Below are 288,358 nucleotides of genomic sequence, written 5' to 3'. Positions count from 1 at the left end.
TATTTCGCACACACTGAAGCAACATTTGCGGAGCATGTAACGATATACCAAAGACATTAGCATAAAGGGGCAGAGCTTTCACTATAGTTAACACCCAAAACCGCATAAAAAGAGAAGACCACACTGTCTCTTCATTCATTCCTATAAAATAGAAGTTTTTCACCATACCTAAAATTTAGAAAAAACATTTAACTTGTAAAGTGCAATGCAATAATTATTCCCTAATAATAAAATCCCTTCGTATGTAATGGTCCTGTGCGGGTTAAAGTAATAGCCCAAAATCTCCATACACAAGGGGCCTGATTCATTAAGGATCTTAAATGAAGAGTATTCTTATTTCAGTCTCCTGGACAAAACCATGTTACAATGGAAGGGGGGCAAATGAATGTTCTGTTTTGCACATAAGTTAAATACTGCCTGTTTTTTCATGTAGCACACAAATATCAACTTTAAATTTCAGTGTACAAATAAGCTATCAAGAATTTGTGTGTTACATGAAAAAACAATCAGTATTTAACTTATGTGCAAAATAGAACACTCATTTGCAATGTAACATGGTTTTGTCCAGGAGACTGAAATAAGAATCCTCTTCATTTAAGATCCTTAATGAATCAGGCCCAAGGTTATTATACATGAACAGGCATCACCCACAATGCTCCATTCTCTGCGGGCATCATCACTGATTGGTCCACAGCAGAAACGAAAGCCCATGTGTATAAAATGACAGGAGCCTGTCTGGCATCGAGGAACGTGAGAAGATGGCGGGTGAGGAGAAGGTGTCAGTAGGGTGTTGCAGCTATGGAGACGGTAACAGAGTCAGAGATGGGGCTGGAAGGGCCGAAAAATGTTGAAAAAGTTAAGGTGGGGGATGGAGATGTTCAAAAAGAGCAAAGAGCAAATCCAATGAGCCCAAGAGAGGTGGAGATGATGGTAAAAGTACTGGACCAGGACGACAACGACATTAAAGAAAGTGAGTAGCACGTGTAGTGTACCTGTTTGAAGGACTTTATGTATTTCATTCTAGTTTCACACGAAGCAATGCAAACGCCTGATTTGTAACATAGATTTATTTTTTGTCAGAACCAAGAATTACCGGTGAGAAAATGTTTAGATACCACTAATGTAACACCTGTTATCAAACAAAAAAAAATTGATGTTGAATACCAAGAAATGAAAGGTATTTCAGTGAACATGTGTAGACAACTAAATGCTTTGGGCACATACCTGTACCGTTATAATAACCTTTTTTGCCTTGATAAAGCTGTCAGAACGAAACGCGCGTTGGCATTTTTTAGCTCTGTGTGTTTAAATTCCAAACTATGTAGGAAACGCCTTGATTACTTTCCCCATATTTAACAAAATAGGAATATTATCATATGATACATATAGAATCTGGGGATGGTTATATTGAGTAACATAGCGTTCTAATCCTAGAGTCTCTATTTGGTTCTAGACTCAGATTGCTTATTTGCTTCTGCTGCGTGATTAGATCTATTTGTGTTGAACTACCAATTAAATCATCAGCAGTAGATAATAAAGAATTAACATAGAAACCATAATAAGTGGGAGACCTAATAAGATAATACAACATTCTATACCTGATGGGCGTACTAGATCATTTCTTGTGATTAAGGAGATATATACTATGATTCCTAAATACTACAGAACTATACATCTCATTACTAATATATTCAGAAACATAATAGCAAAACAGCCCAATCCTACATTAGTATGAATGTTATACTCAATTCTGATTATTGAGTATTCTGAGTATTATTTAATACTTGACCACAGAGCTAAATCTGCAATTTTATTTATTTTTGGTTTTTAATATTTTGCTAGCTTTTTGGGTATAGGATGATCCATTTTCATTTTTAATGATTACTAATAAAATTTAGTTTTATAAATTACACATATCAATCCATTGTCTTGAGTTCCCCTTCAGTCACCTTCTTTATCTTTCCTTTCAATATTTAAAGATATAATTTTATAAAGGGTAAATATGAATAGGTTCCCAATATAGATGCAAAGGGTAATAACACACGTGCTTTATACAAGTGTAATGTTCTGCAACCAGACAGGTGCAATACACATGTATACAAAACACAAGTCAGTGATGTGCGGATACCGCACCACGTGGGACTGGTACAGGCATCACAAATTTACATACACACGCCCCCCCCGGTCGAGGAAGTATCTGAGGGTTGTCGTCGATTGGTCAGAAATTTATACACACTACACAACGGAAAGGAGATTGGAACGAAAATATTGAACGGTACGACCAACCAAATGAGGCGACAATCATCCATTTGGGCAGACTTTCGACCATTGTGTCACTACACACACTGACCCGACTTTCGAACGAGCGGTCGTATGTCGGGTGGTTGAGCCGATTATTGGGAAAAAAAACCTGTAGTGTGTACCTAGCTTCACAAATGAAAAGGCTTAATTAGTGTTAGTAGCGTTATGAGCGTTTTGTCGCTATCCAATAACGATTGTCGAATCTCGATTTGTGTTTCCAACGCACAAAGATTTATTCTCAAAAAGTAGCAGAATATATTCAAGCGAAATAATAGTAAGTACAGCCGTTACTTATCGCAGGCGCTCTGGATCCAGTGTACAGTCATTCAGGTCTGAAGTCTGTGGTCTAGGTGACTGAACACTAGATGAGGAGCTGCTGCTTAAATGCACACAGAGATACAGTAAACAATGCGGATGGTATAGCTTGCTTCTATTGGTCCAGGTTTCAGGACGGCCCAGGGGGTTGTCAATCATTGGCTGGTACAATCTAAAGAATCCAAAAGGTGGGGGTCGTCTCTCCAGGGATTATGCTCCGATCTTCCCGCCAAGATTCCTTAGTCTTAATAGTCCATAATTCCCTATCATTAATAACTTGCGTATGCACTCTGCGATTCCTTCGCAAAGTGAACCAGCCAGTCGCAAATGTAAAGGGGATTAATATGATTCCTTCAACCTGTACCATATGTTTTACTGATATGCATATAACTTATAATATTACACATAAATACTACTATATTTCGACATTAATGACTATGTGTTGCAACTACCATTAATGTGTACTATTTTACAAGTGTGCGAGTTTGTGTGAATGTATGTAAAAGACTAAATACTGTTGTTGCCACGTGTTGCAGCTGCGTACGCCCTTCCACGCCGTAGCGTGCCCTTCCACGCCGCAGCGTGCCGTACGCATCTTTTCAGACAAAGACAACCAAGTTTGCTCGATTTTAATTGAAATGACTTTATCCAATTTGCTGACTTCGACAGTAGATAGTTTAATTCAAGAACATATAAAATACATCATCAAAGCACAAGTGTAGATAAGGACTTATAGACCAAAATTAGGAAATTTCTATTGTCAGATCCCTGGTAAGATATCATTCCCGGTATGGATATAATTAATAGTACTTAGAATATAATAAGGTGTTCCTTATGATTATGTAATTAGGAATAGCTAATTACATTCTAAGAACTATTAATTATATAAATACTGGGAATAAGGAGGAATTATTACATTCTATTTAATGATATCTTACCAGGGATCTAACAACAGAAATTCCCTAATAACTCATTATCTACACTTCTGCTTTGATGATGAATTTTGTATGTTCTCGAATTAAACTATTTAGTCTTCCCTCTTATCCATTCTTTTATGGTTCACTTTACACAACACCACTATTAAAGTTTTCAATAATGCATATTATATATATTCTATTTCTTCACAAATTGGTTATATACGCACTAGGGTTTTCTCTTAAAAATTAATACTTTCCTTCACGTTCACTGGCAGTTCACTTATTTTTGACCTATGGCTCCACTTTAAGAATAAGGACTGTACAAATTTATTTGTATCGTACCTTATCACCACAATCGATTAAAAAACACATCTAGGTGGTATAATGGCTAAGGGGGGATTTGGTTTAGTCTTGTTTATATTTTCAGAAGAATGCTGCATAATTAATCATGACAACTAACTAGATATTACTACGGTCTCTTCCCATTAGTATGCCTCTTATAAAATTAGACTGGCAGCTGCAAAATTATTAATCCTTAAATCAAATGGAGACACTATTGTGGACACAAATTAAAGTGTATATAAACATAATATTTGTAGTGACAAAGACACTGCAGTATTATAATGCAATTTGTATTTCACCTTTTGTACACTTTAAGTTAATCACATCACTTTACACCATGGGGTATATTTACTAAACTGCGGATTTGAAAAAGTGGAGATCTTGCCTATAGCCACCAATCAGATTCTAGCTGTCATTTTGTAGCATGTACTAAATAAATGACAGCTAGAATCTGATTGGTTGCTATAGGCAACATCTCCACTTTTTCAAATCCGCAGTTTAGTAAATATACCTCTACGTGTTTTTATCCTTATTTCGCTGCTTAGCTTAAACCAGGATATACCCTTATGTTGTAATGTATACCAATATACTTTGTTGAATTTTAATGAACTGAACATTACGGCGTGCCCCGATCTACACTTCTTTTTCCTTCCTTTCATTTCTCATATGTCTCCATGTTTGGGTGTACCCTTCAGAACATTATATAAAAAACACAAAGAGGCACCGAAGTTGGAGAGAAGGGACAATCCTCTTTCAAAAAAGGTACTCAAATGTGTCTAAGTTCCAGGGATAGGGAGATAGAGGCTGTATATGTACCTCCCCCATAGCCCTGATATTCCCCCATGCATATAAGGCTCCTCCTCTTTACCATTATTAGAAAGCCCACCAATCACGGTGGGAGGTACCACGGATAAGATATGGGCTGGGCTCCATAGTTCAGTCTCAGGACAGAGGCTGGCACCATCAGCTGGCGCCTCGGTGATCTCGTCCAGCAGTAGCCACACTCACACTCAGCCAGGTAAGGGAGTTCCCGGAGGGAAGTAACGTGTAAGGACTAAAGGGGGGCGTGGCTTGGTGAATGATGCCATTTTGTCCCCACCTCCGTGGCGTGATTCACCGCGAAATGCGCCATTGAGCCTCCAATCCTTCCCGCTTCACCAGAATATGGGCGGGATGTAGAAAAAGGCCTGCTAGCCCAAAAGACCTACTCGAAATTTGGGAGTCTCCCGGACAGTCCGGGAGAGTGGGCAAGTGTGCTATAAATTTTGCCTTGGTAAGCTAACAATACTAAAAAAATAACTCAGAAAGAAACAGACACCCCAAAAAGCTGAAAACCTTAATGACCAATTGAATGAATTGTGGTGGTGGGTTCCAGTCATGAAGAGGTTAACCTGTGATGTTTGCTGGAACTCTGATAGTTTATTAACAGAACTGCAGCGATGGATCAGGTCTTACACAGGAGCCCGGGAACATAGGACCCTACAGAGCTGCTTGTGTTTTTTAACAGGTTCAACGTGACTGGATGAACTGTTGACCGACAGGTTAATATTCACCAAGGTCATAACAAAATGTAGCTGACAGGTTAGCGTGAGTTGGCTCACAAAATATCTGCGGATTATTGTCCTGAAGACTCAGAGGAAGTTTAATACATGAAAAACATGAGTAATTCAGTAACTTCCATGTACTGCAAAACAGGTTAATTGCAGAAAAATACAAAGCTATAAATAGTAAATAAAGGGAACGTCCTAATTTAGGTATTTGAAATTTTGTGCAAAGTGTGTGCGATTGAAAGTTTAGGTCAAGGGCAAGATTGCACGATCCCGAGGACATGTGAAAAATGCTTTGTGTCCACACCGCTAAACATGGAGAGCCCACCCCCCTCAATGCATCTTCCTCACACATTCAATCTCATTGTAATAACCTTATCCCGCAAGACATTAGCTTGTTGCCCCGTGAGAGACATCCAATCCCAGCTGCTCTGATCAGAAGATGCTAAATTTTGCAACCACGCAAAATGTTCCCTATAAAAATAGATGCACTGGAGTAAATATAGACAGGAAGTGTAAGTGACCCTCCCTGAGACTAGGAGTGTTTTTAGGGGAGGGGAAGAGGTCTGGGGTCAGTTCATGGCTTCGGAAGCTTTGGTTAAACCCCCTGGAGGACATATCATACCTCTATGTGACTTGGTCATGTACTATTACCACACTCTGTATAGTGTGACCTTCTCATGCTACATAACAATACTGTCTACCACTTCAATTGTCTACCTAATAATAATATCGACATTTGACTTGTCAACCTAATGATGTCAACTTTCTATATGCCGACCGAGTGAATGTCTAGCCGTCGACCGTCTACCCTTTTTACTAACTACAAAATATGCCTGTGTGCATACATATGTGTAATTCTACTTTCCACTTTGAGAAACATCTGATTCATGTCCGGATATAGCTTGCATGTAACATGCATGTTTAGTACAAGCACGAAAGTTGTGTGTAGTTCCAACCGTATTCAAATCCAAACGTATCTCAAGATATATTTAAATTCTAATCTGGCTGTAATTACGATCTGCCTATAGAGTATTAGCCGTATGTAGACACACAGAACATACTGTAGTACACTCACATGCATATTGTCAATAAAAGGTCACATAAGAACACATAAAACTTTTAATAAAGTAACATTAAGTTGTCAGTATAAAATTAATTTTCAAATATAATAATTTTCTTTTAACATTAATTACATGAGTAAAGATGCCTTCAATATGTATAGTACATACAATGGGCCTGATAAACTATGTCCTAAACAAATTTTGATACCACGGCAGCATTTTCTCAGTCACATTTGTACATTTTAGTGTTATTTGTTTATTACATTCGTCCATACATCCCAACTTGCGGGCCACCAACGGGAAGGGCTTAACTGAAAAGTGGGTGGGGTTTTAAAAAAAAATTGCCCATTAGTTTGGGCGGAACATGGGCGGGCTTAGTTTGTAAAGCTTCCAGGATTCTAAATGTTGCGAGGTATAACATTGCTGTTGAAGTAGTTATTCTTAATGTTTATTATATTAGTATTTGTGTGCCTCTAAAATACAGTTTAATTATAAAACAGATATGGATGGGCCAATGTTCGGTGTGCTCAGGCCCCAAGCAATCTGGCCATTTAAATATTTTTCAACTTAAAAACTTGTGTTTGCATAGGGGGTATCAGGATGCAAGGTTTATGATTGCTATTAGCCCACGTACTGGAAGGAATACAAGGAACAAAATTTTACACCCACTCCAACTTACCCCAGCAAGCCATGCACTTAATCATAAAAACAGGGTTAATCTCACAAACATAGGTCACAGGGGTAAATACAGGATTCCACGCCACACCACCCGAACATTAAATAATTTGTGGGGATCGTCTAATTGAGTTCTGTTCTGCAACAATGGAGAATAAACTATATAACAAAGAAACCAATTTTATTCCAGATAATAATCTTTAGTCACGTTTACAAAGAACACAATATTTTATTAGTCTCCAAATAGGGGTAACTAAAATATTACACTAGTCGCTCTCACTTGCTCCCTTTGTTACTACAAGTCTTCTGCTGGATAAGGACCATATTAGAGTAGCAGCAGTTTATTCATCTATTATTCATTGCTGAAATGTACAAACAACGCTGGCAGTAGCGCGGTTCTTGGGACTTGCAGCAGCTTTAATGGTTTATAATAAAGATGAGCAAATTGGTTTGAAAGTCGTTTCCGAACCGGTTTGTCGAATTGGCTGTAAAGTTTGAAAATTGATGACAAATTCTCAAACGTTCAAATTTACAGCCAAATTTGGGCAAGGCGAAGAGGTTTAACCTTTAGTGCGATGGTTAGAACATTTTCAAGCATAATTGGCTACAAATATGCATTTATTTTTTTTTGCGAACGGACAAACTCTAATTTCGAACCCGCTGTCCGAATGTTTAAAAAAATTCTTGAACAGAAAAACTTTTATAGTTCATTTTATGATCTTCACTTTTAACTGCGGGCTGCGAACTTTAAACCACAAAACCAGCTACGGCAGTCAGACCCAAATGAAATTGGCCCAAAATTCTGAATTATACTGTGAAAAAGTTTTGAGGCCCCTTAAACTGACCATTTGAGCATCTCTACGAGGAGGCAATGCATACGAAATAAAGTGGAAAGAGGTGGAAAGTTTGTACGTGTATGCTTCAAAGCTGAACAGATCAGTTTTATACAGTTTACTAGATTTCTATAATCTTTTTTTGTATTTTTGCATGTAAAAATCTAAAATAATGTATAAGAGATGTATAAGAGATTACTTTAGTCATAACTTCCCTTTATAAATAACAACTAGAGCATTTCCTAATCTCCGCTGTTAATGAATGGATCTGTTCTTTTCCAATGATGACTTTACATGAGCTAAATGTGTGTTTGTGTTGCTGCAACTTAAGAAACTATTAATATGTTTGCTTAATAGATTCATCATGCAATGTTACGTGACCAATCCCAGACAGCATGACTTGACGCTGACTTCAGGAGAGTGCTGTAACATCTTACACAATGCAAATGGAAAGCCACAAACAGAATGCAAGATTTAAAGAGGTTATATCAGTTTTTGAATAAAATTTGCAAAAAGCAATAATCTTACAGGTCAGAGCATAAAAAATGTGGCACTCCATCCCTCTCTCTCCTTGCATCAGGGACGGGCGCCTTCTCTACGACTTCCTATTCTCCGGTCTCGATTTTTGCGCACACTAGGCAACAGGACGCTTCCTCGGTTCCTGCATTTGTGGTCAGTTTTGATGTCACTGAACTCCGATTCCTTGATTGGGATGCCTATTTAAGACAGACTCTATTGGATCACTACTTGGTCTGCTTTTGGTTCCTGTGTGTCTGGACTCTCCTGGTTCTGCTCTATTTGGATTTCCTGCTGTTGACCATTGCCTCTACCTAACTTATCTTTTTCCTAGAGATTCTGGTTCTGTTGGATCTCCTGGTTCGACGACTGCTACCCTGACTGATCTCCTGTCTCACGCATTTGCTTCATTTGGATCTCCTGATTCTAACCCTGGCTACCCAGGCTATTCTCCTACTTCACATATTGGCTTTATTCGGCTCTCCTGATTCTGACCTCTGCTTCCCTGACTACAACTGGCTTCCAGCTACCTCACTCGCAACCGGTACTGAGGGCCGCGACCTGCATGTCCCATGCAGCTAAGACCAAACCTCCTTGTAGGAGTCCCCAGCGAACACCAGGGGTGTGTTAGACTCCGCGCCTCTTTGCTAAGTAGTGTCAACTACTAGAAGGTAACTTGTTCTACTTTTCCAGTGGTTTGTGCCAGAAAATCAGTATAAGTGATAAGCAAAAATGCAAATGCCTTTACCCATATTGAAAGTCGGCCAACATACAATAGTACCTTGGCCCCGGGATATCTCCTTCACACAGATCGTCTTCCCTATGAACGCTTCCTCTCAACTCCTACACACCCACCACTCCCATGTGTCCTATTTTCCCACCTTCATTTGGCTCCTGATCCTGGTATTGTTCCAGGATATCATTATTTGCCCCAGTTCTGGCTTATCCAGACATTCCTGTACTCTTCTTACTCCCTCTCTTAGGCAGTACTTACCTGCCGGATACTTCTGGTACCTGCACGGGGTCCATAACCTGTGTGGTACTAGCAGCAAAGACTATACATCCTTAGGGGTCCCTTGCAAAAACCTGTGACACTTTAGATTCCATGCCTCAGTTGCTGGTAGCATTAAGCCAGCCCGATCGCATTGAGTCTACAATTCCTGTGTCCCTATGATAGTAAGGTTTTAGTAACGATAAGAAGTGGATCAGGATGAGAGTAGATAGCAATTGCTATGTGCGTGTGGATTTGGGTACAGGGAAGGGAGCATAAGGTCATGTGATGCTGAAGGAAAAGAGGTTGTGGTCCGAAAGCCAAAAGGTGAACGTAGACAAACTAGAGATGGAAGATGATAAAGTCAAGGGAGTGTCCGTCACAATACGTAGGAGATGATGTTCACTCTGAGAGACCAAAGAAGGAAACAAATGCTTTTAAAGTCTTTTAAAAGAAAGTTATCAGCAACTTTAGCCCCAAATGACTTCCATCTGTAGTATTTATAGTAATATAAATGCAGCTATGAACTATTTAGCCTTTGGATCATTGAAAAGCAGCAAACCATACACAAATCTACTTATGTCTATCGTAATATGATGGATGGCCTTTGGATTTCAGTATCATCTCTATGCGGATGATACACAAATTTATCTATCCTCTCCTGGTCTTTCACCATCTGTGTTGTCTCGCGTTACTGACTGTCTTTCTGCCATTTCATCTCGGATGTCTTCTCGCCAACTCAAACTCAATCTTTCAAAAACTGAATTAATAATATTCCCACCCAAAAACAGAAGCTTCCTGCCTGACATTTCTATTTCTGTTAATAACATGACCATAAATCCCACCCCGCAAGCTCGTTGCCTAGGTGTAATCCTTGACTCACAACTGTCGTTTATTCCCCACATCAACTCTATATCTAAATCATGTTACATACATCTAAAGAACATTTCCAGAATACGCACATATCTGACACAAGACACTGCAAAAACCTTAATTCATGCACTCATCATCTCCCGCATCGACTATTGCAATTCCCTCCTTACTGGTCTTCCCAAAGTCAGACTTGAACCTGTCACTGAATATCGACGTCAGTGACAGCTGCGGGAGAGAGGAGGCTGCTGGGTCCCGGCGCCCGGCGGATTGGTAAGTTTATGTGCTCTTTCCTTTTTTTTATGGCTGGGAGAAGCAGAGGGGGACAGCGGGCAGCGGAGGAGGACAGAGGGCAGCGGAGGAGGACAGAGGGCAGCGGAGGAGGACAGAGGGATGCGGAGGAGGACAGAGGGCAGCGGAGGAGGACAGCGGGCAGCGGAGGAGGACAGTGGGCAGCGGAGGAGGACAGATGGCAGCGGAGGAGGACAGCGGGCAGCGGAGGAGGACAGATGGCAGTGGAGGAGGACAGAGGGCAGCAGAGGGGGGCAGCGTGACAGAGGGCTGCAGAGGGGGCAGAGTGCCTGGATGCAGAGGGGGCAGTGTGACAGAGGGCAGAGGAGGGGTACAGCGTGACAGGGGACAGAGGGCAGATGAGGGGTACAGCGTGACAGAGGGCAGAGGAGGAGGACAGAGGGCAGAGAAGGAGGACAGCGGGAAGCGGAGGAGGACAGAGGGCAGAGGAGGAGGACAGCGGGCAGCGGAGGAGGACAGAGGGCAGCGGAGGAGGACAGCGGGCAGCGGAGGAGGACAGCGGGCAGCGGAGGAGGACAGCGGGCAGCGGAGGAGGACAGCGGGCAGCGGAGGAGGGCATAGGGCAGCGGAGGAGGACAGCGGGCAGCGGAGGAGGACAGCGGGCAGCGGAGGAGGACAGATGGCAGCGGAGGAGGACAGCGGGCAGCGGAGGAGGACAGATGGCAGTGGAGGAGGACAGAGGGCAGCAGAGGGGGGCAGCGTGACAGAGGGCTGCAGAGGGGGCAGAGTGCCTGGATGCAGAGGGGGCAGTGTGACAGAGGGCAGAGGAGGGGTACAGCGTGACAGGGGACAGAGGGCAGATGAGGGGTACAGCGTGACAGAGGGCAGAGGAGGAGGACAGAGGGCAGAGAAGGAGGACAGCGGGAAGCGGAGGAGGACAGAGGGCAGAGGAGGAGGACAGCGGGCAGCGGAGGAGGACAGAGGGCAGCGGAGGAGGACAGCGGGCAGCGGAGGAGGACAGCGGGAAGCGGAGGAGGACAGCGGGCAGCGGAGGAGGGCATAGGGCAGCGGAGGAGGACAGCGGGCAGCGGAGGAGGACAGCGGGCAGCGGAGGAGGACAGATGGCAGCGGAGGAGGACAGCGGGCAGCGGAGGAGGACAGATGGCAGTGGAGGAGGACAGAGGGCAGCAGAGGGGGGCAGCGTGACAGAGGGCTGCAGAGGTGGCAGAGTGCCTGGATGCAGAGGGGGCAGTGTGACAGAGGGCAGAGGAGGGGTACAGCGTGACAGGGGACAGAGGGCAGATGAGGGGTACAGCGTGACAGAGGGCAGAGGAGGAGGACAGAGGGCAGAGAAGGAGGACAGCGGGAAGCGGAGGAGGACAGAGGGCAGAGGAGGAGGACAGCGGGCAGCGGAGGAGGACAGAGGGCAGCGGAGGAGGACAGAGGGCAGCGGAGGAGGACAGCGGGCAGCGGAGGAGGACAGATGGCAGCGGAGGAGGACAGCGGGCAGCAGAGGAGGACATAGGGCAGCGGAGGAGGACAGCGGGCAGCGGAGGAGGACAGAGAGCAGCGGAGGAGGACAGCGGGCAGCGGAGGAGGACAGATGGCAGCGGAGGAGGACAGCGGGAAGCGGAGGAGGACAGATGACAGTGGAGGAGGACAGAGGGCAGCAGAGGGGGGCAGCGTGACAGAGGGCTGCAGAGGGGGCAGAGTGCCTGGATGCAGAGGGGGCAGTGTGACAGAGGGCAGAGGAGGGGTACAGCGTGACAGGGGACAGAGGGCAGATGAGGGGTACAGCGTGACAGAGGGCAGAGGAGGAGGACAGAGGGCAGAGAAGGAGGACAGCGGGAAGCGGAGGAGGACAGAGGGCAGAGGAGGAGGACAGAGGGCAGAGGAGGAGGACAGCGGGAAGCGGAGGAGGACAGAGGGAAGCGGAGGAGGACAGCGGGCAGCGGAGGAGGACAGAGGGCAGCGGAGGAAGACAGAGGGCAGCGGTGGAGGACAGTGGGCAGTGGAGAAGGACAGCGGGCAGCGGAGGAGGACAGATGGCAGCGGTGGAGGACAGAGGGCAGCAAAGGGGGGCAGTGTGACAGAGGGCTACAGAGGGGGCAGAGTGCCTGGATGCAGAGGGGACAGTGTGACAGAGGGCAGAGGAGGGGTACAGCGTGACAGAGGGCAGAGGAGGGGTACAGCGTGACAGAGGGCAGAGGAGGGGGACAGCGTGACAGAGGGCAGTGAAGTGACAGAGGGCAGAGGGGGCAGCGTGACTGGATGCAAAGGGGGAAGTGTGACAGAGGGCAGAGGAGGGGGACAGTGTGACAGAGGAGGGGGACAGTGTGACAGAGGGCAGAGGAGGGGGACAGAGGGCAGATGAGGGGTACAGCGTGACAGAGGGCAGAGGAGGAGGACAGAGGGCAGAGGAGGAGGACAGCGTGACAGAGGAGGGGGACAGCGAGACAGAGGGCAGTGAGAGGGGACAGCGTGAGAGATGGCAGAGGGGGCAGCGTGAGAGGGGGCAGAGTGACTGGATGCAGAGGGGGCAGTGTGTCTGGATGTAGAGGGGGCATTTTTGCATACAACTAAATAAGTATTTCTGTCCTGACCTAAATACTTATTACATTTTTTTGACCCAACTACTTCTAAAACAGGACTGCTCAGTAATTATTTTGGAGGGGTGCCTTAAAAAAATTTGGAAACTCTAAGGGTGCCGTGAACTGCAAAAGTTTGGGAACCACAGGGCTAGACTGATTTTCCTTACAAACCGTTATTCCTCTGCTGAGCCACTCTGTCAGTCTCTACATTGGCTGAAAGTATTGCAACAAATCCAATATAAAATTCTTCTACTAACATACAAGGCCATCAACAAAATTGCACCGACATACATTTCCTCACTTGTCTCGAAATATCTCCCTACTCGACACCTCTGTTCTGCACAAGATCTATGTCTCTCCTCCACTCTCATCACATCCTCCAATTCTCGGTTACAGGATTTTTTCCGGGCTGCACCTACTTTGTGGAATTCCCTCCCACGCACAGTAAGACTTTCCTCTAGTCTTCAAACCTTCAAGCGTTCACTGAAAACCCACCTCTTCAGACAAGGTTATGATATTCCTCAACCATCATCTTAATTTCAATTGATTACCCTATTACCACCCTCTACACTGCTAACGCAAGACAACAACCTTCTGACCACCATTGCAACACACACAGCGCACTCAGTACTTTTACCTTTGCAGTCTGGATGGTCCATTGTGCAATATGATGTAGCACATGCCCTTGTGTTTCTAACTCCCATTGTCCTACAGATTGTAAGCTTGTGAGCAGGGTTCTCTTACCTCTCTGTCTGTCTGTATTACCCAGTATTGTCTTATTAATGTTTGTTCCCAATTGTAAAGCGCTACGGAATTTGCTGGCGCTATATAAATAAATGTTGATGATAATGATGATGATGATGATGATGATGATGGTCTGTTATACATAGAAAACAGGATATTTATGTGGGCAGGACACAGATAATCTGGTCTGGGATTCTCTATGGTTCTCACTTGTCTTTTATTCACATGGAAATGTTCCAGTCACTCAGAAATCTTTCCATTTAATCTACGGTCCTCCCCACTAATAAGTCAGTTTTCTGGAGATCCGGCTCATCAATGGTTTTCCCCCTGGTCACATCACAAGTTTGTCGTCTAATTTACAAATCAGAGCATGAAAAGCTAAATGAATGAGAAAAGAGATGGAAAAACTACAACAATAACAACACCTCTTATATAACTAAAGATGTAACATAGAGGGAAAAGCATCATAAGACGTCTGCGGCATGTGTAGGAGTTATCTATCTATCTATCTATCTATTATAATCTGAATATCTCATATATATCTATCTATTTCATATCTATGATATCTATCTATCTCATATCTATCTATCTATCTATATCTCTCTATCTATCTATCTATCTATCTATCTATCTATCTATCTCATATCTATCTATCTATCTCATATCTATCTATATCTCTGTATCTATCTCATATCTATCTATCTATCTCATATATATCTCTCTATCTATCTATCTCATATCTGTCTATCTATCTATCTATCTCATATCTATAATATCTATCTATCTATCTCATATCTATCTATCTATCTATCTATCTATCTCATATCTATCTATCTATCTCATATCTGTATATCTATCTATCTATCTCATATCTATCTATTATAATCTGTGTATCTATCTATCTATTATAATCTGTCTATCTCATATATATCTATCTATTTCATATCTATGATATCTATCTATCTATCTATCTATATATATCATATATATCTCTCTATCTTTCTCTCTATCTATATATCTCATATATATCTCTCTATCTATCTATCTATCTATCTCATATCTATCTATCTATCTCATATATATATATATCTCTATCTATCAATCTATCTATCTATCTATCTATCTCATATCTGTCTATCTATCTATCTATCTCATATCTATGATATCTATCTATCTATCTATCTCATATCTATGATATCTATCTATCTATCTCATATCTATGATATCTATCTATCTATCTATCTATCTATATATCTATCTCATATCTATCTATCTCCAATATATGATATCTATCTATTATAATCTGTCTATCTCATATCTATCTATCTATCTATCTATCTATCTATCTATCTATCTATCTATCTATCTCATATCTATCTATCTATCTCATATCTATCTCATATCTATCTATCTCATATCTATGATACCTATCTAGCTATTATAATCTATCTATCTATCTAATATTTATCTATCTCTCTATCTCTTATCTATCTATAAGGTCATTTAAAAATGGATAAAGGTCTAGCATTTTTAACCTTGATTTCAGGCTTTACATCTCCTACAAGTGTAGAAATGTTTTTTTTATAGAAAGGGATGATGTTAATTCAAAGATACTTAGCTCTATTTAAAGAGACATATTTGTAATCATTATTGATTCTATGGGGGGTATTCAATTGTTAGCGAGACCGCTGAAATACTCGCGCTCCAAAAATATTACCGTTAATATGGTAATATTGCACGTAAATACCGCTAATACCGTAATTTACTCGCTGGATTTCAGCTCGCAGCTCAGGGAGCTGCGAGCTGAAATTCAGCGAGATATTACCGTTTTAACGGTAATATTTTTGGAGCGCGAGTATTTCAACGCTCTCGCTAACAATTGAATACCCCCTATGTATAATAACAAGTTACAGGTTTGTTTTCATTATCCAAACTGACTAGAGATTTGTCTGACACATTCTGATTTCCTTCACACCAGTTTTCATAAATGCCAATATATTTTGCAGACCCATAGACCAAAGGTCACAAAGACATTACTAGGTGAGTATTTTCATGATAATTCAGTCACTGGGGGTCTATAGCTGCTGTGTGCCTTTTATTTTGCTGCACATTTACAGTAATATAATTTGCAAATAAAACCTACAGCTTAGTTACAACCATTCTGTATTCTTTCTGTTTCCAACTAAAAGACAAAAACCGAAGTACAAGATCAAAAACAAGTTAAAAAGTAACAATGACTCCTCCAAATCGGGTCATGGACAGAAACCCAAAGTCCAGAATGTCTGTTTAAAGGGTACAGCGACGATGCAGCGTAAAGTAGGTTTTGTTTGCTTTGTACTTCAGATTTACATTAACAGGCGCTTCATAGATAGACTTTACCACCAGCTTGCAAAATAAATGATATATTGAAAATTTAGAGGCCTTTTTTAATTTTTTTAATTAAAATAGGAATTATCACCAAACAAAACATGGAAACACATACAATATATATATATATATATAATGTGCAATATATGTATAGTTATATACAACATGTATATTTATTTAATTGTAGCATGTAACAGTTATTTCAGGGGTTCCTTAATTTTTGTATATAAACAGAAATGGAGGAACCCGGGATGCACTGTTGCACCATGCACGCTCACACATATATTTACAATATAAGAATACCGTATACCATACTTGCCAACTCTCCCGGAATGTCCGGGAGACTCCCGCATTTTGCGAGAGTCTCCCGGACTCCCGGGTGAGTGTGGCAATCTCCCGAATTCTGCCCACTTCACTAGGAAGTGCCCCACTTCCTAGTGAAGTGTGCAGAATCAGATCCCAAACGCCGTGATTCTCGGTGAATCGCGGCATTTGGCCCCGCTCCCGCTGTCAAATGACGCAATTTGCGTCATGGCGTCACAGGGGGCGGGGCCAAAATGCTGTGCTTTTGGCTGCCCCGCCCCCTCACGTTCCCCCCCACTGGCTGGCTGGGAGCTGAAGAAAGTAGGTAAGTATGCCGTATACACCAAATTGAATGAGAAAGTGTGAATGCTTCTTTAATAAGCAATCAAACATTTATATGTTAGTTTAGTTTCTCTCGTTTAGTCACATTCAAACTGAAGTCCAGTTTTTCTAGCAACTTAGAAATTGCAGAGACTTTACATTTATGATGCAGTTTGCTTGGCTAGTCAGCAACACAATCTACTCAGCAGTTTCCTAATGATACGCTGCATTTCTCTGTAATGCACTTTACCTGTTCTGCACCCCACCTGCGGCAGCATGATGCAGTAACAAGAGTATTGTGTTAATCCTTCCTGTATGCTCTGCCAGGGCCATCTTAACAAAATTATGGGCCCCCGGGCAAAGCAGTGCACCGGGACCCCTAGATATAGAAATATAGATGTATACAGATACAGATATAGATATATAGAGATAGAGATAGCTAGATGTACTTGCTCAGTGACCCTTGTAGGTTTATTTTGCAGGTTTTTTTCTTTTGCAGGATTATTTATTCTCATTAAGAGCCGTGCCTATGGGGCCCCCTTGCCTGTGGGGCCCCGGGCAGCTGCCCATCGTGCCCAATGGAAAAGATGGCCCTGTGCTCTGCCTGTCATCCTTTCCCCTCTGCTTCTCAAGCTGTTGGCTCAGAAACTCTGTTTCTTTGTATTCTTGTCTGTCTATAATTGGCTTGTTTGTCAGCCAAGCCCTTTGTCTCTGACAAAGAGAGCCGCAAGCTCTCTGCTACTGGTCTGTACCCCCCTGTTTTGTCTAATCCGCCTCTGCAGATCCCCAGAGTGGATGAGGGGAGAGTCATGGGTCAGCCAACATCTCTTTGGCCCAAAAAGTAGCCCCATTCGCCCCTATTATAACCCAACACAGGCTTAGTGGCCTAATACAGCCTAATCATAATGTTTCAACACCCACTAATTTTTCTGGTTTTACATTAAAACAACTTAACATTCATTTTGATATTCTCTTTGTGTTCACCTTTACAACTATGGTAACATGAACTATGTATGATATATGACCTGGGCTCTGTTCAGCAATGAATGTTCAATTACTGTCATAGATCCAGGTTAATTTAATAAGATAGACAGGAGAAAATTTCTCCCAATCTATAATATTAGGCCAGGCTGACACAAATATAACAACCTTAGTAACAATAAATGACACATTTACAGCAATAGTAACAAATCCAATAACCAGAAAGAAACTTACAAAATATAACATTAACAATAACAATTGTCCTCTAAACTGCAAGATTCCAGAAGTAAACATGGCGTTGTGCTACTTCCGCCCTTACCTGGAGGGGGCGGGTACAATGGAGCTACCAAATGTTGCTGGAGAGTTCTAGGGCGGAGTTTAGCGCATGACAGACAGGACACACGCAGCGATATCTCAGTCAGTTCCACATGTCATTCAAATTTGGCCCCACCCTCTCAGTGTCTCCAGGTGTTGGGCTCTATGTACATTAGAGCGATGCTGGCCAATCAAAGCGGAGATAGAATGAATTTCAGCCAATCAAGATAGATATTGCATGTCACGTGATGGAAAGACGTGTGACCGTGGTCTCCCCCCGTGGTTCCTCTGCACGGCCGGGACATGGTGGGCAGCAGTCAGCTGGAGAATGCAAACCCGCTCATCTACCAGCGCAGCGGGGAGCGGCAGGTGACGGCTCAGGACGAGGATGAGGAGCTGCACGACCAGATCGACGATAGAGAGATCTTCGATATCCTGACTCATTATTACACTCATCTGAGTTCCACTCACTGATACCCACTGAGCTGGTTCCCCCTCACTCACTGATACCCACTGAGCTGGGTCCCCCTCACTCACTGATACCTACTGAGCTGGGTCCCCCTCACTCACTGATACCTACTGAGCTGGGTCCCCCTCACTCACTGATACCCACTGAGCTGGGTCCCCCCCCATCACCTATACCCACTGAGCTGGTTCTCTCCCCCATCTCCTATACCCACTGAGCTGGGTCCCCCCCCCCCCTCCATCACCTATACCCAGTGAGCTGGGTCCCCCCCCATCACCTATACCCACTGAGCTGAGTCCCCCCCCCATCACCTATACCCACTGAGCTGGGTCCCCCCATCACCTATACCCACTGAGCTGGGTCCCCCCCCCCCCCCCATCACCTATACCCACTGAGCTGGGTCCCCCCATCACCTATACCCACTGAGCTGGTTCCCCCCCCCCCCATCACCTATACCCACTGAGCTGGTTCCCCCCCCCCCCATCACCTATACCCACTGAGCTGGGTCCCCCCCCCCATCACCTATACCCACTGAGCTGGGTCCCCCCCCCCCATCACCTATACCCACTGAGCTGGCCCCCCCCCCATCACCTATACCCACTGAGCTGGGTCCCCCCCCCATCACCTATACCCACTGAGCTGGGTCCCCCCCCCATCACCTATACCCACTGAGCTGGGTCCCCCCCCCATCACCTATACCCACTGAGCTGGGTCCCCCCCCCATCACCTATACCCACTGAGCTGGGTCCCCCCCCATCACCTATACCCACTGAGCTGGGTGTCCCCCCCCCCCCCATCACCTATACCCACTGAGCTGGGTGTCCCCCCCCCCCCCCATCACCTATACCCACTGAGCTGGGTTCCCCCCATCACCTATACCCACTGAGCTGGGTCCCCCCCCCCCCCATCACCTATACCCACTGAGCTGGGTCCCATCACCTATACCCACTGAGCTGGGTCCCCCCCCCCCCCCCATCACCTATACCCACTGAGCTGGGTCCCCCCCCATCACCTATATCCACTGAGCTGGGTCCCCCCCATCACCTATACCCACTGAGCTGGGTCCCCCCCCCCCATCACCTATACCCACTGAGCTGGGTCCCCCCCCCCATCACCTATATCCACTGAGCTGGGTCCCCCCCCCCATCACCTATATCCACTGAGCTTGGTCCCCCCCCCCATCACCTATATCCACTGAGCTTGGTCCCCCCCATCACCTATATCCACTGAGCTGGGTCTCCCCCCATCACCTATATCCACTGAGCTGGTCCCCCCCATCACCTATATCCACTGAGCTGGGTCCCCCCCCCATCACCTATATCCACTGAGCTGGGTCCCCCCTCCCATCACCTATATCCACTGAGCTGGGTCCCCCCTCCCATCACCTAGATCCACTGAGCTGGGTCCCCCCTCCCATCACCTAGATCCACTGAGCGGGGTCCCCCCCATCACCTATATCCACTGAGCTGGGTCCCCCCCATCACCTATATCCACTGAGCTGGGTCCCCCCTCCCATCACCTAGATCCACTGAGCTGGGTCCCCCCCCCCCATCACCTATATCCACTGAGCGGGGTCCCCCCCATCACCTATATCCACTGAGCTGGGTCCCCCCCATCACCTATACCCACTGAGCTGGGTCCCCCCCCCCCCATCACCTATACCCACTGAGCTGGGTCCCCCCCCCCATCACATATCCACTGAGCTGGGTCCCCCCCCCCATCACCTATATCCACTGAGCTTGGTCCCCCCCCCCCCATCACCTATATCCACTGAGCTTGGTCCCCCCCATCACCTATATCCACTGAGCTGGGTCTCCCCCCATCACCTATATCCACTGAGCTGGTCCCCCCCATCACCTATATCCACTGAGCTGGGTCCCCCCCCCATCACCTATATCCACTGAGCTGGGTCCCCCCTCCCATCACCTAGATCCACTGAGCTGGGTCCCCCCTCCCATCACCTAGATCCACTGAGCGGGGTCCCCCCCATCACCTATATCCACTGAGCTGGGTCCCCCCCATCACCTATATCCACTGAGCTGGGTCCCCCCTCCCATCACCTAGATCCACTGAGCTGGGTCCCCCCTCCCATCACCTAGATCCACTGAGCTGGGTCCCCCCCCCATCACCTATATCCACTGAGCTGGGTCCCCCCCCCATCACCTATACCCACTCAACGATATTCGCTTAGCTGCATCCCACTCACTGATACCCACTCAGCTGAGTTCCACTCACAGATCCCCACCCATAACCGGTGCCCATTCGGCCAAGACCCCCCCCCCCTTCCCGTGCCCAGTCAGCCAAGTTCCCACCCCTTCCCCTCCTTGTATCCAGGGCCCAATTTTTTTTATTTATTTCTAATGTGTCCACCCTGGTGCTAGGTGTAATTTGCACTGCCCCCTGAAATTATTTTTCACACGTTGGAAAGTATGCCCCACTGCCGCCCACTTCCACCATCTGATGCCACATGCAGTGATACAGTAAGGGCAATGGCAGTCCTTGAAAGAAGGAGACTAACTTTAAAATCCATGAGGAATCCTACACATCTGCTTTCTAGTGGGATGTTTAGGGAGTCCTGGCAAAGAGCGGGCTCTACCCCAGAGTGTTGCTTCTCTATATGGGATTAAATAGGTGAATTGCCACGTTGGCGTGCTGTGGTAGATCACACTCCTTCAGGAGATTAGCTCGTTGCTCCTAGTTATTGTATTTCCATTCAGTGATTATTATTATTTTTTTTTTTTTACTACATCAGAAGGGTTTATTTTCCCCTTAACATGTTACATCTCATCCGCTCGATAAATGACCCAGAGCACCCGCTGAGCCTGGAAGAGCTGAATGTGGTGGAGGAGGTGAGGGTGAAGGTACGTCGCTGATTATTAGTCATCGTTGTATGTTTGTGTCTCTATTGCACATCGCTGTATAATATGTTGTAGCTTTACAAACAACATTGATTATTGGGACAGACTACAACCGGTGACGGTGCTTCTTGTGTTGTGTAACGCAGGTCAATGATGACGAGAGCACCGTGTTGGTAGAGTTCACTCCCACAATCCCGCACTGCAGCATGGCCACGCTGATCGGACTGTCCATTAAAGTGAAGCTGTTGCGTTCTCTCCCGCAGAGGTTCAAGGTGAGCGTATATTGGGGAATATGAAATATTTTACAATTCTGGATGACATAGGTCCAAGATTCCCGGACTAGTTATAGCCTACTCTCTATAGACTATATATAGTGTATCAGTGTATTCTGGATGGTTATTTGGGCTGGTCTTTATGGTGCAGTCATGTCCCTCCCCACCACATCATATTTATTCGTTGTGGTTGGCTTGCAGATACCTAGAGCAAATAGTTTTCTGTGCTTGTGATTCGATACTCGGAGACAATAGATAAATAACGAAACGGAGGGGGTCAGTTTTGTGTAGCACCGTCTCCTGACTACCGTGTAAACTATGAAGGGTCAGGTAGCTGTTGGATACACGCTGGATGTAAATACAACTTTAAATGATGAGGAGCCAACCCCTTACTGATCAAAAACTGAAATTAGACCATTATTATTATTATTATCATTTATTTGTTGGGCTCCACAAGGTTTCCGCAGCGCCGTACATTGTACAAACAGTAGACCGTACAGGGTTAAACAGTACAGAACGATAAACACAAAGTACCAATGCTTCAGTAACTCCAGGACAGCCATAAGGAGTAAGGACAGAGCAGAAGAACAGGTATGGAGACACGGGGGAAGAGGGGCCCTGCTCATAAGAGCTTACATCCTAAGGGTGGGTGGACAAATCAGACACGAGAGGGAGCTGGTGATGCCAGGGGAGAGAAGAAGGGGCCAGGGGAGAGAGGGAATAGCGAGCAGAGTAGATGAGGGGTTAAGTGGATGGTTGATAAGCTTTGAGGAACAGGTGAGTTTTAAGTGCTCGTTTGAAGGAGCACAGATTGGGAGCAAGACGGATGGAACGAGGGAGGTCATTCCAGTGCAGGGGGGCAGCTTGGGCGAAGTCTTGGATTCTGGAGTGGGAAGTGGTAATTAGAGTGGAGGAGAGGCGACGGTCATTAGCAGAGCGCAGGGACCGGGCAGGAGTGTGAATGGTGAGGAGGTTGGCGATATAGGGAGCAGTAGACAGGGAGAGAGCCTTGTAAGTGGTGATAAGGAGTTTGAAGAGGATTCTGTAGGGGATGGGGAGCCAGTGTAAGGCATGGCAGAGAGGGGAGGCAGAGGAGGAGCGGCGTGAGAGAAAGATGAGTCTAGCAGCCGCATTGAGTACAGAGCGGAGGGGGGTGAGATGTGAGAGGGGGAGGCCTGTGAGGAGAAGGTTGCAGTAGTCGAGGCGGGAGATGATGAGTGCGTGGATGATGATTTTGGTGGCGTCTTGTGAGAGGAAGGGTCGGATGCGGGCGATGTTGCGCAGTTGGAAGCGACAGGCTTGAGCAAGGGATTGGACATGGGGGGGCAAAAGAGAGAGAGGAGTCGAGGGTGACACCAAGGCAGCGGAGTTGGGTGACAGAGGAGATGGTGGTGTTATTAACAACGATAGTGAGGTTGTGGTGGGAGGGGAGTCTAGCGGGAGGAAAGACAATGAGTTCGGTTTTAGAGATGTTAATTTTGAGAAAGCGGGAGGACATCCAGGAGGAGATGGCAGAGAGGCAGTCAGATACACGAGAGAGGAGGGAGGAAGAGAGATCAGGAGAAGAGATGTAAAGTTGAATGTCGTCAGCATAAAGGTGATACTGAAGACCATTCATTGTAATGTGCAGTAAACTATTTTGGTGGCGTGTATACTGGTCACTAAACATTGCCATACATTCACAGTTACGTATAGATATTTTTGTAAATGTAGAACTGGAAAACAGCTTATCTATTGTTTTGTTTCATGGTTAATGGAAATGACATCCACTTGAAGTTGGCAATTTGATTAGCTTATTATTATTATTATCATCACCATTTATTTATATAGCGCACTCACATCAGTCTCGCCCCATTGGAGCTTACAGTCTAAATTCCCTAACACACACACACACACACACACACACACACGTTTTTGGAGTGTGGGAGGAAACCGGAGCACCCGGAGGAAACCCACGCAAACACGGGGAGAACATACAAACTCCTCACAGATAAGGCCATGGTCGGGAACTGAACTCATGACCCCAGTGCTGTAAGGCAGAAGTGCTAACCACTTAGCCACTGTGCTACCCATCTATTATTTTGCTGTGATATTTCCATGTTTGTATTACTGTACATTTATGTCTACATCCCTGCATTGTTGCTTCTGTTTCATATAAATTCTGGTGTCATTTCTCTTATTTCAGGTGGATGTTCATATAACCCCTGGTACACACGCCTCAGAACATGCAGGTGAGGGTCCAATAATACAAGTTTCCGGTACAGAAGGTGTGAGCAGTGTAATTGCGCAGGTTCCCACTCCGAGTGTCATACCGCCCAATGCTGGCAGCGGTCCCGATTGTTTGGCTTCCAAAAAGGGTGTGGCCTGCTGGAAAGAGGATGCAGCCTCACCTAAAATGGGTGTGGCTTAGATGGTCAGCCTTGCCTAAGATGGGTGTGGCTTAGATGGTCAGCCTTGCCTAAGATGGGTGTGGCTTAGATGGTCAGCCTTGCCTAAGATGGGTGTGGCTTAGATGGTCAGCCTTGCCTAAGATGGGTGTGGCTTAGATGGTCAGCCTTGCCTAAGATGGGTGTGGATTAGATGGTCAGCCTTGCCTAAGATGGGTGTGGCTTAGATGGTCAGCCTTGCCTAAGATGGGTGTGGCTTAGATGGTCAGCCTTGCCTAAGATGGGTCTGGCTTAGATGGGTCAGCCTCGCCTAAGATGGGTGTGGCTTAGATGGGTCAGCCTCGCCTAAGATGGGTGTGGCTTAGATGGGTCAGCCTCGCCTAAGATGGGTGTGGCTTAGATGGGCCAGCCTTGCATGAAACGGAGGAGGCTTAGATGGGTCAAAGGCATGTCCCGATTTTGGTAGGTGTGAGAGTGCCTGATTTATGATTAGAGGCCCCAATGACAGTACAAGCAGGTGGGTCCAGGAGATGAGCTTTGGGTCATTTAGAGGGAGTGTGGTTATACATTTTCAGGGAGTCGGGATCTCTTCTTTTTAATTTATGAAGTAAAACACAGGGACACTCTTGTCCAATGAAGCTGGCTGAGTCTAGTTTCCAATCCTTACTTCCTTTTGGGTGTCAAAGGTATTAAAATATTCGTTTGGTCCTATCCACCTATTCCTGTGGCTCTGTGTGCATCAGGATTATAAGCACAAGAACATTGAGGCAGAATATAGAGACAGACCCGGGACATAGAAGTACATAGATAGTCTCTGCACTAGTATTGGTGTGTGACCGCTGACACAGGCTCCCCCCAGAGTATAACCGATGGACGTGCTTATATGAAAACGCCGTGGGATATATTGTGTCCACGTTTCCAGCGCTGGCTCTGATCCGTGTGACCGGTAAAAGCATTTACCGGCCGTTCATACACAGCTCAAATGTTTAATGGATCCTCACATTATCTCAAAAAAAGACAAAAGAGAAACTCTGAATTCCGAAACGAGCCCACCTCCCTTTTATATGTCTATAAATACACTGTATATATCCTATGTACAGACCTGGCCGGTGAGTCACTTTGTTCCAACTGAGTCATTTTGGGGGCAGGGTGTCACTCTGGGGGGCTGGTGCTCCCGATCTCAAAAACAAATATTATATAAAAAATAATAAAACAATAAAAAATAATAATAAAAAACACAAGCCTGACAAAATCACAACAAGCATAAAGTAAAACAAAACAAGCAAATGGTTTTGGTGTTTTCTTTATACAGAGTCGCAGGTTCTGTTAGATGTTTGTTCTCGGGGCCAGGTGACCACTGAAACAGAACCGACTCCATTTTGGATTAAAAAAAAAAATAAAAAAATCCTGGTGGATCATTTCCGTTACTGTCTAGTTAACGCTTCGTTTCTGTGTCTCTCTCTCCTCTCCGCTCAGTGAATAAACAACTGGCTGACAAGGAACGCGTCGCCGCCGCGCTGGAGAATTCCCATTTGCTGGAAGTTGTGAATCAGTGCTTGTCCGCGAGGTCCTAAACTCCACTGGTTCCTCCGGTGCTGGCCGCTTCTGGGTACCAAACCGTGACTGTTTACAAGAGCTTGCTGCTATAACGTCTTTAACATAGCTGCCCCCTCCGCTGTTATGTGTTTATCTGTCTTATGTCTTTAATGATGAATGATTTTTAGATTTGTGGAATAAAAGCATTTTGCCCTTTTGACCCCGGTCCTAGGTTTTCTCTATGAATGAGTGAGCGAGTGGCCACTGGTTGTTAATGGTCATTTGGAGCAGTTTTACTATTGGATGAACATTGTTACTAGTCAGTTCGGCCTAATTTAGTTGTCTATAAAATAGCTGCTTTTAATGAATAATAAAGCGTATATTTTGGTTAGATTTATGGGTTGTATAGTTCAGTCCTCTGCCCTGTTGGGGGCCCTGAAGATACTGCGCCTCCTGCCCCCATCTTGGCGCTGCTTTGGGCAGCCGACACAATGGGTCCAGCACTATAATAGATGGACTTTGAGAGTCAATGGCTGGAAGCAGGAGGTACCTGGGACATAGGGAATTGCAGACTACTGGAAATGTGGGCCTGGTATCTACAGACGCAAATGGTGCACAGGAATGGGTGTCAAGAGGACGTGGAAGGGGCGGAGGAGAAGAGGGTGAGGAGGTTTGTTAAGTTTTAGAATTTTGCAGCTAAAGATGGTATTATCCTTTTTTTAAACCAGAATTTTTTGGATGTATAGCTGCAGAAAAGGGATTACCAGGAGTAGTTTATAGGCCTCTCTACATAATTCCAAAAGTAAGGATTACATGTCTTTTATTATGGAGCACAGTGGTTAGCATTGTTGCCTCCCAGCTCTGGGGTCATGAGTTCAATTCCAACCAGGGCCCTTTCAGTGTGGAGTTTGTATGTTCTCCCCGTGTTTGCGTGTTTCCTCTCACACACCAAAAACATACTAGTAGGTTACTTGGCTTCTGATAAAATAGTTGTGAGTGCACTCACTTTGTATACGGTTGGCGCACTCACTAGTTGGCACCAGCAGTTTGAGATCACCGATCTGAATAGATATTTGCGTTAGAAGTTTGAATTCATTCACAGATGAATGACGCAGCGGGGAGGCCGTGACTTATACACCAGCCGGATTTGCTCCAATACACCGAGCACAAAGCTGTTCTAAACAATTGGAATTGAATTGAAATAAATGTCAATATGTGTGATAGGTGATAGCACTTTATAGTACAGTACTGTAGATAATGTGCTTCCTGTCATCAGACAAGCCCGTGGTCCTGTGATCGCTAGCTGGCCGATCCTGGACAGCTTTGATCTGACAAGTGACTAGTGTATTAACCGGTATGTTAAACTGCCTCTCTAAATAAATCATCATTGTTTATGATACGCCAGACAGGGAACAACACACAAACAGAACATAATACAAATTAATATTGGAGCAGGAGACCAAACTTAGCACATAAGGAAACATTTACAAGAGGACGAGGAGGTGAGGACAGGAGACGGGAGGTAGAGAGGGTCCTGTGCATGAGAGGTAACATTCTAGAGGGGCGAGGAAACAAACTGACATGATGGGGTGATGGGGACCAAGTCATGGCTGAGTGGAGTGTGAAGAGGGGGTTAGGATGGGGTGGGTTATACAAACGGGAAGAGGTGAGTTTTGAGGGTGCACTTGCTAGATTGGAGGATGGGGGTGAGTCTGCTCTGGAGGGGCAGGGAGTTGGTGAAGGTCCTCAGCAGAACAGTGTAGGGGAATATTTCTTGACAATGTCAGAGATATAGGAGGGGGAAGTTAAATAGGGCTTTACAGCTGAGGGTAAGCAGCTTGACTTGTATTCTGGAGGGCATGGGGAGCCAATGGGGGGCTTTGCGGAGAGGCACAGCGGAAGAGGAAGATTAGATGCCACAATCAGGATAGACTGAAGGGGAGGCAGACACATGACAGGCAAATCAGAAGAGGAGGGTGCAATAATCAAGGTGGGAGATGACGAGCTTGGACGATGGTGACATCCAGGGAGTGGAAAGGGTGAACCTTGGTAATATTGCAAAAGGTGAAGGCACAGGATTGTGTGAGGGACTGAATGTGGGGAGTGAAGTTGAGGGCAGAGTCAATGAGTATAATAGACAATGTATCAGCTGTTGTGGAACTAAAACTCCCAGCAAGCCCAGCCAGGCTGCATTCACTATTGCCTGACAAATAGAAGCGCCAAATCTGGTGGTATTTTATTCCCCGACCGGCTTCATAAATGGTGCCCTCGATGCCGTGCACACCCGTCAGATCTGAGTGATATCTCTTACTCTTCACTCCGTTAGTCTGCTTCAGACGTCCTAGAGAGTACTCTTCTCCTCTTCAGTCCTCCATGGCACCTACAATGTCCCTTGTAGCCTTAGGAGGACAGGATAATACCACCGCCCCCCTGGTAGTATATAGAGCATCTCATCTTCCCCTGAGTGTTCTTCCTGTCTCCAGCTGAGGATAGAGAGGACAGGTATTAGGTTGTTATATTTCTATATGTCAGGACTTACCTCCTGCTTCTGTGGTCAAGCATGTGCGCCACGGCCAGGGTTAAAGATCGCCAACATGGTGGACCACGGAACCGCTAGTGTCAGCTTTTCCTATTCCCTAGAAAGCGCTGCTGGCCACTGCAGTGGGAAAACGGAGCACAGTACTCTTGTAGATCCTGTGGAGGGGAAGAAAACCTTTTAGATTTGGATGAAGAATTGGGCCTTGATGTAGGACATCTGGCCAAACAGGTAGAGGTCAGACGCATCTCCCCAGCTTCTACAAACCATGGGCATCATGGACATAATGGAACGTCTGATTTTTGAACGAGGAAATGGAACAAAGACATAACCCCAGTTGACAGGTCCATAGGATTCCCAGCGCAACTATCCCCTCTGTTCCTGGACTTTTGTGGTGAGAGAAGACCTGGGCACTTCAGTGTTATGATTCCATGCCATTAAGTCTATTTGAGGGACGCCAAACGTTCTTGTTAGCAGCTGGGACATTTCTTGATGCAGATCCCAATCCCATGTATGAACTTGCTTTCGGCTGAGATAATGCGGTATGACATTGCTGCCTCCACATGAAGTACTGAGAGTGACATCAGGCTTCTCATTGGCCATGATGTGACCTTTGCTTCTTCTGCCATCATGGTCCTGCTTCTGGAACCTCCTTGGCAATTTTTGAAGGAGACGACAGGCCTGTTGTCTGAGAATACCGAGGCACTTCCCTTGTAAGAGAGATTGAAACTGCATTCCAGATTGTCGGCGTATCCAGTCCCTTTGTGTGTAATGTCTTTTCGTTCTATGACCACTCAACCCGTGGATGGTCACATAACAGCAGATGAGCATCAGCCTGTCAAATGATCTCATCATCCAGGCTATCGGCTCCTTAAATTGCTCATGGGGCTGGGAATTACACGCTGCACAAAAGACCCCTTCACAATCAGTAGGCAAAGGCTCCACAGACTTGATGCTGTTAGCGTTAACTTTGACGTCGTGGAGATTGAGCAGTCACTGCTCAGAAATAAAGGAATCTCAGGGAAGGTGATTGACAGCCGTCTACAGGCATGAAAAGATCTCTTTGATGTTCTGTTATAAAATTTGCAAGAAGTTCATCATGTGCTGTGAGCGGAAAGTTGATCCAGCTTCGGCTATTGTTGGGCATATTATTGATTTTCTTCAGGATTGTCTTAGCAAAGGTCTTGTTATCTAAACAATAAATATAAAGGTTTTTTTTTGTCTTGCTTGATACCAAGTCAGCTTCAGAAACCTTTATTATCCACTCCAGTCTTTTGTGGCACTATGGGATCTCAATTTAGTTCCCAACACTCTGATGTCTCATCCCTTTGAGCTTTTACAAGAGGTTTCCCTAAGGTGACCAACACTGAATGTGATGTGATATTCCTAGTGGCAAGTACTTCTGCCCGTAGAATTGTAGAACTATGTAGAACCATTATTGAATGTTTATACAGATAAGGTAGTACTAAGGACTAACCCAGCTTTCTTACCTAAAGTGGTGTCCACTTTTCAAATTAATCAAGATATCATATTGTTATTCTTTGTTCGCAACCAGCTGATCATAAAGAAAGGAAGCTGCACACATTGGACTTAGAGCAATCACTGTGTACTTATCTAGAACAGAGGGACTTCAGAACTCCGAACAACTCATTATGATCCCAACAGGACTCCATCCAAAGAGATCATCTCGGAGTGGATCAGAGAAGTCATTACACGGGCATACAAGAAAAACAGGTGTATGGTGCCAGAAATCCTGAACGCTCACTCGATAAGAGCAGTGGCAACTTCTTGGGCACGTGGGGCTCATACCTCAACACTAAAATCTCTGCAAAGCGGCTGGATGGTCATCTATTCATATCTTCACCAGGCATTACCGGCTGGGCAGCACAGTGGCTCAGTGGTTATCACTTCTGCCTCACATCACTGGGGTCATGAGTTCAATTCCCGACCATGGCCTTATCTGTGTGGAGTTTGTATGTTCTCCCCGTGTTTGAGTGGGTTTCCTCCGGGTGCTCCGGTTTCCTCCCACACTCCAAAAAAAAACATACTAGTAGGTTAATTGGCTGCTATTAAAATTGACCCTAGTCTGTGTCTGTCTCTGTGTGTGTTAGGGAATTTAGACTGTAAGCTCCAATGGGGCAGGGACTGATGTGAGTGAGTTCTCTGTACAGCGCTGTGGAATTAGTGGCGCTATATAAATAAATGGTGATAATAATAATAATAATAATATGCCAATCAAATTGCCAACTTCAAGTGGATGTCATTTCCATTAACCATGAAACAAAACAATAGATAAGCTGTTTTCCAGTTCTACATTTACTGGTAGGTTAATTGGCTGCTATCAAATTGACCCATGTGTGCGTGTGTGTATGTATGTGTTAGGGAATATAGACTGTAAGCCCCAATGGGGTAGGGACTGATGTGAGTGAGTTCTCTGTACAGCGCTGCAGAATTAGTGGCACCATATAAATAAATGGTGATGATGATGGATGTAATGTCATTGACTGCCGCACAGTTTGAGGGACACGTTCTCCACACGGCTAATTAATAAAATTGTATTTTGATTATGCAGCATATATGGCTGATCTGGGGGTACGTTTACTAAACTGCGGGTTTGAAAAAGTGGAGATGTTGCCTATAGCAACCAATCAGATTCTAGCTGTCATTTTGTAGAATGCACTAAATAAATGAAAGCTAGAATCTGATTGGTTGCTATAGGCAACATCTCCACTATTCCAAACCCGCAGTTTAGTAAATCTAGCCCCTGGTGTATGTTGTTCTCTCTACTATTACTGTTTGGGTACATCCCACGGTAATGGCTGCCATGCAGGAGTGAAGAGGACAGATGCAAAGTGTTAACATCCCCACTCAATCTTTGGGTTATCTGAGGAAACTATGTTATCACTAGATATAAGTGAATTGTATTTATTGTTTTCCTCTAACTACTCAATGGGAGTTGAATATTCCCACCCATTTTGTTCAATATGTTTATGTTATATAGTTTAGGAACAGTTTGGAAGTTGCTCGAAGACATGTGTGAGGAGGAGGAACTGTGTTATATAATACCTAGGGGCATTCCTAATTTCCTGTCTCTATCTATGGCTAGAGGGGACTATGGAGTATCTCAAAGCCATGGAGTATTTTGACGAAAAAGAATTAGCAGAAAATATAATTTGCTTCTTGCTAGTGATAACATAGTTGCCTCAGACAACCCAAAGATTGAGAGGGAAGGGGGCAGAGATAGCATCTGTAGCTCCACAATGTAGAGACCCTTATTGCAACAATATCAGCAAAAATGTACATATCGGTGCAATGATTGTTTTCTACACAGAAAGACACCATTACAACCAGTGCCCTATTCTATGTTGTATGTTCTTCACGTGTTTGCGTGGGTTTCCTCCCACACTCCAAATACATGACTCGTATGTTAGTTAGCTTTACAAAAAATTAATCCTAGTTTGTGAGGTAGGGAATTTAGATTGTAAATTTCAAATAAATAATATCACTTATCAAAATCCTTACGCTGACATTGAGTGTAACTTTAGTAAAGGGCCAGCAGGTGGTGCTGTTTGACCACGTACTATAGAATTTGCATTGTTGAGTGGTTGCACTGAAGAGAGTTGATTATCTAATTTAAAATAACAAGAAGTATCTGCACTGAATACAGATTAATATATGTGTGTTTATCATGTGTAAACTGAGCAGCAGAATATCAGTGATTCCAATGTAATGTGGCAAAAAAAATATGTAGTATCTCGGTATTTCATAAATGATTTTTAATTTAGTAATATGTTTATATACAGTAAATTCATCATATACAAGTGACATAAATGATTAGTACATGTAAACCCCTGTTCTGCTCCACCGTACTGTCTGCAGTAATCAGATAGCAATTCAGTCCAAACGCCAATAACTTGATGTCTGCTCTCTTCTCCTCCATAGTACGGCCCAACATCCAGCTTCATCCGCTGTATTGAGGCGGGTGCCAGCGTTCAGCTATAGCTCCCGAAAGTGAAATCTAAAGGGTTAATGCTGGTTCCAGACATACTGATATATTGCAGTGCACTGTAGAGTGTAAGCTCTTAGGAGCAGGGTCCTCCCTCCTCTTGTGCCCCCTTCTCTTCCACTCTTGTGCCCCCTTCTCTTCCACTCTTGTTTCCTGTTTCCTCCTCTCTCTCCCTATGTTATGCTGCCGTCATTCTGTATTATTACTTGTGTTGTGTCACCCACGTATTCTACTGTCACTCTCTCTATGTAACTATGTAATGGTTTCTACTCTTTTAGTAGTTCTTCTAAGTAAGGCGCTGCAGAATTTTGTGGCAGTCTATAACACACATTGCCGTTATAATTGGATATAAAAATTCTCTCCTATTAGTCATTCCTCACGTGGTCCATGACTTCTAACTACCATTGAAACATGTTCCCCATCAAATGTATCACTTTCTCCTGTTGTGGAAATTCACACGCTCAAATAGTCTCCATCTCTGCTCCTTATCCATCTCCGCTCCTTATCAGTCTCCGCTCCTTATCAGTCTCCGCTCCTTATCCATCTCCGCTCCTTATCCATCTCCTCTGCTTATCCATCTCCGCTCCTTATCCATCTCCGCTCCTTATCCATCTCCGCTCCTTATCCATCTCCTCTCCTTATCCATCTCCTCTCCTTATCCATCTCCTCTCCTTATCCATCTCCGCTCCTTATCCATCTCCGCTCCTTATCCATCTCCGCTCCTTATCCCTCTCCGCTCCTTATCCCTCTCCGCTCCTTATCCATCTCCTCTCCTTATCCATCTCCGCTCCTTATCCATCTCCTCTGCTTATCCATCTCCGCTCCATATCCATCTCCGCTCCTTATCCATCTCCGCTCCTTTTCCATCTCCGCTCCTTATCCCTCTCCGCTCCTTATCCATCTCCGCTCCTTATCCATCTCCGCTCCTTATCCATCTCCGCTCCTTATCCGTCTCCGCTCCTTATCCGTCTCCGCTCCTTATCGGTCTCCGCTCCTTATCGGTCTCCGCTCCTTATCCGTCTCCTCTCCTTATCCATCTCCGTGTCCTTATCCATCTCCGCTCCTTATCCATCTCCGCTCCTTATCCGTCTCCGCTCCTTATCAGTCTCCGCTCCTTATCCATCTCCGCTCCTTATCCATCTCCTCTCCTTATCCCTCTCCGCTCCTTATCCATCTCCGCTCCTTATCAGTCTCCGCTCCTTATCAGTCTCCGCTCCTTATCCGTATCCATCTCCACTCCTTATCCCTCTCCGCTCCTTATCCCTCTCCGCTCCTTATCCATCTCCGCTCCTTATCCATCTCCGCTCCTTATCCATCTCCGCTCCTTATTCATCTCCGCTCCTTATCGGTCTCCGCTCCTTATCGGTCTCCGCTCCTTATCCATCTCCGCTCCTTATCCATCTCCGCTCCTTATCCATCTCCGCTCCTTATCCATCTCCTCTCCTTATCCATCTCCGCTCCTTATCCATCTCCGCTCCTTATCCATCTCCTCTCCTTATCCCTCTCCGCTCCTTATCCATCTCCGCTCCTTATCCATCTCCGCTCCTTATCCATCTCCTCTCCTTACCCATCTCCGCTCCATATCCATCTCCGCTCCTTATCCATCTCCGCTCCTTATCCATCTCCGCTCCTTGTCCATCTCCGCTCCTTATCCATCTCCGCTCCTTATCCCTCTCCTCTCCTTATCCGTCTCCTCTCCTTATCCGTCTCCGCTCCTTATCCGTCTCCGCTGGTTGGTTTGACTTCTCCTCACTTTGTTCACCATTCATCATATTTGCTATTTTTCTGAAACAGCTGGGTGCCCCCCCCCACACACACCTCCAATCTCCATCCCCCCCCCCCCACCTTCCCCTTTATACATTTCTTGTTAAGTTATCCATGGGATTATATTTGTATGAATTATTTGCAAATAACGTGGCAGTATTATGACTTTTTTTTATTTGCATGATTTGGGATAAATGTGTATAAATACTCTAAGTGTGTTTAATAGGCGCCACAGTATGAGATCACTTTGTGGTGACTGCTGCTCCATTCACTCATAAAGCCGGCCTAGGCTATCGATTATAACACTGTAATTCTGTAATAATATATTCTTGGCAGTATAGTGAAGTCCCAGGACATTGAGATTGAGGCGCTGGTGCTTTATAAATAAACTATAATAATGATTCAAAACTGCTGCAGTGTCAACAGTAAAACAGAAACTTGAGAATATTTGTGGAAAACGTCACAACTATAAATAGATGTTTACTATATATTTCTAAAGTTTATGTTTAAACTGACATTTAAATGATACTTTTTGATGATTTTAGGGATACTGTCCTCCTAGGTTAGCGGACAGGTGTCTTATGCCCCAGACAGTATCATGAAATCACCTTATACCAGTTCTGACAGGTGGGTGGCGCTGTTCTGCCGTGTTAGATATAACTGGGACGATGTGACACGCTTATATACCCCTGGGGCAACATGGATCACAGGCTGAGAATTATGTTCCATTGATGTAGTTCAGCTTTTGTACCATGTGACTGTCAATGCCGATGTAAATAATTTGTAATGTGCTTCTCCTATCACCGGGTAACTTGCTGTTATCCCAGAAATACTGGGTCATCATGGGACTTGTTGGTAAAAGTGAACAGGCCTCAGTGATGTCAGATGTAGGCAATGGGTGGCAGGCCCTGCTGGGACTTGTAGTTCTACAACCACTGGAGAGCCTGCTCTAGTGAGTGTGAGGCTGCATGCTGCGTGTCAGACATTACACACTAGGGGGTAAATGTATCAAGCTGAGAGTTTTCCGGCGGGTTTGAAAAAACAATCAGATTCTAGCTATCATTTATTTATTACATTCTACAAAATGACAGCTAGAATCTGATTGGTTGCTATAGGCAACATCTCCACTTTTCAAACCCGCCGGAAAACTCTTACCTTGATACATTTAGCCCCAGGTGTTAGGCATCCGCAGCAGGGCATGCTGGTACTTGTAGTTCCACAACCACTGGAGAGGCAACACGTCAGACAGTGCACACTAGGTCTCAGGCTTCGTCAGCACAGAGATTTCTTTCAGGTTGAGAAGGAACAACCTCGGGATACACCAGACCCATATTGCATACTTGCCAACTCTCTCGGACTGTCCGGGAGACTCCTGGATTCCGGGTAGGTCTCCCGGACTCCCGGGAGAGTATAGCAGCCTCCCGCATCTGCCCACTTCAGTGGGCAGAATTAGATCCAAAATAATGCGATTCTCAGGGAATCACAGTATTTGGCCCCGCCAAAAGGCGTGATTTGCATAGCCCCACCCCAAAGCGCCCACCTCCCCCCGGCAGCTCCTGGACGCCGACTTGAGTAATTTGCCAAGTATGGCGTATTGCGTCATCCAGACAGGATATTACGGGTGGTCCGGACACCCGATCTGTTATATGGATGTGTACTGTCACTTTTGCAGAGGAAATTAATAGCTATATAGAATTTTATTCCTTTCATTGCAATCCTTACAAGCAAACTGCACTCCGACCCCAAATTACAGAGTAAAACCGCCAACCTGACCAGTGCCTTCCAGGAACTATGCGTTTGTTCCCAAGAGCTGACATTCTGCCCGAATTAACCTGGCTTCAATTAACTCAATACTATAAAACAAGCTCTTCCGGCCTGGTACACTCAGGCACCGATAACTCACTTGCGATGCGTCCTGCTGAGGCCTTTAACACCCTGGGCCTGACTTGAACGCAAATTGGACATAATTTACACCCCAAAAATGTGCAGGCAAAAGTAGCGCACCTCAGCCATTAGGCAACACAACCCAAGATGTGTCCAGCTCCCGTTTGCAGCTTATATGTCAGTTTTCCGGCAGGCGGACTTACACCCCCGTACACAGAGACAGGACATAAGCGCGATAAAACCTTGTAAACATTTGTTTTAATAGAGAAATATTTAGTTGCTTTTAGGCTTCATAATCTACATTAGATATAACCTTCTGGCGTACAAATGAAAGTAAGAAAAATGTTTCGTTTTTTTAAATACAGAAAATCCTATAATAGATGCACGATCAATGCAGAAAGCACCTATCAGTGTCAGAGGTGAATCTGCAATCAGCCAATCAGAAGTGGCTAGCTAGCGCTGACGATTGTCATCATCATCAGCTCTGTAGTGTCTTGCATTTGTGCCATCCATACTGTGCCAACATCAAAGGTCTCTTCCCTCCCTCGTCCGGCAGCGCCAGGTGCAAATCGGTGTACGTGCCAGAAGTAGACGAATATGCATGTGCCCAATTTCATGCAAGATTCGCTACACAAACTGGCGTTGGACCCGGTCAGCCCTACTGTGAACACTCTGAAAATCAGGGTTTGCTGAAGCTTGTTGTGAACACTTTCTCAGCGCACGGGCACACGCTGTGCATGGGGCGGTCTTTGGCCACCAGCTGGTTCTAGAGGTTGCCACAAGTCAGACGCATTGTCCTACCTCCCACCATGCCATTCCCCAGCAGCGGGCCAGGGGGTGTGGCCCTGCCATGTTGGCCACACACCCCAGAGGGTGACATAAAGCTCCAGGCCGCCCTTTAGACATCACCCTCCCCCAATGTTCCCACCCCTGTGACAAACATATCCCCAAGTGGAAATCGGGACAGCTGGGAGGTATCCATTGTTCATAACTGTAGTACATTTACTGACAGTAAAAAAATAAGTATAATATTTATCCATCCATAGACAAAAAAAAGATGATCTGTCAGTAAACTTTTCTGCGGACTTGAGAGCAGTATCCGCAAACTGAGCGTCCGGAGAAGCAGGAAAATCTATATGAGGGGTCTGTATACATCACTGCAACGTCTGACCTCCTAGTTTCAACATTTTTAATTGGATAAGACATTCCCCAAAACCGTCGCTCATCGCTTTATTAAATATAAAATAAAATATTTCTTCTTTCTTGATCCATCATTGTCCAAATGGGAAACAAATTCTATTTTGAAACATTAAAGAACTCTACCCCAATCCTAAAATTTAGTTTAGTTAATATATAAATAGGTACTTCTATTGCCCTTTTCGGTTCTGAGCCGTCTTGTGCACTACCCTCTACCATTGTAGCTCCCTCACTAGCGACTGGCATTGCGATCTGCACGTTTCACGCAGTTATGCCCAAACCTCCTTGTGGGGGGGGGGGGGGGCTGGCAAACACCGGGGGGTGTTAGACTCTTTCTCCAGTTACACCCACTGTTAGCAGGTATATGTCAGTTCTTCCTAGTGATTTGTGCCAGAGTCTAGACTTAATGTGTCCTTAACTCTCACCTGATGGAGTGAAGCCGAGTGAAATAAGTGAGAAAGAGTGACAATCCCACAATGTGAGAGTGTCAGCTCTTATGTCAAGTGTTTCCGCTGCCGTGTGTAACTAAGTGATATGTGCTGGAGAGAATAATGTGACTGTAGATAAAATGCTTCCATTCAAGAGCCGGCCTGGCAGTCATTCATTTCATCACTGGTAACTGTACACCGCTACAGCCGCTGCATCCGCTTCACCGTTACTACACCTGCATGCACACGGACACCTGTTTGCTAACCTTTGACCCTTAGAAGCCTCAGGTGAGAGAGAACAATCTACAGCAGATGGATACTGCACTGCAAGGTGGGAGTTAAGGATAAAAGACTACTGACACCTCTCAGGTTAAAAGGAGTAACACTATGGGCCCGATTAATAAAGGAAGGTAAAAAAAAAGGAGTACATTTTTCCCCGGGACAAACCATGTTACAATTCAAGAGCTGCAAATTAGTTTATTATTTTGCACATAAGTTAAATACTGGCTGTTGTTTCATGTAACACACAAATACTTGATAGCTTTATTTTTACACTGAAATGTAAAGTTGATCTAGGACATGCTCTATCACAATTATAAATCTGGTTTTGCCAGAGTGTAAAGTTACTCATTTTTTTTTTTGCTTTAGTTTCCTTAATGATTCAGGGCCTATATTATCACGAAAAGTAACAAGATAACAGGGAGCGCTGGCACCTTGTATCTGGGCGAGGCATAAATTATACATGGATAATAAAACAGCGGCCTTGTCTGACCATACCAGGACATGTAGATCCTTGGCGGTGTACGTCACAGTCTACAATAGTTTAAAAGTACCAGAAATTCCCAAATTGTAGTCTTTAAACATCTGGATCGCAGAAAGAAAGTGACAGTTTCTGTATAGGAAAACACATTCCCAGGGGATCTCCGCTTATCTAAAATATCTGTAGGTTAATAAAGTTTCAGGGCAGCTGTTTATGTAAAATAAGTGGAGTGGTCTCCAAAATTGTGCCTCAACATGAAATTAATAATAAAAGGGACAAAGGGGTATATTTACTAAACTGCAGGTTTGGAAAAGTGGAGATGTTGCCTATAGCAACCAATCAGATTCTAGCTGTCATTTTGCAGAATGTACTAAATAAATGACAGCTAGAATCTGATTGGTTGCTATAGGCAACATCTCCACTTTTTCAAACCCGCAGTTCACAGTGACATGATATCATCATGCAGTTGATGCAGATTTGTTAGCTGCACAATCATACTGTGAATCCCACATTCTGAAAGTGCTCTATTGGATCGAGATCTGGTGACTGTGGAGGCCATTGGAGTACAAGGAGATCATTGCTATGTTTGAGATGACGTTTGGTTTGTGACATGACGCGTTATCCTGCTAGAAGTAGCCATTAGAACAGGGGTCAGGGAACTTTTTTACCTTTTACACCAAAATATATTTAGATACGCCGACGTTACCCCCTTGATTTGAAAGGAAGGAAATCAAATATTATTAATTATTGGAATTCAAAATGTTATTGAATCTATTCAAAATTTCTTTGAAAGCTTCAACTTCAAAATTTCAGGTTTTGGAGAAATGATGTTGCTTCATTTTTGAAACGAGAGCATCAATATTGGGGCATTTTGATGTCAGAGCAATTTGGATACTGTCTTCAGCGTCCAATCGATTTCTCTGCTTTGTTTTTATGTTCGTTAGAGTGGAAAATCCTTGTTCGCAAAGGTAGGTTGTTGCAAAAGGCAGCAACTTTTTTACTGCCTCTTCGTGTGCAATTTTGATGCTTTTTCAGATGTTGACATCCAAAAATATGACAGATCTGCTTTGTTTTCAAATGCAATACGTGCTTCATTATTGCATCAAAGCTCAAGAAGTGCCTCTGCCAACCCTTGAGGCTCTTCTGGTACAACAGCAACTTCACATTTAAAGGGGTCTACAATCCAACTGACAGCATGTGAATGGGCAGCATTACCCCCAGGAATTTCATTTTTACCCCATTTGGGCTAATTTACCCCTGTTCCCTGACCACTGCATTAGAAGATGGGTAGACTGTGGCCATAAAGGGATGCACATGGTCAGCAATAACACTCAGGTAGGCTCTGACATTTAAACCATGCTCAGTTGGTGTTAAGGGGGTCTAATGTGTGCCAAGAAAACATTCCTCACCATCACACCACTGCCAGCCTGCCCCGTTGGCATAAATCAGAAAAATGTAGCAAGGTTTTAATCTTGACATATTCCCACGGTACAGGCTGAAGACAATGAGGTCATCCTTGGGCGGGCGCTTGAGGATAAGCGAGTATGAGAGACAAGGATGGCAACAGGCGTTGGTACGTCAACTCTGCTCTCTCCCCTTCACATCTTCACCCTCAGTAGCACTCGTTCATACCTCTGTTCTGAATTTAATGAAAACGAAATGACAAAGATTGCCATAACCCTTTTAAACAGCCAAGCAAAGAATTGGTGGAGGAGGGGGGGGGAGTTGGATTTCAAATTAATGACGAGTTTGTTTTTACCAACCGCGTTAGCCGGGCGTGGAAGGCGAGGGAGCGCTACAAGCGTCTTAGCCTAGAGCGGCCTAAACTCTCGATCAGACCCTGAACGAGGAAGAGACGAACGTAAGGCAAGGGTGAATGTAAAGTGAGCGCGCAGTCTTCCAATTCAAGCATTGGGCATCATTTAGTTACGTGTTTTTAGTCATCATCATCATCACTATTAATTTATTTATATAGCGCCACTGATTCCGCAGCGCTGTACAGAGAACTCATTCACTTCAGTCCCTGCCCCATTGGAGCTTACAGTCTAAATTCCCTAACTCACACAAACACACACACACACACACACAGAGACTAGGGTCAATTTGATTTCAGCCAATTAACCTACTAGCATGTTTTTGGAGTGTGGGAGGAAACCGGAGCACCCAGAGGAAACCCATGCAAACACAGGGAAAACATACAAACTGCACACAGATAAGGCCATGGTCGGAAATTGAACTCATGACCACAGCACTGTGAGGAAGAAGAGCTAACTACTGAGCTACCGTAGCCTTATCACTTGCACCAGCTACAGGGCATGTTTTAAGTTCCAACTGATAGTGAGGACTACACGTATGTATGCAATAACGTGTGTGCAAACAAGACTATCTATGAAAATGCATTTTATGTACAGTACGCATCATTAAGAACACCATGATTAATATATTTCATGCAAAAAAAAAGTGTAAATATATTTTTGTCAATTATAGTATTAAGAGTTGTAAATTTAATTTAGAAAATCTTTTTTTTGCATGTGTTCTGATGTGACTTTATATTGCACGTACACATGTGCGTATTCTCCACTGTGTTCTGTCTGCACACGGTGCCATATAGCCAGAGTGTACTTATACCCATAAGAAGCACTGTTGAAGTGATTACTGGGCGATATATATGTCCCAGGTTTCTCTCCTATGTGTTTTAAAACCCCAGGGAGACTGCTTGTATTTTGGGAAAGAGCTTTGTCTGCAGGAAGAGCTGGTGTAGGGTCCCTGGGGTTATGAATGGAGAGAGAAGGACGGGCTCCATTCATTAGGCCCATTTCTGTTCTTCCAACCTGCTAGCTGGATAATTAGGAGTTTTACCAGTGAGGTGTAGTTAAGAGGTTGTGAGGTTCTCTCAGCCTCTCTGACTTCCCGGGGAAGAGGTAAGAGGCCTGCTAAGAGACAGGTGCTTCCACGCATGCGCGTCCTGTTGCTAGGCAATGGGACGCTATTCCAAACCTCCGGCGGCGGCCGATGACAGCGCCGCCGCCTCTCTCCTCCTCATTGGCTGCCTGCACTATATAAGGCAGTTGCTGTCGTCCCACCTGTGCCAGAGTATTAGGTCTTCCTCCTGCTCCAGTGTTCCTGTGTGATTTGGCTTGTCTGACTACCTCTGATTTTCCAGTGCCCTTACTACCCGGATTGTTTGACTTCTCTTTTGTGCATTGTTGCTCCTGTTACTGACCCGGCATTGTCTGAACTCTCTCCTGTGTTCTCCCTTGTACCTGGTTGCCAGCATGTTACCAGATCAGCTCACTTGACTACTCTCATTCTGTGCCTCGCTATACGACTCAGTGAAGGACCGGGACCTGCGTGTCTCCTGTAGCGGAGCCCATACCTCCTTGCGGGGGTTCTTGGTGAAAACCAGGGGCACGTTAGATTCCGCACCTTCTACTTGAGTTGCGCCAACGTTAGAAGATACCCTACGCCTAATTTGTGACAGTGACACCATATTCAAATGGAAACGCTTCTTGATATCCGTATTTGTATACGGGTGTACGTGCGTGCAAGTTACGTCCGGTTTTTATTTTAAATGCAAGTTGCATTCACATTGCAATAGAAGATTAATCAGGACCATTATGAATAACAGGTACTAAATGTTAGTTCTACTGTCCTAAGAAACTGCGCTCAGTTATCTCTCCCCCCGGCCCCTGTGCTTTCTACACAAAGGGCTCTGCAAGAATCTTGCACATTTGTACTGGTGCAGAGGTGGATTGAGAACAAGGCAAGTTACCCCAAACATTATACCAATAGTGCCCTGGCCGCATCAAGTTTCTCAGATATGATGATTAAAACAGCCCAGAGGCGTTCACATAACTATATATCACACAGTGGTATAATCACAGCTAGAAGTGCCCCATAATTACATAAATACCATAAAGGTGCCCACTATTTACCACTCACAGATGCCCATATATTATTTTCTCACTTCCTTCCCTCCAGCACTGGCAGGGCTGCCAGCACAAATATGATTTGCATTTCTTTTAAATGTCTGAAGAACTCTGTTTACTACATTTAAAGTTGTACACTGCACTTTGCCATATTTCTATTAAAGTCATTCCTACATCTTTGGTCACTGACACTAATATAACACTGAGAATATTGGTCACAATTCTGGTATGTTCTGTTGGGCAGTTTTTGTCCAATCCATGACGTATTACATAGGTGTGACTCTCATGTCCTGCCTATGGTTTAGTAAAACTAATTGTTATATAATGTTACATGTGTAATTGTCAGACAGGTTCTCGACAACCCAGAGACATGTGTTGAAAATCAGGACCGATTCCCTGGAAGGGATAAAAATGCCTACGTCTGGACGTACCTTAAGAGAGTTATTTAACTTGGTTGAACAGTGGATCAGATTTATATAAAATGTTTCTTTTAATGGTTAAACAGCTGAAGATGGGGCCAATACCAGGCTGCTTATGCACCCATGTGGTACATGTAGTTATTGCATGTTACATAATATTGCACTGTAGTTACCAGTTAGACAGCTGGATGATTGTGGCTCTCCAGTTACTGTGGAACTATAAGTCCCAGCACACTATACCAGTGTTTTACTCATTAAGGAAAAATAAAATAAAGGAAGTAACAGAAGAAGAGTATCTACTGTATATTCCCAGGTCACAACTGATATATTTTAATTTTCTGTCTTGTTTTTGTGCTGGGCAACCAATGAGTATAGAGCACACAAATAATAAAGGGACATTATTTTATGTGAAACAAAGATTGTGTTCTGTAGAGATGAAACATCTAAATTGTTGCTTATTAAAGACAAGCAAATGGACTTATCTGTGTCCTCCGGGTGCTCTGGTTTCCTCCCACACTCCAAAAACATACTGGTAGGTTAATTGGCTGCTATCAAATTGACCCATGTGTGCGTGTGTGTATGTATGTGTTAGGGAATATAGACTGTAAGCCCCAATGGGGTAGGGACTGATGTGAGTGAGTTCTCTGTACAGCGCGGCGGAATCAGTGGCACTATATAAATAAATGGTGATGATGATGTGTTAACATGAATTTTTCTCAGCAACCACTAGGGGCGCTGATTGTTTGTAGTCTATGCAGCTGGTCCTATTACTGTGCAGATATACCTGGATTCAGACACACATAGGCTGTGCGTTACTACATGGAGGGGAGCACAATTCTGCAGAACAGGATGAGGGCATTGGGGTCTGCATCTGTGCACGGTGCAGACTGACAATCCTATGTGTGGAGAAGCTGCTGTCTGCAGAGCCATTTTAGTTGTTCAAAACAGCCTGAATGAACTTTGGAGGTGGCAATAATCAGATCTTAGAGTGATCTCACCCAACATTAGTGGTGGCAATAATCAGATCTCAGCCGCTACTGAGATGGGGCGCTCTTGGCTCCATCTCACACATTTCATCGCTGAAGTGATTTGATATGTGCATATAAACCAATATAAAATTGTGGCAACTGAAATACAGTTAATGCGGTAACTTCTTACGGCCTTGAGTTATTGAGGACGTGAAGGAGGTTTCAAAGTATTTTGATGACAAAAGAAAATGCTGCACTAGGGGAAGGTGTTAGTGGTCAGTTAGGATGGAGATGTGGGGACGTTTTTATTTTCTGCTGTCAGGGATCCTGACCAGGATATACGGTCACATGACTCTTCCCATAGTTCCTTAACCTGGGGAAGGGCACAAGTACATTCTGTGGGCACCACATGGGTGATATAATGAGCGGAGGGCACAGTGTTGGCACTTTTACTGGTGGGCACAGATCTGTGGAGACCACTGCTGGGTATCGTGTGAGGGGTACTCGTCAATTTAATGTGTGAACGGGTATTGGGGGGGACATTTCTCAGACAGTGATAATTCCTTTATGCACATTACAGAACATATTACACAATCTCCATCTATCCCCCATCACTAGCCACTCTCTACATATAATCCAGAACTAGCCCCTCTAAATATATTGTACATCTCTAGCCACTCTCTTCATCTATCCCCATCACTAGCCACTCTCTACTTATATCCTTCAGTACTAGCCACTCCCTTCATCTAGTCCTCATAACTAGCCACCCTCTCCATCTATCCCCATCACTAGCAACTCTCTACTTATATCCTTCAGTACTACCCACTCCCTTCATCTAGTCCTCATAACTAGCCACCCTCTCCATCTATCCCCATCACTAGCCACTCTCTACTTATATCCTTCAGTACTAGCCGTTCCCTTCATCTAGTCCTCATAACTAGCCACCCTCTCCATCTATCCCCCATCACTAGCCACTCTCTACATATCATTCAGAACTAGCCCCTCTAAATATATTGTACTTCTCTAGCCACTCTCTTCATCTATCCCCATCACTAGCTACTCTCTACTTATATCCTTCAGTACTAGCCGTTCCCTTCATCTAGTCCTTATAACTAGCCACTCTCTCCATCTATCCCCCATCACTAGCCACTCTCTACATATATCCTTCAGTACTAGCCGTTCCCTTCATCTAGTCCTCATAACTAGCCACTCTCTACATATATCCCTCATCACTGGCCACTCTATCCATCTATCCCCCATCAATAATCACTCTCTACATATATCCCTCATAACTAGTCAGTCTCTCCATAAATCCACCAGCACTAGCCACTCTCTAAATTTATCCTTCAGTATTAGCCCCTCTAAATATATTGTACATCACTAGCCACTCTCACCATCTATCCCACATAACAAGCCTCTCTCTACATATATTCCACAACCCTAGTCGCTCTCTACATATTGTATATCCCTGATCACTATTCGCTCTCTCTATCCCTCACAACTAACCACTCTCTCCATCTATCCCCCATCACTAGCCACTCTAAATATATTATACATCACTAGCCACCCTCTCCATCTATCCCCATCACTAGCCACTATCTACATATATCCTTCAGTGGTAGCCCCTCTAAATATATTATACATCACTAGCCATCCTCTCCATCTATCCCCCATCACTAGCCTCTCTCTTCATATAATCTTCATCACTAGCCACTCTCTCCATCTATCCCCCATCACTAGCCCCCCTAAATATACTATACATCACTGGCCACTCTCTCCATCTATCCCCCAGGACTAGCCTCTCTCTTCATATAATCTTCATCACTAGCCACTCTCTCCATCTATCCCCCATCACTAGCCCCCCTAAATATACTATACATCACTGGCCACTCTCTCCATCTATCCCCCAGGACTAGCCTCTCTCTTCATATAATCTTCATCACTAGCCACTCTCTCCATCTATCCCCCATCACTAGCCCCCCTAAATATACTATACATCACTGGCCACTCTCTCCATCTATCCCCCAGGACTAGCCTCTCTCTTCATATAATCTTCATCACTAGCCACTCTCTCTATATCTATCCCCCATCACAAGTCACTCTTTCAATCTATCCCCCATCACTCTCTACATATATTCCTCATCACTAGTCAGACTCTCAATCTATTTCCCATCACTAGCCACTGTCTACATATATCCATTACTAGCCACTATCTCTATCTGCACTAGTCACTCTCTCCATCTATCCCCATCACTAATCACTCTCTACATATATCCCTCATAACTATATACAAAAATTGAGTACATACACTTGCGCTTCCGTTCATGCCCATAGATGTTCATAAACCAAATGTGCTATTCATAATTGGATGGTATTCCTCGCTTAGGACTCAGATGTCATCATATGAAATGTGTACATGTATGGAAAAACACAAAAAAACATACAAGACCACATAGCGTATTATGTAAACATATGATCTAATACTTTCAAGTCCACCACCAGAATGATAGTATGTGTCAGAGTCCTAAGATATGTTGTTTTTCCTCACAGCACCACACTCGTGATATCTTCTCCTCAAAGCCCCTCTCGGGTATATGCTTACATCTCCATAGAATAATTTGCGCTTTTCAAATCCAACCTCCTCTTCCTCATACAAACAAATATGGAAAATGTCTCCAGAAGAGCGATGGGGCATGGAATATATAAAAAAAGCATACGAAGACAACTTCGTGCATTACCCCAAAATACACATTTAATATCAATGGAACAAATAAAAACAATAATAAAACTGGAAAGCACACATGTGCAAACGTATCCACATAATGATATAAAAGTCCCGTACCGGATGGCAATGTGTATACAGCCTGTGAAGGGATCCACTTATAGATGGTATTGCTGCAGCTTGGGATCCAAAACACAAGCACGTGTCACACTGGTCACTCGGTCTCTGGGAAAAGCCGCCAACGCGTTTCAACCCTGTCCGTCGTGGGTCTTTTTCAAGGCATACCATTAAAACCATACAGCCGCAATTTAAATAGTCACTCCTATTATCGGGATCCGCCCATAGTCCCTCCTCCGTTGACTCTTCTTCCGGAGGAAACAGTCCTCGAGTCAGAACGAGGTCTGATGTTCCACAACTTTATTGTTCCTGAATATACCCAAACAACTTTATTGTTCATGAACATACCCAATTCTCGGACAAATTCGTGGATCCCGTGGAAGAAAAAAAATAAATAAAAACATATGATACGATCAGTATTCATCTTAGCACAGATTACACATCTGAATCACAACTTATGACTAATATGTACATACTCCCTATCCACATAGGACTAAAAAACGGGGACCAACACCCTATAGATAATCATACACAACCCATCATAGAAACCATTTAATTTCAAAGTCTGTATTAAGACCTATAGGAGACAGAGCCTGTAAATTAAATATCCACCGCATTTCTGCCCTGGCTAAATTGCCAGCCAGATCCTTATTCCTCCAAGATGTTTCTATAACCTGAATGCCCCAAAATTGTTCTATTTGCTCAGGTTTGCACATGTGTTGATTTTTAAAATGTTGAGATACTGAATGTGTTTCTACCCCTTTCTTTATATTGTAAATATGCTCTCTTAACCTTATTTTCAGGGGGCGGGTGGTCTTCCCCACATAAATTTTACCGCAACTACATCTCATTAAATAAATGACATTTCTTGTGTTGCATGTTATAAACTGATTAATTGAAAATTTATGTCCATTGATCTCCAGCTCCGTTGTCTTAGTACTGGAAGACTTGCATGTCCTACATGCTACACATGACCCACACCTATGGAAGCCCACTGTTCTAATTGACTTCCTGGTTTCTTCCTCTAAACAGCTTCTTACCACCTTATCTCTAATATTGGGGGCCTTCTTATACACGAAAACAGGTTTATCAGGGATCACTCCACCAATGGTCTCATCCATTTTTAAAAGGCCCCAACTTTTCCTAAAAATCTTTTCCATATGACCATGGTCATCGGAAAATTCAGATACAAAGGCCCATTCAAACTTCTTAGTCTCTTTACTTTCCCTCTTTTTGTCTATAATCAAGGTTTCTCTGTCTAATTGAAGGGCAATCTCTTCAGCTTTAGCCAAACTCTCCATACTATAACCCTTCTTTACAAAGGACTCCTTCATTACACTAATTTGCTCCTTACAGATGGCCTTCTCGGAACAATTTCTCCTCAATCTTGTCATCTGTCCTAATGGGATATTATCTAACCACTTAGAGTGGTGATTACTATCCCTTTGAATATAATTCCAAGTATCCGTTGGTTTCCTATAGGACATCGTCTGTATCAGATCATTCTCCACATATACAGTGACATCCAGAAAATTTACCTTTGAATTACTGATCTCAAATGTCAAATCAATATTAACCTTATTGTTATTCAAATGATTACAGAAGTTTCTGAGTTCTTCCTCAGGCCCCCTCCATATAAAAAAGATGTCATCAATGTATCGGTACCAGGACACCAGGCCTGCCCCAAAATCATGGCCCGTCCATACGCAAGAATCCTCCCACTGGGCCATGAAGATGTTCGCGTAACTGGGGGCAAACCTGGTGCCCATGGCAGTACCGACACATTGAGCATAAAAATGGTCTTTAAAACGAAAATAACTATGTGTGAGGATAAAATGTATCCCTTCAATCAAAAACTTCCTAAGGCCCTCTGTATATTCTGATGTTTCTAATGCCTTTGATATCGCCGCTAACCCCAAGTCATGTAAAATGACAGTGTACAAGGACTTAACGTCCGCTGTCACAAATATCATATCTGATTGCCATTTGATTTGGGATATCTTTTGTAAGAAACTCTTCGTGTCCTTTAAATATGATTTGGACCTCTGAGCTAAGGGCTGTAGATAATGATCGATAATTAGGGATAAGTTTACCGTAACTGAACCTGTCCCCGAGACTATCGGTCTACCTGGGGGTTCCTGTAAGTTCTTATGAACCTTCGGCAAAGTGTAAAACACCGGTGTTCTAGGGAATGGAATAATCACAAAATCAATGATGTCACTATCCAAGACACCCTCTTCCACGTACTTAACTATCAATTCCCTCAATTCCTTAATGATAGATTCTGTAGGGTCATTCTTTAATTTTTTGTAGGTAGATCCTGAATTTAACTGTTCAAGAATCTCCCGGACGTAATACTCAACATCCATGACCACTACCGACCCTCCCTTATCGGCAGGCTTAATAACCACTTGTTTGTTCTTTCTAAGATTCTCCAAAGCTTTCCGTTCCCTAAAAGTTAAATTCTGTTGATTAGAGCCACCCCAATTTTTTCTTCTTCTAACTTTTTTGATTTCCTCTGTCACGATCTTATTAAAGGAATCAATAAAGTTCCCTTTGATGTATGAAGGGAAGAAAGTAGATTTCTTCTTAAATCTATGATTGGTATCCACTTCCACCACATCTTCCTCCCCACTTTGTTGTCCTTTCATCATAAAAAACTTTTTGATAGTAATTTTTCTTATGAATTTTTGCAGATCTACAAACATATTGAATTTGTCCATCCTGTGTGTAGGTGCAAATTTCAAGCCCCTTTCCAGGACTGACAGTTCTTCCTTCGTCAGAGGAACAGAACTCAAATTAATAACCTTAGATGAGGTAGAACTTTCCGGGTCACAAACTGAGGGATCATTCCCCGTGTCACTGACCACCCCAATCTTTTTTCCTCTTTTCCCCTTCCTCTTCTTACCCCCCTTTTTGCCTCTTGTGGTGTCCTGGTACCGATACATTGATGACATCTTTTTTATATGGAGGGGGCCTGAGGAAGAACTCAGAAACTTCTGTAATCATTTGAATAACAATAAGGTTAATATTGATTTGACATTTGAGATCAGTAATTCAAAGGTAAATTTTCTGGATGTCACTGTATATGTGGAGAATGATCTGATACAGACGATGTCCTATAGGAAACCAACGGATACTTGGAATTATATTCAAAGGGATAGTAATCACCACTCTAAGTGGTTAGATAATATCCCATTAGGACAGATGACAAGATTGAGGAGAAATTGTTCCGAGAAGGCCATCTGTAAGGAGCAAATTAGTGTAATGAAGGAGTCCTTTGTAAAGAAGGGTTATAGTATGGAGAGTTTGGCTAAAGCTGAAGAGATTGCCCTTCAATTAGACAGAGAAACCTTGATTATAGACAAAAAGAGGGAAAGTAAAGAGACTAAGAAGTTTGAATGGGCCTTTGTATCTGAATTTTCCGATGACCATGGTCATATGGAAAAGATTTTTAGGAAAAGTTGGGGCCTTTTAAAAATGGATGAGACCATTGGTGGAGTGATCCCTGATAAACCTGTTTTCGTGTATAAGAAGGCCCCCAATATTAGAGATAAGGTGGTAAGAAGCTGTTTAGAGGAAGAAACCAGGAAGTCAATTAGAACAGTGGGCTTCCATAGGTGTGGGTCATGTGTAGCATGTAGGACATGCAAGTCTTCCAGTACTAAGACAACGGAGCTGGAGATCAATGGACATAAATTTTCAATTAATCAGTTTATAACATGCAACACAAGAAATGTCATTTATTTAATGAGATGTAGTTGCGGTAAAATTTATGTGGGGAAGACCACCCGCCCCCTGAAAATAAGGTTAAGAGAGCATATTTACAATATAAAGAAAGGGGTAGAAACACATTCAGTATCTCAACATTTTAAAAATCAACACATGTGCAAACCTGAGCAAATAGAACAATTTTGGGGCATTCAGGTTATAGAAACATCTTGGAGGAATAAGGATCTGGCTGGCAATTTAGCCAGGGCAGAAATGCGGTGGATATTTAATTTACAGGCTCTGTCTCCTATAGGTCTTAATACAGACTTTGAAATTAAATGGTTTCTATGATGGGTTGTGTATGATTATCTATAGGGTGTTGGTCCCCGTTTTTTAGTCCTATGTGGATAGGGAGTATGTACATATTAGTCATAAGTTGTGATTCAGATGTGTAATCTGTGCTAAGATGAATACTGATCGTATCATATGTTTTTATTTATTTTTTTTCTTCCACGGGATCCACGAATTTGTCCGAGAATTGGGTATGTTCATGAACAATAAAGTTGTTTGGGTATATTCAGGAACAATAAAGTTGTGGAACATCAGACCTCGTTCTGACTCGAGGACTGTTTCCTCCGGAAGAAGAGTCAACGGAGGAGGGACTATGGGCGGATCCCGATAATAGGAGTGACTATTTAAATTGCGGCTGTATGGTTTTAATGGTATGCCTTGAAAAAGACCCACGACGGACAGGGTTGAAACGCGTTGGCGGCTTTTCCCAGAGACCGAGTGACCAGTGTGACACGTGCTTGTGTTTTGGATCCCAAGCTGCAGCAATACCATCTATAAGTGGATCCCTTCACAGGCTGTATACACATTGCCATCCGGTACGGGACTTTTATATCATTATGTGGATACGTTTGCACATGTGTGCTTTCCAGTTTTATTATTGTTTTTATTTGTTCCATTGATATTAAATGTGTATTTTGGGGTAATGCACGAAGTTGTCTTCGTATGCTTTTTTTATATATTCCATGCCCCATCGCTCTTCTGGAGACATTTTCCATATTTGTTTGTATGAGGAAGAGGAGGTTGGATTTGAAAAGCGCAAATTATTCTATGGAGATGTAAGCATATACCCGAGAGGGGCTTTGAGGAGAAGATATCACGAGTGTGGTGCTGTGAGGAAAAACAACATATCTTAGGACTCTGACACATACTATCATTCTGGTGGTGGACTTGAAAGTATTAGATCATATGTTTACATAATACGCTATGTGGTCTTGTATGTTTTTTTGTGTTTTTCCATACATGTACACATTTCATATGATGACATCTGAGTCCTAAGCGAGGAATACCATCCAATTATGAATAGCACATTTGGTTTATGAACATCTATGGGCATGAACGGAAGCGCAAGTGTATGTACTCAATTTTTGTATATGTCTATGTGATTTTGAATTAGTTGTGGAAATTCTAGAGTACACACGCGGCTGCATGCCGAAGTGGAGCGCCTGATAGAATTGATTATCTATTCTATATATCCCTCATAACTAGCCACTCTCTCCATACATCCACCAGCACTAGCTACTCTCTCCATTTATCCTTCAGCACTAGCCACTCTCTGCATATATCCTTCAGTACTAGTTCCTCTAAATATATTGTACATCACTGGCCACTCTCTCCATCTATCCCCCATCACTAGCCACACTCTACATATATTCTTCAGTAGTAACCCCTCTAAATATATTGTACATCACTAGCCATCCTCTCCATCTATCCCCATCACTAGCCCCTCTATATTATACATCACTGGCCACTCTCTCCATCTATCTCCCATCACTAGCCACGCTCTACTTATATCCTTCAGTACTAGCCTTTCCCTTCATCTATTCTTCATAACTAGCCACTCTCGACATATAGCCCCCATCACTAGCCACTCTCTACATATATTCTTCATCACTAGCCGTTCTCTCTATCTCTTATCACTAGCCACTATCTCCATCTATCCCACATCACTAGCTACTCTCTCCATTTATCCCCTATCACTAGCCACTGTCTCCATATATCCCTCATAACTCTCCATATAGCCTTCATGACTGACCGCTCTCTACATGTATCCCCCATTACTAACCACTCTCCATAAATGGTGATGATATATATGTCATCACTAGCCGCTCTCCACACACTGTCAATCTATCGTCATCACTACTCAATCTTTCCATCTATCCCCCATCAGTAGCTACACTCTCCATAAATCCATCAGCACTAGCCACTCTCTCTCTATATCCTTCACTAGCCACTCTCTATATTTATATCTGCCATCACTAGCCACTCTCTCCACCTATCCCTAATCATAAGCCACTCTCTCTACGTCTATCCCTCATCACAAGCCGCTCTCTCTACGTCTTTCCCTCATCACAAGCCGCTCTCTCCATTTTTCTCCCATTAGTAGGCGATTTCTACATCTATCTCCCATCACTACTTTATCCATCATTAACCAATTAACCACTCTCTTCATCTCTACCCCATCACTGGCCGGTCTGCTCATTAACCCTCCATAACTAGCCGCTCTCAACATCTACTATTACTAGCCACTCTATGCATCTATCACTAACACAGTGTACAGTCTTCTCCTGTATCCCCCGCACTCTCCCTATGAGACATCCTCCTCCTGTATCCCCTGCACCCTCCCTGAGAAATCCTCCTCCTGTATCCCCTGCACTCTCCCTATGAGACATCCTTCCCCTGTATCCCCTGCACTCTCCCTATGAGACATCCTTCCCCTGTATCCCCTGCACTCTCCCTATGAGACATCCTCCTCCTGTATCCCCTGCACTCTCCCTATGAGACATCCTCCTCCTGTATACCCTGCACCCTCCCTATGAGACATCCTCCTCCTGTATCCCCTGCACTCTCCCTATGAGACATCCTTCCCCTGTATCCCCTGCACTCTCCCTATGAGACATCCTCCTCCTGTATCTCCTGCACTCTCCCTATGAGACATCCTTCCCCTGTATCCCCTGCACTCTCCCTATGAGACATCCTTCCCCTGTATCCCCTGCACTCTCCCTATGAGACATCCTTCCCCTGTATCCCCTGCACTCTCCCTATGAGACATCCTCCTCCTGTATCCCCTGCACTCTCCCTATGAGACATCCTCCTCCTGTATCCCCTGCACTCTCCCTATGAGACATCCTTCCCCTGTATCCCCTGCACTCTCCCTATGAGACATCCTTCCCCTGTATCCCCTGCACTCTCCCTATGAGACATCCTCCTCCTGTATACCCTGCACCCTCCCTATGAGACATCCTCCTCCTGTATCCCCTGCACTCTCCCTATGAGACATCCTCCTCCTGTATCCCCTGCACTCTCCCTATGAGACATCCTCCTCCTGTATCCCCTGCACTCTCCCTATGAGACATCCTTCCCCTGTATCCCCTGCACTCTCCCTATGAGACATCCTCCTCCTGTATCCCCTGCACTCTCCCTATGAGACATCCTCCTCCTGTATCTCCTGCACTCTCCCTACAAGACAACCTCCTCCTGTATCCCCTGCACTCTCCTTATGAGACATCCTTCCCCTGTATCCCCTGCACTCTCCCTATGAGACATCCTTCCCCTGTATCCCCTGCACTCTCCCTATGAGACATCCTCCTCCTGTATCCCCTGCACTCTCCCTATGAGACATCCTCCTCCTGTATCTCCTGCACTCTCCCTACAAGACAACCTCCTCCTGTATCCCCTGCACTCTCCTTATGAGACATCCTTCCCCTGTATCCCCTGCACTCTCCTTATGAGACATCCTTCCCCTGTATCCCCTGCACTCTCCCTATAAGACATCCTTCCCCTGTATCCCCTGCACTCTCCCTATGAGACATCCTTCCCCTGTATCCCCTGCACTCTCCCTATGAGACATCCTTCCCCTGTATCCCCTGCACTCTCCCTATGAGACATCCTCCTCCTGTATCCCCTGCACTCTCCCTATGAGACATCCTCCTCCTGTATCCCCTGCACTCTCCCTATGAGACATCCTTCCCCTGTATCCCCTGCACTCTCCCTATAGGACATCCTCCTCCTGTATCCCCCGCACTCTCCCTATGAGACATCCTCCTCCTGTATCCCCTGCACTCTCCCTATGAGACATCCTCCTCCTGTATCCCCTGCACTCTCCCTATGAGACATCCTCCTCCTGTATCCCCTGCACTCTCCTTATGAGACATCCTCCTCCTGTATCTCCTGCACTCTCCCTATGAGACATCCTCCTCCTGTATCCCCTGCACTCTCCCTATGAGACATCCTCCTCCTGTATCCCCTGCACTCTCCCTATGAGACATCCTCCTCCTGTATCCCCTGCACTCTCCCTATGAGACATCCTCCTCCTGTATCCCCTGCACTCTCCCTATGAGACATCCTTCTCCTGTATCCCCTGCACTCTCCCTATGAGACATCCTTCTCCTGTATCACCTGCACTCTCCCTATGAGACATCCTTCCCCTGTATCCCCTGCACCCTCCCTGAGACATTCTCCTCCTGTATCCCCTGCACTCTCCCTATGAGACATCCTCCTCCTGTATCCCCTGCACTCTCCCTATGAGACATCCTCCTCCTGTATCACCTGCACTCTCCCTATGAGACATCCTTCTCCTGTATCCCCTGCACTCTCCTTATGAGACATCCTTCCCCTGTATCCCCTGCACCCTCCCTGAGACATCCTCCTCCTGTATCCCCTGCACTCTCCCTATGAGACATCCTCCTCCTGTATCCCCTGCACTCTCCTTATGAGACATCCTTCTCCTGTATCCCCTGCACTCTCCCTATGAGACATCCTTCTCCTGTATCCCCCGCACTCTCCCTATGAGACATCCTCCTCCTGTATCCCCTGCACTCTCCCTATGAGACATCTTCCTCCTGTATCCCCCGCACTCTCCCTACAAGACAACCTTCTCCTGTTCTCTCCCTATGAGACATCCTTCCCCTGTATCCCCTGCACTCTCCCTATGAGACATCCTCCTTCTGTATCCCCTGCACTCTCCTTATGAGACATCCTTCTCCTGTATCCCCTGAACTCTCCTTATGAGACATCCTCCTCCTGTATCCCCTGCACTCTCCGTATGAGACATCCTCCTCCTGTATCCCCTGAACTCTCCTTATGAGACATCCTCCTCCTGTATCCCCTGCACTCTCCTTATGAGACATCCTCTCCTGTATCCCCTGCACTCTCCCTATGAGACATCCTCCTCCTCTATCCCCTGCACTCTCCCTATGAGACAGCCCCCCCAGTATTAGACATCCTCCCCAGTATTAGACAGCCTCCCCCATATTAGACATTCTCCTCCTGTATCCCCTGCACTCTCCCTACAAGACAACCTTCTCCTGTTCTCTCCCTATGAGACATCCTTCCCCTGTATCCCCTGCACTCTCCTTATGAGACATCCTCCTCCTGTATCCCCTGCACTCTCCTTATGAGACATCCTCCTCTTGTATCCCCTGCACTCTCCTTATGAGACATCCTCCCCAGTATTAGACATCCTCCTCAGTATTAGACATCCTCCCAGTATTATCAATCCTCCCCATATTAGACATCCTCCCCCAGTATTAGACATCCTCCCCATATTAGACATCCTCCCAGTATTAGACACCCTCCCAGTATTAGACACCCTCCCAGTATTAGACAGCCCCCATCCCTGGCTCCAGTATCTCCTCCCCCGGCTCAGTAGATCACAGCCCCCCTCTCCCTCCTCCTCCCCCCCAGCCGGGTGTGACGGAGCCCGCAGGATCCTCTGTGTCTCCCCATCCAGCTCTCTCACCCTCTTCTCCTCAGGACATGGCGGGCGGGGCCGGGTGGCGGGTGACCCGGCGGGCTCCGGGATGTGCTCGGTGCGGCCCGAGGCCCTGATCTCGTCCGGTGACCGTGTGACCCGGCGGGTGTGAGGATGTCGGGTGAGGTCCGCCTGCGGCAGCTGGAGCAGTTGGTGCTGGAGCGGCCGGGCCGCGGGGCCGGGGGATGTATGAGTGTGGAGACCCTGCTGGACTCACTGCTCTGCCTGTACGATGAGTGCTGCGGCTGCCCGCTGCGCCGGGACAAGAACATCCACGACTACATCGAGTGGGGTGAGTGACCCGAGGGGGCTGTCAGGGGTGACAGGTCTGGGGGCTCTGTTATATGGGGGGTACTGCTGAGGAGATGTGACTGGGGGCATTACTAGGGTATAGGGGGTCACTGTTATATGTGGGGGGTACTGCTGAGGAGATATTACTGGGGTACAGGGGTCCCTGCTATATGGGGGTACACTGCTGAGGAGATATGACTGCGTGGTACTACTGGGGTACAGGGTCCCTGCTATATGTGGGGTACACTGCTGATTAGATGTAACTGGGGGCATTACTGGGGTACAGGGTCACTGTTATATGTGGGGTACTCTGCTGAGGAGATGTGACTGGGGGGCATTACTGGGGTACAGGGTCACTGTTATATGTGGGGTACTCTGCTGAGATGTGACTGGGGGGCATTACTGGAGTACAGGGGTTCCTGTTGCTCGGGGGGGCACTACTGAGATGTTACTGGGGGCATTACTGGGGTACAGGGTTCCCTCAGATGGGGCACTGCTGAGGAGATGTAACTGGGGGGCATTACTGGGGTACAGGGCTCACTGTTATATGTGGGGTACAATACTGGTGAGGTGTGACCGGGGGGCACTACTGGGGTACAGGGGTCCCTCATAGATGGGGCAGTGCTGAGAAGATGTAACTGGGGGTTACAGCATCATTACTGGGGTACAGGGTTCCCTCATAGATGGGGCAGTGCTGAGGAGATGTAACTGGGGGTTACAGCAGCATTACTGGGGTACAGGGTTCCCTCATAGATGGGGCACTGCTAAGGAGATGTAACTGGGGGGTTACAGTGTCACTACTGGGGTACCAGGATCCCTGTTGTAGCTGGGGGCAGTGACCACCCTAGAGGAGATGTATCTGGGGGGAGTTCGTGTCATTACTGGGGTATAGGGTTCACTTATAGGTGTAGGGGGCAGTGACCATCATGGGGGACATTACTGTTGAGGGGATGTTACTGGTGGTAAGGGTATATGGTCCAGTTTGCAGGGCCCCCTTTGTAAGGAGGCAGTGTGACTGATCGTGTTATTACCAGAGACATTTCTTGGAGAAACTGATATGACTTTGTGTACAATGACTTTTTGAGGCACACTGGTCTAGTGAGGTACCAGCTTTAATTCAAATTGCATGGCCCAATTATTGGGCCATGCAATAGAATTTCTGGGTGACTCCGGATTATAACTTAATGGCAGTATGCGCTGTCGTTACTGGGGGATATGACTGGATTGGAGAGGTAGTGATATGGGGGGAGGGGGATACGGTGACATCTGTGGCCAAAGGGACAATGGTAAAGAACCATGACAGGACATTTCAGTCACACTTCCTGGGATACCATAGTTATACGAGTGCCAGGGTACAGTGGTATAATGTGGGTGACACAGGGCTGAGGACACTCGGGATGAGATTTGCTGTCACCCAAACATAGAGGTTATATGGACATGACACCGAGGGACGTGGTGGGCTGTACAGTTATTACAGTGGTTTGACAGGAACGGTGTAGACTGGTTGACAATACAGATCTGCAACTAACTGAGGCTCAATTACTCACTGTTGTGTATATGCTGGTTCTAGTATGAAGACTTGTGTGATGTGACTATATATATATATATATATATATATATATCTCCAGGTTGTCCATTATAACTGCGAGTAAGTAAGGTGGAACGCTGGGATTGAGGCAACATATGGTCCAAGAATTCCTGGCCAGTGTCACTGGGCACTTTAATGTAATGGGGTCTATTGAACTGGACACCCTGGGGGGACATTTCCAAAAGTCAATACAAGGAGAAATGTCTGGAAACAGAGAAAAAAAAATAGTTTGTTAAAGTGCAGTTTATTTGGAATAATAAAAAAGTGAACCCCCCCCCCTCCCCCACCTCTTTCCAAAGTTACATTTTTTCTGCAGGTAAATTGTCTGGAATTTTTTAAACAAAGTCTTTTCTTTTTTTTTTATTACTGTACAAGACCAGTGCACAGATAACACTCAGCCAGTACATGACATTGTGCAGATCCAGGAGGGTGTTTAAATGTGAACTTGATACGTTTAATGACAAAGTCCTGCAGGATCACAACCCAATTTTCCAAATCTGCACCATTTATGGCGGGCTGTATCTTACAGGCTTTTTAGTTGAGACGCTTCTGTGGGCATTAATGATGTCATTATGGATGTTTAGTTGTATAGTCCTTAATGGTGTATAGGTCAGTGGTGGCAAATAAAACATGATCTGTATGTATTATCTTGCAAACCATTGCGAATGCTGTTTATTTCCCTTGTACATGCATTGGATGGCTGTGCTGTTACTACCAGCAGTATACTTTGCAGCAATAAGCTCACCGGTAGAATCATACATTGCATCATTGAAATATGACTTCTCTTTTTTTATCCTCTGTGTGCGGAGATACGGAAAAATATAACTGAATCTCCAAGGTCACGGCTAGGTGGAACTGGGTTGCAGTATGTCTCTTATTTTCTCTACTGATCCAGGTTTCTAACTGCATGGTCCTGCGACTCCTCAAGCTGTCTGAGATGTTTAGCTGACGAAATCATTAGTCCTAGCCCTGTGCAGGGGGTGTCAGCCGCGGGTCGGAGACCCAGTTTGTGTTGATGGCAGTAAAAAATATTGTTTTATGTGAAAAGCAGTAGATTTTATATATGTTTTCTTGTGATTGGCGATGGCAGTGAGTAAGGAGAGGCTCAGCGTGGCTCCTATTCTCTATATGATGTCACTGCTATTTCCTGTATTCCCTACTTTGATCTAAAGTGACCAGATCTACATAATGAGAGGGGCTTTGTGTGAGTGTAAGTGGCGTTATCAGCTCCAACAGATGTCCAGTCTACTGTACATGGTGTCACAGAAGGACACAGCAGACTGGTGATCTGTGAATTCACCGGTGGTATACTCTGCCAGCGCTGGACTTAGCAGCTGGTTACAGGGGGCTTCAGATAACCCCCCCGGTACCTTATGTCACTGGACGGTAGCATGACAGTGGGTCAATATACAAGTGTCAGCACCGTGTTCATTGTTTTGTTGTTCTCAAACTTCCCAGAGCCTCCTATAGACGTGGCTTTGGATATGTAAACATTGCTGTTTTGAATGCATTGTTTATTGGTCTAGTCTGACGTTCTATCACCCATGTGAGACCTTGTATTATAATTCTGTAAAAAAGTGTTTTTATTAGGTTACAACAGACGGGATTCAATTATTCTTTTATTTTGAATTCTTAGCACCTGTTATTTATTCTTTATTATAATTTATATAGCGGTAACCTATTGCACAGTGCTTTACAGAAGACGTTTCATCATCATCATCATCACCATTTATTTATATAGCACCACTGATTCTTCAGCGCTGTACAGAGAACTCACTCACATCAGTCCCTGCCCCATTGGAGCTTACAGTCTAAATTCCCTAACACACACACACACACACACACACACACACACACACACACACACACACACACACACACACACACACACACACACACACACACACAGAGACTAGGGTCAATTTTGATAGCAGCCAATTAACCTACCAGTATGTTTTTTGGAGTGTGGGAGGAAACCGGAGCACCCGGAGGAAACCCACGCAAACACAGGGAGAACATACAAACTCCTCACAGATAAGGCCATGGTCAAATCATGACCCCAGCGCTGTGTGGCAGAAGTGCTAACCACTGAGCCACCGTGCTGCCCAGCTGGTATCGATCCTTGCCCACGGTTTAGCGTACATTTCCAAACGCTGACATTCAGCCTAAGATTGTTTTTTATTTTATGGACTGTGGGAGGAAACTCGGAGCACTCAGAGGAAACCCACGCAAACACGGAGAGAACATACAAAGTCCCCCACACATAGCGCCCTATTTGATCTTCAAACCTAAACACAGGTTGATTTTAATAAAAATGTCTGGACCTTGCACTGATTGGCCACACTAATCTTACCATGTGCAACTAGGTTAAGATTTGGAGGTATATTTACTAAACTGCGGGTTTGAAAAAGGTGGAGATGTTGCCTATAGCAACCAATCAGATTCTAGCTGTCATTTTGTAGAATGTACTAAGTAAATGAGAACTAGAATCTGATTGGTTGCTATAGGCAACATCTCATCTCTTTCAAACCTGCAGTTTAGTAGATCTAGCCCTTGGAGTCTGTAAAGGTCTTTAAGCTCTAATACTTTTTCGACACCAAAACTATGAATATATGTATGCATTAAAAAATGTGTAAGTAAAAGTTTTGGAGAGATAGAAGTCCGTACAATTGCAGGAATGGGAAACTACAAGTCCTTGGACTTATCACTTGCCTGTATCACTTGTACCTCTGTCTCATATTGTACGTCCTCTCCGTGAAAGCAATACTTTATGTATATGCACTATAAAGGTGTGAGCGTAATTTCATTTTAAAATAAACTGCGTCTTTTAAATATTGCCACAAATACCAAACTTCCTGCTTGTTAAATGACCAAACAATGTGGTAAATGTAAATGTAAAAAAAAAAATGTTTTCTGAGAAATTGCTGCATCATTTTTGGAGATATTACCACAGGATTTTATTTTTTAAAATACTACTAAGACGTGTTTTGCATGTTCTACAAAGCTGCTTGTTTGTCAGATAGTTCAGTGAATCAAGCGGGGGGAAAAATAAGTGATTTGGAATTAGCTCCTGTTTTATAGATTTGGGAGTTTTCTCTGCTTGAAGCTGGGTGGTAAATTCAGAGACTGAGTCTGTGTTTTGGAAAATACTTTAGAGGCTTGTTCACAACTATCCCCCTTTTTTTTTTTTTTTTTTTTTTTTAACTTTTCACGTGTTAATATACATATAATAAGCACAATAAAAAATAGGAGAAAATAAAAGCCGGTGGCGCCATTCCCACCATTGAGTCCTAAAATGTTAGACCGTGGCACAGCCTGTACCTCATCCGTCAACGAGCGCTGTCCGTACACGAGGTTGTATTGGTGTAGGCGCACGGAGAATGCGTTTACTCATTTTCCTGACGCAGATTTGTCAACAAGCCCTAGACGTCGTGAAAAATAAACTGTAATTATGGAATAAACACAAAACATTTATTTGAAAAATAATTAGACTTGTGGCAGGTGATTCTGTTTGCCAATCTTTTTTAGTTATTGTGTTAGCTGGTACTTTAGTACTTTCTATCCGTTTTGATGTTAAAGTTATACCCTCAGACATCCTTAATATCTTTGCTTGGGCAGCACGGTGGCTTAGTGGTTAGCACTTCTGCCTCACAGCACTGGGGTCATGAGTTCGATTCCTGACCATGGCCTTATCTGTGTGGAGTTTGTATGTTCTCCCTGTGTTTGCGTGGGTTTCCTCCGGGTGCTCCGGTTTCCTCCCACCCTTCAAAACCATACAAGTAGGTTAATTGGCTGCTATTAAATTAAGTTGCCCTTAGGCTTTCTCGGTCTATGTGTGTGTAAGTTAGGGGGTTTAGACTGTAAGCTCCAATGGGGCAGGGACTGATGTAAGTGAGTTCTCTGTACAGCGCTGCGGAGTTAGTGGCGCTATATAAATAGATGATGATGTTTGTACATACCCGCTTGCAACTTTCGTGGGGAAAAAATGTTCTGTATTTGTAGATAGAAACGTACTGTCCAATAAACGCTCATCTGATGTAACGGGTATCATTACAATGTGTCGTAAACCTTTTAAATTGCTGGGAGATCTGTAAAAAATCTGAAAAGAGAATATATAGTCTAAACAATATGTCACGTTATACTGTTGTCAGTCCTGCCGGCTGCTTCAGTACATCCCTCCGTGATGCCCCCTCATTATGCCAATGTCGTGCTGCCTGTAGGTGGTCGGGCCTGTAGTTGGGTCACATTGTGCCCTTAGGATGGGCTTTTCATTCGCACTAGCAGTGGGAGGAGGACGGGGAGATGGAGGGATGCTGCAGGGTAAACGGCCTGACGGCAGCAATGGAGTAGCCCAGGGCCGTGAGCGACTCAGCTTAGTAAGGCCTCCGAATCTGCACCGTCAACAGCACAGTTTGTGGAAGGGGGAGGGAGAAGCTCATTAATGCAGAACCCGTGTCTGTGTGTAACCTCTCTCTACCTCCTGAGAGGTCAGGAGAGCGCTGTGCCAGTCCTCGTCACACTGGCATTAACCTCCAAAGCGTCAACGTTCATCCTTCAGTCACCCGTTAACCTCTGTAGTATTGGTGAAGGACAGAGCGATCCAACCAGCGTTCAGCTCTTATCGGGGGGGTCTTCTCCGCTTCACCGACGCTTTACAGGGTTTGTCTGGTGATATCGGCTCAATTTCTGGACTGTGAGTGGGTTTTTTAACACCTATAATAAGGGTCGTAGAGCCGTTAAGCAACACACAATCATATTGCAAATTTCGCTGTGTTATTTTATTTTTTGTATCTTCCTATAGATCAACTGAATGGATATTATTGTAGGGACCGTAAAAAAATAGAAATCCTATTAAGAAAACCATCACGGGATAGTGCCAGGCTAGACCCCGAAACTCTTAGTGTGCGTTCTATAGATCGTTTCTTTCCACTCGTGAATATATTATGTTTATGTTATGAATGCTTAGTACGCTGATTCAATCCACATTATAAATGATAATGAACGCTGTGCTACCTATCCTGCATCTGCAATCACTTCATATTTTGCATAATCCACATTTTCTGAACCCCCCCCCCCCAAAAAAAAAAAAATTAAAGATTGACCTTTAAAGTTCCATGTATAAAGTTTTTTTTTACACATATGATTGATACACGGGTATTTTAAACTAACCTACATTCTGTTGTTTGAATGGTAGTTTACAATTCAGCTAAGTGACCTAGGATTGGGGGTGACATTCATGTAAATATGAGAGCATGGAGTGAGTAACTTCTGAATGATTTTCTGTGTCCAAAGAGCTGTTCTGAAATCTATGCTAAAAAACAGAATCATTCAGTTCAATCTCCTCCAAAATGTGTCCTATTTATATTTTTTGGGGGGTTTATTTCTGTTTACAACTGTGTTGGGAAAAATAAATAGAATTCAGTAGCCAGTTAGTCAGATCTTGGAACCAGCGGAATCTATTATCCAGGCAGGGCAGAGGCGCGTGGATTGACCCTAGCAGAAAACTGCTCCCAAAATACAGGCGCCAGTGGTCACAGTGGTTCTCCGTATATGTCCGTCCTTTTTTCTTTTAAAGGTCCTTTGTTGGCTGCTGGTATCCACAAGAACAATGAGCTTGAACTTGGAAGTGAACTAACTTTTCATAGGGACTGTCCCAGATTTGTCCCTGTTTTTCAGCCTTGAGTAACTGCACAGTTTAATTCCTATATACACACACACACTGTTTATTTGCAGGTGTTCACATATTACAGCCTGGATCCATTGTTTATCTAAGCTCCGTCACACCCATTATTTAGTCTTGACAGGTCGCTGACTGCCAGGAAGAGGCTCCGACTGCTACAGTATAAGCAGCACCAGCCGGCACGCCAGCTACAACACATGTAATATCCAGCTATATTTACAGCACAGTCAGCTCTAATAAACAGAGCCCTTGGTTCTGCTCCCTACTGAATGGAGGGATTATTGGCTAATGCACTACACAGGGTTACTGGGCCCAGCGCTCACAGGTCAGCAGATAATTGCAGGTAATGTTTTATTTCTGTCTGATGCGGAGAAAACAGCTGACGGGGTGTATTAATAATTCAGCAGTGTATCTGCATTATGAATGCATACATTTATATATAGATAGGTAATGGAGGACAGTTACCTGCCTATTAAAATGCAGATCTTCATTTTCTATCGATACCTTTGGAGCGATGGGTTGTGAATAATATTGCACAGTGTAAGAATAAGCTTAGTATGACTCAGTAGTATAGGATTTGAATGAAATGGTTTGAGTAGCTCGGTTATGTATAAACCATCATCATCAACATTTATTTATATAGCGCCAGCAAATTCCGTAGAGCTTTGCAATTGGGGCTAGTTGTGATCCCCACTAATGTGAATTGATCATTGGGAATCCAAAGTTAGATACACTCTTATAGTGTGTATCTAACAAACCATTAGATTTGCAATTTTACAAATCTAACAATAAAAAAAATAAAATGATATTTTGTTAAAGGTTTTAATGGGAAGTTTTACTCATACAGGGAAGGCGGCATTTTCACACGTGCGATGTTAATTGTAGCTTTCTCATTCTGTACATAGATCCTTATTTTCCTATTTGCATGCATTGATGTGAGTGGTAGCTGCCATGTTGATGTGAAGTATACTGTTCCGTAATTCACGAAGGCAACACATCATATAGAGTGCAATTACAGTGGTCATGTTTCACGCAAACTGTATACAGACTGTGGAGGAGCCCGTCCGCTGATCCCGGGATCCGTATATGCATGTGGTTATCAGACGGGAGATCAGTTCTGTCCTTCTTGACTAAATAGGGCACTGACGCGGCCGCTCAACGCTCAGGCAAAATGACCGTAACTCCTTGGGGGGGTATTCAATTGTTAGCGAGATTTATTTTTTTTTCCCCACCGTATAAAAAAAAAAATAATCTCCTGCAGGTTTATGCCGGCAATAGTGACCGTTTTGAGTTAGCGCAGTGGGAAATTCAATTGAAAAAGAGGGAACGCTGCCCCGTGCGTTAAACATTGTGTTTGCGAGATTTTAGGGGAGTGGAGTTTTTATGCGGTCATGTATAACACAATTAAAAGGTTTTACATACATTTCCATACATTAGATTGCATTACACATCGATAATATCTACATTACAGTACTTTCTTTTAGAATATTTTTTTATTGAACTATTTTTTACCATACAATCATCTATATCATGTCAAAACACATTACTACATTCATATTTGTACCAAAAACATACATAAATATAATTAATTAGTGATTTTATTTTTTATGTTTATTTTATTTCATTATTTTTTCACAAGAAAATCAACTTACACAAGTTAGGCATTAGTGATAAACATAAGTTTAACTTTTTTTTCTACATTTTTACATGATTTCAAATACTTCACAGAGGTTTTTTATTTTTTAACACACCCCAAAGAGGTGTGAGATAAAACAGCATATTTTTCTGTTTAACGCTCCTCGTTAAAAAACAATTGAATAGCTTTTAACGCGGCTGCCTCTCGCACACCCTATACTTTCAATAGACCTTCACCTGGAGCGCGAGAGGACCGTTTCATGAAAAAAAATGTAGCGTTAAAAATGGAATTGAACAGCGTTAAAATGACTTAACGCGCTCAAAAAGAAAATCTCGCTAACAATTGAATACCCCCCCCCCCCCCCTCCTTGTGTACAACCATGTTCTGAAGGATTATATAACTTTCTATCTTGAAGGGGGGGGGGGGGGGGTGTAGTGGAGAGAAGGAGTCCGACTGTTTACATCACATATGTTTTTTTTGTTTTGTTTTTTATTATTGTTTTGAAACTTTAGTTTTGCTCCATTGTCTGTAAACTGCATCACACACAACGCTCCCTTTATATAACAGCATCTCTGCCCTGCATAGTATTGTGAGTTTAGTGGTTTGTGTCACTGTAGTGGATTTAGTGTTTTGGATACTTTTTATGGTGAGTTTAGTGGAATGGGTGCTGGAGGCCACGGGCAGACACGGCTGTTTGTGCTTTGTGGTGTTGTGAGTTTAGTTTTGTGTTACTGTTGTGAGGTTTCATGTTTTGTTTTTTTGTTTTTTTTCTTTCTTTCTACTATGCAACAGTTTTTGTGTATGTGTGAAATAGTCTCATTTATTTGGTCCTTTAAAAGTTTCTCCAACATTCTTTAACAATAGTCTGTTAGTTTTGGCCGTTTGGTGTGTAACCGAGTGCAGGACATGTGTTGAGTGTAGTAGTATGTTGGACCCATCCAGAAGGATAGTATTGCCTTGTTCTTAGTGTGCGTAGCGTTATAAGCAGTGGTGTGTAAGCTTAGCGTCTTGCATTTGATGAACACTGGAACACTGCCTAATAAAATTACACACGCTGGTTCACGGTGCTCATACGTGGCCTATGTCAACACGTGAACATGGAGGGGGTGTAGTGCACACGTTTCCATAGTTTTATGTTTATAGTTTTTTTTTTTACTTAAACTCCTTTTACTGTGATAATACCTGACTCAAACTCTCACCTTTTATATCTGATCTACTTATACTTTCCATTTAAAACTTTTAAAGTAAATTGATTTCCTATCACATGATTGGGGGCACTAAGCAACCCCGCAAAACCGACTACTTATCCTTATCGTTGCCTATAATAACTTGGAAGCGTTTCCACCTTCTGGTCATACATTTTCTATGCATCCTTAAAAGGTCCAGACGACCCTCCCATATTACATTATGTACCCCCTCTTACAACAGTCAGACAGCGTATGACGTATAGCGAGGGATTTAAAGTGGACTTGGCGCGTACATGCCGTGAAGGCAGCCATTTTGAATGCTGAAACAATGTTTGGTGAGAGCGCAGCCTATCGATTCGATGAGCACCAATGACATCACTGAGGCCGCAATGATGTCATTAGTTTATTCAATCGATAGGTTGTGTAAATTGTTCATCCCTCAAAGTTACTGCTTTGCAAGGACCCTCCGCTACAGGGCTGGTACCTGACACTTGGGATTACTCGTCCAACGTCCGTTTACGGTAGCGATAATGTTTTTTGGCCAGCCGTACACCTGCTCGGGACCATTGTAAGTGGCTGCTCCGTGGTGATAAGTTGTACACGTTTCACAGGCTCCAGGGCAGAAATACAGAAAGCGCTGTTATTGTGTACTTGGCAGACTGACTGAACGTGCCAAGCCTTTGTTCTACCCTACTGCCTCGCTCTCCAAGTCCTCCTCTCACTTCTCCGTATGAGCTCAATCAAAATATTGTTTTGGCGGAGGAAGTGCAGAGGGGTGTCTTAAGAACTGTGTTGAAAGAAGTGGACGATTAGGGGGGGGACGGGGGGCGTTGGCGTTTAAACCAACAGTAGCACCAAATCTTAACTGCTGGCACTGGTTTATGTTGTGTGGTCGTTTCACACGGTGAGCAGGAATTCTTTACTAATCAGATTATCTTGATTATTTGACTTTTACGCAGAGCATGTTAACGTCCCTAAAAATGGGTTCTCAGCGTTTAAAGAGTTTATCAAGACTGCTTAAATTGGCCTTAACGGTGAAGTGATAGATCCACAATAGCGCACGTCGCCCTTGTTTAGAAACTGCGGCATCTGATAACAGAAGTATCATGTGGCTCCTTTTTAACGGGACCTGTCTTCTACACCTATCCTATCCCTCGTCGGTCGGTCACATACCGGCTGTGGGTTTTCTAGCCCAGTTTAGTAACAGAAAGCAGGCAGCTGATTTCTTGATAAGGAATTGCAGAGCATTTTTTGCACATAGCAACGTTTTGTGGAATGAGCCCCTTTGATTTGCTTTCACTGAAAGTGCGCTGAGTGCATCAGTCTCTTAGATTTATATTGTCATACAACGCAGATTACTATACACAACCACGAACGTGCACAATACTAATATAGCACGTGGATGCTTTATACATTTGAGAGACAGATGTTTATGGAGCCCATGGAGGGATTAATCCATGCAGATTTATACAGTAGGACAATATATCTCGCTCTTGCTCAGGTGGTTTGGGGTTGTCAAGCTCCTCCTCCCCCATGAAATTGTCATTTGCGTCAATGGCATGCGCACAGGGGAGGGGCCTTGACAACCCCACCCAAGCATCTCCTGCTTTGGACCATTAAACACAATTGGGGACCTGCCAAAGCACTGGATTGATGCAGTGTAGATAGAACATTTGATAGTTAATGGTTAGTTTTGCTGGGCCGTAATAGCGAGTTGACGTTGTGCGTTTGAAATTACATGGAATTTCCAGTATCATTGATACTTCTACCAGCAAGCTTTTCTGATTCACATCTCATCGTGCCAGGAACACTGGGCAGCCTCCATGATTTGGGTGACAGAACCACCTCACTCCTGTGTTCTGATTGGCTCTCCCTGCAGACAACCAGCTCGTGCAGACAATCGCAAAACATTATATAAAGGGTTGGAGCTGTAATCCGCACTTTAGAGACAGTTGTCAATTGACGCTCACCAGAGGTTCCAGACCGTGCTTCTCTAGCTGTCGTAGAACTACAAGTCTCAAGGGTGGCAGGGCATGCTGGGATATGTAGTGCCACTCTAAGAGAGCCACAGACTATCTGCTTTATAGCAAGCAACCACACGATTTGGTAATAATAATAAATAATGTCAGTAACACAGACTTTTTTTTCCTTGTAAACTGGAGAAAAACTTTGTTCAGTGTTTTTCCACTTTTTTATAGAAGGGAAAGGCCTTAGTACTAACCGGAAGGCTCTTTATTGAGCTTTTCCAGACCAACTAAAAAAGGAAAGTATCGGGGGGGGGAGGAGGAAATATTACGGGTGTTCCTGAAAACATGACAGTGTTAGAAGAAGATAACGCTCACCCAGCCCTGCAGGAAGTAACGTCTAAAATGACAGATGCTGCGAATCTCCAGCAGTTTGGCAGGAGGAGAATGCCTTTGTTGTGACTCTGGGAGCGGCCATTTTATGGGCTGACCCAATGTCCCCCAGTCATTCAGTGTGGGAACCGGTGACGTTATTGAGGCACGAGGCAAGAAATGTCTCTTGGTCCACCTCACAAAATGGCCGCCTCCACTGTGTGTCAGTAATGGGCACACAGTAAAAGAGATGCGGTGTTTGATGGTTGTGTGACTGATCCCATAGATATCTGTATGTACGTTGCATTTTGTTCTTCCCATTAATTAAGCCACTAAAGAGGGTATTCAATTGTCAGGGAGTTTTTGTTTTTTTCCCCCCCGCAGCGCAAAATAAAAAAATCTCCCGCGGGTTTTTGCCGGCAATAGCGACTGTTTTGAGTTGCCGCAGCGGGAAAACTGGTGCAATTCAATTGAAAAAGAGGAAACGCTGCCCCCGCACGTTAAACATTGTGTTTGTGAGTTTTTAGGGGAGTGAAGGGGAGTTTTAACGCGGTCATGTATAACACATACTTTTCCATACATTAGATTGCATTACACATTGATAATATCTACATTACAGTACTTTCTTTAGCATAGTTTTTAATTGAACTATTTTTTTTTTTACCATAGAATCATCTATACCATGTCAAAACACATTACTACATTCATATTTGTACAAAAAACATACATAAATATAATTAGTGATTATTTTTTTTATTATTTTTTTTAAAGTTAATTTTATTTCATTCTTTTTTCACAAGAAAATCAACTTGCACAAGTTAGGCATTAGTGATAAACATAAGTTTAACTTTTTTTTTTTTTCCACATTATTGCATGATTTCAAGGAGGTGCGAGATAACACAGTATATTTTCCTGTTTAACGCGCCGCGTAAAAAAAAACAATTGAATAGTTTTTAACGCGGCTGCCTCTCTCGCACACCCTATACTTTCAATAGACCTATTACTGGAGCGCAAGAGGACCGTTTCATGAAAAAAGAACTGAGCATTAAAAATGGAATTGAATCGCGGATAAAAATAACGCGCTCGAAAATTATAAAAAAACACCGTTAAAATGACTTAACGCGGATAAAAAGATAAAAATTGTTGACAATTGAATACCCCCCTAAGTGGCAGTGTTCCATTGGTGTATTTGGATAATACTTCATGTTACCTGACGTGAGCAAGCATTGCAGATTTATTTACAGAACGGATTATGTATATTTGCTTTACTGGCCACAGTGAAATGAAAAAATAAATAAACGATCTGTATGAACTAGATATTTTCCCCTCTGGACTTCAGTTTTTAGTGGTGCTTTTGGCTTAATTACTTCTAAACTAATCATTGTTTATACTAATTTCCAGCTGTATTCTGTGGTAACTGCTTGTTTTGTGTCCTGCGATGTCGGCCATTTTGAAGACCGAACCAATGTTCATGTGAAAGTATCCTGACACTCCTGGGGCATTAAGCACATAGATCTTTTTACTGCTGTTGGCAATGTCTAACACAAGAAGCAGGATCTGGGCAGTAGCTGCCTCCAGTACAGTCCTGTCAATGTGGTAGGATTCTTACATATTTCGTAAACCACAAAAGTCAAAATGGATTTTTTTTTTTCAAATAAACCATGAAGGTAAAAACAATGTTCATTGTTATCCTGAAATTCCAATGCAACGGTGTTAAAATATTACCACCGCCCCACTCCAGGAACGGATGCAGGTCAGGCAGCTGGAGTTGCAGCCTGTTGTGTTATCGTGATTTGAGCTTTTTGTCTTATGCCCACTCTGTTTAAGCACCAAGGGATGTGTGTTTTGCCGTTTAAGATGGTGGAGGTGCAGAATACTCCATTACACTTAGGGGTATATTTACTAAACTGCGGGTTTGAAAAAGTGGAGATGTTGCCTATGGCAACCAATCAGATTCTAGCTGTCATTTTGTAGCATGCACTAAATAAATGACAGCTAGAATCTGATTGGTTGTTATAGGCAACATCTCCACTTTTTCAAACCCGCAGTTTAGTAAATCTAGCCCTTAATGTTTTTAACATTGCTGTGGTAGAAATTCAGTCTAAAACCATTAAAATTTATCTTTATGAAAATGTTAATTTGGGGGCCTAATTGTTCTTGCCTGGTGAGACCCCATGACCACAACAAATTGTAGTGGTAGACGGATGTGTTCCAGTTATAGGAATTTGTCTGCAGTACAACTGTACGTCTACGAGGACATGGTCACATGGCATTTTTTATTTTTTTTTGTATTTAAAATCTTTTCTGCAAAACATTTCTACTTAAGTTGCCTTCCGTGTTTGTTCTCGCATTGTACAAAGTAGACGGAGCAGGTGTTTTTTTTTCGTGTTTCTTTTTCTATTTCAATGCTTTGATTTCCTGTTTTTATTAATTTTCTTACACCGTTCTATAAGAGGAAGTTTGCTCTGGAATCAGGAGTCATGTTTCTACCCACGAGATCAGAATTACAAAAGATTAACAGAGGCAATTTATCCATTTCATTGGCTGGTTTCCTGTTCTTCACATACTGGGTGCCTGGGAAAAGTCTGAAGCTGCGTCACCCGCTCTTCACATGGAACAAACAACACAAATCTTTATCCACTTTTTTTTTCTTTTTTTTCCTACCAAATATGACTTTAATTCCTGTCAATCTTGATTAGCAGTTTTGCTGCATTACATTCAGGGACAGAGGCCATCAGTTGTATTGCTGAAGGATTTCTCTACGGCTCTCTCTTTCACTCGCTCCTCTCACTGTTTCTTGTGCTCTCACTTTCTGTCACAGTGTCTCTCTTTTGTATCCTTGATTACTTTCTCCCATGCCCTAACTTATTCTCCCTTTTTCCTTCTTTTTCTCTGGCCCTCGGCCTCAGTCCTTGTCTCTGGCCCTCGGCTTCGTCTCTGGAACTTGCCCTTAGCCTCGTCTCTGGAACTTGCCCTTAGCCTCGTCTCTGGTCCTTGTCTCGTCTCTGGTTCTGGATCACGCCCTGCATTAGTGTAACAAAATGCCATCCTACTCTTGTCAATAACTTGGGTATTTGAACTGCCCTGCTAGTAGCTTCAGCGCATGCTACAGTACTTTTATTTTTGCATATTTATAACACACATTGGAAATCAGCAAATCATTACTCATTGTCCTTTTAAACACATTGATTTTTGATTTCCATATTATCATTGTTTTGGCTTATTGTCAATGGGTTTGTATAACATGCAATACCTTGGGTGTCTGGACCGTGATATCACATAGACGATGGGCTTATAAGCCGGCTCCTAGCAGCCACTTTGTGTGTTTACATTTCTGTGTCAGATAAAACCTCAGTATTATGTATTTAGGTGACATTCCTGGACACGTTTCGCTGCCACAGCTGCAGATTGGCAGTTTGAGGGTGTTGGTAATTCTGTTGAGTATGACCAGAAAAGTCGACCTCCCAAGGTAGATTTATGTCTCAGCTTTGCATTGGTGAAAATGAGTGTTGCTGACACTTTATATATTAATTTCAGTATTTTTCGAGGCGACAGAAAGCCGTGGGAAAGGGACGTCCGGGACGCAGGTGCAAGGATAAACGTTTTAAAAATGAAAAAATACAATGATTGTTTTAAAAAGAAAATATATACCATCTTTCAGTATGTAACATTTACTGGGGAGGGAGAGCAGCCATCGGTCTGTGCCAGCTATTCCCTTTAAATATACCCTCTTGCTTATATACAGTGGAGGCAGCCATTTTGTGTGCTCAATCAATATTAATGCAAAAACGGCCTACAAGAAACTGGTATAGTGTATAAGCTGTATTTAAGTATTGGTTCTGTCCACTAAATGACTTGTACCATTGTGTGACTCACAAAGAGTACCTCAGTCATTTGTTAGACTCTTAGGGGTATATTTACTAAACTGCGGGTTTGAAAAAGTGGAGATGTTGCCTATAGCAACCAATCATATTCTAGCTTTCATTTTGTAGAATGTACTAAATAAATGATAACTAGAATCTGATTGGTTGCTATAGGCAACATCTCCACTTTTTCAAACCCGCAGTTTAGTAAATCTAGCACCTAGGCTGCATTTCCATCAGTATGGAGCCCCCAAAATGGCTTTTGCCGCCGTGTGCCTCATTAATGTCACTTGTGAATTAATAAACAGCCTTCTCATCTGTGAGACTTCCCCTCAGAGAATGGCTGCCAGCACTGTGTGTAAACAGCAGCTACGCCTAATTAAACACTTTCATTACTGGTGAGTGACTTTCCAATTTAAATGTATTTGAATAATTTCCATAGAAGACCTTATTTTCAGGCTTTATTCTACAGAAAGTCTTAACTTTTGTCTATTCCATTATCACTTGAAGGAAGATTCCATATGAGGAAAAATGCCGTCCCAAAAGGTTTCTTAACTGGGTCCACGGTCCAGGCGGCCATTTTGTAAGCTGAGGTAATATGCATGAGAATGCTGTTTATTTTCTTGTCACTGGTTCCTGTTGAATATTGGTACATCACACACAGTGGCTGCCTTTACTGTGTGTGAGCGGCAGAAGCACCACAGGAAAAAGAAAGATGTTTTTCCCTTTCAGCTGATGAATGGTTCGCTGGCTCACATCTTGTATTACACTCACTCCTTCTGGTAACAGGGATGATTATATACTACTGAGTAAGCCATTTTAAAGGTGACCTAAAGGGATGAACATCCAGAATGTGCAGCTGAGTGCAGAGCTTTCAGGAAGCTCATCTGGACAACGTATAGAAACATGAACATTTTCCTTTTAGTTATATTAAAGAAACGTGTTACTCATTCATTTTCTGCTTGTGTATGACTAGGAGCTGGCTCAGACTCTGCAGACATGACTAATATCTACCCTGTAACCCCCCACCCAGGTGTCGGTGTGCCATAGCTGTGGTACCCCCCAGACGCCAGCGTGCCGTAGCCTTGGTAGCCCCAAGCATCAGCGTGCCGTGGCCGGGGTAGCCCCAAGCATCAGCGTGCCTTTGTCGTGCTACCCACAAATGTCGGCGTGCCGTTGTCGTGGTATCCCCAAGAGGTGGTTCCTAATAGAATATATTGCATATATGACAATCTTGCGACACCACTCAGCCTGCATAAAAAATACTTGATCAGGAGTACAGCTCCCCCTGAAAATCTTTCAGAAGTTGCTCACCGATTGCTGCTGTATTTCTTTGAATGTTTATTCTATATACCAAATCACAGGCTTGGATCAACAAACTACAATATTAGCACATACTTGCACACTTTTAGAAACTCTGGAAAGAAGGTCGGCTGGCGGGTGTGTGGGCGTGGTAATCGCATGCGGCATTATGAAGCGGGGGTGGGGTCACCGTGACGCGAATTGCATCATTAAGCTCCGACTCTGCCTGGGATCCGGGAAATGTGTCGGCTCTCTGACAAGTGTTAGTAACTGCCTACAGGGCCGGATTAACCATAGGGCTAACTGGGCTACAGCCCAGGGGCCTATGGCATCCAGGGGGCCCTTGAAAGTGCTCAGCAGCAGTATTGATCGGTCGGGGGGCGAGGGCGCCCCCCGGCGCGATCAGTGCTGCTGAGCACTTTCACTGTGGTCCTTCCCCGGCGCGCTGTAGTCTCCTTACTGAGGAGATTTGTGAGTCTCACTCTCACGAGATCTCCTCAGTAAGAGCGCACAGCGCGCCGGGGAAGGAGGTAAGTGCGGGTGGAGGGGGTGCGGGCAGTTTGGATCACGGGGTGGGGGGGGCCCTCACGGGGGAATGGAGGCCCCCTTAGCCCAGGGGCCTCCATTCCCTTAATCCGGCCCTGACTGCCTATAGCACTCCTTGTTTGTTTACATACCTTTTTGTGTCATATACTGTACATACATTTGTTTTGTTTCCCACGTGTAGACATAGGACTACGATCCGTAAAGTTTGAGTTGATAGAGAACCATGTTGCCTCTGTTACTCCATCAATCTGGAAACATCCTCCTCCTGGTTATAATATTTAGACGTCATTTGGGAGTGAACCCCAGCAATTAAGTTTAATCAAATGTAATTTTTTTTTGTATTGACTTTAATTGCAGTTAAACCATTGTGAATCTTGCTGCACATATCTGTAGTGTTTTAATAAACCTGTTTCTCTCTAAGCATACAAGACATTCTCAATTAAATGCTAATTGCCTGAGATGCGCACCGTATGTATACGGTTTTATGACTTAACCACTTGTCTAGAGGGTTTGCACCCTTTCATGACCAGACCAATGGGGATCATGTTTATTGTTATTACTAAATCTAGTGAGTAATCTACTTTTCTAGGACAGATTGTGCTTTCTTTTGGTAGCAAATACTAACAAATATCATTTCATAAACATTGTCTGTGGGAAAGCAGGGAATTTAGTCGTCTAGAGTCCCATAGATTGTAAGCTTGCGAGCGGGGCCTTCTCATCTCTTTGTCTGCTTTACCCAGTTTGTTTATTACTATACTGTGTTTGTCCCCAATTGTAAAGCGCTACGGAATATGTTGGCGCTATATAAATGATGATGATGAGTACGGCAATCCCAGATATGTGTAAAGCACCTTGGGGGCAGGTGTAAGGGTACATGGGGCTGGGGGTTGGCAGACAAAAATTAAGGGGTTGGAGAATTGTTTTGTGAATTTGGGGCAAACTACATTCTGTGCTACAATTATGTGTTGTGTGTGTGTGTGTGTGTCAGATTGAGTCTGTTGTGGTTTTAATTGGCTGGAAAACAAGTTGGGTGGGTGGCAAATACATTTACTCTGCTTTTCATCTGTTATTTTTATCGCATTTTTTTTTAAATTTTATTTAGATTTTTGTTTAACTGTTTCTTTGTGTTTTTTTGTACTTGTGCAGCTTTTGCAACTCTGGTGCACCCGCACACTTGGGGTGTGTAGCAATAGGGAGGTATTGGTCCTCTCGGTCTCTCTCTGCCCACAGCCTGACTCTGATGGGGATTTGTTGTCCTCTCCACCATCATCTAGCATGAGTTTAACATCACAGTAGGTGATTCACATTCTCATTGTGCCTCCAAACTACTCTCACTATCCTCTTTTTGGCCTCTCCCAATGGACTGACTAACCTACTTTTCGTGTTGGTCACTGCATTGATCTTGTTTACTCCAGAATGTCCTCCATTTCTGATTTTATTTTTATTTTATTTTTTTTAATACTCATTTCCATCTCTCAGATCATCACCTGATCATCTCCAATCTTTCGTCCACCACTTTGCCCCTTAACTCAAGCTTCCTCACAACAACCGCAATCTTGGCTCTATTAATTTTCAAGAACTTTCCACCTCTCTGTAACAGCTTCTCTCCCCAAATTCTACGTTCTCCTATCTTGATTTGGCAGTTCCACCCCCTAATTCAACCCTAACACTAGACCTTTGATCAAGTGGCTCCATCTACTTTTTCTTCTCCGTGTTGACCAAAAACTCAACCGTGGTACACTAAAGGAATTGCCTTTGAAAACACTCCTGCAAGTAGAAAACCATTGTCGAAAGTCTTGTACGTCCGCTTGACTCCCTCAAATATACCGATATCTATCACCCCTATCGAAATGCTCTGCTTGTTGACAAACAAACTTTCAATCTCTTAACGCCAATTTAACACCTCTTTTAATGCATTTAAACCTCTTCTGAAACCTCGCACATCAACCCCTCCATCCACCACCACTGCCCAAGATCTTGCTCCCTACTTCAAGGACAAGATTGAAAGCTCTGATATCAAATTTTATCCTCTTTCCCGAACAACAGTCTGCTCAAATCTTTTACTGCACCCTCTGGCACCTTCTCTTCATTTAATCCCCCAAATGCAGATGAAGTATTTACCCTCTTTTTATTCTCTCACATTACTACCTGTCCACATTGATCCCATCACCTCACAGATCAGACACTTTCTGTCTCCTCTGTAATCTCCTTTCCTCTCTGCCGGTGTCTTTCTATCATTAGTCAAGCATGTGGTTATTACTCCTATTCTGAAAACTTCCCTTAACTCTGACTCAAGCTTTTTCTCCGATTAGGTCTCCTCCCTCGTTCCATTCCTTTCCAACCTTCTTGAGAATCTGGCCTACACGCTTCTCACGCACTTCCTTTCTCACACAACTTATTGGACCCTCTTTGCTCAGACGGTCATTCTCCGGACTCCATAGCGACTCTACCGACTGAAGTGTCCTTTTATTTTGGATGTCATTTCGCCACCTCAAATCCAGTCTTTTAAAAGACTTGAGCTAATAGTCTTCCCACCAGTCAACGGGAGCTACCTACCCGACATATCTTTTCCTGTTTTGGACACAACGTTAATCAGCCCTCAGGCTCGCTGCCTAGGTGTCATCCTGGACTTAGAACTGTCCTTGGTTCTCCACATCCGATCTGTAAATGTTTAGTTGAGGAATTGTACTCACGGTTCCTCATTATATGATCTGACTGAGCAACAACTACCTCAACTTTAACCCCTAACAGACCCCAGTAGCAGATGATCTGCCGGTACCCAGACTCTTTTCAGAACGAGCTTGTGTTCACCGAGCAATTTCTAACCAATCATCTCTCAAGTAGAGGTGCCTCTGTGTCAATCAGTAAAATAAGCTTCATAAAATAAGTATTGTTTTATTGTAACCTCCTTTCAGGTAGTGTTAGTATTAATTTTGTATTATTTTCACCGGCTTTAAATCAATCCATCATCTGGTCCCAGTATTGTGATCCCAACAAGAGGTGACGTGAACCAGGGACAGCATCTTGCTGCGGTGACTTCGTCTGCTGAACATATGATAACACGTCAGTAAATAAATAAAAGAATTGGACAGAATTGGCAGCTCTGGGCTGGCAGGTGTTTTATAGTCAGCGTTACATTTGCATCTCACTAATCCTCCTATGTCCTGGGGATGCAATGATTGCTTGTAATGTGCACTTAGCTAATCAGTTTTTACCAGATCAAATGGGCGATTGTGGAAGCGTGCGTCCATACGTCTTCACACAACAATACGTTTTAATTACAGCGATTGGAATTACACAAAGCCGGGATTACTGTTGATTCTGTATGATATATTCCCCCCACTTTCCCCGGTTGTATTCTGTTTTATGGACCTGTAGTTTAAGACACACTGTGGATTCTTGTGTGTATATATCTGTATGATTCACTAGCCCGGGGACTGGATCGCAACCGGAACACGGCTCCGTCCCGCTCCCATGTAATAATCTGTGAAATTGGATTGAAGCTGTAATGACCAATCATTGAGCGAAGGGAGCAGAAGTTGGCCACATTCATGTCTTTCCTTACCTGAACTGTAGGTAATGAGAATGAGACATTATGCAGCTACTAGTGTGCATTGGGAACAGTTTAGTAAATGTTTGTGAGTATTCCTTGAATAGTAGGCCACCCTTCCTGATCCTGCCTTTCCTTCTCAAGAGGGTGGGCACCTTGTTGGACAGATCCTGGTGACGCTAGTTGCTTCATTATGGCCCGCGCACGATGATGCAGATGTGCGATGGCTTAGCGGGGCTGGAAGAGTAGACAAGTATGCTAAGAACTAGTGACGCCAACAAGGCGCAGTGAAAAGGGCCATTTACTGTGCTGAACTAATATTCAAACGCAGCTTATCTAATCCTAATTCACAAACAACTAGTGATATAACTGAGGCACTCTGTGATTTCATAGGCTATATTTATAGTCCAGAATTCAGTTTCCCGCGTAGTGCCTCTGGAACTACTGTGGCAATTGAAACATCACTGATATTTCTTCAACACCCTCCGGTTGTGCAAGAAAATCAGTAATGTTCGGGTACAATTGTAAATTGAATCCCCCCCCCAAGAATAGGTACATAAACTGCAAATAAAGTATTTATGAATAAATCGTGACAATCTTGCACATTTTGTCTCCACAATTCAAAAAAACAAAACTCTGCTACAATGGGAATGTATTGGTTAGCGACCAAACACCTGTGTGCTTTAACACTGAGCTTTCTCATTCAGTTATATTAGGCAGCTTTTTCACCAGGCCAATGAATCACTTGCAGAGAAAAGCGAAGTGCAAATTCCGCCAGTGGGAGTAGCTGTTCAGCGTGCCTGGAAACTACATTTCTATTCTTTTACTATTGATTACACTTGTGTGGAATCCTGAGCGGTCTCGCTGCTACAAATCGCTGTTTGCTTTAGCCCTGCGGGTATGTAGACATGAGCGTTTGTCTGCATTAAAGCGTAACGCTACTGAATTGGTATGGAACACGTACAATTCCATTCTTTCTGCGTGCATTTCAGATCCAATCACATGATGACCGCCTCCTGTATGAGTCGGTATTGGGAGCATTTTAAGCAAAGCCATTTCTGATTGGCTATTTTGATAGAGGAATCAAATGTGTCTCTGCGCAATGGAAGGTTCAGAAGCGAAGGAACGTGATCACCACCAATTGCTGGAGTACTTCTGTTCTGTTGACCGGGAGATTCTGATCTGATCCTGTAATCTTCTAGTGAAGCTGGTTGATGACTACGCTCGGGAGCCTGTGTACATAACCCCCGTCTCACAGGACAGAAATCTATAACTCTTCTAATAAAGTACAGCGCATACACTGCTGGAATATAAACCTCCTGCTACTGCTTTGTAACGGAACAGCTGCACTCTCCCCAAGATGATATGATAAGTTTATAATCGAGTTGTATCATGGAAAGTTTGTGTTTTATTGCCCATAGAGCTGAGTTAACTGAAATAACTCCAGGAAATTCTGTGGTTGAAAGAAATGCGTGAGCAATAATCCTGCTACCTCGTATGATGATTACATTTATACCATGCCTGGGACGTTGAATCATTCAGGAGCTGCAAATCGCCCTTTGCATTCACTGCTGTCTTCTCCGGTATAAAAAGCCGTCTTACCGTTCACAAATACGTTTGTAAAATTGACGTGTCCTGACAGACCGCGAGGGCTTGTTCTCACCAATCCTTGAGCAGCACAGTGATGCCGTTCCCAGCATTGCATTATAAAATGTTGTAATGCAACGTGCCCTATTGCATGTTTAATGTGGGCTTCCAGTACAAAGCATTCTATGGTAGATATTAATAATCTCAATTTCCCAAACCCGCTGCCTTGGTGTCACACTTGTCTCTGATCTCACATCCAGTCTCCCAGTACACTCCCCTTTCTTACCCAAAATGCCCCCCAAACTTATTTCCATTCGGTTATCATCTTCCGGTTTGATTGCAGCAACCTCCTGATATCTGGCATTCCCCTCACCCATGTGTCCCTGCTTCAATCCATCTTAAATATCACCGCAAGACTGATCTTCCTTTCCCATCGCTCCACATCTGCTGCACCACTTTGCAAATCCCTACACTGGCTCCCTGTGTCCTCCAGATTCCAATTCAAATTACTCATCCTTGCCTAAAAAGCCCTCAACAACACCACCCCGGCATACATCTCAAATCTCATATCAAAATACTCTCCCTCCCGCCCTCTTAGATCTACCTCTGACCTGCACCTTGTCTCGTCTCTGGTAACCACCTCTCACTCCCACCTACAATACTTCTCCCGTGCTGCTCCACACTTATGGAATTCCCTACCACGTTCTATCAGACTCTCCCACAGCCTTCAAATCTTTAGACGCTCTCTGAAAACCTATCTCTATTTTAGAGGTGACCTTATCCCCGATAACACTACTCACACTAATACACCCTCACAGCTGTCCCAATCTCCACTCTGAGCCACACTCGCTCCTCTTGTTTCAGCTGTGCCCTCTTAAGGGGCTGGCTTGGCTGGAGGGGGGCATAGTGGGCTACCTTGGACTGGGTTACTGAACTACCTGCATTTTCTTTCCTTTTAAATGTCCGTCCCCCCCACCCTGGGGCTAAAATTTGACAGCCAGCCCCTTACCCTCTCCAACTTAGAATGTAATCATCAATGATATTAATGATGATGATGAAACCATGTTAAAAAAAAAATGCGGCAAAAGTTTGCATTATTTTAATGCATTTTTATCAATTTTCCCAGTGCAAACTTGGGGAAGAATCCAGGGCTTTTTTATGTTAATGTTATGTTTCTTCTATAATCTTTCCCACAACTTTCTAATGTGTACATAATTTGTGAATGATCTCCTTCAATAAGGTGGTTATCTCCTTTAAAAGAAAGTCTTGCATTAGGTGGTGGGCCAGGAGGGATGTGTTTGGGGATCGTGCACTGCTAGTTACAGCCAAGTGTGAGCACATTTTTGACTATAAATGGGAGGATGATTTTCCTCTTAGGGTTTCTGAGCAGTGCCAGCTAGTCAGAAAACACCCTATCGGCTCTAAACCAAACCTCCGCTTACAAGGAAACGATCTGTGTGCTACTGGCTGGGAGCGAGACAAACATACAGTGCATCCAGCAGCTGTACGCTGTAGGATCTTCCCATTAACTCTTACTTTTTCCATTCTCTGTTCTTTATCATTCCTGCTCTGTACCACTGTGGTGCACGTAGGCCGGAAAATTGTACCCTTCCAGTATTTTCCAAATAATACTTACAAATGTGTGAGGGTTTAAAGCTACGTTATACTATAAAATGTTTACATTGGGGGGATCAGGGGTTTAAAGCGACATTTTACTCTAAAATTAATTATTTGGAAAACAATTTTGACATACAGGACCTGATTCATTAAGGTGTGTGCAAAACAAGCGTAGAATGTTTTTTTTTTTTTTGTTTTTTTTTTAGAAAACCTCCCGTAATTCGGGCACACAGAGCGGACCGAAATAAAACGAAAAAATAAAACTATTCAATGATTGTCGCTTGTTAAGAATATAATCATTACGGAAAAACGTTGGAGGGGGGACTTCCCCATCAAATGCTCCCTTCGTATCATACAGACAGTCGTATGTGCAATTTACATGCAAACATGAATTGCGTCCTTTGTTGCAAGTCTCGGTTTTGCACATATCGAACATACGCCACGTAAATGGGCCTGCATTCCTAAGTGAATCCGACCTACAATCTATCCTACTTGGACGCCCAAATTCTGCGAGGATCCGAGACGATTCCGGCAATTGCATCTGGCAAATGTACAGATAATGGTTAGCTGGTTTGGTTATCTTTGTTCAGTGTGGTTGCATCCTTAATGATCAAAATCCGATCAAGTCGGACAGGAGTTTGGAATCGGGCTGGCAGATCATCGCCGTTGTTTGACCCAAAGAGGATGGGCTTTCAGGGCCGGGTGTTTCTTTGATAACTCTGGTCACCCGGTGTGGTGCATGAGTAGACCGCAATTAGCAATTTGGCTAACCTCTTTAATGGCCGACGTTCTGACGCATCTGGCCATTCAGCGATTGGGCCAATTGACCCGTTGCACCATGTTCGGGCCGCTTAGCGGTTATTCGTCCATTCTATACCTCCACAGGAGATAGTGACACCTTGTAAGGCCTTTAATTTTCTGCCTTGACACTTTGCCCTTCTTGTTTATTTAAATGTTTATCCACATGGAGCAAGGATCCTTTGTTTTATTGTGCATTGTGCTGCTGTCTTCCTGGGGCACCCAGCACATGAGCTGATGGCAGGATGGAGCTCTGGGGTTGTGGCGTATGACATTTGTTTGGATCCCTCTCTGATGTAATCAGGCCGTCAATGTAAAGGTATTGGTTTACCTAAAGGATTATATCCATACATGTATTGTGGCCATAAAAGGCAATGACAAGCTGCAGTCAGCCCTCCCAGGACTGCAGTGCAGTCACAGGGGCAAAACTGTCCTCAAAAATGGCAGAAATATGTATTTCTGAGGTAAAATAAATTGTTATTTAGTGCTCCTGTCACATACTTCATAAAAAATAAAAATTATATGCATAGCTATATAAATATATAACCTATAAATGTTTCTCCTTTCAGTTTATTGTGCTTTTTAAACTTGCCTTATTGTCATGTTGAAAGCTAGAGTTTGTAAACCGTATGTACTATGTTATCTTAATCTCTCTCTTGTGACAAGAATAAGCCTAAAACCACATTTCGGAGGACCGAAGTAAATTAGGTTATAGATTAGAGTCCTGATGTAGTATTTTGTTGTTCTGTTGACCGTGATAATCAATCAGCAAATAAGAAGCGACCAGTAACGGCGAGAAACGTTATCACATGACCGGGGGGTACTCCCAGATGATTGAGTTGTGTTTTTCTTTATTTTTTTGTTAGAAAACAGCAATGTGCTACAATAAACGTGTTTGAAAATTATCAGATATACTTGAATTTTACCCATCCTCTAATTGCATATTTTATTGTTTCCTCTTTCCCCTCGGTTTTCTCCCTGGGCCGCCGATCATGCCAGGATGTACAGGACGTTTGAGTGTTATGAGAGAGGGCCCAGGCACTAGGCGGAATAACACAAAGAGGGCACGGGACAGTAAATGGGATTATTTTAGCCTCTTCTGACAGCAGCTGCTTCCTCTTCCTGCATCCTGACAATGAGGGACTTGTCTTGCAAATGGAATATTATCTCTTGCGGGTCACAAGGCAGGGTAACGTAGTAATGACAGGAGACCGGGCAGTGTGCAGTGTGTGTGTGTGTGTGTCATATCATGCATCTACTAACTGTGCATTGCAAATGTCAGTGGTGTTTGCTCTTGGAGAAAATAAAGCTTTACATTCAATTTATATCTATATTAGTTGTTTTCATGATGTTTTTCTCCAGTCTGTTGTTGTCTGGGTGGAAATATCAGTTGATATTTTACCTGGTTACATATTGTAACAAGTTTCTGTCATTATATCTCATAATCCTCGTTTGCTCTGTAGTAATGAAGTATTGTGTAGCTTTAAAAGAGGCCTGAGTAGCCTGACGCTCTCCATGGGTTGTAAAACTACAAGCCCCAGCATGCTTTGTATCCGATAGCTGGCAGGGTATGTTGGGACTTGTAGTTTCACAACACCTGGAGAGCCACAAGTCGTCCAGGACTGGTTTCAAGTATGGTTGCACAGGGGTCTGTTAGTGAGCGACTCCTGTGCGTTGTTTGAGGAGCTCTGTCTTAGGGGCAGATTCTATTCGGCGTGCGGTGATGCGATTGGTCTCTGGAACAGTCTGCGAAGACACATAGGGGTATATTTAATATACTGCGGGTTTGAAAAAGTGTAGAAGTTGCCTATAGCAACCAATCAGATTCTAGCTGTCATTTTGTAGAATGTACTAAAGAAATGATAACTAGAATCTGATTGGTTGCTATTGGCAACATCTCCACTTTTTCAAGCCACCAGTTTAGTAAATCTAGCCCATAGTCAGATTATAAATTTATTTTTTTCTAAATTCTTCGCTCATTTACCCTGGCGTCCCCTGGGCATACAAGGGAAAATGAGTGTAGATTTCTGTACCATATTAGCTGGCAAGGTCATACTTGCCAACTCTCCCTGAATGTCCGGGAGACTCCCGAAATACGTGTCGGTCTCCCAGACTCCCGGGAGAGCAGGCAAGTCTCCCACATCCGGCAAATACTTGGCCAAAATAATAAGATTTGCGGTGAGCCGAGTCATTTTGGCCCCGCCCCCCGCACCAGACCATCATTTCCGGTGCGGGGGAGGGGCCAAAATGATGCGATTGACCTTGCCCCTCCCCCTCCTGCCCTCTAGTCACGCCCCTTGTCCGATATCTGACGGCACGTAGCGGCTAATTGAACCGGCCCCATAGAAAGTAACTTTAAAGTTCAGTCCTCTTCAACTTTTTGGGACTTTTCAGTATATATATATTTTCCCTCGTGAATCCCCTTATGATCAAAGTGTTTTGTAATGTTAATATCCTTTAATCCACCCCATTCTCCACGTCTGTGTTTATCTACAGAGGTGTCTATATGACCAGTTAATAAGTAACTCCGCTACAGCTGCAGGTTGAATTTCAGCGGATAATCGCGTGTGACAGAGGATGCGGCGTTATATAATTGAGAGGCCTTCTTGCTTCCTCACATTATTATTATGTAGTTAAAGGGGACACAAAGGGGATAGTCCAGCAAGTGGTGTGAGGAAACCATTGTGCCTGGCCTACACCAAACCATTATGTCACATTAATAGGCCTTGCATCGGCCTCTCGACACACCTGCCACGCTGCTATTGTGCCACAGTCCACACCGGAGCCCGTCTTCCTCCCCTGCAGAGTCTATTCATGTCCCTGCTGACACAGTGGGGTGTAACAAGGCTCTGGGACAGCAGGGAGTATTGAAGTGTAAGCTGCGCAGCTCAGCCCTGGGAGCAGGGCCGGTTCACTATAACATTTGTCAGATGTCATTGACCTTGTGGTGGGGGGAGGAGGAGGAGGAGGAGGGGGCTGCCCAGACATACTTCACATTCTCTACAGCCATTTCCCAAGCCTAGGATATGAACAGCACTTACACGTAATACAAATTCATTTTTTTTTCTTTCTTCCTTTTCCCTAAATAGTATGCGTGTTCCTCTCCGCAGGCTGATATAGAGGCATCCGAGGGCGTTGCTCTGTCCGTTTTGTCTTAGAAGCAGCTGTCAGTGTGTAGTTTCTGTAGCAGATGACCTGTGCTGGGCAATGGGGGCTGGACAGCTGCAATTATTAAACCCTCTCACTGTGCGCACAGCATACATTAGAGTTAATGAAGATCAAATGACAACAGGGAGCTTGGACAATGGTAACGTCCTCTGACTGTTCTCCTTTACTAGTGCTGGTAAACTGGTTTCAAAGCCTTATAGAAATTTGCGTGAATTTAAGCATAGACTACTGTCTCCATGTACTGTTGGAGAGAGATCCTGTCAAGTTAGCAGTTTTTCTCTCTGCTTTGATTGTAACTCTGATAACCGTGAGATGCCGCGATGCGTCTCCGGAACAGTTTGCAGAGACGATAAGATTCAATTAGCCGCAAAGCGTCTCCGGAATGTCCGCAAGACACTTCTTGGCGGAGATTTGACGGAAATCTTTTACCCTCGCACCTCTATAGGGTGCGAGAAAAAATGAGCGGAGATTTCTACGTGCTCATTGCCGACCGTGTAAGCGTCGCGATGTCCACGCGCCACAAAGTCGGCAATTAAATCTCCCCCGATCGCCTTAATGTTTTTTCTCAAATCTCCGCGCCTTTCCCCCCCTCACGTCCCATAGAGATGCGTGGAGAAAAAAGAGCGGAGATTTGTTACCATATTGGCCGGCCGTGTGCACAGTTGGAGGGAGGCGATGTCAGGGGGGCTCCTCGCGGTTAATTGAGACCAAGGGGTATATTTACTAAACTGCGGGTTTGAAAAAGTGGAGATGTTGCCTATAGCAACCAATCAGATTCAAGCTGTCATTTATTTAGTACATTCTACAAAATGACAGCTAGAATCTGATTGGTTGCCATAGGCAACATCTCCACTTTTTCAAACCCACAGTTTAGTAAATCTAGCCCCAAGAGTATCCGGGTCTCACTTTGTATTACTTGCTTCATCTACTTATGTCACTAGGTTCGGGCTATTTGGACTCCAAATAACACTGTTATTAGACTAAACTACACAGGCAATTTTTTTTCTTGTTAAGTCTCTGCAATAAAAATCTCACGGGATTAATTGTTTAGAAAACACTGTTGTCTTTTGCTGCTTTGCACAATTAATCGCCTGAGATTAATTGCTCTGAAATCTCATTAGATAGATCAAAGCAGCATTTCCTGCCCTGATCGCCCAAAGAAAAAACCATGAGTGAGGGATTAAGCCTTCTGCCCGTTATAGTCAGTAGACGTGATGAATTGCTCACAGTTCACACGATGCGATTGAATTGCGGCACAGCGCTATTGATGTCAATGACCGCGCTACACAGAGATTTCAAATTTGCCAGTGTAAATCCCCCAGGTAGGGTATCTAAGTCCGAAATTGGAAATGTTGGCACTTAACCGGCAACAACTGCCGACACTTCCATTGTGCTGACAGTATGGTTGGCAAGATTCACAATGTCGGCAACAATAAAAGACCAATGGCGTTAGGCTCGGGGTATAGACCTTGGCCTCTTTTACCGATTTTCCACCCCCTGCTGCAAAATGAGAGATAAAAAGCGATTAATTACCCATGATAGAACAACTAAAAGCAGCTTGCATTGTTTAAGTCCATAATGATAATACTTATTAGCTGTTTGCAGTATAGTGAAAAGTGAAGCTCTGGGAATAATGGGAAAGCAAAAGAAAAACAAACAGCTGACACGGCAACACTAAAACGGTGAAAAAAGAAATAAATTGTATTCTGAGACTTATACCTGCCGGCCTCCACTTCGTGCATTGTATTAGCGGTTTGTAATGCTTATACGATGCATGGAAACTAGTGTGACGATGAAACCCATTGATTCAAGTGAACCCATACCCACTTGAGATGTTACTCGCGTTTGAGAGCTTTGCGGTTTTGTCAATGCCGTCTGCTCCTTGCAGTAAGCTGCATTAAACAGGGAGTGACCTCCGGTTCCCTGAACGGGAGTAATGCTGCAGGTTAGCAACCACCTGTCAAACGCCAGTGGGTATCGGTCCTAACGCGTGGCCGTCACGTGCTCCCAAAAGAGGAGTTAAGCAATTTCCAGCCCATCCATTCTCAAGGAACTAGTGACATCACTGTGGCAAGAAGTACAAGTGAATTAAGCCTCAGTGATGCTAGTAGCTAGCAGTTGACCTGTCTTTTGCTGCCACCAATAAAGATGACGTTGCTTTGAATGACGTCTCTCCGCTCGTGTGCGGTTTTTCTAAGTTTTTAGATCACTGTTGACGACAGAGAAGCTGCAATAACCACATGCTTGCCAACTCTCCCTGAATGTCAGGGAGACTCCCTAAATAGGGGTGATCTCCCTCACTCCCTGAAGAGTCTGGCATTCTCCCTGATGCTGAGCCAGTACAAGACGTGGTTGGCTTCACCATCTGTGGCATGATGACACTGTTCAGAAATTGTGTCCTATGTCCATGTATTGATGCCTATGGAGGTGGCCATTTTCATGGAGACCAAGATTTAATCAAAGACTGACAACATGACTTCAGTAATGGAGACAGAAATGTAAAAGACACTTCAGTCTCTAGAGATTCATTAGCTGCTTTTCTTTAATGCATAGTTGCCTACTCTCCCGCATTTCTGGGAGACCTCCCGGGAGAGCAGGGCAACCTATCAGTTCTCGCCCCCGCAATAGATAAGTGACAGGGGGCGGGGCTTAACGGCACATATATTGCGTCATCGTAGCCCCGCCCCCTGCTGTAATTGCCCAAAATTGTGACAATTGTTTAGGGGGCGATGCCAAAATGATGTGATTCATCAAGCCCCGCCTCCACACGCCCACCTCCCCCGGGATCTCCATAAAGCCAACGAGGAAAAGTTGGCAAGTATGATTAATCAGCAAAGATCTCTACAGGGAACTTGATGGAATTGGCGCATAAAGGCCGCTGTCGTCCTCCGCACAGAAGAAAGGTCTTGTTGTAAAGTGCTCTGGAGCTTGGTGCTTTTAGCATAAAATAAAAAATCTTAATTGTGAAAGTTGTGCTGTGCTCGCATTTGTGTTGTTGCTTTAATTAACATGTTGCTGTTTCTTTTGTCTTTAGCCACATTAACTTCCTTATGGCCTGTGACAATCTACCGACCCAGTGTGGCATTGTCCCCCTGGCGCCTTTTATTTTCCGCCCATGTCATTGATTGATTGGAGGCCGGATGACCTGTGTTGTATCACTCGGCACTCCACGCTGGAGCTCACAGAGTGGAAGCCCCCTCTCGGCACGGTGTCAATGTCTGCCACACATCTGAGCCGCAATGGCCTTTTGTTAAAAGGCCCAAACCCTACTCTCACCTGCTGCTTTCCTTTATACGTTACCAGGGACAAGACAATGGCCGGTCTGTACCTCATTCAACTGACATCATTTACAGGACAACACATGTGCTCAAAGCATTCTCTTCCAGGTGTCGGAGAGTCAGCTTCTGTGTTTCGTTTCATTCAGGGTGTGTGTGAGGACTGGCAAATAATGATTCTGTCACTTAGGAGAGATTGCAGAAACACGTTGACATTGGGAAATAACGGCAGAGCCAGAGATTTGCACTGGTATAAGCTATTTTAACCTCCATCTCCTTATGAAAATATTGTTTCACATATACTTCCTGTAAGTTAAAGCTTAGCTTGGATTTAATGACGAGTCCTTCATCCCGTAAAATAGAATATGAAGGAAGTAGTAGTATGAAAACTAACATGGTAAAAACCAGGATTAAGCAATGTATGGCTGCCCAGTTGTTGTAGAACTACAAGTACCATCATTACTATCATATCTAGTGAAGACGACCAGGGGTTAGCATTGTGGCACTGGCTATCTTTGTGCATCCAGCGTGCGTTGCTTTTTGTGCTCTCTCCTGTAAGTACTCTTGAGGACACAGAGGGTCTTTATTCATGTCCATTTGTGTAGCGTAACTTGCGTGATTCCGCACTGCGCGTGTCCAGAAACTTACATTAAGCCATTGAGCGCAGTTGCGTGCAATTCATGTGCGAACGCAAATGAAGCTGATAACCTGCGGCTTGAGAGGTGATACGGGGAGGGATGAGATGGACTAATGAAGGCAATGTGCGGTATAAGGCCGCTGACGGAGATGCGGCCCATTCAAGTCCTGTGTTTTCTTTAAGTTCTCTTGGTTTCAGTCGTATCTTTTACACCCACTACAGGGGTAAGTGCCGACTGATGGCTGACGGTGTATAGTCTTTGTGCTAAATACTACACGTATGTGTGCCGCTAGAAGAACTGTATGCGACTAAGATAGGCTGTTAGAACGCATTGTATGTACAGTGCGCATTGAAATCTTCTTTATATAATGTAAAAAAAAGAAAATTTAATTACTTTTTATTTGAAAATAATTATCTATATAAGCTAAATGACTTTACTGTTGAGTTATTTTAATTTTAGATCAAATAAAAGGTCATTGTCATGTGAACTTACCTTTGTGTATACTGCAGTCTGTTCAGTGCACCGAGTATTTAGGCAGAGCGTACGTACACCCAGATTCACATTGAATCGTATCATTGTTTTGGATCCGCTTGGTTTGGAATACGGGTGGAACTACATACAAGTCAATTGCTCTATTTAGGCACGCAACTTACGCGTATATGTGCAAGATGCGTTCGGACATGAATCAGGCCCAGAGTGACAGTTTTACCTGACTAAATAGTCAATTTTTGTGAAGGTTACAGGCGATTTTTTGGAATACTTCTTGCTCTACGTCTTTTTTTCTTTTTTTAAAAAAAAAATAGAAAATATATTTTTTATATTTTTAAAGGTCCATAAGCATATAATTTTAACATAAACAGGCCAATATATCATCATCATAAGTTATTTAAATAGCGCCACTAATTCCGCAGCGCTGTAAAGAGAACTCATTCACATCAGTCCCTGCCCCATTGGAGCTTACAGTCTAAATTCCCTAAGGTACACACACACACACACACACACACACACACACACACACACACACACACACACACACACACACACACACACACTCAATTTGTTAGCAGCCAATTAACCTACCAGTATGTTTGTTGGAGTGTGGGAGGAAACCGAAGCACCTGGAGGAAACCCACGCAAACACGGGGAGAACATACAAACTCCACACAGATAAGACCATGGTTGGGAATTGAACTCATGACCCCAGTGCTGTGAGGCAGAAGTGCTAACCACTAGGCCACTGTGCTGCCCTAATATATGAAAAAGTTGTACTCCTTTGGCCAGTCTTCGGCCCTGTAAGCATGGGAGCCAATTGCGGACCATGGATTGTTGCTCTCGGGGAGCTTTCAGAGCACTGTGAATGCTCCAAAAATTAGGGATCATCTCTGGTGAATGTTTTGCTGGGGCGCTCCATGAGCCCTAAGCGTTTGCGGTTGAGCCATCCACAGCATCCACTTATTGGATGACATCCATTTGTGTGAAGACTCTGAATTACAAAGTGCTTTGCATTTATAAAAGCCTTTTTAGAGTATTTTCTCTATAAATTGAAGTCATTGAAATGTGTGACTATATAGGGTTACAAGGACGCAGTAAAATTCAGGATGCGGGAGTTGTGTTGGAGTTGAGGGGAGGTCATGTGATGGGAGAGGATATCCCGGCAAGAATCAGGCTATAGTCAGGGATATAGACTGGGGGGGGGGGGGGGGGGGGGGTAACGATGTATCTTAAAGATTAGGGGGAAAGGTCTTGAAAACATATGGAACAGTTTGAGGACACGCTGTACATTAAATGCTGGTTATTTGTGTATTGCTGGGAAATCCACTCAGGCAGTTTGCAGTAAATTGCTGGGAACTAGCAGCAGAAGAGCTTCCAGCTCAGTCCTTGTCCTGTTGGATGAAATGTTTACAATACAGATGTTTTTTTTTAAATTTGGCTCATCTCAAGAGCAGTTGAGTTGGCTTAACGAACAGCCTCTGGCTGGAACTACAAGTCCCAGCATTCCCCGTGGGCTCCACACAAACTGGATAGCCACAGCCTACTTGCCAATGCTACAATATTATTTAGGCTGAACTTTTGAGGGAACAATTGCTATTAAAATTCCTAGAGAGGAGCCAAACCTAATAGTTTCAGCCATCCATTCTCCTGTTTGTGTATCTGCTGTGTCCTGTGTTACAGTATTGTGTCCATGCTATACTGTAGAAATACTTGTTACCCTAATGTCAATATTACCTATATAAAACTGGTAGATTTACTAAAGCTTCTAAAAAAAGGAAAATTGGAGGTGTTGCCAATAGCAACCAATCAGGTTCTAGCTCTCATATTTTAAACTGCACTAAATAAATGAGAGCTCAAATCTGATTGGTTGCTATGGGCAACACCTCCACTTTTTCCTTTTTCAAAAGCTTTAGTAAATCTACCCCAAAATCTAAATTCTATAACTGTCATTTGTAACATTTGCCTTTTTTTTTGAGTAATGGAGCGTGCGTGTGTTCTATATACTATTTATAATCATTGGAACTGTACAGGTTTGATAACATACAGCTTCGGAGACAGGTTTAGGTCAGAAAAATAAACATTTAGTTAAGATCCCTCTTCAAGCAGAAGACATCACATGTCTGTGAGGTAAATAAACAGGCCGGAGCTGTAATCATACAGGTCCTCCCATATTTGTGTCATCAGAGCTGGTTTTTTACATCGGCCTGTGGTGCATCCAGTGGATCAGGAACGCAGATTGGTGAAATAGTGATGAAAATGGTGCGCTGATAAATACTTTAACAATAGTCGTTTTTGTGGCTATTTGTATGGCAGGACGAGCCTTAGTAAATTGGCTTGCACATGGATTCTCTTTTTATTATTCTCTTCTCATCAGCGCTCTTAGCTTAAAGCAGAGATTTCTTTGGCATCCCGACCATGGCCTTATCTGTGAGGAGTTTGTATGTTCTCCCTGTGTTTACGTGGGTTTCCTCCGGGTGCTCCGGTTTCCTCCCACACTCCAAAAACACACTAGTATGTTATTTGGCTGCTATAAAATTAGCCCTAACCTGTGTATGTTAGGGAATTTAGACTGTAAGCTCCTATGAGGCAGAGACTGATGTGAGTGCGTTCTTTGTACAGCGCTGCGGAATTAGTGGCGCTGTATAAATTGATGATGATAATGATCCTCAAGACGCTTTTTCTATGATCTCATATGATCTCTTCCACTGGGTAACCTCTACTGAACTTTTTTAAAAAATTATTATCTAATTGTGAAGTTAAGGTGTTCTGATCGCTAGTAATCCTAGCGATTCTTAGCATTTTTGAATAAGGCTGTTGACTTTTAAGAACTTCTGGATGATGATTTGTTGCTTGAAGTAGAGTTTTCCTGTCGGTCTGTTTCTGTAAAACCGATTTAGTGATGTGTTTTCCGTTGTATTGACTCTTGACATCCATATATTCAATTTTTGAACCGCCTGTATTTCCGGGCCATCAGGAACAATCGTATATATATAGATTACATACAACTACTGTGCATAGTAGAAGATGCTGTGGAGAATTTGTTAAGCCTTGTAATCTAACAGGCAAACTCGTTGTGTCTTTCAAATACGACCTCATGTGAACAATACAGGTCCAGGAACTATGGGATGGGTTGATGTACGATCCCCTGGCAGAAACAATAGGTCTACCAGGAGGGTACTTCTGATCCTTGTGTATTTTTGGGCACTGTGTCCAGCGTAGGTGTAATAGGGAACTCCTTGTAAATCTTGAATTAATTTTTCTTCTAAGTGTCTACTCCGCTGAGCAGAAATCCGTATTGTATGCAATTCTTTTTTGTAATGAACTATTATTTACTGTAAACTTCTCTGTCTGCCAAGTGTATTTTAATTTCTTGTCTATAATGTACTGTATTGTGGATGACTATGGCCCCGACCTTATCTGCCGGATAAATGATGATGTCTTCATACTTACTAAGATCTCTGAATGCTGTTCTTTCCTGCATAGTGAGATTGTAATAGATGGAGAAGATCGTTGAAATCTTGTCACCAAATCATCAAGTAATCTCCTAAACCAGGCCTGTCCAACCTGCGGCCCTCCAGATGTTGTGAAACTACAAGTCCCAGCATGCCCTTCCAGCTACCAACAGGTTGTCTACTGGCAAAGCATGCTGGGGCTTGTAGTTTCACAACATCTGGAGGGCCGCAGGTTGGACAGGCCTGTCCTAAAGCTTTGAGATGAGAGAATTGCGGATGAGAAGTTGACTGGGCGCGTTTGATGAAGCCATTCAAGGAGTCTGTACTGGAACCTTGGTGTGGTGTTAGTAACAGTCGTGTAAATGGAGTTTAGGGGAAAAATTGTGTAGATCCACACGCCAGTCAAATTGATGTGTATATTTGTCTTTCTGTGTGGTGCCTTCTGGCCATAGCTTTCTGGGCTAAAAATGCTACTTTTTGACTTTTAAATGTGTGTTTATTTTGCACCAGTTTTGCAGCATGTACAATACTGTGGAAAAAATGCAGCAAAGTAAGAATGCTTTCAAAAATAGAAGTGTTAATAGTTTATTTTTATCAATTAACAAAATGCAAAGTGAATGAACAGAAGAGAACTCTAAATCAAATCAATATTTAGTGTGACCACCCTTTGCCTTCAAAACGGCATCAATGCACCAATTCTTCTAGGGACACTTGCACACAGTTTTTGAAGGCACTCGGCAGGGAGGTTGTTCCAAACACCTTGGAGAAGTAACCACAGATCTGTGGATGTAGGCTTGTCACATCCTTCTGTCTCTTCATATGATCCTAGACAGACTGGATGATGCTGAGATCAGGGCTCTGTGGGGGCCGTATCTTCACTTCCAGGACTGCTTGTTCTTCTTTACGATGAAGATAGTTCTTAATGACATTGGCTGTATGTTTTCGGGTCGTTGTCCTGCTGCAAAATAAATTTGGAGACAATCAGACGCCTCCCTGATGGTATCACATGATGGATAAGTACCTGCCTGTATTTCTTAGCATTAAGGACACCATTAATCCTGACCAAATCCCCAACTCCATTTGCTGAAATGCAGCCCCAAATATGCAAGGACCCTCCACCATGCTTCTCTGTCGCCTGCAGACACTCATTATTGTACCGTTCTCCAGCGGTCCTCCTGAGCTCACCTTTGACAGATGTACCGGCCCAGTGAAACTCCCCACCTGCCACTGTCCTCGGAGCGGGTCGTTCTTTCGGCCTATATCTCTTCCCCTGACCTCTCTCCTTCTGTACTATCTCGTGTAACCAACTGTCTTTCTGCTATCTCCACAAAGATGTCCCAATGTTACCTCAAGCTCAACATATTCCTCACATCCAGACTCTCTCCCAGTCCTGTGGACTCCACCTTAAAAACATTGCCAGAATACGCCCTTTTCTTACTCGACGTGCTACTAAAACACTCATCCATTCTCTCATCATCTCCCGTCTTGACTACTGCAACCTTCTGCTATCTGGCATTCCTGACACCCATATATCCACACTTCAATCCATCCTAAATGCTGCTGATCTTCCTCTTTCATTACTCCACATCTGCTGCCCCACTCTGCAAATCCCTACACTGGCTCCTTGTGCACGGTGGCTCAGTGGTTAGCACTTCTGCCTCATAGCACTGGGGTCATGAGATTGATAACAGACCATGACCTTATCTGTGTGGAGTTTGCATGTGTTCCCTGTATTTGCGTGGGTTTCCTCCGGGTGCTGTGTACACACTCTATTAAATCTACTGACCAGGTCCGATGCACTGTACGCCACTAATCTAAACTCACATGTGTTATGGGTGCAGAAATACAGTTTATTCGTTTTGCACCTGACCCTATCGAATTAAAACCATTATAGCCACAACAGCCCATCAAAACATTCATAATCTATGGTATGGTATCATTTATAGGCCTATTGGTGAGCTTGTGATAATATTTAAGAGATTGTTTTCACATAAGTAATTGGGCAGTGTTGATCTGAAGACAGGGGGGGTCAAAATACATTCCTGCAGCGCGGTGCACTGGAATAAATAAGACGCACGTAGTCTTCTTGGGCCTCACAGAGGATAGAACAGAATGGCTATGTCAGAAATGCCAGGAATGACTCCTATCGAGTATCTCAAAGAGAACCAACCACCCCCCCTGGTGTGGCCACCTTATTTAATGAGCTTTCATTTGTGTCGATTAACGGTCCCATTGACAGAGCACATAGCAGAGATGGCGACATTACACCGAGTATCACAGCTGCTTCCTCTATACCCAATGTGGAGCGAGCTCTGTCCTGTGCATCTCAATTGTTTCTGTGAGGAAACTTAGCTTGTATTTAACTAAAGTGACCTTAAAGTGTGCCTGTCACAGTGGAGGCAGCCATTTTGTTTGGCGAACCAACATTCGTGATATTGCAGCCTATCAATTCATTAGGAACTTGTGACATCACTAAGTGACTTTAGTCAGCGAACAAATGGCCCTTAATGCAGACGCTAGTATACTTTGTTACTTCAGCTGTTACAGGACTACAACCCCTATCTTCCAAAGCCAGCAGCATAGTCCCCATATATCCTCATCAACTAGTACTGAAAAAACAGCAGTCAAACTTGCTGTCCTGCCTTTCATGAGGTCTTAGTAAGGGTCACGCTGTTGATTAATGATCTCCTCGGCACCAGCTGTACCTCTGGTGGTCTGTCAGTGAGCACTGGAAGCGCGTGAAGTGTGTAAGACTATACCTCGGGCCAAGCAGTTGTGACTTAACATGGAAAACGGGAAGTCCATGCATGTGAAATTGGCACCTGCTTATTAAGTTAGGAGCCAGGCTAATATTTTGGTTTGGATGCAAACGCTGGCCCGCTCGCAAGCTTCTATTAAACGCTTTAATTTATGCAAGGTGTTGATGTTCGGAATAATTGCAAAAGTTGGAAAGGTTAGTCAACAATTGCTCCTTCCAAGGCTGCCGAGTGAATGCGTCTGGCAATAAATAGAATTAATTGTTGAAATATCTGGTCCATATAAACCATTTCTGTCACTCCTGAGGCCAAACACTGACAGAATTCATATAATATAGATTTCACCCCTCACAATCCGAAGCTACTTGCCTTAAACTGTGCACTTGAAAGGACATTGGTGTTATCCACACTGTGGAGGCAGACATTTTGTGGGTTGGGCACAATGCGACTTGTGAGATCACTAGGAACTAGTAACGTCACTGCAGCGCAGCAGAGGCAGCCGTTTTGTTTGGTGAGCCTTTTTTCATGGGAAAGCAACCACTGGCTCCTAGTCGGTTGATATGCCGCATTCTCCTGAATATTGGTTCAGACCACAAAATGGCTGCTACCACGGTGTGAAGGCCACAGGTGCCATTTTAAGTCCTTATGTGGGAAAAAAAAAGGAACCCATCATTTACAAAAGGTATATATTTTTGTCATGAGAGGACTTTTGTTGTACCCAGCAATAAATTATAGGTTCAGATGGATGAAAGTGATTTGTTTTAAGCTAGTACCTCACTAAGCTGTACAGGCTGATGTAGGGCCGGGCCTCGGGTTGAGCAGCCCAATGTGCGAGAATTTTCGGTGCCCCCTTAACTAAGTTTAGAAATTAATCTTTTATTATTAACTAAAAAAAAAAAAAAAATTCACAAAAGAAAAACAGAAATACCGGGGCCTCTCAATGGTGTAATTGAAATAATACCATAGACTTGGCATTTCGCTTGAGTCTCACGGACTCCCGGGAGAGTGTGGAAATCTCCCGGATCTGCCCACCAGAAATAGGTCCAAAACGCCTCGATTCACCGGGAAAATGACTCGTTCTGCGTCATTACATCACAGGGGCGGGCCCAAAATAATGCGATTTTTGGAGCCCCGCCCTCTGCAAGCCCACCTTCCCCGGCAGGCTCCCGGATCATACTTGCCATAAGTTGGCAAGTATGAATAATACAATGTCATCTATTATAAAATATGTCCATCTATCACACCGTTGCCCCATACTTGCCAACTCTCCCGGAATGTCCGGGAGACTCCCGCATTTTGTGAGAGTCTCCCGGACTCCCGGGCGAGTGTGGCAATCTCCCGAATTCTGCCCACTTCACTAGGAAGTGCCCCACTTCCTAGTGAAGTGGGCAGAATTAGATCCCAAACGCCGCGATTCCCGGTGAATCGCGGCGTTTGGCCCCGCCCCCGCTGTCAAATGACGCAATTTGCGTCATGACGTCACAGGGGGCGGGGCCGAAATGACGCGATTTCGGCCACCCCGCCCCTTCACGCCCCCCTCCACTGGCTGGCTCCCGGAAGGGAGCTGAAGAAAGTAGGTAAGTATGCGTTGCCCTCCACCATTGCATTGTTCCCCCCTTCGTCACATTCTGCCACGGCTCCTCCCTGGCGACGTCTGGACCTGATGATGACTTCACGCCCGACAGTCGGTGAGAAGGAGGGAGCAGGGCGCCGGAGCGTAGGGCACATGCGTGTGCAGGAGAGTGAGACACGGTCTGACCGCCGGGTCAGACCGTACCTAGAGCTGCCCCTGCGTCCTGACCCCCTGGCCTAGGCACCGAATGTCTGTGCGTTGTGTAGGGTGCCCAGCGATCGCGCCTTGAGCCGGCACAGTGCTGATGTATACGGAAACTCCATTGTGCATGTTGATGTGTCTGCTGTTGGATACTGGCAGAATTCGCCAGTATCCAACATGTCTGACTAGCTCTTTCGTATGTTAGAAATAGTCGCTGTCTTCCAGTCACTAAGACAAAGACAAGTGTATCATGAAGAAAGCGAGGCCTATTCCCTGGCCTGGTTTACACCGCAGACAACTGTTTATGGAAAGTACAGATGTTTTAAGTAAACGTCTACCTCTCATACAGACCCCGTCTGCCCGTACAGTAAATTCCACTCTTATTACCAACGCTGCAGCCATCTAACTCCGGGTTGATAGTATGTTATTAGGTTATACAACCCCTGGCTTGTGCAATAAAAAAATAGTTAGTTTAAAGAAAATTTAGTGGTATAAATAGCTGTGGTTTAGTATTTGAAAGTATTGCAGCTGTGGCTCCAGGCATGCTGTAGTATTAAGATAGAGGTGTGGAATACTGCAGCCCCTCACTGTAAAATTTAAAGTATATTTACAGTCACCTCCTAGTTCTGTGACTTGTATAAAAAACACTCTGCATGGGGCAGCTTATAATATGCATATATTTTACAGTGCATTATTCCCGTTGATTGTTTGCTGGTTCTTTTACATGTAAATGACGGCCATATTGATTTTAGCTGTCTTAAAATACAGATATAAATCGGTTTGTGGCTTATGACCATGGTTGCTATTTCTCTTAAAGGACCACAAAACTGAAAATACAAACCTGTTTGAATAAGGCACTTATCAGAACGGAGGTTGTGATGGTGGGTAAGATATTTTCATACACACAGACTTCCCAGCAATCCCATTAAAGGACAGCGCATTTAGCCTTTACAAAAAAAAAAAAGATGATAACATAGAACAATAGCTTGCACTAAACTGCACAGCATGTGTAAATACAATGTAAAAAAAAATAATCTCAATTTCTGTCAAGGAATGGAAACATTTACATATGTATTTGGTAATGTTATTATTAGTAAAGCAACTTGTTTTCAAATGTTTAGTGCTCCCAGTTAAATTCTCAGTCCGCTATCTTTGCATATGATATTTGTGGCTGGTGTGTTTTGATACCCGAGACCCCTGGGGGAGTGGGGAGAGGGGGGTGCACTCAGTACATTCCTAAGTGGGTGAATTAACTTTCCTTATGCTTGGGGTTTATTTGTAGACCGTGACATACTCCCTATTTTAACATACTCCCTGTTTTTGTTTTGATTTTTTTTTATAAAAATCTTTTTTTATTGAAAATAAAACTGCATATGCAATAAACAGAATAAACACAGTTGAGCAGTATTGCGGGCTGTATATTAAATAACATCATTCAAACATTTGACATCACCAGTAAGGCGGTTTGTTCACCAAACTGGGAAGGTTAGTGAAAGTCCCACTTGCGGAACTGTTAGGAGTGTTTTTGAACAAATCAAGTGTAATGTGATTGTTTAACTGCTTTATTGAATAGGGGATAGAATGGAGAGTGAAAGAGGGGAGGGCAGGTGAGGTGAGGGGGGCCGGACCTTATTCATTACATTGGGTATATAATGTATAGTCTTTAAATTCAATCCATTCAAACCATAGTTGGTAATATTCTCTATATCTATCAGACACGGATTAAATCATGTCGTCCATTGACATATACCAGTCCAAACGTATAAACCATTCTTTAATATAAGGGGGTGTTGGGGATCTCCAGTGGACCAGTATCACAGCCTTCGCTGCACTGCTGAAGTACTTCAAGGTGGATTTTTTGTATTGGGAAATTAGCAATTTGATATAATTAAGTAGCCAATATTTCGAACAATTGGGTACCACGGTTCCCACAATCGCCTTGGTGATGAGTAAAACTGTGTCCCAGAAGGGTATAAGATGTGTAGTCCATCCAGAGCCTGGTGCCAGTTGACACCTCCAACTTAGATGTAGGAACCCAGAAAACATTTTGGCTAATTGGCTGGGATACTGGTACCACGGAGTCAACACTTTATATTGTGTTTCAATCACCCGCACAGTGCCTGAGCTAGCTTGGGTGCGTTGGAAAATGTCACAGCACTCCTGGTCAGGGTTGATGGCGCCCAAATTGCACTCCCAGTCTCTAGTGAATTTGGGAGGTGCGTTAAAGGAGTATGCAATCAAGATTCGATATATGGAGGACAAATTATGTTAAGGGTACCGAGGAGCGATACATAAGGACTCAAACTGCCTGAGTGCTCTCTCTGCAATCTCGTGAACACCCCGGGGGACATGGAAAGTGTTGTAACTGTAGGTGGATCTACATCTCTGCGTAGGGTAGTTCACATTTTGTCTGAAGATCAGCAAATGGGATAACTCCCGAGGTGTCCACCAGCTGGCCGATACGGGTGACTCTGGCTTGTGTCCAGTGTTTGAAAGCTTGTTTCGAGTGGCCAGGAGGAAAGTTTGAATTGTTGAGAAGTGGGGTCAAGGGTGAGTTCAGCGTTGATATATCTGGGACAGTTCGCAGTCTGGACCATTTAGTCAGGGTCGGAGAAATTGTCGGATGATGGATGGTGGGAAGGGGTTGCCAGGGAGCTATGTTAATGGGTGTGTGTAATGTATATACCTTTATCCAAACCCGCTGTTTGTCTGACCCTCCTCTCATCCAGTTCATTATATTATTCAACCTGACATCGTCGTGATAGGTAGAGAAATGTGGCAACTGTAAGCCTCCTGAATATTTGGTCTTGTATAGGATGTCATGTTTGAAGTGAGGTCGTCTACCTCTCCAAAGTGTGGTATGGCCCTAGGCAGGTCAATTAAACCAAGAGGTGGGGATGTGGATCGTGTAGTAAGTAGAGGACTCTCTGGATTAGATTCATTTTCACTATATAGACTCTACCTATCGGGGAGAAGTCCTTTGGGAGCCATTCTCTCAGGTTTTTACGGATGGTCGCAGTAATGGGCAAAAAAATATCCATGTAGATCTTGGATATGTCCCTATTTATGATCACACCCAAGTATTTAAGTTGGGTGGGTGCCAGACACAACAGGAATGCAGGCTTCAGACCTTCGACTATATCTAGAAGTGTTGAGATATTGAGGGTCACTTGGACTTTGAGTAATTGATTTTAAAGACGGAGAGATCTCCAAAGGTGCGGAATTCGGACATTCGGTTCGGAATCCAGATTACAGGGTCGTGAGGATAGCGAGAATGTCGTCTGCAAAGAGTGCCAGTTTAAATTCTTTGTCTCATACACAGTCCAGATATTCACTCTTATGGACCATGCTAAGGCTTCCATACATAAGAAGAAAATCATTGGGGATAAGGGTCTTGTTTCGTTGGTAATCCCAACGGAGTCTGACAAGCCTCCATTAACTTTAATCTTAGCTGTCGAGTGAGAATATAGAGTTTGAATTCGCTCCAAGCCCAATGGGCCCAAAGCCAGGTGGCTAAGTATGTCCAGCAAGCCTCAGTCCATCCCATCCCATCGAAACTCCCTGTTTATCAAGTCTAGTTACGTTTGGACCAGTTACCTTCTGAACTTTAAAACCCTGCCACTCCTTTACTCGCAAATTACTGTGGAGGCTCCATTATATCTCCACACTCAGCAATATTAATAAGTCTCCAACTACAGTAAAACCAGAGCATAAAAATGCTCTGTTCCAAAAAAATCTTTATTTCTTGTTTTGCATGTCTGTGGGATGGGGTGTAGACAGGGCGGGCTGGCTGGTCTCCAGATGACCTAAATAGTAAATTCTTATTTGCGTGGGTCTAAGAAGTAGCTGGGATATTGTATGTGTGGACTGAGGCTGAGGAAATGCCAGACTTTTTGTTCAATTGATTCAATTATTCCAGAGAGGGGTTTCACAGAAAACTGCTTACGATAGCATACATGTGTGTCCAGCATTTAGTGGCACGTAGAGTTTATTAAACACACAACAAAATTTAACATATTTTGGTGTGTGCTACCAAAGGCAAGAACTGTCCTTGACTATGGTAGTCGGGATACTGTAGTTGGCGTTCTCCGTCCGATGCGATGGTTGTTGGCTGTGAGATACAATATACGGCATGAGACAAAATTACCTCACGCTTTTAGTGGCGCCATTGGTCTCTAGGAGATTGATAGGTTTCATACTCATGAATGTTGGTACAGACCATAAAATGGCTGCCCAGACGTGTCTCAGTGATGTCACTGGTTTCCAGCGAATTGATAGGCTGCATTTTAATGAGTATCGTTTCGGTTCACAAAATGGCTGACTACAGAGTGCATAGACAAAGGAAGGGTCCACGTTAACATACCTGTTGGTGTATGTTAATGAGAACAGTTGAGTAGTACGAATTAATAGAAGAATAAATTTATAGCTGTTCCTTTTTTAATATAGGGGTAGCTTATATACTAGACTACATTGTCAGGGCCTAGTGACGTTTACAGTGCCATAGACCATGTGATCACTGAATATTGCACAGAAGGTTTTAGTTCTGTACGACTCTGCTTGTACCCTGTGGTCTCCCATTTCCTCCTTTCCTGTACTTCAGATTATATGTGGTTTAGCGGTTCTTAGATATGTCACTTATTTTTAGCAGCAGTCCTGATTGCTGCTTCACCACAGCGCGCCCCTGACACAAATTCTTGCCGATCTCTCTAGTTTTCATGCTGCTAATTCCCATCTCATCACGGACAGGAGCCAAAATAAAAAAACATCTCGCTGGTAGTACACCTTTCTCTGCGTTAAGTCTCGTGCGGCTTTTCAATCAGCAGCTTCAATAAAGAAAATATTTATTAAGTGTGAAACTGTGGATGGGCAGAAGCAGGTAGGATGATGCTATGCCAAGCTGACTTCTAATGTCATTTATTTTTCAAATATAGGTTGCCTTCATAAGAGGGAATACTGAATCTAAAAGAAGTTGATCTAATATTAAAAAGCATTTTATTATGATGCAATATAATTGTTCCCAGAACTTGAGGTGTTTGACCTGTCTGTAAAAATCCAGTCACATTTCATCCAGCAGATCTGATTGTTTCAGGCCCACAAATGAGGATGTTTTGACAGCTCTACAGTCATCTTATTGTAAGACAAGACTGTGTAATGTGTGTCCTGCTTTACTCGCACTGGGTCTGATTCATGTTTGTTGCGTGTTAAAAAAAAAAAAAAAGTCACAGAACTTGTGCATAGTTTTGGCATAGTTGCCGTCGTGTCCCGCGAGGTCCGGGAGGCAGGTGTGTGTGTGTGGGGGCGCGGCTCGAAGAATTGCGTCGTCAGCCCCGGCCCCAGAGCAGTCATCACTTTTTTGGCCAATAAAAATAGGGGGTGGGGCCACAATGACGCGTACACGGCACCACTAAGCCACGCCCCCCTCTGTTTAATTTGTAGAGCCGGACGGGAATCGGGAGAATTGCCTGCTCTCTCGGGAGTCCGGGAGCCCGACCTGGATTTCGGGAGTCTCCTGGACATTCCGGGAGAGTTGGCAAGTATGAGTTCCAGCCGTATTTAAATCCAAATGTGTCTTAAGATACGTCCCAATTTGAATCTGGGTGTATTTGCCGTACGTAGACACACACAGCTGACTGCAATATACACACAAACGTCTGTTCACTAAAAGGTGACGTCAGAACACATTTAAAAAAATGTACATTGTAAAATAATTTAACAACTCAACAGTATAATCCTTAATAAAATTATGGACTTAAATTATTTTGTTTACATTAAATAAATGAAGATGCTTATAATGTCTAATGTACATGAAGAGCATTTTTAAAGTTTATCTTTATTGCATATACATGTTATCTTTGCTATCTAGTGCCACGCATTTGTGTGGTTTTAATTACAGAGACTATACAGTGTCAGTCGTCGCCATCACTTAAACCTGCCCCGTAGCTGGTGCAAGTGATACGAAATCAAGCGTACTTTAGAGGAATCCAGGACTTGCATTGGCCGCATCTGCGTTGCACGCCTCGGCAGTCGTAAGTGTCATTTGCATTCAGACAGTTGCATGCAGTTGAGTTCACTGGCGTTAGGAACGTTTATGAGCATGCGCAGAGCTATTTAATACGGACTTCTTCAGATATCTTAATTTTTGGATGATCCTAAAATGTTTACACATATGTAGGAGTGATTTGTATTCGTATTCAAGGCGTAAGTACTACAATCTGCAGGGGGGGCATGGTTTTGGGGTCTGTAGGTGAGGGGGTCTGGTATCACATCTTGCAACAGCGGTAGTTATAACTAGTGGGTGCCATTGTCTGCACCCACTATTATGTCATGTTATGTGCAGTAAAGCCCAAAGCTAGACACCCCCAGCCTCTCCCCCATGTGGCACCCTATCACAGAATCTTGCGTTCCCTTCTCTCATTTAAAAAAAAAACCAGACGTAATTTATAAAAAAAAAAATGCTCACATTTAGTTCAACCCCAGTTTTAACAAAAGAAAATCTTCATATCAGATATTCATATCAAATATCTTAATTTCTGTACCATACAACAGCTCATATATTATAAAGAATAATTCACCCCCTGCCATGGAATATATAGATAATAGAAGTCGTCTCTGTGTTCCGTGACCTCGATGAAAGCCCGGGGTCTTGTATACGTTTTTAGTTTATTCTATTATAAAAAATAAATTTCTCTTATTCATCATTTTACACAACATGGGAAAACTGCTAACTTGATGATACATTTGATTTTAGGAAGTGCAGTACACAGCAGTCTGATCCTTCCTAAGTAGGGCACCCTAAATATGGCTATTTTCCCTCTAGTGCTTAATGCTTCATAAGGAAAGTTGTCTACAGTTTCCATGGCAACAGGAATCTCTGTTACCAGGGCCTGTCCCTGTGCTTACCATACAGGGAATATCTCAGTGTTTTATTTCTAATAACATTAATAGTCAAAGAATCCCCACAGTGAAACCATGTTATGAGCAAAAAAAAAAAAAGTGCTGTAACCCATAGCAACCAATCAAATGTTTGCTTTCCCTTGCTAAACTGCTCTAGGTAAATGGCAGCTAGAATCTGGTTGCCATGGTTACTGCACACTTGTGCAAATATTGCTGTTTTATTTAAGCAGTCTCATTGGGGCATATTCAATTAGTCACGTTACTGTCAAAGGTAACGCAGCCTGCACACTATTACCGTTACTACAGTAATAGTGCGAATAATTACTGTTAGTACGGCAATACCAACGCCGAGCCGCGAACAGAAATCAGTGTTTAAAATGACCATATTAACGGTAATAGGTTTAGCGCTGCATTACTCTGAAGGGAATTGAATTCCCCCCCCATTGAGGTCTATCAAAGATTTTTCTGTTCGAAAATATTATTGTACTTGAGGGAATCATCATTTATTTATATGGCGCCAGCAAGTTCCATAGCGCTCTACAATTGGGAGCAAACGCAGTGATTAAACAATACTGACACAGTAGTATACTTTTTAACTGAATACAGTTAAAAAGGTAGTTGAACTACCCTACCTTTAACTGTATTCACCTACATTTTCAACAATCTATGGTTACTCTTTAATATTTCGCTATAATTGTTTTTAGAGCATAACAATAAAGGATAATATTTCTATAACAATTTCTTCTCTCGCTACTGTTGTTCTCCATAATTGGGAAGTTGGCCTGATATGCTGTGTGTGACCCCATAATGCCCAATAGTCTGTTTCAAGTCCAGCTGACCGTTACTGAGCGTCTAGTTATGCCGAAAATTCTACTACGCGTGCGGCTAAAACCGAACTAGGTCCCATCACCCGGGGTGAGGGAAATCGTTGGTCCTGTGTAGTCGTCTGAGGCGATTTGAAAATCTGATATTTATGGCTGAGGCTGAACAAACATGTTCTCAACAGAAAATATTGAATTTATATAGAAAATTATTTGTTGGATGTCTGCAATCTGAACGCTCAAACGGTTTCCTCAATACAGTCATTGGTTCACAGTGAATTGATATATTGCAGTATTGTTAAGCTCACAAAATGGCCGCTTCCACCGTGTAGGCAACCAATGCGATGTTTAATTTACACCTCTGTCCCCGCAGGCGAGGCTGATGCCTCAAACCATTAATAATTCTGTTTAGCAACCTGTTTTCATTCACTGTCTGAGTTACAACCAGTCTGTCAGTTGCCCCCCTCCCTCTGCCTCTCTCAGTGTGACTCAGCGGGAAGACGTCCATTCATTCATATTCAGCCATAGAAGTGAATGAATCGTCTCTCAGCCATTCACCGTCAGATGTAAATCCAGCCTGCTCTCATTAGTCCCTCTCTTCTCATAGATTCAGCTCCAAATCTATTTTTTTTTTTTAAAAAAAAAACCAAATAGACGTAGAGACACTCCTGTTGTTTCCCACGATGTGTGATCTGGATTTAACATCATTTGGAACTTAAGTAGTTTCTGAAAATAGATATTGATGATATCTTGGCTGTGCTCACAACGGCCAGCCCAGGGGAATATTGCTTCATTAGATGGTTACTGTGATTCTTTCTGATACAAAGCACATGTTTACAGACAAATACTTCTACTTTAAAATATGAAATGGGCGCTTAAATGTTTGGGGATACTCTTGGTTTATACATAATTGTTTTTTTATTTTTATCGTAGCAAATTATGGCATATACTGATGATTATTTCAAACCAGGGGTGGTCTGGTGTAATGCAGGGTCTCCGTCTCCGCGAGGATGGGTCCCTGTGATCATCTTTTTGCAAAACTACTGTGGTATTTGAAATATTAATTTAATTTGTATAATATGATATACTCCTTGGCAACAATGCAGCAATTGCATGGAAGTATTATCCCAAGTTGAGGCGTGAAGCTGCCTTTCAGCAGGGGTAAATGCAGGATTTGTAGAGGGGGGTTTTCACACCACGCCGCCAGTGGGCGTGACCAGCATGCATGGGGGCGTGGCTATAATATTAGACAGTGCATGGCTGCTCTCCAACTCTTTCTATCCCTATAATATACATGGACAATGCTGCGTGCACTACTGTTAGGTGCACGCAGCTCTCCCTTTTCAAGCAGAGCCGTGTGAAGTGGGGGCAGGGTCCAGCCACCTCAATTATACAGTGCCCCAGGCTTGGATGGGGGTTTCCAGGCACCAGGAAAACCCCCCATTGGTTTGCCTATGCTCAGATTTCATCTGTGTTTCTCCGAATTGTATCGGAACCTTGATAAACGTCGGTGGGAGCCGACCACCTCACTGTTATCCACAGCTTGATTCGGGTGGTGCTGGCCTCATGAACCCATGCTCATTATTATTCCAGTTAACCTTCCAGGTTGCTCAGGGAGAGCGTTAGCTCCTGTGTACAAGAGAGGGATATCTGGTCCTATGTTCGTAATATTTAGTCATGTGTCCATATTCGTCCAAGTATCTATAATGTTGCCAACAGGTGCGGGGTCAGACTAGCGGTACCATACTGTGGGATACGGACAATGATTTTCCAGATTTTGCTGTTAGCTAACCTATAGGCAGCTAGCGATTGATTGTGTGACTTTGGTGCATGTATAGTATTAGAGAGCGGAGAGCTGAAATGCCCGTAATCTGTCCCAGATCATTGTACATTTTTATTCTTAGAAAGTGTATCTTGTAGGTGACAATACAGTAGGTGTAATTAACTTTGCAATGAACTGCTACAGTCACAATAACAATCTTTTCCTTCTCTTTTCCAGCCAAACCATTTGCCCTTAAAGTCAAGCAGTTGCGACTACATAAAGAAGACTTTGAAATCCTAAAAGTGATTGGAAGAGGTGCTTTTGGTGAGGTAAGGAACTTTATGGTCTACCACAAAGCTAAAGATTTGTAAGGTTAAAGTGTAACCCCAATATGTCACCTAATTAAAATGGTTATGCCGGAAATTGCAAATTAGTGGAATAATTCTTCATGCCTGAAATACCACTCCTTCCTAAAATCTTCTGTTGAAAACTCAGAAACCCACTGATGCTTCAGTTTTTACAGTTTTGAATGACTCATTTTTCTTTGCAATAACAATCAATATTTGTTTCCATCATTACTGAACTTGATAAGGGGAATCACTTATTCACCAGCTACCTATGAAACGGCAGCACCGCTTGTGGGTTTTCAACAGACAATTGCAGGCAGGAATTGTTTATTAAATGTATTCTCCGTGATTGCCCGAGCACGCTTCATTTGTGCCACATACCGATGTCTACACTTTGCAGTTTGCAGGCGTGCAGTGCAGTTTGCTGTACGTAGTCTCGGGACAGATCTGCTGTACAGTCATACAGTACACACAGTGCTGGACGTAGCCGACAGTCACATTCCTCTGGCACAGTATGGGGTCTAGAGATGAGTAGTGTTCTATCCAGACATGTGATGAATGAGGAAACACCACTGTGTAATTATATGATCTATATTTGTTACACTCAGCGATTGTGTCTTCCAGATCTAGTTACTGTTCTCATGCTCATTAAGATTTATCTGCTCAGAGACTGGGGGATGCTTGCGGGGGTGTGTGTGTGTGTGTGTGTGTGTGTGTGTGTGTGTGTGTGTGTGTGTGTGTGTGTGTGTGTTTGGCAGCGTGTTTAACACTTTAGTTGCCACCGGCAACAAGTAGGATCAAATGAAGGAATACTGTTTAACACGTTGGATGTAAGAACTTTATTTCATGTAGAGCTGTGTTTGACACCATAGTCTTTCCACATCGTTGTGACAGGAGGCTCAGATCATTGCTGTGTGCTGATGGAGGACCCTGCTTCTTCCACTATATAACCGTCAGTCTCTAACTCAATATTGGAGCAGTTGGACAGGTCTCTGCTTCCCATTAGATCAGCACACCTCTCCTGATACACTCTGCACTGCTGCGAACATTCGGATTGTGTTTTTCTGGGGTCAATTCAAACAAAGAAGAAATAAAGTTTATATAGAACAAGGTGCTCAGACCCTAATTAAATGCACTTAAAGAAGCATAATGTTATATATTTTTCAACTGCTGAACTGGATGCCAGGAAAGTTTTCTCTTTTTTTTTTTTTTTTTTACACTCTGAAGATCATTCATCTGTTGCTCACAAAACACTACCATACTTCTGAGAAATCTCATCGTACATACCTGTTCAATACAATAAAAATAGACTGTCCTGTTATTAGCACTGTGCTATAGAGGCAACAGGTTTCATACTGTTTACTTGTCATTCTATGTGTGATGTGATCTTGTTACCTAGCTATAGTTATATTAAATTAGGGAATAGTCAGAAAATTAGTCACATGATACAAGTGTGTGGGGCTTTTCCTAACATACAAGCAGACAATCCCGGATGAGCGTTGAAGGCTGTTCGTACCCACAAATTGACAATCTGAAGCATTTACATTATTGATGAATACAACACACTTCTCCCCATCTTGACATGAGATAATCCCCCCCAGTCAACAAAAGCTGAGATGTTAGAACTGTGTCAATGTGTATGACCCGTTTATCACTTTCACTTACAGAAACCGATATCACGAGGAGTTTTTAAGTAAGTGTTTAACTAAGTTTGTTATAGTTTGTCCATATGAAATTGAATTAAAAGGGGCCTCTTTATCTAACATTTGATAATAACATGAAAAAAGTAACTTAATTTCTGCTGCCTTATGATTTTATATGAAAAACTTACAAGTGCTGTTTGTACTTTATCTGCTTGTCTGAAGCAGCATGAAGATGGCATTTGATGAGTGAACCAGGAGCAGGATGTGGATGACATTTGATTAGTGAACTATAGAAACATGATGTGGATGGCATTTGATGAGTGAACTAGAAGCAGGATGCGGATGGCATTTGATGAGTGAACTAGAAGCAGGATACGGATGGCATTTGTTGTGTGAACTAGAAGTAGGATGAGGATGGCATTTGATGAGTGAACCAGAAGCAGGATATGGGTGACATTTGATGAGTGAACCAGAAGCAGGAGGGATGGTATTTGATGAGTGAACCAGAAGCAGGATGCGGATGGCATTTGATGAGTGAACTAGAAGCAGGATGCGGATGGCATTTGATGAGTGAACTAGAAGCAGGATGCGGATGGCATTTGATGAGTGAACTAGAAGCAGGATGCGGATGGCATTTGATGAGTGAACCAGAAGCAGGATATGGGTGACATTTGATGAGTGAACCAGAAGCAGGAGGGATGGTATTTGATGAGTGAACCAGAAGCAGGATGAGGATGACATTTGATGAGTGAATGAGAAGCAGGATGAGGATGGCATTTGATGAGTGAACCAGAAGCAGGATGAGGATGACATTTGATGAGTGAATGAGAAGCAGGATGAGGATGGCATTTGATGAGTGAACCAGAAGCAGGATGCGGAATGCATTTGATGAGTGAACTAGAAGCAGGATGCGGATGGCATTTGATGAGTGAACTAGAAGCAGGATGCGGATGGCATTTGATGAGTGAACTAGAAGCAGGATGCGGATGGCATTTGATGAGTGAACTAGAAGCAGGATGAGGATGGCATTTGATGAGTGAACCAGAAGCAGGAGGGATGGTATTTGATGAGTGAACTAGAAGCAGGATGAGGATGGCATTTGATGAGTGAACCAGAAGCAGAAGGGATGGTATTTGATGAGTGAACTAGAAGCAGGATGAGGATGGCATTTGATGAGTGAACCAGAAGCAGAAGGGATGGTATTTGATGAGTGAACCAGAAGCAGGATGAGGATGGCATTTGATGAGTGAACCAGAAGCAGGATGCGGACGGCATTTGACCTCGCTTTAATTCCTATAGTGTGAGGAGAAGCCTGGAACACAATTTTCTGACTAGTATAGAGGTGGGTATTTGGGACTTCTGTCATTAGTGAAGCCCCCTTTATGAATTCAGTGTCTGATAGCCAGATCTATTCATTTGGGCCGCCCATATTTGCATAAAATGAGTTCTGTGTCCTAGTCCTCAGGGTGAGCTGCAGGATCGGCCTCGTCTGGCTTTAGGAAGAGTTTCCTTAGGGACTTTTATGTTTGGAATGTAACTTAAATATAGACTCCGTCTCCCATGTAACGCAGCATCAGCAATTTATTTCATGTTTTAATTGCACGGGATATCTCATCCTCCCCCTTCACCTCAGCCTCCACCCTGATTTACTGCAGTCTATCATATTAATAATCATGTGCATTTAAAATATCTAATCATATCTTTAACCCTATATGCACTTTAACAACAGTTTTGACTCATGTTTCCACCTGGCAAGATATGTATAGGGTATTATTTTTACTTTTTTTTTTAATACGAAACCACTGACTCAACCCTTCTGGAAGTCACTAATGAACACAAATATGCTGTAATAGTTGATACGGAGGGTCCGTCTCAGACAAGATATTAGAGAGAGCAAAGTCTCATGACTTACACTGAATGCTATTGGGGGGTAGGGTTACCCTTCTAGCTGCCAGAGGGTAGGATGTGGCCCTGCGACTTTTAATTTGCGGCTCCCAGCTTCCCTGAGAGCCTTTATTGGCTTATTTTGATATTTTATTGTGGTCCGGTCCACAAGTATTTCTATCTCTAGCTGCAGGAATGTTGGAACACGGCTGATCTGTACGGAATGAAGGAGAGAATGTTATTAGTGGAAAATATTTTGAGACCCACTTCCTTTTTCCGAGAAAAGTCATTTGCTTCTACTGAAGACTATAGTGCTCGATAAAGTGTTTTATCCTGCAACATGACGGACAAGTTCTTTTAAAGTAAATAAAAGCATGGGACAAGTAACGTACCTAAAGATAGGAGAGAAGCAGATGGGACAATTTTACTATTTGTGGGGGAGGAGGTAACAAGGCTTCATATTAAAATCTAAATTTACAATTCACCTAAACAAAATGGAGGCAGATGTTTTTGGTTTGGACTAACGTTTAGCCTATTGACTCACTAGTATCTAATGACTGCTTGCTTCTGCCTATTTACATATTAATGAAAATTGGTTCGGCCCACAAAATATTTATCCTGTACTCATCCAGTTTATTTGGTACCATATGAGTCTGGGTACACACTACAGAAAACTTCTCCCCATGCCATATCTTGAACGATTTTACCACCGACTGAAAGTCCCGATCAGCAGCCGATTCCTGTGTACACACTGTACACGTTTCACACGATTTTCCTTCAGATCTGTGCTCTTCATCTGTCATAACCATCTGCTGAAAAGGTGGTGACTCTGCACACTGCATAGAGATCTATGGACACTGCCGGTCCTGAGTGATTACACACTGCAGGATTGGAAGAACATCGTTCCATCATTGAGATCTATGGACATTGTTGGTTGTGTGTGCATACACACTGCAGAATTTGCTCAAAATTGTATGGCTAAAAAAATCTAATGAAACGATACCATGTGCTTTGTTACTATAAAACCTGATTGTTGGAGTGTACACACTACTGCGATATTGGACCTAACGCTAGTTTATCGTGTGATTGCCACAATAATTGGGTGAAAAATCTGTAGCGTGTACCATTCTTAAGATATACACATAATGTAAAAGTTCAGTACCAGTAGAATTTGAAAAATACAGCACGGTGGCTTAGTGGTTAGCACTTCTGCCTCACAGCACTGGGGTCATGAGTTCAATTCCCAACCATGGCCTTATCTGTGTGGAGTTTGTAGTTCTCCTCGTGTTTGCGTGGGTTTCCTCTGGGTGCTCCGGTTTCCTCCCAAACTCCAAAAACATACTGGTAGGTTGATTGGCTGCTATCAAAATTGACCCTAGTCTGTCTGTGTGTGTGTGTGTGTGTGTGTATGTTAGGGAATTTAGACTGTAAGCTCCGATGGGGCAGGGACTGATGTGAGTGAGTTCTCTGTACAGCGCTGTGGAATTAGTGGTGCTATATAAATAAATGGTGATGATGATATTTGATACAAGTTTGTGTTCTCGGTTATCAGACACGGTAGTCTCTAAAAGGGGCATTATTCCTCAGTAGGCCTCCTGGCAAAAAGTCCAGTGTGGATGAAGAAAATGCCTCCCTGTTTAGTTAAGCTCTTATTTGAAGACTCTTGTTCTGAGATGCTCGATACTGTTATATATATTTTGTAAATGTTGTTCATTCCTGTGTGTGTGTTTTCAGTTTAATGTTCCCTTGTGGGGCACAGGTAGAGATTTTATAGGAATGCACCTGAATGCCAGGAGCCAGCCGTACATTCAAGGACACTACAGCTGTCTGGCTCTTGTCCTGACCCTCTAGTGAGCAGTTGGATCCCACAACTACTAACGCTAAACTCTCCTTTTTCCGTCCTCGCAGGTCGCCGTGGTGAAGCTGAAACACACCGGTAAAGTGTTCGCCATGAAAATACTGAATAAATGGGAGATGCTGAAAAGAGCAGAGGTGAGCAGGGGCGATGGGGCTGTCCAAAGATAAAGCTGTTTTGCGAAGTTTTAGAAGGACATTGTATCAATTTAAAGGGACCTCTGTGCTTTGCTAAACCTGTTGTGTGTTAATAAATGTCATTATTATGTTGCTGCTGGACATTTGGTGACTGATGTGTACCAGGAATTTTCTCTGTGTTGGTTCCTGCCGTCGACAACGGGGCAATCGGCAAACGCTGCAATGTTGCCGCTGATATCGGCTAATTGCTTCGTTATTGCTCTGTTCGCAATGCCCAGTAATAATTTGATCTACATTAATTGGATTATCATCGAGTATTTTGATATATGTGGTCAGTATTTGCTCAGACTTCTTCCAACCCAAGCCCCGCTGAAACCAGACTTGATCCTGGCTGCTCGGACTGCTCACCAAACGGCCAGCGTGGCGGAATCCACCCGCGTGTGCCGACTTGGCTAATAGCATTATAGTTCTCGGTCATCTCTCTATACAACATACTGTATTTCACACTAGAATGTGGACTTTCAAATTGCATACATTGGCTTCAGTTATACAGTGCAAATATCTGCTTCAATCTGATTTGCTGATCCTTTGGGTACATTGTCCCGATGATACATTTTGGAGAAGTGTAAAGAAAAATAACAATGATGTCAATCTATTATCTTAAAGAGATGCTTTTTGTATATAAAGAAATGTGACAAGTTCTGTGTGTGCATATTAGAGTATAAGGGATGTTTGTTCATCTGAGATGAAAATATTTATGTGATTGGGGAATGAAAGATGCATTTATCTTTCTGTGATTGACATGGTGCCCAACAGTCTGATCTATACAGACGGGAGAGCTCAAACTGCTTTGTGTGTTAGCGATGGCATTGCCGATGTACATGTAAAATATATAGGAGGCCATTTCTAATGTGCAGCCCAGAATCTGTATTGGTCCCATTGGAAGCCTTGATTCACGCAGGTAGACCTGGATACCTGCCAGGGAGCTTCTAGAGCAAGACAGCCGTAATTGCGCATCCCCAGGGGAGGAATTGTAACTACTGCCCAGGGGCAGTTTGAGGAACAACAAAAATGAGATTTAATTTTGCAGAGTAAGATTATTGATACATGATAAAGCTGTAGCGAGGGGTTTGTTTTTAGGACTCCCTCAGAAATGAGAATTCATCTTTGTACCAGCCCAGAGCTGGTGGTCTTTGGGTTTTAGTACTATGACTTTATTGGTACTCGCCTTGCTCCTCCCCATTGCACTTCGCCAATGGAGCGAATTTCTCTGCCAACTCCAAGTAATGCAATAAAACATACTTGCCAACTTTTCCTCATTGGCTTTAGGGAGATCCCGGTGGAGGTAAGCGTGCGGGGGGCGGGGCTTGACGAATCGCATCATTTTGGCCATGCCCCCTAAACGATTGTCGCAATTTTAGCCAATTACAACATTAAGCCCCGCCCTGCAACTAATCTATTGCGGGGACTAGAACTGGGAGGTTGCTCTGCTCTCCCGGGAGCCCGGGAGGTCTCACAGAAATGCGGGAGTCTCCCGGACATTCTGGGAGAGTAGGCAACTAGGCGTTAAAGAAAAGCAGCTAATGAATCTCTAGAGACGGAAGTGTCTTTTACATTTCTGTCTCCATTATGAAGTCATGTTGTCTTACCTGTCAGTCTTTCATTAAATCTTGGTCTCCATGAAAATGGCCACATCCATAGGCATCAATACATGGACATTGAATACAATTTCTGAATTGTGTCATCATGCCACAGATGGTGAAGCCAACCACGTCTTCAGGGAGTGAGGGAGATCACCCCTATTTCAGGGAGTCTCCCTGACATTCAGGGAGAGTTGGCAAGTATGCAACAAAAACATCACACACAGACGTTTTATGTAATGAAAGGAGTGGTACCAATGTGGTGTGTGTTTGTGATTGTGGGGTAAGATATTTCTCCTGCACACCACATTTCCTGTCAGTAATCCCTCTGGAGGACTTCTTTAGTTGCCCTCTCTGTCTGAAATGGCTGATAACAGAACAGCTTACGCTCGCTGCAGAGCAAATTTGATTGTAACATACCTCAAATTATGGAAACATTTACATATATACTTGTGAATGTTATTACTATTTATTTTGTGCAAGACAACTTGTATTTTAAGTTTAGTGGTCCTTCAATTTCTGAATCCCAGCTGCATTACATTAACTCCCACAATCTAATAATAATAATCGAGGGAGGGGGGAATAACATTGAAATATTACTGAACACCGTTGATTAATCTGTGTGTGGGCTGACCTGTGGGCTAACCGTGCTGTGTAAGCATGCTCCTCCTCCTGTATCGTGTGTCGGCTACCTGGTTGTCATCCTTGCTGGTATTTTTCTGCATGGTTGCATATGGTTGACTTTTCAGTTTCATATGCCCAAAAGTTAAGCAAAAGGGTTAGTAAATTGGCCTCCGTTGGTGCGAAGTATTTTAACGATCTACGTTAAAGTTATGCAGATGCAAACACAGCAATTTTGTGCTGTGGTGGTTGCTCAAATTAGGATTCAAGCTCCGCTATAACGGCCTCAGCATTGCAGAAAACGGCAGGACGTCCTGTAGAATAAACAAGAAGAGATTTGTTTTTCTTTTCTCTGTATTTATTAGTTATTGTCATTTGTTTATATCATAGTTGCCTCCTCTCCCGGAATGTCTGGGAGACTCATGAATTTCTGGGAGTTGTCCCGGACTCCCGGGAGAGCAGGCAATTCTCCCTGATCCTGGCCGGCTGTGTAAACTAAACAGAGGGGGTGGGGCTTAGTGATGCCATGGACCGAGCATCGTGGCACCGCCCCCTGTTTTTATTGGTTCAGAGTAGTGATGTCCGTTTTGGGGGCGGGGCTAATGACACGATTCTTCTAGCTGAACCCCCGGACCTCCCGGGAATCATCTTGCCCATTTTTGCAAGTATGGTTTATTTAGTGCAGCAGGTTTGAGGCCATGATTTGCCTCCGTAGGTCCCAATGACACTAGTCATGCCATCAAGGCCCGTCCACTTCTAAAGAAAGAGTAGCGGTATCCGAGAGGGTGGCCTACACTCCCGGGAGTCTGGAAGGTCTCCCCCCAAAATTCAGTAGTCTCCTCTGGACATTACCGGAGCGTAGGCAAATGTGGGTTATCTTATATAGTATTTCACTACCTCAGGTTATCATATACAGCAGGAAAAGATTTTAATTCTCAATGTTCTTTTTACGTGAGGAGAATCCCACTGTCTGTATTTTCTACAGTCGCCATTTCTATCTGATCTGTTCGCAATTGCGCGGATAGTCCGTTACTGTACTCGGCCTACGTTAGAACTTTCCCATCTGACTTCTCCAGGCGCAAACAGGACTAACTGGCAGAATCACGCAAGTCTACATGTGCGCATGCGGTGACTTTGCGCAGAGCGATTTCACGTAAGATATCCTACGCACACTGGCATATCACTCACTCAGTATCCCCCCCCCCCCTAAGTGTGTTTCTAAATAACTCTTTGAAAATATTTTATTCATAGCTTACAGCGCAAAGATATCAAAGAGCATAGTTAAACATGTAAAGATATAAGGTGGTGTTAAGTCAAGTTGAGGCAATTAAGACCTGTGCAATCATCTTCTTGCAGGGTTCTCTCTTAACGAAGTCACTTTTGTCATTCAGCTGTTTAGGGTGTGGATGCTGAAGGTCAGATTCTGTAGTGTAACACAATACGGAGAGACAGACTTTCCATCACACCCCCTCTGGGGTAACGGCAACTGCAAAAATATTGCTTTGTAACAGAGAGTCGTTTGCCGAAAGCTAGAATCTGGCTCCTGGGAAGAGGGGGGTGGGGGGGGGGGGGGTGCGACATGCCTTAAATAGGAAAAAAAGCTCTCATGTCTATTTATAATTCTTGGAAGGGAGGCCGTTTAGACATATATTAGCTGAATAAAGACATTTTTAGTTTTTTCTTTTTTTTTCTTTTTTTATATCTAACCCTCTGATTGCCAGAGATAAAAGTGAACATGCGTTTGTAGCTGGATGCACAGAAGATTGTATTCCTGTACGGTTCTGCATTCTCTCATGACGTGTGGTTTTTCTGACCACAGTCTGAGGTCGTACAGTGCAAATATTTTCCAGTTAGCAGAAAACGCAGAGATTGAGATATTTCCTGGTGATAGGATAAGATTTGCATGGACATTAAATTGTGCACAGCTGGTACTATTGTTAACTGGAGATATGAACTTTAGATCGTAAGCTGTGGGGGCAGGATTATTAATGTAGACATCAATTTTTTTGGAGGAACTTTTTCTGTTCTATACAATCTGCATACAATTAATACACACATATTGCAATCTGGTCATTTCTATCAGATTGTACATTAAAAAAACCAAAACTCTAAACAAACTAGTCTGGTTTTGGTTTGTAGGTATGTAAGGTGTAATTAAGTGGTGGAGTCGTTAGACTTTTGCAGTACGATTACAATGCGTGATTGTTTATTCCAATCCACGTGGACACTGGCTGGGGGGAGGAACGCGTTGGAGAATGTTTTCCGTAGGTGCTTTAGCAATTTTTATGTAGATTTTTTTTGTTTGCAAAGTTCAGTTGCCTTAGTAAATTCAGAAACACACCTTAATTCTCTGCGGAAGTTTTTATATTTCAGCTGTTGCATGTACACAGTGGGGGTAGACATTTTGTGGCAAAAATATAACGGTGATGCAGCCTGTCAAATCAGTAGGGCCCCTGTTCTGGCTTTGTGCTTCATATCCTGTATGAACACTCACTCGTAGATGTGCGTGATTCATGATTAGAAGCCGTCTATTGCCCACCACACAGCAGCTCATTCAGCCGCCCCCCCCTGTGTCTCATATTCTCTGTTCTCTTGGTTTATGGATGTGGTTTAGGGACATTAAAGCCTAATTTAGAGATGGTCCCGAACATACAAATAAGAAATGTTTATGTTGAGTCGAACATATCTCCAGGTAGATCCAACTCAAACAGTACGTCCGGCGTGCATATACACGAGGGAATCATGTCGTGACAGCGTTATTAATAAATAGGAAGTCACAGTTGCCATATAAACTGTAATTTAACACAAAACACCCCCTACACCACTATATAACTTCAATGGGAACCTTCTTTCCTGCTGTAGTCCAAAACAGCTGTGACTTGACATAACATGAATGAATGAGGTACTGGATTGGTGACTATGCAATCAGCCAATCAGAAGGGACTAGATACTGCTACTGGTGTCATCACCATCATCATCATCATCATCCTCATCACCACCACCATCCTAATCACCACCACCATCATCACCATCCTCATCATCATCATCCTCATCATCCTCATCACCACCACCACCATCCTCATCACCACCACCATCCTAATCACCACCACCATCCTAATCACCACCACCATCCTCATCATCATCACCATCCTCACCACCATCCTCATCATCATCACCACCATCCTCATCTTCACCACCATCCTCATCATCATTTTTATCACCCTCATCATCACCACCATCCTCATCATCATCATCAACCTCATCATCATCATCACCATCCTCATCATCACCACCATCCTCATCATCACCACCATCCTAATCACCACCACCATCCTAATCACCACCACCATCCTCATCATCACCACCACCATCCTCATCATCACCACCACCATCCTCATCATCACCACCATCCTCATCATCACCATCTTCACCACCATCCTCATCATCATTTTCATCACCCTCATCATCACCACCATCCTCATCATCATCACCATCATCAACCTCATCATCACCACCACCACCATCACCACCACCATCCTCATCATCACCACCATCCTCATCATCACCATCCTCATCATCACCATCCTCATCATCACCATCCTCACCATCACCACCATCCTCATTATCACCACCATCCTCATCATCACCACCATCCTCATCATCATCCACCACCCTCATCATCATCCACCACCCTCATCATCATCATTCTCATCATCATCATCCTCACCACAATCATCATCCTCACCACAATCATCATCCTCACCACCACCGTCCTTAACCTCATCGTCCTTAACCTCATCGTCCTTCTTATCATCACCATAGGATACTTTCCTAAGAAGCCTTAGGCTAGGTACACACTACAGGGTTTTCAGCCGATTATTGGACCAATCACACGATAAACGACCGTTTGGCTCAATATCACATTAGTGTGTACACTCCAACGATGAACGATTATCGTTCCAAAGCTCATCGTATCGTTTCAGTTTTACACCAAACTAAAAATCTTGTTCAGCGATGGAACGATAATGTTCCAATTCTGTAGTGTGTAAGCACTCAGGACCGGCAGTGTCCATAGATCTCTCTGGAGTGTGCAGAGTCCCCATCTTTTCAGCTGATGGTTATGACAGATGAAGAGCACAGATCTGAAAAAAACGTGTACAGTGTGTACACAGGAATCGACTGCTGATCGGGACTTTCAGTTGTTGGTAAAATTGTTAACGATATCACATGGGGAGAAGTTTTCTATAATGTGTGCCCAGCCTTAGTCCGAGTCCCATTAGTTCACATCTCTAGGGCGTGTGAGCTCACCCTTATTGTACTCAACTTGTTTGCCCTCTTCCGAATCTCAAAAGCCTTTGGGAAGCAGGGAGCCAATATGTGTATATTCACAGCACAAATATTGACGGGTGTCCAAATGTAAATGAGGACCGAAGTGACTTTCCCCATCTGTTACACCTGTTTCTTGTCGTCACGTGTTTTCACAGATCAACCTTCCCCAGCAGTTGAAGGGTTAATGGCCGCTAATGCTGGCAACACACGGCTCTACAGGGAGTCTAGCCCCAAGGTTGGGGCGGTATGCTGGGACTTGTAGTTCCACCGTAGCAGGCAAGCCACAGGTTGCCGATCCTCGTGAAGGACTTACGGAAGGAACAATTCCTTTCTCTTCATTTAACCAGACTCTTTCCCTGGAATATAACCTAAAACTATTTGATAAACAAACTGCACCATGGCAGCAAATGGAATGAAAAAATGTCTGTTTCCAGAGGTATTAAAATAGTCTCCTTCCCGAAATGCGAATGTCTTCTCGGTTGTGGCCTTTCATGGTTCTCCTTCGCCTCCTCTTGTAGTGTTTGTTGAGTAACCACTAAAACATGTTCCCCTTTTTTGAAATACAGCTGTATATAGACACACAAACTATTTGCATAGATTTTCTGCATAGAATTTGTCAGTAGTTAAAGGAGAAATTGTTTTAGTAGATAAAGGGGGCTTTCCACTTCTAAACAATACCCATATTTATGTACTTCCTTCTCTATGTATCCTATTTGGATCCCATAGTGACCTTTTAGCAGTAATTCATGCTGAAACAGGACATTCACCTTCTTGCACATGTTTACATCTCATATTCTATTAAAAATGGAACGTTCGATGCGAGCATTTCAGTGGTGGGATATTGAGTCCATACATAGACGATACTGTCACTTTAAGAGCGGTCGTGGCCACACCCACTGAGTAAAGACTGTATGACAAGTCATCATTTGCTGCATTACCCATTAATCAGGCATGCACTCACGCTTGTTACATAGAGTTTTTCATGTTTCATGCCACTTAGGTTTTTCCACATCGCAATCCCTAGCGGAGGGATCTATAAATAAGTTATTAACCCTGTGTAAGTTGTAGTGTAACCTATGTACATAAGTGCTATGACTAGCTATGGGCGTACCGCTTTATTTCAGTGTCTGATATGGTATAATACTTCTGTGTTTCATGGGGAACCTTCATTTATATGCAATTTGTATTAAAGTCCATGCATCCGTTTTGCTTATACCTTAAACAGAACATATAGAGTTCTATATATCGTATCATATGGGAAGTGACAGGATATGTTTCTCAGACCAACATTCTATTATTTTTGCTCAGTCATTTCAGTGTAATGTCCCTGTAAGAACTGCTGACCTACACGTGTTAGAATTTAGGAAACTGGGTGAGTTTGCTGGGAAGTCTCAGTTCCCCTTTCTGTGTTATATAACTATATATATAAATATATACACGGTTCCCACGGAAGAGGAAGCTTGTTCTTGTTGGTCTCCTATTTACTATGTACATATTTACTGTAAGAATATCGGAGCAATAAGAAGCGCGTTTAGCGGAATATCTTTAATAATCTGCGCTGACAATAGTTTTGCTGACCATTTCCCAGCGTTTCCTCCTTGTGGGGATATACCAGGGGTTCAGGTCACAGCAAAATGGTTTTGGTCGGTGGGCTCATCTATTAGAGGAGGGGGATGAAAACATTATGGCACTCACCACTAAGGCTCTGCCTAATAGCCCCTTGTGGCAGCATTAGTGACTGGGGTAATTAATTGGTAATCACAAAAATGGCAGCTCTACCCCATTCCTCCCCCCTGGGTCTTTGGACACCCATCCATTACATGAATATACGGAAGATAAGAAAACAATACTTCCCAGATTATTCTTAAAACCCTTTGTTTTTTTCCTAGCTACAGAAGATGGTCCTTTATTTGGAGCATGCTCTAAGCTCTGATTGGTTGGCCTTTTCAGCCAGTCAGATGCATGGTCCCTTATTCAGAACGTGCTACAAGCTCTGATTGGTTGGCCTTCTCAGGTAAACAAATGCATGGTCCCTTAATTTGGAGTGTGCTACAACCTCTGATTGGTTGCCGTTGCCATCCAGTCAGATGCAAGTAAATGCTACCTTCATTTACATTGCACGTTGTTGATGGCTTTAACAATCAAAGCTATAAGCAGGGTCTATATTATTTTAATTAATGGAAAGACTTTATTGACCTGCATATTTCCATGTACTTACTCCTACAGCCAGAGCTGCACAACCATTAATTCAGTTTACGGACAGTCTGCTTCAATCTTGTTAAATCTCATGAATGGAAGATATGGATCTTCCAGGAACGCTTACTGCAAAGTTCCTCATTCTGTGGCAGTCAGAATTTAGCACATGTAACACTCTTGATTCTCCTGCATGGCTGCGTGATGACGTATATGTGATGTTTCAAACCATTTGTCTTTGTCCTAATCCTACTTTATATGTTCCTGTTTTATGAAGAGTTGTGACCTCGGATGAAATCAGGATTATAATCTTAGTTGCCTTCAAATAAAGTGCATATTCTACATCCCCACAAACTAAAAGAAAGGGTAACGTTTTGCCTATTTTGACTCTGAGAACAGGTTGATTGCATTACATGTGTGTGTCTGTATATTCTATGGTTGTTTTATACACCCCCCTCCGCGTTCCACAAGCTCATATTTCTGGACAAAACACGTTTATCTTGGCGATATTTCCAATGTGACTTTCTTCAGACGCATCTTCTTCACTCACCGATGCAGGACGACCTTGCCAAGAAAAACCTTGTTGATGGGAGCAGGGAGAGGTTACCAGTTCCTGTAGCGATTCCACTGGTTCTGTACTTTTCCTGCTACATTGTATCTCGGTGTACAGGCTCTCTGGCAGCTGGTTACATCTTTCTTACAGTGTCGGCCATGTTTCTCGTGATGTTTACTAGCAGAACTCAGCTGGATTCCATTAGCAAGGAAATTTTAAATCAACCCAGGTACCAATTTCTCTGCGGCTCCTATTTATGTATAAAACCCACAATGCCACGTCTATAATAACCTGGAGTGCATATCATTTCATCTGAAACATGAATGCTAGACCAATCTGTAGCCAATCAGATCAGTAGAACGTTCACAGCCTGACCAACCTGTAGCCAATCCGATCAGTAGAACATTCACAGACTGACCAACCTGCAGCCAATCCGATCAGTAGAGCATTCACAGACTGACCAACTTGTAGCCAATCCGATCAGTAGAGCATTCACAGACTGATCAACCTGTAGCCAATCCGATCAGTAGAGCATTCACAGACTGATCAACCTGTAGCCAATCCGATCAGTAGAACGTTCACAGACTGACCTGTGGCCAATCAGATCACTGGAAAGTTCTCAGGCAGTGGAAACTGTAAAATATAAGTGTGAAATGTGTATTGTTGATAGAGCAGGTTTATATTCTACATTCAAATTCTTATACTATGTGCAGTAATATCTGGGTAATATACCCTCTACTGTAAATTGTAAGGATTTTAGTCATAGACCTACACCTATGATATAATTCAGTTCTCATCTGTCTACTTTCTGTAGATGAACCAATCATGTAACCGCCCTGTAAGGAGATCTGCCTGGACTAAAACATTTTCTCTGACCTACTAAATGGTGGTGGCAGCATGAATATCCGGCCTGGCCTGGGATAGTAGAGGTGCCCTCACGGGCCACGGACCAGAGAGAAGATCTGCGGAAATGGTTCAGTGATTTATAAGAGTATTAGTAGCCACCAAGGAATTCTGTGTCCATATAAAGTGCAGAGTACTTTTATACAGGTCACGGAACTGCGAGGTCACGTCTAATATCCAGTAGTGCGGCTCACTACTCCTTATAATACACAGCGATTTCTCTTGGTTATAAGTGATTCTGCTGGCATTGTTTTTCAGTATAATTGAGGGGGGAATTAGATGTGCATGGAAAAATGTTTCCCCCATGATCACAGTCTTGTCACAAACAGTTTCAGTTCCAACCAGCTCCATTATTTTGCCAAATGTGAAAGTATTAGTACTAACTTTCCAACCCTTTCTGGAGTTATGATATCCGACGTCCCCTAGGTAATCCTGTTAGTTATCCTCGCTCTATTTCTGACCGCAGTACCTTTAATCCAAATATCTTGTTAATATACATTTACATATACAGTGGTTAATGTTGTTATTTTAGCTCTTTTTAGTAAAGTAACTTGATGACACTTTAGGTTTCTGATCTTACTCTATCACAGTGACACCTACAACAATTTTTTACATCTCCTGGTCTTCTGCCCTAATCCTAGTCATTCAGACCTCATCTTTCGTCTATTCTGTGTTCTACAAAATAACCCGTTGTAATTTGACGGGATCGGATCTCAGAATATTGTTGTTTGTACAGCGACATGTTGAGGTTGTACATAGTGATAGATTATTAGACGTGTACACAATTACGGAATATTCCTCTGTCTACTGAATGTAATCAGAGATCCGATAACTTATGAAACGCTGAAGTGGAAAACTGTAGCTCAAGTGCTCTTTTGTGAAATTGCACAATGTTTTATGGGGACGAGCATGTATTTGTGGGCCAAGGTGACAGCGATAGCTTTGGTACGATAGAAGGGTCCTACGAATAAAGGTAGAAGCCCGGAGTAGGTTGATGTGCCTTTATTGCTATTTCTAATACATTTTCCAGAACATACGTGAACTCGCAAAGCTAGGCGCAGATTATTTTATGGGGATGTGTGAAACTTGCAGACTTGTATATTTTCTTATATATAATTTATTAATTACGGTAAAAGTTATGTGACTGACCTGCCTGCGTGGGGCGGAGTTTGGCGGGACATCCAGATGTGCAGGCCACAGAAGGGGTGCGGCTTAGCAGGAAAGTGGGTGGTGTTTTATCCAAATATGTCCATTTGTGGGCGGGGTGTGGCTGATTCAGGGCGGGGCTTATATTCTCCCACTTAGGGATTCTAAATGTTGGGTGTCTTTATGATCTTTATCTTTCTGCCCCGCAGACGGCCTGTTTTCGGGAAGAGAGAGACGTGTTGGTGAACGGAGACAGTCAGTGGATCACGACTCTGCACTACGCCTTCCAGGATGACAACTATTTAGTGAGTTCACGTTCTTGTTTTCATCATGTAAAATTGTCATCAGCCCCCAGGAAAGACATATGGGCGACATAATTTATTAAAATCCGGTGCAAAGGGAAAAAAAAGTTGTTGTTACCTATAGCAACCAACCAGATTTTATCGTTTTATTGTATTGTAGTTGGGTAAATGGATGCAAACATCTGCTTGATTGCTATGGGCAACACACTAACATTTTGTCTTTTCGACCAGTTTCCCTGTTCCCAGTTTATTTCATTTTATTTTTTGTATTCAGTACCCCCCAGAAAGCAGTGGGCCCACTTTCAGGCTATCATCACGGACCTAAAGACTCGCTCTAACCCAACAGGTCCATATGCATTAATGTGTATTTTGTACTTGGGCGCAGACATTACTTTTATGTGTGCATTTGTTACTGCTGTGTTTTTGCTGTTGTCTATGTTGTATTACCTTGGGTCCTGCACACAGAGATTGGAACTGGTGCCTGTGGGTTGGTCCATTCAGTTCCTGGATGGGTGTTGTGTACATTAATCATTAACCTGATACCATTGGTACCTGTGGTGATATACTCTGCACACAGGTGTAAGAACAATGCACTGCGAAGCATCAATGTTGCTGAAATGTTTTCCCCGTATTTGCTTCATTGGGAATGACGTTGGATCGATAATCATTGATGCACTAGATATCTCTGTGATGCAGACATTAATATCGTTAGAGTGGGATGATTATGATAACAGAAAGCAGATTGTGGAGACACAGATATGGGTAAGAGACATAACTAACAGACAGGATCAGGATAATAATCTACTGAAGTTTCTTTTTTACCCGCAAAGTTTACTTGGTCTTTCCGATGCCTGGAGTTTAATCATCATAATTTTCCACAATCCTGATAATCTATTTAGAATCCGTTTCGAATAGGAATCCTCAGTACTGGATTTAGTTTGACATGAGTTCATGGAACACATTTCCGGTGTCTGTTTAATCCCTTCCAGAAACCCTGAAATCTTCCACAAATTGTGAGATGTTCTTTTATACTGATGGCTTTCCTTACATCATTATCACTAAGGTTTAATAAAAGTTTTAGAAGATATATGAATTAGTTGCAATATAGTAAAATACAAAAAAAAAAAGCTCTCCGTCCTCTGGGAGAGCGCAGATTTCGGGTGGGATCTCACGGATGGATAAGTAATGGATCTGTGTTTCTAATACTGATGTAAGTGTGTTAAATCCTACCTAAATCCTTATGAAAACAATTTAAACTGAAGTAATGCAAAGTGAGATGTGGTGAGAGTGCTAATATTAAAATATCTGCAAACGTTGGGAAAATATTGGCAGCTGTGAGCTCCGTCCAGGATTCAGTCCCAGAATGTATATTATATTAAATTTTATATTACACACTTGAGCTTCAAACCCTGCTTCATTTTCTGTTTAAAATCCACACATTTTTTTCAATACATTTATACAATACTTTGTTTAAGCTGCACAATCCACAGCCCAGTAGAACATTCCGATTGTAGCGCCCGGCTGACCGCTCCGATTGTAGCACCAGGTAGACTGATCTGATTGTAGCGCCCGGCTGACCGCTCCGATTGTAGCACCAGGTAGACTGATCTGATTGTAGCGCCCGACTGACCGCTCCGATTGTAGCACCAGGTAGACTGATCTGATTGTAGCGCCCGGCTGACCGCTCCGATTGTAGCACCAGGTAGACTGATCTGATTGTAGCGCCCGACTGACCGCTCCGATTGTAGCACCAGGTAGACTGATCTGATTGTAGCGCCTGGTTGACTGTTCAGATTGTAGCGCCCGACTGACCGCTCCGATTGTAGCACCAGGTAGACTGATCTGATTGTAGCGCCCGACTGACCGCTCCGATTGTAGCGCCAGATGGACTACTCCGATTGTAGCGCCAGGTAGACTGTTCCGTCTGTAGTGTCCGGTTGACTGTTCCGTCTGTCGCGCCCGGTTGACTGTTCCGTCTGTCGCGCCCGGTTGACTGTTCCGTCTGTCGCGCCCGGTTGACTGTTCCGTCTGTCGCGCCCGGTTGACTGTTCCGTCTGTCGCGCCCGTTTGACTGTTCCGTCTGTAGCGCCCGGGTGACTGCAGACTATGAGGAGTATTTGTAGGATTAATATAGACATGTCTCTATTGTTTCATAGTGTATCACTAAAACCTCTTACATTTTATTGTATTGTCTTTATTTCTATTATCATCTTCATATTTATTTCCTTTCCTAAATGCCACCTCCGGGAATGGGCCTAAAATGTAAATTCACTCTGTTGTATATGATGATGCCGTTATAACAATTATGATGCTCAACAGAAATAGGGAGAAAATGAATATTAAGATTGAACAACATTCTGTGGTTTGTTGGGTAGTGGTGGTGGGGTGGGAAAGGAACTATGCTTGTTTGGAGAAGAGAAACGTGCACTGGAGCTATGGACTGTGTACTGGAGCTATGGGTAAAAATACCACAATGTGTATGTGGGAGTTGTGACGTAATATAGAAACAGATCTCAATGAGATCTGGTCCCCCGGACTGGTGTCCTATCTCTTCCTCTGTCTACTAATTGTCTCCTCTCCTCCCCCCGCAGTACCTGGTTATGGATTACTATGTCGGAGGAGACCTCCTCACTCTGCTCAGTAAGTTTGAGGACAGGCTACCGGAGGACATGGCTCGTTTCTATCTGGCCGAAATGGTCATGGCCATCGACTCTGTCCACCAGCTCCACTATGTCCACAGGTAAGAGAGGACGTGGTCCGGAGTCCATGAATTCTAACTCTTTACAGATTGTACGGCACAGGAATTGGAAGACGATGAGTTGATGTTTGGGATGTGTCACATTTTACTTGGCTGCTATCGGATCCAGATGTCTGATCTGTAGGATCTCTGTGTTGTTGAAGGTGTGTGTCCTCCAGGCTGTGTTGTTAGGTGATAGGAAGAGTGTGACATCTTCTCTAGGATTGCAAGCGATCTGTGTAAGTTATCATCATCAAGATACGCTTTAAATAGAGGCATCCAGTCCTTGTGCTGAAGCAATGTTTCGTTTATTAATTCACAAGTAACATTCGGACACTAGTTTCTGTATTTTATAGTCGCCAGTCTCATCGTTATGTCCACAAAGTGCAGACGACAGGTTGACTTTAAAAGTAATTTTACTTCTTTACTTACAAAAAAATGCATTGTTTTATACATTTATTGTTTTGTTATGTTACTCCTCTTCTGTAGTATTTTTGGTAGTCCGTTGTATAAATTGCTATTGTTGCCCGTTAAGAGGTTTGTGGTGGGCGCACACAGTAAAACCAACTTGTCTGGTTTGGAAAGTTTCAGATCAATTTGCTCTTATATTGTAGTCTCCATTCACCACAAATTGTCCCAATAAAAGGTCACATCGGATTGATTGTTGAAGATGACAAATCTGCTTGACCGATGAGCCCGTCTGTTCTATGTTTGGGGTGGTTGGCCGACTGGAACACCCCTTTACAATCTGATTTTTACAATCTGTCGCACCATTTGTGTAGTTAGATCGCCCACGATTCTGTTCTTTCAACAAACAAATTGAGTATGTTGTAAAACAAGATTAAATGGTAATCACCATCGCCGCGTGCGTGGACATCATGCTTGTATCGTGGTCCAGCTGTTTGGCCAATTTTTCGCTAATATATATTCGTGTGAGCTTTGTACCAAACCTTCAGATAGGTGTGTGTGTGCGTGCGTGTACGCGGGTAGATTCTAATGTGAGTGTCAGAGACATGAGGGTACATTTACTATGCTGAATTCGTCAATTCTCAGCACTTTAAAGTAATTTTCTTCAAATGCCAATTTTATTAGGGACAAAATGTCTTTAATAAAATTACCATTTTAAAAAATGACTTCAAAGTGCCGGGAATCGGCAGTTCTACAGAACCGCCGTATAGTAGATCTACCCCATGGTCAGCTAATCGCTGAGTTGTTTGTGTCACCGGTATAAGATATGACTGACTGGTTTGGCCTTATAAATAAATGATGATAATTGGGGCTTCTTCAAAAAAGTGATATTTGTATTTCAGCACTTTGAGAAAAACCTGAAAGGCAAATATACCATAACATTGTGGATTATGTTTAAATAGTAATTATATAATGTATATTTACATTTGTTCGAAGTGTATAATCTCGCCTTTACTGCTTGTTCAGCCCAATACAATGTTGAACTGTGAGACTCTTAAGAGAACGTTGCCAAATTAAAATGCATGTACCTTTTGTATTAAAGGACCAGTATAAACCCAAAGTTGACATTTTAGCCGCAGTTACAGCCATGAGTCTATTTGGGTCTCTACCAGCTGTACACATCCTGGACACTACTAACAACTTCCCGTCTTACATGAATGATCAGTTTTGGAGGGTGGCCTGGTAATTAGATGCCCAGTAGGTGCTGTGTTCTCTCCATTTCTTTATGGTGGACTTGGCAGTGGTCTGAGACATGATAAAAGTCTTGAAAACTTCTCGTGTTCTTCCCCATTTGTGCTTTTTATTCATCTTTCCCTTCGCTTTGACTGTTCTTTGACCTTCCTGATGAAGCTCTTGTTTGGAAATGGACTAACCAACTATTGAACCTCGAATCACTGAATTATGTGACCTCTGAAGAACACTGATTTTACCAGGGTAGCTAGGTGTTATTAAAAGGGGTGAACACTTATGTAATTAATTATTGTCTGTTGTCTTAATTTGTAAATTAGAGGTTTGTTTTCTTTTCTTTTTTTTTTTCTTAATTTGACAGTACGAAGAATTTGTTGTTGTTCAGCGGCCAAAAGACTGAATAATAGCCACAAAACGGCTGCCTCCACCCTGTGTGGGTCACATTAATGTTTATACCCAGTGTCCCCATGGTAAATGCACTTGGAAAGTGACTGGAGGACTGGTCTCATTTGTCTGGCTACTCGGACCGGCTCCTGTCTAGCGAGTGAGACATTTTTGGCCTCTGCCTTCATGTGACACGTTTCCCAGATGGTTCCCCCACATCTCCATCCACACACAGAGACTGCAGACACCAAACATATGAAGTTACTTAATCGTTCCGTTTGCACTTTTATAGCTGGCTTTATCCTGAATGGCAGCGAGCGATCTTCGGAGGATACTCAGATGCTATATGGAATAGTAATTATTGGGTTTACACGGATGAATTCGCTTAGTAGCATGCTAGCTAGTCGGAAAATAAAGCTGACTTGTTGACCAGTATATATGTGAAAATAATGCGTGTAATGTGTGTGTAATATGTGGCGTGCAGGAGCTTAATTCAGTCTGTGACCGATCTATTCCAGCAGTCATTACCCCCAGTTACAGACATACAGACGGCTCTATCTCTAAGAGCCAGCAGCGAAATATTACATTGATAAATGACTGATTTCTAAATCGTAAACTCAGCTGTGATCTTCCTAAAGGTCCATACACTACTAAAGCTCTGTAAAGCAAGTCTTTTTGTTTCTAAGAATTCTTATTGTTGGGTTACACCCTCATGTCTTAGTTACTCATCCTATTTCATCTGTTTCAAGCCCTTTCATCTACTATTAGTGGAAGCAGCCATTTTGTGGGCTGAACCATTTTTCTTGAGAATGCTGCCTGCACAGTCCGGCGACATCGCTGAGGTACTTCAGGGCGGCCATTTTGTGGGCTGAGGTAATACTCATGCAGCTCGTAGGGTAAAGAGCAGAGCTGTCTTAATGCATGGGCACACTGGGCAGTTTACTGGGGGGCCCCACGAACATAGGGGCCCCATAGGCTTGGCAACTTTTCAGTATGTTGTTTCGGGACAATTTTTCAAACCCTTCAAACCCTCTTTATTAAAATGTTTAGGTCAGGCCTGTCCAACCTGCGGCCCTCCAGATATTGTGAAACTACAAGCCCGAGCATCCTTTGCCAGTAGACAACCTGTTGATAGCTGGAAGGGCATGCTGGGACTTGTAGTTTCACAACATCTGGAGGGCCGCAGGTTGGACAGGCCTGGTTTAGGTGGATTAATCAGCTCGGTATCGGCTGTTATCTGTACGTGCGATCTTGCTGTTGCGAATACATATCTTGACGAAAACAACGTAAACTCACTAATTGTACATATGAAGATACACAATTTTTTTTAAGCAATTCTCTGCAAAGTAATTTTGCAAATGTTTGTGTTGAACACCTGATTAATAGTAAATAATTCATAGTAATTTCGTACTGTGCCATCTCCGTCTCTATGATTTACTAAGTAAGTACCTTTCTTATGTTGAATTACTTGTTTTTCAACTTCAAGGCTCATGTTATATTGTCCAAGGGTTTGTGTAGATTAATCTCTGCTGTACGGCATGTTTTTTTTAATGTTTAAACACTGATTTTGTTACAGGTACTAATAAATATAAGCTTAATTTTATTGATAATTTACATTATTATTCCTGTGAGTGGCTGTGTAGGTAGGGCCCCAGTGCACTGCTTTGCCCGGGGGCCTATAATGCTGCTAAGACGGCCCTGGTAAAGAGACATTGCTGAGGTACTTTAGGGTAGCCATTTTATGGGCTGAAGCAAAATCTCTGATTCTGCAACCTGTGTGGTATCACAGGTTCCTTGTGAATTATTACACTGCTTTCTTAGGAATGTTAATTTAAGCCCATCGCTGCCTCGTCTGTGTAGGTCAGTGTTGGCTAACCTGTGACACTCCAGGTGTTGTGAAACTATAAGTCCCAGCATACCCTTCCAGCAATAAGCTGCTATATATTGGCAAAGCATGCTGGGACTTGTAGTTTCACAACACCTGGAGTGTCACAGGTTAGCCAACACTGGTGTATGGAAAGGCACACTTTATGTAATACACAAGGCCAGATAATCTTTATAGGATGACTTAACCCTGAATTACAAAACACTAAAGTCACACATGACGCTTGTAAACGTTTCTGTCTCCTGACTGAGTTCAAGCTGTTTTATGTGGTTCTCTCATGTACAAGATAAGCTATTGATCTTTGTAATCCACCATTTCAGGCTCTGAGTGACACACTGTAATGTTTATCCGCTCCCAACATCCCACAACGATCACAGACTCCTCTCAAATATTTGTTTTTATCCTAACAGGTTCCTGATCCCTTTGCATTGAGTTTTAGCATTTTACAGTGGCTTTAGTGCTTTGTAAATATTTATCCAGTGTCCCCTCTCTGTCCGCAGCTGTTTTATGGTCTCCGCCATGTTTAGTGTGTACATTTCCCCTCCTCTCTCCTTCCCTGTGAGACTTTCTGTAAACAGCATGCTAATTTCTCCTGTACAATGAGCTCACAGCAGTGCGCTGAGGTCACCGATTCTCCGAGGCGTCTTATCCTTCCTCTGTATTCTAACCTTGGCTTCAGGGGGTCCTTATAGTCCTGTGTGACTGAAGTAAGGAGATGGGATCTATGTGGAGGAATCTCCCATCGGTGCCCTTTAAATTGCACCTGTCACCGTGATGGTCTATTTTTGCTTTACTGCCTGGTGCACACCTGGGAGAGAGCGTTTTATTCGGCCTCCACAGGGGGAGATCTTGCTTCTGCTTCCCCTGTCAGCTCTCCTGCGTAAGTGGGCTGCCCAGGAGAGAGCGTAATGCAGAAACTGAGCTTTAAATAAAGAGCTCTCCCTCTGGCGAGTGTGGTTTACATTCTTTTTGCTTAGATAATGCACAAGCACTGGTGACTGATCGTCTTTATAGAGCCAGTGAACCCCACAGTTTCACACCAATTTATCGCAAAGCCCCTGAGTATTACTGAAGAAAATATTATATCTGAAATGTTATAAATGAAATCTGTCCGGCTGCCTCTCCCATCTCCCTTTCTCTCACAGGTGAGGAGGACGGAGCTTCTCTACCTCTCATCACTCTGGTATTGGTAAGGAGCTGTGTTGCACGCAGGGTGATTGGCTTACAGTCTCTTAAGTAAAAACAGTGCTGTGTACAGATTGGTGGATTCAAACACACAGTGGTGTGGCCAATGATGTCACAGCAGACATAACTGAATGCTATGCTTTGCCATTGGTTTTTTTCCCCTGACCTATATCATTTTACCAACTCTGTCATTGCTAAGTGGCGTTTGCTGTTTGCAATGAAGGGAGAAGGATATACTCAGTCACGTTTTACTTTTTAACAAAACTACTGCATAGTACATAGTACTGCAGTAATAGCCGGGCATTTTACCTTATGCTCCGTATATGAAAATGTGCAATGTTTGATTTAGTTGTCCTTTAAATACTACATAGAGTTTCTCTTCTGTGCTGCCATTAGAGAAGTTTCTTCATTACTAAGCGCAGACCCATCGGTCTTCATAAGTGGGCTAGGACGCAGATTCAGGTGGGCATGTGATGACGTCCTGATCCATCGTTCCAACTTTGCCCGCTTTTTATACACTTCTTTTTGTATCTGATCTGCTAAATGTAGGTTTACTGTATTGTCCTGTGTTGTAAATGGATATTATTCATTGTAGAACGTTGTGTTAGTTCAAAAGGTGTCTCTTGGCGAAGCCCACGCCGAATTCAGCCATGATGCTGCTCCTTGTGGTCACTAGTGACTCCGTAGGCTAGGCTATATTCCCGTTAATCTTGGCTCATCCCACCACTGTCTATAGACTATGGAGTAATATATTTATACTTGATTGTCCTGTTCTGACTTCAGTAATGGAAACAGTGAGGCTGTGTCCGCTCTAAGCGAGTAGTTTTCTGCCCGGGAGCCATAGGCCAGGATGGGGGAAGATCTCATGGAAAGTCATGTCCGGAATATATGGTGGCTTTTAGCGGCTTAGTGTGTGACTTTTAAACCCTGCGCTCCGAAACGTGTAAGACCCGGAGACGAGATTCAGAGCCGGCTGATGAGATGTTAGATTTCCACTTTTATTGTACGTTGAAAATATTAAAACAATAAAGACATTTCTCTCTTCCCCTTTTTAATATGTGTTGGGTTTTGTGCCAGGAGATGTGTTCTGCAGCTGTAAAGGTTTTATTGGGCTGACATGGCCGGTTGTTACTGTATGGTGTGTGTGTGTGCAGTAATACATAACACGTCCCAGCTTCACAGCAGTGAGAGGGTCCCGCTTCCAGCTGTGCTTATAATACACACTCATCTATCTAGTCTTCCTGTGCATTCTACAGTCACACGTTTACCCAATAGAACACTGAGGATTCTTGTGGAACACTGAGGATTCTACTAAGGAGTTGATGCTCTCGCCTGAAGAATTCCCCCGGCTTTAATGTTTCTTCCGAAAAATGATTATGGAGGATTGGTGGTCCCAATGGCACCTCTGGTTTATATCAAGGGAACACCGAGATGGAAAGAAAAACAGACATATTTTAAGTTCCATGCTTAGAGCACCGTCTTGTTACCAAGGCCTGGTTACGGTCTAAGGCTGGCCTAGGATAATACGCTCATAGTGCCCTCTCGCCTTCCACGCCAGGCTAAAGCTACGAATAAACTTGTCCTTACTGTAAAATCTACCTTCTGCCAATCTCCTACCCCATTCTACCTGTGTTTACATTTGTATGTTTTTCAAAACTGCTCCACTTTGTAATCTTTGTCACTCATTTAATTTCATTAAAATCAGAACTATATAGCGGGAGGGTGAAGAGGGAGGGAGCTGTCCCACTTGTGCCTGCCGCCATCCTTGTCTGTCCTACCCGCTTATCCTGAAGCGCCCACCTGAGAATGCCTGCAGCCATTACCAAGGGAATGCGTCAAGATTAAAACCTTACCACATTTTCCGTTCATGTTTTCTTTTTACTTTGGAAAACAACTATTCTCATATATTTTAAAATCCATTTCAGTTTATACCTCTCTGTCACAATTTTGCAGCCCCAAAAATCTTCTGCCCCCCCCAAAGTCTTACTCCTTATATGGAGAGTGGAAAGTTATATATGGATGATGGATAGGAAATAGACTGTGAGCTCGTGTTTTCCTGGTCTCGGTTGAGACGCCGGAGCGTGGTCTAGTAATAGCTGCCATCCATTAAAGCCAATTAAATTTCAGTTATCAGTTGAAGAAACACCCATTAAACGCAGACTTCATTGATGTAAACATAAAACATGTCTTGAGATCGCTGCCTAAATACAGCAGATTTTACAACTGCTTGAAATGAGATATCTGGCTGCAGTGTCAGCCCTCTCCTTATTACCCTTACTACATTAGAGGTTGCATTGCATGCTGGGATTTGTAGTTCTACAGCAACTGGTGAACTACAGACTGCCTAGACCTGGCTAATCCTCCGCTGCTAGTTAAAGGTGGTCAGTGGGAGGACTGAAAATGCCACAGGCTATGTTTGCTGGAACTTGTAGTTCCACAGCTGTAGGAAAGCCACAGCTTTCCTATATGTTATAAGCAGATATCGCCTCAATGTTTATTAGTATGAGCGAGAGATGTCCTATCTAGGGTACCTAGGATATGCCTCTACTACATGTGGTGATTTTCTGTGTTTGGATGTTTTTATTACATTGGTTAAAAAGGCTCCTTTAAATGGACATTCTTGTATAAAATACATCTACATTGTACAAAGACATTGTATTAAACATATAGGCTGACGTCAAGTATCCATCAGAGTAAATTCAACTCTTTTTCTAGGGGGGAAAAAATGATTTTTCTCCCCTGCTAAACCCCTGCAGACAAATATTTCCCCATTTTTGCACTCTTAGATATTGTGCACAGGGTACTGTTGGATTGAGTTATATTAATGCAGTGATAGGGGCCTCCTTGTGCGTCCCTCTAACCTTCAAAAGGGCCGTACATTACCTTTCATCTCAGTAATTTGTTAAAACAATACATTTAATCAAAGAAAGAGACGTCTATCTGTAATATCCTATCAGCAGCATAGAAAATATGCTTTGATAGATTGAGAAATAAATAAAAGATATTCACAATAAAACCAAGGTGTTGCCAAGAATAGTAAAGCAAGTAAAGTTGGACGGTTTGTTTCCACCTGGTACATCCCACACAGAAAGCAGATTAGCACCCACCCGGGCTAAATATATCTATTATAAAATATTGTCATACATTGAGGGCTGGGACACTGGGTCACAGAATCACCTTTGAGAACATCTAATTGACCGACATTGTGTTAATTAGCCCGGTGTTTTGTCTCTTCCAATCTGCTTAAAAGCTCCAGCAATCTTAGCTGATTTTAATTAGATCATTAGCCCTTTTAAAATGTACACTTTCTCTTACCGGTGCCATCTTGGCGGTATAACGTCTCTTCAGCCATTAAGGTTTTACAGCTGCTAAATTCATAAGCATGATGTCAGCCATTTTATTAGGCTTCAGGAATTCATTTTATTAACGAAAAACGCTGTTAATTAACGTTTTTCTCCTCAGTTTTTCCATTCTTCTGTACTTTTATACTACTGGAAGATTGTGAATGTGGTTTTCATAAGATCAGTTAATACTGTGCAATTAAATGGGATTTTCTTACTTATTGGAAGTTTCTGAGGTAAATATTATATACATGTTAACCGTCTCCTACCAGAGAGGGTCCAGCATTTCGGATAACCTAAAAAAATACTGCCTGCGGGCCACATTGTATGCGTGCAAGCCCCCATGTGTGTATTAATTATATGATAGCTCCCTTTCTAATGCGCTGCTATGTCTTCCAGTCACAAAGAGCGTTATATATGAGCATAGCTAGAAGATATGCAAATGAGTACTAATGTGATAGAGATTAAGTGGGGTATTAGTCTATCCAGATGTAGTTTTGCACTAATAGAAGTTGATCTATTTCTATAATGGATTACTTAGCAAAAATGTGTTCAACTTGAAATTTTCACCCCATGTTTGAAAAAGCGTATCGTTGAGGCGGTACTTTGAGGTAAAAATATGAATTACTACCAAAAATAATGGAAGGAATATACACTTTGGGCAGATTTAATACATCACGAGGTGCCGCTGAACGTCACCAGATGCGCATTTTGCTTAGAATCAAACACATAACAAAATTGAAGTGGGCATGGATTTGCCAAAGTAATTCAGTAGATTTATTTTTGACTCTCTATAACTAAAGTAATCAGGATGGATCCGTGGATATAGCGTATTTCTATTTTAGCCAGTGTTTTGTTAGAGTCCCACATTAAATTCATTAATGGGAAATCCTTGGATTGGACTCCAAGATAGTGGAATGGGGGAAAGTTTGTCTGAAGGACAGGATACACAGAGTATTGTAGTCAATGGTTGTCATACCGTATGAAGAGGGGGTAGCCATAACTCATCTCTGGGGTGATATAAGTTACAGCTGGTGAAATAAGTATTGAACACATCAACATTTTCCTCAGTAAATATAGATTTAATGGGGCTATTGTAATGAAATTTCCAACCAATGTCAGGAACAACCCTTACAATCCACACATGCAAAGAAATCAAACCATAGATGTCCATAATTTAAGTTTTGTGTAATAATGTGAAATGACACAGGGAAAAAGTATTAAACACGCTTCTTGAAATTTATTTAATACTTTGTACAAAAGACTTTGTTGGTAATGACAGCTTCAAGACGCCTCCTGTATGGAGAAACTAGTTGCATGCATTGCTCAGGTGTGATTCTGCCCCATTCTTCAACGCAAATAGTCTTCAAATCTTGAAGATTCCGTGGGATTCTTCTATGAACTCTGATCTTTAGTTCTTTCCATAGATTTTCACTTGGATTCAAGTCAGGTGATTGGCTGGGCCATTCTAGCAGCTTTATTTTCTTTCTCTGAAATCAATTGAGAGTGTCCTTGGCTGTGTGTTTGGGATCATTGTCTTGCTGAAATGTCCACCCTCGTTTCATCTTCAGCATCCTGGTAGATAGCAGCAGATTTTTATCAAGAATGTCTCGGTACATTTTTCCATTCATCCTTCCTTCAACCATATGCAGTATGCCAGTACCGTGTGCAGAACAACATCCCCACACCATGATGTTCCCACCTCCAAACTTCACTGTTGATATGGTGATGTCCAGCGCCATTTCTCCACCAAACATGGTTTGTATTATGGCATCCAAAGAGTTTAATTTTGCTCTCCTCTGACCACACTATATGCTTCAGCAAAGGAGTCTTGCGTGGTGAGCGTGCATATAGGTTGACTGCATTACTTATTGTTTTATTTGAAACAATTGTACCTGCTAATTCCAGGTTTTTCTGAAGCTCTCCACAAGTGGTCCCTGGTTCTTGGACAACTCTTCTTATAATTTTTTTCACTCCTCTGTCAGAAATCTTGCGCGGTGCACCTGGTCGTGGCCGGTTGATGGTGAAATGATGTTCTTTCCACTTCCGGATTATGGCCCCAACAGTGCTCACTGGAACATTTAGTTTAGAGATCCTTCTGTAACCAATGCCATCAGTATGTTTTGCAACAATAAGGTAATGAAAGTCTTGAGAGAGCTCTTTGCTTTTACCCATCATGAGATGTTTCTTGTGACACCTTCGTAATGAGAAATCTTTTTATAGGCCATCAGTTGTGGCTGAACCAGCTGCAGGGATTACTTTCTACTTACTGATAGATTTCAGCCGGTGTCTTGGCTTTCCAGCCCGTTTTGCTCCTCCCTTTCTTCATGTGTTCAATACTTTTTCCCTGTGTCATTTCACAGTATTACACAAAACTTAAATTATGGACATCTATGGTTTGATTTCTTTGCATGTGTGGATTGCAAGGGTTGTTGCTGACATTTGGTGTAAATTTCATTACAATAGCCACATTAAATCTATATTTACTGAGAAAAATGTTGATGTGTTCGATACTTATTTCACCCAATGTAAATAACCCCGGGAACGTGATACCAGCGCACGTCTATCGCAGGGTTTAAGGAACTGTGATTGATCGAAAATGTAGAATTAACGTCTGGTATCAAATTGATTCTGTAATTCGGACAGTTGCTTAAATCATCGTGGAAGTGACCAAGGTTACAATGTCTGAATGTTCATAACACAAGAAACAATTTTTTTGTACAGAAAGTGTGATGGATTCATAGAATACAGTAAAATACTTGAAGACCACATGGGACATAATGCAGTTACTAAGACTTAAATAGAAAACATTAAGAAAGCTCATCCCCATCAAAACACAAAAATGTAAAACTAGGTAAACCTGTAGCTTTTCTTCTTCTGTATAAGTTTGTCGTCTTACGAGTGTTTGTTCACAGCATAGACTGCCTCCGGTGTGTGTGTGTGTGTGTGTGTGTGTGTGTGTGTGTGTGTGTGTGTGTGTGTGTGTGTGTGTGTGTGTGTGTGTGTGTGTGTGTGTGTGTGTGTGTGTGTGTGTGTGTGTGTGTGTGTGTGTGTGTGTGTGTGTGTGTGTGTGTGTGTGTGTGTTATTCGTTTTATTCGTTTTATTAAAACAGATAATTGTTCTCAGGCTGATTTGGAATTATAAAACAGACTTCTGTGCACCAACACCCCTTTACAGAGTAATACGGCAATGAGAAAACAATATTTATGTAATTCTAGAATTACGTTCTCTAGATTTACAAAGTAGTTCCCCCTTTTGGGTGTTGTACACTTGTTATCAAAGTCAGATATGTTCGAACTGATAAAGTTCAATAAATAGAAGGTGTATATTTACTAAACTGCGAGTTTGAAAAAGTGGAGATGTTGCTTATAGCAACCTATCAGATTCCAGCTGTCATTTATTTAGAACATTCTATAAAATGACAGATAGAATATGATTGGTTGCTATAGGCAACATCTCCACTTTTTCAAAGCCGCAGTTTTAGTAAATATACCCCAAAGTGTTTTTTTGTTTTGTTTTTTTCACTTCAAAAACATGAATCGATGTTTCAAATTTTAAAATCAATGTTTTGGTATTTTTGTGTGTTTTGTTTTCCCGCTATTAAGACAAGCGAGCGGCAGTGAGCTGCTCTCCTACTGCAGGACCTTATAGGATTACAGCTGAGCAGGTTGTCTGGGGCAGCTTGTCCTGCAGTGAACTTTTACGCCGACCCGTTTATAATTTACAGCAATCACTTATAACAACATCCAGAGCCTGTGGAGAGCCCCCTTGTTAGGCCACCTCTGCAAGGACCGGTGCGGTCTGAAACTCATTGTTCTGCACCATTGTAGCTGTTGGTTTCTGCATTGTCTCCACTAGGAGGTAGGGTTATTTGTGACCCCCTCGTAGGGTGACGTTAAGGTGTCAGGTAGCTGCTGTCTTAGCAACAGCTGAAAATGCTTCACATTCCGCCTCAGCCTTTTTCCTTCAAAACTTTGCGACAGATGGTACCAACAGATGGACCCCACATTCCTAAGAAGCTTACCAGGCCCGCGCCGTTCCCGGCCGGTAGTGCACCATGCCCAGGCCTCTCTTACAGCTGGACGGGAATTAGCTGGGCTGGTGGTTGTCGTTAGTCTTTAATCTTTGGCTGGCAGCCACAGATCTGTAGTACTGTCATAATCCAGTTTGTGTTCTCTGATAGTGCCAGTGGTATATGTCTAATAACTGGCATTCCTCTCCTCTCACTGAGCATAGGGAACTGTCTCCATCCGACGTCGTCTATCCTGCTTGTGCGGGAGTGTTACCCTGTGTCGTACAGAAGGAGTACATATAGAATAGTGCAGATATTAGGTGCTGGCTGCAAATAAGCAACACAATAATAAATAAATATTTTTACTGATTTTTATCAGTTCTATAATGCCCACGTTTGATGAATGGAAGCTACCATGGTAAGCTGTCTCCAAATGTTCAGTTTTATATAAGACAACAGGGATTTTCTTTTTCTTATTGATCTTTGAATCAACCATATTGCATACTATACTGGAGTGGTCTTTGCATTAATCAGGCTCTTACACTGACTTTTTAAAGCAATATATAATTTGCTTGTTTGTGACACTTGTGTTATCTCACCAGTATTGGCTGCCCCCAGTGGTGATGGTGAGAATTATATGGGAGTGTAATGATTCAATTGAGTGCTGTCCTTCAGCACTGATGTCATATAGCGATGGGTATAAATGATCTATCTGAGAGGCTCTATTTTTGCGAAGCCAACAGCCCAGGTATGTAATATTGCAGTCAGGGGCTGGCTGGCAAATTTTATACCTGGGAGGGGAGGGGGTGGTTTGAGACTCTGTTCAGCAGTCTATTATGAACATATGCCCCCACTCTGCCCAGCAAGCTCCTGATTGGAGCTTTGGATACTTTTTGATGACCTTTAAAGAAAAAGCAAACAAAACAGTTGGTCAATTAGTAGAACCTCTTTGTCTCTGATTATTAGCTGATTGCACTGGTTGAGCCCCAAGTTATGCATTTGTTGAGATTAAATGCCAAACATTTTTATCTATCCAAATGGCAGTATGTGTGTGACCAGATCTTAATGCACATGGACCTCCTCGTCCTCCTCTCCAACATTTAAAAATAAAGAAAAAATGCAAATATACTGCTATAGTATTTCTTTAACCTTGAGACGGAGATGTCAGGCTCCCAAGGCATATCCTCTTCTAGTGATATAATGGCATTTAGTATCACTAGGATTTTATGGCATTTGATTACAGATATGAAGTTTAAAAGGCTTTATGGAAAAAATATGCAGTTGTACAATTGCTGTGACTGCAGAGTCAGAAAACTGCTGCGTGATTGGTACAGACCATCTGGATGGTCCTAACCAGCAGCTATAAATACACACAGTGTTTTCTCAGGCAGCAATTCAAGACTTTGATTTCCATGCTGGGTGCGGGTGACGTGTAAGATCGCTGCAATCGCAGTGCCGGGGTCTGTCCTAACAAAATCTCTGCCGGGGTCGTCCTCCCATCCGAGGGGCCTGCAATCAATTAATTAAACAAAAAAGCAACGTCCTTTACTGTGGAATCATTGTGCTGATACATAGACACATAGTCATCATGTGAAATCTGTGTTTATGGAATTGGGAGATTGTTTCTCGTTAAATACATTAAAGGAGAACTATTATCTACATTCAGGTTTGTAATATATTACATGTTTATTACTGGATATCGTTGGACTTTACAGTTTGTTTTGTTGAAAAAAAAATGTAGATTTCTTATTTTGTGTTTAGCATTTTGTTCTGATCCTTCCTCTAGTACCGGCCTATCCCACAGAGAGGGGCAAATCAAATACCTATGCCGGGTGGACATTTTGGTGCGCAATCAGGCAGTCCGATCGCATGGCGTGGGGCCTGATAATGTGTCCAGTAGATGGACGCACAACTGTCATCTGCCAGTTGGATTTCAGGAAGAAAATAATATTTTTTTATTTGTATTTAAAATATGCTGTGATTCTACCCCTTTCCACAGATTACCTTTTGGTGAAGAATTCTTAGCCACTGACCTTTAAAGTAAACAATGCTACTGATAATTGACTTTAGCGAGGGACACAACTGAACAATTATATTAGAAACATTATCCCCTAAGTGATTACTTGGTCAAGTTCATTTGTATAGAATAGAGTGAAAATGAAATATTTTGAGCATAATCCTCTTTTAGAATCTGTTACAGATCTAGAGACACCTGTAGTCAATCACAAAATGTTACAACATTCACATGGCTAAACCAACCTGTACCCAATCAGAGCATTAGAATGTGCACAAGACTAGACCAACCTCTAGCCAATCAGAGCATTAGTATGTTCACAGTGCTAAACCAACCTGTAGCCAATCAGAGCATTAGTATGTTCACAGTGCTAAACCAACCTGTAGCCAATCAGAGCATTAGAATGTTCACAGTGCTAAACCAACCTGTACCCAATCAGAGCATTAGAATGTTCACAAGACTAGACCAACCTGTACCCAATCAGAGCATTAGAATGTTCACAAGACTAGACCAACCTGTACCCAATCAGAGCATTAGAATGTTCACAAGACTAGACCAACCTGTAGCCAATCGGAGCATTAGTGTGTTCACAGGGCCAGACCAACCTGTAGCCATTCACAGCATTAGAGTGTTCACAGGGCCAGGCCACTGTGTATCTATTAAATAGAACATCAGCTGTTTCATGCAGCCACCATGACCACCAGGAGATTTTTGGATTTTAGTACAACCACCGCTGAAGTTGGAGTCTGCACTGTAGAAATGCTGCAGCTAATAGTAACTGGAGTGACACTGTGCTGTGATTGGTGGGAATTCTGGCTGCTCTCTATCTACCCCCCTCCCCCCTCACAGACACACACACACACACAATAGCCAATCAGAGTCCACAACCTCCAAATGGCTCTTGGAGGAGCATGCAGCATCCTACCAATGACTAGTTGCATGGACGGCAGGTTCAGTGGGCAGATAAGTAATGCTGGTGAAGGATCTCTATATACTGATCAAATAGTGCTGCCCACACATTGCCATAACGTAAGTTATGGCAATGTGAGGACAGCATGGTGGCTCAGTGGATAGCCCTTCTGCTTCACAGCACTGGGGTCATGACTTCTATTTCCATCCAGGGACTTATCTGTGAGGAGTTTGTATGTTCTCCCCGTGTTTGCGTAGGTTTCCTCCGGGTGCTCTGATTTCCTTTCACTCCCCAAAAACATACTGGTTACAAAATTAACACTAGTCTGTGTGTGTATGTTAGGGAATTTAGACTGTAAGCTCCAATGGGGCAGGGACTGATGTGAATGATAAATATTCTCTGTACAGCGCTGCAGAATCGGTTGCGCTATATAAATAAATAGTGATGGGCAGCACGGTGGCCAAGTGGTTAGCACTTCTGCCTCACAGCACTGGGGTCATGAGTTCAATTCCCGACCATGGCCTTATCTGTGTGGAGTTTGTTCTCCCCATGTTTGCGTGGGTTTCCTCCGGGTGCTCCGGTTTCCTCCCACACTCCAAAAACACACTGGTAGGTTAATTGGCTGCTATCAAAATTAACCCTAGTCTCTCTCTCTCTCTCTCTCTCTGTTGACTGTGTGTATATATTAGGGAATTTAGACTGTAAGCTCCAATGGGGCAGGGACTGATGTGAGTGAGTTCTCTGTACAGCGCTGTGGAATCAGTGGCGCTATATAAATAAATGGTGGTGGTGATGATGATGACGAATGTGTGTACTGTGTCTTTAAATTTAGCATCCTTTAATTTCTTCAGCTTGTCTTCAAATCATGAACAACTCTTCAAACAAAGAAAATTCCTATAAAAATCTCCAACACAACATTACGACATCCACAGTGCGAACAGCGGGCATTATATTTTATGAGCATTCATAACATTTCTTCTGGAAACATTTACTTGACCCCAATAAAACACAAGTTAGAGCTGGGCCATAAATCTCCCTTGTTCCAATAGATGTGGCCAACTTACTATGCTGAATTACTGCTTGTTACCCTAGAAGGCTGTATGGTAGACGTAGGACACGGTCACAGGGTTATCATGCCAATCACATGACAAACGACCGTTAGATCCGATATCGCATTAGTGATTTGATTTTATAAACGGACTAAGGCTGGGTACACACTGCAGACTATTTCTCCCGATGTGATATCGGCAACGAGTTTACGAACAGCATAACCATCTGCTGAAAAGATGGTGACTCTTAATGGAGATCTGCCTGCACTGCTGGTCCTGAGCGCATACACACTGGAGAATTGGAACAACATTGTTCCATCATTTATAGGTCACTAGTACACATTTTACAAAAACTTATAGTAGTCTAAATATTTGTTGCAAAATAAATCTTGAACATTCTATCCCTGTCATTCATAATATTAATTTGTGACGTCGTCTGTATCTACATTTACTTAGCGTAGACCATTTATTTCCTTATCCTTGATTAGTAACATATATAAGCTATTTTCATTCTGAATTTATGTTCTATTTTCCCCATATCCTCTTGACACTCATATTGTCTAGGTGCCCAGACGGGCTGTATAATTGATGACTTTGCCACAATGTAATCTGCCGCTGGCAGGATCCTAACCTTGCCTCTGCTTTCCATGGCTGGTGACTGAAATACCCTGCAGTTGGGTATTAGAATAAGCAGTGTGTATCAGATTAGTCACGTGTGTACATAGCTACATACATGATGGGTGTAGAATGGAGGAGCAGAGCTTTCATGTCATTTAATATATATATATATATATATATATATATATATATATATATATATATATATATATATATATATATATATATATATATATATATATATATATATATATATATTAGTTTAAAAAAAATAATAAAAGCTGCAAAAATAATTATAAACTCACCACACAATTCGTTATACAATTGTATAATTGTTAATCATCATTGGTTTCATTATTCTTTTATTGTTTTCATACATCGGAAGCTGTGTGCTCCCCTAATGTCAGATAAGTGTACCATTTAAATAGGTCTTTAGAATTGTCTTTAAGAAGATATTTGGAGTTGCAGTTAGCATTGTTTTGTTGCCTTTTAAGCTGCATTAACACCTCATGGCTGGATTGTTCATTAGCAATTTGTAAAAAATAAATAAATACATAAACAGCATTATTCATTACTGTCAGTTCTGTGAATTTGGATATGAGCATATATAGAATAGTTAATGTTCCAACCTAATGGATTTTTATTTCATAAACACTCACGTTAAGGTAATACGGCTGCAGGGTGACTTTTTTTAGCCTTTTTTGTTTCACTGAAACCAAATAATTCCGTGACCAGGTCCCTTTGTGTCCTCCCCTCCAAACATCTGCTGATACAAGAGCTTTTCCATAGGGAACAGATTCTATAGTGGTGCTGTCGTTGATCCATTATCTGCAAGGGGAGAGCCATCCCCATCTCTAGAATAGTTTGCAATCATTGAAATCTCTGAATGGGTCCAGGGTCATGTGCTCGGTGTCATAGTGCTTGTGAGAAGCTGTCAGTAACTCGTTTTAAATGTCATTGTTTCTACTCTTCATCCTAACGCCGCTGAGTTCTCTTTGCTCCAAACCATCTATCTTTGATTTTATACACATAAGTGACCCTAATTATTGTAGAACTGTGATTTAATGCTGACTTCTGACCTGTACGCAGGGCTCAGTGTCCTGGTTATACACTCGGGGGTGCTTCTCTTATCACGTTTAAAGAGCAGCATCTAAATGTTACAAATTCAAACCCTTTATAGCGGAGAGGATGTCACACAAACAATTTAATCACTCAACTGGTTTTTAAAACGCTCTCAAGTTGAGCTGTGAGTTTTAAACTGAAAGCCCAGCAGCTGAAAAGAAATTGCTGTATAAATTAGATTATTTTAGATCTTCTGAAAATGATAAAAGGCTAGCATGAATAAACACTTGTGTCACACCGGCCTTACAGCGTTTGCAGGGCTTCGGTTAGAAGCCCTGCTGGAGAGGAATACTCTGTCCACTCACAGCCATCACCGTGTTTGTCTAATTTGTTATTGTGAGCTGACACACAGCCGCCAGTCTCTATTATATGGATAGTGAGGGGTACAGCTACATACTGGTCCGACCGTGAGCTGCGCAAACGTGAACACGCGTTAACAGAACACGGTGATGACTGTGAGGGGAGAAACCGGTGGACTGGACACATTATGAAGTTTATGTAGTGCGTGTAGACGGGCTAGGGTGCCTGTTGACTTAACAGTTAAATTGATCGCTGTTTATATTTAATATCTTGGACTTCTGACCTCGTCTTCTCCCTCTTTCCAAAAAAGACCGGTCACTATTTTGTAATATCCTCTTGATGAAGGACCCTAGCTGTCCTATTATTTTGGGGAAGAGACTTTCCTGGAAAAAGGTTGGTAACGCCACCAAAACAAAACCTTTACTTAGCTTTGGGTGGAAGTTATGGAGTTGAAAATATAAAATTAAATGGTATTTACCTTGGATGCACCTTCTGAGAATTTGCGTGGTTTCCCCATGGCGGTAGCGGTCTCTCGCCATTCTCCTCTCTACTCTTACTGCTTGGCCGGTTGTCGATGCCCCTCCCTCTGTAAACTTCCCATTCATGCGTTAAGAGTAGGGAGGAAGGTGGAGTGGCACCTTGCAGCCATCTGTGACCCCAACAGATCTGGCAAACGCTACATCCAGGGTAAGTATAATTTAATAATATATTTTAACGCTTTGCACGCCATCCAAAATTACTGTTTTTATTTTTAGCGGTGGTGTTATTTAAAGGACAACAACACTACAGACTTTTCTTATTTATGCGTTATTGTTGTATATGTTATGAAAGTCTATTGATCCGTGTTTGTATTGTACATGTACAATGTTTGTACTGTACATGTATGTCTTTCAGCTTCTGAATGGTAACATGCTTATAGCAATGTTCTTTGAACTAATAAAGTTCTCTCTTTAATACTCTGTGTTGTTTGGGTATCAATGCCTGTCCGTCTCCCTCTTCCAGGGACATTAAACCGGATAACATCCTTCTAGATATGAATGGCCACATCCGACTGGCGGATTTCGGCTCCTGTCTAAAGCTGATGGAAGATGGAACAGTAAGTTAGCGCTGTGCCCATTTATAATTTGCCTTTTACAGTACTAGATTTCAATGGATGTTTCAACACAACTTTTTGGTGTGAAAACTCCAAAATGTTCCTTGTACAGTTCTAAGTCACTGGGACTTACACATTGTTGTGACAAAACGCCAGTGTTGTCCTTAAATGAAACCAAATTCAGTGGGCGGTTATGTACTAACAAACTGCAAATTTGGCAGCCAGTAATCAGTTGGCTTTGATTGATCGAGTGTTTGTGAAACTGGTTCCGTGCTCAGTGATCACTGTCCAGTCTGGTATGGAGATCGTTTCATTTGGTGCATGTTGACCATGCACACAGGCCGATGGTAGTAACCTTCCGACCACTTACAATAACACGCCCGATAGTTGCCCAGTAGTATCCTTATCGGGGATCGCAGTCATTTCAAGGTCACACGTGAAGATATCATACTGGTTGCCCAATTTCACTTGTGATATCATAGTGTTTGTGGCCATCTTTATAGAATCAATCAATTGTCTAAGGCAGCAATGACTGTGAGATATTACACATTTGTACTTTGTTATTATATAACCCAATATGATCAACAAAATATTGTACATATGTAAAGAAATATGCGGTCAACGGCTGGATATTTGGTCAACATTGAGGAAGTCGATAACATTAGGTTGACAAATGAAATGTCGACAGTATTGTAAGGTTAGGGTTAGGAATGTTATTGTCGACCCTATAATACTGTATACATTTGAATTGTTGTATTGTCAACCTTATAATACTGTCTACATTTCAATTGTTGACCTAATAATACTGTCGGTCATTCTCGACTTTCCAAGCCTGTGTATGTTATTGTGTCGACCATATAAATGTCGATCATGTAACTGTGGAACATACATGTCACACCCATGTACAGATTTACTGCTGTGATCATGTCATTACCTTTTTTTAAAAACAAACAAACATGGACTTAATAAGTAATTAATGATTATTTTATTTATTCTACTTTGCTAGGAACTTGTGGCTTTTTCTCCAATTTGCCTACCTAATGATGTTAGTATTGCTCGTGTTTTTATTCTGTTACCGCTAATGTGGTCATTTTTGTGAGCTTAAAATGTAAAAATTGTTGATAGAATGAAGATGCAAAATGTGACACCCACCTGATAGTGGATTGATATATCAGAGATAAGAGGTCACGTTTGGTGTGAAATCAACTATGAAGCATAATTAGGAGTCATCGGGGGTTGTTTAACGAGCAGATGGTGCATGGATAATTGGCGCACCTTGTCCCCACTGCCTCTGCCTTTGCACACAGAGCACGGTTAGGATCACACCCCAAAAAGTGATGGAAATGTCCGTCTGCTCCGATTGCTTTTGCACGATCATTGTGCCTTGTCTGCGCTTCCAAAATGCACCGGGTGCAAAGGTAAAACTGTAGAGCGAAAGCACAGTACAACTTCCCTGCTAGGTCCCTTCGTTCATGTAAGCCTGTGTATACTGTATTAAGAGATGTCCTCTCTCTAGGTCCAGTCGTCGGTGGCTGTTGGAACGCCAGACTATATATCTCCTGAAATCCTCCAGGCTATGGAAGATGGGAAAGGGAAGTACGGTCCGGAGTGTGACTGGTGGTCGCTGGGCGTCTGCATGTACGAGATGCTGTATGGGGAAACTCCATTCTATGCAGAGTCCTTAGTGGAGACTTATGGGAAAATCATGAACCACAAGGTGAGTACAGTTTTGTCATTGTCTTGTTCTTAAGCAATAAAGTTTCCTTTGTTTTGAAATTAAAAACTGGGACACCCATTATGGGCGGGCTATAAAATACAGCCCATATAAGGTAAAACGGTGACTGCTAACATTTGAATCTTTGGAATTGGAACACTGTATGGGGACTCCGAAAGGGGTCCTGTCACGACGGGAGTGTGGCCATGTAATGTTGGGGCATTCTTTGCTTTGGATGCTAGGGCCTTGCAGGCACCAATCAGGCTGGGGGGGGGGGGTTGGTGGGGAGACATAGACAACAGCTCCTGCTGGTCTGAAGGCAGAGAACAAACAGTTGTCTGAGATAAAGTGCTGGAAAATTGTAGGAGCCATAGTCATCCCAAGGAGCCATAGTCATCCCAAGGAGCCTAAGTGAAATTGATGAAAGGGCAGCCAGGAAAAAATTTGATAGGACATTCGTTAAGCACATTAAATAAAACTAATAATATTTGGGTAAGGTTCCCCATTAATAAATCCTTGCTGCTTACATATAGGGCTAATATCCATTTTAAAAAAAAAAATAATAATTGTATAACACTATCATTTTTGAATTATTATTGTTATCATCTTTTAAAGGAGAGGTTCCAGTTCCCATCTCAGCTAGCCGACGTCTCTGAAAACGCTAAGGATCTAGTAAAGAGGCTGATCTGCAGCCGGGAGCATCGCTTGGGTCAGAACGGAATAGAGGACTTTAAGAATCACCCGTTCTTTGTCGGCATTGACTGGGAAAACATTCGTAACTGTGAAGCACCTTATATCCCGGAAGTCAGCAGCCCGACAGACACGTCCAACTTTGACGTGGATGATGATTGTTTAAAGAACTGTGTAAGTTCCCGTTCTCCTTGTTCTAGAGCAGATCCACACGGTTCTCTTTCTTATATAGCGGCACAAGGTAAGGAAACTATGGGGGATGTAAATGTAAAATATTCTTATTTAAACACCCCCTTTATAATAGTAATATTATTATTAGCATTTGTTTATATGGCGCCACAAGGCGTCCATTCTAAAAATGTCCCTCGTTCCTTCCAGTATAAAGCTCCGCGTAGAGCCATAGTTTCTCCACGTTGGGCCATGTGAGCTCGCCCTGGCACAGCTTCCCGTCTCTATTGCCCGCTCCTATTCCAGTCTATTTATAATAGCAGCCACACCTCCATTAACGGTGGCCTGGAGCACAGGTGCCTACCCCATGTTGTGTAGAAGAGGAGCGGATGATGGAAACTGTCCTTTGTGCAACAAATAAAGAAATGAATAGCCCCCGAAAAGAGGTTGAGCAATCCGGGTATCCCGGTGAATAGAATGGTGCGATGCCCCTGGTAGAACAAATGAAACATCCAAAGGGTTTCTTTATCTATTTCATTTTACCCAGCAGTAATTTAGTTGTTTTTGTGTCTTGTAGGAGACGATGCCTCCGTCAACTCACACGGGATTTTCTGGGCACCATCTCCCGTTTGTTGGGTTCACTTACACAAGTAACTGGTAAGACATCGCAGATTTCCTTGGTTTTATCCTGGGTATATTATGTCGTACAACAAAATGTACTATGAGTAACGTCATTGTGTGTGTTGTGTGGTGGACAGGACTGCAAGATACAGTGTAGATGTAAATATTAAGTATACGTGGCGAAAAAAACCCCACTGTGCCCAACATATACAGTCCTGCAGCCACTTGCCCAACATAGTACTGTCCTGTGCCTTAAACATGAACATTATCTATAATATCGTTTAATAAAGTGCACCCCTCATCTACATACAGGGCTAAACCAATAGAGAATTCCTATCCATTTAGTAGTTATCAGTGATGTTAGGGCTGTTCTGTGGGCTGAACCAATATCCACGAGAGTCCAGCCTATTATATCACTAAGAGCCAGTGACATCACCGCGGTGCCTCACACTTGTCCGTCCTCTTTTTGCATGTGTAGGAAATAGAGTAACGTCCTTATTGTTGGATATATTACCCCTGTGCTCTTTTAAAAATCACAAGTGCAGTTATTATATGGAGCACTTTAAATCACACCTTATATTTCAGCAATCTGTAGATGTGCGTGTTCAGTTCTCAATCCTGTTCATGTTAATCCCCATCCAATGACTGCTTCTGAATGTTTCCCAGGGCAGGTTGCTGAAGTTCTGTTTAACTCTTTGGCACTAAAGGGCTGAAATCCACACAGGAGGTGTCTAACCTGTGTATAATAATAATAATCCAACACACTCTACGTTCTGTCTGTGACCTTCGCCTCTCCTCATCACCTATAACCCCCTCACACTCCCACCTTCAGGATTTGGAACTCCCTGCCTCACCCAATCAGACTCGTCGTCAACCTCGAATCTCTCAAATGCTCCCTCAAAACCCACCTTTGCACACCTACCTACCTGGTCCATCCAAAGACAACTCCCTCCTCACGCTCCACCTGCCCCTTTCACTCCACCTCTATCGTCTCCGTTACAACCCTAATCCCCTTGAATGTTATCTCACAAGTTTGTCCCTGTCTACCTTCTAGCCATTGATCCACCAGTATATCTGCTAAACATTTTTCCTTGTGTAATATCATCGTCCTCTCCCAAAAATGTCTAGAAATCATAGAGACACCTCATGTGTAAAGAGGTATTGCCAAGTGAGACCTGTCTGATGTGCAGGGCTCTTGTAGTCCCAGTAGGACCGATAGTAACAGCAAAATTGCCCTTTTTTTAAAAACCTCAGAACAGAAAAACTGTCTCCACTATTGCTGCAATATTTACATCCCGGGAACACCCAACGTTTCAAATTTTACCAGCTACAAACAAAACTTTGGTGTAGAGGTACAATTATTATTTTTCCAACTACCCTCCATCCAATTAATTTGATTTTATGGCTAAAAAATATTTTCCTTGTGCTGTGCTCAGTTCTTTAATGGTAGTTTGCTTCATATTGTTACATAGAATTGATACCTATTTAGTGAATTCCTTGTGTTTCCTCAGTGTACTTTCAGATACGAGTTCACTGCGAGATGCGTCGGGCACGTCCAGTACGGACCTAGACGCCAATGTTCAGCGGACGTTAGAAGACAGCTTAGCGACAGAGGCGTACGAGAGGAGGATACGACGCCTTGAGCAGGAAAAGGTGGAACTGAGCAGGAAACTGCAAGGTATAGTGAGCCCGGTCTCTTGTCTTTAAAGGCATTTCACCTTCTTAAAATGTATTTCCTCCATTGTGTAATAGTACATGGGATTGTATATGTTAGATATGGCTTTATAGTACCCTTCAGATCCACAGTTACGGAGTCCTGCTCTTTGTCATATCACGAGACTGAGCATATGGCTCTCTACTGAATGGTGAGCTCTTCAAGAACCGTTTATAAAAGCTCCATTATTGGTTGTTAAAGGGTCCAGAAGCCTAAAATTGACTCTGAAAAGACACCGTTTATAATTACATGTCTGAAACTCCCCGTATCAGAGTTTGTAGCTGTGCCTACTTTTGTTACTGACCAGCAGATCCTTCCTGTAATCCATTTATATACATCTTTATCCTACAGTTCGGTAGGATTCCCACATACAACCCAGGCTCTCTCTGATATCTCCAGTTTTGCCAATGTTTTATCTATGTCCCTGCAAAGTTTTTGGCAGATACAGACTTGAATGTTTCATTTTGAGGAGGGTATTATGCTAGTTTCACCTGCAGGTGTCACTGTTGCTACTGTTTTCTGTGTCGGTGGTTTAGTCGTTGACTAAGGATCTTAGTAGGCAGTGATACCTGACAGCTTTAGTATGTTGATACCACTGGCACATACAGAATACAAGGGATAACACTATGCAGTTTTTTTGATGGAACATTATAGGAGTCAGTGTGAATAATGAAGGTCTCTATGTAGATCTACTCTTGAATTATACAGACTTTGCACCCATTCTCCCTATTAATCATATGTTATTCCCTTTAGAATCCACGCAGACTGTTCAGGCTCTTCAGTATTCTGCAGTAGACGGTCCCATCACGGCAAACAAAGACTTGGAAATCAAGTCTTTGAGGGATGAAATAGACCAGCTGAAATCACAAGGTACATTCTCTCTTTCTATTTATAAAGAAATTGGTAGTGGTAGAACTTTTAGCCTATATTACTGCAAATGTTGAATATTTATTATAGCGGGTTTTTTTTCCACCTTAAACGATCTGCCGCTTTTATTGCATTATGTTTCTGTGTTTTTCATGAATGTCTTTATATCTCCCAGGCAGACTTGCATATATATTGATAGTTGTGCTCTGCAGCTGGGTCATGTGACCACAAAAACATCAGTCAGAATGGTATGATGTACTTGGTGATAAACACAGAAGGACATCAGTAAGATAAGGCTACGTGTTGGGTAAAATTAACAGGAGGTTTTGCCAGCTGTTTGCATTTTAGGGCTGCATTTAAAAAAAATGCCACTAATAAAGTGATACAGCAATCTCTGGTGAATTTATTTATGGTGGCTAAGATCTGCATGGCTGGGCTACGGCTTGTGGCCCCACTAGTCCGACGATTCATAACTGGATTAAATTGGTCAACAAAACAATAGGACACACGTGAGATTTGTATGTACTAGTAGGATACCTTACCAAGATTTTTGAAACTAAATGGTGCAGGTTGGTTTCTCTCCTTATGCTTTGTGCTCCGTGTAGAAATTGATTGTGGATGACTGATGTCAGGTGACGCATATCGCGTGGTCTTCAAAAATATTGTTACTGATCACATGTATTCCATGTTTGTTTGTAAGCGCTTACGCTTTCTGATTTTACATTTCCACAACTCCCGCTCAACATATTTGTACTGAACAGTATGCGGTGAATGTTATGATTGGATCTGATTTTGTTTTTTTCGCAGCCAATTTGCAGGCTGTAATGTTTGTATTGTTCTGTTCAAAAATACCAATAAAATGACTTGCTTAAAAAGAAAATGTACCGGGAGATGGCATGTACAGACCAGTAAATGTACAGTGGTCTAGATGGTTTCATTTGATTTCTAGATGTAGTAATATTCCGGGAAAACGCACGTTCCTAAAAATAATTTGCGGCTGACGGTTTCTTTTAGGTTAGTGTTATTAATTGTTATTGCGTGCACGGTTTGCTTAGTGTGCGCAGAAGATGTTCCCTGCAGTCTGGAATCTCTAGATCGCAGGATGTGTGTCAAGTCTCTGGGTATTCACACAAGACCTGGTTTTATTTTACTAGCTCAGCAGGGGGGGAAGATACTTAGATATTGAAAAAAATCATTCAGTGTATGAAATGTCGACAAAATGCTATTTTGGAGCTCAGCCAACAAGGCACAACAAGACCATCATCAATGTCTTCTCTACATATGTAACATGCACTGTGAGGCCTCTCGTTGTCAGACAGTCTGTGGATCTATATGTTCACAATTAACAGGTTCAATGAATTGAAAGAGAAAATAAATTATTGCAGACAGTAAAAGGTGTTTGTTTGGCTACATATACGTACCCATCTGTTAAGGCATTTTCCCACATTTGGGAAAAGATTTGGATTAGCAACATTGAATTTAAAGGGCAGCCCCAGACTCTTCACTCATACGGAGAATCGAGAGCTTGAGAATTTTGTCTGAACATTTCCTGCTATAATAGGCCATGGTAGAACGCTATTAATATGTGCAATGCGTTTGATAAGCAGTCGTGGGTCAAATCCTTCCACTTCCCAGAATCCTCTTCTTCAGAGCACTTATGGCACAGGCCAACCTGTCTCTTAGAAGAATAGAAAACAAAGTAAGATATCGCACAGTCCTAGTGGGTACTATATCATCATCTAAACCAAGAATTAGTGATGATAGAAACCGGGCTTGAATTGCGTAGCTTGACTGTAAGAAAACGGATAAAATGATTGGGGAAAGAGTAGGTTGACTGTGACTGGTCAAAAGCTCCCAAATTACTTTCCAACTGGATATAACTAAGGGTCTTGATTTGAAAGGAGATAAATATATCAGTATTAGGTTTATATCAGGGTGTAGTGGGGAAGGAGCTGTGTCAGTGTAGAGATCTGCTCTGATACAGACATCTGTGTTTCGTTATCAGAGTTTGGGAATTCCTTGGTTTCACAGGTGGTGATAAGAGAAACCATTTACTTTACTTATTGCCAGCATGTCTCCTGCCCTCAGCCAGGAAGGGTTATATGGGAGATTCTCCATGTGTAGTGTTTAATGAGTGTGGAAAGTCATTCTCTGATATAATGAATATAAAATATTATATAATTGGTTTTATTAGATAAGAATGAGGGACATGGGGCAGAACAGTTCTCTTTAATTTTACTTGATTCTCCACTTGTCTTTAGATTTTTGTAGTATTGCTAGCCTCGGCCACAATGCCAGTGGCACTGCCCACCTTTGTTGTACTGGGCCGCCCTCCCTCTGGCACTGCCTGCCTGGGTGGCACTCCCTCTGGCACTGCCTGCCTGTGGCACTCCCTCTGGCACTGCCTGCCGGTGGCACTCCCTCTGGCACTGCCTGCCTGGGTGGCACTCCCTCTGGCACTGCCTGCCTGGGTGGCACTCCCTCTGGCACTGCCTGCCTGGGTGGCACTCCCTCTGGCACTGCCTGCCTGGGTGGCACTCCCTCTGGCACTGCCTGCCTGGGTGGCACTCCCTCTGGCACTGCCTGCCTGGGTGGCACTCCCTCTGGCACTGCCTGCCTGGGTGGCACTCCCTCTGGCACTGCCTGCCTGTGGCACTCCCTCTGGCACTGCCTGCCTGGGTGGCACTGCCCGCCTGGCCGGCACTCCTGTTGGCACTTCCTCTGGCACTGCCTGCCTGTGGCACTCCCTGTGGCACTGCCCGCCTGGGTGGCACTCCCCGTGGCACTGCCGGCCTGGTCCGCAATGCCAGTGGCACTGCCGGCCTGGTCCGCAATGCCAGTGGCACTGTGCCCGCTTCCGCTATACTGTGCAATCTTCCAGCACTCCAGATGTTAAAATAACTGAGCAGAAACCAGTAGAGAATATAGTGATACAATAACTGAGCACTTACACGGCAACCCGTCTGAACTCCAATTATATATTAACTGCTGCTAGTTGAGATTTCTTCGCAGTGAGTCACAAAGATGACTATAAAACAAGATCTCCTTTAGGCATGTGTTTCCAATACACCAGGAGAGAGGAACAGTTCTGTTGTTTCAGTAACACAGGAGAAAATCTTTAGGAATCCCGCACTGTGCCAGTTATGTGAACGATAACAGCAGAGAGCGGTTCAGACACAGAGAACAGATTCGGCTGAGTGGAATGACATGTAAACGTTTCTTCAGGCCGTACAGACAGCCCTCCGGACTCTCTACCATCGCCAGTCACTGCTGCCTCTCCCTGTGCGACAAGCTGGTCATTGGACAGTGGTCGGCATAGTACTGAGTTCTCACTGCCAGGGGCCGGGGGGCATCTGTCCCCCTTACCGGTCCTATAGTGGGCTACCATGGACTGGGTCACTGGGCTACCTGCATATTTTTCCTTTAAAATGTTCCTAATTGGCTGCTGAGGCGAGTGTCGTTCTCCGGGCTAAAATTTGCCAGCCAGCCCTTGCTCACTTCCGATCTATTCTTGTCACATTTGAGAATAATTAGCCACCCTGGGCCAAATTCCAGACACACTCATATTTATTGCTCTGCCAATTCCCTCTTTTTTCCATATCGTTCAGTCATTAAACACGCATGTGCTCAACAAGTTAGGTCCAAGTTCCTTGAACTGCGCTGATGTTTAATCCTGTACAACAAACTCATTAGTAGACAAGACAGTAGAGCCAAAGCCTCTGTGTGACAATCCGTGTCTCAGGGGAAGAAGCAAGAGGTTACACAGAGCGTACTTGTCGTATTGCCATTTCCCAGAACCCTCTTCTTCAGTTCAGCTAGTTATTTACATGAACACCATGCCTAAGATTCCTGTGCTGAAGTTATAGTTGACGTTGGCTTGACAACAGAAAAGAAAGATAATTAGTTTTAAAAGTAAAAAAAAAAAAAGTTTTATTTTGTTTCATATGATGAATAAAAGAAAAGTTTTTGATCGACTATCCAGCTTCATTAAAGACGCCATTTCATACTGGATTCACTATTTATGTATCACAAGTGGCTATTATTTACTGCATAAAGGATACATTGTATAAGGGAGCACACATGCAAGTAATAAGATTTTGGGCCATTGCCTGATATCCAAATAGCCACAAGCATCACTGAATCACAGACTGTTAACCAGGGGTCGGCACCCCAAAGCTATTCCAGACCCTGGTTTATTTTACAAAGGAATTACCTTTTCCTGAGGAAAACAAACGACAAAGTTCACTTTTATCCTGTTTTTTAAAGGAACGGTTGTTTTTCCCTTTTGTTAATACTGAATGGAAGAGGCATATGGTCCTAATTTTAGCACGTAATCTGTATATAAACACCCACACCTGCGTCTACTTCCTCCTGCATGTGCTGGAATGTTTCGCCCCAGACACCGCACGAGTTATGTGATGCAGAGAGTGATAACAGCCTGCTACCGGATCAGATACACCACCAGCACCCACATATATCCCAAAGCTGCCATATCCTGGCTTTACCAGATGCAGCTTACACCAGAGGATTTGTATTACATTAAAGTGCACTTGTCACCTACTCACGGTGGAGGCTGCCATTTATTGTGCTGAATATACATGACGCAACCTAACAATTCACTAGGAACAAGTGACGTCACTCTGTGAGAATACCCGAGCAGTAATTCGCTAAGTGACATTACAGTTTGTGTGTGTTAGGGAATTTAGACTGTAAGCTCTATTGGGACAGGGGCTGATGTGAGCGAGTTCTCTGTACAGCGCTGTGGAATTAGTGGCGCTATATAAATAAATAATGATATTAGTTAGAGAGGACGACCGGAGGAGAAGAGATTCCTGTCTTCTGTGTACAATCTAATGGTTATATTGTTCTGTATGTGAAGAATCAGGGGTGGGAGGTGAACGTAAACCTAAATATTTGCCTACAAATAGTAGTGCATGAATTCATTGATAAATTAACGTTTAAAGAACTAAAAACGATGGTTCCCTTTTCCCTGGGTTTGGGAAATTTAGTTTTCTTTTAAAAACTTTTTTTAATCCAACTATTTAAGAGTCCAAATTAAGGTCCAATAAAAATTGTGAGTTAAAGAAAACTCCGGACTGCAAAATAAGAGTCAACTGGGAGGATGATATTCTTCTGAGCAGCAATTATTCTGACACGCCTCTAGCTCAGTCCGTGTAGTGTGCATGTTGTATGTGACGTCAGACAGCATAGGGGGGATTGGGGCGTGTAACTGTGTGCAGATGGTCAGACATTCCTGGTATTCTGTAGGGGCCAGTTACCCGTCATTCCCACATACAACCTGCTTGTTGTACTTACTACATCACATAAAGATTACAGTGAGAGACATCTGCTCATTGCTCACTCTGCAAAGATGGGACGATTGATATATAGACAGAAATAGATTTATATAGGTAGGTGGGTGATCCGTATACACACTCAGAGGGTGACAGGTGTTGTCTTGTCGCCATGTCAACTCCGTGTCATTTTATACACACCAATGAGTTTTAGAAGCCCCAGTGCCAATACCCACTTGTACAGATGCGCTGGGGGTGACCTGCATGCACTCTACACAGAGTTGAGAGGTGATGAAATAAGGTGATTGCTACATACACTCTACCAGAGAGTGTATCTAACAAGCTGAAACAGCCAATTAGTACTTTTATTTTCTTAGTGTCTTATTATGTAAACACATAAAGCCCATACAGGTGGACCTAAACCTGTAACAGCATAAGTACGACTTTTATGAGCGACTTATTTCTGTGATGCCGTTGTCTGAGCAGGGCACAAATACCAAGTTAAAAGGTCTTGGTCTGTAGATTTTCAGAAAAAATATTTGCATCATTTCAGAGTTAATTCTCAAAATGTCCACCTGCCAATGCATTATCATTGTCCTCTGGGAAATCTGACACCTGTGCACCTGCTGGGTGACCTGGAACAGGTGACCTGCTGGGTGGTCTGGAAACTGTGACAGTTATTTGCAGCCACAGATATCAGCGTTAATGAAATTTGTTTACAAAAAGGGAGGGAAAAGACCGCACCAAGTGAGTCCATATATTTCCTGTCAAATGTATGTTACAATCTAGCTTTTATAGCACTGAGTACATTTCGAGGATAGGTGCGCCCAATCATTAAATTGCTGTAGAACACATTAAGAAAGAGGAGAAAGAATGACCTTTGGGGCACTCAATTGGACCAGTGAATTGCTAAATTTGATAACCAAATTCTGCTAAATATATCTTTATTGATTTATCATTAAAACTCACTAGTAGCGAAATATAAAAAGTGCATAATGGATCACACATGAATTGAAAGTAAACTGATAAAATAAAATAGACAATGTTAATTGTCTAGCCGCGATACTGCTGTCAATAACTTATTAAAACATGGTTTGGTTGTCATGAACACATTTCATAAATTTTATTTCAATAGTTAATAGAGTTCACTTAACACATTACATGAGATTTCTTTCAATAACTGATTGGAGTTCACTTAGTTACTTTCTAGTTAAATTCTCGCTATACCATACATACAAGTAGAAGTGGTTGACTGGGGGCTAATGTTATTAACTAGACAGTAACTAAGTGAACTCCAATCAGTTATTGAAAGAAATCTCATGTAATGTGTTAAGTGAACTCTATTAACTATTGAAATAAAATGTATGAAATGTGTTCATGACAACCAAACCGTGTTTTAATAAGTTATTGACAGCAGTATCGTAGCTAGATAATTAACAGATATCAGCGCGTCTTGCGGGGACCATGCCCAGTAATGTAACTTTGATGGAAGAACTTATACATATATTGTGTGTGTGTATAAGGAAATTCTTTAGTTCCTTTAATATAGTGATTGATAATATAGTTATTTATTCATTATACTCCGTTGTTAAACTATGTAATGTAGTGTATAAAAAAAGTTATTGAATGCTGTTGTTAATAGTTTATCAGTTACTACCAGGTGAGCCTCAGAAGCCAGTAAAATGTTCCAGAAAAGAGAAGTTGCTAGTAATTTGTAGGCTGTCTGCTCTGTGCGTAGGTGACCGGTACATAGGTTACGTCTGAGCCTTATGTAAGTGATGTGTGTTTCTCCTCCTAGGTGTCGGGCAGCTCAGTCAGCAGCTGGAGAAGAGCGCCGCAACTCAACAGGATTTTGAGGATTTCTCAAGACAAATCAAGACCTTTGAAAAACAGATGAAAATACTGAAGCAGGAGAAGGAGGATCTGAGTAAGGTGAGAGCTCTCCACCTATAATACCTACGGTGACCATAACAGAGCAGCCAATGTCATAAAGCTTCTTACAGTTTACTTATCCCCCCTTACTCGGGGCTGGCGCTACGCGAACCTCAGCGATTGCTTAGGCTGCCAATGGTTAGGGGTCGCCAAAAACACTGAATGAGTAACATAATTTAATTTGTCCATTGGTCTCAGTGCCCCCCCATATGGAGCCCGGGCTGCAGCCAGCAGCTTCTTACATGTCAATCTGCTGCTCCTCTGTCTGTGATTGGCTGGGAGTGCGGCGCTTATTTATGATGTCACATCCCACCACCACACTCCCAGTCTGAGAAGCAGAGCTAAGGTAATGAGCAGCAGGGGTGCGGGTACAACGCCCGAGGGGAAGGGGCGTGGGGATGGTGGCGACATTTATTTTACTCTATATAAAACACTGTATTCATATTTGTAAAAATAAAAGATTTTTGGTTTATATATTTTCAATACTTTTTTAAGCTGACCCTCTTATTAGACATAATGGACAGGATTTTGCACACAGTTATATAATGTTCATCTGCTAACTGGGCTTACTGACAGGGCAAATAATGATCCAGTGAGGGCCAATAATGATCCAGTGTTTTTATCCTGGCAGTTGTCCAATATAAGGTCATGTGCACATTTATTTTGGGATAATTTAGTACAGGGGTGGGCAAACCAGTCCTCAAGGGCCATAAACAGTTCATGTTTTTAGGATTTCTGTCTGTAGAAACAGCTGGGATAATTACTGACCCAGCCAAATAGATTAACTCAGCTGTGCATGATTAAAGAAATCCTAAAAACATGAACTGTTTATTGCCCTTGAGGACTGGTTTGCCCACCCCTGATTTAGTATATACTGTATTAAAGTTCAATATATTTATTCAGACATTTTTGGGGTTGAATCTGGTGCATGCTGGGAATGGAAGTAGGACATCTTTTGGGGTGCACTGGATATGTGGCTGCTGCTCACTTCAGATTTAATGCCACTCATATTGACCATGTCTTTCAGGACCTGACTGAGTCTAACGAGAAGTTAAAGTCCCAAACCAAAGAGCTGAAGGACACCCAGAGTCAGCAGAAGCAGACCATTCAGGAGATGAAGGAGATGAACGAGCGCCTCACCGAACTCCGCTCTCACAAGCAAAAGTTTGTGCGTCAGCTCCGCGACAAGGAGGAGGAAATGGAGAGTGTGGCGCAGAAGGTGGAAGCATTGCGGCAAGAACTGCGCAGGGCGGAAAGGGCCAAGAAGGAGGTGGGTGGAAAACGCACAAATGATTGTTTTGCCTTTTGGTGGCGAAATTGGCCATAGGTGTGTGTGTGTGATTGTCCAACAGTCCATGTGTAACGGAGGGCTTGCACTCTTCATGTCCTACAAGTCTTGTATAATTGATGGACTGTGCTCCCCATGTCCATAAGTCGGTGTATAATTGATGGACTGTGCTCTCCATGTCCATAAGTAGTTGTATAATTGGTGGACTGTGCTCTTCATGTCCATCAGTCGTTGTATACTTGATGGACTGTGCTCTCCATGTCCATCAGTCGTTGTATAATTGTTGGACTGTGCTCTCCATGTCCATCAGTCGTTGTATAATTGTTGGACTGTGCTCTCCATGTCCATCAGTCATTGTATAATTGTTGGACTGTGCTCTCCATGTCCATCAGTCATTGTATAATTGGTGGACTGTGCTCTCCATGTCCATCAGTCGTTGTATAATTGGTGGACTGTGCTCTCCATGTCCATCAGTCGTTGTATAATTGGTGGACTGTGCTCTCCATGTCCATCAGTCGTTGTATAATTGGTGGACTGTACTCGCGATATCCAACAGTCCTTGTGTAACGGAGGGACTGTACTTTCCTTTTACAACAGTCTTGGTATAATAAAGACATGGTACTCTCCATATCTCCCATTTCATTTACACCAATGGTCTGTATAGTCCATCTATCCAGGTTCTTATATAAGAGAATGACTGTACTCTTTACATGGCAGAGTTCTTGTGTCACAGAGGGACTGTAATCTAGACATCTCCCGTTCTGTTTTACAACACAGAACTGGAAGGGACTAATTAGCGTTTTCACACATTTCTTTCAGATTGAAGCTCAGGCTGAAGCCGCATCGGCTGAAGCGTCGAAGGACCGGAAACTGCGAGAGCGGAGCGAGCAATATGCAAAGCAATTGGAGAGTGAGCTGGGGGGACTGAAAGTAAGTCAGAGTCTTTATCACAAATGCAGCTTATATCCCAGGAATGTCTTCCTGTGTGCTCTTGGCTTGTGGTTGAATGTAATGGTGGTCAGGGAGTAAGTTTAGCTATCAGGTACCTGATATGATTCATGTGGATGGACTGCGGTGCGATCCCCCAGAAGTGCTATAAGTCCATGCATGGCAGAACTTACATAATATCCATCGCTGTCCGCAAAATCTTTTGCGATACAGGGAGTATAGGCAGATCGGGGAACACTATGGTGTCAGTGGTTGAACATTTCTGGAATATCACTCAGGGACCAAATATCTGGTGCTCGTTTTAGTTTTGAAAACAATAAGTGATACTTCCCTACTGAAAGAGAGGAAATACCGGTGTTATTGTTAACAAATTGCGCGCCCAGCATCTGTCCGTGCATCTACACTGAACAGGTGCAGCAGTAAAGTTTTTATATGGAGATAAACCCTTTGTAGTAACAGTACCGGCTCGGCTGGTTCCTCAGGAGTCTAATTCAGACCATCTGAGGAGTCTGCGGGGGGAGAGATCATTATTGTGTTCTCTGCACACTGTCACCTCTGTACGCTACACATAAATACAGCATACGGATTAATAAGTACACAATGGATTAACGTATGCCTGCCACTCATGCTGGGTGTGTACGCCACTAACTAGGAACTTATGCAAAGATAATTATAAACATTTTACTTTATAATAATTTTTTATGGAAGAGTATATTTGCCGCTCCCCCCCCACACTACACTTCCACACCCCACCAAATGAGAAAACGCACTGATTGAAAACTTAAAAGGAATTTCCAGTTTCACTATTGTATCCTTTGGCAGGATGCTGCTTAATAGGGACATAAATATTGGTTCAGCCAACAAAATGGCCGCCCACACTGTGTGCAGGAGACGAAAACCCTGTAATCCTCACGCTGTTAATATGTTCAGGGACATTGAAGGAACAGTAACAACGTCTGTCATTGGTCAGCTGTTTGCTGAGTGTTTTGTCACTTGCTGTGTGTAGGCTGAATCGATATTCATAATATAGCATCATGCCACGTTGCTGGGAATTAGTGATATTACAGAAGCAGAACTTCTTAATGCATCAATATATCCTGAGGTTCATTAAATTTAGTGGCATTCTCATGTATTCAGCAAAATGGCTGCCTCCACTGTGTCTAGACGACAGACACACTTTGAGAGATGCAGAGTATATTGTACCGGAAGCTCATGCAGAGATGTTAATGAGCTAGTTTTTCTTAATATATATATAGAAGCACAAGGCTAGTGTCACCTCATATAAATGCCTACATGTGTTGCCCGTAACATGTCTTGTTGATGAAATTGCCATCTTCCCACTGCCACCCACCTCATTAATATTCAAATTACAGCAGGCCTAAGCTAATTGGTATGCAAATGAGTCAGCTCACAGTCTGGCTTATGACAGGAATCTCCATCCCTCTCACATAGGACTGACGTGATGTCTGCTCTAATAATGTCCTTTCATTTACCTGATTCAGTCACCGCTGATAGAACTGTTCTGTAATACCAAACATTTGCATTTGTGGTTTGAGAATACAATGGGCAGTGAGCTTAGTGTCCGGTAATGGTGATCCTAAGAGGTATTCTAAGACCTCTCACATAGCTCTTGTGTCAGGAGAGCTGCACACGTTACCTGAGGTCAGACGTGGCCGTGTGAACGTTTCTGGTCACAACAGTTACCCACGAGGGACTTCTTATACTCTCATAACCTGCCCAGACACATATTTAGCTGGTTTACCCTATGATTGACCTACCTCATAGGTCACAGATTGGGCCACACACATTAAGGGATTTTGTCAAATATAGCACAGTTTTAAAGTAATTTATTTTTAATGTAAAAACTATTATAAAGAAAGTGTTTATTTACAAACATTAAATATGCATTTTTTTGTCAGCAAAATTGTATAAATGTCAAAAATTGTGGTGAGATCGTTGAACAGTATGTTCTGAAAAACACAGTGTGGCTGGGTAGGATGAAGGGGTTAACAGCAAGGGTGATAGTCCCTTCCTTATGTTCATTTTAAGGCCCAGTAAGGAGGGGGTCACTAAGATAGAGTGTAGTATGTTTACTCACTCTGTACTACTGTTCTATATAGTACCTTTACTCCCAACCCTTCTCACTCTTGTTCCTTTGTTTGTGTTTGGTGTTCCCGCATTTGAGTCAAGTAAAGTTGCTGGCAAATTATACGCCTGTTTCTGGAGTCCTGACTCAACACCTACCCTTCACAAGTTGGTGTTAGAAGTGGGATTTGAGTCCTGACACTTAGTACTCGAGTGCCATCATGAAGGACCTGGTTCAGCAGTTAGCTAATTTTGCTCTTTAAAGAGTTACAAGACTGGAGCTTGTGATATCAATATCCTGGAGAAACATTGTCTTGCCACAGAATGTTCCGATGAGGACCTCCGTTTTCATCTCTGGGGGTTTATTTTGTTGTAATCACTGAGCATAACCCCTATCCGTCATGCAGGATGCCAATTCTTACTTGGCAAGGTAGTAGCTGATGCTTCAGCCCTTTTCTGATCAGCCTCATGACCATCCAGGACACCATAATGCAGATTGTATCTGCCCCAGGGCAGGAGTGCCACATGACCCCATCTTAAACTAGGCCCATCCCCTACAATGCACAATTACTGTAACTAAAAATATTACAGGTATATAACAAGGGTGACCGTTTTGCTACTGGAAATTAAACATTATCTTACTTGTCTCCTAGCAAAAACATGTTGGCCGCTCTGCGGGATTCAGCAGCTCAGCGCAACAACAAGAGGTCAACAAGTTGAAGACCGACCTAGAGAAGAAGAGCGTGTTCTACGAGGAGGAGATGTCCAAGCGGGAGGCGCTGCACGCCTCCGAGATTAAGAACCTGAAGAAGGAGCTACGCGATGCAGAGAGCCAACAGCTCACCCTCAAGAAAGAGATCATGATCCTGAAGGACAAGCTGGAGAAAACCCGCAGAGAGAGGTAATGGCTGAGCCAGGAGATACTTCTCTGATATGTCCCCATCTAGTTTAGTCTCGCTGTATTGTGAGAACATTGGTATTCCCATTTCTGAGAGGTACTGTTGTTGTTACTGGGCAGTGCCAATGCAGTGTTGTGTTATTGTTTTCATGATCAGTTGGATGCTAGGTGGCACTGTTGTGGGCAATATTATTATTGGGTGTATTTCACTAGGGTCTGAGCACCTATTGTTATCGTGTGTATTAGGGAATTTAGACTGTAAGCTCCAATGGGGCAGGAACAGTGAATGACAAATATTCTCTATACAGCGCTGTGGAATTGGTTGCGATATGTAAATGATGATGAATGATGATTGGTACAGGAAGATTGTGGTGCCAAGTGCACCTCTATATGAAGCAACGCTCATTCACCCTACTTGTTCTGACCTTTTTTATTGATGCATGGTTCGTTTTGGGGAAGATGTAACCAACCAGCAATTTTCCAGTTGTGGAAGTATAAATCCAAGCATGCCCTTTATAAGGGAACATCTATTCAGATGTTTTATATTTAAAAAGCTATGTGTGTTTATAAGAACTTTTTCATAATGAGTTTAGTTTGGGTTCTCTCTATGATCCTTAGTTCAGTATTCTCTGCACTGTCCTGGTGCATTTTAATAAGGATCTCCGTACACATCTGTAGGTAACACACACATCAGCCCTTTAAATACTCTCAATAAGAAATCATCATCCCAGACTGCGCTGACTTATCCCAGAGGCAAAACCCTCCTCACCCCCTCCTCTTGTCAGTGCTAGTTCTATAAATGTCTGTTCTGCCCTAGGGGTACAATCCTGCATTAGTGAAACGTCCCCAGGAACAAGTGCCTTGTGCCAGCCGGTACAGCAGACATTAGTGACGGCAAATCCAGAACTGGTGGGTTCGCTGTGTGCACCCTGGTCAATCCTAAAAAGGGAACGTTCTGAGAGCCTGCGTGTAAGAGCCACAAATGATCACTTTATTTTAACTCGCAGGATTTATGTCTAAACAAACCCAGAGGCCGTATGATGCATTGTAAATAAAGGTCGCAGGTTTCATGTCAGTTCTCTGTCAGATCTCCTGTTTAATCCCACAGAATGTGCACAATAAACCATACCAAGCTGATGATACACTCCAAGAGCTATTTAAACCAGAAAGATATTTGCATGTGTTGTACAGGAGGGAGAACTGTCCTTAGTATCAATGTGCGCTGCACTATGTTTAGGACCTTTTATGTTTTTATAGATCAAATGTATTTAAAAAGATAATTAAGTCAAAGAGTACTTCCTCATAGGTTTACCTGCGTATTACCATTATCAGTCATGTGATCATTCTTTTGGGCTGTCTATTGGGACCGCCTTTTTTTTTTATTATTTTCATTTGTCATATTTGTACATTGGTTGATGTGTGCATAGCAGGGGCAAACGCAGGATTTGTAGAGGGGGGTTTCCACACCACGCCGCCAGTGGGTGTGACCAGCACACATGGAGGCGTGGCTATAATGTTAGACAGTGCTTGGCTGCTCTCCAACTCTTCCTATCCCCATAATATACATGGGCAATGCTGCGTGCACTACTGTTAGGTGCACGCAGCTCTCCCTTTTCAAGCAGAGCCGTGTGAAGTGGGAGCAGAGTCCAGCCACCTCAATTATACAGTGTCCCAGGCTTGGAGGGGGGTTTCCAGGCACTAGGAACCCCCCCCCCCCCCCTCGGTTTGCCTATGCTTAGAAACATGCTTTCCTCCCACCAATTTTCTCGAACGGTACAAAGATTACCCCACATCCAATAGCCGCCTCCTCTGAGAACGTATAAAAATAAAGAAAAAAAGTCCTTATAATCCTCAAACCCTACTGCAGTCCTACATTGTGCGGTTGTTTGAAAACAATGTGATACAAACCTGTGTGCCTTTAATTGTAGGTTGATGCGATTGTACAGAAATGTAACATTCAGAACTGAAAGGCTTAATCCTTAAGCAAAACCGCGATCTTCCTGCACCAGATTGACGGTAGCCTCAGATCCCAATGAAGCGCGTGGCCGTCTTTATATAGAGATTGTGTGTATAATAACCATACCGGACACATGGTGACCTTCTGTATTTTATATCTCCGCAGCCAAAGTGAACGGGAAGAGTTTGAGTCGGAGATCAAGCAGAAGTTTGAGCGCGAGCGGACGCAACTCTCGGAGGAGAACAGGAAACTCTCCAGTGAGCTGGACAAGGTATTGGGCCTTCCCCCTTCCAGTGCTGCTTGCAGATAATGGTCAGATTAGAGTGCAGTGTGAGCCATACAGTACCTCATGCCTCAGACTTCTCCCTACTGCAGAATATAGCTGTGTAGGTGACGGGTTCACTGTAAGTTGGTAATGTGGAAAGAGCCGAGTTAATTAATGTATTTTTTCTGATTGTATAAATGATATAATTTGTATCCTGTTGTGTTGTAATCACTGGGCGGTTACTTGTCGCCGTAATGCCGTCTTCTACGTAGTGATACAGCTGGGTGTACTGGGTAAAGCCCACAGGAATACAATGTAATTATTATAATTAGACCCAGTGTTTGTGGGCTGGATACATCTTTCTCTATCGCGCTTCCGCTGTGGACTTGAAACGTAATGTTTGCTCCTTGTGAGTCTCTGCGCCCTCGTGTCAATAAACTCCTTGGTAACTTGTAATAGTCTAAGGGGAAAAACGGAACATTGATTTCTTGTAGCAAAATAAGACATTTTTATTAATTTAGTCATTATTTGACATAAATGGGTTTTCTATAAGTTCTTATCCCCACAATGTTCCGGTCTGTAACACTCTCACCCGGCAGCTGTTGGTGTCGCAGTTTATAACGTCCGACAACAGCAAATAACGTAGATATGTTTCAAAATAAAATAACATTATTCGGTAGATATTGCTCCTATGAGCTTATAGCAAGTCCAATTTAAATAGTTTTATATTAACATATATAAGTACGTTAAAAAAGGTTTATTTTGTTGTAATAAATCTAGTATTCGTTTTCGGTCTCATCCAGTACATGATATCTGATATGTGATGAGCACTCTATCAGAAGGACATTCTCCTGCACACTCTATCAGAAGGACATTCTCCTGCACACTCTATCAGAAGGACATTCTCCTGCACACTCTATCAGAAGGACATTCTCCTGCACACTCTATCAGAAGGGCATTTTCCTGCACACTATCTGAATGACATTCTCTTGCACACACTATCTGAATGACATTCTCTTGCACACACTATCAGTAGGACATTCTCCTGCACACTCTATCAGTAGGACATTCTCCTGCACACTCTAATTGTCTATCATGCATCATATGTAGACACGTTGTAACCACAGATGTTCTGTTCTGTCGTCTGATGTCTTGTCCGGGGTTTTTCCACCTTTCTATCTTCAGTGTCTGGTTTTGTGGATGACCCATAACTCTTCCCATACTGTACTGTGCATGTTATCATTTTATTAGATGAACTATGACTTAGTGTTAGGACCTCTATACCGCACCTTACTATTGTACTCTACCCCCAGCTCACCTCCATGGTCGAGAGACAGAGCGTGAACAACCGTCAGCTGGAGGAGGAGATGAGAGACCTGGCCGACAAGAAGGAGTCCGTGGCTCACTGGGAGGCGCAGATCACGGAGATCATCCAATGGTTTGTACTCCAGTATCACCCAGCGATCTCCCGGAGCCGGAGTCACTCCTGGCGCTGTCATCCAGCACGTTGGGTCATTCCGCTTATTAAAGCCTCTCCCTAAGACTTGAATTTCCGCGTGATGAGTGCAGTGAGAAGTAACGATCTGTTCTTGACGATGTGAAATATCTGATTTGGATTTACTGAAAGCTGCTAATATGCCACTCAAAGGAATCCCTGTTTATCCTGGAAATAATAAGCGCTAACTCAGACTGTGTGTTAAACATCTATACCAATAGATGCAAAGTAGAACAGGAATACAGGGATTTAATATATCTCTGGTGTGTAAATGAGCACAGGACCTTTATATTGTCGCTAGTACACCCTCTTCCACAATTCGCTCTTTGTTTTTGTGTCCTTTCTGTGCTTTCCAAGCATGCATTTATATCATAAGGGAGAGTTGTTTATATATGTTGCCTCTGCAGAGCTTTTATCCTAAGAGCTGCTTCGGGTCCGTACCCCCAGACATCAAAATCAAATAGCTACCTGATTATGTGAAGACATAGCTGAAGAGCACAGAAGGGAAACTAAGCGGAGAATGCGAAGCATTTACAAGCCAATAAATTCAAGTTATGCAAAGGTGGAAAATCCCCTTTAAGGAGTTACGTTCCCACACAATGGCTTGGTTGGTCTAGTAATTATAGTGCATTAATTACCCCAGTGCTCCGTAATTGCTGTATAGTCTGTTAACTCTGTCAGTGACAGGAGCTTTTGAGTCCTAATATAACCACATTTGAAGTGGGGACGGCGTGACCTCTCTGTAAACCTCGGATACAGACGGAGTCCATGAGAACGGTCCCCCGAGGGCAGATAATTCCTTCATTCAGCTCCTTGTAAATAATTGCCCCATAATGGTTTTACCAGTCCGCCAGGAATCACGTGTGACGCAGACCAGTGACCAGCAGGGTTTACAGCCCTGTATATACATGTATCTTGTCTATGGTTTCCGGCCCAAATATCAGAGCGTCAGATAAGGTTATGGGTTATTTATGTCCCAGACAGGAAGGATCCCGTGTAATTGCTGCCGCGTGCCGTTTTACAGCGCTGCCGTGTGCCGTTTTACAGCGCTGCCGTGTGCCGTTATACAGCGATGCCGCCGTGGCGTTACACAGCGATGCCGCGTGGCGTTATACTGCGATGCCGCGTGCCGTTATACAGCGATGCCGCCGTGGCGTTATACTGCGATGCCGCGTGGCGTTACACAGCGATGCCGCGTGGCGTTACACAGCGATGCCGCCGTGGCGTTATACTGCGATGCCGCCGTGGCGTTATACTGCGATGCCGCCGTGGCGTTATACTGCGATGCCGCCGTGGCGTTATACTGCGATGCCGCCGTGGCGTTATACTGCGATGCCGCCGTGGCGTTATACTGCGATGTCGCCGTGGCGTTATACTATGCTGCGTGGTAGAGGCCGCTGAGTCTCGTTCCCACCCTCTTGTGGTCATGGTATATATTTGGTTGGAGTTGTCGTCTCCTCTGAAATGCCAGATGAAATGTTGGGGTTTGTTCAGCGATAGAACACGCTAAGGGTTGTTCCCGAACGGCAGAACATGAGACATACATTGCTACACATCTACAACTGTATTTAGTACATGTGTCATGATTGTACATGTGACTTTTATTTTGTTACATAAGTTTTGCACCTATGAATGTGTGTCCCTGTATGAGGGTGTAATTGGTAGACAAAGGGGAAACTCCCGATCGTTGGCGCCTCCAGAGAACCCTTATAACGAGCCGTTTGTTTTGCAGGAGGAAAATGTCTCTATATCCTCACACTAAGGGGCAGATTCAATTAGCCGCGAGGTCGCCGGACGTGGCCTCAATGCCCTTCTGCACACTTTGCCGGTACAGAAATCTCCGCTTATTGTCCCTCACACGTCTGAGCTGAGATTTTAGTACAATCTCCACTGCGATGTGTCGTCCTGGACTGTTCCGGTTGAGTTCCCCCCCTGGTCTGGAATCCCTCATAACTTCACATCCATTGAAGCTCATTTAAACATCCCGTCACACGGATTGGTTGCTAGGGGCAACACCTCCACTTTTTAGAAGGTTTAAGTTATTGCTTCATTACCTTTGCTGCACTATTTATTAATCCCCCCTCGTCTCCCAGATTGACTGTTACTGATTGGCACAAACGAAAGTGCTGCCCCTTTGCCCAATGTCAGCCGCTGATTTGTTGTGTATGTTGGTGACTTAGCCTTTGTTGAGCACCAGATGGAGCCTTCCCGAAGCCTACTGCATGCTGGGATATGTAGTATTTATTCCAGGGGACATGCTTTATAGCCTACAGATCTTTAAAAAATAAATAAATGGGGGGGAGGACTAGTGAACCGCGGCACACAATCCATTAGCAAAAAGTTATTTTTCTTCTTCTGTAAAGGCAGCAACTCTGGTTGCTATAGGGTTACAGCACATTTGCGCTCATAGCGCCATTTTATTTAAATAATCCCCACCGTAACCTGTCAAATTCAAAAAAGCACAATAAGACCAGAAGGAGGAATAATACAGAAACGCTTGATGACATTTTAAACCAAGGAAATATCCCGGTGTATTTTGTAGTATGAGCTCTCCCTTCTGCTGACCAGCTAATCTGCTGCTCCGTAGGGATCAGTGATCCCGTCCTGCACATGCAGCCAGTCTCCGGCTACCGCTCATCGGGGAGATGCCAAACCTCCTTTGTGCATAAATCCAATCTTAACTATAACTTTGTTTATTCACAGAAGTGCTTAATTCTCTTGTGTGTGCAGTGATTTATAAACAAGGGGAAAACGTGCGGCAACCAACCAGACACTTATTTCACCCTGAGTTTTATTCTATATTACTATTTCTTCTGCTGTACGTTGTGTTTGTTGTGGTGCCTTTGCTTAGCCGGTGTTCGGTGCGCGGTCACGTTAATCCCACTGTGCACCAGCTTCTCGCTCAGCCACCTCACTCCTGCAGCGACCCGAGCGGGGCATGTTGGCTTTTTATGGGAACGTGGCCCTTGCACACAGCCCAGCATCAATCTCCTTATTTGGGCAAAGTTTTGGAAAGTTCCCTCAGTCCTCTCATCCCCGGCCGTGGACATTCAAGAATAAAAAGAGCCTCTCTGGCTGGATGGCAGCCAAGCCTGGGAATAACAGCATTAACCCTTCCCCTGCTGCCGGGCCAGAGGCACTGTGGGAGTAATGCTCTCTGCTGTCAGGCTGTAGGGGTTACATCGCCCTGCAGAGAGGGGGGGGGGGGGTGTAAGGAGGATGTTGTACAGTTATCTGGTCTGTAAATTGTCTCTCTATTATATCACATACAAGACACTAATGAGTCTACATTAGGCCTATGGGGCAGATACTTAAAGGGCCATGTAAGCTAAAATACAGTTTCCGTTCTGGTAGGAGATATTGGAACATTCACAAATATTTATGTCTCCATCTTCTGACGGAACTGAGATATTCTCTACACAAACTGTTCCACGCACAGCCTGATGTCTGTCGGAATATGACCACACATCATCATCATCATCATCACCATTTATTTATATAGCGCCACTAATTCCGCAGCGCTGTACAGAGAACTCACTCACATCAGTCCCTGCCCCATTGGAGCTTAGTCTAAATTTCCTAACACTCAGACAGAGAGATAATCACACTAGGGTCAATTTAATAGCAGCCAATTAACCTACCAGTATGTTTTTGGAGTGTGGTAGGAAACCGGAGCACCCGGAGGAAACCCACGCAAACACAGGGAGAACATACAAACTCCACACAGATAAGGCCATGGTCGGGAATTAAACTCATGATCCCAGCGCTGGGAGGCAGAAGTGCTAACCACTGAGTCACCATGCTGCCCATAAACCGACAAAAGAGGCATTTACCGATAATAATAAAGTGATTTTGACCAGATTATTATTCTGTCCATTTCCTGATGTTCTAACGTCTGGCCAGACAGGAAGACCACTGTACCACTGTACTACAGCTCTGATATATACTGGTGAATGTTACAACTACACTATTATATAGGTCATTATTAGGTGTTGTCGTCCTTTTAAGGTGTAAATAAAGTTAGTGATATTTTTATGAATATAATATTAAGGCGTTTTCCTCTTGGGATGTAACCTTAGAAAGCAGGAACACCAGCGAGTTATAGATGGGAAGTCCCATGTGTGTCACTGAGCACATTATTAGGAGGACCCCACCGTGTCACATGCCAATCACATCACTGGCGGCCTGTGCGGAGGGCCTGGCTGGTAACCTCTGTGCGTTTATTTTTCCAAATCAGTAACGATGAATCCCAATCAGTAGACAGAAGAGAAATGTGTATTGCTGCTTGTCATTGGTTCTAATTGCCAAACCTGTCTTATTGGCACCCTCACCTCCTACCTCCCAAACATCTACGTAGAGCCCGTCACAGCGGCTCATTTTATCAAATAAAACAAACAAAACAAATACTCTGCTGGTATCATCCCAGGACTCTGATGTGACCTTTCCACAAACCCGGAGGCAGCCAGAAACAAGGGCACCTTGGTCCTTGGCACAGTTATAGTGTTCTACGGCTTACACAGGAAATGTTACATTTTGGTTCCTGAGACGTTTACCATGCTGTGCCCATCTTGTCCTCCATAACACTGAATGTTAGAATGTAAGATCCTGTTACATGATGTCTAATATATTCTCACCCTTTTGTTTGATTTTTTTTTTCTTGGTCAGGGTGAGCGATGAAAAGGACGCTCGGGGCTATCTCCAGGCGTTGGCTTCTAAAATGACGGAGGAGCTGGAGACGCTGAGGAATTCCAGCCTAGGTGCCAGAGCCACGGTAAGCCACGGTACCCTCCCCCCTTCAGCCTAGAGTAGAACAGTGACCAGATTAAGGGGCACAGAGCTGCGGGAGGAGGTGTTGGGGTGTTCTGTAGATGTAAGGCAGCTCTTACTGCCGCTGTGTAATACCCGCTGCTTGTGTTGTAGGACATGCCTTGGAAAATGCGCCGTTTTGCTAAGCTGGACATGTCGGCCAGGCTGGAACTTCAGTCCGCTCTGGATGCCGAAATCCGAGCCAAGCAGAACATCCAGGAGGAGCTGAACAAGGCAAAGGCGGCCATTATTGCTACAGAATGGTATGTGCTGCGTCCTTCCCTGCCATCCCCTGCTGCCCGTAGATAGTTCCAGTATGTAATCCATTATTGTACTTACATTTATTGTACAGAGGTGTACAAGCCATTGTTGTTCTCTATGCCCCGCCCCCCCCCCCCCCCAATCCTCTTCAGCATTCTGCCATGTTAGGGGTTAGCTGCTTCTCTGATACAGTAGACACAGAGTGACTGACAGCTTTGCAGACCTGCTTTGCAGATGCACAGTGTGTATTGGTTCATTTTCATACACTAGGCTGGGGCCAGTGATGTTTCAGCAGCTCAATCCCAGGTTTTCGACCTGTATCAGAGATCCCATCGTCAGATTGTGCTGTAGATATAAGAGGAGCTTATGGTGTCCGTTATGCAGTGAGGAAGGTGGCACTTTACTTTTTAATAGAGCCGCAGTAGAATAATAAAACATATATATTTACCTTCATAGTTATTATCTGAGAATTTCAGTTTAGTGGTCCATGAAACACAGGAAGTGTTTTGCACAAAGGAAAAAAGGATTCCCCCCCCATGCCAAGGTAACATTTATACCATCTACCTTTTAGCTGCTCTGTTTATTTCTCTTGTGGTTTTCATTGTGCTGTAATGTCGCCATCTAGTGGCCTTTTCATTCCTAACACTTCACCAGCTGAAACGAGGTGAAATAATTATAACAGTATTTCTCCACGGGAGGTTTGTAAACATCGTGACGGGAAATGTGTAGTGTTTAAAAAGCCGATATACAGTCATGGCCGAAAGTTTTGAGAATGACACAAGTATTGGTTTTCACAGTTTGCTGCTTCAGTGTTTTTAGACCTTGTTGTCAGATGTTGCTATGGTATACTGATGTAATATTACAAGCATTTCATAAGTGTCACAGGCTTTTATTGACAATCACATTAAGTTTATAAAAAGAGTCACTATTTGCAGTGTTGATCCTTATTTTGAATCTGCAATTCGCCCTGACATGCTGTCAATCAAACTCCAAGCATTGATTAGGCGAGAATGGGCGGCCGTCAGACAGTATGTGGCCCAGAAATTGTCAGACTTTGTGGGTTTTCGTTTGTCCACTCGCCTCTTGAGGATTGACAATTTCTCAATGGGATTAAGGTCTGTGGAGTTTCCTGGCCATGGACCCAATATTGTGATGTTTTGATCCCCGAGCCACTTAGTTATCACTTAGGGCAAGGTGCTCCATCATGCTGGGAAAGGCATTGGTCGTCACCAAACTGCTCTTGGATGGTTGGGAGAAGTTGCTCTTGGAGGATGTTTTGGTACCATTCTTTATTCATGACTGTGTTTTTGTGAGTGAGCCCACTCCCACCAGTGCAGAGCTTGCTCAGGAATGGCAGCAGACAGGTGTGAGTGCATCTGCACGCACAGTGAGGAGAGAAGACTTTTGGAGGATGTCCTGGTGTCAAGAAGGCCAGCAAAGAAGTCACTTCTCACCCAGAATAACATCAGGGACAGACTGATATTCTGCAAAGGGTACAGGGATTGGACTGCTGAGGACTGGGGTAAAGTCATTTTCTCTGATGAATCCCCTTTCAGATTGTTTGGGGCATCTGGAAAAACCCTTGTCCGGAGAATGAAAGGTGAGCGCTACCATCAGTCCTGTGTCATGACAACAGTAAAGCATCCTGAGACCATACATGTGTGGGGTTACTTCTCAGCCAAGGGAGTGGGCTCACTCACAATTTTGTCTAAGAACACAGCTATGAATAAAGAATGGGACCAATACATCCTCCAAGAGCAACTTCTCCCAACCATACACTATTATCTTCTATTTTTGTGGAGCTTCGTAGTTTCCAATATGGATACCGCTACATATTAATCCAAAAATTTAAAAAGGAATCCTCATCTCTTGTATTGTGAAATTCGCGAATCACTTGGGTTATTTACTAAGCACCTAGAGCTTTTATTTTCTATTTAGGTTTATTTTATTTTGCAAATTTCAGGTTAGTTACTATATTCCTGCCTTGTTTAATGACTATTCCTGCTGCAAAGTGCCTTATTGCTGAAAGATTACATAAACACAAAATTAAAATTTACTATAATTGTGGATATTTTGTGCTAATAACTGGGCTTGATCTGGTTCTAGTTATTCGTTACCCAGCCCTGGGCTAAGTTCCCCCTTTCTCTGCTCTGCATTGACAGTAAACTCCAGGAGTCTGACAAGAGGAACCAGGAACTTGTGGCAGAAGTTGAAAAACTTAAATGGGAAACTGAGGAATTCCGCTCAGAGAAAGGTAATGATTGGATCAGACACTAGAGACGTATTTGCTGCACCCTTCGGAATGTCTGGGAACCACCCAATGTTCGTGCTAAGGTTCCCAGGAGAGCAGTCATTCTCGCAGACCCTGGGCGGCGTGGTGTAATGACGTGATTTGCATCGTTAAGCCCCACCCCCTGCCATGCCATGCCACAAATTGCTACGGGGGGGTGGGGCTACTGTGGCGTCACCACGCCCCCTCCCGCACCAGCCCACTCTCCTCCCTTCCGGGTATGTGACTAAGGAGCAGACGTCACCTGGCTCGTGAATGGGGGTCGTTATCTAGTTATCAAGAGAAATGAAAGGGTTCAAGTGTTACATTATTCCATTCTATAACTTGCTCCTATTACGTATTTTATTTTGGTTCAGCCCAGGAAATATCTACCAAACGGGATGTAGGTGTCAGGTTTAAATTAAAGCAGATCTATTACTTGATTATAATGACAGACGTAAAATATAAAAATTGGGATCATCTGTCTGACTTTTATGCCAATGTTTTGCTGCCTGCTGCAGTCTCCGGTATTGTCTGTCTTTTTATACTGTTGCAGACGGGCTTTAAACAAGTGAGAACGAGGAGGACAGTAAAGAGGAAATGATGTAAATACATTTATTCTCCTCTGTGCTGTGCCCAGAAATGACTGATGGACTGTATGTAACAAGCGCCTTATTGGTCACATTCTAGGTCTTTGTGGGTCCAGACGTACTTTGTGTACGTCCTGCCCCAATTGAAACAACATGGGTGGTGATACAGCTGGGACGGCGTTGGGTCTGTGACGTGCTGGGCGCAGGCCAGATACCAAGCTCTTTCCTTTCAAAAAGATCAATATACTAGCCTATAACAAACTTGTTAGGTGCATTCTCTTAGAGAGTGTATCTGACCAATGTTTAGACCTAGCATAGGGGTTCGTTTTGCCAAAAAATACACCTTCTAAGAATCTTATCTGGGCATTCATCCTTGTCTCATTAGGTCGCACTTACATGAACACACCCGTACTGTCCCCGACTATCGTACGCCCTGTTTTGCTTCTCCAGACGCATAGTCTAACATACGCACAAATCTATATTTTGTACATTTAACCCCTTGGAATTCTTTCGGTTATAAGCGGCTGCTCTGTAATTATCTGTAACTACTATTGCCGGATTAGATCAGACATATATTGCATGTTGTATCCAGTGAGGTGTTTGAGGGTCATCGCTAAATTTATTTCCCCTTCACCTTTCCCGTAGGTGTCAAACATCAGGAATCCCAGAATTCTTTCCTGGCGTTCCTGAATGCACCGACCTCGGTGTTGGATCACTTTGAGGTAAGTTGGCTTCATTCCCCACTGTACGATATGGATCATGTTTTCAGTATTAATCGTCTGTGTTACCCCTGGTCCTGGCCAATGTCTGACCCATCCCTGTGTTGTTACATTTGTGTCTTAGCAGAATATTGAAGAGGTAACTGGTAGCGGCCATAACAATGTGTCACTATGTAACTGAATAAACACTTATCTAACACTGAGCAAATATAAGTGTCCTACATAACCTCACTTAGTCTGGTTTATTCACTGACACTGAAATGGTAACAATGTATATAACTAATGATCACTGACGAATCTACAGTGTCAGCTACAGAAGAGTCACATAGTCCGTATGTGAGAACTAAGATTAATTGTGCTAGATTTAAGGGCTGTTTATTAGTCATTCGGAATATATTGAGGTGATGGTCTGATAATTACTTCTTTTTCAAGTGACGTTTTTACTGATGAATCTTCAGTGCACATTTGTTATACATTGTTACTATCAGTGTAAGTGTCTTATCTAAAACTGATTAATTACAATTGTTTCTTGAACCTCCTGACTTTCCACTTACGATGTTATATTATGTATATGGTAAATAAATGTTGCTTTTATGAAGGTATGTTCATGCTTTAAGTGGATTAATAGACAGCGTCCGACTATTGTAGGTTCAGAACGAGTTCTATCTTAATACTTTCTAATTAAGCCACTTTTCAACCAGTATTTAACCTAAAGCATCCAGCACAGTCCATACCGTCTCTATAGGAACTTTCTGGTGTCCTTGGGGGGTAACGTGTCACGTTGTTATAGCAGAAGTTTCCCTGGTTTGTTTTTGAGTATTATCACTGTCAAGGGTCTTGAGCTCAGGATCTCCATAATCACCATCTGCGGGAGAGTCTCTTATAATCCTATTGTGCAGATCCAGTTTCAGGGATCACAGTTAACTTTTCCACTTTCCAAAATTGTTGATTTTGAAGTTGCAGATTAGAACACGTTTGCAATGACGAGCGAGGATCCTACGGGACCTTGCGGTTAATTGAATCTCCCCCGGTGCCAGGGTTATTACAGACACCTACGGTCCTACATAGAACCATACAAGGGAGATCAGGGTGTCAGAATGTTACAACATTTAGAACTAAGATAATATCAAATTGCCTATGTGGAATAAATACTATGTGACATATCTTAAAATATTAAGCTGCCCCTTAGTGGCTGAAACGTCCTGCTGCCTAATTACACCGAAGGACAACAGAGCGCTCGTACAAGGATAACCGTTATATAACACTGATCATCCTCGCATGATCTTCTATCACTAACAGATCGTATGTACATAGAGGGTCTGATACCCTGAGGAAGGGACAATCCGCACTACCTCTTTCACCCTGCAGAGGGCAGACTATTCTGTTCTTACAGACTGTGACTTGGAGGGGGGGAACATCACTTTCACATATAGAGAAATCTGTTTTTCAAGATCTATTCTGAAAGGATAAGTCCCTAGAATATAAAACGGTCTGGGTTATTATTTGTAGAAATGCGTTACTGCCCCGCAAGAGCCGCCCATACGGCTGTTATGGGGTCCAACGGGGAGGGGCCCCGCTGATTGGGTCCTACATGCTCAGGATAATAGGAAGAGCCGTCTTCTGCTGAATTTGTGTTGTTAGTAGTCATTGCTTCTGTGCTTGTTTGCCCTTTGTAGCTGGTTAGTTGCTCTATTTATATATTATAATAAAATGCAATGTTTGTTATTTGTATAAACTCTCATATCCAGCATAATGTATAAATTGGTTATATTGAATGCTAAAATTATAATAATACAAATCAGACTGCCCTCCATCTATCTCTGGATATATAATTATTTTTATAACATTTTGTGTGTGGTGTCGCTTTATAATTCCCTGCAGTGAATTGTGCCATCTAGTGGCGGTTTTAAGAAAAATACATTCAAGGTTCCAATAAGTAGTTTTATGTGCTGTTACGCTGCCCCCTGCAGGCTGTCTGTGATATTGTGTATTTCCATGTCTCTGAGCAGTGTGTGTGTAACCTGTTCTCCTCTCTCCTGAAGCGTTCTCCGTCCTGCAATCCAGCTAGTAAAGGCAGACGAGTAAGAGGCTGTCTTGCTTTGTGTGCTCCCCCTTTTCTGCCTGTGGTATAAATGTCTTTGTTTTACACATTTCAGGCTTTTTCTGTCATTGCTGTTGCATGCTGAGTTGGCTGCTTTCTGTGATCTAGAATTACAGCTATAGAACGGAGGGTACCGGATTACATTTATAGTAACCTTGTGGCTTTTTTTCGTGGGTGGAAAATAAACATCACTGGCAAATTGCAGTTATAACAGGACATTAATGTCCTGCACTGCGTCAACAAAACAATGTTACTCCCAGGATAGCCGGCAGCTGCAGTATATTTATTATATAGCTCCAGAAATGAATGCTGGTCAGTGTCTAGGTATAATATCATGTAACTGGCTTATAATACATCCTGAGCTGTGCTTTTAGATTTTGAATACAAAAACTTTACTGTTGTCTACAAAAATCCACCTTTTTATATGTTTTAAACCAGTTTTATTAATTATTTTCTGCTGCCTTATACAGTTGTTGGAAAACAACATTTAGGGCTAATTTTGGGATAATGGGTAAAAAAAACTGAAAAATAATGCACATTTTAGTAATGCATTTTAAACAGATTTTGCGTGTGCATTTGGTCATTTTGGCATTTACCAATACAATCTATTGTACTGGTAGCACTTATTGGAAATAGGTCACATCACATTCTAACATTTTAAGCGTGGTGTTAGTTTTATTAGACATCGTTGGGAACAAGCCAACAAGAAACCGCTCATCCTATTTTTAACGTGGTTTTTCAGGCGTTGGCGACTGAAAAGCTCATTAGAAGTGGATAGGTGCGAACGAGCCCTTAAATTCATTGACTTCTGCAACAGTTAAAGAGCTGCAACATTACTGCTACAAAGTATTTAAAGAAATATTGCTGCTACTTTACATTTGTACTGCAGTTAATCGGGGGGGGGGGGGGGTTTGAGAGTCGGAAGATTTGAAATTGATACTGGTCGGCTCACAAGTAGATAGTTTAGAAGCAGCTTTATTATATTTTTATACCAGAAGGCAGCAGAAATGTTTGTGTAATTCATCTTAGAGTCAAATGGGGAAGGGGGATTGTATTTTTGTAATTATAACTAGAATAAGATAAATAGTTAAATGAGATTATTAGATGGACAAAGTCATTGTGTCAACTACAAATGATAGGAGAACAGGAGGGAATGTCATTGTGCGTAGGATGAGCTATATATTGCTGGTTAGGGAGCAATGAATAAGCGCAGGTCTATAATATACAAATCTATCCATCCCACAGATGGGAGATGTATCAAACCTTGTAAAAAGTAAAAGTGGAGATGTTGCCCATAGCAACCAATCAGATTCTAGCTATAGTGTTCTAGAGAATGTACTACATGAATGACAGCTAGAATCTGATTGGTTGCTATGGGCAACACCTCCACTTTTCCTTGATACATTATTGTCTTGCAACCCTGTTGCTGTGATACAATTGTTTATAACAAATGTCTAGCATTTCCATGCAAAACATGGGACACGTTTGTTATTAAGAGTTCCTGACCCCTTATTACCATTCTCCAGCTACCATATTTTTTTTCCTAACCATTACTACCTCTCCTAGGACGCTGCCCCATGTCTCAGTATTAACGACGTTATTAACTAGTTGACGTATAACATTCTAGACCGGTCTTAGTGTGGATTTGTGTAGTAAGCTGGACATTTATTATACAGCTTTTACTAAACCATTTCTAATTATTTCTGTTTTTAATGAATTTGCTTTTACTTTCTACATAGAGACTACAATTAGTCTTTCGGGGGCCTTTGTTCCTGACACACAGTTCACCCATTCTATGATTTGCAGGCGTTAGGTTACCGCTTCTGCCTGAGTTGCATTCATCCCTTAGAATTAGGAGGAAGGTTGAGAACCGTTCTGGGTAATGAGCACAGTGTTTCCTTTCTGTGTTTTCAGATGGATTCCGTGGACAATTTTACCCTGTCCAACACTCCGTCACGCGACGAGGACATGAAATCTCAGGTCATATCACGCTCCAGATCTCCATCAACCATGAGTGACATCGAGCCCAGCGAGGTACCCGCGGAATATTCTCCGTTTAATGCTTCTCCATCTACAGTGCTGGTCATACCTGTAATGGGCTCTTTATTGCATGTTGAACTTCTTTTTTGCTTTTTATTATTTGTATTCAGTTGATAGGATGGTTTGTCAGCCAGTGATATTTTTCTGCTGCCTTTTGATGGTAACAAAGCTGGATTCTAAAACAACGTACACACGGGCACCCGGTTGTACATTGGCCGCCCTGGGTGATGGCCGATTGGATGGTCCTCAAAATAGTGCGCTGTTCACTGAGGACCACTCCATGCCGCCTGCCTGGCGTCTGCCGCAGTTATCTTTTACATCTGCCCTCCCTCCTGCCAGCTGGTACTGATCCATTCAGTGTTATCCAGAGATTATCATACTGATCCATTCAGTGTTATCTAGAGATTATCATATATTTACATCTGCCCTCCCTCCTGCCAGCTGGTACTGATCCATTCAGTGTTATCCAGAGATTATCATATATTTACATCTGCCCTCCCTCCTGCCAGCTGGTACTGATCCATTCAGTGTTATCCGGAGATTATCATATATTTACATCTGCCCTCCCTCCTGCCAGCTGGTACTGATCCATTCAGTGTTATCCAGAGATTATCATATATTGACATCTGCCCTCCATCCTGCCAGCTGGTACTGATCCATTCAGTGTTATCCAGAGATTATCATATATTTACATCTTGCTTTTCAAATAAAAGCAAACTAAAAAAGTAATTTTCAGATGGCCTGATTATGGATTAAGGGATGTGAATTACATTGACATAATCAAATAGATTGAAAAAGCCATGGTCTATATGACACGCACGCAGGGCTGTAGCTGGTATCGTGCGCGCATTACCATCGCTACCATACCATAGCTGGTATGCTGCGCGGGTCCGCGGCGGGCACAGTGTGCTTGCGGGTCCGTGGCTGGCATAGCGCGTGCACAGGTCCGTGGCTGGCATAGCGCGTGCACAGGTCCGTGGCTGGCATAGCGCGTGCACAGGTCCGTGGCTGGCATAGCGCGTGCACAGGTCCGTGGCTGGCATAGTGCGCGCACAGGTCCGTGGCTGGCATAGCGCGTGCACAGGTCCGTGGCTGGCATAGCGCGTGCACAGGTCCGTGGCTGGCATAGCGCATGCACAGGTCCGTGGCTGGCATAGAGCGTGCACGGGTCAGTGGCTGGCATAGCGCGTGCACAGGTCCGTGGCTGGCATAGAGCGTGCACAGGTCCGTGGCTGGCATAGCGCGTGCACAGGTCCGTGGCTGGCATAGCGCGTGCACAGGTCCGTGGCTGGCATAGCGCATGCACAGGTCCGTGGCTGGCATAGAGCGTGCACGGGTCAGTGGCTGGCATAGCGCGTGCACGGGTCCGTGGCTGGCATAGAGCGTGCACGGGTCCGTGGCTGGCATAGTGCGCGCACAGGTCCGTGGCTGGCATAGCGCGTGCACAGGTCCGTGGCTGGCATAGCGCGTGCACAGGTCCGTGGCTGGCATAGCGCATGCACAGGTCCGTGACTGGCATAGTGCGTGCACGGGTCTGTGGCTGGCATAGCGCGTGCACGGGTCCGTGGCTGGCATAGCGCGTGCACAGGTCCGTGGCTGAAGTGAAATGAATACATTGCTACTTTTCTCCTTGAGATTAGATGTTTTCTAGCTATGAGGCATCTGGGTAATGTGGAGCACAGAGCGGACAGCTGACCGTTTCTATTTACTAACTTATCCTTACAGACCACCGACCACCCTCCTCGCTCAGTGCAAACACCGACAATCAGAGCTTCATACCTCAGTTCAGGCTCCTCGGCTCTCAAGGTAACGCACATGACACCAATAATGTCCTTTATACCAATCCGGGAACACTATTGCGGAACTACAACTCCCAGCACATGAGCCGGACGGGTTAGGCAGGGGCTGATCTTGACTATGCGTGAAGGAGTGGGGGAGGAGCTGTTCCAAGCACCTCCTACCCAGCTGGTCAGATGACCTGGCTCACTCCTCCCACCCCCGACTGGTCACATGACCTTAGCTCACCTGTCGCTCAAAGCCCTCTCATTGCAGGGACCGCAGATCCTGCAGGGAGCCATGCTGGGACTTGTAGAGCCGGCACAAAGAGCCATAGTGACTAGTCCAGTGCAACAGAACAGCGTCTATATTATCATGTGATACTTTATAAATAAGTCATTTCATGACTGGACTGCGAGTTTCCGATGGGATTGAAAAGTGAAGATGTTGCCTATAGCAACCAATCAGATTCTAGCTGTCATTTTGTAGAATCTTCTAAATAAATAACTAGAATCTGATTGGTTGCTATAGGCAACATCTTCACTTTTCAAACCCGCCAGAAACTCGCAGCTTGATACTTTTACCCCCTGGAGTTGTCAATTTTTCCTTAGGGAAAAACTCAAGCTTCTGGTAATGATTCACACTTTTCCAAGTGTCATGTGATTACAATGTCACCCAATCACAGGACGTTGGATGTCGTGAGAGAGGCTCTGGAAGTTTTTAGCATAAGCCTAAGCCCCCCTCCCCTGTCTGCAATCACCTGACTACTGAGAAGCTTCCTGACTGACTGGCTCAGGAGAGATACTTTGTTGTCATTATTATTATTATTGGAGTGGCATATAGCTTAATCCTCCTGTAAAAATCAGGTTCATGTGTAAGAGGTACACCGACACGTTACATACATGTGTGCCACTGAGGCGATAACTGAAATCTTTTGTCTTGTAGCCCAAAGCCCACCAGTTTGTTGTCAAGTCCTTCAACACGCCAACGAAGTGTAACCAGTGCACCTCGCTGATGGTGGGACTGATCCGACAGGGCTGCACTTGTGAGGGTGAGTATAACGGACATCCACATTCGCCCTGTTCTGTCATGTGACGCAGCGGCTGCACACAGAGGTGGCGATGCCTGAGGACCGCACGGCGCCTCGCATCGTCGCCACCCTTCGTGTGCTTTTGAACTGTTCTGTTGACTCTTATTTCCCCAATCGCTCTACGTTTTCATGCTTTTGTTAACGTGGGAAAAGCACATTAAAAGCGGATTGGTGTGAACTGTTCTTTTTATATAAATAAAATAATCCAAAAAAAACCAAAAACAATTTGTCACCGTTGGGCTGGAGAGAGAGGTGGGACCGCCTGGGGCAGTTTCCTAATCTACCCCTACCCAAAGGGACTGGTCATGTGATAATGCATTAAGTACATGATTTTAGGAACTGAAAAAGCAACATTAAGTTATTGTCCTGTGGTCTGCTGCTTCTATGTGATAGATCCAGTAGGGATCGCTCTGACATAAGGAAAGGTACATGATAGGACAGGATTCAGTCTGCCATTTACATAGCGACCTGACTGCATTCCGTTAGAGCATTCTTGGACAATCTACAATGCACACAATGTATTATGTTATCCAGGCAGAGATATTGGAGTTTGTTCTGTTTCTGATAACAATGTAACTTGTGCCCGGAACCAAACTTTTATTTCAAGATTCCATTTATGCCTTTTCTACATTTCTATTATATTTGGCAAATTTGTTGTCAAAATACAGCAAAACATTGCAGTCGTGGTGGTCTTAGGAGTAATTGGAAGCAGGACATAAAGGAGTAGGGAGGTAACAACGTGTTTGATGTAACCTGTAACGCGTTTTACTGCAACACATCCCCCCCCCCCCCCCACCCGCTTTCAAATCTCTCCTAAATGCTGTGGCTGTTAATCGCCATTGGTGGATAACTCCATTTAATTCTATAATTCTTCTTCCTCCTAAATATATTTGTAGTTCCCTGCCCATGTTCTGTGTCTTTAAAATTGTTAATAGCGTTTCTGCTGTTACTGTTGAAGTCGATGCTTCTGCCGAATGTAAGTGAGATTGAGACGCTCAGTGTAGGGACCATATAACCATCACACAACGACCTGCTGTATGTCCTTATGATCTCGCACACTTCACTTTGTCTTCCTGGCACCAAAAATGTATTTGTAATGTAATCTGAACACTCGTACACACCTGAGGTTACATCTATTGTGTCTATGTTTCTGTAAGTATCTCATCCTCGCTGTCCACGTCTTCTACTTAGGAGAAGAGCTGTAATTGTGTTTTCTTTGTTTTTGGCAGTGTGTGGCTTCTCCTGCCACGTAACCTGTGCCGATAAAGCCCCCTCGGTGTGCCCCATCCCTCCCGAGCAGACCAAGGGCCCACTGGGTATTGACCCTCAGAAAGGAATCGGAACGGCGTACGAAGGACACGTTCGGGTAAGTAGCGGCTGTCTGGTGCTGTCCTCAGGTTGCGCGTCCGCTGCAGGACCTTTATATAAACAGATACTCGGTAAAACGTGTACGTTGGATTACAGCAGAAGCGGGTATTCTCTGTCTCTCCAGCTATGTTGGATATAAAAAGTCCTGGCTTCCTGGGACTTGTAGTTCCCAAACAGCTGGAGAGCCACAGGTGGCCTAAGCTTGGTATAGGAAATATAAATGGACAATGATGTGTTGGTCTCTGTAATATCCTCAAAGTGCCTGTCAGACCTATGGAAGGGACTAATACAACAAGCATCAGTTAAACAGAACAGGAGACACTAGATTAATGTATAAGTGTTACAGCAGTAGTAACATTGTGTCATAGTGATATTCGGGGTACATTGACTAGATCCAGAGACTTATTTCTACAATACATAAATGATTTCAGTAGATACATGAAATAAACACCATTATTTTTCATTTTCCCTTAAAGGGATTGTCCACTTTTGGTGGGGGCCTTTCTCAATAAACCCCCCCCCCCCCCCCCCTCCCCTCCCCTATCTTCCCCAAACAGGCACCCTGCAAATAGGACATTCTGTGGTTGGAGCTGGTTGAATACGGTGCCAGCTGGGACACCCCCAAGTCTGTATAGTGCCCATGGGATTTTCTCAGCCTAGGGGACATGAGAGTAGTTGACTGTTAGAGTCTCTTCTGCATGTTAGTGACACATGAAGATCTGCTGGGATCAGTATATAATACTGACTGAGGTGTGATTGGGCCACTAGGAAGGAGCAGTCCGTCCGTCCATAACTAATATGTACACGTTTCCTTTCAGGTGCCCAAGCCAGCGGGAGTGAAGAAGGGCTGGCAGCGAGCCCTGGCCGTCGTGTGCGACTTCAAGATCTTCCTGTATGACATCCCGGAGGGGAAGACGTCTCAGCCCTCCTGTGTGGTGAGCCAGGTGATCGACATGAGGTACGTAGATCGGTGGTACAGCTCCGTACACCACTACTTATACCCCCGAGGCACTGAGGGTGAAGGGGCATCGCTTCACCTCATTTCAAGCCTGTGTACGTTAGGGGAATATCGGCTCTTGTGAGTGTCGCTGGCACACAGAGGGGGCAGCCATAATGTGGGAACGGAGGGAAGGTTCTTGAAAGTGCAGTCTATCATTTCATTAGTGAGTTGATGCAGCCCACACAACGTCCGCAGCTTGCGGGCGACGGGTACACTTTAATACTTGTTAATACTCTGCAGTCCTGAGACACTTCTGGATTCCTGATGTCTCTGTTACAGGGATGAGGAGTTTGCCGTGAGCTCCGTCCTGGCGTCTGATGTCATCCACGCTAACCGCAAGGACATCCCCTGTATCTTCAGGGTAAGTGAGAGTCCGCCGTGTTCTAGAGGGGTGTGTTCTAAACTCCAGTCCCGAGCTGTGAGGTAGCGTGGACCTGTCAGTAAATGGAGACGGCCATATTGAATCAATATTCTGCCCGTCAATGCACCAAGAACTAGTCGATCCATAGAAACATAGATTTTGACGGCAGATAAGAACCACGTGGCCCATCTAGTCTGCCCATTTTTTAACATATGGTAACCTGAAACCCTATTCAATCCTTAGTTCTTTGTAAAGATATCCTTATGTCTATTCCAAGCATGTTTAAATTGCTGTACTGTATTACCCTCTACCACCTCTGATGGGAGGCTATTCCACTTACCCACTACCCTTTCTGTGCAGTAGTTTTCCCTCACATTTCCTCTGAACCTACTTCCTCCAGTGTCAGTACATGTCCTCGTGTTCTAATACTTCTCTTCCCCCCAGTGTCAGTACATGTCCTCGTGTTCTAATACTTCTCTTCTCCCAGTGTCAGTACATGTCCTCGTGTTCAAATACTTCTCTTCCCCCCAGTGTCAGTACATGTCCTCGTGTTCTAATACTTCTCTTCCCCCCAGTGTCAGTACATGTCCTTGTGTTCTAATACTTCTCTTCCCCCCAGTGTCAGTACATGTCCTCGTGTTCTAATACTTCTCTTCTCCCAGTGTCAGTACATGTCCTCGTGTTCAAATACTTCTCTTCCCCCCAGTGTCAGTACATGTCCTCGTGTTCTAATACTTCTCTTCCCCCCAGTGTCAGTGCATGTCCTTGTGTTCTAATACTTCTCTTCCCCCCAGTGTCAGTGCATGTCCTCGTGTTATAATACTTCTCTTCCCCCCCAGTGTCAGTACATGTCCTCGTGTTCTAATACTTCTCTTCCCCCCAGTGTCAGTACATGTCCTCGTGTTCTAATACTTCTCTTCCCTCCAGTGTCAGTACATGTCCTTGTGTTCTAATACTTCTCTTCCCCCAGTGTCAGTGCATGTCCTCCTGTTCTAATACTTCTCTTCCCCCCAGTGTCAGTACATGCCCTCGTGTTCTAATACTTCTCTTCCCCAATTTGTGGTTCGTTACCCCAAATAGGTGGCAGAATCTGTAGTCCAATAAGCCGTACGTCCTACTGGAATCTAAATCTGTCACCAGACAACACCACGCTGATATTTTGGCTTCCATGGCAGACTGACACTTGGAGCAATCTAGTGTTGGCTGCTCAATTTGTGTCTGTACTACAATATCAGGGAAATGTATGATAAAAGCACATAACGCTACTTGACAAACAGATGGAGAGCACAGCGCAGGGTCCGTGCTAGCCGAGGAGCAGGCCTTTTTCGGCGAAATCCCAACGCAAACACCATGGTTTGAACCATGAACGTAGTGTGCAGTTTAAGCACAAAGATTAAAAAATGCATTTAAAAATGTCATGCCGTTTGTATCGACATGCTCCGTGTGATTTCTTTTACGCATAAATGTTGTCCCAGCTAAGATACAGTGTGATCACCGTTGGTTAAAGCTCTGCATTGTGCTGTAATGTATCACCGTTCCTCTGCTCTCTCCCAGGTGACGGCGTCTCAGCTCTCGGCGTCCAGCAATAAGTGCTCCATCCTGCTCCTGGCGGACGGCGAGAGCGACAAGAGCAAGTGGGTGGGCGTGCTGAACGAGCTGCACCGGATCCTGAAGAAGAACAAGCTAAAAGACCGGTCCGTCTACGTGCCGAAGGAGGCGTACGACAGCACGCTGCCGCTCATCAAGAACACCCAGTCGGCTGCCATTCTCGGTGAGTTATCAGGAGCCGTTCTCAGCGTAAGAAGAAAGCTCCACAAGTAAAGTGCAAACATTATCTCTGTCTTTCCTTTCTGCGTTTGTAACGCTCTGGGGGTCTCTGCAACCGCTTTCCAAGGTACGGTCATAGGTGCGAGATTGAGGACTAAAATTTACTTTTAGGGTTATTGCTTCTCATATTGATGCCTAGTATTTCATTACTGTTTTCTATTCGCTATATACTATGACCGTACTGTCATTTAATTTTGGTACATTTGCTATTTGTTATCTTGCAACATGTGTTGTTTTTTTGTCTCTGTGTATTTAATGCAATACGAAGATAAAAAGTTTTAAAAATAAATTAATGTGACTTTCAGAGGACAGACTGTGACCACGCAGGGCGATCACTGGGCACTGGCTAATGTCACTCCCTCCTAGACAAAGTGTGTTCTCTCATAGATTTCTCTGTGGTGTTCTCTAATTGCTTATTTTCCTACACAGATCATGAGAGAATAGCCCTAGGAAATGAAGAAGGATTATTTGTTGTACATGTCACCAAAGACGGTAAGAATTCCACAGTGATTGATGGGATAAAACTCTGTATACTGGATTGTGCTCACCATATGCTTTGTGCACCCCCATCCTGGTGCTAAATCTTTCCTGGACTTATCAGGAAACTCCACCCTGTGTATTACCACCATTTACTTTCCCATAAAGAACAATCATAACAATTGACCTTTTTTTTGTTTGGTGGTGGTTGTTTTAGTTGTTCTTATTTCAATAATATCCTCCTCTCCTTCATCCTCCAAGGCTAGAAAATTTTAAAATGACTTAAACACATCTTATGAGATTTACCAGAGGCATCACTTCCATATCCTTCTAGCAAGAGGCATGTTGAGACTTGTAGTTCTACCACGACTAGAGTCTCTACCAATACCACATGTCCACAGCCCTCTCAAAGTTGACCAAGAGGGTGATAATTTAGTTATGCAGTAGTTAGGGTAAAGTTTTATAGAAAACTGTTTGAGGATGTTAAATAAAGACTAAATGGCAAAAGGAGACGCACAATGTGGTTTTTGTCCCTTTTTAAATTTGATCCCTTTTAAATGGGCAGCAGTTCATATGGCCAAGGTTTATTGTGTACAGAAGGCGTCTTCTGTACCTATTCGTGTATGGTGTAGGTGATGTATGTTGGATTGGACAGGAGCTGCAGCCAATCAGGTGCCGTATACACTGCACACACTTTATCTTCGCTCTTAGGAAAGTTTTAACAGAAGCTGTGAGATCCCACGAGGGGAAAGGGGCTGGGGGGGTTCAAAAGGGGGGCAAAAATAAATGAAGTAAGCTGGTGGTGGTGCAGCTTTCTATTTATAGTCTGTGCTGTAACAGCTGCCTCTCCTGTCCTCGTTCTGCAGAAATCATTAGAGTCGGGGACAACAAGAAGGTTCACCAGGTGGAGCTTATTCCCAACGAGCTGTTAATTGCTGTAATATCAGGGAGGAATCGCCACGTCCGCCTCTACCCTACGGCCTCCCTGGACGGGAGAGAGACTGAGTTCTTCAAGCTGGCGGAGACGAAGGGCTGCCAGGGCATCGTGTCCGGCCAGGTGAGACACGGAGCCCTCACCTGTCTGTGCGTGTCGATGAAGAGGCAGGTGCTCTGCTACGAACTGAACCAAAGCAAGACCAGGCACAAAAAGATCAAAGAAATCCAGGTCCCCGGCAACGTCCAGTGGATGGCCATTTTTAATGAACGCCTCTGCGTGGGTTATCAGTCGGGATTTATCCGGTACCCTTTACACGCAGAAGGGAGTCCGTACAGCCTTCTCCACGCCGACGACCACACGCTGTCTTTCATCACGCAACAACCCACGGACGCCATTTGTGCAGTCGAAATCTCAAATAAGGAATACCTGCTGTGTTTTAGCAGCGTTGGGGTTTATGTCGATTGCCAAGGTCGGAGGTCACGGCAACAGGAGCTGATGTGGCCGGCAGTCCCGTCATCCTGCTGTAAGTTGCTATAACTATTGTTGTTTTTGTTTACAGATACTTCCAACGCTTTACAGGGAATATTTACTCATGGACATCAGTCTCTTATGAGCATAAACATATATTAATCTGGTTTCTAATCTACTCCTGAGTTGCAGATTTCAGCTCACATGTATCAAATCATTTTGAAAAGACAGAAGTCTGAGCTCTGACAACCAGTGTTGGTCCTTATACTGCTGAAGCGACATTGCGGGATTCTGCCAACGGTTACTGTACACTACCACAGCAAGTGGCGTTATTGGCTGTTACTGCTAGTGACATCATAGGGCATTACTAGCTCATTCCATTTACTGGCGGCTTACGGCTAAGTGTTACATTTCTACTGCTCCTATTGGCGTATTACTGGGCATTACTCTCAATGCTGTAATTTTATTGCTGTATATATAATACGTTACTATAACTGGCATATTCCTGGACAAGTACTGGGGACATTACTTCTGTATTAGTATGTATCAATGCTGGTGGTGATAAAATTTCTTTGCACTCCAGAGGTTCCAGTATTTTTTACAAAAAACATGTAATGTGCAACCTGCATGCAAGACCCCCCCCACCCCCCCCCCCCCCCCAAATGGGGACGGGGTGCACCAGAATGATAACATTAAGTATCAGGAACCAAATGAAAATAATAGAAAGAAAACTCCCTATAATAATGAATCACAGTGGAATGTGATACAATGTAGCGCACACAATACAATGTAACGCGCACTATGTGTTCCTCAGTATTTTAAGATATAAGAGAACTGGGGTAGCGCACAAGGCAAGCGGTGCTGTAACTATAGAAACCATTCAGAAGTTGTGACAACCTGTGTTTGGTGGCTTAGCGTTGGTGCGCCAATTTATATAAATGTCCCTCAATGTGTATCGCTCTGATACGGGCAGCGGCCCTGAATCTGGACAGAGAGGACCACGAGTGAGATACGCGGTTACTGTGTTATGGCAACGTAAGATCACACAACGGCCTCTGGACAGAGAGGACCACGAGTGAGATACGCGGTTACTGTGTTATGGCAACGTAAGATCACACAATGGCCTCTGGACAGAGAGGACCACGAGTGAGATACACGGTTACTGTGTTATGGCAACGTAAGATCACACAACGGCCTCTGGACAGAGAGGCGGAACAAGTGCCAGGTTTTACCTGTGTTTTTTATTGTGTGTAACAGTTTATATTCCCCACACACTCATTTATAACACATGTATATCCCCCAATTGACAATATGATTATTGCGTACTATTATTACTGGTATAAAATAAAAAATCTACATATTAAAATGTTTTCTACCCTATCTACTTATGAGGTGGAGATTTCAGTTGATTTCCAGCAATTCAGCATGAGTAGATTCTTTTACGGAGTGTGTTATTTTTTGCTTGCAGGCTACAATGCCCCGTACCTCTCCGTGTACAGCGAGAACGCAGTGGACGTCTATGACATTAATTCCATGGAGTGGATTCAGACAATTCCTCTTAAGAAGGTAAAACATTCTACAAATATATAAAACACCCCCAGCCCCGTTTGTGGACATAGTGATTCCTGAACGGAGATCAACTAGACCAGAGGTGACCAAGTTCTGTCCTCAAGGGCCCCCTACAGGTCATGTTTTCAGGATTTATTTAATCATGTACAGGTGAGTTAATCTATTTGGCTAAGTCAGTAATTATCCCACTTGTTTCTACAGACAGATATCCTGAAAACATGACCTGTTGGTGGCCCTTGAGGACTGGACTCGGACACCTCTAACCTAGATGATTTAAGATTACTTTTCTAGTTATGTAAAATGGTTTATTCTTAGATCATCGCTGCAGATAAACGTGGCCATTGAATAAACGCCTTGTACTAAGACGTACTCCTAGGCTTAGATAGACATGGCTGTCCAGCTGTGGTGGACTACAAGTCCCAGGATTCTCTGCCAGGCCCGATGGCTTGCTAAAACGTCACATGACTGCCTTATGGGATGGTTTAGATCCATGTTTGGATCAGTCAGAGCTCTGGTTGTGTGTAAGGATCACTGATAGCGCTCTCTCCCCGCCAGGTACGTCCACTGAATACAGAAGGGTCACTCAATCTCCTGGGATTGGAAACAATACGACTAATATATTTCAAAAATAAAATGGCTGGTAAGTGAATACTCCCTGGTCAATGGTAAGAATTCCCTTCTACCGTCCTTAAAGAAAACCAAATACCCGATGTGGATCCGTCACCAAAAATGAACGACGATGGTAAAAACTCTCGGATTCCGTTCTCTAGCACCAAAACACACACAATACTAAATAGATATATGCTGCCCCCCCCCCTCCCCCCACGCTTCTTGCTGGTAGAATAGCATAGCTGATCTATACACCAATGTGAAGCATCATTGGATTATCAGGTGCCATTGTCCCCAGGTTAGGGATATGCTTTCTTGCTATATACTGTAATGTCTGCATTGTAGGTTTAACAATGTTGGTGCCTCTAATAAACTGGATCCGTATATAAAACAGAGTCAGCCATTAAATGGGCTGAATTATATTTATGAGGACGCAGCCAATCAGCTCACTAGGAACCTGTGACATCACTGAAGCTCAGTGTCCTAAATATTCAGGCAGCAAAGGCTACAGTGATAGCACAGACTCTGCTTCTAAGCAAGTGGCTCGGACATAGAAAAACACTAATCGTACTTTACTTCGTTGTGTTTCAGAAGGAGACGAGCTCGTTGTACCCGAGACGTCGGACAATAGCCGGAAGCAGATGGTTCGGAATATCAACAACAAACGGCGGTACTCCTTCCGTGTGCCAGAGGAGGAGCGGATGCAGCAGAGGAGGTGAGGGCTCAGGCCGCTTCTGTCTTCCATCACAAAAGGGTTTTTGTTTGGGTACAGGTCACGTTGTGAGGAGAACACAGCAATCGTCCTAGTCATGCTGGTTACCAGTACTTCGGTTCTAATGCCGGCATTAGGTGAAAGGTCACCGGCTTGTGGCAAATAGTAGACATTACTCATGAATGTGTGTCCAACTAGAACCAGACGGACTAATGAAAGCCACTGTGTGACTACTTGGCTTACGTTGTGATGTTTCAGCCATGTTTTGGCTAAGCCGCCTTGTCTTATATCGCAGTGTCTTCACTAAGCTCTTCTGTCTTCCAGGGAGATGTTACGGGACCCAGAAATGAGAAACAAACTGATATCCAACCCCACAAACTTCAACCACATAGCACACATGGGACCCGGCGACGGCATCCAAATACTTAAAGATCTACCCATGGTGAGAGACAGCCGGCTGCCGGATGAGTACAAGTCTACCAGGCTGGTTCTATCATAAATCACTCAACATAGGATTACCGGCTGCTATCTGGGGACAACTGAGCCTACATTACAGTCTTCATTATCTAAAAGAGCTACTGATTACATTCCCAAATATATTTTAAATTATTGATACATTGGCAGACGATGTATGTATTGAATCCAACTATTCTCTACTATCAGCCATTTCCCGCTGATACATATGTTTGTGAATGTTATTGGTAGTTGGTTTATATGAGGTCACTTGCACTTTAGCTGTCCTTTAATATAATGAAATGTATAGTCTTGTTAATTACTGCTGTGGTGGCACCACTAGAGGGCACTGAGTAAAGGGAAACACTGTCTGGTCTTGTTCTCTACTGCTGTGGTGGCACCACTAGAGGGCGCTATGTAAAGGGAAGCACTGTCTGGTCTTGTTCTGTACTGCTGTGGTGGCACCACTAGAGGGCGCTATGTGAAGGGAAGCACAGTCTGGTCTTGTTTAGTACTGCAGTGGTGGCACCTCTAGAGGGCGCTGAGTGTAGGTACGCACAGTCTGGTCTTCTTTATTACAACAATGGTAGCATCACTAGAGGGCACTGAGTGAAGGGAAACACTGTCTGGTCTTGTTCTATACTGCTGTGGTAGCACCACTAAAGGGTGCTATGTGAAGGGAAGCACTGTCTGGTCTTGTTCTGTACTGCTGTGGTGGCACCACTAGAGGGTGCTATGTGAAGGGAAGCACTGTCTGGTCTTGTTCTGTACTGCTGTGGTGGCACCACTAGAGGGTGCTATGTGAAGGGAAGCACTGTCTGGTCTTGTTCTGTACTGCTGTGGTGGCACCACTAGAGGGTGCTGAGTGAAGGGAAACACTGTCTGGTCATGTTCAGTACTGCTGTGGTGGCACCACTAGAGGGTGCTGAGTGAAGGAAAACACTGTCTGGTCATGTTCTGTACTGCTGTGGTGGCACCACTAGAGGGTGCTGAGTGAAGGAAAGCACTGTCTGGTCATGTTCAATACTGCTGTGGTGGCACCACTAGAGGGCGCTATGTGAAGGGAAGCACAGTCTGGTCTTGTTTTGTACTGCTGTGGTGTCACCACTAGAAGGCGCTATGTGAAGGGAAGCACAGTCTGGTCTTGTTCTGTACTGCTGTGGTGTCACCACTAGAGGGTGCTGAGTGAAGGAAAACACTGTCTGGTCATGTTCAATACTGCTGTGGTGGCACCACTAGAGGGCGCTATGTGAAGGGAAGCACTGTCTGGTCTTGTTCTGTACTGCTGTGGTGGCACCACTAGAGGGCGCTATGTGAAGGGAAGCACAGTCTGGTCTTGTTCTGTACTGCTGTGGTGTCACCACTAGAAGGCGCTATGTGAAGGGAAGCACAGTCTGGTCTTGTTCTGTACTGCTGTGGTGTCACCACTAGAGGGCGCTGAGTGAAGGGAAGCACAGTTTGACTTGTAGATCGAGATCAATACTGCAAAGTTTACATTTTGTCAGAGCAATAAATCATTTGGGATTTTACCAAAACATAAACTTGCTGCCTGACAGAGCTGGGAGGGCCCCGCCATGCCCTGCAGTACTTCTCAGTGTCCGGTTTATCACTCCCTCCTGGAGGATTCTTAGCCAGGGAAAGTGTTTGCTAACCGCAGCACAGCCGCTCCCGGAGCTGATTGTGTCTTCTTCCTTTGTGTCTCTTTACTAGCCAAGGTCCCCTTATCCATCCCCTCTGCGCCATCACTCCAGTCTGATCTCCACTCCGAGCAACTTTGAGCACGTCTATCACATGACTGTAAACTCTGCTGAAAACTTCCTCTCTTCTGATCCCGTACACCCTGCCTCTTCCTCCTCCCCGTCTCCCAGCGCTACCCCCACCTCTCACAGGGTACGCACAGCTGAGTCCCTTCGCTGTACTAACCCGTTTGGTGTGCCTGGCTTCACCTCGCCGCTTCTCACGCCACCTGCCTGCTCTGTCACTCACCGTCCCCTTCATCCTTCTCTCAGCTGTGGGGGCAACGACTGTTAGATCATGGTGGCTCTAAAGCTCCTCAAAATAAAAACCTATCCCTGGGCCCCGCTCCTTGCCATCCAGCTGGGTACATTTACAATGGATAGTGCTTCAGTAGGAGCCCTCTTATTTCTGGGCAGATTTGGCTCAGGTCTTCATCAAGGCGTTGGCATAGATGATTTGACAATTTACCAACTATATATTGTGGATAATGTTATACCTCTCGTGAAATCTTTACACTTATACATACCTACACATTGGAGGCAGCCATTTTGTTCCAGTGTGCATTAGAATGCAGTGACATCACTGAGGCAGCCATTTTGTGAGGTGAACCAATGTTTATGATAATGCCAATGTGTTCATTAGGGACCAGCCGGTCACATTACAGAGACACAAAAACGGCTCAGAGTTGTCACTCTTTCCAGGTGAATTTTTAGACTGCATTCTTATTAATATTGGTTCGCTCACAAAATGGCTGCCTCCACTGTTTGTACGTGACAAGTGCAGCTTTAGCCACACAGCCATGGGACATGACCTTTCCGGAGCTCACCAAGATCCATCTTCTCTTTCTTTTGTCATTATGATCCGAAAAGCACATTGCCAGCTTTGATCTCCATTGTGTGCTTCTGTGTCCGTAGAGTGATGTGACTTTGTTGGTTTTTGGGGACGTTGCCGTCTGCCTTGTCCTTGCCTTTTGTCACTCTGAGCTTGGGCTTACTCCCCCCCTCTTGTTACTGTCCACCATGTCTATAAAGGATAGATCATGTTGTTTTTATTAAGAGGCAGTTGTCTGTAGTTATCTGTCTCCCTCCCCCCACAGTTTTATTGTACTTACACACAGAAACATAACATGTCTACTCTCTGCCTTATACAGAACCCCCGGCATCAAGACAGTCGGACTATGTTCAGTGGCTCCGTCAGTATTCCGTCAATCACCAAGTCTCGCGGGGAGCCAGGGCGATCAATGAGCGCCAGCAGTGGGCTGGCTGCACGTAAGTCATAGCGCTTCAATCCTCTGTAAGGGCAACTGTACAGCGTGTGACTTTACCCACAATGCCTATAGGCAACTCCTGTCCGTATCTGAACAACATGGCTGGCCGGCCGCCTCTGGTATATGTTCTGTAGGAAATGTATTGACGATTGATGATGCTACTTGGCTTCAGCTGCATTTCCAGGAAAATGATTTATCTGGTCAGGCTTCACTCTACCCCGCAGTACAATCCTATCACAAATAATCCACCTCACATTGCAGGGTCTTCACAGAACGGCAGTGCTCTGCGGCGAGATCTCACTGGGGGAAGCTATGGAGCAAAGCGGCAGCCTATGACCTCACCGTCTGATGGCTCGTTATCTTCCGGAGGAATTGACCAAGGAAGCGATGCGCCAGCTCGAGACTTCGAACGAGAGGTGATGGTTTCTTTCACATACAAGGTTATATTATCCATTTTTCACCCTGTGCCTCTGTTCTGCTCTACCCCAAAGCCAAACTATTAAAACCATATGGAACAGCACACTTGAAAGTACTCATTGACCTTACCCTGGGAATCGGTTCTTGGGAGTAGAATTCTCCCGATTGTTCTCTCTCTGCTTCTCTGTAAAGCTCCAACTCTGCGGACTTATACCTGGATTGCACTGGGGACTTGAGTTGACAGCGAGGACAGGGAAATAAGTACTGTGTTTCCTCTTCACCAATCAGCTACTGATTAATTATCTCATTCTTGTGGGCTCTGTGACAACACAGAAAAAAAAATCTGATTAGTGAAGAATATTAGGCAGCAGCTGCTATTTCCTCAAGCCACCAATCCATGGACATGCCTACCAGTACAATATGGAGCTCTACAGGGAAGAGGTTAGAGGGCAGTCCGAACATTTTTAAGGGTTTGCCCACTTTTAGCAACCTGAGCCCAGGTGCTGATCCGCTCTGATGTTACAGCGCACGGCGCCTGAATCCACCCTCTCTTTTTCAATAGCACTGAATAGGGAAGCTCAATTCATGTCTATTATAGAAGACTGGTTGGGTTCAGTCCAGCTTGGATGTGAACTCTCAGCGCGGATAGAGTAACGTTGGAGATTCTGTTAGAGGGTGCACCCCCGCCAATTAATATGTGGGAGAGATGGGTCAAAATAAGCAGCGACTGTCAAAAACTGTACAACTCCTTTTAACTCTATTGTAAGAGGACACTGTTGTGATTCCAAGTGTGCTGTATGTTAGGCTCCATGTGTACCGCAGCTGTCATATATAACCTGTTCTCTTTCTGTTGGCCACCAGGACTCGGACTCGCCAAGACATTCAACGGCCTCCAATAGCTCTAACCTCAGCAGCCCCCCAAGCCCGGTGTCCCCTCACAAGACCAAGAGCAGTTCACTGGAGAGTTCGGATCACGTCAGCTGGGACGCATGAACTTCTCGCCCCTCCCCGCCGCTCTCTGCCCACCCAACGCCCGCCTAACCTCCAAGGATCGGTCTGGGCAGCCACCATAGGAGAACTTTGTCCACCGCACCCCACGGGCCTGGCGGTAGCAGCGAGGCAGCGTGTTGGTGGACAGACGCGCTATAACTAGTAGGATCGGTTGCTTTCAATATGGTTTACAAGCGGTTTCTTGGCTCTGAAATCCATTAGCCGCAAATGGCAGCAATGAGCTCAATAATGGTGCACACAGGATAAAACCATTTTTGGGGGGTACTGGGAGGGGGGGGGGATCCACTGCACCCCAATAATTTCCTTAAGACTCTGAGGATGAGCACTGTGTCACCTGTTCTCTTGCGGGAGAACGCGTCGGGTGCGTGTCCACACATTGAATGTTAACCCCGCTGTCCGCTCTCTCGACCCTTCTTCACGTGTCATCAATAACGTATTTTACTACCGAAGCAGAGTTTTAATCTAAATAGTACATTGCATATGTATATATAAGGATGATGTATTCCACTGAGAATAGAGGCATATTTAAAGAGAGATTCTGTAATTTTAATGATGGGACTTGTTTGCGTTCATAACCGATATTGGAGAAACCAGCTTAACGGAACAGAGTATGTGCTGGACAATCACACTCACTTCACACTTTGCTTTACGTGGTCGATCATTTTCCAAGCGTCCTCACCCCGCCATTGTTCTTAAGTCATCGGTGATCTACAGTCTCTGCGGCTTTCTGCGTTACAGGAGGGACCCAGACGGCAAATCAAGGTGCCTCGGTTGTGTCATAGAGACAAGAGTACTGTTAAGGTTCCCTATGTCATTTGTATCTGTAAAAACAGATGGCGATCCCACGCGAATATTTAATTTCTCAGGAAATTATATTCTCTGCCCTCCTGCCACTAAACCTTTCAGTAATGTGAACCGCGCACAGCGGTTGATCCGTCTCTTCCCAGAAGTATTCGCCATTTCTTGATAACAATTAAAAGGGTGGTATCTTCAAATCTTTTTTTAAAATATGTTGTTTGCAATTAAGTATAAGTTATTTTATTTAATTAGAAAAATAATGAATAACTGCATATTCTTTTACAGTAGGATTTTGTAATGACCTGCAGTACTTCCTGTTAGCCTCCAGGTGTCACTGTCGCAATTGCTGTCTGTAGAAAAATTTGGGTCAGCCACTACATTTCGTTCCATGTACAGTAGTGGAAACAGGGACCTCTGGTGGCCGTTCAGTGAAAGTATTTTGCAAACGGCTTTTGGCTTGCCGGGTATTAATCATGGGGGCTAGTTGTACAACATATGTATTTTTTCATAAAAGTGGTACAACCCCTTTAATTAGTTATAAGTTTAAATTCAGACCTTGTGCCCCTTCCAAATCATGTAGTTTGGAGCAGGAAGGAAATTGGCTTCACTTGATCCGCAAACATCTGTTGTTCTGGGTTCCGACCGCTTGGCGGCTGTTAGCCTTCGACAAAATTCCTGTGCCTATAGAGAACCAAAGAGGCGTCCTAAAGGTCTCCTAAGAGGGAACCACCCCAATAACATCTCCTCTTTGACTGCAAAAAAAAAAAAAAGATTTTGGATATATTGAAAGTATTTCCCTCCATACTTTTGTTTAATTGTCAAGTCTAGGAAGAAATCTACGGTCCCACTTTTCACCCTTTGCATGTAGTTCATTGTATTTTTAAATACATCTGCTTTGTTTGTATTTATTTATTTATTATATTTTTTTTATTATTTTATGTCACCGTCCCCTCACCAAAGTATTCTGATGCCCCCCCCCCTTCTCTTCCTGCGTTGTATAAATCCACGTATTTTGTGCTTTGCGCAGTCTGCAAAAAATAATATTTTTCTTTTCTTTGTGTTTGTTACAATCGAGATGTCATTTTATCTGTTAATATAATATTTATAATCACAATGCTGGTTTTTTTTTTTTTTTTTCTTCATTTTTTTTTTACAGTTAATGCTAAACCAAAAAAGTACAAAAAAAATTAAAAGACAAAAGAGAAAAAAAAATACAGAGAAAAAAAAAAAAACAGACACCCATGTATTTTTCATTTTGATATAATCAGTTCTGCGTCAGTACCTATGATGCAAGAGATCTCGGGCTGCGGCATGCTGGGTATTTCTGGGAAATATGCAAATGACGGAAGCCTGAAAGCTTCCATAGTCGCTGATGCAGAACTAAGCGGTTTTATTGATCACGTTATATTAGCCCGTACTGGCTATAGGAGCATGACATTTTGACATAACAAATAAATTGTATCTGGTAACGGTTTGGTTTTGCCAATAAAATATTTTAATTTCCTTGACGGTGATAGGGGGCTTCGCTTTTGTCCACAAATCCTAAAGCCTGTCTGGGGAAGAGATTGCAGAGCTCGATATTATGTTACTTTCAGGAGTATTCTTTGTACAAAAAGTACTTTACAAAGTTTTATTTCCATTGCATGCCACCCTTGTTATAATTCCAGTTTTAGCCTATGTTCTATGCCGGAGTATAGAGAGGAAGCACCGTACGAAGCTGCCGATAGCTTGTTGTAATACACGGGAACCACAATCCATATACAATTCCCTCGGTCATCCGGCTACTGCACCACTGTTACAGGTCTGTCTGTTCTCACAGAACTCCGCTTACACCGTCCGTCTCTCAGCTGTACCGTCGCCGGAGGCGGGGCCGCAGCCGGGTATTACATTTCATCATTCAAAGCTTTTAAAGCGAGTCACGTTTGTCAAATAACATGACTATGTAGGGTGTCATATAATAGGTATCCTTATATTGGGACAGTAGTGAGGTCATCACTTATATTGGGACAGTAGTGATGTCACATGGCTCACTGTGAGCGCTTTCCGCGACAAAGGTTTTGACTGTCCCTGCATAATTAAAAGACCTGATTTGCGCCAGTGCTCTTGAATATTTGTCCTGAATTTGTAGATCTATGTCAGTGATTTAATTTGGGATTATTGAGTCGATGCTCTGTCTTCCTGCAGTATGTGTGTTTGTACCTATGGATGAGGCTGTTATATTATACTGGAGCCCAATAGGACGTATCACGACCACCAGCCCCCCCCCTCACACAGATCTTATGTACAGAGCAGACACCGGTCCATCTAGCAGTATATGTAACGGGAGGGGTAATATGCCTGAGTAGTTCCATCTATCAGCAAAAGGTCATCTCTTTGTTGTATTTATATATTATTGTTATGGAAAAAACGTAATGATTTATAAAATGTGACTATTCATACCTGAAGATAATGCACTGATATAGGTGTATGTGGATCCTCCTACTGTAATATATAGGGTATTAGAAGCCACCAAGAGGTTCCATCACCACATAGAAAGCCGCCGGCTCTGACACAGGTCACGGAACTCTCGGGTGACTTCTAATCTCCTGTTAGAATCCACAGAAGTGGGGACATTGTTCCCTATAATTCACAAGATTCCATTTGAAACAAAGCCAGTTCCGTATATGAGGTAATCACCGGATCCAGGTGCGTTACCGTCACAAATACAATATACGTTCCACAAGGAGTCATGTGACATCACTACTCTCCAAATATAAGGCTATATTTTACCTATAGGTATGTCACTTATGTTGTATGTATACACACTTTACATCTTTTATATTCTGTATATGATGTGTGCGGTTCTCTGGTTATATTGTTTGCATACTGTATTTTAAGAAAATGTATTTGGTTTGGCCACGATTTGTGTGTTTGTTTGTTTTTTTTCCCTGGTACAGTTCAATAGTGTTGGATAATCCGATAATCGGATGTGACTGTCACCCACACATCACTAGATAACGCCGCCAATCAATTCACTGGAAACTAGTCCGATCAGCGAGGTACAACATGGCTGCCTCAGCCGCGTGCGGCTCAGCTTTGTGGTACAATGTTTGCGCCTCAGCGATGTCACAGGTTCCTGGTGAATCCATTGGCTCCATTCTGGGTGATGTCACTGGTTCACAGTAAATTGATTGGCTGCATTTTAATAAACATTGGTGTAGCCCACAAAATGGCGGCCTCCATAGTGCACTTTAAGGTCAGCGCATTTATTTAGTTTCAACATCAATATATTTGTAGTGAGAGATCATTTTTTAGCATCTGATGCAAAATACATTCAGCCCAGGTTTGGGGGCTGTGTCTTTCCGGCTGCTTTAGAACTACAAGTCTCAGAATACATTTTCAGGTACCCTAGTCTAGACAAATGGCTAATGTGGCCACAAGCATTTTCCTGGTTCTGAAATAAGGCACGAAGGGCTCGATTTACTAAAACGGCTAAAAAGAAAAAGTGAAGGTGTTGCCCATGGCAACCAATCAGATTCTAACTGTCATTTATCCTGTACATTCTAGAACACTACAGCTAGAATCTGATCGGTTGCTATGGGCAACACCTCCTCTTTCCTTTTTAGAAGGTTTGTGTAAATCAGGTGTCAGACTCCGTCCTAGAGCTCTGCTAAAGGGATACGAGTAACAGGATTATTCTATAAAAGCTGAGTAGAAAATGCTCTAAATTAAATTCAATTCAGAAAAAAAAGTGTCTGTGAGTAGCACAAATTCAAATAAAAATTATAATGTTGTTTTTCTGTGTGTCTGACAGTGTTTGGGAACCTGACCTGTAACATGTTACATAATAGTTGCTTTGACGTCACTTTTCCCCCTGTAATATTTTGTTGTTTGTTCTTGTTTTATGTTTTTAAATTGTGCCATTTTTAACGTTTTAAAACCACAATCACTCTGTTATCTGCATCCTGTGACGTTTGTGATTTTTGTTTTTTTTCTTATCAAAGCTGATGTATTTTATTGCATAATTATATTCAACACCTCTGAGTTTTTACAATGATGAATTAGCCGTTTCCCCCAACGGGAAGGTGCAGTTTTTAGGATGGGGGTTGAGGGCTGTTACAATGACAGATTTCTTGGGTATCACAGATCAGTAACATCATTGTGAATGGATAGCGACCAAAAAATGGTCCCGTTCCATCGTCTAGTAGCTCTGGGTGGGTGTCTGAGGTCCTCATGGTTCCCGCGTTTATATCACCCTAAGTTACACTGATTGGATGTCACCGTGTGATTATTGTATAAGCAGCCAATCAGAGTGGTTGGTGACCACTAGGATCTGCTCCGAATCCTGCTGGTCCCAGAGACACTTTTTATATTCTGGATTTAATACACCGTTTGCTTTGGGATTAATGCACCAGTGAAGATTCACTTCATGCTGTGTGATCACACATATCACGGGACTGTGTTACTTTCTGCATGTGCACCAGTGTGATGTTTTACAGAGTGCTCATTTGCATTTCGCTACCCAGAATTCCTGGCTCCCCTGTACACTTTAATGTTGTTTAGTGGAGTTTCGTGTTGTGCAGGTTTTATGGTGTGGCGGTCTAACCCCTGTAGTTTTAAAGGTGAAGAATAATACCACTTCTGAGCACTAGGGGGAGCTGTGCCAAAGCTGGTGGTTAGGATGCGGCTATACTGAGTCTTGTCTGGTTCTAGAGCTGACTTAACCCCTTCACCACTGGAGGTAGTTTGCATCTTAATGACCAGAATAATTGTTGTGATGCGCTGGCTGCACCGAGAATGACTTTAAACCAAAAAGTTAAAGTAATTAAAGTTTTTCGCACAGTTTATGTATATGTACTAACACAACTTCTGTTCTGCATAACCCAAAATGTTACCGCGCCCCGGTCTCTGTACGTCCTTTAACTATAAAGATCCAGTTTATTAAACTGCACAAATCAGATTCATCAGGCAAACTTCCAAATTACTGTCAGATCATCATTTCCTGGTACAGGGGTTCTGCATTCCAGACATCAGAATTTCAGAACCTTTTTTAGCTGTCCGGTTATGCTGGGACTTCTAGTTCTACACCAGCTGCCGCTCCATGGATTGCCTGTTCTATTTATTTTTACAGATTTCTAAATGCGAGAGATGGTTTAGACCAGGCCTAGCCAACCTGTGCCTCTTCAGGTGTTTGTGAAACTACAAGTCCCAGCATACTTTGCCAGCGATCAGTTGACTCTACTGGCAAAGCATGCTGGGGCTTGTAGTTTGACAACAACCAGAGAGGCACAGGTTCACCAGGCCTGTTTTAGATATATCAGCACTCAAGCAATGCTTCCTCATAGCAATAAGGTTCTGGAAAACATATAGGGCATTATATCGTTATATTTCTCTGTTTATTTCTTCCCAAAACATGAAAAGATGCTTAAATTCATAGACATCCTATGTTCTTTTCTTTTTATGCACAAATTTCATATTTATTTTTCAATATATTTTTATTGTAATTCATATGTACAGTTTCTTTTACTTTCCACTTTGCATGCTCTAGACCAGCGGTGGGGAACCTCTGGGATGTTTGGCTGATCTGTGTGCAGAAAACTGCCTACTCGCTGCGTCAACATCGTGCTCTAAATGTCAGGGATCAGCAGGAGGGAGCTATGATAAACCTCGCCCTAGCCTTTTAAGAAATTAAAAAGAGTGCTCGGCTCCTCAGAGGAGGGGCTTCCTCTCTGAGGAGCCAACAGAAGCCGTGCACGAGGAACAACTGACCCAACATGAGACCTATAAAGAAAACCAGGTTTTCATAAGGAGAACATTAGAGGGTAACCGCTTTCTGAATTTTCCTAAATCTGTGCTGGTTACGTCCGTTGTTTCTCCTAAACATTTTGCAGAGTTGGCAAAAATGGTAAGGGAATAGAATATACATAATTTGGAAAAAAAATAGGGATATAAATGAATGTGTAGGTGTTTCTGAATCACTCATTGAAGAGTACAATGAGAGATTTAAAGATTTCGAAAGGCACGATTTCAATCTCTACTCTATTTTTCAATAAAGACATCTATCAAAGTATAATTGTATATTTTTTTGTGCATAAATGCTAAATATATACACTTCTGCAATACTACATGCGGCCTTATCAAATGCTTCGCAAATGGGATGTGGATTAAAAAAAACAAGGGAAAAGGTTCCCCTACCTCTGCTCTAGACTTGTAAGCGTTCCTATGCGGTAGGAGATTGCTTTAAAAGTGTTTTAGGAACATCTGGTACATGGGTCATGACAATGTAAATGAGTTTTCTGTAGGTGACACAACCTGTTATCATTGTACAATGCAATAAAATAAAATTGACACATTGTTTTTCCTCACCCCTCATTTATAACATAGTTCCATATTTTCTGAATGATATTTAGAAGGCTGATGTCAGAGAAATAGCATCTATCGTACTTACATTGCGGGAAAAGGACTTGCAGCACAATTGTTTCAAAAAGATTATTAAATTAAAAATAAATAAATTGTGTGTGTGTGTGTGTGTGTGTAATTTATATATAATCCTAGCGGCGTGTGTGGGGAAAAAAAACAAAACAAGCTGCAGCACCACCTGCTGGGCGGAGTTATACACTGACCTACTAAAGTCTTAGCATTATCTAATATGTAAAAGTCTATTGTCGTGTGTGTGGAAAAAACTATTTTCTCAGAAAGGGCTCATCCAATTGACCTGAAATTTGGTATACTGACATTATTTGACAAAAAAATTAGATTAGTGAAGTCAGTTAACTTCCATAATCCCCCCTTCCCCCCGTGGGAGGGGTAGTAAAGGCTAAATTTACGAGTTGAGGGGTCAAACTCATTTTCGTGAGGTAATTTTACCTCATGAACACACATTAAAAAGGGCGCTTGCGTCGGGAAGTAACGTCCTTCCCCTGAGGAGGCCTGGGCTAGGTCCAAATGCATGACAAGAACCTTTTTAACACCTTAAGTAGCTTGATTTGACTAGAATGCATGAGTATCATGCACGGGCTAACTTGTATATATGTGTATATAATATAAATGTCGTGTGTGTGTGTGTGTGTGTGTGTGTGTGTGTGTGTGTGTGTGTAAAAAATAAAACCAAGTTGCAGCGCCACCTGCTGGGCGGAGTTATACACTGACCTACTAAATTCTTAGTGTGTGTGGGAAAAAAAAAATTCAAAAAGGGCTGAAATTTGGTATACTAAGATGTTTTTAATTTGTTAATTTAATTTGTTAAAAGTGTTTATAAAGATTTAAAAATAATATATATATATATATATATATATATATATTTATATTTCTTGAAGGAGAAGTGACAGTTGGGAGTGGTTGGTGGTTGCCGGGGGTGACAGTGGGGAGTGGTTGGTGGTTGCCGGGGGTGACAGAGTGAGAGGAGTGTGATACTCAGGACCGCTGAGAGAGATCCCTGTGTCTCGATAGACATCTGGATAGATGCGGCGATGAAAATGAAGGATGAGGTGATGGAGAAGAATGATGAGGTGGTGACATGTGGACAAAACCACGTTAAAAAAGGGCGCTTACGTCGGGAAGTAACGCTCTTCCCCTGAGGAGGCCTGGGCTAGGCCCAAATGCATGACAAGAACCTTTTTAACACCTTAAGTAGCTTGATTTGACTAAACCCGTGCATGATACTCATGCATTCAACATATATATATATATATATATATATATATATATATATATATATATATATATATATATATATATATATATATATATATATATATATATATATATATTCTTTTGAAGAGGAACAGTCTAAACCGGCGGTTCCCAAACTGTGCGCCGCGGCTCCCAGGGGTGCCGCGGGCCAGCCATATAAAAAAAAAAAAAAAGAACACAGTAACTTACCAATCCGCCAAGCGCCGGGACCCAGTAGACTCCTCTCTCCCGCAGCAGCTGTCACTGACGTCGATATTCACAGCTGAATATATATATTGACAGCTGCTGCGGGAGAGAGGAGGCTGCTGGGTCCCGGCGGATTGGTAAGTTACTGTGTTCTTTCTTTTTTTTTTTTTATATATGGCTGGCCCGCGGCAGAGAAGTTAGAGGGATCGTGACAGCGGGGCAGAGGAGAGGCAGAGGAGGGTGACAGCGGGGCAGAGAAGAGGCAGAGGAGGGTGACAGCGGGGCAGAGAAGAGGCAGAGGAGGGTGACAGCGGGGCAGAGGAGAGGCAGAGGAGGGTGACAGCGGGGCAGAGGAGAGGCAGAGGAGGGTGACAGAGGGGCAGAGGAGAGGCAGAGGAGGGTGACAGCGGGGCAGAGGAGAGGCAGAGGAGGGTGACAGCGGGGCAGAGGAGGGTGACAGCGGGGCAGAGGAGAGGCAGAGGAGGGTGACAGCGGGGCAGAGGAGAGGCAGAGGAGGGTGACAGCGGGGCAGAGGAGAGGCAGAGGAGGGTGACAGCGGGGCAGAGGAGGGTGACAGCGGGGCAGAGGAGGGTGACAGCGGGGCAGAGGAGAGGCAGAGGAGGGTGACAGCGGGTCAGAGGAGAGGCAGAGGAGGGTGACAGCGGGTCAGAGGAGAGGCAGAGGAGGGTGACAGCGGGTCAGAGGAGAGGCAGAGGAGGGTGACAGCGGGGCAGAGGAGAGGCAGAGGAGGGTGACAGCGGGGCAGAGGAGAGGCAGAGGAGGGTGACAGCGGGGCAGAGAAGAGGCAGAGGTGGGTGACAGCGGGGCAGAGGAGAGTGACAGCGGGGCAGAGAAGAGGCAGAGGAGGGTGACAGCGGGGCAGAGGAGAGGCAGAGGAGGGTGACAGCGGGGCAGAGGAGGGTGACAGCGGGGCAGAGAAGAGGCAGAGGAGGGTGACAGCGGGGCAGAGGAGGGTGACAGCGGGGCAGAGAAGAGGCAGAGGAGGGTGACAGCAGGAGGGGGACAGCGTGACAGGGCAGAGGAGGGGGGACAGTGTGAGAGAGGGCAGTGTGTCTGGATGCAGAGGGGGCATTTTTGCATACAACTAAATAAGTATTTCTGTCCTGACCTAAATACTTATTACAATTTTTTGACCCAACTACTTCTAAAACAGGACTGCTCAGTAATTATATTGGAGGGGTGCCTTGGAGACTCTAAAGGGTGCCGCGATCGGCAAAAGTTTGGGAACCACTGGTCTAAACAGATGTAGTGGAATTATATAGTAAACAATGTCCCACTGCTCGACTCCTCGCTCTTTAGAACAGGTTTCTTACACAGCTATAAGGTATTGCAAATCCCCCAGGGGGGGAGAATAAAAACTAACGCGTTTCACCACATCCTGTGACTCAATCAGACATCTAAATTTAGTGTTGCTCCAACTTACACATACTAACACCAAGTGCCAGTCACACAGGTGGCAGAGGTAAGGGAACAAGTAATGAGAAGGCCCTATCTGGGTGACATCCTTGTGTTTGTGTGGGGGGGGGGGGGGGGGTAGAGAGTGAGGAGTTTAGAGCACATTGTTCACTACAGAATAATGAACATGTCTGGAATGTAAACTGGGCAAAAAGTCATCATTCCATCACAACACAATGTTCTGTATGTTGTGCACATAGAACCCCTGAACCAAGTATCTCAGAAGACAGGAGAATTGGTCCTTTTCCCTATTCAAGTTGTTTAATGTGATTTTTAAATTGCAGGCACTTGCTCCTCATCACATATGAGCTCAGTTCCAAAGTGAAGGAGAATCACCTGTTTACAGTCTAATTACCTCCAACTACTTCTAAAGGCTGCCCATAATTTTTTCAGCCCATTTAAGGATTCATGTGTGAGGGTTAATCTACAATATAGTAAATGTTTTTGTGCTCTATTCCACAGCAACCCAGAGAAATACATTTGTTGACACCAAAATATTTTTTAACTTCAACTATTATTTGGAAGAATTGGTGCCTTTTAGAAAACAAAACTAAAAGGGGGCCAAAATTTCTGGCCATGACTATCTGGATAATAGTTTCCTCTTCCATTCTCCAGAGCAGCCATTGCAATGGGTAGGTTCCCATTCAAGTTTTGGTAGACACAACTAAATAAAAATAAATAAATAAATAAAACCCAGACACTATACAAGGTGACCGGCTCCCCTGCATCTTGCTAGGTCAGATAGCGTTTTATTCTTTCCTGCAGAGTTGGGGCTTACCTTCTCTGTAGTCCCAGCGTTGCACCATCCAATGGTGAAAGCAGAGAATTGTCTACGCCGGTAACACCCATCTGCTTCCTACAAGAGCAGGTCTGGTGTAAACATTCAAGTTTGCACCGCTTCTCAGACCTTGGTGGTCTGCACAGGCTGCCAAGATGGAGACCAGTCCAAAGAAGGACTCTGAATAGCTCTAAAGCATTCCTGGGAAACATTCATTGTGCGTGCAGGAGCTGGATCTGCTGCAGGACTGAGCCAGTCAAATAAGAAACAGCTGAAGAGCACCTGAGCTAAGTAAGGGTGCTTGTTCTACATCTATATGCTCTTTACGCAGTTAACCAATGTTCTGTCAGTACTCTTATAGGAGAAGGAAAACAACAACCGAATAGAATAGGACAGAAGTTGTGGAGCTTCTGATCAGCCTTTAAGAAGGGAGTCTGAAGAGGTCTTTTGTACAGCATTCTCAAGTCCAGGGGACAAAGCCCCCGACACCTGAGTCGTTTAAGGTGCTTATAGTCTGGAGGAAGGAACCTTTTGTAACCAAAAAGGATCTTTGTGTTGTACAGGGGTTAGAGAGAGCAAGGTGTCAGACAGACATGGATTTAGAGAAGAAATACTGAGTCAGAATGGGATTCACCAGGAAATTTAGAATAAAAAGAGGATGTTTGACTTCAACAATGTGGCGATTTTGCTTAAGCATGTACACAAATTTATGGGTGTGGATGAGGAACCAACTGCTGTAGAGACTCACTTTTTGAAGGTCACAACAACAACAAAAAAAGTAGGTTGAGATTTTCCTGTACATCGAGTTGTGAAAGACCTTCATAAGAAAAGAGCACAAGTAGAAAAGCGTCCGTCTAACTTAGAGATTAGAATGTTTGCATCCATTCAGTGATACAGAAGCGGAGCTTGTCCACAAAGGTACCTGCATCTGTAGCGATGTTGTCATTCAGAACTACTACACCTATTGAAGATGAGGATAATGGAATCAGCAGCCGTATCTAGGAGAGCTCTATGGTTGTATCCTTGGGCAGCAGATGCTCAGGCACAGAATGGTCCAACCAATCTCCTCTCTCTGCTACTGTGAGATTTGATACCGTCATACAGAAGTATTCTGGGGTAAATCTGCCACAAGATAGGTCTAGTACAGTGGTTCCCAAACGTTTTCAGTTTGCGACACCCTTAGTGTCTCCATACTTTTTTCAAGGCACCCCTCCAAAATAATTACCTACCAGTCCCGTTTTATAAGTTGTTGGGTCAAAAAAAACCGTAATAAGTATTTAGGTCAGGACAGAAATACTTAGTAAGTTGTTTGCTAAAATAATACACAGAAATCCAAGGGAAAAGAATATTTTTATATATTTGTCAAGGAATAATTTAGCTAATAAGAGGAATAAGATCAAACAAAATAAAACAATATGTACAAAAATCATCACACTGCCCCTCCTTCATTCTTTTTCCCCTCCATTCCTGTTTCCCATCACCATTTCCTCTGTTTCTTTACTTATAATACTTGGCCTTCTTTCTTCTATTTCTTCTGTCTTCTGTCTTCTTACCAATCCATCAGCGCCCGGGACCCAGCATTCTCCTCTCTTTTGTCACTTCTCACTGAATATGTCAGACGTGATGACATCATGCCCGACATTCAGTGAGAAGCGAGGAGGATGATGGGTCCCCGGTGCTGCCAGATTGGTAAGTTTTTCGGGGCCATCAGCAAAGTCTGTTTCCAGATCCCTGTTTGCAGTTACACAGGAAATTAATTGGGTTCTGGGTCAGTACTTTCAAGTCACCTGTCTGCCCTTTGGGGTGAAAAGTCATCTCATTCACAACAAATAATTCTGGGGTTCCAGGTGAACACCATAGAGTACAATAGTATCTTTCAGAAGACGGGTGAATCTAGATCCAGTCTCTGGCATGTCAACTGCAAACTCATCCAATCTCAATAAGAAAGGGGCTTCAATTGTTGGGACCAGTTTTCTCCACTATAAGACTTCACATAAATGTCTTGGAAATGAAAGCAGTGTGGAAAGCAATTCAGGACTTTCACCTTCAGCTACAAGCATGTTATGGCAGGATATTGTCAGACAAGACAACAGTCATCGCCTTCATAAATTGCCAGGGAAGTAACAGCAGCAGAACCAGAATGATGGAAGCCGTGAAGAGACGATCTTGGGAAGAAAGAAAAACAAAATCTGAAGTCACCGTGTTGAATGTAGCAGGAAAACAAAGCATGGCGGCTTATTACCCGAAAACAGATTAATCTGGGAGTGTGAAGCCCACACCAGGTGTTCCAGAGAATAGAAAAATTCAGCCATAATGGCAACGGACAGACATACCAAGGTACCAGTTTATATCTGGAGCTTTGTGCCAAGAGAAGAAAGGTAATAGATGCTGACCGCTCCATGGACTGTTCACCTGGGTTCCTCAGTTTCCACTCATCACTCGCATAAAAAAAAAAGTAAAAAATAAAAATATCAGAAAAGAGAGAGAAGACTGAACAGCAATCCTTCCGTTTTGGTCTCGCCCTGCTTATATTCCCATAGCCTGGGAGATACTCTGGGAACAACGAAGGCCTCTTTGACCAGATCTTCTACATGAAGGCTCAATTCTTCATCCAAATCCAGAGTGGCTACCTTTGATGGCGTGGAGATACTGCTCAGGCACAAGGCAGACTGAGCAAGTAATTGGCACTTTTCCAGGCAAGAAATAAAACAAAAAAAGAACTCTTTAATAATCACAGTTTGGAAGAAGTTTATGGTGAGACACTAAATTGAATCCACCTGCATCAGTTATTTCACAGGTCCTCGACTTCCTTCAGGATGGTTTCAATAAAAGTATCCTTTTATCAGCACTCCAGGAACAAAGGTCTACATTGGAGTAATACAAAGTTAGCTGCAGAAGATTTGAGTATTCGCTTCTTCCGAGCACTAGAGGATCTATTCCTCTATTACAGGCCCAGCCAGCTGTGGCTCTTCAGATGTTGTGAAACTACAAATCCCAGCATGCCTTGCCAGTAGAGAACCAGCTGAGAGCTGGCAGGGCATGATGGGACTTAAGGGGGGCAGAGAAAATAATCCGTACAAACCTCAATCTAGAGCGATTAAACCAGCTCTCGTCTCAGAAGAGTTAAAGTTTTCATTCCATAAACAATTCTTTAAAAACCATCAGATATAGAAAACTGCTGCCCTTTGTGAGATGTGTTACCCCAGCTAAAGATTATACCCTATAAAAAGTAAACAGATGGCACTGTTTAAATCTACAATTCAGACCATCAACCAATTAGTAATTGAAATCACAAATATTTATTAATAAATGTACCAAATTATAAAACAAGTCCTTCACACATAAACTAAAACTCTAAATATATAAAAATGTATTAATTACACCTTTTGGGTAAAGAAAATAACCAAAAACCAACTTTTGAACACATGTAAAATATTACTATACCCTATAGAAATAGAGTTGTCCACATGGGGTGGACTCCCCAATTAATATCTCATTCACTATGTGCAGAAGAATTGCAGTATCCTTATATCAGTCAAGACCTGTAGGTGTGATTGGGAAATAGAAGGTTTCAACGATGGAATGTCCACACTGTATATTATAAAGAAGGATTCTTAGCCACAATAGGTCACTTGGTATCACATCCTATAGGACCCTCGCATCTGTGGCATAACTGGTCCAATAGAATCTGTCTAATACAGCATTGCAAACAAGTTATTAGCGAGCTGCACCTCACAAAACGTTTAGTAATTCCTCCCTGCCTCACACGCGGTTGGTACGAGTATAACGTTCACGCATCTGGTCGGCAACAGTTGTTCCTGCTCTTAGCTCTCTCCATGCTGCTGGAGTACACACGGGGGGTTGGTAATCTTGCCGGCTTGTACTAGGTTTATTCACTTAGATCTTACCAGGTCACAGACACTGTATTTACTACTTGAACATAAAGGAATCGATTGTTTGTCCCTCAAGAAAACAAACACTCTCATAGTGGAGAAACGCGTGAGGATGTGTGGAATATCAACCTAAAATTCTACCTTGACAAGATGAAACATGGTGTCAGAGTGTATCAGCTATATCTGTAGGATATATTCTTTTACATATTTCCAAAAGTGTTTTTTTGTTATCCTAGAAAGTGGAATTAGTAGGTTTTATATATTTGGATTTTATTATAATTTTATTATGGTTCTATGAGTGAAGTGTATTTGTTTTTTTTTTCTGAGTTAGTATATTTGCTAATAAATATTTGTGATTTTAATGACTAATTGGTTGATGGTCTGAATTGACTTGAAAACCATGTCCTCCGTCTTTACATGCTGGGACTTGTAGTTTCACAACACCTGGAGAGTCACGGGTTGGCCAGGCCTGGTCTATTTGGTATTTAGCTCTATATTGTGGTCCCATAGAGCCACAAGAGACCTCTGTCTGACCCCTTTCAACCACTGCAAGATGGAGGACACCAATGGTGGTGCTCCTAGTGGTGGATACTTGTGCTCAGAGATTGACAATTAGAAGCTTTGTGGTGTCAGGAACCTCTTCTATGCAGATAAAGTGATACTCCGAGCGAATCCTACATTTCTGCCACAAATAGTATCCACATTAATCAGGTGGTCATACTGGACTGCCAACAGCAAACAGACAGTGGGTCACAATGCATATGTGCATGTACCCGTCATTTTGGGTTGGCAAGAATACAAAAATATATAGACCTGCCCTCCCCCCCAAGCTCAGTAACCATAATTTAAAAATCTGGGATAGTCTAAAGAAACACCCCTCAAGCAACACACAATTCATCCCAGGCCTCTGTATACAAAACTTTGCCGGTTATGGGATAGGCAACATCTTAGAATGGTCAATGTCTTAAGCCCACAAACACCAATGGGTTTACATGAGTCATTCTGAGACAAGTTCGCTTACATTCAACAAGTGAAACTACTGTCAACTATTTAATTACAAAAATCTAGAGATAAGGAAGGAGACCAACAAAAAAAAAAAAATCAGTCTCACAAATATATGGACCATTGCTCTCCACTGACCCAGCTTCTCACCATTCATTAAAGGTGGTAACATGACCTTGGGAGAATGAACTAAAATTGGATAAAATCTGCATTACCACAAAATGTTCAATAAGAGCTATAAGATGAGCTACTTAAGTCTGACCAGGCATTTGGTTGAGCTCCTGATGTTCAACAAAATTCAGTTGCAAATGCTGGAGACGTGGATCCACCCAATGGATGTTTATACTCAGTCCTAAAAACCTTCTGGAGGGAGGGCTCGTATTTACTCATTAATAGAAGGGACGAATATTCCTGCAGAACTAGGATGCTTGTGGCACCATGTCGCTTATTCTCAGAGAATTGAAGTCTTCTCTCCCACCCAGAACAGTGGTTTTCTGTCATACAATAACAGTGGACCATCTCTCACACACGACACAGACCATTTATTCAGACATCTGGATTAATCCGATAAGAGTTAAACATTGCTAGTAGCGTATGAGCCAACAGACACCTGCGTGCTGCAAAACCGAATATTCTGCAGATCCGGTCATTCAGTATTTCAATCAATGTATCATCCCACATGTATTTTACTTTTATATAGGTTATCTTTTTCTGTTTGGAACAAGGAAAGGGTCGGTAAATTCTAATCTCTTGAACTGTAATTAGTCACATCAGCTTTGGTATAATAGTGCAGGCGTTAATCAGACACCCCATTCACGGTTACGTTAAGACTACACCTCATATGTATCAGGGATCCCTTCGGTCACCCTCTTAGCTTCAACCTGTTTATGCCTCAAAACTAGTTCAACCCCGAAAGTGGTTCAAGTGAAACCCAAAAACGAATTCTTATTTTAATACTCTTATGTATGAGGCAAATGTCTGATAACAGAGGGCAGCAACTTGCACAAAATATAATAAAAAAAAAAAAAAAAAAAAAAAAAGGTTTCCAGAAGTATTAAGGTAAAACAATCCACTTATTTAAATATCCTATAATTGTGTGTGTAATTATATATATATATATATATATATATATATATATATATATATATATATATATATATATATATATATATATATATATATATATATATATATATTACACACACAATTATAGGATATTTAAATAAGTGGATTGTTTTACCTTTTTAATACTTCTGGAGACATTATATATATATATATATATATATATATATTAAATAGATTTTGTCAGTGGAATGGGGGGTTATAAAAGTTTCACAAATGTTTCAGACATTGTACATTCAGCCAAGATATGGAATCGTTTACATCTGTGTTGTGGATAAGCAATATTCTTGTCTCGTGGTGGCGTTTGTGACGTATTGCTTACATTCCCCAGCGCCTATAATCTGAAGAGGTTTTAAAGTTACGGCTGAAAGTGGATGGAGGATCATATTGTAACAATTCTTAATGCTTTTTTTTATACCTTGAAATTGTAACAGAATCAAAAGAAATAAGAAAAAAAACACAAATAAAGTTAGTTCGCATCACCGAGTACTTTCAGAGTATGTTTAATGAAAAGCAAAAAGACCGTAAAACATTCTAGCAAAAAAAAAAAACAACCATTGCACATATTGCAGCCTCGGAGGCTATGAAGCCGTTTTATAACAAATTGCAGCCCCCAAACACTCAAAGCCTGAAACCACCCACAGAATTTATTCCTATATATCAGACGATGAAATGACATCTAAATTATGCAAAACAGTGTTTGTGCGCAGAGTCCTAAATAGAAAATATACATTCAACAGTCGCATAAGAGGACGGACGGTAGTTGGCACTTTTCGTGGCTGCTGTTTGCTGCCTTTAAGCAACACAAATATACTAAGGGGTAAATTTACTGAACCTACTAGAAAGGAAAAGTGTTCGCTAGCATTTGATTGATGCTGCCCATAGCAATCATTTATCCAGTACATTCTAGAACATGATAGCTTGAATCTGATTGGTTGTTATGGGCAACACCTCCACTTATTAGGAAGTTTAGTAAATCTACCACTAAATCCTATTACTTGGCCGTAGGAGACTAGAACAGATAGAGGGTAGCGACATTTTCCCATAAATGTGCGTCAAATAACAGCCCCAAGTAGCCCAGTTGTCCAAGATACATTTCTTTGCAGGATATATTTAAAAAAACAAAACAAAAAAACGACCATTGTAAATTTTGGGACAAGTATTTTCTAGCATTGTGAGCAAGTTATCAAACGTGTTTGTTTTTGTGGTTTATAGGGGAGGATAGCGATAAATGGCCTCATTTTACGCTCTTGGAACCAGTACGATGGAAAATGGAGACAGACTCAGACCCTCCCCCACAAAAACCAACACAGACACCAATGATGTTTCTGAAGCAGCAATCCCATGAAAGAATAAAGGTGTGTTTTCTTTGTTTACATAAATCACTGCGGGAGGCCATAACTATAGCTCAGTATTTACCATGGTGCTTGGCTTCTTCAGACTACTATTAATGACTTACAATGCTGCAGATTTTCCACAGTGTCATGTGACTACCATGGCAACCACAGTCATAGTGCTCAGAGGGGCGTTCCAAAGCCTCTACATCATCTGCTGTCTGCTCTGTGTACTGTAAAATTCTCCCCCCATCCGCCCCCTGTACCTTCTCACGACACAAGAGCTGTGAGCCTGTGTGTGACTGGCAGCCATACCATTGCACCCTCCAGAGAAATTTTGAAAAGGAGATGGATTTGTATGAGGACAGCCAGGAAATTGGACGCATGCTATGTGGGATTGCTGCTTTAAAAGGGAACCCCCCCCCCCACCTCATCTGGAGGAACCTTTCTTCACCCTTCTAAACCTAATCATTAACAATCGCAACACCTGCAGGTCATTTTATAGGGAAAAAAAAGATAAAAATGTACCTTTGCAGATTGCATCTTAATGAACATTTTCCTCTTAGGTGGAGACGGTTTAAACGGATATGAAATGTAACGAGAGCGAGTCCAGGAAACAGGATAGGGGGATAGGAAATACAGATTAATGAGCTACGAGAGGGACAATCTCTCTGTGTGCAGCACTTGTACAATGTTGAATTTTCAGGGTATTGTACGCAGCATTAGGTGCAAATAACCCCAATGTATTTCTGGATGACAAGTAATGTATGAGAGGACGTATTAATCTGTTAATATCTGGGCCCCGCAGTGCAGCATCTACCCGTAAGAACAGCTTACAAGGCGACAGGACAGGAGCCCGTGTGACGCTCTGAGGGCGTTACTGTGATGGACGCAAACACCCATAAGAAAAAAAAATACAAAAAATAATCACAATTTATTAAATGTAACCTCCTCACATTGCATAAAAGTAACCCCACAGCCCACAAACAGACCAGACTCCTCCAACAGGTCAGTCCGTCAACCCTTCAAAGCATCATCAGCAAATCCGGCAATCTGAGCGAATTGGTCATTAATACTTTTAAAAGCGAACCTGTATCCTAAACAAGGTGGAGCCAACATTCAGCCCATCCATTCGTTAGGCGCTAATGATGTCACCAGACCCTCCAACATGACCCCTCCCACCCCCCGTACAAAACGCTCTACTCTGGAATTTCCCACTTATACAATTGCCGGTACTTCCGCTTAATTAACATGTTTTTTTTTTGGGGGGGGGGGGGGGGGGGTGTATTTCAATTTCAATTAATGCGTTCAAAATAAGGTAGCTGTAATTGTTACCTGGCTCTTAAAGCTCTACTCCTTAATAAACAAAATAATATTGGAGGGTCTGAGGTATGAGGCACATTACACCTCATGCCTCAACAATGCCCACAGTTCCTAGTGAATGTACGGGTTGCTTTCCAGTCTGACCCAGAAATTGGCTGCCTCCACATTTATATATTCATTATCAGTTATGGTTTCAAATTTAATCACCCCCTAGTAGCCAGCAGCCAGATCCAATCATATTGTACATGTATTGCTCTCTACATATGTAATCTAACTAGACCAGATCCCCAAATATTGTAACCAAAAGAATAAACCAAATCAGGGTTCCGTCTCCCATAACCCCACAGTGTGACGTAACAAGTATTGTGCACACAAAAAGAGCCACCTTGTGTTTCGTGTTTGACACTTTTGTCGGGAAGGGAATATTAATTTATGAGCTAAAGGCACAGGCAAAACAGATTAGGCCAAAGTCTACTAAATAACGTCAGGTCTCCAGTACTCATAGGAGATTTCTGAAGCATCCATGCACATATATATCTCAAGCCCTTAAAATTATTCGCCCCAGCGCACGGCCTGGGTTTAGCATTCTGTGCTTAAGGTGACTTGTGCATAACGTTTAACTTATCAGAGCAAAAGTTTCACAGTTCTTCCAGGCCCACAACAGAAGCTCTGCAATTGAGGGTTAATAATTTTACAAATCAAGAGCACACTCCCGAATTTGTCATGAATCAGTCTAATCACTTTTGACGGTACAAAAAGCATTTAATTTTACTTAGTAATATCAAGAAAACAAAAATTTGAGAAGCGAGATTACATGGTACTTCTAGCGTACATAGGTAAAAAAAGAAGCAAAGAATTGTCCAAAAATTCCGTGGTTCCCCCCTCCACTCCCGTTGTAGGTGGAGAACCGTTTCCAACCTTTACTTCCGAACCTCAGTCTTATCAGAGAAGAATTCTCTGTATTCATCCTCCAACCACTCCAAAACACCTCGTCAGTCTTTAGAGAAAATTGTTAAAAACTCCGGGACACCAATCCACGTTCAATATCTGGATCCAGTGATCACGGAGGTGGTCTCTGGGGATCACCAGCGGCCATCAGGCTCAACGCTTCAAGCTGGCGACACCCCAACATTTTACGCTACGCTACTATTTTTCGGAGAGAATTTGGAACTGTAACGAGCGCAATAGAAAGTCCCAATTCTCTACGGTTTCTTATGTTCCTTTCCTAGCCAGTAACACCTATACATCTCCTCAAACATATCCTTGCAGGCGATGCTAGCCTTCAGCTTGGAGCATATGAGGAAGGACCCCCCCATCTTCCGGTGGAGAGAATAGGTTTCCTCTGGCGGGGGGATGAGCCGGTGCTTTAACATGACGGGGATCAGTCGGTGGATTCTTTCTGTGGTGCTCTGACAGCCAAAGTTGAACGGTACGTCCGAAGCGAAGGCCTCGCCCAGGATCAGGACAGCCTCCAAATGGGCATTTACCATGGCCTATTGTGGGAGACGGATGAGACTTTAGGGGTTGGGTAAATAAACAAAGAACCAAATTCAAAAGAGCCACCAAAAGAAATAAAACAACCGCAATCACCAAATAAAACCAATGTTCTGGAGATAACATATTGACTTTAATAAAGAGCCGAATCAGAGTAGATTGTGTCCAGCTATAAACAGTGACCCCATTGTGACCTTGTGCATCTATGCTCGGTCCAAGGAGCACAATTAAATTAATCCACAAGCAAGATTTGGACCACGCGCCAATCTGACCGGATTTACAGGCATGCACAATCCTCCAAGCAATACCATGTGGGTGATCGGTTATAGTGATAGTTTTGGAACAACACAGCCACAGATAGGGTGGACATAAGTCAACTTTAAATTAAGCAATGTCCCCTTTCCTTAACTAATTCATTTCCCTTCGATCATATACGGGATCAAAGGGAGAGATCTTACCTCTGTCTCATAACCAGAGAGGAATTTCATCTCAATAGACTTCTGTAAGAGCCTCTCTCTGTCTTTGTCGGCCGCTGCCTTTATCACCTGTCAAAAAATAAATAAATATATATGAAGTAGCTGCAGAAAATAGATCAAGTGCCAAACACACGTTTTTATATAAGTTTCCTTTGCACCCCCTGTCAACTTTGTTTTAAGAGTTTTGTCCCTTATGAAACAGGACGAGTCCACTCATACAATCTAAAGTCAATATTCTCTATTTGAAAGCATAACTGAGCACAACACACAAGTGGCCTTAATAGAGAAAGTACCAAGAACCTTCCCAAATAGATTTGTTTCAGAACGGTGGATATCAGATGAAGCCATAAGTCTAGTGAAATACAGAGATCGATTCACGGCTGATAAATCGAACAGCTCACACTCCGTTGTAGAGCAACATCCCAACAACTGTCACGGGGTATGAGAACTTTTACTTATAGGCTTGTGGTTGTTGCAAAATTGATTGTTCCACTGGATTAGGCTGTAAAACAGTTGCTCTTGATGCGATTTAACTGTAGAAAGGACCCGAGAGTTCTAGACACGGATAATACAAAGTAACAAGTACTTCAATAAAAATGTTGTCTCACCTCAATATAAAGATCTGTGAACTTCTCGTCAAAGCCGCGCGTTGCCCCGAAATCCAGCAGGGCCACCTACATTATACACAAATAGGAGTTTACGGACAACTACGTTTATACAGATGAATCACAGATTTAATCATCTCGTTACCTAGATGACCACTCAAAAAAAATAAAAAAAAGTACCACCTGTGGCCTCTAGGGGCAGCAACCTGCTTTGTAGCAGACCTGCATCAATCATACCACCTGCAGGGTTCCAGAGACTAGATCTAATTCTATATCCATTTATACTTCTGTATTAAGTGGATCATTCATATTTCTGTTCAACTGTCTATTCATGGAAACTAGAAGACTTTCAAGGAATATTATAATTAGAATGAAACGCATGTCTTCATTAGGAGACCAGTAGAAGACAGAGGCCATCGCAGCCAATTGGATTACAGCTGCCACATTTTATAGCACAGTTTAGAAAATTAAAGCAGAGGTTTCAATGGCTGCTTTGGGCAAGAGAATTAATTGCAAACTGCAGATGAATTTGACCGCACCACGGCAGTTTCTCTTTCTTATGCTGCATTCCATAATAATGTCCACCTTCCGCTCTGCCCCAGATCTCACACCGCCTTGTTCTGCAGAACGGTTAAAGCTATAAAGTCACCTCTGCAACGTAATAGGATATATAAAGGCTGCTAGTTCTATGTATCTACACTGGAGTCCACCCATTACTATCATTGTTAATCTGTACGGTGCCACAGACTCCGCCTGACATAGTACAACTAGGACATACGTGACAGCAGGAGACATAAGTACATGGGTACAGAACAGAACACTACAGGCACGGTTGATGGTTGCAATTTGCAGAACAAATTGCATGACACAAACAATTCAGCAATAAGAGACGGGAACAAACATCGGATCAGATGTCACACACTGGGGTGTTCTGGTAGAGGTTCTAGGAAGAGACGAAGTAGGAGACAGCGGAGGAGAACTCACCGCCTGGGGGGGTGTGGGGGGGGGGGTGATTACCTTCTTTAACTGCGGGTCGTAGAAGAAATTTGACCAGTTGGGATCAGTCTGCATGAAGTGGAATTCAAAGAGCTCTCGTAGGCACAAAAACAGGATGTTCTTACAGATCTGGGGGCAGGTGAGAGTCAGACCGTTTATTACACGAGTGATGTGAATTCTCTTATATACAACTGAACTACACACCACAGGATTAAACCACAAAATTACATTAAGAATTTTAACATTTGTTTATACATAGTGTCCATACAATACCTACAGCTCCTCTCCTTCATTCAACCCTCTCTCTCTTCAATGCACCCAGAGATTACACTACCCACAACACGGGGAGAACATACCAACTACACACAGATGGGGGTCATGAGTTTGGTTCTGACCACATGGCCCTAGTGCTGTGAGGCAGCAATGCTAACCACTGTGCTGCCCATAGAAGCCAATGAAATATCCTTTGCAGCTGACTCTCTGACCCCTGTCAGTGCTACAAATGACAATTTAAGGGTTATTCTTGGGTAAGATTTTACAGTTGCAGTATCCTTACAAGTTCCGTGCCCAGTGGCCGTATTTTATGTAACAATACAGATAAGTTCTATTTTTATTTATTATTCTAAGTATATTTAGCCATTTTGTGGAATAGTTTCCAAAAGATTTTATCATCGCATGTTGTGACTTTTTGTTCTTCCTAAGAATTCACCGTTTGTTCCTTGGACTCATCCTGATGTGGAACAAGTGCTGAAGGATTACAGATGAGCCTTTTGAATGTTATTAATTGTTTGCAGTTTATATAAGAACTACACGTTTTATTTCTGTTGAAAAGCAATCTCCTGTTCTACTTGTGTATCTATAGTTCTAGATCAGCGAGAGGGTTAAACATCAGGAAACTGCAGCCGTCTCCGCTACACACAATATAATTAATCTCCGTCAGATTCATAAAACCGTCGCTAACTTCCACCTTGTTTACCGGCTGTAACTTTCCAAGACCCTTGTACCACATAGAAAAAAAACTCAGGGAAGTTATTTCGGTTGTGCCAGCCAGGACGTGGGCAGAGTGCCAGGTACCAGCTGTAGAGAGGACCCGTCACAGATCAGACAAGTTCCCAACACACAACCGCCAGCAGCTCGTCAAGGCCACTGAAGGTGACAGTTGTGTTAGTCATCAACACGGGAGGGCGGACGGGAACTTCCCAATGCACTGGGATACGTTCAGCCGCTTGTAGGTCACCCAAACAAAGGGGACTTTAAGGATCTAGATTGGTTGCAGTATTTACATACATTGGTGAGCTGGAGATCGGGCACAAACAACTTGTAACAAGAGGTGAAGGAGCTTGTTCAAGTGCAAACAGGAGACGGGGAAGTTTCTTGGGTGGCAAAAAGTATTTATTTTTGATATATAAAGCACCAACATCTCCAACAAACGCTGTACAGTGCAATTACTACCGTACAAGGCATGTTAGCAATCGCAAAAACACGCAGGCACAATAGTAATGAAAACCCTACTCTAAAGAGCTTACAAATCTAAAAAGAAAAAAAATGGATAGATGGATGAGGCAAAGGAACATGCACGGACTGGTCAGGAATGTGTGCGCAAGTCCATAAACTTCCGCCTTTTAATTGTGTTGATCTAGAACAAATGCAAAACAAACCCCCAGTGTGATATCAGCCAACTTAGGCTCACAAGTGGGGGCAAGGGCGTCCGATAAACCCCCTGGTCACCCCCATAATGTCCTCTACTAATTATAGCTACAGATACAGTTTCTTGTAAGAGATAATCCCATCCCTGTTTACATTCGTGAATTTGCCATCCCCATGCCATGACATAAGGAATCCCACAGCTTACTGCTCTTACAGTAAAGAACCCTTCCTACGCTTATGGTAAACCAAATCTTTCCTCCACTCGAAATTGTTAACCCCTTGTCTTCGGTGGGGTGCTTGGTATGTAGAGTTTATAAAACAAATCTTTGCATTGGCATAAATTATATTAATGCATAGGACTTAGATCATAGCAAAGACAGCTCCCACCCTCCCCCAAAGTAACAAACCTAATATTTTTAACTTCATAGAGAATGGTGGGGTTAAATTATAAAGAAGTCGCCTGTTGAGTTCTCCTATGTCCTATTTACAAGGTGGTGTCCAAAACTATTCCCATATACAAGATGTGGTCCAACTAGTGACTTACTATACTGGCAATACTATAAATGCATCACGTGAATTGATTTCTTTATGCATCCCAGGATTGTATTAACCTTTTGCAGCCGAGAAGATTAAATGCTATATTTAAAGCTGAATTTCTGAAAACATCCCATTATCAATATGTTAAATTGAAACTGAGAGTCACCTCGTTGCGAGTTTCCTGGCTGAGATCCTCTGCTTGGTCGAGCGGGAACCCGGATACCAGCTCTGTAGTGAGGACGTGTCCACTGCAGAGTTCATCCACAACCGCAGGTACGTAAAAAAACGGGTGGTCCTTCAGCAGCTCCCTGCGCCAAAGAGAGAAGTCAGAACAGAGGAGCACAATTTGTGATTCCTCTTACCCACTGGGGAGGGGAAACCATTTCTAGCTGCACCCTTTCACTTCCTATCCAGAAGGAACACTACTTCTATGCATGAAGGCAAACAAAGAGCATTATCACCCACTGAACAACTTCCGCAACATCAATAGAACAGGTTTAAGTCTTACAGTTAACATTGGGAAATCTTTGATTTAAGATGGGTAAAAAGCAGAAGTGGTCATTTCAATGTTATACAAGTTCAGAGGAAAGGAGGGGTGTGGGGAGGGGGACGGATGATATTTGATGAGTCAGCTTCTGCATTTGGAAGACGCACAACACAAACATACTTGAACTTCTTTGCACAAGCAGCCTCCCTCTTGTAATCACACTCCAGCGCCAGCTCTCGGCTGAGGACCTCTATCAGATGCTCGGGGAACAGACCTAGGAGAGGAGTCAGCGGTCAGCCCTAGTCGTCTCTCGGGTTAACTAGTCACAGCTGAACAAAGCAATGGTAACAGAACCACAGGTAGATCGACATCCAGCCGGTCACACAGAGCAAGAGACGGTTTCCAACACCGGTCATGTATGACCGTCTCATTAGTGCAGAGATATCGCATGGATGAACGGAGACACAGACCTGGCGCCATTATCTCTAACACAAAGCAGAGAATATAATATCACAATGTTTGTACCTTCAGGTAAAGCGTTGCTCATGTTGAGAACGGTCATCAGGTTATTGACGTCACTGTTGATGCTGTGAGCGACTCCGGGATACTGTATAGGAGGAAACAAATATACACACAAACTTTACTGATAAACGAAGGCTGTAATGTTACAAGGAACATATTGAAATCGCAAAATATTTTAAAGGAGTGCGTAAATTCTAGTATATATGGACCATCTGTAACTGCTGATCACAACGGTGCTTTCAGGATAAACATTGGTCTACATGTAAATGTAGAGACTTAATACTATTAACAGAGAAAGAAAGGACAGAAAACCATTGTAAAAACTGACCATAACAAGAATCTTTCCTGTACACTTCAGTGGGCTTCACTTTGGTGGGTAATTAAAGAAATGAAAAAAAAAAAAAAATTGGCCCATTATTGGAAGAAACCGTCAAAACGGGAACTGTAATTTTTATTAGAAATCTATTTCTAGGACACAGATTAAGATCAATCTCAGCGCGTTCTAATCTAGAGCGTTGGGTGCAAACGACTGGAAGATTATGAATTCAGCAATATTCTAATAGAAAACAAACGATGGTCATTTCTACGGCAGCATCAGGAGATAACCAGACATAATACCATACAAGAGCTTCCCTCGTGCAACCAATCACATGCCAGCTTTTATCAGTCTAGTATGAAGGTAAACATCTGATTGGTCGCCAACAGCGGTATTAAACCACCCATAAGAGGGGTCACAGACCTGGATTTTCATGGCCACCTCCCTCCCGTCCTTCAGACGAGCCAGATGAACCTGTCCGATGGAAGCCGCAGCAAAGGGACGCTCCTCAAAGAAGTCCAGCTTGTCTCTCCAGTTTGGCCCCAGGTCGGCGTTCAACGTTTTCTGTGGAAGATCAGATCACAACACGCTGAGCAGCGGATACTCCCCACATTGATGAACCATAAAAGCAAGTCCTTAGGTCCACCAGACCAACCTATAATTTGTTTGACTTTACTCGTCTGATCTCGGGAGCACGGAGATCCCAATATTACCAAGATATAAATCTAGTGCTATTTTGTACAGCAGAATTGGGTGAACAGTTGGGAAATGATTTAAAGGGCTTAAATTTACCAATATTGTCACTTGCACACTTTCTACTGTAGCTTTTATTAAATGCTCTGCTATATCTTGATGGCTTCTTTCCATGCTCTTCAGCCATGTATTTATATCATGGCGTAAAGTCCATCTCTCACTATCTGGGATATGACATCCCTGTTGTGCTCCTGGGCACTAAATACAATGGTCTCTGCAGAGTAGTTGTGCGTCGTATACAAGGGCAGGAGAAAGAATATCAGAGCAGGTACAGAAGTTAGAAAGAAAACCTGGGCCAATTTTGTCCAACTTGGTATCAGATTTGATCTCTAGAAGGTTGTCTTAAATCAATCAAAATAGGATCAGTTTTTGATAAGGGGGCACGTTACCAGCCAAATACAAAAGTGCCCAACAGTCAACACACACAATGGAACAGCGAACTACGTTCTAGCAACAAAAACAGACATTGGACGCTCACCATCATCTGCTTGATGGGCATGAAATCCGCGCTCTGACGCACCCTCTCAAAGATCTTCTGCAGCTGCGGATTAATAAAGGCATCATCTGTACAAAGACAAATAAAATATATTACCACAGGGGGTATCACACACCAGGTACTGTCTTGGTAATGGAAGATCATAGAAGAACGGCATTTATAAATAGAAAGGTTAAAACAGGTACACGTTCATTATCAAGAGCCTTTACTTCCAAGTTAACTATTTAAAAATATTTATCCGCATTCTGTGGCAGATTATACCACAGACTTCAAGTTCCGTAGCTCAAATCGCTGTATTTGCGTTACACAAGGTGGATAAGCTCTATAATAAAAATTAAAACAATATTATTTTGTTTTGAATGACTGCGAAATACAGTAGATCTTAAAGGGGAAATCCCACCTTCAGATTAATGTATTGGTTTCTACAGGCCCTCATGCAACAGTTACAGAACTCATTGATTTTTCCTTTTTAAGCCACGTCTAGATTTAATGCTGCCCTTGAACACACCGCAGAGCTCTCCTGTGCACTCTGCATTGGATACACACATAAAACAAAATACCTTTCCTAACAATTTTACACAGTATTTTTATTTTCCGCTGTCATTTTGTATTAGTGGTCCTTTTAAAAGGGTCCTTCTGCTAAAATAAGCCCTGTACTAATCTCCCTTGTTATAGTATTATCATGGGGTCCCTCATCATTCACTATTTATCAGGGTGCTGTCACGCACCATCTAGTCTGGAACTCTACCCATCCTAGAGATACATTGTATACAATCATGTTTCCATGACGACAACAGAACACAGATACAAGAAGTTACACAGAGATACAAGAAGTTACACAGAGATACAAGAAGTTACACAGAGATACAAGAAGTTACACAGAGATACAAGAAGTTACACAGAGATACAAGAAGTTACAGAGATAACCTTCATTGTCTAAACACATTCTCCAGAAATCTCATATGTACAACTGTAATACTGCTCTGAAATTACTGCTGTGGCTCATTTAAGACCACAAAGAGCTGTAGAAATCCCCCTTTGTGTCTTTAATACTCCCACCGCACAATAATATCCCTGTCTCCAGGATGTAAATGTAATCTTATTCTGAAGACGACAAATGACGGCTATTTCCATCTTCCAACAACTGGGGCACGTCCAGGATACTTTTACACAGACAGAACAGCTGCAGAATCTGAAAATACCCTGTCACAATAACCTCCAAGCTGCTCAAAATAGGAACAGAACGACCCGGCAAGTTCAACACCAACCGTCATCGTTGGGCAACAAACCACAAGCGGCGCAGACAAACGGCCTGGAGAGAGTACGGGCAGCTCCACTATGCACCGGCTGAGATCAAACCCCTGCCCTGTTATTCCTCATTAATCTTCCTGGCTGCAATTGGCAGAAGATTCTTTGGTTAAGATGCCGGCAGAAGTTAGCTGGATGTTTATTTATAATACACAACAAGCAGCAGCCGGCTACCAATGGTGGAAGTGTACTAAACAGAGTCCACTAACACAATAAGACCTGAATTTAAGAGGAGTAGAGGACAAATGGGTACATGGAGAAAAAGGGTTTCATTCTTCCCTCAACTTTCCTCAGGGAATCACAAGTGCATCAAACAGCAGCATCGGGTATTCCAGGCAAAATAACGATCTGCTGTCTGAATTTCCAGGGGCAAGAAAAGTGCAGCATACAAGTAGTGGAGAAGCTCGAGGACCCCCCTCCCTACCACACTTGCGCAACATTTCCGCCATATTCTAGCAGGAAACTCGCAGCAACAAGATGCCAACCTTCGCTACGCAGTTAGCAAGAGTCCTAATAAGCCCACTTAAAATTAAAAGCCTAATTTTCATAATTTATACCCATGAAAGGCTGTGTATTACAGATTTAGAGAATATACATGAAATAAAACATTTTTAGTTCACTAAAACCTCCATTCTGCTCTTTCACCCCTCTGCGGCAGGTCGCCATGTTAGGAGGGAGGGGCTTCTCTATTATAGCAGGCACAGTATGAGTGACAGCCTGGCAGACTCTTTATAGAAATAGACTGTGCGTATTAAAGTGATGCGAACTCGCAGCAGGGCCAGTTAGCTCACTGCCGTTGGTGGAGCCGCCGTCCCGCCTTTTTGACCTGCATTACGGTCTTAAATATACGGAAGGGGATCAGAGGAGTATGAAGAGTGGGGGAAGTAATATTTTACTTAGAGCTGCAGGAGGAATGTCAGGGTCACACTGACCAGTATTTTACTTTCATGGGTCATATCTGAAAATTTTGGGGGTTTATCTGTCTTTTATATCAATAAAAAAAAAAATGGGAATCAACACTACACCCTAAATAATTAGAATGTGAACATTATTGACAGAAATAAGTGTTATAATGCAGAAGACGGTTTAGAAGCCAGCTACGTACAGACGCTCTGCCCCACCAGAAGAGCAGGAATAGGGCAGAACACGGAGAGCGGGGCAACGCAGCCTGACATTCCTTGTGGGTACACAGAGCACCGTAGGAAGACTGAGATGTGTTCATTAATAGGAACTGATCAAAACCAGCTGATACAGAAGTCATCCCACCCTGGTGCCAAGAGATCAGGAAGAAAACCAGGAGGTTCCCAGCAATGTGCATAGAATCACCGTCGTGTTATAGACCCTACTAACCTCTCTTAGCAAAGGGTTAAATCAAAGTATAATGGAAAAATCCACTTGTAAGCAGATTGGAATTCCGTTAAAAATATTCTTACAGTCGGCTAGTTTTTTTACTTTTAGTGAACGTACTTCATTCAACATTATTGTAATGAGGTTACTCTGCTGTTCTAAGTAACGTTTACAAACCTTTAAAATCATTTATTAAACCTGCCGGCTCAACAACATTACCCACTGCTAATGATGAGAAAAGACTTTAGCATTTCAGAGCAAGTGACTAACTCCATACATATAGGGTAAATAACTATCAGGTTAAGAAGATTAGATAGAATTCTTTGGAATTTAACACATTGTGAATTCTTGCAATAAACTTTGCAAATGCAGCTCTATGCTTTATTTTTGCTGGTTTGTTTTCCCAGCAGTGTCCCCCAGACTGGATGAAAGAGAAAATACAGTTGAATATACAGCGCAGAAGACATCAATGATCAGCACAAGGTCTGTAGAAACGCAAGAGTAGTGTTTATCGAGAGCAGCGTTCTGTCCTAAATCTGCCCATCGCGACGGAGAGACTTCGCCACAAGGCGACACAAACCATCCAATCCTCCATGCGTTCATAGAGGATTATATAGAAATCACTTGTCATTTCAGTGGCGAACAAACCCAGTTTGGTCCCAGACACTCGGGTGACTTTGCCGACACATCTAAACTACAAACTAAGGAGTAAATGGCCGTTAAGGGAGGTTTATACATTTTGCACACAAGAAAATCAGTTTATGCTTTTTGGGGTCATCTGGTGAACGGAAAACCACCTCCAACCGCCTGATCCGTGTGCACGCAATACGGGGGCCAAGTCTTAAACACACAACATTCAGATTTGTACAATGCAATAGACTACACCCTACTGTATACACTTCAAAACTAATCACATGACCTGGGGCTGACACAGTATTAAATATGGAACCCCATATAAGATTCAGTAACAGACGTTCACTTGCAGGTTGTACAGTTGAAACAACAACAAAAAAAACAAAACAAAACCCCAAAACGTATTCTGCACTTTTTATGTCAAAAATGTTACTACGTTCTCTTGGGCAGAATTATTCCTTTGTGCAGAAAGGGGAGCACTTCTCATAAGGCTGCGTAAGACCCATTTCCAGAATAACAGGGGACCCACCATGTTCAAGAGTTATTAACCCTGTCAAGTCTAACAGTAGCCAGGAGAAACAAGAGGATAACAATTATTCTTTGGAGAGCGAGAAATGTTAGCTACTGGGAGAATCCATTCACTCCAGCGACATTCTTCTAATGAATTGGGGGGGTACAAAATCTCCATCAAGAACTGTATTAAATTTATAGGGAGGGGCATCGACAACCACTGACACAAAGAGTGAAGCATTGTGTGGGACTATAGACCTCATCGGAGATCCCGGCAGACCCAGAAAGTCAAAACCCAGCGCCTACTTAAAACTTTCTACTCCACCCATAACAAATGTTAGTTTTGGATGACGTTCTTCTTTAAGAGCCCCGATACCAGTAAATATTACTCAGAGTCCCTTGGCAACGAGTGACCGGTACCTCCAGTAACAGGAAGCATTACATTCTAGATGTACTGCTTAAATAAAAAAAAAAAAACACGTTGCAAGGTAGAACGCAGGGAAACAGCGTGTTCACAATCAGCGCGTTCTGGACACAGAACATCCTGCTGAGATTACCAGCCTCAGCGGCAGGCTGGAACAGATTTACAGCTCCCAAAATTAAAAATGCTGATGCGTAATTTTCCACTAATTATTTGATTCCCCTCCAGACATTTGAAAAGGTTAAATCCACTGACCGGTACAGATGAAGAGCTGGATATAAATGCATTGTAGAGCAGAGTGTCTTAAGTTAAAATAGACACAAGGACCAGAGATCTCAGGGGCGATACGGAGAGGGGGCTTTAGGGGTTGTACACACAGGTACGGAGAATGTTTAAAGCGTACACAAAACCTTGTACTAGATTGTACAGTCACACAAAGCAGGTTATCATCGATACCTGCAGCATTGTGTACTGTGTACTTATTGAGTTTGCCCTCTGAACAGTTTTTTGTACCCACCGATAATGCTTGTGAATGCTACAGACAACACGGATGTGAAGATAAGCAAACAGAAAGGGGGGTGTATGTGTAAACTACAAACATACATACATTCCCCCCCCCCCCCCCCCTTTACTTTTTTGGCCAGGGAGAGGCCGAGATAAAGTGCATTTACCAGGTTTTAAAGAACGCACAAACCGATAACGTTAATGTCCGTGTGTAGGGGCCCTTAGGCTGTTCATCTTTATAAAGAGATGAACTTCAAGACTTTGTAAATAAAATATAAAATAGGACTTTAATTAAACAGGATATACTCTGCTGAATTCCTTGTGTAAGCCATCTCTTCTCACAGCACCTGGCACCAGTCCTACATCCAGCACATTTGGCAGAAGAGCTTACAATAAATTGTATTGTCCGATAGTACTTTATATCAAAGTTATTGCTTTAAATACCACCCCATCCATTTGCACAAAAACAATCACCAGTATCTTACATAAATTGTATATCTTACGCAATATGTATATTGACTGTAAAAATCTCCCCCAAGTCTGATTTTACCTAATAATCCTTTTTTGTGGATACAGTTTTCATATTCTCAGCCAACTATATAAACACTTATACCTGTCAAGGAATAGTTAAAGCAGGACAATAGTAACTCCTCTACAGACAATGAATATTCAACATGTATCTGAGCGATTCCAGTAGTTCCTAGCGGACGCACGGGCTGAAATCTCCATTGTGAGCCGGTGACTGGTGTAAGTACCGGTGTTTGGAAACTGAACGATCCCCAGCATAGAACAAGCCGCGTTCTAGAAGCACACGATCCCCAGCATAGAACAAGCCGCGTTCTAGAACCTCACGGTTACACGTGTATCAGAGGACCAGCATGTTCTCCCAGTGACCGTACCTTGAATACTCAGCATCTGGCCCAGTTTCAGGGCGGCTCCGCGAACCTTACACAGGGTCCTCACAATCCTCTCCGCGTTGGCTTCCGATAAGAACGGGCTCGACTCCATGACAGACTTCTTACCAGACCCTGCAAGATAAATGGAAGTGTAAGTGTCGCTGCAAAGGGTCTACAGCAAAACAACTGATAAATGGGAAAAAAACAAAAAATACAACCACTAGAACTTTACTTACACATGAAAGGTTCACTCGTTATTTATTGAGGGTCACTAGATATAACCCTCCTGCATCAGTGTGACGGGAGCCTCCTAACACTACTCTGTGCTGCTGTGAATAGTTCAGTGTTTTCCGATTGGTTACAAGCTGAACCCCTCCCACTCCAAACTTGCCAACTCCTACAGGTCAGTGTGTAGTCAAGACACCGCTACTCTGTGCTGCTGTGAACATTCTAACAATCCGATTGGCTACAGGCCGCTTAAACCCGCCCACTTCATCCCCTGCTCATCCGTATGTATCCAGGTTTCAAGAACAAATTAAAATCAATGACCCGACCCATGTCTACTACAATGGGTATAATAGTTTAAATAAATTTCCGTACCATTTTCTTATTTAAGACAATAAAAAAATATTTTATTAAGTCACATTTATATAAATTATGTAACAAAGATACATGAACATGATCTATACTAACTACCACCACAAACCTACTACTGTAATTGTGTGTTCCAGAGTATATTGGTATGAAGCTAGAGTTACGTGTTCTGCCAACATGCTGCACACGTGGGGAGCAGAGTTATGTGTCAGATACCTTAGACATGAATCTGTGTTTATTCAGCATTGTCTCCCTGGGCACGCTATGCCCTAACTGCTAGCCGGACACAATGCACAATCAGTGGCACAGGCCAGGGCTACTCCTACATCCCTGCACCCCCCCCAGTCAGCCGCAGAGATCGTGTCCAAATTCCTGGGCTCTGATCTAAACCAGCCGACTGCAGTGAGCAGAGACAGCCGGGATCACAGAGAGAGGAGAAAATAGACTGTACTGTAGGTTCTATATAAAGTGTTACAGGGGCCCAACCACGTGCCCTCAGCCTGCGGCCCCTCGTGCCCTCACCCTGCCATACAATATCAGCGGTTTAATTAAAAGTCATCATCCCCCTTTATTGCCACTTGAAACGCAATTAGTATCAATGTCAGAAACACAAATCACTTTCGCAGCTGCTCAATGTGGTTCCCGCCAAGTTGGAAATAAAATATAGGACATCGGAGAATAAAGATTTCAGAATTAGACAAAATAATATGGTTGACGTCTGCCAAGTAGGCCTATAACCCGCAGTCTTCCGTCCCCCCATAAAATATGGTCAGATTGGAGGGGACAGAAGGAGCCCACTTAGACATCAGCTCGATGCCCCAGTAACACGTTAAATCCTGAAGGTCGGCTCAATCTCTGAACGTGGTACATTAATCTGGACATAACGCATCAGTAAAACCAATGTTATACTGGGTTATTTCACGCACAATGCTGCCCATATGATGGCGAGAAATTAGTTATTTAAAGTAGAATTTCTTTACCAGATACGTCAAGTTTTCATGTCCCTGGGTGAGAATTACTTGTCTAACCTGTCGATTCCCCAAGAGGCTTTAAATCCTCTAACCCCGTCCAGTTGGTAGTCCGGCTACCTCAAGGCGGACGTTGGCTTTTGTTTAGCGCATATGAAACACTTTGGTCCAAAAAAAAAAAAAAAAAAGTCTGCTGCATTTGCCTATAAGCTTTTATTGTTTGTTACCAAACCAAGGACAGGTAAGCGGTAGTGATCGACTAAGGAGCATAGCACATCCAATTCATGTTAAGGAGCACGAGATCGTCTACACAACGTGGGGGCGGCCATTTTGTTGGCTACATCAATACTCGCAGCACATCAATATATTGGGGACCAGCGGAGCCGACAATTTCTCATCAAGTGAGTATTCCAATCGTATAAGGAATAGGAGTGTGTGTGTGTGTGTGTGTGTGTGTGTGTGTGTGTTTTACTACAATGTTTCTACTCTTAGAATTGTAGTCTATGGAAACCAGCAGATTATAAAAACCAACAGAAGGAAGGCAGAGGGCGAGGTGTTAAAAAAAAAATAAAAAAAAAATATGTTAATATAAAAGAAAAACTGTAAAAGGAACAAGAAATGAAGAGCGATATATTATATAAGATACACCTCTTTATGCACAAATCACCTGCTCCCGCGTTCAGCTGGATCTCCACTAGTTACACCCCTCTCAGATGACCGGTTACCCCACTGGCGTTAGGATAAGGCCCACGACACTGCACGCTGAGCGCGGTTCACTCAAACAGTTTTAAATATGTTCAAGAGCCTCAACCAGGGGAGTTTCTATTAGTACAAAACACCACTCGGCAACGCTACAAATACATGAACACGTTTTCCTCAGCCCGGGAGAGATAGAGGGGACCCTCAGAAACACAGAGTCCTCTCTTCAGGCGGAGCCATTTCATTTTACCTCTTGAGATTTCTTGGTTTAATATTTTATAGCAAGGTTACATGGAGATAAAAAAAATTGAAAAACAAGCTTATCAGTGTTTTATTTCTGGCAAACACCGGCTCTTGATCAGCATCCAAAACCAGGGAGAGAGCAAACACTGGACTACAGAACGTTTGGAGGTGTCCTAGGTGTTGTGAGAATCGGACTTTGATATAGGGAGATATTCTCGGTCTTCTACACTGTGTGTGCAGAGGGTTTAACTAGCAGCCACCTGTTCCTGGGGCCGTGGACGGTACCAGCTGTCCGACTCGGATAACAGGCCTGGGATTTAGAAGGGCTTATAAGCAAACCTGAAGATCTTGAATATAAAGTACCAGTGAAAAGCCGGACGTCCCCCAACCTCGAGGGCCTGAACTGGCCAAAACGGATCAAACAACGTAGGTTACCTTCCGCTGTGCGACATGCAAACGTGGCCTACGTTCCGACAACACGGGAACAATGCACATGACACACGCTGAACGTTATTTGAAAAGTGACAGAACAACCATTGTTGCAAAAATAAACATCTGCCATATTTTTTCCATGAAAATTGACAAAATATGCATTTAAAAACAATAACTGGACTCCGTCATTTCGTGTAGGTTGGAGGGGCACAGAGATTTTTGGGGACTGAATTTTAAAGCGCAAAGTATCAATAGACTTTGTACCTTAGTAATATCAGCGGTTATTAGTGAAAGGAGACGCTGCGTTCTCATGAATGTTCGTTCAGCTGACAAAACGTTTCCGGTTGTAGAGGATCTCTGCAACATCCCTCGCCCATATCAATATACATTTACTAAGCCTGAGTTACCCATCGGAACTGGAAAAACAAGTTACAGTTATCCACATTATTCCCTTTTCTTGGTACAGACGAAAAGGCAGGAATATAAGAATATATTTAGAGTATTCAGCCTTTCAACAGAACTGCAGCCATGCAAACAAAAAGGGCAAATCTTGTTAAAGAATAATCCTGTAACAATGGGTCCTGCCTTTAACCTTATAAACGTGTTCAGGTACAAAACACGGAGACACTGCGCCCTACAAAGTATATTTGTCTCTGTCGATGATTAGAGGATTATGCTGCTTTCACCAGACTTATTCACCGCTGTGTAAATCTCACTATTCACATCCTCTGAGTACACACAGAAGACAGGAGCTATGTGGGGAGAGCCGATGACGGAATAATGACACTTTTAGGTGAGCTCCTCGTGTCCCCCAGTCACTAAAACCTAAATACACAGCGTTTATAAAAAAGACAATGTACAATAAAAAAACGGAAGTCTACAATGTATATTCCCAGGTGCGAAGCACTGTGCCAGCTCACTCTGGGAATACAGGAAGCCTGGACAGCGTTGCGAGAGCCAAGATACGCAGAGATGTGTGTACAGGTTTCCTTTCTTTGAAAACAAGGAATAAGAAAACAAAAGTGTTAAATAGCAGATAAATTAAGTGTCCCGTGTGCTTTCAAAGACACAAAACATCATAAATCCGGATCTCTCAGGCCCTGGACTGATCTCTGGTAGTAGAGGAGGAGGGGGGAAGTTTTGGATAAGCGCAGACGGCCGTCTAATGAACGTGTCGGACAGATTAACCAGTAGCTGGAAGCATTGCTAGGTGTCTGGAGCCATCGTTGGAGGAGAGATTGTAATGGCCGCAGTAATAGTTTTTAAAAGCTCTGTTACTAAATGACAGGAGCTGGAGGACTGAAGAACGTGATCGCTTTGCTGGAATTCAACACGTGGCTGTGAGGTTCTAAGCCAGATGTCTCATGGAACCCTGGAGGTCACGCAGGACCAATGAGTTCTAGATCTAGCGAGGGGGAAATCAGAACTGTGGGTCTCCTGTATTCTAGAGAGCTACAGGAAGGGGTTACAAAAAACAGGACAGACGCCACAAATGAGGGTATATAGTTTCTTCCAAAAACGTTTTAGTTTTGTTTCTTGCAGATAAAAATGGCTTTACCTTTTTCACTGTTGGATGACGTGGTTCATTGTCAGTCCACACCCCACCCCCCACAGTGACACGTGTGTGTGTGTGTGTGTGTGTGTGTGTGTGTGTGTCTACCAGACGCAAGCTTAGAAAAGCCAATGGCCATGCCCTCCGAGAATCTTCCTATGGGGCTCGCTGATGCCAGGTCTCTGCAAGGAGTACTTGGTACTTGCAGGGACCCGGAACACAACCTCTCACAAAACCACAAAGGCCCAAATGTTGCATGTTTTCCGGTACAATACAAACATCAGGCTCTCTGCATAGTAACTATGGACTAAAAACCTGTTTTGGTCTCAGTATCAGTGTAAGTAAAACAAACAAGCCTCAGTGAGGAATGAGGTGTGACAACGTATCCCCAGTACAAAGCAGCGACAGTATGATAAACATTCCCCCATAGGCCGTGCACCGTGGGAGCGTCACCCTCCTGGTATTGACCGGTCACTCACCATTATTGTCTTCAGTCTTTGGACTTAAACTTTTCTTGGCCACTTCTGCCAGAGCCCCGATGCCCAGACCAACAGCCAAACCTGTATGAGAAAAACACATCATAAATAATCATAAAGGTGAAGCTGGAGGAACGACGCAGAGTGCGGTCTCTACCACTCTGCCCGGCTAGATCACATAGTAATATTCTATTGCTTTATTGAAAGCTTTATTAAACCACATGGTCACAGGAGACCACCACCCAACCAGCTTACAGTCAGAGCATAGTAGCATACAACAGCAGAAACACTAAGCCTAGGACACGCTACAAGGCTGGAGAAGCAGGAAGGGGTCAAAAGAAAGATTTTAAGGCTATAGAGGAGAACTACAGTTAAGATCCATCTAATCTCTTTTTCCTTCATTAAAAATACAATAATGATATTAAAATAAAATAGTTTAATATGCTTTGAGGGTGAACTGTATAGTCTCCTTTCCTTGAATGGCGGAACAGCTTTGGTTAAATGAGAAAGTTAAACAGAAGTTACTCAGCACCTGCTGCCACATTTCTGTGGAAGTCCATCACAAATCCTCAATGGACACAGTAAATACCTTATAGAACACTATAAAAAGGGTTTATAATGAATACAACCTTTAATATGCCTCACTATTCAAAGGTCACGTTTTTGGTACAAACATAAAAACAAAGATAAACAAGACATTCTTTATAAACAGCGGATTTTTTCACATCAAAAAAAATCTGCAGTAGTCAAATCGGACTTCATGTTACTTGAATAAAAAGTTAAAAAAAAAAAAAAAAAATGAGGGCGACAACGTACATCTAAAAAGGCTGAAAAATAAGGAACACATTTCAGTTGTTTTGCTGGCAATGAGTAGAACGATTATTACATTGCTCACATTTCGTACTGTGTACCCAGAGCTATCCCTTCTTCTGTAACTAAGAATCCTGCACCAAGTTGTCTTATTACATAGTGGATACAACCATTAGTCCAGCACTGGATAGAAAATGGAAGTTTTTCACTCACTGAAACAGCTAAAAATGAGCTTTGTGTATATACACGATTTGCATTTGTTCTGTTCAACTTTGAGATCTGAGACACAGCGTTCATTGGTGGTTACACAACTTGTGTACTCTGCGGAATACAAAGTAATTTCTCCCCTACAATTATTTTGCATGGCTGAGTCCTTACCCTCTACTTAGCCCTTGAGGACCACTGTAATATGAAATGTTTTTCCACAGACTCAAAAACAGAAACCCCTGTTTTACTGATCCCTTGGATTAAAGAGAAAACATTGTCAACACTGAGCTTTACAGATATGAAAGAGCATAATAATGGTTTGCGTTCAGCCTCATTTTCCATAACAAAGTTTTAAACTGGTTACAAACGGCAACTTCATATAGTGAGGGAGCATTTATACAAAGCTGCAGTTGTTATCTCTGTAGCTTCTCACTCGAAACTTTTTTTTGTTTTTTTTTTAAAGCGGAAATAAAAAAAAAAAAAAAAAAAAAGATACATAGCCACGTTATCATTAATTAGCCAATGTTGCCCAACGTGTAGACCGTACACTGCCGCCAATTGGGGTATAAATATCCGCTGCAGAGTGTCTCCAGAACATCTGTGAGACACTTTGTGGATTATCGAATTCCCCTCAAAGACTGGGAAACAGGGCCGGATTAAGGGAATGGAGGTCCCTGGGCTAAGGGGGCCTTCATTCCCCCGTGAGGGCCCCCCCGGCCCCCCCCCCCGTGATCGGAGCTGCCCGCGCCCCCCCGGCACGCTGTACTCTTTACTGAGGAGATCTCGTGAGAGTGAGACTCACGAGATCTCCTCAGTAAGGAGACTACAGCGCGCCGGGGAAGGACCACAGGGAAATTGCTCAGCAGCACTGATCGCGCCGGGGGCGCCCCCGCCCGTTCAATACTGCTGCTGAGCACTTTCAAGGGCCCCCTGGATGCCTGAGGCCCCTGGGCTGCAGCCCAGTTAGCCCTATGGTTAATCCGGCCCTGCTGGTAAACGAAGGAAGATTTAAATCAGAAAACGAAGCATGAATCTGGCAGAGACCCAGAGGGCCTCGTACGCAGAAATGCCGAAATAAAAAAAAAGTTTACAGAAACTAATCTCGACACTTCGTAACTTTGACTATACATGTTTAATAAGCACATTTTAAATTATTTGTTTTAATATAATGACCCTTTTAATTACGCATCATGGTAAATGTCATTGAACAAAGTAGATCTTCAATGTGTAACAGTATTTAATTACCTCCAAAGTTAGCCAATCTTCCGATCCGCGTCACTGGTACTTTCCTCTCACGGGCCCGTTCACTGAGCTGGAAAACAAAACGGCGTTTTATCAGAGAGAAGTGTACTGGGAAGGGATTCACAGGTGCTCAAGGAGAGACCCATGATGGCATTTGGCACAAACTCAAACAATATTTAGGAATTTTACTGTACAAAAATAAATAAAAATTGATTTCAGTAAAAAAAACCGCCAAACTACATCTACTTGACCCCTCAGGCAAGCCGCAGTCAGAACAGAAAGGATAATCTTTCCACTTTTGGAACAATGCAGGTTTAATATATCATCGTCATCATCTATTTATATAGCGCCACTAATTCCGCAGCGCTGTACAGAGAACTCACTCACATCAGTCTCTGCCCCATTGGAGCTTACAGTCTAAATTCCATAACACACACAGGCTAGACTCAATTTAATAGCAGCCAATTAAACATTAGTATGTTTTTGGAGTGTGGGAGGAAACCGGAGCAAACATTAAATATATGTTGACGGGTGCACTATAATCACCTATAATTGCAGAGAAAGAACCCAGAAATATACGATGATGGGAGTATGGGTAATTTATTGGTTACTATGAATGAACAAAAAAACAAATACAGGAGATTACAGTCAGACTCCAAAGAACTTGCAGCAACTGACGCATCTTTACACTGTCTCTATTGCAGAAGCTTTCACTCAGCACGAACTCTAAATACCGCGCGGGAAAAAACACCCAACGCATAAAATATTATATGTATTCCAGCTCTCCATTTCTCTTTCTATATTGCAACAGACTCCATGTACCAGAAGCTCAAGGTGTAAACACCGACGGCTGCAGCCATTCACACAGAGGTGAGAAATTCACAGACGAAACCAAGGTCAGGACACGAGCAAATAGATGCAAGTACAGGTTCATCCGATAAGAAAGGGATATTGGAACAATCAGACACGATGTAAAACACCAACATAACTTTACGTTTTATTACGTTTACACCAAATTGCATTGAGATAAATGACCTTGGTCATCCACAGCAGCTTTGTCAAACTAGGAGCTCGTTCTTAGAGAGCAAACTGTCTGCTCATCGGTTCTGTAAGTCTGGTGTGGATCCGAGAGGCTGCACATCAGGAAGCGTTCGTCTGCTCTGTAACACTCTTCACTAGAGTGTAAATTAACTACTAACATATTGCAATAGGCGTCACTGGTGTCTATGTAAAGAACATTATCTTCAACACCAAGAAGGGTTAAGGGAAAACGTCATCCAAAATTGAAAATTCTGCTTTGGTTGGATCATAGATTAAACCTTCTACAAATAGGAATAAACGTATATAGAATCTGAAGTCTCCCCTCTCCCCATACAAGTCTTTATTTTGTATTTACATAAAAGTAGAACAATAAAGTTTTTACAAACATGTCTACGCACCGGGTTGAACATCATACTACCAATACCATCCTAATAGATAAAAATGGTACAAAGAGGGCACCTTCCTCACGCCCTCTCCTGGCAGTTACAACACCCCCCTCCACTGTCTCAGTTATAGAAGCAGCTTATCTGCTTAATGCTTCATCATCACCTGTTCTTACAGTGGTATTGTAGCCTTGGGGAAACCACAGCCTGTTTGGGGGCTCCAGAGATCCCTCCTAACCCACAGCAATCAGTGGTGACGACGAAACAGAAAGCGAACGCTTTGCCCCCCCCATAGCGGGATACGTTTCGCGAGACCTGGCAAGTTCTAAGTTGTCAGCACTGCGCTCCTTCACTCCGCCGACTACGTTTCACCTACGGAAAACGCGCAGCTTCAGCAGAAGGTTTCGTTGTAGAAGAGAGTAAAACAGACACAGACGCAGGAGGAGACAAGCCAGCCAAAAAAAAAATTCAAGTGTGTATGTCCAGGTCAACCGGTAACTCCAATGTGAAAACCCAATCCATCAGCAGGAGAATGGACGTTTCCCCCAATAGTACAATGAAATAAAACAATATATCACAAAGACGGCTAACGCTACACATGTACAACTCAAACGCTTTTCCACAATATTACCAATCCTTCAAGGGGTTAATCAATTTGGAAATACAACCAGAAACCTTAACCCGTATATAGTGTTACTCTTCCACTATATCCTGACTTGTAGGTTAATTTGCCCATCTCACCTCTGCTAAGGCCCCTGGTGAACAGACTCCACTGTTTGCAGATGCTTAAAATCAAAGGTAAACATGGACCCAACGGACTAACCCTCCCAAAATAAAAAATCTGCAGAGGAATTTCTCAGATGTGTGACTGAGCCAGAAACAGCGCGAGTTGCAGCCCGAGGATTAACGGAGCGAAAGATAAAAGGATAAACTCATATTGTGACACCACAGAACATGCAGCCGATCGGGGGCTCATTCCTAAAAGGTGAGGAGAGAGAGAAGGGGGGAGAATCACTCATTCATAAACTGAATCCCACCTTCCAGCCCTCCCAGCGTGTAACGCTGCGGATGTAAAAGGATGTGGCACAGGGACGTGCGAGACGGCACATGTGCTCGGAAAGATTTTCACCGAGTCATCAGGATTTATAGAGCATAAAAGCTGCCCAGCACGTAGAGGGCTTTCATATAACACCAAACCCCAGGCTGACCCTTCACAATTACCTTCAGGGAGGAAGAGCAGATCTAGATCCTGCAAAGTACAAATAACCACAGGATCGATTTAAACATTTTTTCATGGAGCAAAAATACTGCTTTAAACACAAGCGCAAAAATGTCTGACTTTCATGGACTAGGAGCTTTGTTAGGTCTTCTTGGGATGAGCGCTGTGTTTTTATTTTTTGTCCCCTGCTCCAAAGATATAAGTTCACCGGGATGCTTTCAAAATGTATTAAAAACAGGATAGGAACCAGTAACATCACTTACAAAAGGGCTGTCCACTCTAAAACTCCCATTATTCAACCATACTCTGTACCGTTCTCTCAATTCACATATAGCAAGAATAAAAAAAAAAAAAAGTCACACCTGCATTGGGGGTAGGCGTGTGTTCAACAGTGCACCTTATAGGACGGACGCTATCCAATAAGGAAGCGGATCTCACTACATACCCACTTGAAGCAGGTTTGATTATGTTGTGGGGGCTTGAGGGCTGCCTCCCATCCTGAAGACTAGTGCCAACAAGGAGGATGCCCTAAAGACCACGTAACATGAAAAGGCCCACAAAAACCCCGCCCAAAAAAAACAAAAAAAAAACCAGTATACAAATCGGCCTACAAGTAATCAATACAAATATATAAACCATCAACAATTCCCCCCCCCCTAATATCTCCCTCTACGTGCACAAAATTCCGAGTATGAAAAACTATTCATTCAATCCGTACTTCTGAGATTAATGAGTTTACAAATAATGTAAAGTATAAACCACTACACCAGTAAAGTAAAACAAACTGAGTATGTACCATTTGTTTATGAGGCTTGTGTTCCGGTGTGCCTTTGGCCTCCCGGGCTTTATCAATGTCCTCCGCGGTCAGCCCACTGACAGAGGAACCATCTTGGTGAAAAGATCTTTTCTGTCCCGCAGCAGCGAAAGGTCCCACAGTGTCTCTGGCGTTTCCAAACAACGCTCCGGTGTCCGTACCGGCATCTGGACGGAAGGAATGGGCTTCTGGGCCCTGGCTACTGGGAATACCGGACTTCTCCTCTGTCGGGAAGATGTCAGGAGTGTGGCTGGATGAAGGGGAGTACTCCATGCCGGCAATCTCCGAGGTCGGTCCCGAAAACCCATCGATACCTTCCCCGGCGAGGTTCTCTTGCTGCTTGCCAATCTCCTGAAACGCAAGGTCATAAAAATAAAAAATTTTTACTAAAAGGAGGGCGTTATTACACAATTATTTACTCATTATGGGGATCATCTTCATGCCTTCCTGCTAGAGGGTTGCACTGATCAGCATCGTGCAGAATGCAGTTACCGATCAGAGAGATAAGCCAGGCGATTCATCCCCGCGACTAAAAGACAAACAATAAGAGCTACTTGCCTGCACTCTTCCCATGGCGGCGCTGAAACGCTCCTCTGCCGCCACCTGCCAGCTCCGCGCTACGTTTACGGCGTCTCTGCCCAGCGCGGCCTTCTTCAGCTGGCCGGTCTGCGCCTCCAACACCGCCTTACTGAGCTTAGCCAGGCCTCGGATCAGCATCGCGGCATCCCCCGCCATGACGGCAGCTCACAGCGTCCCGCACCTGCCGGGAGGAAGGAGAAGATAGGTGGAATTGGGGGGGGGGGGACTGGTTTCATTTTTTAGTTTTGCGATTTTCTATAAATGTCGTTTATAACTTAGTTGGTGTTGCAGTTTAGACGCAATAATTTCCCTGACATTAAGAGGCTGATAAAATTGAAGACCATGGGCTACATAGTCAAGAAAAACAGCTTCTATCAAAAGGAAGCATTTTGTTAGTTTTGTTTTTTTAATCCTTTGTAGACATGGACGTTAACTGTACCTGTTTAACGCATGAACATAAAACCTCAGCACGAACGCTGAAGTTATGCAACGTAAATTGCATCCAGTTTCAAAGGTGTTAACTCTGGTATAATATAAAAGTCTTAGTTGCACACATTTGCAAATGCATCTTAAAGCCACCCGCCACTCCACGGTGCTTTTGCCAATAGGGTGGTCCTAACTCTAAACAGTCCCTATAAGTTGATTTGAGCAGCTTCCACTTCTGTATTTGTGAAAGGCATGTTGGTGTCAGTAGCCGAGAGGGGGAGTATTGGCGCTGAATTGCTGTTTGGAGGCTTCTAGGGTACTTCTTTGGTAAGTTAGCTCTTAATGTAAAAACACATATGTATGGCCCAAATATATGGGACTCTCACTGTTTAGAGTTAGGACCACCCTATTAGCAAAAGCGCCGTGGAGTGGCGGGTGGCTTTACAATACATTTGCAAATGTGTGCAACTAAGACTTTTGCATTTTTATCTACAGTAGATATGGCAGGTCTTTTGCTGGCTATAGCAGTGTGCTGTGGGATCTCTCTGTGTTTGTTCCTTTCAGGATAACCCCACCCTTTCAAGCACCTGTTATAGCCTATAGATTGATTGAGCAACTTCCACTTCTGTATAATATAAAAGTGGCAATGTGGGGGATCTCATTAAGCATATCGCCTTCGCCGTAGAATGCTTTATAACCCTCAGGGGTAATGCTGGGACTGCTGTGTGAAAATTTTTAGTCAACAACTAATCTTGCCGATACACAGATACTTTGTCTGTGCAAGAAACCTGAAGAATTTGGGCAGGTTCAGGACAGAAGCCAAAAATCTATTACATATATTTTATATCTCGACAAAAACAGTATCTGAACCAAGCTGGAGAACCAATACATAACAGAAATGAGAGTTTACAAACTAGACTCAACAATCTAAAGAGTGGCAGATGGTTCAATGGAATCTACGGATAGAAAATACTTGAGCTATTATAGTGTTCTATTCACACAACAGATAAAAATAATAAAAAAACAGAAACATCCTATACTATGGTAACTACGAAACAAACCACACACTCAGATAACCACAAAGCTTTGTGCTATCACCAAGTCCGCTCTGATAAAGTTTCTTCAGCCACCAAAGAGATAGAGAGACAATAAAACTGCCTTCTGTGCACAAGACAAGATATCAGAATGCAACATTCCTTCTAGGAGAACTTTCAAAATATAGAGAGAGAACAATGGGAATTAATACAGTCAGCAGTTCATGAAATATAAAAGTGTTAATCTGACATTTTCCAGGATTAGTCCGATACGCAAAAAAAACTCCTTGTGAATTTGGGGAGTAAAGGTTGCAGAAGGAGGGGGTGTAATTGTGCAATCAAATAAATTAAAGTAAACTGAAGGTGGAGAACCCTTTAAACTTGAAGTGATCTGTGGCAGGTCCTGGGATTATATTCACTGCAGTAATAATAGTCCACGATTTCTCTGCAGAGGAGCTTTCACAATGTCACCTCAACGGGCTCATCGCAGCCAAGAGGAGCAACAGCCAACTTGACGTGCACCCCTATAGCAGTTTACTAAACAGACAAGCTGGGAAGCCAGTAAATTTTGCCCCTATTGCACTGTTTGGATATAAATATTTAAAGTTAATTCCACCCAGATACAAAAGTACAATTATTATGTCTCCAAAACTAAACATTGTTTTACTTTGTTGTTATTTTTTTAAGTTTTGTTTACCCTATAACAGCGATACAGTGCTTAACAGTTCCTCTCGTAGGAGAGCTGCCAAAGAGAAACATATGGGTCAGAACAGCGACTCAGAGAGAGAGCTAAAAAAAAGGAAAAATAAATACAAAATAAATAAATAGCATGACACAAGTCTGCAACAATCAAAAGTGAGCTACATACATATTTCATACCCCGACTGTTCCCTGGAACACAAGACACAAAGCAGTAGAAGTACAAAGAGCAATCATTCCAGTATAACATTCAGTGTGAAGACCCAAACTCACGCACAACGTGTGAAACAGTCGCCTCTGGAAGTGCAAGGAGGGTAATGCTCAGTCCAGAGGCACCGAACACCAATATTAGAAGTTCTCCAGGAGGAGTGTACATGGTATGAAGTCATCTGCCTGGACGTGCAGAGTGTCAGATCTTATGCCGTACTAGTCAGAGCTGAGCCAGACAGACCTGCAGGCTTCTGCAACATCACAGGAGGCAAACTTACATCACCGTGTCCCACCAAAGGGAACATTAACTGGGTAACCCAGGAGAGGAAATAGTCTGTGCTTCCGATTAATTCACCTGAAATCACAGTGCTTAGTTCTACAACAGGGTGATATAGGGTATCACAAGACAAATGTAATACATAACAGATAAATTGAATCTGTTATTTAATAAGAACAGCAGCCCAGGAAGGAAAATGACACATTAATATATTCTAGATACATTTATATAAATTAAGACCCCCCAAGCACAGAAGTTACAATGTATTAATATGGGAAGTTCTGGCTGCAATGTGTTTGTTAGTCCTATGATAACACCAACTTGGTGTAGCGCATATTCATGGCATTAATGACCTTCTCAGTATATTGAGTGACTTTACAATGATACACTGAGTGTACTTTATAATTGTCAGATATTACACCGATTCCTTACAGCATCCACTGACCCTCAGCTGAGCATTCAACGTAAGTTAATGTGGAATGGGTCTTATTGATATAATTCTTACTGCAATCCCCAATAGTAAGCACCCTATGACATCTATAGCTAGGTGTAGATTACAGTCAGCTATTCCCTCATCAATATCGTAATAAAATAAATCCACCACGATTAGACTTGTTTCTGATGTATAACTGACTCCAGCCTACGTCTTGTCAGACTATAATAATCATTCAGGCTATAACAATTCCTACACTCAGTCATAACTAGCAACAAACAAACTGTATATCTGGACACTGATTTGATCAGAAGGGTAACTCCTGCAAAATCCATGGCCATTCAGTGTTTGGGAGAAGTATTATATTAAAAATAAATAAAATAAGATTATATATTTAACGTGATCATTATCTTTCAAAAACACACTGTTACCCCTTACAGTGGCTCCTGGTTCCCTATACCCCCCTCTCAAATAAACCCCACTGTGCTTCCCCAGTATGCTCCACCTCACTCCATGTCTTACACAAATTCTATTATTTCTCAATATCGTACTAAATGGTTACGCTGTTTCTTGAGGATACCGCTGATGCTGCACATCATGTCTAAGTGTACTTTCTTAAATAAGGAATATATAAAAAGCACTGTTTTCACAGAGTACCTGCCATTCATACAGCAGGTTATATCTTTCACATCAATGCGCTCTCTGAAGTCTCCCTTAATTGTGCCATAACCCAATTAATACAGGTTAAAAATAGAATAATTGCAATTTTAATCTTGTGAGAAGCAGGAACACCAGAAAACAAGACAAAAAGGGGGATATTAGCAGAAGTAAAGTCCTATCCGTGCACACTGACCTGGTCACTGAAATTGGGTGGCTTTTATAGTCGTAGTAGTCGGCCAAGGTTATTAGTGTGTTGTATAACACAGTCACGCAGCGCTCCTGCTTATGTTGTCATAGGACACGGCGAGAATTAGTTATCCGTGGTACAATGTCTGCTACAGATAGGAAGTTACCCTCTAGGAGGGGGTGGATATATCGATAGCGACACCGGCCTTCTTCTGCAGCAGCCCATACTAAGAAAACATACTTGCCATAATCATCTACAAAAACCCTCGTTCACTCGCTTGTAATCTCCCGCCTTGACTACTGTAACCTCCTTCTCTCTGGACTACCTGATTCTCGCCTTGGCCCTCTTAAGTCTATCCTCAATGCTGCTGCCCACCTCATTTTTCTCTCCTGCCACTCTGTATCTGCAGTCACTACATTGGCTCCCCATACCCTACAGAATTAAACTCCAACTCCTAAAACTCTTAATCAATCCTCCCCTCCCTACATCTCCAATCTCATCTCTACCTACACTCCTAGCCGCCCCCTCCACTCTGACTGTGACCACCGCCTCACTGATCACCTTTTCTCAGTCCCATCTCCAGTACTTTGCCCGGGCTGCTCCCCAGCTATGGAAAGATCTTCCATGTTCCATCAGGTTAGCATCTACTCTCAAAGCCTTAAGACTCATTTCTTATGCAAGTCTATCAGTCCTCCTCCTAACTTCCTTGTCCCGGCTCTCTCCCCCAGTTAATTCCACCCCATTTGTGTCTCCCCCTTTCCTTTAGGATGTAAGCTCTCAGGAGCAGGGCCCTCTTTTTTTGTGTGCTCCTTCTACTATTCCATCACCCCCTGTACCTCTTGGCCTGCCTCCCTAGCCCTGTTTTCTTAAGCTTCGGCCTACTTCTCACTGATTTCTACCATCACTTTCACTCCTTGTCCCATAAATAATTTGATTTGCATTATCATTTTACATGTGTGTGTGTGTGTGTGTGTGTGTGTGTGATTGCATTTGTTCTTTCTGTATTATGTTGTGTCATGGGTCACTGTTTTCTGTATATGTCATCTACGGCGCTGCGGACCCTTTGTGGCGCCTTATAAATTAAAGATAATAATAATAAATAATATTATTAAGTCAGTCATCAACACACAGCCACTAGAAAGGTGAACAAATGTTTAACCGCACAGACACCGCAGCCCCGGTTAGACGGGCTCACAGCACACCCAGCGCCAGATCCCGATGACCTTGGACAAGACCCTTTCCCACCCATTGTCCGATGCATCAAAAACTAGATTATAAACGTGACTGAAATCACCAGGCAGGTGATGAAACGCGTCAGGTGATTTGGATGTTCATTGAGCCGCTGGATAGCACTATTCCATGACCCAGCTCATATCCCTAGTGGATTCTTGGAGGTTGCCTTTTTTGAGCCATATTATCGCTATATATTTGGTGCCACGATTGTGTTAGCTGCTATTCCACTACTTACACGAATTGCCGTCTTCACCTACATATTTACCACGGAGGTCCCGGAGTTCGTCTGGGTATGAGGTGCGTGCGCATACAGACCACAATACGGGACTGAGTATCGGACCAGGTCTGTATTGCGCTTACTGCTCAAGCAGCTTAGCGACTGATTTCCATTCAGGAGTGGCGGTTTTCTCATTGTGGCATTTATGGCATATTCTCCTCCATACTACATGTGTAAGAAGCATTGAAGTGGGGTTCACCATCATCGCGGTGACGTACACTTTCCACCACCAGTGTGGCCACACTTATTTTGAAGCTCCACTTCATGACCTTGTACGGGGTCATTGGACAATAGTATCTTTACGATGTGGGACATTTAGCTGGTTCTCTTCAGAAGTGATCGATTTGATGGTTCATCAGCCTTATTGATGGTCAACACAGTCGGTTGATCTGATTTTTTATATGTCTAGTTGTTATCCACTGGCCAGTGTTGCATATTTTATGGTTCATTTTTAATAAAGTGTTTATATATATTTATCACTCACGGATGGTTGTATATTGATTGTGTGCATCAGTCATCAGCGCTGTTTTCTGTTGTGTTGTACTTTATGCCAGAGTGATGTGACCTTATCACCAATTGACAGCACTACATACAGAGGCACTCTCAAGTGTCTCCAATCTATAACACTTACAGCCGTGACAACAAGTATGTAACATGCTTAGCGATGTATTTTAATGCCAAAGCCATATGAAACCGATTCGCTGAGCCTACGACCTTTGGGAATTGCAGATTTCAAGATGTGCATCTGAAAATGTACATTCCCCCAGAAACTCTACACTTTCCATAAGTTTGGGATTAATAAATACATTTCTCAACACTGTGCATGAGGAAGTCATTTAAGGTAACCACCACAAGAAGCAGAAACACATGCAAGATATTGGCACACTACATTTCTACAGCACGTTTAACGGGTTGTTTAGGAACTCAGATCCGAGTCTACTGTACTCAGGAGATCCAGGACACCAAGCTGTGCTTTTATAAACACACTCTGCATAAGGGGCATTAAACTACACGTATGTAACATAGATGCATATTTTCAAACCTTAATATATTAGCCAGGGAACATTCTCTCTGATTTGATAACTGCTTGTTCATCTTTAATATCCCATAAACTTACTGTACGGAACAGACTTCATGTGCCAAGGACCGTTACCAGAAAGATAATACAGGATGACATAACTACAGAGTACACAGCGTACCGTTCTTATAAATACTTGTCAATGGGTGATTAATATGGTGAAAAGTATGTTGAGAGTTTAAAAATAAAAAGTGATGCACTTGTATATAAAATGGTTTACTCACGAAGTAACCCCCCATTCATGTTACAGAAAGCACTAAATATACATTATTGCAGTATACTGTATTTTTTTTAATCTGTCTACTGCAACTGCCTCAATTAAAAAAATCCTTTATTTTCATTCTGTATGTATCCAATATAAATAGCAAGATACAGTCTGAGGAATGAAAGTATAAAAATATTCTCGTTTTACTAATTTATATGATGGTAGTAGAAAGTCTGCTTTAGAACAGTTCCATTGTTTGCTCTCTCCTCCGCAAGCCTTACATCTCCCGTCAACCTGAGGCGCGAAAACCCCCTCAAGATACAACGGGTCTGGGGGCGTGAATTATGGCAGGCACATATGACCTCATTGGGGACGTGGTCAGATGCAGAGAGACGCAAACATACGTGAAAGAAGTGACCATTCTTTGAGGTCATTGTCCATTTATATCGACATTACATCGCAACATTACTTTTACAAAAGTAAAATGTATTTATATTTGATTTGTGGATTTGCCTAGAAGATAATTCAAACAATTCCACTCTGACTATCCATATCCACACTAACCACGGCCACGCAATCAGTTCCCACTCATGTTATCATTTACCAATAAAGGGCCTCCAATCCGGTTAAAGGGTGTGAATGCAATATATACATCTTTTGCCTGGATTGAACATACTAGCGTTAACCAGGACACCCCCCCCTCCCCCCCTAGATTTACAGTTACTGATAGATGATACTCATAACCCTATTCCAAAGCTGCTCTGGCCACAGTAACCATAAAATCATCATCATTTACATAGCGGTACTAATTCCGCTGTACAGAGAACTCATTCATCAGTCCCCTCCCCAATGGAGCTTACAGTCTAAATCCCCTAACACACACACACATATATATATATATATATATATATATATAGAGAGAGAGAGACTAGGGTCAATTTGTTAGCAGCCAATTAACCTACCAGTATGTTTTCGGAGTGTGGGAGGAAACCGGAGCACCCGGAGGAAACCCACGCAAACACAGAGAGAACATACAAACTCCACACAGATAAGGTCATGGTCGGGACCTGAACTCATGACCCCAGTGCTGTGAGGCAGAAGTGCTAACCACTGAGCCACCGTGCTGCCCACAATATCTGTTCATAATTCTCAGCGCTTTGTCTGGGTGCCAACATGCCAAGAAGTAGGCGTGCTGGGGCAGCGGGCTGGTGGTTGTGTTAGTTTGCAGCACCACGCAGGCTGAGCGCTGAGCAATGTTTCCGTTGGCGCACACGCGCTGTCGAGTAAGGATCCTAGTGTTCGTATAGAAGAGACCAGTCCTGTGACATGTTGCAGGCTGCACAACCAAGACGACACAAAGGAGAATGGACAACGGTAACAGTGCCGGAACATGCACTGGAACAGAAAGAACCCTGATCGCCAGAGCTTACAATCTAAATGAGATACAGAAAATGTAAAATTACACCAGCTTCTGGGTGCAGAATGGACTATGCTGCTCAAATACTATTGAACATGTATTATGTACAGGCATAAATGGGGGGGGGGGGGGGATATGATAATAAATAGAATATATACACACAGTTATCCTAATGAATAGAAAGCAGATCAGGGGGTGAAGGCAACGCTGGGGCAGTTTAAAGCGGTGCCAACTCCATTTATACCCACTGCCAACACAAACCAGGAGTCATCCTCAGCAGGTCACCCTGGAACATCAGATAACCAGCTTATGTGGGCGATATGGGTGAATTAGATGCGCAGGCAGATGCAGGACCCGCTGTTCCAAATGCTATTCAAGGATCATTCCAGTGAGCAGAGGACTTGGTTTGGATGGAACAAACCTGCATCCAGACTTTCACTGGTCCTGGTATAAATTGTGGGCACTCGCTGGTATGTGAGAGACAGGGGCTAAGTAGGGGCACAGGATGTCATTTGTGGCATAATGTTACACTGCTGGCATGTATGGTACATTAGTTTGATATATATTTTTCTATATAGGGGACAGCTTACTAGCATTATTCAGGGGCCCCAACACCACAGGTTGGGTACACTACGCCGGTCACTTTGGCTGTTACTTGTTTCGTTTTATTTTGCACAATCACTTCCAACTTGCATAACACCCTTAACGTTTAGGTAGTGTGCACCACAAACTTTTCTTTACAAGATTTCCGTTCCTTATTTTTGCTCCCACCTCCCTGATTTCTGAGAAATATGCCCAGGCTTAAAAAAAGACGATATATTTCCCATTTAACAAACATTTACTTTTTTTTTTCCCCCAAACATGACATTTACGCAATGCTGCCAAAATCAATGGCTTACAGGAAGTTATCTGATGTGGCAATACTTCTACCACCCCACGTGCACACGCTCAGCCCTCGGCTTCTCTGCTTTATACTGTAAATATTATTACAATACATAACTAGGGGTCAGATAAACATGACTCGCTACAAGTGCACAACAACAAAACAGAGATTTACCTAACTGGATAATACAAAGGATCGGTTCAGAAGGTTATATTTCATGAAGACACCACCTGTAAACTACTGCAGGGGAAATTTCTTTAATGAAACCTGACGTTAGAGGGCTGGGCACAGGAGCTGACCCTCTAAGACAAACGCTAAATACAGATTCAAAGCCTCATAGTCTGTTAGACGTTGGGTCTCTGAGCTTCCCTGCAGCACAAAACAGTTTTGAGGAGAAGGGACAGAAGATAGGATGGGCAGCACGGTGGCTCAGTGGTTAGCACTTCTGCCTTACAGCACTGGGGTCATGAGTTCAATTCCCGACCATGGCCTTATCTGTGTGGAGTTTGTATGTTCTCCCCGTGTTTGCGTGGGTTTCCTCTGGGTGCTCCGGTTTCCTCCCACACTCCAAAAATATACTGGTAGGTTGAGTGGCTGCTAACAAATTGACCCTAGTCTGTGTATGTTAGGGAATTTAGACTGTAAGCCCCAATGGTGCAGAGACTGATGTGAGCGAGTTCTCTGTACAGCGCTGCGGAATTAGTTATGCTCTTTTAAATTGGCAGTGTAGGGGGCGAGCTAAAGGGCCAATCAGAAGCAGCAGTCTCCATGATTGGGTCGCGAGTGCGGCCTTAATGACCATTCTCTAAAATGTCTATTTTTCTGAGACTTAATTCTTCTGAACACTGCAGGCAACTTTGAAATGAACACAAAGTGCCTGCGGACAGCTCCGTTACCGTATTCGCTGCACGGACAGAGCGAAAATTCTCAGAGTGAATGTTAGCAGACTCTAGGAACGTGCATTAAACGCTAAATATTTAACACCAGTGTGTACGAGGCCTTCGTGTTAGTCAGCAATGAAGATCAAGCTGTATCCAGTGCATGGATTCCTGACACCTGGTTCGTAGATTAAATACTTTCCCAGAACATTTGTTAGAATTTTAAAGATGACAGCAGTCACAGTGGATACAGGAACAGACTGCTCACGATTAATCAGAAACAGCTCGTCTTGTACTGCACTATGGTCCAGTTCGGCATCCACTATAAAACCAGCCGCGTGTTTGCAGAGCCGACAGATCTCCTCTGATCAGAGTGACCGTTCCAACCACTTGTTCACACGAAACAGTCACGGTCTGTCCACGCACTCACCCCATATCCAGCGCACAAGATGCAAGATAAAAAAATATCAACTCAGCCTCTTCTAATGCCCTTCACTCGCCACTATTTCAATATGTTCTAGTAAATAATTAAATACTAAAACTCTGGCCTCCCTAATCCTATTAACCAGCTTTTCACTAGGCAGAGCCAAATCTATCAGATTATTAAAAGGTATTATTCAATTAAAAGCTATATAAAGAACAACTCCTAGAACGGTTATTTAAAAACACAATTCTACTGCGTGTTGTGGTTGACAGGAGACGTATTATATACACCACACACATATACATATATATTATATTTAATAGCTCAATAGTCCTAAAAGGGAAATAATTTTTCATACCCTGCAAAACATGACCTATTACACCCAATCTTTATTTTTGTGTTTTTAAAACCTTATAGTCTGTCTTTGATTCCCAATTTTTTGTACGTTAATCTCACATGTGTAGAATACAAACCCCACAAGTAATTACAATATTCACACAGAACAGTATTTTGGCTTTTACAGGTAAATACCCCTTTACAATTGATACTACTGTGTGGCCAACACCAGACAAACCCAGGAAAGATTTTGAATGGAGCATCATAGAATGATTTGACTCTAAATACCCAGATTTAAAATAATACATTGATGCATACTTGCCAACTCTCCCTGAATGTCCGGGAGACTCCCGAATGTCTGGGAGACCTCCCGGGAGAGCAGGACAACCTTCCAGTTCTCACCCCCACAATAGATAAGTGGCGGGCTTAATGAAGCAAATATCGCGTAAACTTAGCCCTGTCCCCTACTATAATTGGCCAAAATTATGACAATTGTTTAGGGGCGGTGCCAAAATAATGCAATTTGTCAAGCCCCACCCCCGCACACCCACCTTCCCCTGAAGCCACTGAGGAAAAGCTGGCAAGTATGCATTGATGGTGATCTTTTGCTTCTTTGTTCAAAAGTTGGGTTTCTTTTACTCTACTTTTCCAAATATTTGCTTTATGACACTACAAAACTACCTAAACAGATTTTTGTTACATATTATTGAACCAACAATATCAGGATTACAGCTATAGTCCTCTGAAGAAATAACCTGAGTGCGATGAATCGTGTTAGGAAGAATTAAGATCTGGTGCTAAAATGTAATTCTTGGACTCACTTTTGTGATTCTTTTTCACAATTTATCCTAATGAACCAGCGAGCAGGACTGAAGCCGTGGCTACTCTGTAACCTGCTGCAAACCCTGTGGTATTGGACTGCTGACCTGGTATATGGCAGATATATAAACTAAACACACAGATGAACTGCAAGTATATATTGACAATGTGTATCAGTTTTCTTTAACACAACTGAAGCGACTGGACATATTGTTGCAACATTGAACTGCTTGTGGTATACAAGATTCCAAATTAGATTCTCAGTAATTTATGTGTTCTTACAATATGAGGTGTTTAAGTCGCATGGTATTGGAGAAGCTTAATTAAGTGGCAATATTTTACCCACCCAGGGAAGTGTCATTTTAAATGTTTTGCTATTTGCGAGTATTAATGTTAAAACATGTTTAAGTTTCTATTTACTTGGTGGTATTAAAACTGGGATCCTGACAAGTTCTCTCTAAGGAGCATATTCAATTGTCCGCGGTTTCTGCCGCGGAAAAACTATTACCAGTATTACGGTAATAGTAAGCTGGATTTCAGCTCGCAGCTCCGAGCCGAAATCCAGCGAGAAAATTACCGTAATACCGGTACTTACGCGCACTATTACCGTAATGACGGTAATAGTGCGCACGCCGTGAGAATTTTGGCTATAACGCCAACAATTGAATATGCACCCAAAAATTTAAATTTAGCATTTAGAGTGACCCGAGAACACCCGTCGAATTGAAAGATTTTTTATTTTTTTTAATAATTTAAAAACTACTAGCATTGTATGCTATTTTAACTGGTGCAGGACGGAATTATAGGTTCCCACCCCTAAATATAAAACCTGGTTATTAAAAGAGAGAGAAGCTATTTCTAGCACTGCACGCTTGTGTCTCTAACACTGCACGCTTCCAGCGACTGTCACTGTCGGTCAACGATTTGCAGATTGTCCACAGCAGGATGTATATTTACGGATAGCTATATTTACACACTACATGTAATGATTTTAGAGTATGCACAAAAATAAATAGAATATAAATATTTTGGTAAAAGACAACAGTTAAATTCCCCTACAAAAATGATGCCCTTGCCCCTGAATTAAAAACTTCCCACTTTATATAGATGTTGTATACATGGGAACAATGTGTTTTGCATTTGCTAAGAGTAGAAACTTGTCAGACTGATTGTTGTGAAAAAGCAAAATTAAATACTTTAATTAAACTTTGTTCGGCATGATCGGGAATGATCAAAGGTAGTCAATGTACCCAACAAACCAAAAAATAAAATAAAAACACTACTAACACCTAACTTTTCAGAGTTTCTATTAAAGTCTAACTTCAACGGATCCTTAAGAGATTCGATTGGCTCCCAGATTTGACAAACTGGATCCTAAATTCTATATTATGTCTTCCACCCATGTGCATGAACATTATCATTGATTTCTATGCAAGAGACAAAAAAAAAAGTGTTTATAAAAGCATCCACCTTCAGCACGTTCCTTTAAAGGGAAAAACCAAGTTGCAGTTTCTAGAGGAACATAAAGTGTTTTGTCGAGAGCGGTTAGAACAGCCCTCACCCCCCAACAAGCCCAAACATTTAAAGGCCAGAAGGGCAGCCAGCCAACAACAACAATAGAGACCTGGAAGAAGCCAGGAACTGGGACTACAAGGGAGGGGAGATCCAATGAAGAGAGGGCAAATACAATCCCCGCCTAAATCCTGCTCCTGCCACTCACAGCTTAGACCTCCCAAAAACAACGTGAGCAACCAGAAGCAAAACAGTGACAAAAGCAGAACTTCTACCGAGATATGTCCTACTGATATAAGGATTGCACGACACATCTGCATAAACAATCCACGACACTGTAGCTCACTCATCCTGCAGCTAATTCTGCACTAGCTCGGGATATGCAAATTCCTTTTTACCAATTAGATTGCAAGCTTTCAGAGTCCTGCACACCAATTGTGCAAGTGTATATTTGCAACATAATGCATAGCCCTCTATAGAATAGAACTGTTGAAAAGGTTTATCTCTTAACCGAACAAACATTTCCTCTTGGCAGATATAGATTGTAAGCTTGCGAGCAGGGTTCTCTTACCTCTCTGTCTGTATGTATTACCCAGTATTGTTTTAATAATGTTTGTTCCCAATTTTTAAAGCGCTACGGAATTTGCTGGCGCTATATAAATAAATGTGGATGATGATGAATAGGATATATCACATTGGCTTGAAAATATTTTTTTCTCCATATTGGACAAATCCCAGAATCTAGAGTATATATTGAGCCTTAAAAACAACTTTTTATTATTATTTACTTATTTTATTATATATGAATCCACCCCCCTCTTCCTGACTTGATCCATACTGCTGCTTTGTAAATTGTATTTAATGAGGTCAACCCAGGGTACACAATGTGCAAAATGTGCTCACTACAAATACACTATGTATATGCACACTGAGCCTTGAGATTTTACTCAGTGCAAAAGCTGACAATCTACTCCATGTGTCTGTTGAGCAGCAGATAAACAAGGTCATACTGCCAAGGTCAAAAAGAAAAAAAAAAAAAAGACAAGTGGGCACACAACACAGCCATTGGCATTTTAATGGCATCAACAGCAACACTGGTCCATTTGTAGAAAGAAGGACTCACCATGCCATTGAGTGGCTGCTGTACAGGCACCAACATATCCCACAGCCAAAAAAAGAAGTTTGTAATAAAAAGGTATTGTGCACTGCAACTGTGTGCCCTAGATCCTCCGCTCCCTCTGGCAGCCTTAGCACAGGATTGTGCCAGCATTAACTGAACAACAAGTTAGGGAGAGAGAAAAAGAGGAAACTTTCCAACAGTAAATCCTTCCACAAACAACTTGTGAATCGAGAAATACTCCTTAACACCTACAGCCTGGAACACAGACAAAAACTAAAAGTCCAATCTAATTGATTTTTGTAGCAGCTCCTACATGATTTAGCAAATGCTTTTCACAAGTAATAAACATTTTTGCTCCAAAATTAGTTTTAATGCACAATTGAGTTACCTGATATTGTATTCTCTGAACTCAGTTAACAACAGTAGGAGAATATATATATATACACACATACACAAACATACACAATGTCACACCCCCTCCAGATGGTACAGACTGCAAATTGTGTACATACATACATTATATATATATATATATATATATATATACACACAATTTGCAGTCTGTGCCATCTGGAGGGGGTGTGACATTGTGTATGTTTGTGTATGTGTATGTGTATATATATATATATATATATATATATATATATATATATATATATATATTTGCAATGTCCTATTACCTATAGAATATATTCCCTACTAATGTTGACTGACCTATGCATTGCTCACAGTAGACTAAGGTTACCCCAGAGATACCCTCTCCCACCATTGTATGCAGTGGTGATAGATATGTATATAATACATATATAATAGCGTGCAGTGCTGGATGCAGCTCAGTGGTATAGATATGTATATAATACAGATATAATAGTGTTTGAGCTGGATGCAGCTCAGTGGTATAGATATGTATATAATACATATATAATAGTGCGCTGTGCATGCTGGGACCCCCCCGGCTCGGTCTCTCCTACCTGTGCTGGGGGTCTCCGGGGATCCTCGGGCTCCGCTCAGCAGTTGCTCCTCTCCAGTCTGACACGAGGTGCTCAGTGTTTACCAGCTGCGTGCACAGAGCCACCCAGCCCCCCACTGTCCCACCCCTTCAGCGCCTCGCCGCACGCCTATTGGCCGCCCTGAAACTGCCGCTGTCAAGGGCTAAGAGGTGATTGGTCGGCACCGCTGACTGTCAAGGGAGCGTGCCCAGAGCATGCGCCCGACAACCCGGACCAATGCGATAGCCCTGAGGGCTTGGTGGGCGTGGCAGGCGGGAGATCAACAACAAGAAAGATCCGTCAGCCAATGAGAGGGCGGGGAATTCAGAACACCCAGGTTCTAAGTATAAACAAACAGTGGCGGAGTTCTCAGCATGGAACGTGGTGGTTCCCTGATTAGTGTAACGTTCTATGCGCGCGCTGACTGCGCTAACTGCGCTGTGCTCCGGCTGTTACAATCCTCCTAAACCTCCAGCACTGCCCAGGGCCATCTTTTCCATTGGGCACGATGGGCAGGTGCCCGGGGGCCCCACAGGCAAACGGGCCCCATAGGCAGGGATCTTAAATAAAATAAATAAATCTGAAAAAAAAATAAAAAAAAATCCTGCAAATATATCTATATATCTATATCTATAGAGATATATATATATATATATATATATATATATATATATATATATCATACTTGCCGCATTCCGGGAGACTCCCGCATTTTGCGAGAGTCTCCTGAACTCCCGGGCGAGTGTGGCAATCTCCCGAATTCTGCCCACTTCACTAGGAAGTGGGCAAACGCCGCGATTCCCGGTGAATCGTGGCGGGGCCGAAATGACGCGATTTTGGCCGCCCCGCCTCCCTCACGCCCTCCTTTCCTGGCTGGCTCCCGGAAGAGAGCCGAAGAAAGTAGGTAAGTATGATATATATATATATATATATATATATATATATATATATGTAAAACACATATATAGAGGTAGGGGTCCCGCTGCACTGCTTTGCCCGGGGGCCCATAATGTTAAGATGGCCCTGGCCCTGCCTATACCCTTCCAGCTTGTCCTAACTACAATTGGCATCCCTATACAGTTCCTAATACCTACCTAGCACCTACCCAGAGGCAAACTAGCAAGCTGTGGGCCACAGTGCTGGGAGGACAGAACTGGGGCCCCTAACCCTCTGGCCCCATTATCTCCATGGACCCCGGAGCATAGCAACTGCCACTCTGTACAGCGCTGCAGAAATAGGGGCGCTATATAAATAACTGATGATGATGCATTGTTAGGCTCCTTTGGAGAGTAAAGTGTTGTGGATTGTGTTTGCATTTCCCTTGCAATCACAGGAGAACTTATCGCTGTGTATCTGCTCCTACAAGATAACTGACTGCGCTAAGTGGCTGCAGGGAAGTGGTGATAATGGCAGCCTCCTCCTGCTCGCAGTGCAAAACACCCGATAAGCTGCAGCCCCACCTTGAGCCAATATTATGAAAGGTTTAGGATGTTGTGAACTTGGACGTAACTGTTACACTCAATGTGGAGTCACATCTTATATTGGGAAAAAAGTTTGTTTTTTTCAAGCAATAGAGCTAGTAGAACAGGTTGGACGAAAATGTTTCTGTTTGAAAATAATACAGTCTTGGATATTGTTTCCGCTTACCATATTAGGCATTTATGCTACTTTTGTTTTTAATACATTTACTAATATATATTCATTGCAGAAATAGTTCTAAATCTCTACATTAAAAGCTTTGCTATATGTGAGTCAGGTGCGCACAGAGGATTTTTAAAAAGTGAGAGAGCTGCCGCGCATGCGCAGCAGCTCCGTTTAAAGAAGCGTCCGCGGCGGTGTTGTATAGACCGCGCGGACGCTTCTTTGACAGTGCCGCGGCTGCTGTATATTACAGTGCCGCTATGTAGGGCACTTTTTTAGCGGAGGGGAGGGGTTCTGGAAACCCAGAAACCCCCCATGCGTGCGCCACTGTGAGTGTTACACCCTCCCAAACAGCTTAATAAAAGAATGTTTCCCTCAGTGCTCATTTTATATATATATATATATATATATATATATATATATATATATATATATATACATAAATGCACAAAGAACATATGCAGGGAGACTACACACACAAAAAAGTGTATTTACAGGAATATGTTCAGCCAGACACATCTCAAGATGCATACAGCTCAAAAACAGTGGCATTTGCACCAGATGTACATCAGTGTGATACTTACACCCCATAGTAGTGCCATTGCTCACACAGAAACAGGGGTAGCAATGTTCTCGTCACTTGACAAAAATTGACTGGAAATGACTGGAAATTAATGTTATTGAGGTTAGTGATAATGTAGGAACAAAAGAGCCAAATTATGTGATTTTAGAAAAAAAAAGGGATCCAAAACACAAGTTAATCCAGATCCAAAACCAAAACCAAAACACAGGGGTCAGTGAACATCTGTAACAACAAGGCTCTCTGCCTCTAGATTGTAGTGTTGGAATGCCCAGGCCTTAGTCTAGTGCTGGCCTTTGCAATCCATGTAGCCGTACCCCTGGGCATCTCTTGCCCAATATAAATTGCGAAGTATAAGAGGACTGAGGATTGCTAAAGCTTGAACTAAATATTGAAGTATGTGGAGCACGTTCACCTTGTCAGCAGTAATACGGCCTATCCAGGAGCTAGAGGTAGCTCCAAACATCAAAAACAGGCTTGATTTGGGAAAATGGATCAGGGAAATTAGCCTGGAACAATTGGTGATAATGTATAGTTCTAGGTGTTTAATTTTCTACGTCTAATGGTAACCTTTTAGGCTTCCCATATAACTTCTGATGCAATCTCCTCAGACGTCTTCATTTCAAAGTATTCTGCGATTTCAGTTGTTCTTTAAATCAATGTAATGTGCACAAGTGAATAGAATCGTCTGAGACGGCAGCCAAGGACAGCTGAGACCAATGTGTACGAGCAAACAAATGAAAGTTGTTGTCCGGTGCTCAAAAACAAACCATATATAAATCAGCATATACATAAGGGAGAATTTTGTGCACAATATATCTATATTGGGATAAGCTCACCTGCCAGCGTCAAGGCATCTTCTGTAGGTGAGTCCCTAAGCTAGTGATACATATTTATATTCATGGTGTCACATTTGAAACCTTCCCCTGAACCTCCATCTTATACATACTTGCCAACTTATGGCACGCGGCGTACGGGAGATGCCAGGGGGAGGTGGGCGTGTAGGGGGCGGGGCTTAGAAAATTGTGTCATTTCTCAGGGAATCGCGGCATTTTGGATGTAATTCTGCCCACTTCACTAGGAAGGGAGCAGATGCGGGAGGCTGCCATACTCTCCCGGGAGTCAGGGAGACCCACACGGAATCCAGAAGTCTCCCAGACATTCTAGGAGAGTTGGCAAGTATGATCTTATAAAGCCTGCAGCACAGAATAACCCTTGTGCCTAATAATGTCTACTAACATGTTTTCAATGACCATCATATGTTTGTAAAGAGTTTTTTTCACTTTTGAACAAGCGTCCCTCTATCTCAGGCCCGGCAAACCTGTGGCTCTCCAGGTGTTGTGAAACTACAAGCCCTAGCATGCTTTGCCAGTAGATAACCAGCTGAGAACTGGCAGGGCATGCTGGGACTTGTAGTTTCAAAACACCTGTAGAGCCACAGCTTGGCTACGCCTGCTCTATCTGCCATCACCAGAGGTGACCGGCACCAGTGATGAGATTAGCCGGGTCCTGCCGAGTCTATTTACAAGTTCTCCCACAATCCTTCATCCGCTATCGCCGTCTCAGAATGGTAATAGGAGGAGAAATGCAATGACAAAAATGCTTTATGATTTAAATACGTCATTTTTTTCCATTTGCCAATTCATTTATTCATAATTTTTTTGTTATTTTTAATATTTTTTTATTTATTTTCAAAGGTTTTTATTTATCACTTAGTCACAGGTCTGGCAACTCAGTTCCACTGCAGATACACAGCCTGGACAAGGACATATCCCCCAAGACTGGCCCGGCGAAGCGGAGAGAAAAACCTTAACAGTTCTGCAGAGTATCGCTCAGTTGCCTCGGAGAGACTTTAATGATAAGTCATGATAATAGCTTGTTTTCTATTGCAGAGATACTGCAATAGAATAGTATTAGTAAATAGGCCTGTGAATCTTCCTAAGCCAAACCAGATCCCTTCATCATCATCGTCATTGTCATCATTAATTTATACACCGCCAGCAAATTCTGTAGCGCTTTACAATTGCTTGGCTTAAACCATACTGACCAACTCTCCCTGAATGTCAGGGAGACTCCCTGAAATAGGGGTGATCTCTCTCACTCCCTGAAGAGTCTGGCATTCTCCCTGATGCTGAGCCAGTACAAGACGTGGTTGGCTTCGCCATCTGTGGCATGATGACACAGTTCAGAAATTGTGTCCTATGTCCATGTATTGATGCCTATAAAGGTGGCCATTTTCATGGAGACCAAAATTTAATCAAAGACTGACAGGTAAGACAACATAACTTCAGTAATGGAGACAGAAATATAAAACACACTTCAGTCTCTAGAGATTCATTTTCTTTAACGCATAGTTGCCTACTCTCCTGGAATGTCTGGGAGACTCCCGCATTTCTGGGAGACCTCCCGGGAGAGCAGGGCAACCTCCTGGTTCTCGCCCCCGCAATAGATAAGTGGCAGGGGACAGGGCTTAATAATGAAAATATCGCATCAAGCCCCACCCCCGCATGCCCACCTCCCCCAGGATCTCCCTGAAGCCAACGAGGAAAAGTTGGCAAGCATGGCTTAAACCTGTCGGTCTAGGCAAATGCCCATCTCTGGGGTTCAATATCTCTTGGTATTTATTAATAGATTGTCAGAAATAAGTCTGCTCGGGGGAAACCATTGTGTTTGGCTGCAGACTTAGACCACAACGGGTTGTTAGGATTAATGTATTTTAGGGTCAGTTGACCTGGGGGTCACTATGACTATCTGTGGTTACTCATTTTCCTCCATTTGGCTGTGGACGGGGTACAGTCAGCGTAATCCCACTAAAACGTTGTAAGCTACTGGCAAGAATGATTAATGACTGTTTGTCCCCAGAAAATAAAAGTTCAATATCCTCTCAGCGATCCAGTGCCGGTTTATTCTCTTATCACACTGCAAATAAATTGTCTAAGGTTTCAAAATGACTTCTTCCTGCCAGCCGGCATATGGGAGTGATTCATCGCTCGGTTAGCTGTGAACTTTCCACTGGGACTGTTACTGTGGGTAAAAGATCATATTCTTCTTTTTAGAGCCCGAACTCCTCTTCATATAGTTTTATAACAAAGAAATGATATTTCCACATATGGATCTATAAAGAAAACCTGTTGAGGGTGAATTGCAGAGTGTCACTTGGTTGTCAGAACAAGATGTGAACAGATTTGTTAGATACTATTCTGAACCAGAATTTGATGGCGATATCTGTAAATCTATAAATATATTTGTTGAGCCACCGGTTAAATCAGAGTCTGTTCAGTTGGATTTATCCATTTCCAGAAACAGAGCTAGGGAAGGTATTTACACACATATTGGGAGGTGGGTGTACATCTGTTTTTTGTGTGTAAGATGGGCATGTTCATAGTGCGCCAAAATGTGTACGCATACATAGGCAAACCGAGGGGGGGGGTTCCAAGTGCCTGGAGACCCCCCTCCAAACCTGGGGCACTATAGAATTGAGGTGGCTGGACCCTGCTCCCACTTCACACGGCTCTGCTTGAAAAGAGAGAGCTGCGTGCACCTAACAGTAGTGCACACAGCATTGCCCATGTATATTATGGGGATAGGAAGAGTTGGAGAGCAGCCAAGCACTGCCTAATATTATAACCACGCCCCCATGTATGCTGGTCACGCCCACTGGAAGCATGGTGTGGTGCGTTTGCCCCTGGCATATGTCTGAATCTAATTCTTTGTGTATCCTCAACTTACGGCTCCTTACAGCCAGAGAGACGAAATGGGGGAGGAAAGCGGCGATCAAGCATAGGCCGAGAAGACATCACATCATCGAATAGTCGTGGATCATATGAAGATACGCCTTTCAGGAGACGTATGTCTTGTGCGTATTCGAGGGCTGGTGCAGATATATCATCATCATCACCATTTATTTATATAGCGTCACTAATTCCGCAGCGCTGTACAGAGAACTCACATCAGTCACTGCCCCATTGGAGCTTACAGTCTAAATTCCCTAATACACACACAGACTAGGGTCAATTTGGAAAGCAGCCAATTAACCTACTAGCATAGCAAGCAGCAACTCACACATAAAGCTTGCACCAGCTCGGGGTGTAGTCTAAGTCCACTCTGAAGTTGACAGCTCTGGATAAACACAGCCGGACACTCTCGTCATCTAATGTCAAAGCGCACCATACACCTATATACACTTCTGTCCTTATAAACCATTATAAAAGACTTATTTAGTTAAAAAAAAAAAGAATTGTTCCAAACATTGGTGTGTATGCTTTTATTTAAATAATAATAACAATTATAATAATAATAATGCATGAAAGTATTTTATCCCTGGTGCACTACAGGTCCCAGGATGGCCAAGTTGCAATTAAGTAGCACTAGCACTACAAGCACAAGCATACTCCATGGCTGCAATTCCATGCTGGGACTTATAGTGCACCAAATACAACACAGACACAAGTGTAAGCATCATGTTTAATGCCATAAATTGCACACACATTATTGGTCACCTACATGAAGGGTCTGTCACCTGTAACACATTGTGTGATTCAAATAAAACCAAAAACCTGGCAGATGTTGCAGAATCAGCTCCCCTGCACAGTAAGCTCTTTGTAAATACATTATTTATATTATTCAAAATGTATATTACTGTACATTAGTCTACATTGAAATAAATAAATAAATAGTTGAGTTGCGCTGAGTGTAGTTGTGTTGTGTTTATTTTATAATAAATAGCCTTCAGGTTACTTTGCAGTAGAGTTCTTAGGTAAATACAACATTCTGTATATTTACTGTAAAACCAAAACCTTAAATAAGGTAAATAACGTTGTATTTACCTAAGAACTTTACTGCAAATTAACCTCAAAGCTACTTATTAAAAAAATAAACAACTCAACTCAACTCTGCTAAATGGTTCGATTTCGTGATCGGACGCAGATGTCACCGCGCCACTTTTACGGGACGTCAACACCTTACGAAGTAACTCATCTTGCTACGTATCTTGAGATCCGTTCCTTGATAAATTCGGGAGTGCGCAACTCATAAATACGTGCGTAGAGTACGGGACAGAAGTTGCGCACAGAATGTGTTGCCCTTAGTTTCTAAGCCACATTTGACTATATTTGATATATTGATCATATTAAAATAATTTCAACCACACTAGCTGAATTATTTATTTGAGTAAAACGGCTTTTTTGAGACATTTTTGAGTGCTGTTGATATAAAGTATATTAATTTCAACCATACTTACTCCATTATTTAAATGAAAAATATATTTTTTTTAATACAGATTTATGTTAAATTACAATAATGTATATTTAATTAATTTAAATTCATTGAGGGGAATGGAGTGACCTTTAATGGCCTCCTGAACATAAGTACAACTGCTAGTTAACAACCGCATCAAATTTACCATGTGGTTTCATCATCATCACCATTTATTTATATAGCGCCACTAATTCCGCAGCGCTGTAAAAATTACTTACTGACAAAATGTCCCACGTACACAAAGATAGCCGTCCCTCATCATAAGTATGTTATGTCAAGGAGCTGAAATTCTTCTAAACCCCTAAATCTTTTTTTAAAAATGCATACTAAGAACACAGCCATGAATAAAGAATGGTACCAAAACATCCTTCAAGAGCAACTTCTCCCAACCATCCAAGAACAGTTTGATAATGAACAATGACTTTTCCAGCATGATGGAGCACCTTACCATACGGCAAAAATGATAACTAAGTTACTGGGGATCAAAACATTGAAATTTTGGGTCCATGACCAGGAAACTCCACAGACCTTAATCCCATTGAGAACTTGTGGTCCATCCTCAAGAGGTGGCTGGACAAACAACAACCCACAAATTCTGACAAACTCCAAGCATTGATTAGGCAAGAATGGGCGGCCATCAGTCAGTATGTGGCCCAGAAGTTGATTGACAGCTGCCAGGGCGACTTGCTGAGGTCTTCAAAAAGAAGGGTCAACACTGCAAATATTGACTCTTTGCATAAACTTAATGTAATTGTCAATAAAAGCCTTTGACACTTATGAAATGCTTGTAATGTTACATCAGTATAACATAGCAACATCTGACAGAAAGGTCTAAAAACACTGAAGCAGCAAACTGTGAAAACCAATACTTGTGTCATTCTCAAAACTTTTGGCTATGACTGTACTGATATATATAATTATATATATATACATATAGCTAGCACTACATGCAGCAATATATAACTTAGAACATAGAACATAAATGAAACACAGGGGAAGGAATCTGATCACACCTTTACTGTGTGACAGAAATATTTCAGTTATGTCAGTGAGAGTTTATTCTGTATCTCTGTCAATACTTCTCTGTTACTGTACTCAAACATTTTCTCACCTGGGGGTAAATGTATCAATCTGCGGGTTCTTCAACACCCGCGTGTTCAGCCTCTTCCGCGATTAAGTTTCAAGCGGCGCTGCATTGTAAAGGGTTAACTTCCCTTTACAATGCAGCGCCGCTTGAAATTTAATCGCGGAAGAGGCTGAACACGCGGGTGTTGAAGAACCCGCAGATTGATACATTTACCCCCTGGTGTCAAATGAAAGACTGGTAGTAAATACAAAATAATTGCAGGTTGTAATGTTACCCAGTAAGTGAAAGGATATTATTTTATGCAGATATCATTATGAAAAAAGGAGAACATTTCAGAAATACCAAGGAAAAAAGGGTTAGACTTACTAAAGGGCGGTTTGATGAATTTGCCAATTTCGTCCGTTTTTCATTTACTAAAGGTCAAACCACCATTAAAATGACCAGAATGAACATTTTTAAAAGCCACCACTTTACGGATAACCATTGCGATTTTAACAGCGATGAACATACAAACATCCGGATTTACTAAGCTGCAGTTTGCAAAACCGCTGCAAAACCGCCAACCAAACGGTCAAAACAAAAGAGTTGGTTGTCAGCGGCGAGATTGCTCAGACTGCTGGTTCATCTCACCATTCAGGACATAAGAGGGAGCACCATTTAAATTATGGGGGCAATTAATTATTTATGATGTAGCACATGCAGCACTACATAGCGCCCCCATGATATAATAATACAATAATATTGTCCCCTTAATATAATGAAAATTAAAATTTGCCCATATAAGTTAATTATAAATTAATTTTGCCCCTTAATTAATAAACAGCGATTTAGCTGTTTTCAATCCGCCACACATCGCCAGGCATTTTACATCGTATCCTCAAACCTCCTTATAGTAAATGCGGCGGTTTGGAGCATTAAACCGCCGGTGATGTGTGGTAATTTAAAACCACCACCAAACATGAATCTTAGTAAATTTACCCCTAATGAGTTTAAAACGTTTTGAGATTTAGTGAATGTGGTAAGTAAAAAATAGATGAAAATTAAACCTTATACCAATATATAAAATATGGCTCCCTTCTGTGGAATACACCTGATTGTTAGTAGGTGACAAATCTATGGAAAACCCCCCAAAATGGGAGCATATTTCTGCCCATTATGGTACAGAATCTCCGCTCATTTTTCTGCGCACTTCTAAAAAAACTTTTTCTTCTTCTGAGGGGTGAAACTGGGTGATTAGGGGCAGTTCTCCCTAAATGCGGGCTAGCGCTTCAGAATAGCTAATGAGTGCCCTACAATCACCACTGATCACCCTCCGCACTCATCTCGACTGATTCTGATCTGTTTTACTAAACTTGGCGTGAGTTTATAAACTCCTCCCACCACCCTCTCCTAAAATCACTCTTCAATGGCTGCGGACACCAGTCACAGTCCCCTCATATTGTCACTGTCGCGTCACAATTGGGACAGCTGGGGGGATATGGGAGTAGGAGATAGGTATGGAAGAGTTGACTTATTACACTTATTGAATGTAACTTGCTCCATAAGGGTCAGGATCTGGCAATGGAGACATATTTTTTTCAGCTAATTTTAGGAATACCATTTAAAGGAATTGCAGAAGTGGTGAATTTGTGAAATGGGAGAGAAATAAGATAAAACGAGTTACTGGGGAAGTAGGATGTGTAATAGGATTGTTGTTGTCAGGTAGATTAAATTAATGTCTTATAAGCAGAAGTTTGTTGTATAATATCTGGACGTTTGGTGAACTGGCCCCCTGCTCGGGTCTCTGCAAACTATTCTAAAATCCCTAGTCATAGTGTCGGAAACTAATGAGATAAAGAAGATGATTCTTGTGTATTTTCTCTAGGTTGTGTCAGTATATGGAAGCAGATGGGGAAAGAGGCGTATTGGATGGACTAAGCAGAGGACCTTCCCCAATTCCTATTTGTATAGGTAAGCACACATATACAGTATGTTGTGGACATATGTTGGCTGACTGAGCACAGTCATGGTACACGCGTGTTCCTTATGTGACTGTTGCACATGTCTTGCTGTCACGGTTGGCTTATGGGAAAGAGATCCCTAGGCTCTGCTGAACATGGCTTGGCCCGCCCACAGGCGCGGAGTCTAACAGGCAGGTGGTTTTCACCAGGAACCCCCGCAAGAATGTATGGTCTTAGCGGCACTAAACCTGCAGGTCGCGGTCCTGTGAGTGGGGGAACAGCAGAACGGTGTGGAGGAGCCAGGTGTATTAGGCAGGACATTCCCAATTTGAGGACAGCTATGTCCCAGTTGGTGGGAAGGTTGGTGTCTATTCTGTACACTGCTGCTCTGTATGGCAGAGCTACGATGCATCGGTGCTGTGAAGGAGTTTGGAAGAAGCGGAGGAGAGAACGGAGCAGCCTAGTCTAATGTAGGCTTCCCCAACAGACCCACTATATCTAACTAGATTCATTCACTCTGAAATTCCCTCTTCTTTCCGTTTCATGTTTTCACTGTCGTGATGTTATGTGACATCTCCTGAAATTACCGATCACACGATACACAATACAAACATGAGACATTACCCTTCTTTGGTATCCCCAAAAATATTTTTTTAGTCATTACCGTTCCCATATCAGAATACAATCCTATCTGCAATACTTTGTGGCCTCTTAAAGGCAAAGCGAGGTGGATAATCACAAGCTGAATCTGGGAGCTGATCATTCGGTAAAATCTTCCAATACTTATTTACGATTTGCTGGATCAATACAATTTCTATTGTACGTTACATTTAATGTACGAAGGGAAGCCCAGGGGGGACATGACCCCCCCTTCCCTCCATGCCACAGCGTTGCCCCACCCCCAGCATTTACCACACCCCCCCAGCATTGCCACACCCCCAGAATTTCCACCGCTCCCCCCCCCACCCCCCAATATGTTTGCTGTGTGCATCAGTTGGCCCAAATTGGAATTATATAAAGTGGACCTGTCACCCCCACACAATGGAAGCAGCCATTTTATTGGCTGTACGGATTTCATGAGAATGTATCCAACAATTTGCTAGGATCCAGAGCCTCAAAACTACAAGCCTTATATAGGCCTGAAATAACTATAAGTCAGACAGTGCCTCATAATTCAGCAGCAAGATTCCCTCCTGTTCTTCTAGCTGGGGATTATATAGATATTATTACAGATGGAATCATTCTCTCACTGTACTGATTAATGTTTAATTTAAATATGCTTAGGATAAACACAGACTAACCCATCATTAAGGAAAGTCGGTAGATTGCACAGACCAACGGGCGTTCAATACGCTACGTTTCTGTGTTTAACTGAAATAAAGTTGTTTATTTATCAGGTGTGTTTGCACAACTGAGAATGAGAATGAGAAAGCGTGAAAGGAGGATAACCAGGTGAGAGACTGGTGGAAAGTGCCACGCATGCACTTCTCTGTCCCGCAGTAGTAATATCACTATAATATTACCGTCATGTGTTGAACTGTTTCAAAATTCACACAGTGCCCACATGGACAGAGCTGGTGCCGGCGCCCAAGGTGCCACCTCCTCCGAATGTACTTAAAAAATTTGTCAGCCAATGGGGAAGGGGGAGTGTAATTTAAACCCCGGGCAGCTGGCACTCAGTGCAGGGGCGCTGCAGGGAAATAATAACACTGAATGAGTTAAAGTTATTCGGAGCCCCCCAGGTGACCTCCATGGTTCCTCTAGTGCAGGGGTGGGCAAACCAGTCCTCAAGGGCTATATAACAGTTCATGTTTTTAGGATTTCTTTAATCATGCACAGCTGAGTTAATCTATTTGGCTGGGTCAGTAATTATCCCACCTGTTTCTACAGACAGAAATCCTAAAAACATGACCTGTTATATGGCCCTTGAGGACTGGTTTGCCCACCCCTGCCCTAGTGGTAACGCCAGCACTTTGGTACTCAATGCCACTAAAGTAGCAGTTGTGCCAGGGCTCAGGAGTTTTGGGGACCCCATTGTGCTCCCCATATATTCTCAGGACAGAGAACATATCTGCGAGCGCGTTAACCCTTTATATCCAGAGATGGCTGGTACCTCAATGACTAGATCATTCTCCTGTCTTCTGTGATGCTTTGTTTTTTGTATTCAGAGCACAACTGGCTAATATAGGGGTGTTCTGTAAAGGAACAGTTAATGCGGTAAGATTGCTGGGCAAAATAACACATAGCACCCAGCTGGGTGCAGTGGGGAGACTGCACCAAAATACAGGGGTACCCGGCCATGGGTACAAGTCCATATCTTATACGGCCCTTATCTCTTACTTAACAGTTACAGAATGTTTGCTGTTAGATGGGGAAACCCATGTGGTGAGGATTCAAAAATAAATTGTCATGCTACCGGCCCTTTAATCAAAAAAGAAGGCTCCACCCCGTCCAACCCCCCTATGTACAGCTGGGTACACCTTAACTTGTTCCTTTAAACTCAGTAGAAGACCAGTTAGTGAATCCTGATAAGTAGCGGGCGATGTACAATAAGCTTAATCTCTGATGTGGGGCAGCACGGTGGCTCGGTGGTTAGCAATTCTGCCTCACAGCACTGGGGTCATGAGTTCGATTCCCGATCATGGCCTTATCTGTGTGGAGTTTGTATGTTCTCCTTGTGTTTGTGTGGGTTTCCTCCGGGTGCTCCGGTTTCCTCCCACATTCCAAAAACATACTGGTAGGTTAATTGACTGCTATCAAATTGACTCTAGTCTCTCTTTGTCTGTGTGTGTGTGTGTGTGTTAGGGAATTTAGATTGTAAGCTCCTATGGGGCAGGTACTGATGTGAGTGAGTTCTCTGTACAGCGCTGCGGAATTAGTAGCGCTATATAAATAGCTGATGATGATGATGATGTGATGGAGGCGGTGCTGAGGAATGTAACCACAGCTGATAAATGGGTAATAACTAGATCCAATAACCTGTAAGATTATCTGAGCTATAATGCACAATACTAATACCTGCAGATAATAAGACAATATCTGAATGCAGCTGACATAAACTGTTTTAATACAATGAATTATGAACAGCTACAATGTTATCTAAGACCCTTTAAATGACTCTTAATCCGGGTATTATACTCAGCTCCGAAGAATGAGGCGATAAATTCACATGACTGCACTTACTGCAAGCATGGTAGTAAAGAAGGTATTATTCTTAATTTACCTATGGACACACCCTTGAACGTAATGTACAGTAAGGGCGTGCCAAGGGCATAGGCAAACCAAGGAAGGGGTGGGGGGTTCCTAGTGCCTGGAAACACCCTCTCCTAACATGGGGCACTGTATAATTGAGGTGACTGGACCCTGCCCCCACTTCACACGGCTCTGCTCGAAAAGAGAGAGCTGAGTGCACCTAACAGTAGTGCACGCAGCATTGCCCATGTATATTATGGGGATAGGAAGAGTTGTAGAGCAGCCAAGTACTGTCTAATATTATAGCCACGCCCCCATGCATGCTGGTCACGCCCACTGGTGGCGTAATGTGGAAACCCCCCTCTACAAATCCTACGTTTGCCCCTACAAGGTTGAGCAGAGGGCGGCCAATTCAAGTCCTGGGTAACTTCTACCTATGTTTTTTTAGCCCTATTATTTGCACCAGCTACAGAGCAGGTGTAAGTGCTGACTGATAGTGATGAGTGACACAGCATAGACTTTATATTGAAAACTACACGTGTGTATGCTAAGACTTCACTAGGATTATCACTACAAAGTAGAGATGGGCGGGTCCGGTTCCCCGAGAACCGAACCCACCCCAACTTTGGTATCCGAGTACCGAGCTGAGCAGCTCGGTACTCTCCCGCCCGTTCCGAATCCAAATCAAGGCCGAACGTCTTCGTGACGTCGTCGGGGCTCGGTTCTCGCGATACTTCAACATTATAGATACACGCCTCCACAGCAATGCATCGCTATTTGGCAGAGGGAGAGAGCAGGGTGTAGTCACAGGCTGATTAGAGCAGGGACAGAGAATCCAATATTCTTCTTGCAATTTCTCTAACAAAAATCGCTAGAGAAGAGAGGTTTATTATTTTTTGTTAATATTTGGCACTCCCCAGTGCTTTTGGGGTGTCCCCCATAATTGTGCATAAATATTTCTGGCTGTCAAAAGTCATATCTGGCAGCAGTATCTACCAACTAATTTTTAGCACTCCTCGGTGCTTTTGGGGTGTCCCCCATAATTGTGCATAAATATTTCTGGCTGTCAAAAGTCATATCTGTCAGCAGTATCTACCAAATAATTTTTAGCACTCCCCAGTGCTTTGCGCTCAGAATGGATTCAAAGCAGTCCACATATGATCAGAATGAGCAACCAGGTTCTGTCACCAGTCCTGATATTAGTGTTCCCAGTACGTCATCTGGCCAAGGCGATGTCAAACAACAGAGTGTTTCCAAATTAGTGCAAAAAACAAAAAACAAAAAAAAATTACTGTATTGAAGCGAAAAAGAAGTGTAACTGAGCAAAAGTTAAGTGACGATAAAAAAAAATTGCAAGCATGCCATTCTACACACGCAGTGGCAAAGAGAGAATGAGGCCTTCACCTTTGGCTATTAGTGGCAGATCCCAAAAAGTTACCCAGCCTACAATTGGTGCACAACTACTGTTACGCGTCAAAGCCGAGCTGCAAGATAACAGTAAGGCATTAGAGGAGAATGTTTGCTCTGATTCACAAATGACAACAATCCCTGTGGAGAGTCCATCCAACAGTGGGATGTCTAATCGTGAGCATTCTGCTGATGTGTGCCTTAATAGCCCGAGTGTAGCCGGTGATACCCAAATTGAGGATGCCACTTTGGAATTAGAAGAGGATGAGGGAGAGATTTGTGTAGGCGACGAGGGCGCTAATGAGGATGTTCATGAGGATGAGGTTGTTTGTGTAAGTCCTGCACCAGTGGAAGCAGTTCTGGCACGTGACAAGAAAAAGGCCATTGTCATGCCTGGGCATAAAACAAAAAAATCCACTTCTTATGTGTGGAATTATTTCTACCCAAATCCAGACAACAATTGTATAGCCATTTGTAGTGTATGTCAAGCCACAGTCAGTCAAGGGAGGGACCTTAACCATCTTGGAACCTCGTCTATGTTACGCCATTTAACGAGAGTTCATGGCAAAGTGTTGGGAAAAGCTGAAAGTTCTTCCCAAAAAAATACAAGCACTCCATCATCAGCTAAGACCCTCCGCTCACCGACATCCCGACGGCTACAAACTGGGGGTGAATCGTCATCCCAGAGGCAGGTCAAGAAATTTATCCTTAAGGGTAGGGTGTCATAGACAGAGTGACCCCAAACTGACTTTGTCCATTTCTTATAATATTGTACAGTCTATAACGGCTGAATTTTTTGGTATTTTATACAAGTGGAGGGGGGCCTAGAGAGACAGAAACCAAACTGTCTTTCTCCATGTCAATTAATATTGTACAGTCTATAACGGCTGAATTTTTTTGTATTTTTGACAAGTGGAGGGGGGGCCTAGAGAGACAGAAACCAAACTGCCTTTTTCCATTTCTTTACATATTTAACTATAAGTGTAGGGTGTAATATACATCCAAAGACGATGGCTGCATTGCCAATATGCATAGATGGAGAGGAAGACAATCTGTTTTGTGTGTAGAATAGGCCTACCAACGAAGAATTAAACTGTTTTTTTTGGATGATTTATTACCTCAACAATTAGATTACTTGTCTCTAAAACAGTTGGAGCACTAAATTGGGTTATTTTAGGCCCAAAAACATTGATTTTCCAACAAAATAGCAAAACAAAACCAAACAAAACCAAAACCAAAACCAAAACACGCAATGGCGGTTTTGCAAAACCAAAACCAAAACCAAAACACGACGGTAATCCAGATCCAAAACCGAATCCAAAACCAAAACACGTGACCATCTCTACTACAAAGTAGCGCATGGTAAGGCTGCATTCTCAGGAATATTTGTCCAGCCCAGAAAATGGCTGCCCCCTAGCGTAAGGGTGGATAGGAGTCTCCATTCCTTTGCTTTACTTAGAAATATATTACTTATATACTGTAAACAATATATACTTCTGCTATAGCTTCCCTCTAACGTCCAGATGCCTCTTCCAGGAATCAGAAGGGATCTTTTCCTCACACCCACAAGGTCATGTAAGTCACATTTTATGGTTCTTGTCCAAAAACAAATAATGTTTATCCCTCTCTCCTGGGCCTGAGCCAAGCTTGCATTGCAGAGCGGTGAAGACTCTGCACCATTCCTTGTCCTGTTATAAACAAGCTCTGAGTGTTATTGTGCGATCTAATCACAGCGCACACAGGAACAGCAACGTCTGATGTCATGTTCTTCAGCATGTGGCAAAAACATAATTGAAAAGAAAATGGAAAAGCTGTTTATTGTTTTGAAAGTTTACCCGCTGCCTCCGCTAGAGGTCATTTATGAAGTGCACAAGAGGTTCATTAACAAACACCAATTCTCCATTCTCCTTCTCGGCCCCATTACTAGGAGGTCTAATAGTAAGACCTAGAATTATTGCTTTTACTGTTTTTTTTGTATATCCTATCATATTTTTCCCAAGAGCAATGAGGACACTATAACCACACTTACTGTATTCGTGGTCATGTGATCGGTCACATGACTGGATCAGATCGGTAATTCAGTGATGTATGTCATACTGTGATATTTAACTTGTAGTATGGAGATTTATTTTCCAGATGGCTTTTATTGGATAAAAATATAAGTGCAATGAACTGTATTTTTGCGGTTTATTAATTTTTTAAGCTGGCTTCACACGGGCGCTCTAAACGCTAACAATTTTTATGAAAACAGTCATGCACAATAATAGTCTTTACTAATCAGGTATTTAGTTTGATATATATCTATAAACAAATACGCACTTTTTGATATTGGTATCTATTTTAGTAGCTTCAATTTGTGGAGAGGCCCCTATATAAATAGCTGCTTCTTGATACTTTTTATTTTTATTTTTTATTTTTTAACGTCTGTGGCCACGTTTCTTTATTTTAGCTAATTGTTGCTGGCGGTGCACGGCAGAGCTGCAGCTAGATATCTTTATGATGTTATAATTAATCGTACCCGTGTTTTATAATTAGGCCTCTTTCCCCTAACCAGCAAAACATTAATCAAATTAATAGTGTTTACGTTTAAAAAATAAGCCTCCTTCCTTCCAACTGGCCGCAACATTACATTAATAGCATTTCCATTTAATAAAACAATATATTCTCCCGCAGCCAGCAGCACCAATAGTAAATTAATAACATTCACATTTAATAAACAGACATTTTTCAACTCCTACCCCACCCCCACTTCTGCCAACCACAACACTAAATTAATAGCAGTGCTTGTAAAGGGTGAGGCATTTAATAAAAAGGCCTGTTTCCCCCACAAGCCCCAGCATCATATTAATAGCTTACAAATTTCCCCCACATTTAATACTTTTAAATTTATTATGGATTTATTTTTTATAGTTATATTTAATTACTTATGTTTTGTAGTATTTATGTGGCAAATATTTTTGACCAACAAAGAAAATTCCCCTTCTCTCCAACCCGCAGCACCCTGAATCCCCCCCTTGTTCTCTCCAGCCCCCACTAACACTCTATTTTCTCCAGCCAACTCCCCCATTCTTTTCTCCATCCTCGTCCCCTTTTCTCTCCAGCCCCCGCTCCCTGTTTTCTCTCTCCTCCCCCTCCCTTCTCTCCAGCCCCCTCTTCCCCCTTGTTTTCTCCAGCCCCCTGTCTCCATTTTCACCCCCTCCCCCTCCCTTCTCTCCAGCCCCCTCTCCACCATGTTTTCTAAAGCCCCCACTCTCCATTTTCTCCCACCTCCCCCTCCCTTCTCTCTAGCCCCTCTAATGCTCTATTTTCTCCAGCCACCCTCCGCCAGTTTTCTCCATCCTCCTCCACTCTTCTCTCCAGCCCAATCTTGACCATGTTTTCTCCAGCCCCCTCTATCCCCTGTTTTCTCCAGCCCCCTCTCCACCATGTTTTCAAAAGCCCCTTCTCTCCATTTTCTCCCATTAAGGGATTGGTCTGGTAATAATTATCATTACAAAATCATTTTCACACAGATAAGCAGTAAAATAAATCCAAGTATAGTCATAACTTGGATTTGAATGTTTGGTATACAAATAAATAAAAGAAAACAGGATGACAATATGCCAATTAGGAATGGCAGAGATTCATATCCCTCTGGTAAAAAAATATCCCAAAACAGGGATACTAGGAAAACCTACGAAGAGGAAGATCCGTTGAAAATAAGGTCACCAGAAAATATTTGGTCTTCTGGAACCAAACCGAAAATAAGAGATAAAGCCGGACAAAGTGTTATAGGTATGGAATTTTAGAGAAGAGAACAAGAGGGAAAAGAGGAAGTGGGAAATTTAGATAGAAGACCAAGAGAAACATAGGTAAAACGTTTGGAATTTTCAACGTTTCGGCTACGCCCTTAGATGGTTTTGAAATGATTCTTTTAAAGAACGGTTTCAATTTCGCTCCACAGATCCAACCCAATTAATTTGAACTATTCATTGAATCGAATCAATATATCCGTACTCTGTGTAGAAAGAGATACTTTCCAGAAGAATCCTATTATTTCCTCACTTTAGATGTACACACACATTCCCCACAGTGAATTGGTTGATGCTGCCGAATCTTTACTTGTAACTGATGGTGTGTTATCGGACAGACAGCATGAGTTTCTTTTGCACTCTATTTTATTTGTGTTAGAATACAATTACTTTAAATTTGAAAACTACTTTTATGAACAGACATTGGGAACAGCCATGGGAACCAGGTTTGCTCCAAGTTTTTACAATTTATACATGGGCAAGTTTGAAGAGGACCCAGAACCTGGTTCTCTATGGTAATTACCTTGATGATTTATTTATCATTTGGGATGAGGACATGGATTTGGCACTGGAATTTATTTCATATTTTAATAGCAATTCTCATTTAAAATGCCAACACATTATTAGTTCAAACAGTGTCCATTACTTGGATGTCACTTTCTCAGCCAGGAACCATATAATTATTTTAAAAAAACTATAGAAAAGAGGTTGCTTTGAATAATTATTTACATTTTAAAAGTGGTCATTATAGACCATGGGGTAAGAACATACCTAAAGTTCAACTTAATAGGTTGAGGAGATATTGTACCATAAAATCGGATTTTGACATTCAGGCAACTGAAGCAGGACACTATTTTGAAACCCTTACTAGGGTATAGAGATTTTTAAAAAGAACAAAAAAGTCTAAAAAATGTGATTGCCCTGAGTGTCATAAAATATAAACAGAAAACTTCATCACTGTCTCTTCTTCCTAGTGACAAGTGTACAAAGCAGATATCTTCCTGGTGACTAATGTACAAAGCAGACATCTTCCTGGTGGCTAGTATATAAAGCAGACATCTTTCTGGTGACTAATGTACAAAGCAGACATCTTCCTGGTGGCTAGTGTACAAAGCAGACATCTTCCTGGTGGCTAGTGTACAAAGCAGACATCTTCCTGGTAGCTAGAGTACAAAGAAGACATCTTCCTGGTGACTAGTGTACAAAGCAAACATCTTCCTGGTGGCTAGTGTTTAAAGCAGACATCTTCCTGGTGGCTAGTGTGCAAAGCAGACATCTTCCTGGTGGCTAGTGTACAAAGCAGACATCTTCCTGGTGGCTAGTGTGCAAAGCAGACATCTTCCTGGTGGCTAGTGTACAAAGCAGACATCTTCCTGGTGGCTAGTGTACAAAGCAGACATCTTCCTGGTAGCTAGAGTACAAAGAAGACATCTTCCTGGTGACTAGTGTACAAAGCAAACATCTTCCTGGTGGCTAGTGTTTAAAGCAGACATCTTCCTGGTGGCTAGTGTGCAAAGCAGACATCTTCCTGGTGGCTAGTGTACAAAGCAGACATCTTCCTGGTGGCTAGTGTGCAAAGCAGACATCTTCCTGGTGGCTAGTGTATAAAGCAGACATCTTCCTGGTGGCTAGTGTACAAAGCAGACATCTTCCTGGTGGCTAGTGTACAAAGCAGACATCTTCCTGGTGGCTAGTGTATAAAGCAGACATCTTCCTATTCGTCAGTGTACAAAGCAGACATCTTCTTGGTGGCTACTTACTGTCACTCACTCTCTTGTCACTGTAGATAGGGGCTATCCCCCCAAAACTGGCCCTCACACTGATGAAGTAGGTTATGTGAGTGGTGGTGTTTGTATAGTAGGTGTAGTTAGCGTTAGACAACATGTGAGGTGGGGGGGGCTTCAGCTAATTTTTGCATTGGGGTCTAAGGACATTTAGCTATGTCACTTCTGCCAATAGATAGATACATTGGAATATTAAACTACACCGACTGCTTTATATGTAACACATTTTAAAAGAAAAACATTTTTGTTACTAATATCCCTTTAATGTCTAAGTTTATATAACATGTAGACATCTTGTAATTTCACAGTGAATTATTATTTTAGAAACACTAAACATTTAATCTAGACTCTTTCTATTGTTCTGTGGCTGCAAATATCATGCTCTTTCCAATACTAATGGCTCGGTGTGAATTACATATCTTCTTTCAATGTCAAGCCACAAATAGCGAGCCAATCTCTGACCGGTGCCTTAGTGCAGATAAACAAATGCTTTGGATACTTTCGCTCAGTGGAATATGGAATTTGGTAGCAGATTTGTTAATTGACAGCGCTGTGAAGTCTTTGGCTCATTGATTCATGGGAAAAATTAAGAATGAGAATCAGTAATTTTTTTTCATGTTGTATAAAGGTCAAAAAGGAGAACCAATTAGTCCATGAGCCAATATATAACGCTAACACTATAGCTGTTGTAGATAATAGAACAGAAAACCAGATGGTTGGTAATCATATGTCAAAAGAAAGAGCAATACTAAGTAGGTAAAAGTATACTTTTATGTCAAAGGCACTTTTCTAAATCTACGTGATTGATGTTTTCTCCTTCGACCTTTCTACTGTGTTTTCAGCCATATCTTTATATCATCAGGCAGTTATTTATATTTGGTGCCCTGTGATAACACACAAAGCTCCTGGATACAATTAAATACAATGCACAATGGTGCTGGGTCGTATCAAGGGCCAATTTAAGTAAACGTAGCTTTAGGATATAAAGACATTGCTGGAGAGCATAGACGGCAGCAAAAAAAATAGAAAGCAATTGTGAGCATGGGAATACCAGCATATATACCATAAATTCATTCACCGTCCGGTGACACTTTATACAAAAATATATAGCCTCTAACTGGCTTTGCTAACATACAGATGCAGGGGTTAATTACATTTAATTCCAATGAAGCCTATGCTTATCACGTTAGTTGTTGTTCATCATCATCATCATCATTATCATCATCATCATATACTCCGCTCCCTCTCCTCCACTGCATGTCCACCTCTAACTCACCTCTTCAGCCTGGCACAATATTTTCCTCCTTTAAACATGCGCTCAGCTCACCTGTTCTAAAGAAACCATCTCTCGATCCAGCCTCTCTCTCCAACTACCGCCCTATTTCTCTCCTCCCCTTTGTCTCCAAACTACTTGAGCGATTAGTGTACAATCGCCTGTCTCACTTTCCCTCCTCTCATTCCATTCTCGACTCTCTGCAATCAGGATTCCGCCCCCAACATCCCACTGAAACTGCTCTCACAAAAGTGACCAATGAACTACTTACTGCAAAGTCTAAGGGTCATTTCTCCAAACTCATTCTCCTGGACCTCTCTATACTCATTCTCCTGGACCTCTCTGCTGCTTTTGATACTGTTGATCACCATCTTCTCCTACACACGCTTCACTCCATTGGCCTTCGTGACACAGTTCTTTCCTGGTTCACTTCCTACCTATCAAACAGCTCCTTTAGTGTTTCTACCTCTGGCACATCCTCCCATCCACTCCCACTATCTCTTGGGGTCCCACAACATTCTGATCTTGGCCCTTTACTTTTTTCATTGTACACCTCTTCTCTTGGGGCACTAATTCACTCATTTGGCCTCCAATACCAGCTCTACGCTGATGACACCCAAATCTATCCCAAACCCTCAGTATCTAAAGCTTAACATGTACTCAGTAGAACTTATCAACTTGCCTCCTCCTTTATTCTGCACCCTGACCCCACTCAAATCTCCCTCACCATCAATAACATCACAATTTCCTCAGTCTCCCAAGCCCTCTGCCTTCCTGACACACTTCACTCCACCCTCTGCTTTATTCCTCACATCCAGACTCTCTCCCAGTCCTATTGCCTCTACCTTGGAAATACTACTCAACATGCTACCAAAACTTATCCATTCTCTCATCATCTCCCGTCTTGACTACTGCAACCTCCTGCTATCTGGCATTCCTGACACCCATATATCCACACTTCAATCCATCCTAAATGCTGCTGCAAGACTGATGTTCCTCTCTCACCGCTCCACATCTGCTGCACCACTTTGCAAATCCCTATACTGGCTCCCTGTGTTCTCCTGATTCCAATTCAAATTACTCACCCTTACCTACAAAGCTGTCAACACCACCCCTTCATACATCTCAAATCTCCTATCAAAATACTCTCCCTCCGCCCTCTTAGATCTACCTCTGACCTGCGCCTTGTCTCCTCTCTGGTAACCACCTCTCACTCCCGCCTACAAGATTTCTCCCGTGCTGCTCCCCACTTATAGAAAACTCTACCACGCTCAATCAGACTTTCCTACATCCTTCAAATCTTTAGATGCTGTCTGAAAAGAAAATCTATTTATTAAAGCTTACCTTATGCCCAATGATACTACTCACACTGATGCACCATCACAACTATCCCAATCTCCACTCTGAGCCCCACTCACTCCTCGTGTCCCAGCTGTGCCCTCTTCCACTTAGAATGTAAGCTCTCTAATGAGCAGGGTCCTCCATACCCTTTGTTTTCATGTCTGCGTTTATTTTGTCTACCTTGTATGTTTTATTTATGTCCCTGTTTTCCCTACTGTCTGGCACTGTGGAGCACTGTGGTGCATTACAAATCGTTGGTAGTCATTATTGCGAATGACTGTCTAATGGTTTTTAGGAAGACTTGCACATTATACAGCTGCTGGGTCCTCGCATTGCCACTTTAATATCAGTCATGTAAATGTCGCCACTTGAATTGAAGTAAATGTCAGAGCCGGTATGTTGTGTTACCGGAATTGTTGTCAGTTTTTGTTTCATAAAGTCTGTTTTTCCTCCATGTCGGAATTACAGCATTCACAATGTTTATGTCGCTCCTAGTCTTCATATCAAAATACTCTCCCTCCCGCCCTCTTAGATCTAGCTCTGACCTGCGCCTTGTATAGTCTCTGGCAACCACCTCTCACCACAGCCTTCAAAACTTTATCTCTTTATTTGAGCTTACCCTACTCCCCCTATAGGGCGACACTACTCCCCCCTATACCCACACTAATACACCCTTACACCTACCCTACTCCCACATATAGTACCCACACTACTGTTAAAACAGCCCAAAAATGACCTTGGCAACCCTACTCACACTGCTCCTGCTCACACCTCTTCTTCCACTCACACTGCTCCTGCTCACACCTCTTCTCCCACTCACACTTCTCCTGCTCACACCTCTTCCACTCACACTGCTCCTGCTCACACCTCTTCCACTCACACTGCTCCTGCTCACACCTCTTCTCCCACTCACACTGCTCCTGCTCACACCTCTTCTCCCACTCATACTGCTCCTGCTCACAGCTCTTCTCACACTCACACTTCTCCTGCTCACAGCTCTTCTCCCACTCACACTGCTCCTGCTCACACCTCTTCTCCCACTCACACTGCTCCTGCTCACACCTCTTCTCCCACTCACACTTCTCCTGCTCACAGCTCTTCTTCCACTCACACTGCTCTTACTCACACCTCTTCTCCCACTCACACTGCTCCTGCTCAGAGCTCTTCTTCCACTCACACTGCTCCTGCTCACGGCTCTTCTCCCACTCACACTTCTCCTGCTCACACCTCTTCTTCCACTCACACTGCTCCTGCTCACAGCTCTTCTCCCACTCACACTGCTCCTGCTCACAGCTCTTCTTCCACTCACACTGCTCCTGCTCACGGCTCTTCTCCCACTCACACTTCTCCTGCTCACACCTCTTCTTCCACTCACACTGCTCTTACGCACACCTCTTCTCCCACTCACACTGCTCTTACTCACACCTCTTCTCCCACTCACACTGCTCTTACTCACCCTCTTCTCCCACTCACACTGCTCCTTCTCACAGCTCTTCTCCCACTCACACTTCTCCTGCTCACAACTCTTCTTCCACTCACACTGCTCCTGCTCACAGCTCTTCTCCCACTCACACTTCTCCTCACACCTTTCCTCCTACTCACACTCCTCCTGATCACACCTTTCCTCCCACTCACATTCCTCCTCCTCACACCTTTCCTCCCACTCACACTCCTCCTGCTCACACCTCTTCTCCCACTCACACTCCTCCTGATCACACCTTTCCTCCCACTCACATTCCTCCTGCTCACACCTCTTCTCCCACTCACACTCCTCCTGATCACACCTTTCCTCCCACTCACATTCCTCCTGCTCACACCTCTTCTCCCACTCACACTTCTCCTCACACCTTTCCTCCTACTCACACTCCTCCTGATCACACCTTTCCTCCCACTCACATTCCTCCTCCTCACACCTTTCCTCCCACTCACACTCCTCCTGCTCACACCTCTTCTCCCACTCACACTCCTCCTGATCACACCTTTCCTCCCATTCACATTCCTCCTGCTCACACCTCTTCTCCCACTCACACTTCTCCTCCTCACACCTTTCCTCCCACTCACATTCCTCCTGCTCACACCTCTTCTCCCACTCACACTTCTCCTCCTCACACCTTTCCTCCCACTCACACTCCTCCTGATCACACCTCTCCTCCCACTCACACTTCTCCTCCTGATCACACCTTTCCTCCCACTCACACTCCTCCTGATCACACCTTTCCTCCCACTCACACTCCTCCTGATCACACCTCTCCTCCCACTCACACTCCTCCTGATCACACCTCTCCTCCCACTCACACTCCTGCTCACACCTCTTCTCTGCTGCAATTCAATTAATGTTGAATAACAGAATAGAATTTTCTGGTTCTGTATTAAAGAACCAATAGAGCCCCCTGGAAAACCAGATGAATATCACAGTCCCCAGGACACCAGCTAGAGCTTTAACTATGGAATATTTTGAAATTAGTTACACTCTGGCGGTCGTCTGATACTGAGATCAGTCTGGTAAACCAAAATTAATGAGCTTTCAGCATCGGTTTAATTCTCCACAGGATCAAAGCAATTCAACTCCACAGGCCGACGTCTAGCAATGAACTTCTTTATTTACCTCATTTTCTACTGAGTATAAATAGACTGAAAACTACACAACATGCAGTATATGGAATGCAGAATATAAAATCTGACTTCTGTCCTCTACACAGCAACTGTAGAAAGAGGTTACTTTGGTTATTGAATGGAGTTATAGAGCGAATACAAGTGTCCAAGAAGAGTTATAATAACAAAGGAAAAAGTTGACCACATTCCTGATCTACCCAAACCACACCCACTTCTGTGCAAACCACTCCCATATTAACTAACGCCACTCCCCCACTGTAACTATTGGTGTTGAGAGGTAGCTGAAACAGGGCAATGTGTTACAGATATCTGAAGCAAGTTGTAATCTATTAGTACAAGAAGTAGAAGGGAATACACTGCAAACAGTCCAGGTTCAGGTGTGGAAATGCAGTTCCATAGGGGATGATATGTTAAATTATTATTATTATTATTATTATTATTATTATTATTGTTATAGGCTCCACAGTGCTCCTTAGTACCAAACATTGGGGAAAACCAGACATACATAAAACAGGGACATACAAAAAAGCAACATGAAAGCAAAGGGTTGGGAGATCCCTGCTCACAAGTGAGCTGACAATCTAGCAGGAAAAGGGCACAGCTGGGAGAAGACCAGCGAGTGTTAAAAGATGAAGAGTGTATTCTAAGGTATCTAATAATGGTGTTAAATATTCTGTAGACAGATAGTGTCAGTTAATGGAACCTGTCCAGCGATGTATTGCAGTATTATATGTATCACACAATACCCATGTAACATTCAGTACATACTGTCTCTTCTTCATTGATGTGATGTGATGTGTGTCAGTTACGTGTATGTGCTGGTGAATAGTGACAGGGAGGTAAGAACTAAACTAATGCAGCCCCCCTGTACGTGGATGTGAGGTGTCCTCCAAGCCTGGGGGTTTCCTTGGGCCGATCATCCGGGCTGTATCTCAGTCTCTCTCACCCCAGTAAGAAGCCCACACACGTGCAGGTATAACACAGATACAGAGCAGGTGAGGCCGTGCACGGACACAGTTAGTGTGAATATTGGCGCCAGGTCATCATCTGATTGTGAATATACAGTATTTATATACAAGGTTACATTGTACAATCTGTGGGTAACACAAACACTCCTCACTGTGGTATCTCTCAACCAGACTTTACGGCAAAGCGAGGACCACACTCACCAATCTTCATCTGCTACATCCAGAATCTGCACCTATAACTCACCACACTAACCTATCAAGTCTCACAATGTTTACCGGACACCCGTCTCTGCTTCCTGTCGGCGGTCAGCTGATTCTGACCGCCGACCCCGCTGTCACCAATGAACTCCTCTTCCCCATTATTTAAGGAAGACTCTGGCACCTCTAGGGTGCCAGAGTATCTTGGTCTTCCATGTGCTCCAGCATAGTTCCTGATCCTATTGTATCTGTGGCTCCCTTTGGTTTTGACCTTGGCTATCCTGACTACGGCTCTGCCTATTCCCTACTGTACCTCTGCCTGCACCGTGCTGACCCGGCTTGTACGACTATCCCTCATCTCTCTGGTGGCTTCCTGGGAGGGCCGCGACCTGCGTGCCTCTGCCGCGAAATCTAAACCTCCTTGCGGGGGTCCCCGGTGAAGACCAGGGGTAAGTTTAGACTCCGCGCCTCCTGGAGTAGCAGTACTAATACCAGAAGGTGGGTTTCCCTAACGATCAGTGTGTCAATGGCATTATCTGAGAATTATACCACCCAACCTCAACCTTCTGGCAATTACAGGAACGTGGATCAGACAATCAGACACTGCCTCGCCTGCAGCCCTTTCACATGGTGGTCTCCACTCCCCCTCTAGGCCAGGCAGCAGAAAGGGGGTGATGTCGGCCTCCTCATTTCCACCTGTTCCATCAATCAAGATTACATCTTTTTTAGGGCACACTGTCTGGATTTTCAACAAATTCTATGTGCATGTCTCTGTGATCTATCGTACCCCTGAATACACCCAACAGTTATTGAACATCTCTGGCTACCCCTTTATCTTCATTTATTGGAATTGCGTTTAACAACAAACCAATTCTACCTGTCATTCAGAAGCACCTACAACCTTTTAACATTAGTGGGAATTCCTCTGCAACAAAGGCCTTTCCTCTACATTCCATAGAATGTTGCGGTGGGATAGGTAACCCACCACTCTGAAGGAAACATTGGGGTACACATAGATCCTCCCTAAAGGATTGCATAACCCTCCCGTTTCTGTATGATTTCAACATCCAAACTGATTATCCACAGTCTCCTTAGTCCTCCTAACTGCTCTCACCAACCTCCTCTCTTGTCCTCTCCCAGTGGACCTCACCTTATGCTCATTGTGATGACCGCTGTCTTGATTATTTTCCCCAGATTTGATCAGTTTCTGATTTATCTAACAGTCTTTCCTCGCTTCTCTGTTTTGATCTGACAGCACAAAATCTAATTACACAGTCAAGTGGCTCTGTGTCAACCACCTCACTAAACAAACGTGCTGACTTCTAAAATAGTCTTCCACAAAGTAGAATGGCATTGGCAAAAGTTTTGTCTCTATTACGACTTCCTCAAATACTGCTATGTACGCCTCCGACTTCCAATCTCTCATCGTCTCTCAGGCTTCTAACCTCAAACACCTCTTTAATAATTTTAAATTTCTTCTTATACCTCCCACAGCGACCTCTCCTACCACCACCACTGCCCAAGATCTTGCTTCCTATCTCAAGAACAAGGTTGACAAGATCTGATATGTAATGATATCCTCTTCCCTAATCAAGTGCTCTATTCCCTTCCTGCGTCCTCTGGCACCTTTCACGCAAAAAAATGAAGAAGTAGTATCTTCTTTCTTCTTTTCTTCTCTACTACTTTTCCATTTAACCCTATACCCTCACAAATCAGTAGAACAATGTCTCCTGTGCTCATCTCATCTTAACTAACATCTGTGAACTTTCTTACTTCGTTAGTAACATGCGCTTCGTGCTGGTATTCTGAACACAACTCAACTCCCATTACCCTCCAAACTTCTTGAGAGGCTGTTTACATTTGTAGCTCAGGTTTCCTTTACTTACACCAATTAATGAAGCTTCTACAGTCAGCCTTTCATTCCCAACACTCTACGTTGACGAAGGCGGTCAATTAATTGAATTCCAAAATAATAACAATCCAGATGACACTATCCCTTTACAAATTACATGGGAAGAGTATTTTCTGCAGAGGTCTGTATGGAAATGTGGCTAATTAATTGAATTAATTGATATTATATATCAATTAATTAATTGATATATAATTAATTAATTATATATATTTATATTATATAGCTGTGATGCTAACGAATGAAGAACTAATAGCTGGACAAATTGCGTACGGCCAATCAAAGCCCGTTATACAGAGTTGCTGACCGTCATCACCATGATCATTGTCATCATCATGCCCATTACACCGGCTCTCCAGCACCCACAAGAGGAGATTGCCTACTCACTGGTCTAATTGAGTCTTGATTATGTGAACATGCCCTTAATGTACTCGGCCTATAGATTCCCGCCCTTTCCTCCACTTACTACCCTTATTGTGCAGGGTGGCACTGAACAGCATATTCTCAATACAACTTTCATAATAGAATCTTCATCAGCTTTTAACACTTTCATTATCATAGAGCACAGGCCACTGGAACCTAGGCCCCTAAATATTATATCTGAGACAGCATCATAATACCCATATAACCGCTTTGCCCGTATTATACTGTCCCTTTAAGATAAAATAAATGCAATTTATGTGCATATTCATTGTCCCTATGAGCAGTTTCAGTTTCTTTTTTGCCTGATCAGTTTAGATGAACTTCTCGTGTCCCAGGAAAGTGCCGCAAGTTATGAATAGATGAAAAAT

General features: G+C 43.2%; 3 protein-coding genes across 7 annotated transcripts; 2 read left to right on the top strand and 1 right to left on the bottom strand.

Moving 5' to 3' along the window:
- Positions 1–18,455: 18,455 nt before the first annotated feature.
- On the top strand, positions 18,456–25,984 carry CIAO2B (cytosolic iron-sulfur assembly component 2B). Its single transcript, XM_075204359.1, has 5 exons — positions 18,456–18,677; positions 21,495–21,572; positions 21,716–21,841; positions 24,027–24,072; positions 25,705–25,984. The coding sequence occupies exons 1-5, from the start codon at positions 18,549–18,551 to the stop codon at positions 25,800–25,802; spliced, it is 477 nt and encodes a 158-aa protein (XP_075060460.1). The 5' UTR covers positions 18,456–18,548; the 3' UTR covers positions 25,803–25,984.
- A 29,853-nt stretch (positions 25,985–55,837) lies between these two features.
- CDC42BPA (CDC42 binding protein kinase alpha) lies at positions 55,838–205,830 on the top strand. 5 transcript variants are annotated; one of them, XM_075204354.1, is made up of 40 exons: positions 55,838–56,318; positions 107,277–107,368; positions 112,822–112,905; positions 124,500–124,595; positions 127,184–127,332; positions 146,809–146,902; positions 147,906–147,944; positions 148,416–148,616; positions 149,229–149,477; positions 150,049–150,128; positions 151,604–151,770; positions 152,560–152,676; positions 159,766–159,899; positions 160,927–161,169; positions 162,007–162,117; positions 164,874–165,121; positions 167,241–167,346; positions 168,654–168,778; positions 173,501–173,606; positions 173,756–173,904; positions 176,065–176,156; positions 177,407–177,483; positions 179,523–179,561; positions 181,496–181,615; positions 183,347–183,427; positions 184,343–184,448; positions 185,717–185,853; positions 186,674–186,813; positions 187,135–187,216; positions 188,771–188,987; positions 189,473–189,535; positions 190,387–190,980; positions 192,394–192,491; positions 193,050–193,134; positions 193,695–193,818; positions 194,140–194,257; positions 195,979–196,158; positions 197,156–197,273; positions 197,534–197,688; positions 198,551–205,830. In XM_075204354.1, the coding sequence occupies exons 1-40, from the start codon at positions 56,141–56,143 to the stop codon at positions 198,680–198,682; spliced, it is 5,526 nt and encodes a 1,841-aa protein (XP_075060455.1). In that variant the 5' UTR covers positions 55,838–56,140; the 3' UTR covers positions 198,683–205,830. The 5 variants fall into 5 exon arrangements, with proteins under 5 accessions (XP_075060455.1, XP_075060456.1, XP_075060457.1 ...); XM_075204355.1 differs by lacking the exon at positions 147,906–147,944; XM_075204356.1 differs by lacking the exon at positions 179,523–179,561.
- Positions 205,831–216,113: 10,283 nt separating this feature from the next.
- Positions 216,114–258,678, bottom strand: COQ8A (coenzyme Q8A). The gene is made up of 15 exons (XM_075204352.1): positions 258,570–258,678; positions 243,470–243,671; positions 242,894–243,262; positions 239,458–239,524; positions 237,199–237,279; positions 232,235–232,363; positions 226,595–226,680; positions 225,787–225,927; positions 225,051–225,132; positions 224,706–224,799; positions 224,205–224,346; positions 221,876–221,983; positions 220,862–220,927; positions 220,236–220,322; positions 216,114–219,776 (listed from the first exon to the last, which is right to left on the bottom strand). Exons 2-15 carry the CDS (start codon positions 243,644–243,646, stop codon positions 219,486–219,488), a joined length of 1,920 nt encoding a protein of 639 aa, XP_075060453.1. The 5' UTR covers positions 243,647–243,671; positions 258,570–258,678; the 3' UTR covers positions 216,114–219,485.
- Between the last annotated feature and the right edge of the window lie 29,680 nt (positions 258,679–288,358).

Source organism: Mixophyes fleayi, chromosome 3, assembly GCF_038048845.1.
Source record: "Mixophyes fleayi isolate aMixFle1 chromosome 3, aMixFle1.hap1, whole genome shotgun sequence".
Classification (NCBI taxonomy): Eukaryota; Metazoa; Chordata; class Amphibia; order Anura; family Limnodynastidae; genus Mixophyes; species Mixophyes fleayi.
The sequence above is the reverse complement of the archived record's forward strand: the minus strand, read 5'-3'. Positions and strand labels throughout refer to the sequence as shown.

What these genes read in the sequence shown, in the direction of transcription:
- CDC42BPA (XM_075204354.1), top strand. Translation starts at nt 56,141, where the DNA reads ATGTCGGGTGAGGTCCGCCTGCGGCAGCTGGAGCAGTTGGTGCTGGAG. An exon ending in TCTCCAGTGAGCTGGACAAG is followed by an intron (nt 167,347 to 168,653) that starts GTATTGGGCCTT and finishes CTCTACCCCCAG; the next exon opens with CTCACCTCCATGGTCGAGAG. An exon ending in CGGTGTTGGATCACTTTGAG is followed by an intron (nt 177,484 to 179,522) that starts GTAAGTTGGCTT and finishes TCTCTCCTGAAG; the next exon opens with CGTTCTCCGTCCTGCAATCC.
- CIAO2B (XM_075204359.1), top strand. Translation starts at nt 18,549, where the DNA reads ATGGTGGGCAGCAGTCAGCTGGAGAATGCAAACCCGCTCATCTACCAG. An exon ending in TGGAGGAGGTGAGGGTGAAG is followed by an intron (nt 21,573 to 21,715) that starts GTACGTCGCTGA and finishes TGTGTAACGCAG; the next exon opens with GTCAATGATGACGAGAGCAC. An exon ending in ACACGCCTCAGAACATGCAG is followed by an intron (nt 24,073 to 25,704) that starts GTGAGGGTCCAA and finishes CTCTCCGCTCAG; the next exon opens with TGAATAAACAACTGGCTGAC.
- COQ8A (XM_075204352.1), bottom strand. Translation starts at nt 243,646, where the DNA reads ATGGCGGGGGATGCCGCGATGCTGATCCGAGGCCTGGCTAAGCTCAGT. An exon ending in AAAGACTGAAGACAATAATG is followed by an intron (nt 232,364 to 237,198) that starts GTGAGTGACCGG and finishes TTTATCTTGCAG; the next exon opens with GGTCTGGTAAGAAGTCTGTC. An exon ending in AGGTGGCCATGAAAATCCAG is followed by an intron (nt 225,133 to 225,786) that starts GTCTGTGACCCC and finishes CCTCCTATACAG; the next exon opens with TATCCCGGAGTCGCTCACAG.